The sequence below is a fragment of the Mustela lutreola genome, chromosome 3 (assembly GCF_030435805.1).
Source record: "Mustela lutreola isolate mMusLut2 chromosome 3, mMusLut2.pri, whole genome shotgun sequence".
Classification (NCBI taxonomy): Eukaryota; Metazoa; Chordata; class Mammalia; order Carnivora; family Mustelidae; genus Mustela; species Mustela lutreola.
Genome location: NC_081292.1, coordinates 208,166,602 through 208,454,959, shown reverse-complemented (window position 1 = coordinate 208,454,959; position 288,358 = coordinate 208,166,602). Strand labels below are relative to the sequence as shown.

At 40.1% G+C, this 288,358-nt stretch overlaps 4 protein-coding genes across 14 annotated transcripts; 1 reads left to right on the top strand and 3 right to left on the bottom strand.

The window, feature by feature from the left end:
- Nucleotides 1-34,235: 34,235 nt before the first annotated feature.
- On the bottom strand, nucleotides 34,236-40,615 carry MSTN (myostatin). Its single transcript, XM_059169010.1, has 3 exons — nucleotides 40,117-40,615; nucleotides 37,923-38,296; nucleotides 34,236-35,901 (listed from the first exon to the last, which is right to left on the bottom strand). The coding sequence occupies exons 1-3, from the start codon at nucleotides 40,487-40,489 to the stop codon at nucleotides 35,521-35,523; spliced, it is 1,128 nt and encodes a 375-aa protein (XP_059024993.1). The 5' UTR covers nucleotides 40,490-40,615; the 3' UTR covers nucleotides 34,236-35,520.
- Nucleotides 40,616-111,173: 70,558 nt separating this feature from the next.
- On the top strand, nucleotides 111,174-185,990 carry C3H2orf88 (chromosome 3 C2orf88 homolog). 4 transcript variants are annotated; one of them, XM_059168596.1, is made up of 5 exons: nucleotides 111,179-111,281; nucleotides 113,622-113,800; nucleotides 137,867-138,079; nucleotides 140,928-140,979; nucleotides 181,949-185,990. In XM_059168596.1, the coding sequence occupies exon 5, from the start codon at nucleotides 182,112-182,114 to the stop codon at nucleotides 182,397-182,399; it is 288 nt and encodes a 95-aa protein (XP_059024579.1). In that variant the 5' UTR covers nucleotides 111,179-111,281; nucleotides 113,622-113,800; nucleotides 137,867-138,079; nucleotides 140,928-140,979; nucleotides 181,949-182,111; the 3' UTR covers nucleotides 182,400-185,990. The 4 variants fall into 4 exon arrangements, with proteins under 4 accessions (XP_059024580.1, XP_059024579.1, XP_059024582.1 ...); XM_059168597.1 differs by lacking the exon at nucleotides 113,622-113,800 and having other exon boundaries at nucleotides 111,174-111,281; XM_059168599.1 differs by lacking the exon at nucleotides 140,928-140,979.
- On the bottom strand, nucleotides 135,364-279,396 carry HIBCH (3-hydroxyisobutyryl-CoA hydrolase). Of its 8 annotated transcripts, XM_059168590.1 has the most exons (16): nucleotides 279,213-279,393; nucleotides 278,063-278,449; nucleotides 272,237-272,279; nucleotides 254,376-254,530; nucleotides 253,868-254,005; nucleotides 252,245-252,329; nucleotides 249,522-249,602; nucleotides 242,991-243,043; nucleotides 224,700-224,778; nucleotides 210,407-210,552; nucleotides 208,392-208,478; nucleotides 203,861-203,919; nucleotides 203,072-203,153; nucleotides 192,061-192,180; nucleotides 190,176-190,209; nucleotides 135,364-137,132 (listed from the first exon to the last, which is right to left on the bottom strand). In XM_059168590.1, exons 5-16 carry the CDS (start codon nucleotides 254,000-254,002, stop codon nucleotides 136,837-136,839), a joined length of 1,257 nt encoding a protein of 418 aa, XP_059024573.1. In that variant the 5' UTR covers nucleotides 254,003-254,005; nucleotides 254,376-254,530; nucleotides 272,237-272,279; nucleotides 278,063-278,449; nucleotides 279,213-279,393; the 3' UTR covers nucleotides 135,364-136,836. The 8 variants fall into 8 exon arrangements, with proteins under 8 accessions (XP_059024573.1, XP_059024571.1, XP_059024570.1 ...); XM_059168588.1 differs by lacking the exon at nucleotides 278,063-278,449; XM_059168587.1 differs by lacking the exon at nucleotides 279,213-279,393 and having other exon boundaries at nucleotides 278,063-278,844.
- Nucleotides 139,684-144,239, bottom strand: LOC131827664 (uncharacterized). The gene is made up of 2 exons (XM_059168595.1): nucleotides 143,354-144,239; nucleotides 139,684-140,744 (listed from the first exon to the last, which is right to left on the bottom strand). The coding sequence occupies exons 1-2, from the start codon at nucleotides 143,399-143,401 to the stop codon at nucleotides 140,397-140,399; spliced, it is 396 nt and encodes a 131-aa protein (XP_059024578.1). The 5' UTR covers nucleotides 143,402-144,239; the 3' UTR covers nucleotides 139,684-140,396.
- Nucleotides 279,397-288,358: the final 8,962 nt, after the last annotated feature.

The window sequence follows — 288,358 nt, the reverse complement described above, 5'->3', positions numbered from 1 at the left end:
CTCTGTCTGCTTGTGCTCTCTGTCTCTCAATCAAATAAATAAATAAAATCTTTTAAAAAAAATACTGAAGGCTAATAACAGTCCTTTATGCATTGAAGCATTAATTATTTTTAGCTATACTCATCCCAAGGACATGCTATTTGCTGGAAAGAAAAGCTTCTTGGAAAAGCCAAAAAGGTAAAGTTTACTGGTGATTTTTAAAATGTAACTGAAATTTTTTTTTTGGTGCTACCAAATTTTTCAAGACATATTAGGTAAAACTTATCAATAAGACTCTCACTTTTCACTCAGATTTGATGATATTAAACAAAGTACTTAAAACCCATTTTATTGAGTATATATGATGAATCATTTATTCCAATTATAATCAATTCTCAATTTCATCTTAGATATTTAAAAATAATGTTTTATCTTAGAAAATTTTTAAATTTTTTTTGTAATTTTACTTTATTTTTCTAACCTTAGAATGTTTTTTGAAGAATTTTCTACTTCCTTTAAAAAATAAAGGACAACCGCTATACCAGTTACTTTACAGCAGTATATACATTTTATTTTCATTAAATGAAGTGAAAGGTCGTTCATGATTCATCTTATTAAGGTATTCACCAGTAAAATTTTACTTGTTTAATAAACATCAATGTTTAAAATATAGTTCTATTATTTGATCAGTTGTATACTATTAATAATTCCAGTGGTAACTTAATCCAAAAGAAAATATTTAATATTTAGGGCCTTATGATCATCAGAAATAAAAAACAAAATTTAAAATCCTAGTTAATATCCTGGGTTTTGTTGTAGTATTTACTGAGCTCCTCCTTTGGGCCAGAAACTGTATTAGTTTCTTGCGATATGTCAGTGAATCAAAGAGAGCACACACACATCCCTACAACTGATCACTTGGAATTTATATTATGGGGTGTAGGCAGGCAAATCATACACTATGTTGGAAGGTGATAAGTGCTTTGGACAATGAGTAAATCAAGCAGCAAAGTTAGAGGTTAGGAAGTAGGGGTTTATAGGAGGAGTGGTTTGAGGAAACTAACTTTAAAAAGGGAGATGGGGGATATACTGTGTTGAAAAGGTGATATTTGAAGAAAATTCAAAGAGGGTAGAAGTTTGCCACATAGATACCTGGGGTTCCAGGCAGACAATTGCTGACAAAGACCCTAAGATGGTTCGTATTTTGAGGAATAGCTCGGAGCCACTGCAGGTAGAGCAAATGGAGCAAGCATAGTAAGAATAGTCAGAGAAATGTGGGGGAGGAAGAGGCCAGGTCATGCAGAGCCTCGTAGAGCCTTTTAAAGCACTTTGTGTTTGTGCTGTCCATTGTGAGATGGAGAGCCCTGGCGGGTCGTGAGCAGAGGTATGGCTTTATCATTCTCGACTTCTGTGTTGAGAATAGGCTGCAGGAGGCAAGAACTGATATATGCTGAGTTGTTAGGCGCTCTTAGGATATGGTAGTGGCTCAGACTGGAGTGAAACAAGAGGAAATGTGCAGAAATGGTTGGATTTAGGATGTATTTTTTAAGGCTATGCGGGAAAGAGAGGAGTTAGTCCAAGGTTTGGGTTCTGAGCAACAAGAAAAATGGAGCTGCCGTCAACTGAGGCGGGAAGGACCGCAGTGGAGCAGCTTCGGAGGGTCAGGAATTTAATCTATGATGACATCGAGATGTTTATGAATATCCAAAGAGAGATATCAAGTAGACCGTCCGATAATCAGATCTGGAGTTTGGAAGAGAAGTGTAGGCTGGAGGTTTTAATTTGGAAGGTCTTGTCAAAGAGATATTTAAAGCTATAGACTGGAGGAGAGTCTGCACAAAATGAGTAGGCACGGAAACAAACAGGTCAGGGACTGAGTCCTGAGATAGACCACATTAAGAGGTTGGGAAGAAGAGACAGACTCAGCAAAGGGGCCTGAGAAGTAGTGACCAGTAAAGTCTTGGTACAACCAAGAGAAGAAATCAAGTGAGTAAAGTGTTTCAAGGACCAGAGAGTAACAAGTTTGGGTTGCAAAAAGGAATAAAGAATAGAGATGACAGTTGGGGGTTGGGGAGAGTCAGACCAAAGAAGCACTTATTTGAAAGATAGGAGAAATAACATCATGCATATATGTTGGTAGGAGTGATCAAGTAGGGAACAAAGACAAATTGAAAATTTAGGAAAAGCAAGGAAGTATTTTTGGATCTATATTTTTGAGTAAATGAGAGAGGATATGATGCAGTATACAGGTGGTGAATTTTGCTTTATATCAGACTATGAATCATCCATCTAGGGAAACAGGCAGGAAAGGAGAAGATGCACAGATCATACTTGGGGGATTTCTTTCCTAATTGCTTAGATTTTCTTGCAGCAGTAGGAGGCAAGTTCATCTACTTTGAATGACAGGGAAGGGAGGTACTATGGTTTAAGAAGAGATGATAGGTGAAAATCATCAAGGAAAGCAAAAAGAGAGTGAGTTAAGAATGTATCACATGATAGAAATATTAACAGATTAGTCATGAATTTAAACTTTTTCAATATTTAGAGTCATATGGTCATAGGAAAGAAAAATAAAATCTTAAATTTCAGTTAATATACATGTTTTTGTTGCAGATTCATTCAAATGTTTGATGATTAGTCATGAGTTTGAAGTTAGTGTGATTGTCCAGAAAATATGTACTTGTCACCCGATTCTAGCAGTAGAGCTGCGTAACAACAGCAGCAACAAAAAGGTCACAACATCACAGTGGCATACGAAAATACACATTTACTTTGGCTTCCAGTTCTATGATTTCTCTTTATTGATTTGAGTTTAGTGGGTCAAATTCAATGTCTACAGTCAGCACAGAGTCTGTTAGGGGCTTAACTGATCTTTGCTAGACTCACATATCTGGGGCCTCAGCTTGGACAACTTTGCTGACCTTGCTGTTCTGTGTTTCTTTTGCCAGGAGGCTAGCCGGGGCATGTTCTTATAGAGAAGACAGAGAAACCAAGAGCAGAAATGAACAAGCATCCCATTTTCTGACATATCATGGGCCAATGCAAGTCAGATGGCCATGTCCAGAGTTAGAGAGGAAGGAGACTGCAAAACTAGAGGAGGCAGGGCATGGACGCAGGGAGGACATCATTTAGAAACATTCATGTACTCAGTGTACCACGGGCGACCGATACGAAACTTGTACCAATAGATTTACATTCAGATAGACACTTAAATAAATAAATATTTGAGAAGGAAATAAAATGAAACATTGAGACCAACGATAAAAAGGAAATATTTCGAGAAGAGTTTGTTCATGTATTTTTAAAATGGGGGATGATGTATATCAGACCATTAGGCTATTAAGATTCCTTTGGATATGTTTGAAAGAGTAAAATTATAGTTTTATTTCTAAATATCAATATTTACAATATATGTACATTTTTATACTTCTTTCAAATCCCGATGAACAGTTTTAGACATCAACCAAAAATATGTGAAGGAATATGCAGATGTAGATTTTCAGAATTCTTTTGGGGAATAACAGAAGTTTGAAGACTATTACTTTAAATCACACCTTTGCTTGTGGACCTAAATAAATGTGGACAAAACAAAAGCAGTATGATCTTTGCTCAAGCAAATTCAGTTTCCAAGTCTGATAGTATTTTTAGATTGCTTTGAGGACAACCCATAAGTATATAAGATCACATCACAATCACTTCTTCAAATTTTATGGGCCATTGTTATCATCTTCCATACAGATCTCATCAAGTCATATTTTCCACATATTTTCATTGTGCAAACAATAAAAATTCTTGGCCCACTCTGCAGTGTATAAATGCATCTCACTGCTTCTTAAATTCCATTTCCTCACTACAGGTGCATTTGCCCTTAACAGGGCTGCATTTATTTAAGAGTGTGGCTGAGGCTGGAATATCCAGTCCAGATCTTGGCTGGGGCAGGAATGTCATCACCCTCATATTCTAGGGAACCCCTTTCCCATGGATCATTCATTAGCAGAACCTGGATTTTGTATAATACAGCAGGTGCATTTTAAGAGAAGGTGCTAGTCCTTTTAATACCTCAGGAACTCCTAGAACATCACTTCTGTCACATTTATTGTGACGGGGACACTTAACTTGACTTTACAAAACAAGTACAAAACTAGTGCAGATTCAAGGGGAGAAAAATAGATTCTACTTCTTGATGTGAGGGGACATGTATGTGCAGGGACAGAGGGAATTTGGGGACAGTTGGACATTTGGATTTGTTCTTCAATTAATTTTCTATTCAGATCTGGATCAGATCCATTTAAATTCTAGTTTGTCTTGTTGTAGCAAATTTTAGGAGCTCTTGCTATACCACAGAAGTCAATCCATGATCTACCAATTATAATGGAAATATTTTGTATTAAGTTTTCTATTTTAATTCTACTATTGTTAGCATAGTGTTATGTTAGTTCTCATGTATGATACAGTGATGCAGTAACTTCATACATTACACGGTGTTCATCATGTAAGTGTCCTCTTTAATCCCCATCATGTGTTTCAAAAATCCACCCTCCCACACCCTTCTGGTAACCATTAATTTGTTTTCTACAATTAAGAGCTGTCTGTCTCTCTCTCTCTCCCCCCCCCCCCCTTTGCTTGCTTGTTTTGTTTCTTAAATCCCACATATGAGTGAAACCATATGGTATTTGTCCTTTTCTGACGGACTCGTTTTATTTAGCATTATGTTCTTTAGCTCCATGCATGTTGTTGCAAATGGTAAGATCTCATTCTTTTTTGTGGCTGAATAATATTCCATTGTATATTCCGCCTCTTCTTTATTCATTCATCTATTGATGGACACCGGGACTCCTCCCATCATTTGGCCATTGGAAATAACGCTGCAGTAAACATAGGGGTTCATAGATCCTTTTGATTTAATGTTTTTGTATTTTGGAGGTAAATATCCAGTAGTGTGATTACTGGATCCTAGGGTAGTTCCGTTTTTAACTTTTTGAGGGAAGTCCACAATGAAAATACTTTTTGCCTAAATGTATAGACTCTGTTATTTCTAATCTCTTATGCCATTCATGTTGCTTGTTTTAACTTGGTCAAACATGTTTATGTGTAATTTTTAAGCTTTTAACTAACTCTTTAATGTCATACTTTTTGCTTTTAAGTATGTAATCAACCTGGAACTTGAGTTTATATGTGATGTGAGATCAAGGTCCAGATTTATTTTTTGAAGATGATTGGCCAACTGAGTCAATATCATTTATTAGATATAGCATTTTTCCTCCACTTATTTGAGATACCACATTTGTCATTTATATGCAGATCTATTCTGTTTAACTAAAGAAGATTTTTTTTGAAAGATTTTGTTTATTTATTTGACAGACATAGATCACAAATAGGCAGAGAGGCAGGCAGAGAGAGGGGAGGGAGAGAAGCAGGCTCCCTGCTGAGCAGAGAGCCTGATGCGGGGCTTGATCAAGGGCCCCAAAATCATGACTTGAGCTGAAGGCAGAGGCTTTAACCCACTGAGCCACCCAGGCTTCCCTAAACATTGTTATGCGACCATCACCACCATGATTTTGCAGAATGTTTTTATCATCCCCAACTTAAACTCTGTCCCCATTAAATGGTAACTCTCCACTCTCCCCTTCTATTTTCTGTGTCTATGAATTTGAAGACAGGGGCTTCATATTGGTGAAATCATACAGTATGTATACTTTTGTTACTGGCTGATTTCACTTTGCATAATGCCTTTGATGTTTATTAATGTTGTAGTGTGTGTCAGAATTTCCTTCCTTTTTAAGGCTGAGTAATTTTCCATTGTATGTGTGCCACATTTTATTTATCCATTCATCCGTCAGTGGACATTTGGGTCATGTCCATCTTTTGGCTCTTATGAATAATACTTCTCTGGGACAGAGTATAAATATCTGTTTGAGTCCCTGCTTTCAATTCTTTGAGATATATACCTAATAACTGAATTTCTATGCCAATACCTTACTGATTTGTTAACACTTTGTAGATTTTATTTCTGTGTAAACGATCGCTTTATCATCTATATTCTTCAATACATATGCTATTACAGAAAGAAAGCTATTGATTTTATATATTTATTACATTTAATCACCTTAGTAGTTTTTGTATTGTATCCAATAGAATTTTCTTATATTTTCTTGGAATTTCTAGATAGTGTATCACTTTCTGATATCTGATACTGAGTGAAATCATTCTTGTGTCTTATTTAAGATAATACTTACTATGGTTTTTAGAAAAGAATCTTCAAGTTTAAATCATCTTGGGTTTTTATTAGTGATTGCTGGGCTTTTATTAAATGCCTCTTAGCATCTACTGATATGATCATATAGTTTTTCTCCTTTAATTGTTGATGTAGGAAGTATGTTAACAGAGTTCTTGATATAATATCATCCTTATATTCTTGGAGTTAAAACCTACTTGATGATAGAACATTATTTTTTGATACAATTCCATATTGTATTTGCTAATATTTTACTTAAAATTTATTGTGATATTTTCCAATATATACATATATCAAATCATGTTTTGTGTCTCAAACTAATAAAATGTTATATGTCAATTATATTTAATAAAATTGAAGGAAAAAAGAGGTACTTTGATGGGAAGGCTTGAGAAATACTATAGAGATTTGTCATTCTGAAGAAAAATCCTTCTCTATTTTTATTCCAGTGTTTTCTTTTTATTTTAAAATGTCGAACTTTTAAAATGAGTTTTTTTCTTGTTATGAAGCAATCTGTGTAGTTTTAAGAGGAGTGTCTTACCGGAAACTTAAAGAAAACCTTCTTAGATTTCTTTTGGATTACAGATGGAGCCTCAGAAGATTGTATTTGCTGTAAGTAATATATAAAAATTTACCAGGCCATATATAAATAGTTGGAAATAAAGATATATTAGTTAGGTTACAACATTTTCTAATTTGCTATTATGATTTTTACATTTACACCACCAATACTCTATTAAAGAGGAAACATAGCAATTTTTCCTTATAGTAATTTCCCCACACCTGTTAATCTATACTGTCCTTGTCTTATAAAATTCAAGATGTCCTCCAGGGGGCACTAGATACAATAGTGAATGTATTTGATCTGCAAATACAAATGACCTGCGTGGGGAAGTAATGAGATAGGAGGCAGCATCCTGACTACCATGGAGCTCCTACAGGATCTTTGGTCCCTGAGCAGCATCCTAGGAAATGTAGGTTTTGTAGGATTAGCTGGCTGATATGCACCTGGAATCTTAAAAGGTTTTTGAGTGAGAAACCACGATAAGATTTACACAATGGCATATATTCATTTATCAAAATGGCTAGTTCTTTCCACTCCGTATACAAGGACACAGAAAAGTAAAGGTGTGTTTATATGCACTTTGTGCAACTACAGAGTGGGCACAATTCCTAGGCGATGCTGAATTGTAATAAGTCTATTTGAACGGCATGTCTGTAGGGAAAGCATGTTGAGATCTATCCAAACTCTTGTCATTGAAGACTAGTGCACACGTGTTACTGTTCAGTCTAGTCTAGGCTTGAGGAGCTCCCAGTGGATACTTGAATGAACTCAGGTTGCTTATAAGGTCAACTATGAACTTCCAAAACAACCTAAAGTGTTCTATGGATTCTAAAATATCTCATTCTGATCCCACATACACCTAATGATCCAATCATTCATTATTTCTAACCTAGACTGCTGATGTGTCATATGTATATGTTTTTTGCCTTTTTGTAAAGGAAAATCCCTAAATATATTTATAATCACTTGAAATGACTAATGTTTAGAAGAATAACATTTATGTCTCCAAACCAAGGAATCACAAATAGCAATTATTTAAAATTCCTTTTTGTATCCCTATTTTTTGAGCTGAACATCTTAGTTTGCATTGAATATAATCACCTTCCCCCAACTCTTTCCTGTATTATCATTATTGTTATCTTTTCTTCTGTCTATACTTAGTACTTTTCAGAGTTTACAAACTCACGATCTTGCACCCCAAGTTCAGCAGTGAGATTTGTTGCCAAATGCTAATTATTAGAATCGTCTTCCACTTTATCTGGATAATACTTTTCCATTTTATAGTAGGGGATTTTGTGTCAGTCTGAGTGCTACTGGTATATATTTTATTCTTATTTGGTTATTACTTATGTTATTTTAATTTTGGTGTATTTTGCTTTTGCTGTTCATTTTGTCATGTTTTTAAGGAAGGGGGGTTTGTGATTCGAGTTTTCACTACCATTTTCCATTTCTTTTCTCATGAAATCTCTATTCTCAGCTTACATTATCCTGTCAGTTCTCTCTCTCTCTTTCATACCTTCTTCCAATCTCCAAGTTCTCTCCTCCTTCTGCCTTGTCAAAGGAAGTGTTGAAGTTCCCTCAAATTCTGTACGAGACTCTCTGTCATCCACCCCTCGCTCGCCAACCGCGCTGCACACGCCGGTGCCCGCCACACCTGCAGCTCCTGTCAGTCCTGCTGGACGTACCTTTCTCCGCTCCTGTCGAGCGTGTAAGCCTGGCTGGTCTGTGCTCACTGCTTAGTCAACATTGCAAAGACAGAATTTATCTTGCGTGTGAAACCTCAGTTCCCCTCTCTCTCTAACCTTCGCACGGAGCATCAGCACGCAGCTGCCCACGGCGGGGACACAGTCCTTTCAGAGGCCTGTCTCCGGCTCAGCTCTCTGTCCAGTTCATCAGGAAGCTCTATTCGTTTTCTCTCCCGAACAGCCACTCAGGATGGCGACTCCACACTTCGTTTCCCTGCTTCTAGCCTAATCTCTTTTTCATTAATTCATTAATTACATTAATTCTACATTAAAACACGAGTGATTCTTTTTAAAAGTAGTTGGACTACTCGCAAATTTGAGTTCTGTCAGCCACACGTTATCTAGTACAGGATGACGTTCCAAATCTTCAGCGGAGCCCGCAGGGTACTTCAGCATCTAGCCCCTGGGTGCCTGCGGATCCTTATCTCCTCTTCCTACATTCCATATCATGAGCCCACAATACATTATTATTTTTATACAGTTTTAAAACACTTATATGTAGTAAGTTACATTCTATTTTTGGTATAGATTTCTATAAGTTGTTACAAATGTGCATAGTTACTTAACCACAACATTAATCGAGATACAGGAAAGGTTCATCACCACCATAAGTGACCTCATACTGTCCCTTTGGAGTCAGTCCCTATCCCTGTCTCTATCCCTTGCCCTTGGTGACCTCGGATCTGTGCTCAGTCGCTGCAGCTCTACCTTTTCCAGGATGTCATATAAATGGAGCCATACAGTATATAGCTTTTTCAGTTTGCTTTCTTTAACTTAGCGTAATATATTTAAAGCTCACTCATATTATTGCATGTACTATTAGTTCTGAACCTTTTATGTTTACTCTAGGCAAGACCGTCTCTGTCTCTACCCTCTCGCATCTTCGTGACGGAGCACTCTTTGTTTTTGAAATGCCTTGTGAGCCTGTTGAACATCTAGACATTTTTAAAACTTCAACTCATGCTGAACCCCTTTGTCAACATAAGATGACTGTTCTACACAGAGTTAGGTGTCATCTCTTCTCTACACTTACTATATTACATCGCAGTCAGCAGACCATGGCCTGTGATGTGTCCAACTGGCCAAATTCCACAACCCCTGCCGCCTTGTTTTTGTATACCCCAACCCTAAGAATGGCTTTACAGCTTTGTTTGTTTTAGAAAAGTTTATTGCCTTTCTATATTGGCTTTACATTTTTAAAAAGTTGTTAGAAAGAAAGAAAAAGAGAGAAAGAATATGTGGCGGAGATGACATGTAGGCTACAAAACCTAAAATACCTGTCTGCCAAGTCACTCTTCCACTTGTCTTCTGCTCTGTTTGGCTGCGAGATCTTTGCAGCCCAAGTGCATATCTGTATCGGTTAGAGTTCGGTTAGGAAAACAGAAACCAAGTTAGGTATTTCAGTACGAAGGTTTTAAAATACAGAATGGCTAGAAGAGTGAGTGGAACATAAAGGGAGATCATATCAACCAGAGACCAGAGCCCATACTTCCCCCCACCCAGGAAAAACGAAATGTTTTTCTCTTGCCATAGCACACACTTGCCCCCGTGTCCGTCACCCGGCCACTCCTTCCCTCCCAACCCCCTCCCGCAATCCTCAATTTGTTTCCTGAGATTAAGAGTCTTACGGTTTGTCTCCCTCTCTGGTTTTGTCTTGTTTCATTTTTCCCTCCTTTCCCCGATGATCCTGTGTCTTGTTTCTCAAATTCCTCTATCAGAGAGATCATATTATAATTGACTTTCTCTGACTGACTTATTTCACTTAGCATAATACCCTCTAATTCCATTCGCATCGTTGCAAATGGCAGGATTTCATTTCTTTTGATGGCTGCATAGTATTCCATTGTGTGTATATACCACATCTTCTTGATCCATTCATCTGGGCTCTTTCCATAGTTTGGCTATTGTGGACGTTGTGCTATAAATATTTGGGTACATGTGTCCCTTCTGATCACTGTATTTGTATCTTTAGGGTAAATATCCCGTAGTGCAACAGCTGGGTCATAGGGTAGCTCTATTTTCAACTTTTTGAGGAACCTCCATGCTCTTAATGGCCTTGTAAGATCTGGAAGGCTTTATGGCGGCCAAAAACAAGAATGGGTTTTGTCTAATTCCTGCCCTCTAACTTCATGAATGCCTCCAAAAGGCAGAATCTAACCAGAATCCTTTTGGCAATGAACTTTGGAAAATGTCATTTTCAAGCTACTAGTTTTCAAGCTCCTAGCTACTATTTCCAGTGATTCGAGGATGAACACAGGAGTGTGAATATGTAGGAACTACAAGTTGATTAAAAATTTGTGGCAAATATCTGGCATGCTGTCTTGCATAAAGCATTTGTACAAAAGTTTATTGAATCATCCAGTAGTGAAACTGCTGGGTCGTAGGAGAGCTCTATTTTCCACTCTCTGAGGAGCCTCCATGCTCACTTCGCGCTTCCCGACTGGTTGCACGACTCTGCGCTCTCACCAGCAGTGCCCTAGGGCGCCTTCTCCTCCTCACCACCACTTGTTGTTTCTTTTGTTTTTTATTTTAGCCACTCTGACAGGAAAAAAGTGGTTTTAATTCACTGTGGTTTTAATTTGCAAGTGAAATGAGTCAGTCAGAGAAGGAAAAATACTGTATGATTTCGTTCGTTTGTGGAAGTTAAGGAACAAAACAAGCAAACAAACAAAGGTAAAAAAGGCAAACCAAAAAACAGACTCAAATGCAGAGAATATATTGGTGGGGGTGGGGATGTGTGGAATAGATGAAGGGGATTAAAAGTACAGTTATCTTGATGAGCACTGAGAAATGTGTAGAACTGTTGAATTATACTCTGAAATATAACACTGTATGTTAATTGTACTTGGACTTTTAAAAATGTTTATTGAATTAAATTGAAAGAACATTGTGATCATTTAGTTTTCTAGACACTTCATAAAATGCCCAGATTAATAAAAACTACCTCTTGCCTTTAAGGAGTTTTACAGCCCGCTGCTTGTAAACCAGTCTGGTGAGAGAGACTGAAGTAGAGACAAAGAACCAGCCCTGCCGTGAGATACAGTGTAAGTAACTGGTGAGTAGAGATTACAGGGAAAGTGCTAAAAGAGGGAAAGGGGATGTCTTAGTGGTGGAAATAGTATATAACCTAGGAATTAAAAAAGGCTTTTGAAACTGAGAAGAGATTGGAGAAAATTCATTTGAAAGGAGAAAACAGGAGCCATGGTACCAAGATGCAGAAATAAATGGCTTGGAGGAGAGTTAGTGCAGTGCAGTGCAGCTATAACTTAATGAATGTTTTAATATTAAAGGATTTAAGACTTGAAAAATACATTTTATCATTCCATAAAACACACTAATTTTGTTAAGTCCTTTCTTTATACATGCCTCAAATATGGACTTCAGCGTAGCCCAGGTCCAAATATCCATGGTTAGAATTTGAGAACAACTTATTGCATGTACTAAAATACGAGTACTTAAATTGGCCTTTGGAAAGATTATGTACCTTAGCATTAACTTTATACTCAACACCATTTGTTAAAAGAGTAATATTTCTTGCCCTCTAACCCCTGCCCTCACCCCACATGCCACACTATGTTCCAGATCCAAGCCTGGGACATGCATGCAGAATGCTCTACTCTTAATAGAGCCAGTGGGAGTCATGTGGTGGCTGTATGTCCTCGAGATCAAACTTGACTTGAGGTTTCAACCAGCTAGTTTATCAGGTTTCACATACTTTATACCAGCCGTTTCTGTGCAGAGGGAGGACTACATATAAACGTGGTCACTTACTAACTCTTTAGGTTTCCATTTAAGCAGGAAGAGTACATTAAAATGAAGATTTAAAGCATCTTTATTTTTAAATTAAGTGGTGTACATAAGTCTGCCACAATTAGCACCCAAAATTCAGTGTGACCTTCTGGGCAGCTGGTGATGCTCTAATATTTCTGGGTAGTTCATGAAAGGTGAAAGGGCATATCTCCTTTCATGTGCATATGTGACCGCATATAAGCATTCATAGGAGTACATACTTGTGGATAATCCTGGAATGCATATCTATATTTGTAACTAGGAGTAGTTATGTGAATTAGATATAAATATCTGTCATCGGTGGTATTTGATTGTCAATTTCCTCTGTACATTTTGCAAGAACTATAATCATATAGCAGCCTACTCTTAGGTTTTATAACAGGTAATAAAAATGGTTAGAATTTCTTTAAATTTCTTCTTGCATAACAATATTTGTTCAGAATCCATAAATTTAAATGTGAGTCTACTTGTTCATTTATTTTGCAAAATTATAACAAATGATCAGACCAGTCATTATAGAACTTTAACATGTAATTTTGTGCATGAAGTTCAATTCTTCACTGCCAGAAGAAATCTGAAGAGTAGAGGGTGTTTCTTCTATTATAATCTGTTGCTGTCTGCGCAAATTTCCCTTCTTCTCTGGTTGTTTTAGCTTCCCTTTCTGTGCTTCGCTTTCTGGTTATCCTCACTCCCTGACATTCGCCTCAGGCGCGTATACTTAGTGGGGAGAAGTGAAAATAAACATAAAAACGTGTATGTGTGAAGGGTTTTCTGTGGTTTTTATTTTCTCTTTTTTATTTTTCTTTATTGTTTGAGGTTTATAAGCACTAGAAAAAATGAAAAAGTGATTATTCTAGTCATAAAAAACCAGTATTAACATGCTAGGAAATTTCAGGACCTCATCAGGAGGTTTCTTGCTATACAGGCTTTAGAGGCAAGCCAAGTTCCCTGTGATTAGATGAATTTCCAAGTAAACTGATGTTGCTCTTCCTAAGAGATGTTTATGAACAGATTCACTGAATATTAGGAAGTTCTTTGCATTTTAATGATAACCCCTTTCTTTACTGGACTGTCATTATGAAGGCAGGACCAAACCTGTTTCTCTTGCAAAAGAAAATAGCTTTTTTCCCCTCTTTCGTCATACCGGGCATCTGTTGAATTATTTAACATATGGCACTTACAAATCAGTTTAAGAAATGCTCCAATAGAAACCCTGGCAAAGTATGTGAAGTACATTATTATGTAAATAAAAAGTAACGCAGTCCATTATTTCATAAAGAAAAATACAAATGGCCAATAATCATGAAAGATGTTTTACCTCCTTATCAATCAAGCAATACAAATGGAAATGATGGATATATCTTTCTTTTCCATTGAAGATGCAGAGTATTTGCTTATCCTCAGGATTGGCAAGAGGTTAGAGAAGATGTGTACTTTCATGCCCTCTCGATAAAAGTGAAAGTTGTTTCAATTTATTCTGGAAGCCAGTTTGGAAATATGCATCAGATATAAAATGTATGGAGTTTTTGACCCATATGTTCTAGCTCTAAGAATTTATCTTTATATTTTTAAATTTTTAATTTTTAAAAGATTTTATTTATTTATTTGAGAGAGAGAGCACAAGCAGGGGGAGTAGCAGAGGGAAAGGGAGAAGCAGACTCCCCACTAAGGAGAAGCAGGGAGCCCAACGGGAGGCTCAATTCCAGGACCCTGGGATCATGACCTGAGCTGAAGGCAGAGGCTTAACTAACTGAGCCACCCAGGTGCCTCTCTCTCTCTCTTTTTTTTCTTTTTTTTTTTTAAAGGTTTTATTTATTTATTTGACAGAGAGATCACAAGTAGACAGAGAGGCAGGCAGAGAGAGAGAGAGGGAAGCAGGCTCCCTGCTGAGCAGAGAGCCCGATGCGGGACTTGATCCCAGGACCCTGAGATCATGACCTGAGCTGAAGGCAGTGGCTTAACCCACTGAGCCACCCAGGCGCCCTCTCTTTTTTTTCTTAAGATTTTATTTATTTGAGAGAGAGAGCATGACCAGGGTGAGGGGCACAGGGAGAGGGAGAAGCAGACCCCCTGCTGGCCAGGGAGCCCAATACTGGGGCTCAATCTCAGGACCCCAGGGTCATGACCTGAGCTCAAGGCAGCCGCTTAACCGACTGAGCCACCCAGGGGCCCCCTTAAGAATTTATCTTAAGGATATGATCAAGTGTAAGTCTGTGTAAGGATGTTTGTGACAACACTGATTATAATATAGAAAAATTAGAACTATAATATCCATCCTTGGAAATTTATTAAGTAAACCATGCCTCCTTTATATGATGGAATGCCATGTGTCCATTAAAATGATGGTCTATATTTACGGATCTATAGAAATTTTAATGACATGCTGTTGAGTGAAAAACCAGGTTATAATATAGCATGTGTAATATGATTCTGCCTATCAAGGTTGGAAAACTTTTGCTATAAAAGGCCAGGGAGTAAATATTTTAAGTTTTGTGGGTCATATAGTCTCTGTCATATGATACAATTCTTCTGTTGTACAGAAGTAGCCATGGACAGGCTGTAAAGAGGTGAGCGTGGTTATGGCTCCAATAAATCTTTATTTACGGAAACAGGCAGCCACCTCGTAGCTTGCTGACCATATTGCCTACATATGTAGCAGTGTGTGTGTGTGTGTGTGTGTGTGTGTGTGTGTATGTGTGTGTAGGAAGAATATACGTTTCTAGAGGAATGTTAACAGCATGGCTGTAGAGGGGGAATTTCTAGATGATTTTTATTTGCTAGTTTGTATTTTCTATATTGTTTGATTTTCATAGGGATTAAAAAAGTCATAAAAATTATTATTTCATGAAAGGAAAGACTGTTTACCTTGCAGAAAAATAAGTTCATAGAATAAGATGCCTGGGAGTTCTATTTTTAAGATCCACGTTACATATGTAAATATGAAATACTGTAATATTTACATTTTCGTTGGTACAAAATCACCTCATGCCTGCATTATTGTACTTGCTTCTTTAACAATATTCTTGCCCCTGGTTTTTAATAGTGCTTCCTCTTCCTGGTACAGACACATCGCCAGATGTATCTAAGCGTATTTTTTGAAATCTAGAATTCTATGATCTACGTCTTCTAGAATATATAAGTTATCCAATTTTGTAATAAAAATAAACACACACACACACACACACACTACTTTCTTGGCTCTCCTATTTCTGTTACTGCTGGCTTTCTGGTCTCTCTTCCTATTCTCCTAATACAGGCGTTCCCACATTTCAGACCTCGGTCTCGTCTTTTGCTGCATTGTCTCCTCTGGCATTCTTATAGGTTCAGATAACGTAAACCCTAACGTGAGGGCTCATCTGACATCATGAAAGTGACAGGTCGCCAATTCTGTTTTGAGGATTTAGTCAAACCCACACCTATTTCCCACAACCAGTTGCCCAGAACCACGTTCAGCTGCTCGCGCAGGCTTCAGCTCTCCATCAAACTCCTACCAGAGATGCCCCGAATTTAGATTTTCTACCTCAGCTTTCACATCTGGCTCACCACAATATGCCAAGATTATGAACTAGATTTCTAAAATCAGCCTTGGAAGAGGCACTTTGGTTCCTTCCGGATGTATATTCAGAGACAGAGGGGAAGACAAGCCGAGCAACCGAGAGGTCTCACCTGTAGTTGCCTCGGCGCACTGTGACGGTGGCCTTTGCTGGCTGGACGGCTGTGCGGATGAAAAGAAGTGGTGGCTTCTGGGATTTCACGAACACTAATATCTAGTGAAGGACTAGTTTGGAAAGGTGAAGGAGAGAGTCCACCAAAGATAAGTCACTTTTCTGGCATGTACAAATAGGGAATACTGGCGTTTTTTCTCCATGACAGAGAAAGCTGTCATCATCTGCTGTGACAGAGAAGTGAGGATCAGAAGTTTGAAGATCTTGCTGGGCAGAAGGGGCCTGGGCGTCTCAAGCAGAAGGAGCAATATTAGTGGAGGCTCGAAGGCGTGGAAATGGTGTTTTCTGGAATCTGTGCATACTTGAGTAGTTAATAGAATGAGGTATGGAGTAGGGAAGGTCAGCATAGAGAAGTAAGTCTGGGAAAGGAAGCTAGCGCCTGATTGTGTGAGTTCTTAAATTCCATGCTGTGGGGCACCTGGGTGGCTCAGTCCATTAAGCCTCTGCCTTCAGCTCAGGTCACGATCCTTGGATCCTGGGATCGAGCCCCACACTGGACTCCCCGCTCAGTGGAGAGCCTGCTTCTCCCTCTGCCTGCCTCTCTGCCTGCTTGTGCTCTCTCACTATCTCTCTGTCACAAAAATAAATAAAATATTTTTTAAAAATTCCATGCTAATTCCATGCTAAAGTCTTTTTACCTTATCCTTATAAATCAGCTATCCTTAGACATTTAGATCCACCGCCTGCTAAAATTTCATTTCTAATTTATGAGACCAGCATAGAATTGCCTGCTTTTATTTTGCACAATAAAACATTAAAGGCATAATAAAACCCATTTTTCCCTTATGTTCTATTGTTTATAGTTCTCTGGTAAGGAGATTTTGAAAACTGACCACTAGGTACTTTCTCACATTTCAGGAATAGTTCTAGAATTGACCTAACTCTAAATTACATTATAGAGGAAGCTAAAGAGCATATAAATCATGCCAAAAATACTTAGGATTGGGAGGACTGGATGCCTCGGGGAATTGGTAATTTGATCCAAAGCCTGTCACCTGTTAAAATTTATCCTGGGTCAGTAGTGACTGAAAAGCCATCACGACCTGACAGGTGTTCAGGATCGTGTGTAAGACACAGTGGCAGACCCGGTATGGCTCCCATCTGACACGCGCATGCATTGCTGAAACCACGGCAACATTAATTGATAACTATGCCGGCAATCTTGATTGCGGTGCCAAGGACTAACTGACCTGAACTCCCTTCACCCCTACTAATGTGCCTTTTTAAACAGGCTCAAGTCTGCTCGTGTGGTAGAGAAGTGTGTTTGGGCCTGCTCTTTGACCAGATTACGTTACTCCTAAAGTTGACCATCTGTGTTTTTCCAAGTGGATTCTTTTATTATTACACCTGAGTGGGTTGGGTTTTTTGTCCTGATGAAATGTTTTGTTTATCTTTTGAGTCATTAAATTATATAAAGCATTAAGTCGCTACTACGTATCATCCACAAGGATTCTTCTAATATATTCTCTCCTTGGAATTAAATTTAGAAACATCAATATACTCTTAAATGTATAACAGTTTACATCACTAAAAGTTAAATTTGTACCAAATATGAAAAAGATCATTTTTCAATGTAGTTAACAAGTCAATAGAATATCATTGCTTTGGGGGCACCTGGGTGACGCAGGCGGGTAAGTGTCTGACTCTTGGTTTTGGCTCAGGTCATGATCTCAGGGTCGTGAGACCGAGCCCCTCGTCTGGCTCAGTGCCCACCACCGAATCAGCTTGAGATTCTTTCCCCTCCCTCTACCTTCCCCTGCCCCTGACCCACTCACACGTGTGCACTTTCTCTCTCTCTCAAATAAATAAGTAAATGATCATTCCTTTATATACCAGAGAGTCATAAATAAAAGAAGCCCATTCAACCCTCCCTAACTGGTAATAGATGGAGGAGAAAGAGAAGTGTTGATCCTCGCCAGTATCATACAGTGAGAACAACTTCGCTTTCCTCGATAAAGGATCATGAGGGTATGAGGGTCTCTGCATGTGAGTTTAGCCTGAACCACGCCAGCAACCAGATTTTAGCCAGGTGGAACAAAGAAGCAGACTTGTAACAATAATCTAATGATTTTGTTAATTGTAAGCTTGGCTCGCTAGCAGGAAGGTGATTGTGCGGCTCTTCGGTGCTCTTTGGTGGATGGTTATGTGGAGTCCTCGGTTTAACTAGCAAATTATCCCTCCTACACGTTCTCCCAGATTGCTAAGAAAAGGCTAAACAGAGTGAATCTTAAATGTGTGTGTTGATTGGCAAAAATAATGAGACCTGAGATTTAAACTGCCTTTCTAGTAGAGGCGACAAACATCACCATAGTGCAGAGTCTGGCCTCAAGGGCAACTGCATTCCTTTGCCGACCAGCTGGCCCGAGTTATGACTTGTGACCATGGGACAACACCGGTTTGTCTATTTGTGGAATAAATTCATGAACTTATTAGCATTATGCGTTTATAAACTGCACAATTCATAGACTTGACAGTAACAGATTGAGCTGATCATAGATGAATTCTTCAGCTTTGTTTTGCCATCTCTGTCAGCTGCAGGCCGTCCTCCAATATGCTTTGCATTTCTGCCTTTGTACCTTAGCTTGTGCTGTCCCCTCCTTGGAGCTCCTTTCCTTCTCCTTCCTCCTTGCCTGTCCTCCCCTCACAGCCACGCGCCTCTCCTGGCCAAGGAAACCTCTAGCTCCTCTTTCTAGATTTGGAGTATCTGCAGATACTTTTCTAGCGCTCTCACCATGCCTCTCTCCAGCCGCGTCCGTCCCCCACGCAGCCGGAGCGTTCACTTTCCTTTCCACGCCGGTAGCGGCCGTGCTGTGGCCTGTTGTGTCTGCCTCTGTGGGCTCCTCAGCGGAGAGGTTGTGCTGTGTTTGACATGTAGTAGGCGTGTAGTGATGTTTAGTGAGTGAATAGTTGAGTTATTCTTTTCATGTTTGTTGTGATTAAAGAAATGTACTTCGATGAATTTTAGAAGACCAGAAAAATATCCGTAGAGGCACTTTTAAGTATTTTTGCTTCGAATGAACTTAGCTTTTAAGAACCTTGACTATGGGGGCACCTGGGTGGCTCAGTGGGTTAAGCCTCTGCCTTCGGCTCAGGTCATGATCTCAGGGTCCTGGGATCGAGCCCCGCATCGGGCTCCCTGCTCAGCGGGGAGCCTGCTTCCTCCTCTCTCTCTGCCTGCCTCTCTGCCTACTTGTGATCTCTCTCTGTCAAATAAATAAATAAAATCTTTAAAAAAAAAAAAAAAAAAGAACCTTGACTATGATTTTACTGACAATGGCTTTTGAGGTAGTTTTCCTGATTGTTAGTTTGTGTACACATGTTGAAAAACAGCTAATGGACTTTTTTCTTTGATCAGTTGCATGAAGTTCCATGAGCTTGATTCTTCAAGGAAAAGTGGGGCAAGATGGTCAGAGGGTTGTAAGAAGCACGAACCTAGCAACCTACGGTGCAAAAATAAATTGTTGACTGTTAATTATGGAAAACCTCACACATATTCACAAGTAGAGAGACTGGTTTAGTGCATCCCCTGTGACTCGTCGCCCAGCTTCCAACATTTCAGCCATGGCCAGTCTGGTTTCATCTCTTCCCCTACCTGCTGTCCCTGCCCCAGATTTTCGTAAAGGCGGACTTGCTGATATAACATATGATGTCCCAGTTTTAAGTGTAAAGTTTGGGTAGCTGGGGTAAACATACACGCGTGTGCGTGCCCAAGGTACAGATGGTTTCTATTGCAGAATCTTTACCCTCATGCCGCTTGGTCTTCTTCCCGTCCCCACCTTCAGGCAACTACTGATTCGTTTCTGTCACTAGAGTTTTGTCTTTGTCTGGAATGTCCATAGAAATAGATTCAAACAGGGGCACCTGGGTGGCTCAGTGCGTTGGGCCTCCGCCTTTGGCTCAGGTCATGATTCCAGGGTGCTAGGATGGAGCCCCACAACAGGTTCTCTGCTCAGCAGGGAGCCCCCTTCCTCTCTCTCTGCCTGTGTCTCTGCCTTGTGATCTCTCTCTGTGTCAAATAAATAAATAAAATCTTAAAAAAAAAAAAAAAGAAAGAAAGAAAAAAATAGATTCAAACAATATGGACGCTTTTGTGTCCGGCCTCTTCGGTTAGATCTAAAGCTTCTGAGATTCCCCATGCTGTTGCATGTATCAGTAATTGTTCTATTTTCCTCTAGTTTATGGATGTACCACAGTTTGTTTATTCAATAGATGATGGACTTTAGATTGGTTCCTGTTTTAAGCTATTATGAGGGAAACCACTTTAAATATTTGCATACAGTCTTTCCTGTAGATACATGTATTTCTTTCTCTTGGGTAAATACGTAGGTGTGGGATTGCTAGGTCAAAGAGTGGGCATGTTTATTTTTATAAGAAATGGCCAAACTGTTTCCCAAAGTGGCCTCACTGTTTCAGTGAAAAATTCAGTGAACATCAGTGTGAAATTTCAAACTAAGAAAGCTCTAAATTTTGGAGTTTTAAATTTCTGTTCCTAATAAATCTTTGATCTCAAGTACTTGGTTATTTTTATTACTCAAAGAAATAAGATGCACTGAGGCAACTATCAAGACATCTTGCTACTTACTGCTGGCAAGATCCTAGCGAGAGTTCTCTTGGACAGACCACGGGACAGCCCTGCCAACCATGTGCTCCCAAATCACAGTGTGGCAGTGGGCCATGGCGCAGTGCGGCTGACTTGATCCTTGCAGAGTGTTTGGATTTAGCAAAGTCAGGGCTTAAGTCAGGCTGTATCTTACAAGACTACAGATTCCAGAACATTCATTTTTTCTGATCAAATGAAGCCGCCACTGAAGAAGAAACACATCTTATACGTAGGGTTAAAATAGGTTCTTTTTAAAATGGAAAAGTATCCTTGTCATTAAGTATTTTGGAAAGGAAGTATGAGCAATGGCATCCTAGAACATTATCTTTTGACTTGGCGAAATACTTTGATTAAGTTAGGAGTTCCAAATTCTCAAGCGCCCTTTTTTTTGGTCATCAGAGTTTTGAAAAATCCTGATTTGAGACTATGACATATTTTCAGTTTCACTAGAAAATTAAAGGTAGTTTATTTATTCTTGCTTTGATAGGGTGTAGAATAGATTCAGATAAGTTATTAAAAACATCTCATTTTCGACTACGTTTAACTGAGTGCCACAGACTATGAGGCCCTGTGCTAGATCTCTATCTAGTGCATTCTTTAAGCCTAATAGATGAAAACTGCTGGAACAGTTTCCTAGAAGACCACGTACAGGGACAACTTTAGCAAGGTGCAAGCTTTATCCACTATGTGATGTAAGTGCACAGGAATTACTCTTGGCTATTAAACAAATTTTGGCAATTAAAAAAAATTATATAACTATCTTTGAAATTTATAGCACAACACAGCAGTTAAACTGTCAACCAAGAACGTATAAGGTCTCATTTTATTCTCAGAGAAAGCCAACTAGCTGCTCGAGGAGGACGTTATTGATGATTCCTTGAGCTGGGCAAGTTCCAGTGAGACCTGAAATGACTCAACCCCTCGGGGGCAGGCAGCCCTGAAGTCTGCCCCAGAGGAAGCGGACTTGGTTTCGTCGGATTGCTAAACCTTGATGGGGTTCTTTGCCGCAGCTGCCCATACTGGGAGCTGGACACCGTCTCACAGTCATAAAGAGAAACAAGAAATGCCGTGCCAGTTGGGAAGAGCGTGTTCCTTTGCTTGGACTCTGAATTTTCAAAGTATGGAGACTTCTCGGAGGGGGAGGCCCTGGATACGGGGTGTTAGAGGGCGGGTCGGAGCCGGACGGAGGGGACGCCCGCGGCTGTGCGGGCGACGGACGTTCCAGAGCCGGACCGGGAGCCGCGGGGCAGCCGCGGGCGCCGCCGACCGACGCTGAGCCCGCGGCAGCCCCGCGTCCGCGAGGCCGAAACCTCGTGTCACCGGCTCGGAAGGGTCTGACGTCATGTGCGTCCACCTTCTCTCGCCTCCTCGTGATGGCCAGTGACGGGGTTTCCTCGTCACACCGATCTGTCCTGCAGGTGAAACGGTTTCTGTCTAGACCAGCGCTGCGTGACCGCACTCACCCGGCGTCCCTAAGGGGTGATGGACTCAGGCGGGCCTGGGCGGCGCCGTCGCTCCGTCCGTCCGTCCGGCGTCCGACTCTGGGTCTCTGTCGGGTCTCGATCTCAGGGTCTTCCGTGTAGGCCCCATGCGGGTCTCCCCGCTGGGCATGGAGCCTACTTACGATTTTTTAAAAATAAAATAAAGTTGTCCAACTCGGAAACACGAAGCAGAACAGTGTCGGCCCGGAGCTGCCGCGGGTCCTGGCGGGGGCGGGAGGGCAGCCGCGTGTGTGCACGGTCTGGGTCTATGCAGTGACCACGGCTCCGGTCCGCGCAGTGTCCACGGCTCCGGTCGGTGCAGTGACCACGGCTCCAGTCCGCGCAGTGTCCACAGTCCCGGTCCGCGCAGTGACCACGACTCCGGTCCGCGCAGTGACCACGGCTCCGGTCCACGCAGTGTCCACGGCTCCGGTCCGCGCAGTGACCACGGCTCCGGTCCGCGCAGTGTCCACGGTCCCGGTCCGCACAGTGACCACGGCTCCGGTCCGCGCAGTGTCCACGGCTCCGGTCCGCGCAGTGTCCACGGTCCCGGTCCGCACAGTGACCACGGCTCCGGTCCGCGCAGTGTCCACGGCTCCGGTCGGTGCAGTGACCACGGCTCCGGTCCGCGCAGTGTCCACAGTCCCGGTCCGCGCAGTGACCACGGCTCCGGTCCGCGCAGTGTCCACGGCTCCGGTCCGCGCAGTGACCACGGCTCCGGTCCGCGCAGTGTCCACGGTCCCGGTCCGCGCAGTGACCACGGCTCCGGTCCGCGCAGTGTCCACGGCTCCGGTCGGTGCAGTGACCACGGCTCCGGTCCGCGCAGTGTCCACAGTCCCGGTCCGCGCAGTGACCACGGCTCCGGTCCGCGCAGTGACCACGGCTCCGGTCCGCGCAGTGTCCACGGTCCCGGTCCGCGCAGTGACCACGGCTCCGGTCCGCGCAGTGTCCACGGCTCCGGTCCGCGCAGTGACAGAGTCGTCGGGAGCCGCTGCGCGGGCGGGTGCGGCCGACCTTACTAAAATGCACAGTTAAGGATGGTGGATAGTGAAGTTTATGTCATGATTTTTTAACCACAATTTAAAAAACGAAAATGAGTTAGACACGGTCTGGAAGAATCCGGTCTGGGTCTGTCTCTCACACTTGGGTCGCGTTCCTCGCACCCGAATGTTTCTCTCCGACCCCCACTGCGCTTTCCGCAGGAGTCCGGAGCCGGACAGCTCACGGGCTTCCTGGCGCTGCGCGAGGCCTTTCTGCCGGAGTGTCCGTTCGTCGGTCTAAGGGCGTCATCAGTTCCTCTGCTGCCTCCGCCGGAATCCGGCCGGGCTCCTGGTGACCGAGCATCCGCTGTCCGGCAGCCCCAGACGTCGCTGATGTCACCTAATTTCGGAGCGTTGCGCGGACACGTGCTGCCGACGAGCGCACCGTCGCCTCCGGTGACCGGTCCCGGGCGTTGTCATCCCGTCCGCACCCCGCAGCCCTTCAACGTGCTGTCGCCCCTTGGAGACCTTTGGCTCTTAGACCCTTTCTCGGGAACTGGAGAGTCCGGGATCCCGGAGATGCCCGGAGCCGTAGTGGCCTTCCCGGTCACCGCGGCTCAGCCGCTCCAGCAGCGCGTTAGGTCAGGCCCATCTCCAAGCCCGGGGCGCCGCGTAAAGGTTCCTCACTGGTCTTGCTACCCAGGAACCAGGACACCAGCCCTACGATTCTTTGATTCTCCCACATTTGTCTGTATTTTTCTCCCCTACGTACTTCTCTCAGCCAAATTTTGACCCCAAAAGGAAGCAAGGATACCCGGGTGTATCACTCTCTTACTTTCTGTCTCCGCCATCTGCCCAGGAAAAAAAAAAAAAGTATTAAATCTCAGTTTCCTAGTTCGAGTTTTCTCTACCTTCCCAGGGGCAATGAGCCTCGCGGGTGACCCTCGGGGACCAAAAGTCTCCTGGGAGAGGATGGGGCAGAATCACCAAGAAGGAAACAGTGGTTGGCAACACTTGGACGGTGCCTGCGCTTGCACTGGCTTCTCGGGAGATCCCTCTCTCCGCGCTTCCGCGGGGCTGGCTCACTCTGCTTCTCACATGCTTCCAGGACACTCTTCACCACGACTGTGACTGCCCCGGTCGTGGGTAAGAGGAAAGCTCCGAGTCACACTACCTCGGCTCGAAACGCGGCTCTGCTCACTCACCCGCTCTGGGAACTGAATGACGCCCCTTCGCTCTCTGCGCCTCAGTTTCTTTACTTGGGAAATGTCGATTCAGAGCAGCCCCGCTCTGCAGATGAGGTCGTCATGAGCAGTATTTTGAACAGTGCCTTCAGCATAGTAATTGCTCAATTAATATCAGCTCTTAATATTCAGACCATCATTGCTTCTCCTCTAGGCCAGTAAAATCGACTTCTAATGGAATTTATTATCCCTATTTCTACCTCTGGACTTCTTCATTTGTACTGTTATATAGAATTTGGGGAATGTGAGAATTGGGTGGGAAAAATTACATCTTTATTTTAGCTGCTATTTAACTGAAATTTGGCATTTTCCCCATTCTGCATGTAGGCTTGAAAACACAAAAGTACCCATAATGTCTGTGACCATGTCACCAACAGAAATCACACATATTTCATGTGAAATCTCATGAATGCACATATCTCATTTATGCTCATCACTACTTTTAAACTAGTGGTTATTTAAATCACTACTAGATATTGTTATTTTATTAAGTTTTTATACTATCAGGTTTTATTATATCACATTTAAAATATGTTTTTAATTTAAACCATTATTTTGAGAAGGGATATACAGGCTTCATCAGATATCACAGGGACCTTGGCACAAAAAAAGGTTAAAATACCTTTTTTGAAGTGGGTTTTTAAAATTTACATCTAACCTTTTTGCTTCCTGATTAAAGTGTTTTGCTAGGTCTTATCACAGACCATTCAAAGCACAAACTACTTAAGAAGATATACAAGGAATGTACTGGCTCTCAGTCTACCCTTAGAGCCTCAGTGCTTGTCACTGCCTGAGGCCCTACCCCTCCAGCCATTCTGGAATTACCGCCCAACCCCATGACCTGGAAGGCATCGAGCTCTTTTATGACTGCATTTATGTGCCTTTGTGTATGGGGGGCGGGATTGTTTTGGAATGCCCTTCTTCCTTCTTCTTCCTCATGTACTCCTGCTCCTTACTTGTCCACCAACTTTTATTCATTATTAAAGACATTTCTAACATCTCCTCCTGCTTTGAGTCTTCAGCGAACTCCCAGTATGGCTGAGGTGACTCTCCTGTCCTCTCCCACAGCATCCGGTGTAAACCGTTTGTCACATTTTATTAAATTTGACTGTTTGCTTTTCTGCGTCACTAGACTGTGAGTTCCTTGAGTGAGAGGCAGGATTTATGCTTCTCTCCTCTCTCAGCTCCTGCAGTAGGATCTAGGACTCAACGAATAGGTAAAATCTGATAGGATATCATACAAATAGGAACAGAATTGATGTTATCTCGGAGACAAAGTACCAGGGACATTCTGAATTATTTTCATTCCTTCCTTTTCTCCTAATAGTTGGGGGGAAACATTGCTCCTTTGGGAAGCTGAATGATATATTGGGTTGTGTAACTAAGGAGAAGCTTTGTGACTTTGGGGGAGAAAAAACGTGTAATTTTTTTTTCCTCTGGAGGCCTGGGAGAAAGAGACCTTGGCTTGGCATTGGTGGAAGTAAGGGACACTGCCCTGGAAGGACTTGGTTGTTGTGGGCTAACTATCCCCCACCTAACATAAAGTAGGAAGTATTATACAATTATTGATAGAATAAATGGAATGTGAGAAGGGCTGTGGCTGGTCATTTTCCGGATTGGACAGAAACACTGTTACCAACTAGTGATGGTAACTTTCATCTGTGCTGGTTGTGGTTAGATTTCAAGAGGTTTCCTGATTTGACCCTTAGGCTTCCTGTGTTATTGCTCAGTTTTATGAAAAGCACTTTGGGGATCTAAGGATCCATGTGGTCAGGATAAGTGTCCATTACGCATCAGTCCACATTTCCAGTCACAATCACGGGAAAGACAGGATGATAAATGGGGATAAATGGATAATCATCGGAAGAAAAATAAATTGGACACTATGACCGAGTGGACTGGGGTGGATTAAAGATTTTCAAAGTCAGGACGCCTGGGAGTCTCAGTCAGCTGAGCATCTGTCTTCAGCTCAGGTCATGATCCCCGGGTCCTGGGACTGAGTCCCATATCGGGTTCCCTGCTTAGTGGGAAGTCTGCTTCTCCCTCTGCCTGCTGCCCCCCACTGCTTATGCTGGCATCTCTCTGACAAATAAATAAATCAATAAATCTTTTTTTTTTAAATAGAGATTTTTTAAAGTAAATAAGCCATAAAAATATTAGAAGAAAATATAAGATACATTCTAAAGTATAGAGGCATAGTAGAAAACGTCTTCCGATGACACAAAGATGGAAGCCATAAAAAAAGACTAAAATATGGGACATCATATAAATATTTTAAATTCTGTATTAAAACACACAAGAAATCATAAAGTTAAAAGACAAGTGAAAATCTGAAATAGTTGTACCTAATTTCTTAATACGTAGATTTTTTAAAAATACCAACCTAATAAAAAATGAGCAAAGGACAAAAGCAAACAGTTAACAGGGAAGGAAGTACAGATGATACTTAAACATGAAAAGATTAATATGCTCACTCAAAATAAGAAAAATGCAACTAACATCATGATCAGATACCATTTTTCACCCACCAGACTAGAAATAGGAATGAGGAAGGTGTGGGAAAATAGGGAATCTCATACATTGTTAACAGAAAGATAAATTGGTACAACCTCTAGAGAGCACAAATGGGCAATATCTATTAAAATTAATGATAATCTTATCCTTTGACTCTGCAAAAAGATATTTTCATACACACACACACACACCCACCGAGGAGATGTGGCTCCCTTCCTTCAGTGGACCTGGACATTGTCATGCAAACGCAGCCCTAAAGGGCAACAGCCTGAGGGACCCGCAGACTCTCTGAGGGCGACAGAGTGATCCAAGTCCTCACTGACATTTTTGAGCAGCTGATCTCACAGTACCTAGGGCTGCCTTACACCCGCCATTAGAGTTACATAAGAGACTACATTTTCTACTACTTCAGCCATTTTTGAATTGGGTTTTTTTGTTATTTGCAGCTGAAAGCATTTTAAATAAATAAATGTGTGTGTACATACATATATCATGTGTACATCTATACATATAGTCTTTAAATTTGAGTATGCTATTACAAAAGCTATCATAATCAATGTAACCATATCCTGTTGTTCCAATTTTTTTAAAATAATAAGATTGTGATTTTACATAAATGTTTTTACCTTGATTTTCTATGGCTAAAATTTTAGAAATAAAATCAATGCTCAGAAACTTCAAGGGTATTTTTTTAAATATTGGAAGGCAACTGGTCAGGTAATGTGTGTAGCGTTCATTTCTGATCACCCTTACTAATAACGCTAGATAGTATTATAAAAATGTACTGCATTTGTAAATGAAAGGGTAGTAAGTAATTCTAATTTAAATTTTAATTATTAGTGAGAATGAACACTGTGATTTATTAAAAGGTAACATTTTCCAGAGGATACTTTTCAGATTAGAATCAGAAAAAAGAAAAAAAAGATAGCAAGTATTTAGTATTAGTATTTTAAATTCAAGAGTCTAGAGGTCAGGTATGAAGTAGAAAGCATAAATAGAAAGATTGAGTCAGCCAGAACCTATTACTTTATCTTCTCACATAAAGATCTCATGAGCTGATGACAGGAGTGAATTTGATGAGAAGAGAGAGCTTTAGTCATTAGTCTTTTTAGTCTAATTCACTTCAGAACTTATGATTAAAAAATTATACACCATATTTACATTTGTATTTCTTCCATCACATATACACTTGTCTTAGTCACGAGCTTCTATGAACCCAAATTCTTTACTTTAAAAATGGACATAATAATGTCTATACAATATCCTTTCTTCTTGAAAATAAATGCTCCTGTTTCTTGTCCAAAACCCCATTTCTTGGTTGGTTTATTTATTTCCACACTGAATAGAATATATAACCAGGTAATATACCTGGCCAACAAATACATGCATTGTGTCAACAAAGTGTATGTTGTATCAACAGATATAAAGCCAAAATCAAGGCTCTAACATACATTCTGCCCTGAAATGGCATGCTGTCTTTGGCCAGTACCAGGAATCTTTGGTCAAACATCTGGTCAACATAAGTCTCACTATTGATAGTCTATCCACATTTATCAGCAAGCGAGAGAGGTCTGTTCACACTACAGTCACAGGGCTATTTCTCCCAGGAGAGTCCCACTTTCAATATTTCAGTCATATTTTCGGAATGCATCTTTTTTTTAAAGATTTTATTCATTTCTTTGACAGAGTGAGAGATCACAAGCTGGCTAAGAGGCAGGCAACGAGAGAGGGAGAAGCAGGGTCCCCACTGAGCAGAGAGCCTGATGCGGGGCTTGATCCTGGGACCCTGAGACCATGACCCCAGCCGAAGGCAGAGGCCCAACCCACTGAGCCACCCAGGTGCCCCCGGAATGAATCTTGACCTATGAGTAGATGGGACTCTAGATAGATTTTCACCAGTCCTATACAACATCCTCAGAATCCTGTCCGACTCTGGAGCTGTAAGTTTGCTTTATGACACAGGTCATGGTAGATTCTCGTCTTTGGGACTAAGACTTTGCTGGTGACCAAGGCACATCTACAAGTAGGGAGGACTACCCTCACCTACTCTTTTTTGCTATAATCTATCCCATGGTGACTGGGCTGGTTCAGAGCCCAAGATGACCTGAGTCTCCTTAATAGAATTCTTCACTTGGGGTACCAGCAGCCATATAACTCATGCCATTACTTGAGTTGCTGAGAAGTATGAAGCTTTTCAGGAAGATATTCTTGGAGCTTGGAGCCAAGTAGTTGCCTCAATGACTGCCTGATTGTTTCCATTTAACAATTTGGATTTTCTCCCACAGTCACTTCAGTGTGCTCAGTAAATTGGTGTTTTATGCCTGATTTTTACTTTCAGAATTCTGTCTCAGTATTATGAGGATCTGATGTCATGATGTAGGCAAACGTCCTTGTATTGACATGTTTTGTTTTTGGCTGGTGGAGGATGCCAAAATTCTGAGTTCCATGGGAATAGAGCCAAGAGACGTTTGGCTTCTTAGTTGGAGTTAGTGTCCGTGGGAGCGGATCTGGGAAAGTCTTGTGAAGGATCCATGGCCAAAACCGCATAATCAAATTTTGTTCTGAATAGGGTCCTTCATAAGACGTTAAGGGAAAAAAAAAAAAGGCATAACACTTATTGGGAAAAGCTTTTCTTAATAGAATAACCTTGAATGGTTAATAATATAAATTAAAGATGTTATTTAGTAGCTTAATCTATTTATAATTTTTGGTTTAAAGTTACTTTTATGATTAATTGAATCAAGTTTATCTGTTGTTCCTTCAGGAGAACTTTTCAACAGATCTTCTTAATATCAGAATCTAGGAGAATATGTTTTAGATTTCTATAATTTAAATCCAGTGAATAGATTTTTTTGCCTAGAGTGCATATGTAGAAATAATAAAATAAAATTTGGTTGAAGTCAATTTTTTAAGAAAGTACATATATATATGTGTGTATTTAAGTAAAAATTACCTTAATTATGGAGCTGACATAATAGCATTACATTGTTAAAAACTTTTCTATCTTATAATAATCTAAATCTGGAATCAATGAAAACTAAGCATGTACATCTTTGCTTCATTACCAAGCTATGTATTTCTGTATCAGGAATATTTAGTGTAATGTTAAACCATAGCTGAAGTGAACTATTTAAATTTTATAGCAGATTATTAAGGAGTTATTTGTCATTATTCATATACATTTTATGCCTGTCAGATAAAATAGGCAACTTCATATATAAAATCATATTCCAACTGTATTCTTGATAGAATATAATATTTATTGAGTTATTTTGATAGGTAATCTAGTAAAATATATGTAAATGTTCCCTCCATTTAGTATTTTAAGTGACAACAAGGATAATTTGCTGTAAACCATGCATGCTATCTAATTAAAATGTATTCATTTCCCAAAGACATTCTCTGTGAAATTCCATCTGGACATGAATGAACTAAATTTAGTACCATTTTGCATTGCTTGAGATCTTATATAGGAATGACCAAAATGAGTATAGTTTACTCTGATCTGTTTCACAGTGTATAAACTAGAACAAAATGATCATGGGAATGAAAATTTCAACACTATTCCTTACATGCCAGGCAAGTAATGATTGCATATCACATTTTAGACTATGGTTTAATTTCTTAAATATATTATAGGGCAGTATTCATGTGTCTTATTTTAAAAAGTGAGCATCTGATATTTAATGAATTTTTATCATGCTACCTTTTTATTAAGTAATATTGGAATAAATGATCAAAAAAGTGTAAGGGATCTGGATTTCTATTTCCTATATAACTAATATTAAATATAAATGCTGTTTCCTTGGGAAGTTTAATTTATTTAGCCTCAATTCCTTTTTTGAAATGAATATGACCATAATAATACTGAACTTTCAACATTATGAAGTTAAAATTACATCATTAATGTGAAAGTACTTTGAAAATTTAATTATTAATACATTATTACTTTTAACTTTTTTTTACTATATGCAATAAACTAATGGTTTTAGGTGCATCTGACCATAGATTTCCCCTTAGGGTCTATCTGTCCAAGAAAATCTCCAAGTTGATAAAAGATTTGTTTCAATAGATGTAAATCATGATAATCATATGAACATTTATTTAATGACTTATGTTGGATTTTCCCAGCTAACAGACCATGACTCGGAGCTTTTTTGTTTTTGTTTTTAACTTTCCTGCATTTTGTCCTTTGAAATCATTCTTCTCAATCTTAGCCACCATGCACTCTTGTCTAGCATTTTAGAGCTTTTATCTCAGTTCCTGAACCAATCCTCTTTATAATTTTGGGCAACCCTCTCCCTAGACCTCAATTCAATTTTCTGTAAATTAGATGATCTCTAAGACCTGTTCCAGGTCTCCTATCCTATGACGCTGACCCATTGCCATCTCCGTATGCACATTCTTCTTCTTCGGTCGTCATCCTCTCTTCGTGCTCCTTCTTGTTAAAACCAACATCACCTTCTCTTACTATAATGCGGCCACACAACCTTTGGCAGAAACCAATGCAGAATCCAGTAAGGATACATTCCAAAATATAAGCATTAACAAATATGGTTTCATTCTTCCATTAGGGCTTGGTGAAGAATTAGAACCAGAGTAATGAATCGTTGTGTCAAACTGCACTTAGTTCACACCCAGGCTGCTCACTGATATCCATCCCATTGTCACGGTTTCTCAAAGTTCTCATCTGCGAACTGGGAACAACAATGTCTTGCATGCGGAGCATGTCACAAAAGGGTCTGGCACACTTCTGGTGCTCAGTAAATATTATCGTCTCATACCCTCTTAATTCAGACACCCCCACATCAGTAACCTTGATGATAGCCTGGTTTCGTTTTTGACACATAAATATGATGTCATACTTTGGAGTCTTTTTATTTAGTTGTCTAGTTTAATCTATCACAGAGTTGTCAGTTGGTGTTTGGATGATCTTTAAGAACAAAATGTTTTGGTATATAGTAAGGGGTTTTAGCCATGTTAAGACATCCACATTGATTTGAAATTTATTTTCCTTTAGCAACACCCAAATTGTTTAATGAATAAAGCTCATTAATTGGGAAGCAGTCATTATAAATATATTGTATTATTTCAGGAAAAATAATTTTTGTCTTCAGAAGAAAAATACAAGAGTTTGTAAACCAGGTTCTATGAACACGTTCTATGAAGGCCCTAAATTCCCTGAAACTGTATGCAAAGCTGTGAGTTTTATTTCTTCTCCTGAGACTGTCTTTAGTTTTCAACAGATTCCAAAAGGGTCATTGACATCCTAAAATGTGTCTGTCATGGTTTAAAGTGAAATGAATTTGTTCTCATTTGGGGGATAGAATAATTTAGTTCTCATTTAATTACTGTCAATATCAAATTACTGCCTTTTTTTTTTTTTTAAAGAAAACAGATTCTTTACAAAAGTGCAAAAACCAAACTGAATACAAAAAGAGTAGAGTAGGGATGCCTGGGTGGCTCAGTGGGTTCAGTGCCTGCCTTTGGCTCAGGTCATGATTCCAGGGTCCTGGGATCGAGTTTGGCATTGGACTCCCTGCCCAGTGGGAAGCCTGCTTCTCCCTGTGCCTGCTGCTTCCCCTGCTCATGCTCTCTCTCTCCCACCCCACCCCAACAAGTAAGTAAATTAATCCAAATCTTTTAAAAAATGTGTAGAGTTTGGGAGGTTTTGCTGTTATATTTATATATGTATTTTTAACTAGTATAGGTTAGTGGGAAGTAAGAGAAATATTACAAAATAGTCAGAATGTTAAAACTGATGCACCACATCGAACTTCACATGGTGTTTTTTGACAATCCCAGAGATTAGTATGATATAAGTGAATATTCTTGGGGTACTTCAATGAAAGTGATGAGTACACTTGCCATTTCTGGGACATAGGCAAAATAGAAAAGGAAATGCCTTTTGTGACAGGTCCTGTCACAAAAGACATTGGTCCTGATGTTTTCTTTCATGGTCATATGGGTTTCAAGAGGGCTACCACATGGTGAAATTGGTGATGAGATCCTAGGGCTGCACGGGAAGGCTGAGTGTAAAGATCAGGGAGTTCTGTAACGGGGTCTAGAAAATGAAGGTGCTCCTTCCTCACACCGCAGAGTCAAAGTCCGCAGTTATTTGTCCTCCAGAGCCTAAGGCATGTTCATGGGCCTACTGACGCAGACTTCTGGATCAGGTGTATTCATGACCCTAGAAGTAGCTTCTAGTTTGTGTGATTCGAAGCGGCGCCCCTTGTCCCGATCGTTGGTCCCATTCACAGAGACAGCTCCAGACCCGTCGATGTTAAATGTCTCAGCATTAAAACTAGAAAAAGTACTACACTTAGTTTGTATGAGTGTAAATAGCTGTAATATCATTGATGGTTAGAAATCACATTTATATTAATTATAAATTACTTATTTAGGAGCCGTACACTACGTAGAATTTTAATAACCTCTTCCATTAGATTTAGTGACTGCTTTATAGCTAAGTTACTAAACTGATAAGTAGTGAAGAGAGTCCACTTCAAAGACATTATATACAATGTTACACTTAAGAATTTCTAGATACTTTATAATTGTTTATCAATTTAATTTGAAAACTATGCCCTCAAAGCTCAGATAAATGTGCCAGTATCATTAAGTGCTAAGAAAAAAATGCAGCTTCCCTGTGTCCCTGTGATTTGTAACTTGTAACTCTAGGACTATATATCCTTGCCAACTGCAATGCATTTGGAAATTGAACCTATGAAAACATATAAATAGTTTTCAGGTCAAGATAAAGAGAAATGAAGCAAGTATAACTAGTCCTTGCTTTCATACATTTAAAGCAGCTTAACTAGAACCAGTTTAACAAGAATTTCACTCATGAGAACTCTAGTAGCAGACCTGAAATTCCCAAACCAAACTTTTATGCTAAAAGTGAAGTCAGAAATCCAGAATTAGTCATTATAACATAAAACTGTTGTATCTTTCAAAAAAGGTGAAAACACTTTAATATAATTTATATTGTTTCTACACATTAAGTGTAAGAAATAATTTCACTTAGTCATAAGTACAGTGAATTTGATTAACAAAATCCTGATTTACAAAATAGAAGTAAATATATGCAGAAATATATTCATTATCAAATTATAAAATAAGGGACGCCTGGGTGGCTCAGTTGGTTGGACGACTGCCTTCGGCTCAGGTCATGATCCTGGAGTCCCGGGATCGAGTCCCGCATCGGACTCCCAGCTCCATGGGGAGTCTGCTTCTCTCTCTGACCTTCTCCTCATTCATGCTCTCTCTCACTGTCTCTCTCTCAAGTAAATAAATAAAATCTTTAAAAAAAAATTATAAAATAAGATTAACAATTCTTGTTAAGATATCATCAGTTTATTATTTTGCATTTGAGATAATAGAGTTAAACCATTTGGGGATGTTTAATAATATGAGTATTATAATAATGGAACGTTGAGATTTGAATACAATGACAGTAAACCATTGAAATTTCACATTCACGTGATACAGCCATCATGAATCTGTAAGTGAATGTTAATAATGTAAAAAAATATAAAATGATTGTAATATAACCATCTAACCATTAGCATATGGAGTTTTAAGACCACTATTTAATCTGCTAATTTGCTCTGAAATATAAGCAGTTGCTTTTCTGTGATACATGACATATCTTTGTGCCTTAATACTTAATTTGAAATGTGCTTACCATAAAAATATACCAAAGTAAATAAAAAAGGAGACACTTATTTACAAAACAATTTTGTATACATATTACATAAATGCAATTGTTTCAAAGTCTTTTTATACAATATTGATAGAATCAGCCATTTCCATTATTTTATCATAAGAACTGCAGTGTTGCAAAGGCAGGCTGTAATTCAGAAATCCTGATTAAAAATGAATACTTTTTGGCTGCCTTTTAAGATAACACAGTTTCTTCAAGTATGCTACAGAATTGAATGCTGACCTCTAGAAAAATGATTTTTCTTTCATTAAAGAAAATCCATTCCCCATTTGGAGGTGTGTGAAAAGTGCACCTTAAGAAAGGAGAAACTTATTATTTTACTGAATGTTTTTTATTTGATAAACCTGATAATATCAGCCATTCGGCATATCGTATTAGCACCACTGGCATGGACTGTTAATGTACTGTACCGATCACAATAGGGACGGGGACTTACAAATGGGGGACCATCCCTAGTTTTGTGGAATTCATCTTACCAACTATGCTATCATACAATATAAATTCAAGTGTTTAAGGATGATTCAAATGATGGTATATAACAATCCTGCATTTTACCAATACTATAGGTTTTTCTGTAGATATTAAATGATGCTGTAAAGAAATAGGCTTTGAAGCATTCTCCCTTAATTCACCAGAACACAAGGAGAATTGCTTCATTTACCTGGATGTGCTGTAATATATACGAACATAAACGTAATTTGATCTCCTCGTTCAAAAACCCTGGAAATCATTAAGGCTTGTTATCGTGTGATTTATTCTGATGGTTAAATGGCAACCATTGCATACATTCTCTCTCTTTTAGTCCATTTACTGAGCTTGTGCGTAAGTGACTGTAGCATACTCTCGGCTTATAGCCCGTGGACATCATTTCACAGTTTCGAAATTGTTGAGGGGAAGGCCTTCCGTGGTCTCGGAAGTTACGAACCAAGCATACATCTCATGAGCACCCACAGCGATCTACCACCATGGCTGGAATCTTCCCGTATATTATTTGTTCTTTGCCATTAAAATATAGCATATTAATGGGCGACATCTTTGTGGGGGTACAGCAGGGGCCTGCCGAGCCTCTGGGGTTTGCCTGGTGTACAAGGTGAGTATGGGGATATTTCTGTAAAAACACAAATTCACACTCTCCAGAGCAGTAATTAGCCTTGTATCTTTTGGGCGCAATAATCCAATCCCATCCAAAAGCTTCAAAGTCCACGGTCAGGGGGTAGCGACAGCACCGAGACTCTGTGGAGTGCTCGTCGCAGTCCAGCCCAAAATCTCTCCTGGACCTTTTCGGTGTGTCTGTCACCTTGACTTCTAAAAAGGGGTTCTGGGTGAGAAGGAAAAGAACAATCAGTAAGAGGAAGAGGCCCCGAAACACTGCCCTCCCTCCAGGAGTCATTACTGAAGAAACTAATCGTTTTGCTTATATGACATTTATTTTTCAAAGACAGAGCCTTAAGGAATTTTAATTTACACTAGGCTCGATTCCTCCCTGATGGCTCCCAAGAATATAACAGCGATTCGAACTCCCGGCGGTCAGATCTCTGTCTTTTTCATTTCTGTTTTCCCCAGCTTCCTGGCACATGCTCGATGTTCTGACAGTATTTATGGGAATAAAGGGACAAAGGGAGGAAAGGGGAAGAAGAGGTTAGACACAACAGAGGAAGCAAGAGGTTCGTTCTCTCTCTTCCTGATTAAATGTGTTGGCCAAAACCGTCTGAGGACTCCTGGAGGAATAGTTGTACTCATCCTTCCTCTGTTCCCTAGATCTTTCCTCGGGGAACCTTGGCTGTGAACACCTCCCGGTACTACCTGGGTTGTAGCAGGAAGAAGAAAGGTAGCGTAGTAAGAGGAGTGGTGTGCATATTGGGTCGGAAAGAAAAACTCTTAAGAGAGCAAGGCACAGATTCAGAAAATACACATTATTTCACTTTATTCTTTCACTGAAGAATGTTTCTGTTCATAAATTTAAACAATAATTTGCTGGCGCCTCCCTTACCCCCATCTTTTAATGCATTTGAGACTTTTCCTTTTATATAGAAAAATCTGAGGAATGTGTCAGTAATAATTATATTTAATTTGTTTAATAAACAATCTGTTTAATAATGCTTAAAGCTTCTGTCACATTACCAACGTTAATCATTAAAATGCTACCTGTAAAAAAGAATACTTTCTTAAATAATAAGTTTTTATCCTATATCAAAATCAAAATAGACCTGGTAATCATTGTTATTTAACATTATTTTAAAAACAGCATCATTATGTGAGTCAATCACATTTTAGGTAGCATATTCAAAGACAAATCTTTTGGAAAACTTCTAAAGAATATGTTTTTACTCAAAGTAGATTGACTATCTAATAATGTACTTTTTACAACCAAAACATTTAAAAACTTAGAAAGATAGCATTTATTGTTTGTAAGTATAATCTTCTGTTCCACATTATGCCAATAGATGGAAATAAAAAGATGGTCACATTAAATAAGTTCAGGAAAGCACAGGTAAGCCAGAAGAGTGAGTAACTCTAAACTTATACTAGGGTTTAAAATAGTTTTTATAAATGTTTATAATATGCGAGGTATTGTCATCTGCATGGCCTGATATTTTTAAATTAGTTAATTTACTAGGCATTACTTAAGTAAACTCAAGCACAAAAATGGTAAGGCCGCTTAGAAAGAAGCTAGGTAATAAAGGTTAACTAGCCTGGAAATTTAAATTTTATTAGTGGTAATTCACAAAGTTATCTTCATATACATCAGTGCATGGACAGTCTGCAATACCATAAACATATTTATCATAAAGGACCTTAAGTATACTATATTTAATAAGATGTAAGCCTAAACCTATCATACTTAGTTAACTGCTATATATAAAAGCATTTAATTTTCACCGTAATTTTTCAAGTTTGTTTTTTCTGCTTATTTAAACCAAAACATTTCAACACATTTGGCATTCTTCAGAGGAAAGAAAAGTTTTGATTTGTTGGATCTGTAGCAGAATCCATTATGAAGATTTCACATTTTTATTCATGTAACCATGTAACATATCAATGAAAAGCAATTTATATTTCAACTCCAATTCAAAAGAACTCCCTCAGAAGTTAAGGACCATGGCATAACTGTTTTTTTAATCTTCGTGCAAAATAAAAGTATCAAGAGGGTGTTTCATAGAATATGAAATTAGACACCCTACTTTTATGAGGTACAGGGCTACCGTTGGGGTAAGATAACCTTTGTCTCACTTATAAGCATAGGAAATGGGTGGTGATTTTTTCACTATTATTCGTTCACATGATTTGTAAAAATGTAACAATGTTTGTTGTTCGATGGTATTTTCAGTTATCACTTACCAGCCCATCTTCTCCTGGTCCTGGGAAGGTTACAGCAAGATCATGACCATTCTCATCTAAAGCTTTGATTTCAATGCCTAAGTTGGATTCAGGCTGTTTGAGCCAATTTTGCAACACTGTCTTCACATCAATGCTCTGCCAAATACCAGTGCCTGGGTTCATGTCAAGTTTCAGAGATCGGATTCCAGTATACCTTGTACCGTCTTTCATGGGTTTGATGAGTCTCAGGATTTGCACAAACACTGTTGTAGGAGTGCTGACGGGTCTTAGATAGATCCACAGTTGGGCTTTTACTACTTTATTATACTGTATTTTAGAGCTAAACTTAAAGAAGCAACATTTGGGTTTTCCTTCCGCTTGCATGAGAAGATCAGCTATAAATGAATAAGAAAAGAAAAATAGTTATGGAAATTATTTCTCATAAAAAATGAGCAAGTCCCTTTATATAAATTGGTAAACATTTTTTCCCACTGGAATAGTAAATGCATATTTTAAAGGGAAAAACCATGCAGAATTTCATTCATAAGTCAGAAAAATATCAAAGAAAATAATTACTTTTCAGTGGCTTTTCAGAAATCTTTACATACATATTTTTTTCGGCTGATTATGAGGAATCTACTCCCTCTCCAGAGAAGCGTGGGCTAAGAGAATTCTATAAAAGAATGAAGAGTGGATGAAATTTTAAAATGATGATGATTAGAGAGAACAAGAGACACCGTGCAGGAACATCCACTTAGAATTCTTTGGGAATCTGAGTAGTTACCCTGACTGAGCAGCTGCACCAATCAGTCTGGAAGGAGGAACCCTTCCCCCAGGCCTGAATCACCTGGGGACAAGACACACTGAGCAACTAGCTGAGCCTGGGGAATTAGCAGAAAATATAGCACATCTGCTACATTTTGGCTCTGGAAGAAGCCTAAAGGAACAGAACGAATCAGGTAATTAGCCCCAAACTGGGAATGTTACATTCAGGCTTTCTCAGAAGTTAGAAAACACCGTCTTCGGAGCCAGGCTGTCACTATAAGCAGAAGCACGAGTCTCTGTCCTTCTGTTTTTCTAAGATTGTTTACAAATCAGGGGAATGTCTCGCAGGACTGTCTGATAGCAGGGTCTTAAAGGACAATTATCTGCTGCAGTATAACGTGGCTACCTAATAAGGAAAACAATATTTTGAAACTGTTTCCAGTTCAGTTTAAAGTGTAAAAAGCACTGTTTCAAGCAAGACCACAGGCACATGGCATAAAAGCTTGCTTGTCTTGCCTTCTCCGTTGAGGTGCCCGTCTGCCTTGCCTTGAGCAGAGTTCAAAGCCCTGTGGCTGCAAAAGGAATGGGGTGAAATACACCGTCTTTCAGAAGCAAGGTACGTACCGCAGGTAAGAGCTTCCTCCCTCCCCTGAGGACTAAAACAATATTCTAGAGGCTTAGGAAGCAGTGTGCCTGCCCGGAGCTGTGCACACCAGGGTCTCCCAGGAACAGCGCCGCAGTCAAGGTGTAAGTGGGACTGTGTAAGCCGTAACCTACCTAATGAGAGTGTGTACTTCCCAGGCATTTTCTGACACTCGGCTCATGATGACCATTACGCTGCGTTCACTTCGTCACTGGTCTTCCTCAGACATTAAATTTTTTTAAACTTTTTTTTTTTTTTTACTCTCCAGTGTCATAGCTTTCAAGATTAAATATTTTAATTTGTGAAGAACATAACACTGTGAGAAATGGTTTTGAATAACAGAAGTTCTAGGCACTTAGCAAAGGCTCAAAGGAAGCCCTTTCTCTATTATTAGAGGGAAATCCTCATTATTTCTAATGCATATTTCAGGCAACGGAATGCGATCATGAAATTTCACGGAAGGTTTGAACATTGCTTGTAGTATCTCCCAAGCATTGCCTTGGTAGCCCTAAGCTGTGGAAGCGCAAGCACGTTATGCTTGTTATATTAAACTAAACACGAGTGCCATGCAAGCGTTTAATTTTTATTTCCTCTTGGCTTTCTAGCTCTCCAGCGAAACAAACAATGCCCCAGACTTCAGTCTCATTAGTGTATTTTGCATGAAATCTTGAAAAAGATTTCCTTTTCTTCCTTCCTACTTACATACAAGCCAACAGCTTGTGAAAAGAGCCTGAAAATAGATCTGTTTCTCATAAACACTCGAGCGGCAGTCAGCAGAACTGTCGGTGTACCAAGAGGGCTACTCACACTCGGTGGGCATGGTGAGGACGGTTTCCGTCGTGGCGTGGTCGTCGTCGTCTTCCAAAGAGCTGTCGCTGCTGTCATCCCTCTGCACATCGTACTGATCAATCAGTTCCCGGAGCGGAGGAGCTTTGGGCAGAAGTTGTCTTATAGCATCTTTGCTGATGTTAGGAGCTGTTTCCAGGCGGAGTTTACTGAGGATTTGAATTTTTATGGCTTCTATCCTTGAAGATTTCGTGTTTTGTCTCCAAGTACATGCGTTACACAGCCGCTCCTTATCCACATTTTCTTTCTGCTCACTGTTCTCACTTAGATCCACCGGACCAGCAACAATCAGCATGAACAGGTAAATAGAAACATAAATTTGCAGTTTCTGCATGATTTTAAATCAGTACAATCTTTTTCCTTGTTCTTATTTCTTCCTTCTACTTTTGTTTTGCTTTTGAGTAATGCCAAGCAAAATTTTAATGCCTGTACAGTCTGAGGGACAACTTGCCACACCAGTGAATCTTTTATACTGTATTCCAAGTGGCTTTTTATATTCCAACTTTGATGAGACAAGTGTCGTCAGGATCTATGATTGGCTCTTGCTCCACAATGAATCTCACTGTCAGAGGTTAAAACCCTGTCTGTCACAAGTCACCAAACAGTATTTTGTTACAGTCAAGGGTGAGCTGATTCATTCGACTACTTCATAAAAGAAATAAATCTACAAATAATGAAAGATATATGTGACATTTGAAGAATTAAAGTCTATGTTAACAATAATAGAAAGTACATTTAAATCTGATTAATCTTTATATGTGAAATTCAAGCTGTAATTTAAATAGGTAAATCTTAGTTTTACACTTCATACTTAAAAAGTTGAAATGTTTCCTCAAAAGTTAAAATGATTATCTATTATTTATAGAAGGATTTGAAGTAAAAAGAATTTTACTTATTGTATTAAATTATGTTTAGTGCTGTGTAATTAGGGAAATATGAATTTAAATACGGAAGACTTGAATTAAAAGAAAAAGGTAAGATTGTGGTACAAGTAAAAGATTTTCAGCTGTAATTGGAGAAATGTGATTAAGTGCTTAGGTGTTTTAAAAATCAACTTATCATAAAGTTATACATGGAATTATTTTGAAATAATTTAATGTTTTTTATTAATATAAAGATTGTGCTCACTTTTTGGCCAATTGCTTTCAGCTATTTCCTATTCTAAAGTTGCAGATTAATATTAATTAGAAGATCTGTTTTTTCATTGTTTATTACCAAGAGGATAATGTTAACTAGTAGAAAAATCTCTGAACTTAGAATAAGAAGATAATGGGGTTCATGACGGGCAATGCAGCACTTACCACAGTTTGCCTCAGATTTCCAGTGATAAAAGTAAAAACCATAGTATCTGTTCTTCATAAATTATGTCAGAATGCTGTGGCACATGCAAGCAAAAGAGCACCATAGGAAGGGGGCGCCCATTTTTTTGGTCCCCCCAACACTGTAATTGGTTTGCACCCCTTTGCCAGTATCTCATTTTGACCAGAGAGCAGACACCTGGCAGAGATTTGGGGTAAGGTCTGGGAGCAGAGAATGGAGCTTTTTTCCTCCAAATTTAAGTGGCCCGTGTAGGGATCAAACTCTCAAACTTAGCTTTGGGAGCCATGAGATCTAACCACATGAGCTGGTAAAGAGCTAAGCAAACAGAGCCAGGGAGAAATAAGCTGTTTCTGAGCCACAGGAGATTTTTCTTCTTCCTGCTCCTTTTTAGGAAGCTCAGGACTCCGGGGAGACTTAGTCCATTATTCTTCCTCCCCCGCCCCAAGAGAATGCAGTGGCTCATATCAAATATTTATTTTTTAGGTCACTACCACTTTTTCACATTGTACACTCATTTACTGCCTCAGTGCACTAAAATGCAACTCAGTAGCCTGAAAAGTTAATGCATTTTCATCAAATTCTTAAGAGGTATCTACATCTCTTGAGAAAAAATGGCCTTACATAATGCATTAGATTTGCCCATCATTAAAGATTAAGGAAACCCAGACACAAACCAGATGCCCTGAAGGATTTCAGCCACTTTTGCTTGTGGAACAATATCAGATCAGGCTTATAAAGTTTTATTTGGTAAATCTGTTTTTCTATATATAAATCCTGGTAAGGTTATAATCATTGTAACATAATGCTTCTGTACACTTCTGAGTTAAGTTGAACTTTAAAAAAAAAAAAAGAAAAGAAAAAAAAAACACTTGATTAGATTTGCCTAGCAGTTGGGAATTCGGGCTCTGGAATCAGGGGGAACTGAGTTCAAGTCTCAGTGTTGCCACTTCTAACTACGTGATAATGGGTAAGGCCCTTAACTTCTCTAACCTATGAGTTTCCTCCGAGAACTTCGGGGGATGTAATTTCATAGTGCATGTAAATTGCTGAATACAGGGCCTGTCATGTAGTCAGTGACAAGTGCCCCTGGAGTCCCAGTCTTCGTTTCCTGCAGAGAGCTTTGAGGTCATGCTTAAATACATCCTCCCCACGAGCCGCAACTGCTTTAGATTGTAGCTGCCAGTTACCAATTCTCAGAGACCAAAATTTCTTAAGGTAGCCCTATTACTGGCATATTTCAGCTTCTTATTTATTTTTTTTAAGATTGTATTTATTTATTTGACAGACAGAGATCACAAGTAGGCAGAGAGGCAGGCAGAGAGAGGAAGAAGCAGGTTCCCTGCTGAGCAGAGATCCCGATGCGGGGCTTGATCCCAGGACCCCGGGATCATGACCTAAGCTGAAGGCAGAGGCTTTAACCCACTGAGCCACCCAGGCGCCCCTGCTCTTTATTTTCACTACCTAGAATAAAGCAAACAAAGGTTGCCTTTTCCACATACAGCCAATGCTCATCGCTCATGGATTCCATATTTACAAATTTGTGTACTTGCTAGAATTTATTTTTAACCTCCAAAATCAGTACACAGGATGATTTTGTGGTCACTCATGCACATGCGCAGAATGGTAAAAATTTGAATCTTCCAACACACAGGTTCCCAACCAAGGTCAGACAAGATGATGCTCTGCCTTGTTTCAGCTTTTGTACTGTAAACAATGCTCTTTTCACAATCTACTTACTACCATGTTTTTCACATTTTTGGCGGGTGGGCTTTTCTTGAGCAATTCTGTTTAACATGGTCCTCAGTGCATAGTGCCGAAGGGCTGAAGGAGACTCTCTCCCTCTCCCTTGGCCCCTCCCCTGCGCTCTCTCTCTCTCTCTCTAAAGTGAATAAATTGGGGCACCTGGGTGGCTCAGTGGGCTAAAGCCTCTGCCTTTGGCTTAGGTCATGATCTCAGGGTCCTGGGATCGAGTCCCACGTCGGGCTCTCTGCTCAGCGGGGAGCCTGCTTCCTCCTCTCTCTCTCTCTGCCTCTCTGCCTACTTGTGATCTCTCTCTGTCAAATAAATAAAATATTTAAAAATAGTCATAATGTAGCTTCCTCATTTTTCCATAAAAAAAAAAAAGATGCTTGACTCAAAGACTTAGTGCTGGCATTGTATAGGTTGTACCTGCCTCTATTGTTACAATTCTCAATTGTTTGCTTTTTCCCCTCACTTGTCATTCTGCCTCTACTCCTCCATCCCCCAGACAGACTATGAGCTCTTAAAGGAAGGGAATTCTTTCGTTCATTTTTGTGTCTTTAGATCTTGGTCCAACACCTAGCACATAATTACATTGGAGAAAGGGTATTGCCTGAATAATTAAAGTAATAAGTGGTTGAATGTCTCCTTAAATACAAAAAACATTAACTTCCTAATTTTTCAAAAGATAGAATTAGTTCCATATAGCCTTTCTAAGTGACTCTGGTTGTGCTTTTAGTTTGCTCTGACTATGGTTTGTAACTTTTCTCCTGGGGTCCCTCTTACACAAACTGGTAGGGGAGACTGGTGTTACAGGTCTTGTGTCTTTGCCAGCTGTAGTAGTTCTTTGGTAGAGCAAGGAGCATTTTGAACAACTCAGTGGAGCTTTTGCATTTGGTGATCATGACCACCCACAGACTCCCAAGGAGGAGCTTGCCGGGAGGACTGTGCCGGCTCCAACACCACTCTTGAACACCCTAGGAACAGGGGCTCCTGGGTGGCTCAGTTGGTTAAGAGTCTGAGTCCTGATCTCAGCTCAGGTGTTGACCTCAGGGTTGTGAGTTCAAGTTCCATGTTGGGTGGGCATGGAGCCTACTGGGAGAAAAAGGAAGAAGAAGCAGACCTTAAGACCAGGACCCTTACCCAACACAGGTCACATTTAGATCAATTTGATTTTCAGGAGCAGCAAAGGAAGTCAGAGAAAAGAAAAAAATTTTCAAAAGAGCAGTGTGTGTGTGTGTGTGTGTGTGTTTAAGCAAGGCAAATGCAGAACAATCTTTTTTGCCTTGACCTAGTGGGGAGAGCTGTGAACTGATCATATGTGCCCTAGTCTTTCACCTTCTCTTTTGCATCCTTTTCCATGAAGGACTAAGTGTCCCGTGATCCTTCTCTACCTCCTTTCTCTTCATCGGAGCAGGAGGGAGCCTCCCCCGAAGCTCGGACAGCGTTCATCCCCTCAGCTTAACTGGTAAGGCAGAACTGAGTAGACAGCCAAGGTGGGCGAGAAATCAACCTCTTTCCCAAATGTTCTCTTAAATTAAGAACTTTAGCCCCCAGGGGCATCTGTGAATTCCATAAATAATTTCATAAAACTCAGCTGTCTATGGTATTCTCGCTCATCGAGGTAACTACCTTGTATCGGAGTCCTACTTCAACATCTCCGTTTTCTACAGTCTGCAAATACAGTATTTACAGTTGGGGAGGGTTTTTGGTTTGGTTTGGTTTTTGTCTGTTTGTTTACTATAATCAAGTTGGCTTCAAGTGCATCTAATATGATAAGGTTAACTTTCATTTGTGGGAGTTCTCAAAAATTGTTTTTTCTTGGAAAGTGATCTTTATGTTATTCAGGCTTGAGAACCTGGCTCAAATAACTTTCTTATTTTATCAACAGCAAATAAGCTTAGCTACTTAAGTTCTTTGCCTGAAGACAGGGGCTTAGTTTGGAAAAAGTCTGTGAGTCACGACTTGATCCCTTTTTACTGGAGGTAAATTTGGTTTTGTTGTTTATGTTGAGTGCATGAGCCGAGACACAGCCTGCAGGAACCAGGAACGTTCCAGACCAGGAATGTTCCAGACCGCCTGCCCGCAGTGACACGGGCCTTCCGCAGGACTCTGGTTTGCTGCAGCACACTCGCCTTCAGCCTGCCCTTCCACACGTCACCCACCTCCCTGGATTAAGAAGACACAAACTTCTGCCTGCAAAATTTAATGAAGTCACATTTTTAAAATTTACAAATGAGAACTATAATAAATTAATTTTCATTACTTTTGATAACTGCTTTCCTTCACGATGTTTTGATTCACTTTAGAACAAACTCATGGTTTCCAGAGTAGGTGACAATATAGATTAAACAGGCAAAGACATGTCTTAGTTTTAAAATCTTTACCCTTATTGTTGAGTTAAGCTTCCCAGGAAACAACCACTTCCTGAGAGAAAATTTGCAATATTTAGAGCTTTGCTTTGGGGGACCTTTGAAAACCACAATAAATTCGATAAAGACTATGTTTCTGGAAATAAACATAATTTCTTTAAATTTTTTGGTTGAGGTTTTAAGATGTAAAGTCTTAAAACACTTTAAATATCTTTTAGCTCCTTTTTACTCAGTTAGTGTCTTGGGAGTAGTGATAACCTTAGAAAAATTCCGTTCCTTCCAAGAGTATTCAGAAAATATTTTTGTATTTTTTTGGAATAGCCTAAAGCATTGTTTTTCACAATTCATAGATTATTGGCTTTCAAAAGCATTCTATTTCCAAATTCCTTTGTAAATTCCTAGAAAGAACTCTTCAAAAAGATGTATTCATTTGGTCATTTTGTCATTTCTTTGTTCATTAAGCACTTACTAGCACCTGATTTATGATAGATACTATGCCAGCATTGAAAACAAGAAAAAAAAAAAAAAAAAGGAGGCTTTTTACCCAAGGATAAAACTCTGAATTTTAGAAGCATATAGATTTTAAGATTATTACATCTAATATATTTATGCACAGATGGAGAAACGGAGACCCAGAGAAAGGTTACACGACTTATGACTTAAATTAGAATTAAATTTTAAAAAGCTGATTTGATTTACAAAGGCAAATTGCATTGAAATACTTTTGAAGCACCAAGTACTTCTTTTATATTGAGTTAAGATTTTTTTTTTAATGTTCTATAATTAACAAATAAGGTCAGTGCTCAATTTCCTGGGTCAATGCCACAGTGGTGCCCTTTGTTCTTGGAATCAGTCCATGGTCTGGCTTGGCAGCTGAAAGACCCAATGACCTGCATTTGGCAATTAGTATAGGAGTTTTAGTGTCTACTAACTTAAACATACTTTGAATGCTCATTTGCTCAGATCCTGGGGCTCAAACTTTTATTATAGGATGTCACTATTTCTGTTAAACTCACTTTCAATATTTTAAATTATATACTTCCATTCTTGAAATTTCAGACTAGTAAGTCAGTAGTTTTTGATAATTTTAACGCTAGAGAGTTCTAGGTGATTTTTTCTTACTGGCTTAAAAGTTAGATACCACCTTTAATTATAGGAAAAATTTTCATTTAATTAGATTTAACATGAACATTCTGGCCCCTGCTGGGAACTCTAAGAACTACATCACTTGTACTACCAATTTTCCCAAGGTCTAAGAACTTAAATCTTGAACTCAGTTTTATATATTTTTCTCTCCTTTTTGAACATACAGAAATGTATTAAATAGAATCTATAAGTAAGGCAAATGTTTTACTATTGTTGAGACTCAACCTGTGCTAAATATTGGGCATTTTCACATGACACATTGAATTTAAATTCACTGTAATTCAAATTTTCTACCTTAGTTTTAAACATGAAGAAATCTAATATCTTTCATCTACAATAAAACTCAGAGTAGAAATATGATGAGAGAACAGGTGAAATTTAAATACTTGAAAAAGTGTTGTAAAGACTCTACTTATAATTTCATTTCATCAAATGTTCATGGAATACCCAGTGTTCGGTGTGGGTAGGTGCTGAGTGTATTTATACAAAACATTGCCCGATCCTACTAGGTAACAGTTATAAAACAGCACCTCAGCAAGTGCAAATTCGTTGAATGGACTATAGACTGTGGGACAAACCAGGTTTCTTGGGTGTAGCTGAAATGATTTATGCACATGGGAAACAGGGTTGGAGGTGGTGGTCAAACAGGAGACTAGAAACAAGATTATAAAACACCCCCTCTGCAAACAAACCTCCAAACTCTTGCCCAAACAGTCTCTACAAGCTCTTTGACTTTGGCCAAATTAGGGGAATTTCCTTTCCTTACTGCAAAATGGGAATATTGGTAACATTGTACGGACAAAATGAGGTAATGTTAAGTGCCAAGAACAGTGCCTGATGACAAGTACTTAATAAACATTAATTATTAAACTTACCATCAACATGTAATGAACAGTAGTACCTAATAATGTGTGCATATATATATACACACATATGTATGTATGTGTATATATATGTCATTAAGTTAATTTGTATTAGAAACCTTTGCAAAATTGAAAGTTTACAAATTGAAATTTTGTAAAGTGAGAGATGGTTATACAGTTGACTCTTGAACAACACAGGGGTTAAAGGAACCTCCTCCTGTGTAGTCAAAAATCTGCATTTAACTTTTGACTCCTCCAAAACTTAACTCTCTATAGCTACTGTTGACCAGAAGCCTTGCCAATAACATACATATAATTAGTACATATTATGTATGTTATTACATACAAATAATATATTATGTATTGTATTCCTTCAATAAAAGAAGCTAGAGAAAAGAAAATGTTGAGAAAACCTTAAAAGAAAATTCATTTACAGGATCACTGTTTTTATTTAAAAAAAAAAAAAATCTGTATCAACGGACCTGCACAGTTCCATCCTGGTTGTTCAAAGGTCAGCTGTATATGATGTACACAAGAGGAAGACATGAAGCAAAACTACTAGAAAACTAGAAAGAAAAGAGTAGGGGAAAACATGCCAGGTGAATGCTAACAAAAAGAAAGCTGGGGTCATGATACTAATCACAGACAGACTAAATTCAAGGCAGAAATTTTATGATGGTAAAGGATTTAAAGAAAGAATGTTCCTTTCATAAATCTTAAAGCACTGAATAATAATAGAAGTACATAAAGAAGAGCTGCAAAGATGCAAGGAAAAATGATCAGACCCGAAATAGTAGTAGCCGACTTTAATTCATTTCATGGCTTAAGCTGAGGGTACACCTGAACAACGAGCCAGTGAGGTTGCCAAAATAAATGTGGTGGATGGAACCCATTTCCGTGAACTGAAAATTAATCTTATTTTTAAAAAACCCAAGAGAAATTTAACAACTGACTAAATATATCGGCACCCACCCAAAAAATCTCTCAGTAAATTACAGAAATTAAAAATAATTCAGACTACCTTCTCTGATAATAATGTAATTAACCAAAAATGAATAAAATGGATAACCACAATAAAAATCAACATCTCCATTACTTGGAAATACAAAAATTATTTAGAAGAAACTTTGGTACAAATTGAAGTAAAACCGATATGGCAGAATCTGTACAAAATAATAATTAAAACATTATATACCAAGACCTGTAGGATGCAACTACAGTGTGTTCAGCAGATATTTATAGCTTTACACAGTATTATGAAACTATAAAACATGGAAATACCAAACTATTCTACTCAAAATACCAGCAAATGAACTACAAAATAGATTACAAATTAAATCTTAAAAAGCAGAAGAAAAATAAAACGGTAAAATGAGAAACTGAGTCAGAAATAGCAAAGCAGTAGAATGAATCCTATGGCCTGTTTCCTTAAGGAGAAAAAATAATAATACACTAGCTAAGCTAATCAATATAAATAAGGCATGGATATTTCAAATTTAAAAAAGAATTTACAGACACAGTGAGAGAATTAAAGTATTAAAAGAGCATATTGCAAGAGTATTATGCAAATGTAAAGACCTGTGCGAAATTGAGATAATAAAGATTTTTCTAGAGAAAACATAACAAAGGAAGAAAATGGAATAATTACCAAAGAATTAGTCTCTGAAAAGTGCCATTTTATAGAGGATTCTTCCAAATCTTCAAAGAACAGATAGTATTTTTCAAAATAGTGCTTTGAGGTAAACATTTTTTTACTGAAATATAGTAATATAAGGTATATTCTCATAGTAGAGGGCAAACATTATTCGTGAAACTCTTGGTTCAATGGACATATTTATACCAGGTCTCTTCTGAAAGCTGCATTTCTTACTGTGAGTCACCATCAAAACACTCCAGAAGCCACTCTTCTAGAATTTAAACAAACCAAAGAATAGAAACAAGTGAATACAGGAAGCTTAGAAAATTTTTTAAGCTACCATCATACTGAAGCTAACACCTGGCAAGGAAAGCAAGAAAAGAACATTGACACAAAATTTCAAGTCAGATATTAGCAAGAAAATTCTGCAGCGCTTCGAAAGAACAATATGATGATGCCAAGCCTAGTCATTCCAGCAGCGCAAACGTCGCCCAATGTCTGAAATCTCTTAATATCTTTCAACATATTAATAGGCAAAAGGAGGGAGAAAACATGACTGTCTTAATAGATTCCTATAAAGCACTGACAGAATTTAAATAGAAGTCCTTTAATTAAGACCATTCTTTATTATAAAAACCTTCGCTAAAATGAGTAGTTGGATATTTTGTTGAAGTGATAAACCAGCATTATGTTTAATGATAAAACACTATACATAATCTCATTAAAATCGGAAATACTTTAAAGATACCCTCAATTGTAACTATTACTTGTTATTTTTAGGGAATTATTAGCCAAGACAAGAAGACAAGATTGTAGAATAAGAGGCATAAATATAGGGAAGAAAAAAAGGACCATAAATACAGAACAATAAAAGGCAAATTGTCATTTTTGCAGGTGGTATAATTTAATGCCAAAAAAATCTAAAGAAGCGGGCCACCTGGGTGACTCAGTTGGTGAAGCCTCCACCTCTTGATTTCAGCTCAGGTCAAGAGATTGAGCCCTACATTGGGTCCCACACTGGGTGTGGAACCCCATGAAGATTCTCTCTCCTCTCCCTCTGCCCCTTACTCCACTCGTGCTCTCTCTCTCTCGCTCTCTCTCTCTAAAAAACAAAACAAAACAAAAACTAAAGAATCAACTGAAAAAAATATACGAATCGAATTTAGTAAGCTGACATGTTACAAAACAAATATACTCAGAAATCACAGATTTTCTCTATGCCAAAAGTAATCAACTTGCAAATATAATGAACAAGAAAAAACGTGACTCAAAATCACAGCCAAAACTAAACTAAACCAAATACCACCACCAAAGGAGAACTTAGCTGGAAATATGTGGACTCTGTCATAGCAGTTCTTAGCCCTGACTGGGGCTAAGTTCTTAACAAATACACACGGCTTCTGCTCCACACCAGACCAATTAAACGTTCGGTGGTAAGGCATAGACAGTGGTATTTTTTTTTCCCATCTAAGTTATTATAAAATACAGGATAAAGAACTGCTGCTCCAAATGAAGAAAATATTAAAACTCTCAATAAATGGAAAACCACATCCTATTCATGAATGAGAAGACTCAATGTTGCATAAATGCCCTTCTCTTTAGTCCATAAATGCAATGTAATTTCCCCTGCAAATAGCAATCAATTTTTAAGTGTAAGAAATGTTTCAGAATAGCTAGGTAAGTTTTGATAAGCTAGAGAAATGAGAGGGACTGACACTCATGGATATGAAAACATTTTAAGGACTGCTAATTTAAAGTATTATGTTATTGACAGAAAACAAAAAAGTAGAGAAGTAACGCAGAAAAAAAAAAAAAAGAGTGAAAAATAGACCCCAGCATGTAAGAAAACCATGTAAGTGATACAAGTGTCTTTTTAAAGTTAGGCCATTAAAAAGATGCAATATGTATTAGTACTGAGACAGACCAGAAGTCATGTGGACTCCCGGCCACTAGTCCGTAAGCTCTGTGAAAGCAGGGACAATTATTTCATATACATCAAAAATTTAAATCTCAAAAACAAAATCAGAAAAGCATGAGAAGAAAATGCAAGTAGTTTTTTAATACCATCATGTAAATTTTAGAGTGGGTGTCATATGGTCTAGGCATGTATATCTATATGAATTTGTTTAAGGTTTTCTTTGCCATGATGAAAATTTAAAATTAACTGGTCACATTTATCAATCTTTTCAATGTAGGGCTTGGTAAATGTGCCTTAGTAGAAGTTCTCAATTTCGGCATGGCAAAGAAAACCTCCCCAAAATTCATGCACAATACAAAATATTTTCTAATTTTTCTTCTGATTACTTCTGTGACCAATCTGTTATTTACAAGTGTGTTGTTTAGTTTCCAAATATTTAGAGATTTCACTAGATATATTTTTGTTACTAACTTCTAGTTTCATTGTGTTCTGATAAGAAAACATACTCTGTATGATTTCAATCGTTTTGCATGCGTTAAAGTTGGTATTGTGACCCAGCAAATGGTCTATCTTGGTGAATGTTTCATGAGCACTTGAAAAGAATGTGTATCTTTTTGTTGTTGCCCGTAGAGTTCAATAAATGTCTATTGGGTCTGGTAGTTTTCTATAACCTTACTTATTTCTGTATACTTGTTCTATCAGTAACTAGAGAGGAGTATTGAAATCTCCAGCTATAATGATCGATTTGACTATCTCTCCTTTCATTTCTGCCAGTTTTTGCTTCATGTATTGTGAAACTGCGTAATTGGATACATACATATTTAAAATGTAATGCTTTCCTGATGAATTAAACAGACTCCATAATCGTGACGCAACGCTCGTCTTTATCTCTAGTAATATTCCTTCTCTCAGAATCTGCTCTGATATTAATGTGACCACTCCATCTTTCTTAGGATTAGTGTGTGCACTGTACATCTTTTTCTATCCATTTACTTTCAACCTGTATCTCTATTTTTATTTATTTATTTATTTTTTAAAGATTTTACTTATTTATTTGACAGAGTGAGATCACAAATAGAGAGACAGGCAGAGAGAGAGGGGGAAGCAGACCCCCCACTGAGCAGAGAGCCCGATGCGGGACTCGATCCCAGGACCCCGAAATCATGACCTGAGCTGAAGGCAGAGGCTCAACCCACTGAGCCACCCAGGCACCCTCTATTTTTATTTTTATTTGTCTTAAAAATGTTTAATTCTAGTGAACAGACAGTGTTATATTCATTTCAGGTGTACAATCTAGTGGTTCAGCGGTTCTATGCAGGACTCGGGGCGTGTGGTAAGTGTACCCTAACCCTTCCCTACTTCACCCACCTTCCACCTACCCCCTCTCTGGTAACCATCCACTCTCTACAGTGAAGAGTTTGGGTGTTTTGGGTTTGCTTCTTTTTTCTTTGTCCATTTGTTTTGTTTCTTAAATTCCACTTTTGAGTGGACTCATATGCTATTTGTCTTAATGGCTTTAAAATCCATGTCTGCAGATTTCATTACCTATGTCTTTTTTTTTTTTTTTAAGATTTTATTCATTTATTTGTCAGAGAGAGGGAGAGAGAGAGCACAAGCAGGGGGAGCAGGAAGCAGAGACAGAAGCAGGCTCCCCCTGAGCAAGGAGCCGGCTAGGGGACTCCATCCCAGGACCCTGGGATCATGACCTGAGCTGAAGGCAGTGGCTTAACTGAATGAGCCATTCGTGTGCCCTACCTATGTCATTTTGGGGTGTATGTCCGTTGACTGACTGTTTTTTCTCCTAGTTATGAGTCACATTTTTTTTTCTCATTTGTATATCTGGTAATTTTTTATTGTGGGTAGGGAATTGTAAATGTTCTGTTGCAAAATTTTTGAATTTTGTTTTCTTCTTTTATAGCGTTGACGTTGGCTCAGACGAGCTGTTAAGGTACTTGGGGGTCAGCCTGACGCTTTCGAGGCTGACTCCGAAGCTTTGCCGGCCGGTCTGCAGCAGCCTCCAGGCCTAGTCTGGTCCAAAGACTAAGGGACGACGTAGACCTTTCAAGGCCCTGAGTGTGCGACCAGTCTTCCCCGTCCGGCTGGTCAGACTCGCAGCCCTCTGCACCCCGAAGAGGGCTCATCCCGCAGCCCCACAGCGGTCTGGGCCCTGCACGTGTCCCTACGGACCTGGGACCTATTTCAGACTCAGGGCGCGGGCGGACGTCGCGAGTCCTTTGCATCGCGGGCTCCTCCGGGCCCCGCCGCGTCCAGCGCCCGCCTCCCCGCGTCGTCGGTCCCCAGGACGCCTGTGCGCCCCTCCGCTGTGGCACCCGCGGTGCGGCTCACTGCGGCAGGTGCGGTCCCAGAGAGACTCGGAGGCCGCCTGCGGTCGCCCCTCGGAGGACAAATACAACGAAGGGAAATCGAAACGCTGATGACATTGTTTGAAGAAAAGGCTAAATTTCTTGTTAGCCTCAGTCCAGAACTCTTAAGCATAAGAAAAAATTTAACAACCCAGTAGAAAAATGACCAAAATATAACAATTTCTAATAAACCTATAAAAAGATGTGCAACCTCACGTATAAGTAAAAATATAATTTAAATGTCAGAGAAATACCATTTCTCACACAAGTATTAGAATGAACACAGGAAAACAGCTCCCTCCGCCCCTCTCAGTGAGTGTAAATTTTAATTTTTTTACTCACTCTGCAGGACAGTTTGACACTGTCTTTCAATATTTTAAGTACACTATCCGCTTTTGACCCTGCAATTCTATTCTCTAGGATTTGCCCTCAGATGAACTTGCACAAAGTCAAAAATATTTATAAAGCTTATAGTGTTGACAAGTTGGAAATAATGTAGATGTCAGATTAAATATCAACAAATAATACTATCGCTAAGCAGAGCTGTGCATATATACTGACATAGAAAGATAACTGTAACGTACGAAGTAGAAAAAGCAAACTTAGAATGGAATAGATTTTGTAACTATGAAATAAAGTTATATTCATTATATTATGCTTTCTCCATGGATATTTCATCCAACCCCATGACCTTTAATAGCAAATATTTGCTGATGTTTGCTCCAGACTCATACTCAACAGTCTACTTCACATCCCCGTTGGAGAGTTACTGGGCATTTCCAATTCAACGTGGCCGAAGTAGGGTCCTGATTTACCAGTTCTCTCCTCCTGGCGGTCTTCCCCGTTTCAGTGAGTGGCACCAACATTCCACCACTTGTTGTCAGACACCTGCGAGTCAAACAATTATTCTCACTGAGCTCCCCACGCCACACCATTCAGTAGGAATAAGGGAGTCAGAAACCTGGAAGTTCAATAGTATGTCGTGGTTGTGCGACAATAAAATAGCTTCCACTTTTTAAAAGTAGCAGTAAATTAATCACTATGACAGCAACCTCACATACATATTATCTCATTTAACTCTCACAAAACTCTGTAAGGCCAGGCTTACTTCAACATTTATTACAGTTTAAAATTTCAGGTGATAATGCTTTAGTGAAAAATGAGCTTGCTTGGACCTGGTGTGTGTGTGTGTGTGTGTGTGTGTGTGTGTGTGTGTGTATGTGTGTGTGTAAGTCCTCTTGTGATTCTCTTTCTTGGTTGCAGTACGTAGGTCATGCCAGAAGAGTGTTGCCAGGTGAGATACCGATTTCCTAAGAACACCAGTGTGGCCCCAAAGCAGGTGCCGATAAAAACCCAGCAGGTGCGTCCTGTGAAATGCTGGTTGTCACAGCGGATGTGCACAGATGGAGTCTTCTGTCCCTGCTTCTTCATGAGTTCAAATTCTACAGAATCCATTTTTCCTCATATAAAAGTCTTGCTTCTTTCTCGGTTGTATGAAAATATTAGCTGTCTTTATGTTTAGAAGGATGTAGGTTTTTTTTTTTTTTAAATAAATGCATCTGTACAACTTCTTAACAGAATCACAAGAAGGTTTTGAAAATTCATTTTATCAGGTGCTATGCTAAGTACCAGCAAGGAAGAAATTGATAAAAACAGAATGCCCCTGGCGACCTTACACCCCGGCGGGGGAGGCCGGCCTGTAAGCAGATATGTTAGAGGAGAAGGTGGTAAGTACTCTTCTGAGGGCTGGGCAGAGAGCTGTCGGCGCAGAGGCACATCAGACCCTGCCTGAGGGAGTCAAGCAGGTTTACAGAATAGATGACATTTGAGCTGGATCTTGAAGGATGGGCAAGACTGTGCCAGGTGAATGAGATGGTCTCTATATAAAGTGCCTAGAATAGGGCCAGGCACTGAGTAAGACCCAATAAATGTTAACATCTATTTCCAGTCGGGGAAGTGCCCAGGCAGAGGACAAAGGTCAGTTCAATTCAAGGAACACTTATTGGGGACCTTGTACATGTCGGGCCGTGTTCCAGGTTCTTCAGCCCTATGTGCCAGGCACATCCTGTGAAGACAGATAATTACACAAGGGTCCGGTGTGAGCCATGTTCAGATCTACTATTTATAGATTCTGCTCTCAAGACGGAGCAGGGATGTTTGTTTTAACACTGCTGACCCATTTCCTTCCCGTCCGCGCGCCCCGACTGCCACAGCGCCGGCAGCGCTCAGCTGTGAGCGGTGATGGCTGGTCCAGGCTGAGTTCATGAGGGCTGTGGTGACAGGCTGACCTGGCTTCCCCCTGTGTTTTGGGGTCACTTTGATTTTCACTTGGATGAGGGCCAAGCAACAGCTCATCCCCATAGCAAGAACGGAAGGATCCAGATGCCAGCATTTCTCTTCCAGCACAATGACCAGGAGGTTCAACTTTCCCTCTCTTCAGTAAGTCCCTTTATCATAACTAACCACCAAACTTTGATGTTTACTACAGAACCTATACACTTTTGTGTCTATAAAAGAACATCTTTTTTTTTTTTTAGATTTTTATTTATTTATTTGACACAGAGAGAGAGATCACAAGCAGGCAGAGAGGCAGGCAGAGAGAGAGAGGAGGAATCAGGCTCCCTGCTGAGCAGAGAGCCCGATGTGGGGCTCGATCCCAGGACCCTGGGATCATGACCTGGGCGGAAGGCAGAGGCTTAACCCACTGAGCCACCCAGGCACCCTTAAAACACAACATTTCTAAATGTAAGGAACACTCTATGATTGCTTTCTTTTTAAAAATTTTTATTTATTTGACAGAGAGAGCGCACACAAATAGGCCAAGCAGTAGACAGAGCTGGAAAGAGAAGCAGGTTCCCTGCTGAGCAGAAAGCCCAATGCAGGCCTCCATCCCAGGACGCTGAGACCAAGACCTGACCCAATGGCAGATGCTTAACCAAATGAGCCACCCAAGCACCTCTGTGATTATTTTCTTCCTTCCTTCCTTCCTTCCAGTCTTTTACGATTTTATTTATTTATTTGACAGAGAGAGATACAACGAGAGAGGGAACACAGCAAAGGGAGTAGGACAGGGAGAAGCAGGACTCCCACCAAGCAGGGAGACCAATGTAGGGCTTGATGCCAGGACCCTGGGATCATGACCTGAGCTGAAGGCAGAGGCTTAATGACTGAGCCACCCAGGTGCCCCTATGATTGTTTTCAATAGCAGTTTTACTAGCATAGCCCAGTTACAAGTAATAGAAGCAATGTATTAATTTATCCACAATTTATTTATTACAGCAACTCTATACCATAGAAATTGTTTTAACTATTGTACAAATTAGGAAACTAAGGTATAGACCATTAAACGTACCTAAAAATGGCAGCACTAGAATTTACAACCAGGTCCATCAAACTCCCACCCCACTTTCTTTCCTCTATAGCAACGTCCAAGCTGAATCCTACCATTTACTGTGTTTCCACCGTATGCCGTACACAGTGTGAGATGCTCAAATACATTTTCTCTAATTCTCGTGAATTTTCTTTCATGCAACATTTAAAGCAATCGAGTACCTTGCCAACAGTCACAGCAAGCCAATTACAGATCTTGACTTCAGGTCTGGGTCTGAGACTGAGATGTCTGCTTTATTTCTATTATACTACACAGTGTTCTCCTCCCTAGAGTACCTTGCAATCAAATGGGGAAATTTGGGGGGAAAAAAGGTCCTACCCCTGGAGAGTCTGATTTGGTTGGTCTGAGTAGAGCCCAGGTGATTTAAATCTTCTAGGTGCTTAGAGCGTGTTGTCTGGTTTCAGACCACAGCTCTCAAGAGTTAAAGTGAGTCAGAAGCCTGGCTCAAGGCACGGTTTCACGTAGCATGGTAAATTGGTGGAAGATGCCACTTACAGGTTATTTTTAAAGTGATTGTATTTTTGTAGAAAGTTCTGAAGAACAGAGAAGAAGCAACATAGGCTTTAGATTAAGAATGACGTGACTTTGAACCTCAACTTTGACCCTCTCTTACTGAGTGACCTTTGGCGAGTTACTCAGCCTCCCACAAACCACTGACTGTGAAAGAAGGAGAAGCTGCCCTTGCGAAGAGGACTCTTGTCCGGAGTAAATGAAATGAGCGCGGCTCTGGGCGCCTCCTCCCGAGGCGTATTATACACAAAGTGCTGAAAAGGCCTTGGGAAAACTCGATAGTTTTTCTGGTCAACCTGACTCGTTTGTTTTTTTTTTTTTTTTTTTTTTGAAGGCCACTGACTTCATTGATTCTTAATATTTTACAAAAACAGAGACTGTTCTGCTGACCTAAGGAGCCACATTGCAATAGAACAGACCAGGTAAACGTGGAGGTGAGGCAAGGGCCAAGAGCCCCCTCAGACAAGCAGAGAGTCGTTACATAAACTGGCAGGGGAGAGAGAACGGGACGCTTGGAAGAGTCAGAATTTCCAACAAACTACAACGGTGAGGGGGAGGGACAGCACTCCCAGAAGCCGGGCAGCCTGCATCGGAGGTGAGTGACAGAAGCCATCTCTTCTTGCGCAGGAGGAGTCCTGGTTGGGCCTGGGACTCTGGAGTCTCAATGTCTGGGCTAGGAATGGCGGTGGGGGTGGGGGCACGGGGCGTCCCTAAAAGCATCACGAGAATTGGCATCGCTCTTGAGGGCATCCAAAGCAGTCCGGGACTGCTTAGCGTTGGAACCACAGGTGTCCTTCAGCCAGTCCCAGAAAGCCCATCTTCTGTCTCCCCACACCGAGCATGACCCCAAACCACCAGGACTCTCTTACAGACACTCGGGAGGGATTCCTCTACTGCCAGACCATGGCCTCACGGGGAGGTGACCAGGAAAGGATGACCCCACTTTAGCCAGTGCCAGGGTGGGTGAGGGGGAAAGTGGAAGGATATCTACTTTTTAAATTAATTAGTCTATTTTTAAGTTTCAGTATAATTAATATACAGTGTCATATTTAGTTTCGAATGTACAATACAGTGACCCAACAGTTCTACACATCACTCAGGGCTCATCACCCGCCACCTGTTTTCCCAAAGCCATTTGTTGAAGAGAATTTTTCCCATTGTATCTCCTTTGTCAGAGATTAATTGAACATGTAAATGTGGGTTTATTTTTAGGCTCTCTATTCTGTTCCTTTGATCTAAGTGTCTGTTTTTGGAGAAGTACCATACTGTTTTGATTACTACAGCTCTGTGCTATATCTTGAAATCTGGGATTATGATACCTCCAGTTTTCTAATTTTTCAAGATTGTTTTGGCAATTGGGGTCTTTGTGGTTTCATTCAAATATTAGGATTATTTCGGTTCTGTAAAGAATGCTATTAGATTTTTTGATGGGGATTGCATTGACTATAGATTGCTTTAGGATGATGGACATTTTAACAGTATTTGTTCTCTCAATCCATTAGCATGGAATATCTTTCCACTTGTTTGTGTCGTCTTTAATTTCTTTCATCAGTGTTTATGGTTTTCAGAGTACAGGTCTTTAACCTCCTTGGTTAAGTTTATTCCTCAGTATTTTCTTATTTTTGGTACAAACGTAAATAGGATTGTTTTAATAAATCTTTTTTTTTTTTTGCTACTTCATTATTAGTGTATAGAAATGCAACAGATTTATGTGCATTGATTTTTTTTTTATCCTGCAACTTTACTGAATTCCTTTATCAGTTCTAATAGTTTTTTGATGGAGTCTTTAGGGTTTTCTCTATATCATGGCATAGGCAAATAGTGAAGGTTTTACTTTTTCTGTGCCAATTTAGATGCCTTTTTTCCTTTTTCCTGTCTGATAGTTGTGGCTAGGTCTTCCAGTAATATGTTGAATAAAAGTGGTGAGACTGACCATCCTTACATCGTTCCTGGTCTTAGGGGAAAACCTCTCAACTTCTCACCATTGAATATAATGTTAGCTGTGGGTTTTTTATATGTGGCCTTTATTATGTTGAGGTATGTTCCCTTTAAACATAAGGAGAAAGATATTTTTAATGTCTCAGACTAGACTTGAAATATATTTCATAATAGAAATGATGACTGGATGATTATTGGGTTCCTTGGTTATTTAAGTAAAGCCTACTCATAATACAGAAATGTACTGTATTTTATGTTCAGATAGGACGGTATTGCAGTAAACTTTCATGTCAAAGAGGCTTTGAGGAATTAGTATGGAAGCATAACCATCCTTTATATCATTGTTTCTGTGAGAACTATGGGATCACTACTTGGGACTTTAAGAAATATCTTCTCAAAAAAAAGAATGAAAGAAATATCTTCTCCCCTCTCTGACTCAGCTTAACAAATAGAGAGCCCACTGCTCATATAATGAAAAGAGATGAGGCAGCTCACAGAATGTTGTGTGCTCTCTGGAGTTTAGCACAACTCTTTGAGTTACTGATCTTAAATCTTTGAGTTACTGATCTTAAATTCACAACATACTTGAGGTTGAGGACTAATTCTTTCTTTCATTTGTTTCTCTCTTCTCAAGCAACTATCATATAGTATGAACATACAGTAGACACTAACATGTTCATAGATAAGATTTGAAATCAGTAATGACCTCACTTTCAGTGGAAATACAGGACACTGGGGGTCCACACCCTGCAGTGACAAAATGTTCCTCAAATCATTACTTATTGTTGCCTGGAATCAGGCACTTTTCAATGACGAGACTTTAGGAAACGAAGTAACAATTAAAGTAAGATATCATGATGGAAATTATGAGTTTAAGGGCCTGGGGGTGGTTCTGATTGCACTGGAAAGCTTACATAAAGAAAATGACAAGCTCAGGGATTTATATTATTAGCCCAAGGTACTGTCAGAGAATCAGAAAGCTTCCCTGACTACCTTAAAAAAAAAAGATCTTATTTCTTGTATCAGTGGATCTGAGGTACCAAAAATCAAACCTACATTTGACTTTTTTGGTTTTATGCATTACAATGCAGACTTTGTAAGCACCGGTTGGAAGCATGAGATCGCCCACATAAAAATACTCTTGTATGTCCTGATGGTGCTTACTGGTAGTTCTAATCCGGCTACCTTGAGTCCTCAACTCCCATCGAGTCTTAACTGTTAGGAGCAGTCTCTCTTGCTCCGTCTGGCAATCTCTCTGTCTGCCTGATAACCTATTACATTACCTCAGGCAGTCAGTGTGCCAGGAGGTGATGAAACTCCTTCAGGTCAACCCCCGCTTCTTATGGCATCCAGATGTATCCAGATGTATCCAGATGTTCCCAGATTCAAATCTGGCCATACCTCAGGGAGGAAGAAGAAAAGAGAAAAACTAAGCAATACACACGACTGCAGCCCTCATTTCTATATAGTTGATTCACTTTATACTTAGGACTGGTTGCCCCCGTCAATACAGCATCTGCAGCTCTTTTTGCTTTCCTTACACTGTTCCCACTGTCAGCTGGCACTTGAGCTAGCTGTGTTATTTATCAGTCCCAAGGACCCAAACTTTCATTCCTGAAAGGTCTGAACCACTAATGGTTCTTGCTTGGCTTGAGTTGCTCTAATCTTCTAGCAACTTTTACCATGGACATGGGAGTATTAAGATTTCCCAGAGACTCCCTGGACTTCCAGATATAGTCTTCCCTCTCTGCTGTACAGAACAAACCCTCTTTCTACTTTATAGTTAGAACCAGTTGCCCCATCCAATACAGTAATCCCCTTCTTTGCTTGTTTCAGTGACATGAAGAGCCTGAAGAGGTTAATGTGGCCATCTCCTATCCCACTCAATGGAGGCCTTCTGGTATTTTTTAGGGAAAATAATCTTCCCTTAGAAAGTAAAAACACAACATTGTGGAGATATAAACAAATGTTGCATGAGTTAGGTCATTTGGAATTACAGTGAAGGAGCCACCACTACTTCTACATTTTGGTCCTTAGAGCTGAGTATGATGGCCAAGGAAGAAAGAACGTTATATTCTGGTTGCTGGCTCAGGAAATACAGTATAACTGGCGTGACTTCTCTCCAGTCCCACATGTAGCAATGTAGTGAGTTGTCAATAGAGCATTCCACCATTTTATCAAACCAGCTTCTTCATAAGGACATGACCTATGTCTTCAATTCTAATTCTTTTTTCTTATGATTTATTTATTTTATACAGAGAGAGTGCGTGAGCTAGGGGAGAGGCAGAGAGAGAGGGAGAAAAATCCTCAACCAGAAAGTCCATGCTGAGTATGGAGCCTGACACAGGGCTCAATCCCAGGACCCCAAGATCATGACCTTAGCCAATATCAAGTCAGACTCTTAACTAAGCCACCGAGGTACCCCCAACCCTAATTATTTAAATGGAGTTTCTTAGTCAAAAGCAATATTTTATGGGATGCCAGGACATTGAACAAGGCAGTCCATAAGTCCATGGACAGTGGTGCTAGCAGAACCATTATAGGCAAAGAAGTTAAATCCATATCCAAGTTGAGTGTTTTGTCCTCTCTGATGATAGAAGTTCATTGTAAGCCACCTGCCACGGGGCCAGCAGGTCGCGGGATTAGTGCCATTTTAGGTACTTAGACTCTGATAAAGGTGACAGTAGCCAGATCAGCCTTGGTGAAGGAAAGCCTACGTTCTTAAGCCCGTATTGTTGCCATTATGTTCCCAAGCCTATCATATATGCACCAGGGTGGCAGGGAAGACTGCTAACATCTATAAGACTTGTCATATTGTTTACCTGATTACTGAAAATCTTTTTCAGTGGATGTCTTTGATTGAATATTTATGTGGGACACAATTATCCTCACTCTACTTACACTGAGAGGCCCATCCATATAACTCCTTCTCAGATCTCCTTTTAATCAGTCTGCAAGCCTATTTTTTCAAGCCCCTGACTTGTTTTTTCAAGCCCCTGTATTTTGTCCAAATAGCCACTTGCCCGTGGATCAGCATAGATCTCTACTTCTGTCTCTCTGCCAAGCAAAGTGGACAGTGCGGTTTTAACACATCTATCATGATGTCTTCCACCCTGAGGCCTGCCATCTTCCTACAGAGTAGGGCTCTACAGTGTCCCCATTGGTCACGAAACTAATAAACCTCTATAATCTTTATAACCATATTGGGACAAACTTGTATCTTGTTTTATCTTCAAACTTCTTCTCTTCTATCTTGTTCTCTTTCCTTGAAGCCCTCCTCTTCTTTCCTTCTCTAGGACTCCTAACATAATCTTTCCTATAAAAGAAAAGAAGAATTTTTGAAACCTCAGATACCTTAAGATTTCCCTAAGCAACAAACTTCCAGAAGCGGGGGACCTGAGTGGCTCAGTAAGTGAAGCATCTGGCTCTTGGTTTCAGCTCAGGTCTTGATCTCAGGGTTGTGAGATTGAGCCCTGTGCTGTGCTCTGTGCTCAGCACCGAATCTGGCTGAGATTCTCTGCCTCTCCGTCTTGCCCTGCCCCTCCCCCGACTCACAAGCACTCCAGCTCATGCATGCATACCTGCATACAGACATACATACAATTCCAGAAGCACAGAAATAGAGAGTGATCTGGCTACCTGCTTACAGAGTTGGAAAGGAAAAAAAATTATAAAGAAATCATAAAAATAATATCTTAAAAACTATCCTGCACATAATTCTTTGTTTTTCAAAGCTCTTTTGAATATTTTATTTGCTTCTCACTGAAATACTGTGAAGTGAGTATGGATAATACTAGTGTCCACACTTTAAATATGACACAACTGAAATGTAGAATGAGTAAAGTGGCTTTGTCAAAAGTTCTGTAACTGTCTAAGAATATAACCAGGGGACCAGGATTTTGCCTTCTAGTACAGTGACAAAAGAAAGAAAGCACAAACCCCACGGTCGTGATATTCTGGGGGAACTCCGGGGAATTCTGGAGTAGAGAAGGAGAGATGTTGGTTGATGGAAGAAAGATAAAGCAGCGAAGGGCATTCAGGAATGGGTGACCCCAGGGCCCCGAGGGTAGAAACCAGTCAGACTCTCCAGAAAATCCTGGTAGAATAACCATTGTCATTGTTTTATTTTTGTTTTGTCTTTTTTCTAAGTACATTATCAAGAGTTTTTTAGAGGTAAAGAATAGGGAAGGACATAAAAAGCATACTCAAACGCAAAGAAATATTTCATAAAGATCAAAATTGCAGAGATGGGGAACACAGGTAACCTAGCAAAGGCAGACAACTTAACGTTCCAAAAATAAATTTGTGTCTGACATGAAGTTATATAAACTTAAAAAAAAAAAAGTCTAGAGAGGAAGGGGAAAAAATTATCTTGTTGGCATCAATTAGACATTTTTTCCTTTCAGCAACATTGAGTCTTCACTGAACAAATCAAATGAAGAGTTTATTTTAAAATCAGTGTAAGTTCCTGAGGTTTTGCTTGCCCTCCTCATTTTGTGGGTTATAGACTTTTTTATTTATTGTGATATAAAACGCCATCTGTGTAAACAGGCCCAAGAACTGGGCATGCTTTATTTCCTGGTAATCCCAGTTCTGTGACCTAAAGCGAGTCATTTAACCTCTCTGGACCAAAGGCTGTTTCATCAATTATGAGCTAAAGAGGTAATGCTGCATATTCCTAAGTCTCTCTTAGCTTTTAAATATAAGTATTCTATAAAAACTCTTTATCCTTACACAGCCCTGATTTGGCTTTTTGAGTTTAAAAAAAAAAAAAAAAAAGGCTCCAGCAGGGGTCACTATCGTCACATTGTGTCCTAAATCCAAGTCTTACTTTGTAGTTCAAGGTTAGTTATATCCACCCTTTGTCCTGATTTTGTGTTGGAGAATGCGTAGAGCCTCTCAGTACCCAGGTGTTATCTGGATTGATTTTCAAATGTACGTAGAAAACCCACTGCAAATGTTCTTTTGTTCTGTTTCTTTGTTTTCCCTGTGCTTGGAGATCATTTATCTCCATTGATTCTGGGGTCCTTTAGGATAATTTATTTTATCTAATTAACTACCTTAGATTATTTCACCTCCAAGAATTGTGATGAATATAAAATATTATATTTCTTCTTTAAATATATGATATGAAAACAAAAATACAAATTTCAAACCTATCCCAAAGGATTATCTTTTTGTTTTGGGGTTTTTTTTGGGGGGGGGGAAATCTATGAATACCTCAAAAAATGTGTTTAGCTTCTTTAGAACACCTCTGTCCCTGAGAAGTCTAAAGTTCTATGAATTACTTCTACTCCTCCATAGCTATGTTGCTGTGTATATGAAACCATGAAAAGACCAGTTTATATATCCAAGAGAAAGGTAGGATTTCAGTGACAGTCTTTTTTTTTTTTTTTTTTTTTAGATTTTATTTATTTATTTTGGCAGAGAGAAAGCGCACAAGTAGGCAGAGTGGCCGGCAGAGGGAGAGGGAGAAGGGAGAAGCAGGCTCCCTGCTGAGCGGGGAGCCCGACGTGGGGCTCGATTCTCAGGACACTGGGATCATGACCTGAGCCGAAGGCAGCCGCTTAACGGACTGAGCCACCCAGGCGCCCCTCGATGACAGCTCTAATTTTAAAGTTCTATTGTCAGATTACAACCTGGTAACTGTACATGTAACACGAAGAGTGGAAGATCCCTGTGTCCGTGATGCTGGAAGGCAGCTATCCAAAAAAGCCAGAATTACTCCCGGAAAGTCATAGGATTCCCCAGAATCCTAAATATTAGGTTTAAGTCCTTAGTCTTAAACTCTAAATCTTAACACTTTTTAGAACTCTTGTTCTATTTAGGACTACTCCAAAGGGATTCATTCTGCCTTAAAATTTACCCCAAACTCCGTATGTTTAAACAAGATGTAACAGTGTATCAGACACCAAAGAAAGTTAACTTTTTATACCATGGAGAGCAGTGTCTCTGGTCCTTTGGTCCGATGCATGTGGCATCCCTATGATGACACTACTTAGCCCGGAGTAGTTCTTAACAGGTATATGGTGGCCCATTAGTCTCATTCTCCCCTTTTCCTGCTTACACATACGCACCTGTCCCTTTGAGAAAGGTTGGCAGCTCTAGCTGCTGCTGCCATGTCCAATGTGCCTCTTAAAGTCCAAGTCCAGGCGGGTAATCGGGCCTTGCAGCGTCTCCTTCCACAGCTAATCAGGATGGTGACACGTACAGGGAAACCATTAGCCTGTGGCTCCAGAGACAAGGTCATGAAAAGCCTGACAGCGGCCTTGGCCTCTTAGATTGCTTGCTGGTGGGCGAGTCGGCTGTCTGTCATTCTTCCACAAATCCTGTGGACAGGAACAGAGGCCTCCTAACTGTAGCCAGCACCTGCCTGCCAGCCACGACGGCGGGCACCGGCAGGAGGATTCTGCCCAAGTGGATGGAGTCCCCCCACCAACTCCTGTGCGGGGGCCTTCTCTACCCCACTTGGATAGAGTCTCCACCAACCACCTCACTTCTGATTTTATACGACCAGCTTACGCAGGTGCCATACCTAAGTGGTCGAATTTCTCTTGAGATGCATTTCAGCCTGGGACAGGTACCTCTTGGCCCTGGGCTGCCTCCTCTGTGGCTGGAGATGGAGATACGTTGTACAAACAGGGCTGTGATACAAGGATAGAAAGCAGCCTTCACGGAAAGACCTAAGAGCTGAGGTAGGTCCTGCAAGTGGCTTCTCCCAGGGCCCCATGCTACCTCTCCCACGCGGGAGCACTTCTCTTGGAAGAGTACTTAGGGAGCTATAATCTAACGTCCTGTTTACTCTGTTCTGTCGGCTCCTTGAGGGCGGGAACTCTGGCCTGTTGGAGATGGGGCTTCAGCCTAGCACAATAGCTGCCACTTATTAGGTAGGCAAGAAAAAAAGCTGGAAGTATATCCTTTATGAAAAAACTTTGGTATTTTTCCTGCTTAGTTGCTCCCACATTAATAGATGAACCACCCACACAAATTGAGAAATGAATTTTGCCTAGTAGTCCCAAGAATGGAAAATACATATGAAAGTTCAACAACACATTGTATTTAAAAAGAAATTTTAGATGTTATGTTAATCAGACAGTCTATCTGTGGTACCTGTTTGCATTTGGGGATAGAAACAGAAATTCATCTTAAGTTTAACTCTGAAAGACCATAGAAAATATTACCAGTATTTCTAGTTTGACATCTTATATATGAATTTACTTCAGAAAGTCTTCCTACCATGATATTTTGGAAGTAATTTAAAGGAATTTTAACCTGTCCTGAAATACGTTACAAGTGACCTACGTTTAAAGGTTAAAAAAAACAAAAAACAAAAAAAAAGCCTGTTTCCTTTGTTTCTTAAAGTAAAAGATAATTTATTTTTATCAAACTAGTAGAATTTATCCTCTTTTAAAAAAAAACCACAAGTAGCCCAAGTGCAACCATTTTAAGGACTAAAGAGGTCATAACTCACATGAGTGATTTAAAAGGACTATTCAGTGATGTAAGCTGTGTTTCTTAACTTCTTAGAGGCCAAACTTTGGATCTAGAGTTTGTACCACAATATCTCTGTGATTCCTTTCAAATATGAAATTTTATCATTCAAATAATAAGTACAAATACAAATATAAATAAGTTTCATAAATTTGTTTTTAAAATTTTTCATAAGATTTGAAATAAATTTCATAAACACAAATATAAATATGCTTTAAATTCTGGGTTTCTAGGATAGTTTTTAATACCTGACAGAATCTGAATACAAACTAATGCATATTCATCATAGAAAATTTATAAAATATAGAAAGCACAGAGTTAAAAACAAAAACCCCCTCATCATCTCTTCATTTAGGAATAATTACTATTAACATTTTGCCTTATATACTCAGTAAGTAAACAAATTAACTGACTACAATGTCAGTTAATTTCAAGTCCAAATCACTAGATATTTTTATACATTATTGTTCAATGATTATATAGTATTATGTCATATTAATATTTAACAATTTAGTTCATATTGTAGGACATTTAGATTCTTTCAAATTTTCTGTCATAATAATATTTCAAAATATATCCTCAGTGGAAAATCCTTTTATAAATACATATATATGTCTTTTTAAAAGAGACATCTTTAATAAATACATCTTTAAGAATTTGAATCATTTTTCCAATTTGTCCTTCAGAAAGATGTATTGATTTGGATGTGTAGCAGGGGTATTCAAAAGTGTCTTTTTCCCCCAAATCCTTGCCAACCCAGAGAAACAGCCTCTCACGAACATTGTACATCTGATCTGGGCATAGTTTTGTACTTCCTTAGAGATGAGGACTGGCTATTAAAACCAGAGTTCTGTCTAATTCTACCTTCTGTGAGTAACATTTCACTTATATTGGGTTTATTGCTAGAAGCAAAAGAAAAGTACTGGAAATGCTATGCTGTCAGTTCTTCGTTTTCAGGGCTATAATCATTCATCATGTTCATAAAGACGGTGTTCGCACGGCGCATCTCCGGAAACTTCAGCCGCAGGTGGAAGTGTTCACGTGGTGCAGGTGTGCTCCTCTGAGCCGCAGAGGAGTGTTTACTGGTCTTTTAAAAAAAAAAAAAATCGTTACTGAGCTAAAATAATAATAATGCACATGGCAAGACCCGGAAAATAAATCTTGGGTGGTCTACAGTGTAAGTAGGCGACAAGAGCGTTCTGTTTGAGGTTCTAGAATAAAAATCTGTCCTCTTGGCCCCAGAATTTTTTAAACTACTGACTGTAATAATAGGATAATGTTTTATTGGCGTGTTTTCCTTTCTTCATCCATAACTTCGTTTCATTCTGGGACATTTTTATTTGCGTGCGCCCTTCGTGTTTGTTCGGTCTTTGGGGGATTGGTTTCCTCTCCTTCGAAGGTCAAGTTTGGCCCAGTGTGCGGTGGTTAAACTGCTGTCACGCAGACCCCGGGCAGCGGTCAGCGCGCTCTCTCCCTGGGGGTCCCGGGCCGGGCGCGGGGCCGGGGAGCCCGCAGGGAAGGTGGGGGAGCCTCCGCGGCCGCCGGGGAAAAGCCATGGTCGCCCGCCCACTCCACCCGGCCAGGGGGGCCTGGCCTCTCTCTGTCCTCGCCTGTCGGGACGGGCCCTTGCGGCGGCTCCTGCAGCAGCCGCGGTCGCGGAGGGCCCAGGGCGGGCCCCTCGGACGCCCCCCTCCAGGGACCTGCCCGGAGCGCCCGGCCGGCTGCGGAGGGGCTGAGCTCCAGCCTCGGCCCGGCTCAGCTCTGCGGGACGCGCTGCGGCGGGTGCGGCTCTCGCGGCTGCGGAGGGCGCGTGGGGGCTCAAGCGAGCGCCGCGCCTTCGCGCATCCCTGTGCGGGGCTCCTCCAGGGCCTCCGCTCCCAGATGCGCTTCCAAAGGCGCCCACGGAGGGACGCGCGCAGCGACAGGGGCGCCCGCCAGCGCCTTCCGCGGCCACAAGCTTCACGCGTGATCGCTCCTCTGGTCGCAGTCCCGTGGGGCTGCTACTGTACCTGCCCTCGGCAGATAAGAAAACTGACCTTCCGGAAAGTTCCATTGCTGGCTCAAAGCCAAGGAGCTGCGGAACGCCAGGACCATGACCGACCCTGGGGCCTGACGCAAACCCCCCACGCCGTCGTGCAGCTTGAGTTGGTCTGTTTTGTTGTGCTTTTGAAGGGGTCAGAAGCATGGAATTCTAAGTTTGCAAGTATCTGTTCTTATGTTTCTGGCTGTATTTGCAGGATTACTTCATTTTTCCCCCCTTTTCATAATTTTTTTTTAATTTTTTATAAACATATAATATATTTTTATCCCCAAGGGGTACAGGTCTGTGAATCGCCCGGTTTACACACTTCACAGCACTCACCAAAGCACATACCCTCCCCAATATCCATAACCCCACCCCCCTTTTCCCAACCCCCTCCCCCCAGCAACCCTCAGTTTGTTTTGTGAGATTAAGAGTCACTTAATGGTTTGTCTCCCTCCCAATCCCATCTTGTTTCATTGATTCTTCTCCTACCCCCTTAAGCCCCCATGTTGCATCACCACTTCCTCATATCAGGGAGATCATATGACAGTTGTCTTTCTCTGCTTGACTTATTTCGCTAAGCATGATACGCTCTAGTTCCATCCGTGTTGTTGCAAATGGCAAGATTTCATTTCTTTTGATGGCTGCATAGTATTCCATTGTGTATATATACCACATCTTCTTTATCCACTCATCTGTTGATGGACATTTAGGTTCTTTCCATAGTTTGGCTATTGTGGACATTGCTGCTATAAACATTCGGGTGCACGTGCCCCTTCGGATCACTATGTTTGTATCTTTAGGGTAAATACCCAGTAGTGCTATTGCTGGGTCATAGGGTAGTTCTATTTTCAACATTTTGAGGAACCTCCATGCTGTTTTCCAGAGTGGCTGCACCAGCTTGCATTCCCACCAACAGTGTAGGAGGGTTCCCCTTTCTCCACATTTTCGCCAGCATCTGTCATTTCCTGACTTGTTAATTTTAGCCATTCTGACTAGTGTGAGGTGATATCTCATTGTGGTTTTGATTTGTATTTCCCTGATGCTGAGTGATGAGGAGCACTTTTTCATGTGTCTGTTGGCCATCTGGATGTCTTCTTTGCAGAAATGTCTGTTCATGTCCTCTGCCCATTTCTTGATTGGATTATTTGTTCTTTGGGTGTTGAGTTTGCTAAGTTCTTTATAGATTTTGGACACTAGCCCTTTATTTGATATGTCATTTGCAAATATCTTCTCCCATTCTGTCAGTTGTCTTCTGGTTTTGTTAACTGTTTACTTTGCTGTCCAAAAGCTTTTGATCTTGATGAAATCCCAATAGTTCGTTTTTGCCTTTGCTTCCCTTGCCTTTGGCGATGTTCCTAGGAAGATGTTGCTGCGGCTGAGGTCAAAGAGGTTGCTGCCTATGTTATCCTCAAGGATTCCTTTCTCACATTGAGATCCTTCATCCATTTTGAGTCTATTTTCGTGTGTGGTTTAAGGAAATGGTCTAATTTCATTTTTCTGCATGTGGCTGTCCAATTTTCCCAACACCATTTTTTGAAGAGGCTGTCTTTTTTCCATAGGACATTCTTTCCTGCTTTGTTGAAGATTAGTTGACCATAGAGTTGAGGGTCTATTTCTGAGCCCTCTATTCTGTTCCATTGATCTATGTGTCTGTTTTTGTGCCAGTACCATGCTGTCTTGATGATGACAGCTTTATAATAGAGCTTGAAGTCCGGATATGTGATGCCACCAACTTTGGCTTTCTTTTTCAATATTCCTTTGGATATTCGAGGTCTTTTCTGGTTCCATATAAATTTTAGGATTATTTGTTCCATTTCTTTGAAGAAGATGGATGGTACTTTGATAGGAATTGCATTAAATGTGTAGATTGCTTTAGGTAGCATAGACATTTTCACAATATTTATTCTTCCAATCCAGGAGCATGGAACATTTTTCCATTTATTTGTGTCTTCCTCAATTTCTTTCATGAGTACTTTATAGTTTTCTGAGTATAGATTCTGTGCCTCTTTGGTTAGGTTTATTCCTAGGTATCTTATGGTTTGGCGTGCAATTGTAAATGGGATGGACTCCTTAATTTCTCTTTCTTCTGTCTTGTTGTTGGTGTAGAGAAATGCAACTGATTTCTGTGCATTGATTTTATATCCTGACACTTTAATGAATTCCTGTACAAGTTCTAGCAGTTTTGGAGTGGAGTCTTTTGGGTTTTCCACATATAGTATCATATCATCTGCGAAGAGTGATAGTTTCACTTCTTCTTTGCCGATTTGGATGCCTTTAATTTCCTCTTGTCTGATTGCTGAGGCTAGTACTTCTAGTACTATGTTGAATAGCAGTTGTGATAATGGACATCCCTGCCATGTTCCTGACCTTAGTGGAAAAGCTTTCAGTTTTTCTCCATTGAGAATGATATTTGCGGTGGGTTTTTCATAGATGGCTTTGATAATATTGAGGTATGTGCCCTCTATCCCTACACTTTGAAGAGTTCTGATCAGGAAGGGATGCTATACTTTGTCAAATGCTTTTTCAGCATCTATTGAGAATATCATATGGTTCTTGTTCTTTCTTTTATTGATGTGTTGTATCACATTGATTGGATGTTGAACCAACCTTGCAGCCCTGGAATAAATCCCACTTGGTCATGGTGAATAATCCTTTTAATGTACTGTTGAATCCTATTGGCTAGTATTTTGGTGAGAATTTTCGCATCTGTGTTCATCAAGGATATTGGTCTATAGTTCTCTTTTTTGATGGGATCCTTGTCTGGTTTTGGGATCAAGGTGATGCTGGCCTCATAAAATGAGTTTGGAAGTTTTCCTTCCATTTCTATTTTCTTGGAACAGTTTCAAGAGAATAGGAATTAGTTCTTCTTTAAATGTTTGGTAGAATTCCCCCGGGAAGCCGTCTGGCCCTGGGCTCTTGTTTGTTTGGAGATTTTTAATGACTGTTTCAACCTCCTTACTGGTTATGGGTCTGTTCAGGTTTTCTATTTCTTCCTGGTTCAGTTGTGGTAGTTTATATGTTTCTAGGAATGCATCCATTTCTTCCAGATTGTCAAATTTGTTGGCGTAGAGTTGCTCATAGTATGTTCTTAAAATAGTTTGTATTTCTTTGGTGTTAGTTTTGATCTCTACTCTTTCATTCATGATTTTATTTATTTGGGTCCTTTCTCTCTTCTTCTTGATAAGTCTGGCCAGGGGGTTATCAATTTTATTAATTCTTTCAAAGAACCAGCTCCTAGTTTTGTTGATTTGTTCTATTGTTTTTTTGGTTTCTATTTTATTGATTTCTGCTCTGATCTTTATGATTTCTCTTCTGCTGGGTTTAAGGTTTCTTTCTTATTCTTTCTCCAGCTCCTTTAGGTGTAGGGTTAGGTTGTGTACCTGAGACCTTTCTTGTTTCTTGAGAAAGGCTTGTACCGCGATATATTTTCCTCTCAGGACTGCCTTTGTTGTGTCCCACAGATTTTGAACCCTTGTATTTTCATTATCCTTTGTTTCCATGATTTTTTTCAATTCTTCTTTAATCTCCCTGTTGACCCATTCATTCTTTAGAAGGATGCTGTTTAGTCTCCATGTATTTGGGTTCTTTCCAAACTTCCTCTTGTGGCTGAGTTCTAGCTTCAGAGCATTGTGGTCTGAAAATATGCAGGGAATGATCCCAATCTTTTGATACTGGTTGAGTCCTGATTTAGGACCAAGGATGTGATCTATTCTGGAGAATGTTCCATGTGCACTAGAGAAGAATGTGTATTCTGTTGCTTTGGGATGAAATGTTCTGAATATATCTGTGATGTCCATCTGGTCCAGTGTGTCGTTTAAGGCCTTTATTTCCTTGTTGATCTTTTGCTTGGATGATCTGTCCATTTCAGTGAGGGGAGTGTTAAAGTCCCCTACTATTATTGTATTATTGTTGATGTGTTTCTTTGATTTTGTTATTAATTGGTTTATATAGTTGGCTGTTCCCACGTTGGGGGCATAGATATTTAAAATTGTTAGATCTTCTTGTTGGACAGACCCTTTGAGTATGATATAGTGTCCTTCCTCATCTCTTATTATAGTCTTTGGCTTAAAATCTAATTGATCTGTTATATGGATTGCCACTCCTGCTTTCTTCTGATGTCCATTAGCATGGTAAATTCTTTTCCACCCCCTCTCTTTAAATCTGGAGGTTTCTTCAGGCTTAAAATGAGTTTCTTGGAGGCAACATATAGATGGGTTTTGTTTTTTTATCTATTCTGATACCCTGTGTCTTTTGATTGGGGCATTTAGCCCATTAACATTCAGGGTAACTATTGAGAGATATGAATTTATTGCCATTGTATTGCCTGTAAGGTGACTGTTACTGTATATTGTCTCTGTTCCTTTCTGATATACCACTTGTAGGCTCTCTCTTTGCTTAGAGGACAACTTTCAATATTACCTGTAGAGCTGGTTTGGTGTTTGCAAATTCTTTCAGTTTTTGTTTGTCCTGGAAGCTTTTAATCTCTCCTTCTATTTTCAATGATAGCCTAGCTGGATATAGTATTCTTGGCTGCATGTTTTTCTCGTTTAGTGCTCTGAAAATATCATGCCAGCTCTTTCTGGCCTGACAGATCTCTGTGGATAAGTCAGCTGCCAATCTAATATTTTTACCATTGTATGTTACAAACTTCTTTTCCTGGGCTGCTTTCAGGATTTTCTCTTTGTCACTAAGACTTGTAAATTTTACTATTAGGTGATGGGGTGAGGGCCTATTCTTATTGATTTTGAGGGGCATTCTCTGAACCTCCTGAATTTTGATGCTCATTCCCTTTGCCATATTGGGGAAATTCTCCCCAATAATTCTTTCCAGTATACCTTCTGCTCCTCTATCTCTTTCTTCTTCTTCTGGAATCCCAATTATTCTAATGTTGTTTCGACTTAAGGTGTCACTTATCTCTCGAATTCTCCGCTCGTGGTCCAGTAGCTGTTTGTCCCTCTTTTGCTCAGCTTCTTTATTCTCTGTCATTTGGTCTTCTATATCGCTAATTCTTTCTTCTGCCTCATTTATCCTAGCAGTGAGAGCCTCCATTTTTTATTGCACCTCATTAATAGCTTTTTTGATTTCAACTTGGTTAGATTTTAGTTTTTTTTATTTCTCCAGAAAGGGCTTTTATATCTCTCAAGAGGGTTTCTCTAATATCTTCCATGCCTTTTTCGAGCCCGGCTAGAACCTTGAGAATTGTCATTCTGAACTCTAGATCTGACATATTACCAATGTCTGTATTGATTAGGTCCCTAGCCTTCGGTACTGCCTCTTGTTCTTTTTTTTTGTGGTGAATTTTTCCGCCTTGTCATTTTGTCCAGATAAGAGTATATGAAGGATCAAGTAAAATACTAAAAGGGTGGCAATAACCCCAGGAAAATATGCTTTAACCAAATCAGAAGAGATCCCAAATCATGAGGGGGGAGAAAGGGCATAAAAAGAGGTTCAAAAAGAAAGAAAGAAAAAAAAAAGAATTAAAAAAAACGAAAATGAATAAAGAAAAGTATAAAAAAGAAAAAATATATATATTAGATAAACTAGTTAAAAAACGTTAAAAAAGAAAAGGGTAAAAGTTAAAAAAAATTTTAGCAGAAGAGAAAAGAAAAGTGAAAAAGAAAAAAATTAAATTAACTGCAAGACCAAAAAAATCACAGGGAGAAAGCCTTGAGTTCCGTGCTTTGCTTTCTCCTCCTCTGGAATTCTGCTGCTCTCCTTGGTATTGAAACCGCACTCCTTGGTAGGTGAACTTGGTCTCGTCTGGATTTCTTGTTGATCTTCTGGGGGAGGGGCCTGTTGTAGTGATTCTCAAGTGTCTTTGCCCCAGGCGGAATTGCACTGCCCTTAGCAGGGCCCGGGGTGAGTAATCCGCTCGGGTTTGCTTTCAGGAGCTTTTGTTCCCTGAGCACTTTCCGTAGAGTTCCAGAGGACGGGAATACAAATGGCGGCCTCCTGGTCTCCGGCTGGGAGGAGCCGAGAGCCCGGGGCCGCACTCCTCAGTGCGCCCTCAGAGAACAGCGCTCAGTTACTCCCATCTGCCTGACCTCCGGCCGCGCTCCGAGCTCACCGAGCCTGCGACCGGCTCAAGGTTACACCGAGCTGTGAGCTTACTGTCGGCTCCATCTCTGTAGCCAGCTTCCCCGCTCCAATACCTGCAAGCTCTGCAACACTCAGACACCCCCGATCCTTCTGTGACCCTGTGGGACCTGAGGCCACGCTGACCCCACGTGGGCTTCCTCCCAGTTTAGCCTCTGGAGCGATGTCCCTCAGCGGAACAGACTTCTGAAAGTCTGTTTTTTGTGCTCCATTGCTCCGCCGCTTGCCGCGCCCCGCCCCCCATCTTCCCATCGCTTTGGATTCACTTCTCCGCCAGTCCTACCTTTCAGAAAGTGGTTGTTTTACTGTTTCTAGAATTGCTGTTCTTCTCTTTGATCTGATGATGGATTTGTAGGTGTTTGCAATCTTTAGATAAGCTATCTAGCTGATCTCCAGCTAGCTGAAGTAGTCTCAGCCTGCTATATCTGCGCCATCTTGACTCCTCCCTACTTCATTTTAAAATTTTGAACGGTGTTTTCCAGAAATCAAAGGATTGATTACAGGATGTTTTCTTGCCAGCCAAGTCTGTTGAGCTGAATCAAAAGCATTGCCTTGCCTTCTGTCACTATTCATAATTTATTCATGGATCCCTGACTGGTTCTTTATGAGCAATATATCTGAGTTATGCATTTTAAATGATCATTTCAAGGCTTTGGGGAGGGTGTTGAAGGAATGGTAGGGAGAGATGTTTATAGATAGCTTTAAGGAGGAAACAAATGATTACTTTATCTGAATATGAATCATTTACAGTCTGTTCATCCAAGAACAATAATAGTCAAGGAAAGTAAGGGACAAGTCAAAGGAGTAAATGACCTGAATAATAATCCATGAGAGGCACTAAATGTAATTTCTATAAATCACAGAAATTGGAATGAATTTTTGGCAACCTCCAAACAAATATGGAAACTCAAAGGTTCAGAGGAGCAGGGTGTATATAAACACATACATTATCTTATATCATATTCAAAGGGATTTATTACAGGGATTTGACCCTATGGAATTTGGGAACTAGTTAACTAGTTTCTTTTTTTTTTTTTTTAAGATTTTATTTATTTACTTGAGAGAGAGACAGTGAGAGAGAGCATTAACGAGGAGAAGGTCAGAGAGAGAAGCAGACTCCCCATGGAGCTGGGAGCCTGATGCGGGACTCGATCCCTGGACCCCAGGATCATGACCTGAGCTGAAGGCAGTCGTCCAACCAACTGAGCCACCCAGGCGTCCCAGTTAAGTAGTTTCTTTAAGGCCACTGTCTTCATGTCTGTTGTTGGAGTTTGAAGTCTACAAGGAAAGCGTTTGGGAAGAGAAGATGGATATGATGTAGGAAGAAGCAAGAACCAGCTAGTGGAGCCCACCGGGTGGTTTGAAACCTTTGTCTGCTCTTGTTGCTTCTGACCTTGGTGGCATGGGTGGCCTGAAGAAGCCACATCTTTCTTCACAGAGTTAAACACCCACCTCAGGCTTCAGAGAGGCTGAAGGAGGGTTTAGGGGAAGGTGGCCCAGTTTCAGTGTGACACTACCTTACCAATGAAGAGAGCCAGAATACGGTTGAGCTACAGCATCGCTGCCCCTTCATTCTGGCCCTCCCTGTCGCCCACCAGAATGGCTCTCGCAGCCCACCCTAGCCTATAGGAAAGGAAAACTCCAAGAAGTTTCATTCAGTCTAGACAGGTTGACAGAACTACCACACTAAACAAAAAGAATGTTAGGATATGGCAATGGAGAGAAGAGGGCAACTCTATTGGCCAAAATAAAATGAGCTCTTGATGAGAGTCCATTAAGATGCCTTCAGACTAACACAGCGCACAGCCCTCGGTCTTGCTGACCCCTGCCCTTTTACCAGGTAAGGCGCACAGACCATGTGACTCCCTTTCAGGAGTTTGCTACCTGCCTATGTTGGTCCCCAGAGCAGAGGCTGTTTTCTCTGCTGTTAACAGATGTCCGTGTTATCATTGCTTCAGCTCTGCTACTGTTCACCCTGTCCTTTTTCCAGATAATTTCCCTTCTTCTGTTTCCAGTTCTCAGGGTGCCTGGGTGGCTCAGTTGGTTAGATGCTGACTCTTGGTCTTGGCTTAGGTCTCGATCTCCCCATCAGGAGTTCAAGCCCTCTGTTGGGCTCTGTGTTGGGTGTAGAACTGACCTACTTAAAGAAAAACTCCAATTCTCAAAACTTTTTCTTTGGTTTTGTATTAGTTTCCTATTGCTGCTCTAACATATCACTATAAACTTAGTGGCTGAAAGTAATTCAAATTTATTTTACAGTTCTTGAGGTCAGAAGTCTGAAAAGGGTCTCACTAGGCTAAAATCAGGGTATTAGTGGGGCTGTACTCCCTCTGAGGACTCTACAGGAGAATGCATCTATTTGCCTTTTAAAGATTTCCAAAGATGACCCACCTTTCCTGGTGTCAGGCCCTCTTCTCTCTTCAAAGCCAGCAATGTCCAGTCAGGTCTTTTTGTGTTGCATAACTCTTGACACTGACTCTTCTGCCTCCTTCTTCCACATTTAAAGACCATGTGATTACATTTAAATCTCCTGATTTCCATCTGTAGCCTTAATTCCTCCTTGCTGGAAAACCTAACATATTCACGGTTGCAGAAGTTAGGACATGGACATCGCTGGGGGGCTGTTGTTCTACCCAGCCCAGCTTTCCCTTCTTTTTGTGGCCTAGGCTATTAGAAGACAAGAATTTAGGAGTAGTGTTTCAGGCCCTTGCCTTTCCACTTTGCCACAATCCTCACCCTGAGACAATGAGCAAAAACTAGCTATTTACGAGGGCGAACACAAAAGATAAGAAAAAAATACCAAGAAGAATATCAATTAATATTCAAAACTAATTTCCTATCACAAAAACAGCAGCATGTGTTTATGATAATGAGCTCTATGGCCATTCCATCTCCCTGTAAGACTTTATTGGGCAACAGTCTGGTTTCCTTGAGGTCTGGTGGAACGTCTGGATTCCTACTGCCCAAGTGATAGATTTCTTTATTCTTCCCAAATGAATTTTCCTGGATGCTTGCTTCTCCAGCCAGGGCAAAACGCTGCTCTTTTTTAAAAAAAAGTCTGGATTCACCATCCAACTGTCTTCCTTTTTTGTTGCTCTCATCTACCAACTTGCAATGGCCCGTCCCCTTTACTCAAGGCTGTAGCAACTCATTCAATTTTCCTTCCTACTCGGGCAGTCATCAAGGATGACTTTCCATAATCTCTCTATTTGTGATCACCATCTCCCCCATCCATTTCACCTGCTGTGAAGAGACGTTAGTTGCACACTGGTTATCCGTGTACTCCTTCAAATTTCCCAGCCTCTTCACAAATGATGAAACCATATGACTACTTCTGGACAAAGGATTGTGAACTGAAGCTACAAGTTTTGCTTCTAGATCAAGACATTTAAGAACTTGATGCAGTCTTATCCCCTGCCATAGAGACCTAGAAGCTATTTGTTGAAATGGCAGCATTTCACAAAAACAGTGTGAGTGATAAATAAAGCTCTGTTTTATTTTATATTTTTATCTGAGATTGGTGTTACTCCTTTATTTTTTAAATTATTTTTATTAATATAATGTATTATTTGCCCCAGGGGTACAGGTCTGTGAATCGTCAGGCTTACACATTTTATACCACTCACCATAGCACATATCCTCTCCCATGTCCATAATCCAACCACTCTCTCCCTACTCCCCCATTCCCCAGCAACCCTCAGTTTGTTTTGTGAGATTAAGAGTCTCATAGTTTGTCTCCCTCCCGATCCCATCTTCTTTGATTTTTTCCCCTGCCCTACGCCCCACAAGCCCATGTCCTACCTCGCAAATTCCTCATATCAGAGAGAACATATGATAATTGATAATCTGATTGACTTACTTCACTCAGCATAATATCCTCTAGTTCCATCCATGTTATTGCAAATGGCAAGAGTTCATGTATTTGGATGGCTGCATAGTATTCCTGTGTGTGTGTGTGTGTGTGTGTGTGTGTGTGTACACATACATACATACCAAATTTTCTTTATCAATTAATCTGTTGATGGACATCTAAGTTCTTTCCATAGTTTGGCTATTGTGGACGTTGCTGCTATAAACATTCAGGTACACGTGCCCCTTCGGATCACTACATTTGAATCTTTAGGGTAAATACACAGTAGTGTCATTGCTGGGTCATAGGGTAGCTCTATTTTCAACTTTTTGAGGAACCTCCATGCTGTTTTCCAGAGTGGCTGCACCAGCTTGCATTCCCACCAACAGTGTAGGAGGGTTCCCCTTTTCTGCATGCTCGCCAGCATCTGTCATTTACTGACTGGTCAATTTTAGCCATTCTGACTGGTGTGAGGTGGTATCTCATTGTGGTTTTGATTTGTATTTCCTCGATGCCGAGTGATGTGGAGCACTTTTTCATGTGTCTGTTGGCCATCTGGATGTCTTCTTTGCAGAAATGTCTGTTCATGTCCTCTGCCCATTTCTTGATTGGATTATTTGTTCTTTGGGTGTTGAGTTTCATAAGTTCTTTATAGATTTTGGATAGTAACCCTTTATCTCATATGTCATTTGCAGATATATTCTCCCATTCTGTCAGTTATGGTTTGGTTTTGTTGACTGTTTCCTTTGCTGTGCAAAAGCTTTGATCTTGATGAAGTCCCAATAGTTCGTTTTTGCCCTTGCTTCCCTTGACTTTGGTGATGTTTCTAGGAAAAAGTTGCTGGGGCTGAGGCTGAAGAGGTTTCTGCCTGTGTTCTGCTAAAGGATTCTGATGGATTCCTATCTCACATTGAGGTCTTTCATCTATTTTGACTCTATTTTTGTGTGTGGTATAAGGAAATGGTCCAATTTCATTTTTCTGCATGTGGCTGTCCAATTTTCCCAATACCATTTGTTGAAGAGACTGTCTTTTTTCATTGGACGTTCTTTTCTGCTTTGTCAAAGGTTAGTTGACCGTAGAGTTGAGAGTCTATTTCTGGGCTCTCTATTCTGTTCCATTGATCTATGTGTCTGTTTTTGTGCCAGTACCATACTGTCTTGATGATGACAGTCATTTTGGTTGACTCACTTGGATCTATCACTACTTCCTTTGCAACTTGCAGACCACTGATTATTTGTTTTAGTTCATTTGGGGTGCTATAACACAGTACCACACACTGGGTAGTTATGAACAATGGAAAGTTGTTTCTCACAGTTCTGGAAGCTACAAGTCTGAGTTCAGGGTGCCAACATAGTTGGATGAGAGCAGTATTCTGGATTCATAGCTGGTACCTTCTCTCTGTGTCCTCACATGGCAGAAGGGCCCTAAGGATCTTTCTGAAACCTGTTTTATAAGGGCAATAACTCCATTCAAAGGGATTCCATCCTCATGGCAAGAGCACCTCCTGTAGCCCCAGTTTCTAATACTGTCATTTTTGGGAGTTAGGATTTTAACTTGTGAATTTGGGAGTAATGAAAATATTCGGATCACAGCACTATTCTGCTATCTTCCTCTCATCTTCTCCTTCCTGCATTTAGCGTGCTCCCTTGTCCAGACTAGATAATCCATCATTTTAGCCACTTTACTATCAATATTTTTGCTTACCTTGATTCATTATCCTCTTGTAGTGCCTCTCTGACAAATCTCCAAGCCTGGCAAAGCTCAAACTGGTTGAATCCAGCTACCCACCTCATGTTTGTACTCAGGCTGAAGAGCACTAGTAGAGAAAAATCATATGAAATGGCAGACTTCTGAGCTGGCAACATTGCCTGGAAATCCTATTGTGCCTTGATGGTCCATTCTATCTTAAACTCTGTCTCCTCAAGCCTCTCTCCTTCTTCTTACTCTATTACATTGAGCAGATGAACTCATCTACTTTACAGAGGAAAAAAACACAGAGAAGAACAACCACAGACCTTCAAAAATCAACTTTACAAATCTATCTGCCTCCGTAACCCCTCTCCTCTCCCCTCCCACTACAATGTTATCCCTTCGCCTCTGCTCTTAATCCTCATCCTCTCCCAACGTTCCGGGAATTTCATGTTGGCAAATGTCCTTCCTCTTTATAATAACTTCAATCTTTCTCTTTGGTGTCCTTCCTATCAGCAAATAAATATTCTCTAGTCCGTCTCTTCTTAAGGGGAAAAAATTCATTCTTCATGTAACACGTCCCTCTAGCTGTTCTTTTCTTGGCTTCTCCTTACCTCTACCCAACCATCAAGTGAGGGAATCCCTCAAGGTAGATCACAAACCCTCTTTTTCTTCTACTCTACCTCCTTTATTCAGAAAATCTCATCTACTCCAAGCAGTTCTGCTTTCCTTTTACTTCCAGCTCAGACTTATGCTCTGAGTCCCAACCCAGATAGTCTGAGTCTTACTTGATATCTCCACTGGCCTGTCTGCTGCCTTAAACTCAACATACCCGAAATGGAACTTGGAATATTTCTCATCAAGTTTGTCCTTCTTGTATTATTTCATTACATGGCATTAACAACCACTCAGATACTCAAGCCAAGCACCTAAGAGTAATTTTTTTTTTTTTAAGAGAGAGAGAGAAAACAAATGTGAGTGGTGGTGGTGGAGAGGCAGAAGGAGCGGGAGAGAGAAAATCCTAAGCAGGTTCCACACCTAGTGCAGAGCCTGACACAAGGCTCAATCTTACAACCCTGAGATCAAGATGAGCCAAAATCAAGACCCAGACACTTAACTGATTGAGCCACCCAGGCACCCTGACCAAGGAGTAATCTGTGACTCATTCCTATCCCTTCCCCAGTTAAGTCTAGACACAAGTATTAACTAAATTCATTACCTGGGTATTTCTTAAGTCCATTCATTTTTACCTAACCAACCTGTCTAGTTCAAGTTACCATCATCACCTGCTCAATTACTGTACACTTCCCCCCCGCCACATCTACTCTTTTTGGGATTCAACCTATTCCCCATTCTGTTTTTTTTTTTTTAAGATTTTGTTTATTTATCTGACAGACAGAGATCACAAGTAGGCAGAGAGAAAGGCAGAGAGAGCAAGGAGGAAGCAGGCTCCCCATGGAGCAGAGGTGCTGATGCGGGGCTCAATCCCAGGACACTGAGACCATGACCTGAGTCGAAGGCAGAGGCTTTAAACCACTGAGCCACCCAGGTGCCCCTCCACTCTGTGTTTTTAAAATGCAAACTTATCTTTAAAATTTTTAGTAGCTGCCCATTTGATCTTAGGGAAAAAAATGTAAATTCTTAACATGATTTTCACACTCCATCTCATTCTTCAGCCTTATCTCGTGCTTCTCTATGTTTATCTTCTATCTTTCAGTGCTATAATACTTAGAACTCCATAAATATTTTTTTAAAAGATTTTTTATTTATTTGACAGACAGAGATCACAAGCAGGCAGAGAGGCAGCAGAGAGGAGGAAGCAGGCTCCCTGCTGAGCAGAGAGCCCGATGTGGGGCTGGATCCCAGGACCCTGAGATCATGACCTGAGCTGAAGGCAGCGGCTTAACCCACTGAGCCACCCAGGTGCCCCCATAAATATTTTTATTTAATGATAAAATATTAAGGTACTCCATAAATATTTTTTGAATGAATAAATATGTTTTTAAAATAGTTTCCTAAATTTATCATGTTATAACATGAGCTAATACAAAAGAATTCTTCATTCCTTTGCTCTAAATGGAAAAAAAAATACAGCTTAAAACTTTTTTATATGTCTGGGCTCAAAACCAAGAAAGATTGTCCCCAAGTATCATAATTAAAGAGGGAACTTCAAGTCAGGGTGCTAAACAGAATCTTATGCCCCACATAGCTCATAGAATTGTTACAAGCTGATATGAGCTTTAAAGCATGGAATTGGTTCTAACAACCACCCTGGAAACTTCCAGGTCCTGGGACCAAAGAGGAAAGTTTGAGCCTTTTAGATAAACCTGGGAGTAACAAAAGGTTGTACTGACTTTGAAATGAAGACTAAGGAAACTCTGGTCAACAGCCCAAATAAACAACAAGAAGGTTTATAGTATTCCAGGATCACAGAGAAGACATCACCTGCAAGAAATCAAACCCCCAGGTCTGTGCCACGCACAGATGGAAAATCTGAAATCACATGGCCTGAGTGGAGGAACTTGAAGCTGAGAAATGAAGCTTAAAAGGGATCTGATTCTTTTACTCAAGTTGAAACAAAACAAAAGTAACTTGTAAATGACTTCCTCACAGAGAACTCTCTTCTAATGACTAGTTCATGGTCAAAAAAAAAATTTTTTTAAAGATTTTATTTCCTCATTTGACAGAGAGAGCACACACACGCATGAGAGAGAGAGAGAGCATGTGCACAAGCACGGGGAGAAGCAGGCAGAGGGAGAAGGAGAAGCAGACCCCCGCTGAGCAGGGAGACCAATGTGAGACTCAATCCCAGGACCCAGGGATGATGACCTGAGCCAAAGGCAGACACTTAACAACTGAACCACCCAGACGCCCCTGGTCAAAACTTCTAATCTGCACTATGACAAATAACTGTGCATGAAGGTCAGCAGATGAAAGAAATAGGCAGAGTTTGAAAGAGTAGAACAACCTTAATGAAAGGTTTACAGAGTATGTTTAAAATGTTCAAAAGGATGAAGGAAGGGATATAAACCATAAGGGAAAAAAGCAAAGAGAGAAAAGACTGTAAGAATTTATATATATAATTAGAATTTTGAAATCAATGTGATATTCTTTCCCATCCTAAGGTCTTAGTAACATTCTTCCTCTACTTGGACACTCACAGTCACTTCTTCCCCTTCACACGTTAGCTCATCTTTGCAGTCTTACCTTGGATGTCCTCTCCAGAGGGCACCCTTTGCCAGCCTCTGAGAGGACATCATTGTCCCTCTTATAAACCCTGTGGCTCTTTCACCTCTTATTTTGGCAACACTCAACACAGTTATAGATTTTTGTTTAGTGTTTGTCATTCCCGTAGGATGTAAACTCCACGAAGACAGTCCCATTTCTGCCTTGTTTTCCACTGCATCCCTAGTGCCTAGCACCACATTGAGCATGTGGGTCATTGACAGGGCAGCTGTGCCTCCTAGGGTCATCCCAGCATGTACCTGCTGCCTGGAATGTTTATCAATAATCTCTTTGGCTCCCTTTCACCCAGTTTGAGGAACAAGTTTCATGCATACCCTAATTATTGGCTGATTGATTTATTGAACCAAAATGCCTAATTCACAGCCTTACAAAATATATTGAGTTTGGGGGAACATGGGTGGCTTATCATTTAAGCACCTGTCTTCAGCTCAGGTCATGATCTCAAGGTCCTGGGATTGAGCCGCTTGCCAGGATCCCTGATCAGAGGGGAGCCTGTTTCTCCCTTTTTCGAGCTCTCTTACTCTCTCAAATAAATAAAATCTCGTGTGTGTGTGTGTGTGTGTGTGTGTGTGCTCAGTTTTACTGAGTTCCTGTAGTTACTCTAGAAAAAGCTCTTTCCTACATTTCCAACCATCTGTGTCATTATCTTGAAACATTCATCCTAATCCTAATACTGATTATCTGACCTCTGTTTACCCTCTCTGACCTCTGCTCACTTCTCTGTTCTTAATTGTTGTCCAGCCCATGAACATTGGTATATTTAAAGGTTTCTGGCCTCTCTCCTTATCACCTATTTTCTATAGCATCCCCAAATGATTCTGAATTTGGCAGCCATAAAGTCTTTATCTCTTGGATCTAGATTAATTCTTGTTTGAGCAAATCATATTTATAGTACAACTGAGGTACCTTATAGCAATAGTATCATCATCCTAAATGTCCAAGAAATGCAACCTGTTCAACAAAATGGTTTTAAGTAACCATGTTCTTTGTCTCTGTCTCAAAAAAAAAAAAAAAAAAAATCAGGGACTAAAACAACTTTTTTTTTTTCCCATTAGAATTTAGGGTAAACAATTGTCTAGCAACTCAAGAGGTATGTTTTTTGTTGTGGTAATGTTAAGTGGTGACCATCACTGAGGAACAGCTTAAATTCACCCAACTGAGGATATTCTATTCCTAGATCCTACTATTCTGCCAGCAAGAAACATAAGCTGGAGAGGGAAGGCTTGAAATTAGAGACTGCTAAGTAATCTTTGGCAACTGTGTGGGCCACATCTAGGTGTACTGAAGAGAAGGGCCATATTTATATGGAATAATGTTCTTTTTACTCAAATGTACAAGCTATTATGCTTCTGTATTCTGATATCAGATGTTTATTAGTCAATATCTAAAATGTGAGAAGGAGGGTGATCTAGTGGAAAGAGCATCCAAACTGACCTGGGTCCTAATTGAGTCTCTCATTTACTAGTTGTGTGATCTTTGACAAGTCACCAAATTTCTCTGAGACCATGTCTTCATCTGTAAAATGGGAACAATAATACTTACTTCGCTGAGCTGTTAAGATAATAAAAAAGATATTTCAAGTATATGAGAGAACATCTGTGATAAAATAAGCAATTATTTAAAACAAGTTTTCATTAAAGTTGTTGTTTTCTGGTTTTGTCTTATTCATCCACATGTGCTTGGTCCCAGGACTTCAAGCTGGAGAAGGAGATGAAATGGGTTTTTATTTTAGTTTGAGAACTATGGAGTTGGGCTGGTTTGCCAATAGAAGTCGGCTCTTTAGATGAGTCTATTTGATTTCAGGATGATGTCCAGCCTCATCCTTCACCAGCTGAGGACTGCTTGTTCCAGAAGTGTGTTGCTGAAAGAGTGGAGTCATGCAAAGTCAGGCATGGGTGTCTCAAGAAAGCAATGCCAGGACACAGTTTTGGAAACATGGACTAAGAGTCATTCGGTAATGTTTATTCTTTGCAAATAATCTCAACTAGACAATGTGAGGTGACGCAAAAGAACAGATCAAATTGGATTTTATGGCATCAACAATATTTATGTCTGGAATACACTTTAAAGACTTCTAAATATTATTTAAGATCAGAGTCCAATTCCTTCATTTCATGGATGAAGAAGTAGGGGCCTGGAGAAGTTAAATAACTTGCCCAAGTTAACAAAGCCAGATGTCTTTATTGATGATCCAATACATTTGCCACCAAAATCTTCTGGTGATATAATCTGTGCTCCATATAGAAATTTAGGGACATGTGCAAATTATACATAAGGACAACTCAAAAAGACATATTAACCAATGTAATTGCTCCAGTTATATAAAGAAAACTAAATTTGTTATAATAATGAATGCTCTGAGAAGACATTTGGAAAGACCTCAACCCATTCCCCATGATTTAGCTGGCAATATTCTTGGTACCTCCATATCCAGAACTCCACTCTAGAATATGGATATTCCCTGAAAGAAAGCTGAAATGATTGAAATGACTGGTTTTGGGAGATTGAATCAGGTAAAGTCTCAAATAAGATGTTCCTCTTGGCAGCTGGATATGAAAGTCATAAGAAATATCTAGGAGTGGTCTACTGGAATCAAAATGGAATGGGAGATTAAGAAGTTTGAATAAAAAGCTAGTGATGGAACACATATTAGAAGCCATGCAGTAAGTACAGCTACAGTTCGTTTGTTTTGTTCTGTTTCTGAACTCTTTGGGATTCTTAATAAAATTCCATAAAGGCCTCATTTCAAGATTTACAAAAAGAAGTTATTCTTTTTGAAAACTTGAACATAAAATTATAACTCTCAAAGAAAATTCAAGGAGACCAAAAGGGTTAATGGGAACTCTAACTAACATGTGCCTCTCTTTCTCAAATTCTTACCAGAGAAGGATAAGTCCTGGCTTTCCCTTTCAAAATTCTTCTATGGGATTTCTGATTTTTTCAGTTTCTTATTGCTTCATAGGTGCTGGTTTATAGTATTATAGGAGAAATAGTGGAAGAATCCGTATTAATAAGATGTGTTTCTCAAATATCCCTGACTTAACTGTGAGCTTGTATTTCCTGACTTTCAAATCTCATTGATTTTTATATATTATAATGCAAGGGAAAAGGTAGGTATAGTGTGAAGTATAGGAAAACCAAGCAGTTGATTAGAATTATAGGTCACCAAAGCAAGGGTGAAGGAACTTGTGATAACTAGACAGGCCAGCATGTTTGAAAGTCATGTCTAGGTTTCCCCAGCCCGTGGGCATAACATTCATCTGTATTGCCAACATGACAATGCCTGCAGCACCTGCCTTAGAGCTCTATTTTCCCAGGTTTGTTCTGACAGTGTCCCAAGAACTGTCATACAGGCTCCTTCATCATTGGGCCTCTATGCCACCACCTCTGCTGACTTTGGTCTCAAGAGATCCCTCTGCATGGGGAGTTCATTTCCAGAACTCCAGGAGATCCTCCACTGGGATGTTCTTCCAACATAACCCAGCTTCTGAGAGAGACCCTCTTCTCCAATTGGCCACTCTGTTCTAAGAGGAATAGACTTTTCCTCTACTTTCTAGTATCTGTAATCACGAGGCCTGGAGAAGAGAAAATAATCCCCACTTACCCACAAGCTAAGGTATCTTCCTCTGTCCCCTTTGCCTCTCCCAGAATCGCCTCTTTCAATAGTTCTTGGTGTAGAACTGTCTATTTTCCTCTGAAGAAATTCTAACTTCAAGGTTAGAATGAGCCTTGAGCTCTATGAGCCCCAGGGAATATTACAACAAAATCCAATATCCCAGCATCAGAAAATTGGGTTCATTTAGACATCTAAGGTGCTACCATGAATGCTGTATGTTGAGGGTATAAATGATCTAGGACCAAGGCTTCAAACTAGCATGCATAAGGATCACCCAGAGTTTCCATCACAACAGAGATCGCTGTGTCCATGGCCCCAGAGTTTCTCATCTAGGAATTCTGCTGCAAGGCCTGAGAGTTTGCAGTTTTACAAGTTTTCTTATGATACCAATGCTGCTGGCCCAAGGAACCACACTTTGAAAACCACAGACCTACATATGACAAGATCTATAGAAAATCACAACCAAATAAAGTAGCCCAAAAACAGAATGTAGAAAATATGCGACTTCCATAAGTATCACATAGTGAGGGTATATTTAACCAAAGAACATTAAGCTATTTTTAGTAAGATGCAAATTACATTTATCTTGAAAATTGACAATGTTTGGACAAAATACCACATTGTGAAATGACAGATCACCTAGAAAACTGCCAACCATCTCCATGATACCACTGTCTAAATTCTCATGGACTATAAAGAGCACTGTTTTCCAGACCCACATAAAACCTTGCTCTTTACATTCTGCTATAACACTATTTCTTCTTGAACATCAGGGAATAAATTAAGTGATTTTAAGGCCCTTCAATTTCCTTAAATCCAAAGTTATCCCAGACCCTGCCAGATGTAGATTGAAATCAAAGTTACAACAGGAATTACTAATGACATCACACAAGGTGTAGTAGATAGATAATGTAGTAGAAGATAAAGAATAATTTAAAAATCACAACTTTTTTCTCTTACATAGGAATACTATATAACTTAAATAACATCACTATTTATTATCATAGATTCACCTGGTCTCAAAAATGACCTACAACTTCTAATCAGTGGTGTGTAGGAACACAAAGCTGAGGAATGAAATACTTCCGACCATGTCTTGTAGCACTGATGGATGCTGAGACATCTGCTGCTTTTACCATCTCTGAGAGCTGTCCTTACCCTTTTACATATGTAGAAGTCTAAGAAGTCTGGTACACAAACCCTAAGGACAGATGAAGAATATGGGCCACAAAGATTGGGGCAGAGGACTTCCACTCTGCCCCAGGGGCTCCCAGAGCACTTAGAAGCTCAAAGATAGGGCAAAATCAGAACAATTTCTTTATGATTCCTAATCTTTCTAAAGATCATTGTCAAATAATGGAAAGCAATGATTCTAATTCTGTGTCAGGGGTAAGTGATTTAGGCCTCTAGGAGAGCAGAGAACCCCTCAGAACATAGGGAACAGTCTCATTTGTGCTGTGCATGAGCACAGGAAGGAGACTGGTAGCAGCAAGGAGATTAGAAATTGAGTGATGAATGGGAGCTGCCAGGTGACCCAGATACCTCATCAAAATGTCTACTTTGAAAACAAAACAAAACACAGCCTGAGTTGGAATCTGTCTGTTGCTTGCTTCTTTCCCCCTCAGGAGTGAAATCAGATTCCTTCTCATGGCTGAGTCCCATTACTGGTAATCGAATTCCTGAGTAGCACACCATCTCAAATAGAAGACTGAGCCTCAGAGTGCCCAGTGTCCATTAGCCATCAGTGATATCGCATTAATAAACCCAAGTAGAGGGATGATATTACACTGTAAATGCATTTGGAAGATTTTTATTATCATTCTAACTTACTGAGTATGCCAGCACCATCTCCTCTAACCCTGGGTAAACTAAGCTAAGTATTTAGAGATTAAGTCCTTCAGGACCAGCCTAGGTTACACTTACGGCACTTGTGAAAGCAATAATAAGCCTCCCTAGGTCTTTAATGTTTGTCCTTAAAATAGACTATATGATATATGTGAAAACACATCATGATCAAGAAATAGAATTCATATCAGGAATTTGTCTATGTATGCACCCACTAATATACCTTAAAATATATAGAATAGTTGTTTGTTTATAAATTTTTCATCATTATATAAATTTACAACTCTATTTTTTACCCCTATTATGTTTTCAAATTCCATGTGCTTATAATTAGAGAGATTTATTTCCTTCCCACTTCCACATGTGTCATTCCAATCATAATCATGGTATATCCCTCCATTATTTATAACTTTAATAGAATTGTATAACCTTATTTGTTACCTTTAAAGAATTTTAAAGAATAAATTTCTCTTATGCATTCATTCATTATTGTATGTAGAGGAACTTATTAATCTTTTTGTTACTATTGTGATATCTTATTTTCTAATTGTTGGGAAGAGTAACACTGCAAATTTTTGTGTGTTAATCTCATATTCTGTTTATTTCTCTTTCATTTACTTAATTTATTTAGTTTGGGGCTTGTCTTCTATTACCCAGGACCTACTGTGTTCTGTGTCAATAGTGAGGATCTTTATCTTATTCCTAAATGTAAAAGGAATGCTTCTAAAGTTTTTCAATTAATAGGATTCTTGCTATGGATTTCCCTAAGGGAATTTCCTTCCATTCCTAGTTTTCTTTTTTTTTTTTAAAGATTTTATTTATTTATTTGACAGACAAAGATCACAAGCAGGCAGAGAGGCAGGTAGAGAGAGAGGAGGAAGCAGGCTCCCCGCTGAGCAGAGAGCCCGACGTGGGACTCGATCCCAGGACCCTGAGATCATGACCTGAGCCAAAGGCAGCGGCTTAACCCACTGAGCCACCCAGGCGCCCCCATTCCTAGTTTTCTTAAGAGCTTCTTAATCATATATAGTTGTTGGATTTTATAAAGTTCTTTTTTTATATTTATTTTTACATTTATATGTTTTCCCTCCTTTAGACTTTGCCTTTCTAGTATAAACCTTACCTGATCATGATATTCTGTTATTTCTGTTATTGTTATCTATAGCATATTGGACTTAATTACTTTTTTATTTAGTATGTTTGCAGCTGTTTTTATATATGAAATTGGCCCATAATTTCCTTTTCTTGTCTATCATTTTGTTTTATTATGAAGACTGTGCTAGCATTATAAAATTAGTTGGTAGCTTTCCCACTAATTTGAGAGTATAGGTTTCTTGTGGACTTTATCTGTAAAACAGTCTAGACTTAGCCAATTTTAAATGTTTTTAAAAAGCATTCAATCAGATTTCCTTAGTACCTATTGGTTTATCTGAGTTTTCTTTCATTTTGGGAAATCTCAAAATCTTCAAGTTTTCATCATTACTAATTTGTATTTATGGTGTGCTTTTGTTAAATTTTTAAAAAATCTGTATTCCTTTAGCTATTTTCACCTTTTTGTTCAGTATATTTAATTATATCTTCCTCCTTTTTTTGTTTCTTAATAAGCCTTTTCATTCAGTTCTAAATATTTTGAAATTTTCCTCATGATGTTTTCCTTGATTTGTTCAGAAACAACCCAATAGAATGGGTAAGAATCTCACAAGAAACACTCAACATATATACATGTATGTATGTATGTGTATATATATATATATATATACATACACATGTTATATATGTACATAGATATATGCATGTAAATATCTAAACATGCATGGATGTGTACATTACATACATATGTGTACTTTTGTATCTGTATACACATATTTATTCAAAGGTATTATGTTTTATGCAGCCAATTTTATTTATAATTTATTTAATTTATCCACATATTTCTTTTGTTTTTCACTTTTTATTCTCTTCTTTTACACTGTTTTCTCTATTTTCTAAACTGTCTTCTCTTTGTCCTTCAGTTTGGATATTTTCTTATGATCTGTTTTCTGGTTCATTAATTCTCTCTTGAGCTGTGTCTAATCTTCCTTGAAAACAATTGATTGCATTATTAATTTCGGTTATTGTACTTTTCAGTTCTGGATTTTTTTTTCAGCTTTTATGTACAGTTTTTAGTTCCCAGCCAAAATTCTGAATCTTGCTTATAGTTCCTTGAAAATATTAAGTGTTATATTAAGTATCCAATCTGATAATGTCTATCCTTGTATGTCTCTTTCTATTATCTACTATTTCTCTTAATATTTTGGGATGTTTACTAGTATAGGTTTTCTTTAACTTGATATAAGAATTGAATATGAAAAATTGTAGAGGGATGCCTGGGTGGTTTGGTCAGTTAAATATCTGCCTTTGGCTCAGGTCATGATCCAAGGGTTCTGGGATCCAGCCCCACATCAGGTTCCTTGCTCAGTGAAGAAATTGCTTCTCCCTCTGCCCACCACTCCTCCTGCTAGTGCTCTCTTTCCCTCTCTCTGACAAATAAGTAAATAAAAATAAAAATCATAGAGAGATTTGAGGACCAGGATGATGCTATTTTTCCGACAAAAATGTTTTACTCTTGTCTAGGTGTCTAGGTGCATTAGTGATCCCAATTATTTTAGTTTAATCCAATAACTGAGATGATTTAAAGCCAGCTGTTCTATTTTAGTTCACACTTACTCCTAGAGTGTAGCATTTGGGGATGCCCCCCTCAGGCTGGGAGTGTTACAAGTACCACATTACCACTTAATTGGTCCTGCCCTCCAGTTTTCATCCTGCCTACTGTATGAGTCTGTGAAATGCTCAGTTCAGATTTTAGCCTTATCAGCTGGTTCTTCAGGAATCAATAGATAGCCCAAGTAGCAGGCTTCCCATCTGTGTTTTATTCCTTTTTCTGAAACTTGGCTCTGTAATTCTTCTTAGGCTCTCCAATACTCGCTTTTCTAGTTGTTCTCAGCAGTTGCATTATTTGGAATTACCAGTTTTACCATTACAGAAAATGTTACTTTTTTAAACCTTACATGACATAACTGTTATTACTTTATATCACCCATTGCTTATATAGGTTACCTACATATTTCACTTAACATAATACACACTGGTTCCATCCATATTGTTGCAAATGGCAAGATTTCATATATATATATATATATATACATATATATATATATGTATATATAGAAGATGTAGTATATATGTATACATATACATATATACTACATCTTCTTTATCAGTTCATCAGTTGATGGACTTTTGGGCTCTTTCCATAATTTGGCCACTGGTGATAGTGCTGCTATAAACACTGAGGTTTATACACATGTGCCCCCTCAAATCAACATTTTTGATTCCTTTAGATAAATACTTACTGGTGCAATTTTAGTTATCATCTTGTAAAGTACTGGTCTCTCTCTTCTTTCTTTCTGAGACTCCAATTAGTTATGTTAACCCTTCTTATTCTATCCTTTAAACATATAACCCTCTTTCCTATATTCTATTTTATTACTTCTCAATGCTGCATTCTAGATATCTTCTCTTTAGTTATTTTCCAGTATACTAATTCTTTCTTTAGCTGTATGTAATCTACTGTTTAAACTATCCACAAAATTCTTAATTTGCAACTGTATTTTTCAGTTCTAGAGGTTTTTTTCCTTTTAAATATGATCTACCAGTCTTTATAAGTTCTTCTTGCCCACAAACTTTTTCCTCCAAATTTGTCTTTATTTATTTAAACATAGTTTGGTTTTATAGTCTTTGGCTAGTAATTCCAGTATCTAAAGGTCCATACATCTGTTTCTTTTGTCTATTGCTTTTCCCAGTTCTCATTTGTAGTGTTTTGTTTTGTTTATTAACTTGGCTATTTTTGTCTGCCTTGTTATTTTTCCCAGTTCTCATTTATAGTATAGTGTTTTATTTATTAACTTGGTTATTTTTGGCTGCCTTGTGGCCATTGTACTTTGAAAAATATTACAAGAATATTCTGAGATCCTGGATGAAGTTACCTTTTTCCAGAGAAGTTTTGAATTGGTTTCTGCCAGATACCTAAAGACATGGATTATATTACCCTATCAAGGCCTCCTTAATCCATGTTCAAGACTTAAGGTCCCTGGGTCTACCTCAGTAATGGAAATGTATACTATAATACCCCACAAGTGCTAGTTCATTTCTAGTTAATCCTTAGTCTCAGAATGTAACTTTTTGAGAGTCCAGCTTAATGTGGGAAGTGTCTGGTGTTAGATTCCTCACCTCATATGACCCTGGGTTTTTATTTCTCATCTCCTCACTCAAATAAAGTTAGCAAAATGGAAGTTCAAATATACTGGGATTGGCAAATATTTTCACGTGAAAAGAGGACTCTGTATTGGCTTACCCCTTTAAATTTCACTGTTCCCTTCAGGCTTTACCTGGTAATTCCTTACAATCTTGTTGGCTCTTTGTTAACTTTAAGACAGTTTTTTAAAGAAGATTTTTTTTTAAATTACTTATCCAGTGTATTCAGTTGATTTCAACAAGACTCATTCAGATAACCAAATTTACTAAAATAAGAAGGAGAAGCAGGGGAAGGAGGAGGAGGAAGAAGAAATAAAAGGCAGAAGTTCCCCCTAAGAACTTTATTTCTCGGTTCTAATTTTATTTTATTGAAGTCCGATAACATAGATTATGTGTCAAGTCTTTGAAGGAGCAGAATATTAATATTTGTGTATGCATTCTTTGAAGTTCAAATGACAGAGTATTACATTTCTTAAACCTAATGAGTTGAACCTCTCTATGGTGATCATCATTATAATCATTGCTGCCATCCTTTTGGCTTTTCTTTTTACTTCAGCCTTTGTTGAAACCACCACCTACGTAGAGGTATAACCTGACAACATATTGTCTCAGCTGTATTGTGAATCTCTTGCTTTCTACTCCAAGGCTTCTTTACCACCACTGCCTGGGACACCTGCAAGAACCTCTCACCATGGATGAACCAAGAAGTGCAGACAAATTAACAACCATGGGCAAACCTTGATCAATGATGCAGAGGAGCTAAAGGATAATTATCCTTCTCTTCTAGCCTTTGAATAGATGATTCTAAGGTGCAGTCTTTAAAAAATATATATTTTATTTATTTATTTGACACAGAGAGAGCAGTAGAGGGAAAGGAAGAAGCAGACTCCCCACTGAGTAGGGAGCCCAATGTGGGACCTGATCCCAGGACCCTGGGATCATGACCTTAATGGAAGGCAGACACTTAACCAACTGAGCCACCTAGGTGCCCCTCTAAGGTGCATTCCACATGGTTCCTCAGAAGACCCTAGTGGGTTGAGCTCCAGTTGCCCACCATTCTGATTGACTTGATAATGTAGTCTTAAGCTGATTCCATGAAGTTGGCTTTCCCTCCTACTCAGCGTCACTCCTGCCAGTCCTCTACTCCTATTCTTTGGGATTCTTTCCCAGGTAACTACCTAAATACAAAACCTTGAGGCAAGCTAGGAAAAGACACCATACTTTCTTCCCGAGTTTTTTTTTTTTTTCTTTTTTCCTTTCCTTTCATTTATTGGATAAGTTACTCATTCTACTTTTATTCTGGTAGTTACTTCTAAATTACTAAAATAGGGAAACTATCTAAAATTTATCAGTATCTCAGTCTTTTTTTCCAAATAATTCTAACTGGTTCTTAAAACACTTTGACTTTTATCTATATACCCCAAACTCCTATTTGTATGACTTAGAATTTTATTCCAGATTCATATAGGTCAAGTGGGTTTTGTGGTAATTGCTCATTTAAACAATTAAAGCACAAAAGTCTTTACTCTTTCACATGTATCTCACTGCTTGCTCTTGAACTTCTTTCTTTTTTTTTTCCCCTGAGTTTGACCTATGATAGTGATTTCAAAGAGGATGTATGGTAAACTTTCTGTAATATTTACTTCTCCTTACATTTAAACTGTAGTTTAGCTGGAAATAAGATTCTAGGTTTAAATGTATTTTCCTTCTGAACTTTGAAGATATTACTCCAATGTCTTCTAACTAACATTGCTGATGAAAAGTCTAATCCCTCTTTGATTCTTGATTTTGGAGGAGATTGTTTCTGTTTCCGTTTTTTTTTTTTTTTTTCATTTTAATTTTTTCTTTTTGTCTCTGAAAGCCTTTAGAATTTTCTGTCTTTAAAATTGTTAAATTTTGTTGTAATTTGAGTTTTTTATCTTTATTTCCAAATGCTCACATTCCTTAAAGATCAAATTAATTTTTCTCTTTAAGCTCATGTTTATTTTTTGGCACAATGGATTTCCTTGCTTAGTGACATTTACCTTAAACAAAATCCTAAATCTTGGTTTACATTTCTCATAGAGTATGTGTGTATGTGTGTGTGAACATGCATGTGTGCATGAGACAGAGAGAGAGAAGAGAAAAAAGTGAGTGAAGAGTGGATGAGAAGACAGGGAGGAGAGAAGAAATGCATGTATACTTAATCTGGGGTTCCGTTATTCCTATTTTCCTTTTCAGTGTTCCACTCCTGCCTTGGGTATTCTCAATCCCTCCACTGGAGGCACTATTCGTGTCTCAGAGCAAATGGCTTTATTTTTTGTTTCCTTTCCTGGTCAGGGAGTGAGGCATATAAGAAATGCACAATAAGACACTACCTCCTCTGCCTTTCCACTCCAGCCACCCAGGCTCTTTTTTCCATTTTCATGTGGCTGCTCCCAGCTAATACTCTTGCCTTCTATCTCCATGAGATCAGTGTAACAGGCAATGTTCCAGGTCTGGGAGGTTCATGCTCACGCAGCATGTGTGCATATGTGTGCATTAATGTGTGTTAATGTACAGCAAATGTCGCATTGCAGAGTTCTGATTCCTATACAAACCTGCAAGCGTTCAATGTTGGTCAAACTTTCAACTTTAAAAAGAAGTATATTCTAGCTCTGGCCCCAGTTTGGCTGACTGACCATGACTGCCACCCCCATTTTAGGTTCCCATAGGAGAGTGAGAGCAGAAATGAAATTTGCCATCAGCACTATCTGCCTCAGTCTGTATCTCAGTTGTGGCCCTCTGACCCTCCCCTCTACCCTTATCATCATTTCACTCTATGTTGGGCTACACTGCTTTCTGATTCCTAAGGAGCACTCACAATGTTGGTTTCCATTGCTGAGCATGGCTCTTGGTTTCATAAGTTAATTCCTCCTTCTTCTAGCCTCTTCTGGTCCTTTATGGCCCAGAGGTGGAGGTGAGGTGGGAGCCAGCAGCCCAGACTTAAGTTTCCCATCTGGCAGAATTAGGTTTGCTTTAGCCTTAAGTTCTCATGTGGCTATTTAACTCTGTATGGGTGTATGTAGGTGTACTAATTTTTTTTTCCTCCAAGACACCTGACATAATCTACTATAAACAAATTCCAAAAGTAGTTTATAATGGAAATAATGCCTCAAGCTGTAGAGAGGCAGTATAGACTAGTGATTAAGGGTCTGGGATGTGGGGTCAGATGACTGGGCTCAAATCCCAGCTCTTGAGGCACACTAATGGTATGACTGAATAACTTACTACAGCTCTGTATAATTCTGTGTCTCCATTTCCTAACCTGTAAGATGCAAATGGCTAATGCAGATATGTTCTCCCATTATTTTTCTTTACCAGGTAAGTAAGCTCTACTATGGACCTCTCATTTCTTGTAGGTGGCAGTTACATGACAAGGGATAGTGGAGCTGAAATATAGTGGCCCTTTTAAAGAAAAACACCAAATTATAAATAAAAACTTAGATATAGGGCCTTAGAAGAGGCCTATGCAAGTGAAGAGGGCCCCTGAGATCCACTACCTTTACTGCAGGTTTCCTCTGTCACAGTGGGAATGGTATAGAAACTACTTCCGTGTTGTTCTATACTGTCATTGGGGCATATTTTTACTTAATATAGCCCCTGGCAGATAGAAAGCATGAAATCAGGGTTAGCTCTTATTATTCTTGGAGGAAAAAACAGGATCCTCTGTTGAAATAAGTGTGAAAATACTACATAGTCTTTCCCTTTTGGAAACTGATTAATTACATGTTAACATAGTACAATCATACTATGAGAATCCAGGCGTGCCCGTAACTTGAGTCTTCTTCACTTTGCAGCTGACTGGGTCTTCTACCCATGCTCACCACCTTTTGCTTAGAAAAACAAAAATAAAAAAGAAAGTCCAGTCTGAAGTTCCATCCAATATTTTAAACACAGGTGGCTCTTGAACAACACAAATTTGAACTGCGTGGGTCCACTTATACATAGGTTGGTATTTTGTTTTGCTTTGTTTTTTATAATACAGTAATGTAAGTGTATTTTCTCTTCCTTGTGATTTTCTTAATAATATTTTATCTAGCTTACTTTATTGCAAGAATACAGTATATAATACATATAACCTACAAAATGCATGTTAATTGCCTATGTTCTTAGTAAGGCTTCTGGTCAACAGGCTATTCGTAGTTAAGTTGGGGGTGACAAAAGTTATACATGGAATTTCAACTGTGTAAGGGGTTGGTGCCCCTAAGCCCTGTGTTATTCAAGAGTCACCTGTAGTTCTTTTGGAAAGCGTATGGGTTTTCTTGAATAAAAGTGTTTGCGTTCTCTTGCATAAAATCCCCAGTCTTCTATCTATCCTCTTCCCTCTTCCCTCCTCCAAGAAGGTCAGGCGTCTGAAATGAGAAATACCATTATTGTATTGAGAGGTATGTGGCTGAAGGAATGGGGGCAAGATAGGCTCCTGGCATTCCTAGGGCTCTACCTTCACTGCCTCCTTTGCATGCTGGGCAACCTATCTGCCTAGTGGCTGTAGTAAGATGCTCTTCCTTTTAGGCTTAGGCAAAGACACTCGCAGGACTCACTGATGGACTCAGCTTCACTTTCAGCCCTTGATGGTGCTACGGACCAGAGCCTCTCCAGCTTTAACATGAATAAAAACCACCAGGACAGCTTGTTAAAACACAAATTCCTGGACATCACCCCACCACCACCACCACTCATCCCAGAGATTCGTGTTGAATAGGGTTAGGTAGGAGACTTTAAATTTCTGAAAACTCCTAGGTGGCAATGGTGCTAACACAGCCCATCCCGGGGACACGTACTGAGTTGGAAATGCTCCCTTCTGAACTCTGTGGCTGCATCAGAGCTCTGCCTGTGCAGTCTGCCCTGAGCCACCTTCTGGCTGTGGCCACCTTGCCTGCGTGGCTGCCATTTGAAAAGATTCTCAGGCAGGAGATTGAACCTCTCAGTATCCCTCTGTCTGATCACGCTATGTCAACCTGTTGCAATGGCTCCATGTGGGGGCGGGGTGGGGGGTAGCCTGAGAGAGCGCGGCTCCTTTACCTTTGGCATTTCCCTGATGTACTGAACACTCGTCCCCAACTCCCCAAGTCAGGAGAGCGGAGCAGTTTTCATGTTTTTCTCGCTGTCTGCCTCTCTTCCCTGAATCTCCTTCTCATTAATTACTGGGTCTGAGAAAAGAGAAGGTTGTTTATATATTTCTCTCACACCATAATCCTCTCCTCAAAACCCTTCAGCAGTCTCCCATCTCACTCAGAATAAAAGCCCAAATCCTGATGCAGACCTCTGAGATCCCACATGGCCTGGCCGCTTGGTTCCTCTCTGATCCCACGACTCTAGCTCTTCTCCTGCCCATTCTTCTGTTCACTCTGGCTTCCTCAACGCCCCGTGAGCCCCAGGAACACTGCTCTATGATCTTTGCCACACCTATTAACAATATCTTGAGAACACAGTTTGGGAGACTCAGACTAGGAAGTAGTTAAATATTCATAAAATATAATGAGATACTGTCACTTTGTTAAACTGAAAAGTAAAAGACATGCCATTAAGCAGAACTCAAGTACTTGTAAGAATAAAGGCACAGTCATTGAAGCAATTTGAAATTGTTAAGACCTCAACCCCAAGGAGATAGCACCTCACTGTCAAAACGGTTGAAATAAAAATCACAAGAACCAGCAAGTGTTGGTGAGGATGTAGAGGAAAATGAACCCTTGTGCACTTTTGGTGGGAATGAAAACTGGTGGAAACACTGAGAAACAGTGTGGAGGTTCCTCAAAAAGTTAAGAAAAAATAAAATAAATACCTTACAATCCAGTACTTCCACTTCTGGGATTTAAGGTACAAAAGGATCTGCAAACACTAATTCAAAAAGATACATGTGCACCCCTGTGTTTATGGCTGCATTATTGACAATAGCCAAGATATGGAAGCAACCTGGGTGTGTACTGAGAGATGAGTGAACGCGGATGTGGTACATACAAACAATGGAATATTATTCAGCAGCAAAAAAGAAAGAACTCTTGTCATTTGCAACAAAATGGATGGATCTGGAGGGTATTATGATGAGTGAAACAAGTCAGTCAGAGAAAGATAAACACATATGATTTCACCTATATGTAGGATCTCAAAAAACAAAACAAATCAACAAACAGATACTTAAAAACAGAGAACCAAGTGGTGATGGCCAGAACGGAGAAGGGTGGAGGGGATGGGTGAAACAAGCGAAGGGGACTAAGAGTTGAAAAATATTAAGACCTGAGTCTTAGAGCTAGAAAAAATTAGGGCTGAAACTTCGTTTGGCCCCTTACCTGCTGTGTGACACTGGGAAAATTACTTAACCTTTCTAGTCCTTCTTATACTTGAAAGGAGTGTAGGCAGTCCTCACTTTGCACAGTTCCAACATGTACACATTTCAGCCAGCCTCATTTAGTTAAATAACACCAGTTTCCCAACAATGCAGTTCAAATTTCAGCTACCACACATAGTAGCCGCGACAAATTTCATAAAATACAAACTTTGTTACTAGCATTTCTGTTTCAAATGTCTGTGTAAATAACAGAAGCACATCTTGGTCAATAACCAATCACATCACTGTTTTCAGAGTCTGTCCATAATAGGCACTGTGCACCTGCCATCAGTTCATGCACACACCACAAGGCCTGTGGTTGTGCTGTCTTGTTGGCTCCCAGTGATAAAACACATGTGACATTTTATAAAAATCACTGACCAAAAGAAGATTCTGGCCAAAAAGATGAAATGCAGCAAAGAAATGAAAAGCAGTAATGCTGGAAATGAAATTAAAACCAAACATAAATGGAGTGACCATGGGACTGTAGCCATTGCTGCCCCTGGAGAGACCCTAGACCTGCAAGCAGAGACACTTAGAGAGGCTGCCTTAGCAACAAATGAGCAAAGTAATCACGAAGAGAAAGAGCAAGATGTCCCAGAGGAAGAGATGCTGGCAAGAATCTCCCACCACAGGAAGTCTCTAAGATACTGCATGATGTTGGTAGAGGATAAAATAGGAGAAGCTGGATCCCGCTGAGAAAGGTGCATGCCCATTTGCCAAAGAACAGAGAGGATGCTGGCTCTGATGAGGGAACAGGAGGCTGGCTGAGGACAAAGCAAAAGCTGGCACCTTGCACCCCCTCTCCACCCACTCCCCTCGGTAATATGTGTGACATTCCTCAGGCACCCCTGACTGCCCTAAAAGAAAAACAAATAGTTAACTTGCAGAGATCACAATCCTGCAAGACAGGATTCTCCCTTGGTTTACCAATGTCCTAGAGATTTACAACAAAGAAGCTATCTTAACAATAGCACAATTTCCAGAGGCAAATAACTCAGTTCCTCAAGCCCTAAATAAAGTTAAATTTCTTCTAAACCCAAATCTCACTAACAAGGACACTTGATAGGAGAAATGTGAAACTTTATCTCTAGATCTCCAAGATAGTGTCGAGAATCATTCCCAAGCATATGACCCACTGATATACATCTAAAGGGTTCTCTACAAGAAGACTTTTACTACTAGTAATAAATAACCTTTCTCCCAACAATAGCTAGCCCCTCAAGTTCCTGGAGACCTTGCTTCCAAAATTCCTTGGAGACTAACATCATCCCCTTTGGTCTCACCTACCCAACTCCTGTGTATATAATCAGCCACTCCTCAGGATAACGGGCAGCATCTCCGTCTGCCCACGGGTCTTGTCCCCGTGCTCTAATAAACCACCTTTTTGCACCAAAGATGTCTTAAGAATTCTTTCTTAGCCATCGGCGCCGAACCTCACCCCACTGAACCTCATCTAGGTTCAAGAACTTCATCAGCTCCACTGTAAGATACACGACGGGAGGATGGAGGCTGGAGCTGATCACACTTTTCTCGATGAGCGTTTACTGCTTTCTGTTTATAACTTGGTCTCAATAAGAAACAAAACACATAAGTTCTTTGTGTTTCTACTGTTTTAAATTGCAGGATGCTAATTTACTGATTTTATGAATTGTTTGATTTCCCTGTATATTTAGAATCTAACAATAGGAGAATTTTTAAGTTCTGACAAAACTTTTTTTTTTTAAGATTTTATTTATTTATTTGACAGACAGAAATCACAAGTAGGCAGAGAGGCAGGTGGGGGGTAGGGAGGAGAAGCAGGCTCCCCGCTGAGCAGAGAGCCGGACGCGGGGCTCGATCCCAGGACCCTGGGATCATGACCTGAGCCAAAGGCAGAGGCTTAACCCACTGAGCCACCCAGGCGCCCCCTGACAAAACTTTTTTTAAAGACTTTATTTATTTATTTGACAGAGATCACAAGTTGGCAGAGAGTCAGGCAGAGAGAGAGGAAGAAGTAGGCCCCCTGCTAAGCAGAGAGCCTGATGTGGGGCTCGATCCCAGGACCCTGAGATCAACACCTGAGCCGAAGGCAGAGGCTTTAACCCACTGAGCCACCCAGGTGCCCCCTGAAAAAATATTTTTAGAGTTATGGATTATTGCCATTTTTCCCATTGATTATTAGAATCTCTGGACAGTTTCAGCCTACACGGTCATGTTTATAGTCTTGTATTACCTCCCATGCAAAAGGAAAACCACCTGGATAATAAAATAATTTACCTTTCAGGGCTTAGGTCCAGATTATGTGAAACCCTGCACGGCAAGCATTGACTATGTGGTCTGGTCTGCATTAGGCTGTAAAGGAATGTTGTTTATTTTATGGGATGATTCTTTATTCTAGGAATTTTGAGGACTTATAGTTACATATGACTTATTTTTAAATTATACTTGGATGCTTTATTATTGTTGGAGATGTTTTTAAAAATATATTCCAAACTAAATACCTAAGCATGTTCTGTGGAAGAATTTGTGATAGCTATTCTCCCCTCCAAAACAACCACAAAATTTAGGAGTTGTTCATGGAAGGGAAACACGGCATTTATGAGCACTTCCATTAGGAAACATTTCAAAAGGATTCAAATCCATTATAAATAAGACATTATTGTTTCATTTCCTTATTTTATTTTTGCCTCTCCCTGAGTTTTCCTTTAGAAAATAAGAAGTGTCAAGTTCCTATAAAAGATGCTGTTAGAGATTAAAGAAGAAACATTCTCTGAAGCTCATTTGGGGAATTACTCATGAAAGTGCCTAGAACGATTACAGAAAGGGGGACTTCTCAAAGGAATCAGCACAAGGCTGATGGGGGTCTTAGATGGGGGTCATGGGACCCAAGAAAAGCCCTGGAAACAGGAAGTAATTATGTGCCTGTTATTTAACTGTTGGTCACATATTAAAGATAGAGGCTGAAAATACCCAGGGGATGATTTTTGTTGGTTACATGATCACGCGTCCTGAAGTAGAGGAAAGCTCCTAAGAGGCAGCTGGCTGAGTGAGCTTTTTCAGAGGGGCAACTCCCGAGAGTTTTTTTGGGTGGGCGAGCAACATGGGAGTTTTGATGTTCTTGAAAGACAAGATACTTGCTAGAGCATCCAGGTGGGCTGCTGAACTGATTGATAAACTGATAAAGTGTGGCTTGCATCACCTCCTGTCCTCTTGCACAAGGGAGAAGTAATACCTGTTCAACCATTAAAATGGTTCACTGCTTGGGAACAGGTATTCTTTTTTTTTTTTTTTTTTTAATTTTTTAAATTTATTTTCAGGGTAACAGTGTTCATTGTTTTTGCACCACATCCAGTGCTCCATGCAATCTGTGCCCTCTCCAATACCCACCACCTGGTTCCCCCAACCTCCCACCACCCCACCCCCGCCCCCTTCAAACCCCTCAGATTGTTTTTCAGAGTCCATATTCTCTCATGGTTCACCTCCCCTTCCAATTTCCCTCAACTCCCTTCTCCTAACTCCCCATGTCCTCCATGCTATTTGTTATGCTCCACAAATAAGTGAAACCATATGATAATTGACTCTCTCTGCTTGACTTATTTCACTCAGTATAATTTCTTCCAGTCCCGTCCATGTTGCTACAAAAGTTGGGTATTCATCCTTTCTGATGGAGGCATAATACTCCATAGTGGATATGAACCACATTTTCCTTACCCATTTGACCATTGAAGGGCATCTTGGTTCTTTCCACAGTTTGGTGACCATGGCCATTGCTGCTATAAACATTAGGGTACAGATGGCCCTTCTTTTCACTACATCTGTATCTTTGGGGCAAATACCCAGTAGTGCAATTGCGGGGTCATAGGGAAGCTCTATTTTTAATTTCTTGAGGAATATCCACATTGTTCTCCAAAGTGGCTGCACCAACTTGCATTCCCACCAACAGTGTAAGAGGGTTCCCCTTTCTCCACATCCCCTCCAACACGTTTTTTCCTCTCTTGCTAATTTTGGCCATTCTAAGTTGTGTAAGGTGGTATCTCAATGTGGTTTTAATTTGAATCTCCCTGATGTCTAGTGATGATGAACATTTTTTCATATGTCTGATAGCCATTTATATATCTTCATTGGAGAAGTCTCTGTTCATATCTTCTGCCCATTTTTTATATGATTGTCTGTTTTGTATGTGTTGAGTTTGAGGAGTTCTTTATAGATCCTGGATATCAACTTTTTGTCTGTACTGTCATTTGCAAATATCTTCTCCCATTCTGTGGGTTGCCTCTTTGTTTTGTTGACTGTTTCCTTTGCTGTGCAGAAGCTTTTGATCAGTGGCTTTCTTATACACTAACAATGAAAATACAGAAAGGGAAATTAGACAATCGATTCCATTTACTAGAGCACCAAGAACCATAAGATACCTGGGAATAAACCTAACCAAAGAGGTGAAGGATATGTACTCGAGGAACTATAGAACACTCATGAAAGAAACTGAAGAAGACACGAAAAGATGGAAGACCATTCCATGCTCTTGGATTGGAAGAATAAACATTGTTAAAATGTCTATACTGCCTAGAGAAATCTATACTTTTAATGCCATTCCGATCAAAATTCCACCGGTATTTTTCAAAGAGCTGGAGCAAATAATCCAAAAATTTGTATGGAATCAGAAGAGACCCCGAATCGCTAAGGAAATGTTGAAAAACAAAAATAAAATGGGGGGAATCACATTACCTGATTTCAAGCTTTACTACAAAGCTGTGATCACCAAGACAGCATGGTACTGGCATAAAAACAGACACACAGACCAGTGGAACAGAGTAGAGAGCCCAGATATGGACCCTCAACTCTATGGTCAAATAATCTTCGACAAAACAGGAAAAAATACACAATGGAAAAAAGACAGTCTCTTCAATAAATGTTGCTGGGAAAACTGGACAGCTATATGTAGAATAATAAAACTCGGGCGCCTGGGTGGCTCAGTGGGTTAAGCCGCTGCCTTCGGCTCAGGTCATGATCTCAGGGTCCTGGGATCGAGTCCCGCGTCGGGCTCTCTGCTCAGCAGGGAGTCTGCTTCCTCCTCTCTCTCTGCCTGCCTCTCTGCCTACTTGTGATCTCTCTCTGTCAAATAAATAATAAATAAAATCTTTAAAAAAAAAAGAAATTTATAAAACTCAACCATTCTCTTACACCGTGCACAAAGATAAACTCAAAATGGATAAAAGACCTCAATGTGAGACAGGAATCCATCAGAATCCTAGAGGAGAATATAGGCAGTAATCTCTTCGATATCAGCCACAGCAACTTCTTTCAAGATATGTCTCCAAAGGCAAAGGAAACCAAAGAGAAAATGAACTTTTGGAAACAGGTGTTCTTAAAGCAGCAGCAGTCGAGCTAAGACTGCAACCTAGTGGTGAGATTGTGATGGGGGAAAGTGGCTGAGTTCATTTGGACTGTTGAGAACGCGGCATCAGAATTCAAAGTGACAGTGACCTCAAAGGAGAAGTGTGCTTGTGCCCCGTCCCGTCCGGGAAGACTGAGCTCCAAATCCTGTCATACCTGGGCTAGAATTGGAGGAAGGATGACTAGAACCGGCCCTCTGATGCTATTCACTGTATGTAGCATTTTCTATGTTCTCTGAAGCTTCTGCTCACTTCTCTGTTTCTTTAAAGATGATGTAGAACCTTGCCAAGGCCGCTTTCACTTATCTGCTCACACTCGTCATTTCTTCTATTTACTTGTGTAATCCATTTCGTCTTAACGTAGACTTTTAGTTGCTTTTGTTTTGGGGATTGAACCAATTCAAATCCTACTGTTTCTTACTCCAAGTAAGTTTTTCATGTAAAGTGATTCTAAGTATCATTCTCATTCTTTGACTCACCAATCGTGTTCAGTTTTTTCCAGTTTGATGTAGCTTTTATTTCTTGGAAATGCTTATTCCTAGTTGTACTGACCCGCGATTTCTTAGGCTATGGTATTGATGTGGAGAATGGACTGACAGAGCCACGCGCAGGCTGTGATCTTATTGAGATCATTACTTCTCTTCCACAAAACATAGACTATCCAAGAAATGTCTCTGGATGAGAATTTCAGTTTTTTAAATTACTGCGTATCTTCATTTCATTTTTAAAGTCTACTTGTATCTTAAGTTTCCTCATTCATCGTTTTTAAGCATACGCTTAAAATGTATTTTTTTATCTTCATCATTAAATCATCCCTGTTCCCTAGTATTCTAATTTTTATTTGGTTTGTATTTCCTTTCTTTCTACAGAGTTTTATTTTACCAGTAAAATTTCACCTATCATTTTTTTTCTTTGTTTGCTCCTCCCAAATCTCTTTTCTCTAGCAAAGCTTGGTATTTGGGTACGAAGTCTGGTTATTCTGTAGATAATAAAATCAGTCTAGTGCTTTCATGAAGGTTATGAAAATATAATTTTCATTTTCAAATATAAATTTCTCCACCTCAGATCTTCCACATTTGATTCCAAAGCGTTTTTCAGAAGCTGTCTTTATTTTTTTTAAGATTTTATTTATTTATTTGACAGAGAGAGATCACAAGTAGGCAGAGAGGCAGGCAGAGAGAGAGAGAGGAGGAAGCAGGCTCCCTGCTGAGCAGAGAGCCCGATGCGGGACTCAATCCCGGGACCCCGAGATCATGACCTGAGCTGAAGGCAGCGGCTTAACCCACTGAGCCACCCAGGTGCCCCTCAGAAGCTGTCTTAATTCTTCAAGTTTACATGCTCCTGAGTGTTGGGGGTACGTGAATCCATAGCATTGTTAATGCAGACAACCCATGACTGCAAGACTCGCTGCAATGAGTTGACTGTGGGAAGCCCATCCCTGTCTGTGAGATAATGGCTTCTACATAATTCAGAGGATTTTCTTGTCTCCAGTGTCACCATAATGAAACAGTTTTGGATTTTCCTGTGCTCTTTAAAACAACGTTCCTACAAAGTACAAATTTGGACTTGATTTAAATGCAATGAGCCAACAAATCAGCCACCGTGTCATCGATTCAGAAATCAATACTGTAACCGTGAATTATCGTAGAGCTTCCTCTTTCCCTCGCACTCGTGTGGGCTATAGCTTATGTCACCGATTAGTGACATAAGCTCATGGTGGTTGACATGGCACTCTGAAGGCAATTTCTACTAAAGTCAAGTTTGTGGGGCAAAATTCTTTTCTGGAAATCACTGAGCAGAGTACTGAGGGAAACAAAACAAACCCCTCCTCCCCCATAAAGTTGTTATGTTTTGAAAGAAGGAGGCAGATTAATGAAACAACATGGCACCTCTTGGAGCTATAGATTTTTTTTTTTAAGATTTTATTTATTCATTTATTTGACAGAGATCACAAGTAGGCAGAGAGGCAGGCAGGCGGGGGCGGGGGGGGGAAGCAGACTCCCTGCTGAGCAGAGATCCTGATGTGGGGCTCAATCCCAGGACCCTGAGACCATGACCTGAGCCAAAAGCAGAGGTTTAACGCACTGAGCCAACTAGGCACCTCTGGAGCTATAGATTTTCAAAAAATTTCTTCTACAAAGCTATGAAAATAAGGAGATATAAGGAGACATTTTTGAAAAACTTCAAAAATCTTTTTAAAAACAAGATTATTAATAATTCAGATTTATTTATTACTACCGAAGTAATGTATTGAAATGAGAGTAGATTGTATAATGGAAAGTATCATTATATAGTTAAATGTTATTAACAGGAAATCATGTTGTGTAAATACATATAAAAATACTATAGTAAACTGAAAGCATCTTTGCAGTTTCCTTTAAGAAAAAGCTTAATTCTTGAATAATTCCTTGATTCTCATATAGGAGGGAAACCCACAGGGTTTATTCTTCAGGTCTCAAAGAGCTATTTTATTTGGCAATCTAAATACATCTAAAAGAAATGTAAGGAATACTGTTTTATTTTCTCCTTCTTTAACAACAACAACAAAAATCTTTAGTTGGTGATTAATATTCTTTAGAGTCCATAATAAAAGCTCCTGGATACAGACTTGTTTAAGGGCACAGCACAATAGAGTAAGTTTCAGAACTAAGACTTTAGGTGAGGGAAGACAAAGCAAAGAAAATCTGGCCCACAAATTCACAGATTTGGAGAGGGCAGGAGTGGTAGGAAAAGGGGGGGAGAGGAGGTGGTTTTAACTTAAATGATAGACGGAAATAAATGACATCAAAAGAACTGCCATGCTCTTTTAAAAAACACACACACTTTATAGGCTTAAATAGAGGATGGATGGCTAGCAAGGGAATATACCCACTCCCGGTCCTGAGGTTTTCAATGTATTGGCATATTTGGCCAGGAGCACGCGGGCTTAGGGGAAGCCAGCAGCCACAGAGCTCAGCACATCTCAGTGCAGCTTCCCTTGGCCACCAGAGCCCCCAGAAGAGAAAGAAACAACCGTTAACACTAGCTGCAGACGGTACACCTTTTAGGTCTGGGAAGCTTTATTTTTTCCTGTATTCTTTATTTATTTTATTTTTAAATTTTTAAAAGATTTTATTTATTCATTTGACAGACAGAGATCACAAGTAGGCAGAGAGGCAGGCAGAGAGACAGAGGAAGCAGGCTCCCTGCCGAGCAGAGAGCCCGATTCGGGGCTCGATCCCAGGACCCTGAGACCATGACCTGAGCCAAAGGCAGAGGATTTAACCCACTGAGCCACCCAGGTGCCCCTGTCCTGTATTTTTTTAATACCAGGGACATACATTATTATTTAGGAAGAACTTGGGCAATATTTGCTTTTATTGGAAAAAGCAATTAAGACATCTAGGACTCTCTGGTTCTCTAGCCTCACTCAGCAACAAGCTCATTGAGAAGAAAAAGCAGAATGAATGCCCAGATATCCATGAGTGGTGTCCTGACTCCAGCTTTCTGGGATTTCGGAAAGTCTGTCCCCTCCACCCCAAATACTCTTTCCTCCTTCAACCTCATATCCCCAGATCACTACTCAGAGCAATAAACTGATGCGATGTAGAGATGTGAATCATGAATTTATGGATGAGAAATCTTGGACAAGCCGCATACTTGCACACATTTGAGGAGGGTGGTAAATCTTGGAGCCGTCTAAACATAGCTCTTATACTACTACAGAATAAAAATTCACGCAGAAAAAAAGCACCATGAAGTTTATTTGCCCCTCATGATCTGTAAGGAAGTGATTCAAAATGGGGAACATGTTTTCCTAGCAAATTCTGTCACATTTTCTCCTACCTCACCTGTTCAATGTTTGGGATAACCCTAGGTGGAGAGATCAGAAATGAGTTCCAGTCACAGTTGGCATTTCTGGTAGAACTTGCTATTCAAAGTGTGGTATGTGGACCAGTAACATGGTATCGTGTGGGGACTTGTTAAAAATGTAGACACTTAGTCTTCATCCAACACCTACAAAATTAGAATCTGCATTTTAAAAGCCTCTGGGGATGGGGAACCTGGGTGGCTCAGTGGGTTAAAGCCTCTGCCTTCAGCTTAGGTCATGATTCCAGGGTCCTGGGATGGAGCCCCAAATCAGGCTCTCTGCTCAGCAGGGAGCCTGCACCCCCCCCTCTCTGCCTGTCTCTGCCTGCTTGTGATCTCTGTCAAATAAATAAAATCTTTAAAAAAATAAATTAAAAAATAAAAGGCCTCTGGGTGATTCGCAGCATATGACATTTGGAGAACCACCGCTTTATGTAACTTTGAGCCAGTCGCTGAATCTTTCCCCTTCTTGGTTTCTCTTCAGTCAAATGTGTAGGAAATTTAAAACTGGAAGAAACCTAGTATAAGGATTAGTGGTTTAGAGCATGGATTCTGGAACTAGTGTGTCTGAGTTTGAGTCCCAACTCTGCTGCTTACTGTGTGACCTTGAGCACGTTATGTAGCTCCCCTGGGCCCCAGTTTCCTCATTTATAAAGAAAGGATTATAGTTATATCTATAAGACTATATGATATAGTCACATCTACTTCATGAAGTTGTTGTGAAAAATTGAATTTAACAAATGGAAATACTTAGGTTAGTGCTTAGTACAATGTAAGCATGATACAAGTATCAATTCTTATTATAACTTCAGATTCTTGATAACTTCCATTCTAGAACATATGGAGATGCCAACTGACAACTTTGAAAGATACGTGTGAGAGCTTTCTATTAGTGTAAGTTTGAAGAAGTGAGGAAAGCTCTATGGAGGAAGTGGGAATTTAGAATAGTTTTAGGTAATGACTAAATTCAGGCATGATTAGAGACAAAAAGCAGTAGGATATTCCGCATGAAACAAGCTTAGAGGTAGGAGTAAATATTTAGAGCAGAATAGAAGAAAGCAAGGAATCATAAAGCCTACTGGGTGCCAGGAATTTTGAAGAAGGCGTGAGGTGACTAGAGCAGAAGGCTTGTTTGGCAGTTGAGGGGCTAAGATTGCATCTTTTCAATTCCAGACTAAACACCGAGAGAAAGTGAGAGAGAGAAAGAGGGAACGGCAAAGAGACTAAAGTGATGCAGGAAAACATTAATAGACAGGAGGTCTCATGGGGAGAGAGAACAAAGGAGATAAAAAGCAAGACTGGTTACTAGACATGGAAAAAATATCGTAGAGGCGGCAGTTATAGCTCCAGGATTTTAAGTCTAAAGGACCAGGAATGGGAAGGCACCTTTAATAAAAATGAGAATAATTTAACAAAAATGAAAAAAAGCATGCTGCTTTGAGGAAAAGGTTATATTTGTTCTTGGAAGTGTTGAGTATTCGTGATGGGACTTCATCCAATTAATGATTGGACAGATGTACTAGAAAAAGTTGCATTTGGAAAAAGGGCCAATCACACTTCTCCCTTTTATTTTTGTATTACTGAGCACATTACTACCATGAATATAAAAGTAAAACCTCAGAATTCTAGAACAACATCTTTGTTTTCTTTATACATTTCAAATTTTCAGAATCTGCCTACTAAATATTTTTTAAGTAAGTTTAAGTGAAATGAATTGCAGTATTGGTGTTTTGTAGATCAATAAGAAAACTTGGAAGACAAGTCAGATCCATTATCCGGTGTGCTGATCCCTGACATTTACACTGGCCTCAGAGGAATTAAGAACAAATGAAACAGGCAGCCTTAAACTATTCTAAAGACTCCTAGACCTAGAAGGCAAAGATCTTCATCTTTTTGTTCAGGAAAGACACTGGCGCAGTTCCTGTCCGCGAGACAACCCACTAGCCTCAGCCTCAGTGATGTTGGCCACGGTCTCTTGCCTTTAATGAAACAGGAGCAGCACGACTGACAGAGCCGTGGGTTGTGTGTCATCACAGCACTGATCCCTGGGTGGAAAGTGCATTTGTGAGCAAATCGGGTACCGCCTAGCAACGGTCTCTAGGCGGAGGGGCCTGGGAGTCAGCCGTGGATGCCTTCGGAAGCCACCCGCTTGTTTCTACACGCTTCATAGGATACCTGTTTTGGATCATTTGGATTCCAGTTTTAAGGTACAGTTTTCCTTAGCAAACTCTTCATACCAGATATTTTGCTTTTTAGTGATTGACACACTAAACCTGATAGGACCAGTTTCCGTGGCTCGCCAAGTCTAGCGACGCAGAGGTTCAAGCCTAATGGAGTGTCTCAAGTCAGGAGCTTCTGCATTTTAGAAGCGGCTGGTGTCCGCTCCTCTGGGCCTGCCGCATCTGTGAGCGGCCTGAGACGACACCCAGATTGACACCCACTTCTGAGAGTGTAAGATGTGGTACTGAACATACCCCAGGATCTTTGAACTTCCAGCTCTCCTCCGGGGAAGCCTCCCCCCGGCCCCCACTCCGCCCCTCACGACTCGCGGGCTCTGCCCGGCCTTCGCAGCAGGAGCAACTCAGCCAACCGCGGTGAAGCCGGAGTTTCCAGAGGAACCGGGTTAGGCCAGAACTCGATGGGGGGCGAGGGGTAGACCCTCGAGAACGAGTCTCTCCAGGGACAAAAGCACTGGAAGCCCCAGGGAGTGCAGTAAGGGCCGCAGCCTCGTCCTGCCTGCGAGCCTCGCGACCCTCGGGCGGTGTCGCCGCCGCTTGTTCAGAGCCGCGGGTCGTTCCCAAGCTGCCGCGTGCTGTCGGTCAAACGCGCGCGCTCCCTCGTCCCCGTGGCTGCGGGGACGCCGCGCCCCCTTTCCTTGCTCGTTTTCCCGCTCTGGGCTCTTCCCTCCATCCCGCGGGACCCTCTGAGAGCAGTTCCCTTCGAAAACCCGTTTCCCTCAACCCACTTACAGGATATCCCACCGCATCCGTGTTCTGCGACGTGAGGGGGAGACCCAGGGCCGTTCCCAGGGCCCCCACGGAGGCTGCTCCCCGCCGGCCACGAGGCCGCCGTCAGCCAGGATGGGCTGTGCTGCTCTCCGGGGCCGCCTCCAGGCCCTTCTGGTCGTTCCCGCGAGGAGCCGCTCACACTCGGGAGGAAACGCCGCCTTCCAGGACGTGGGGCTGACGCGGACTGTGCTGGGGACGCTGGAAGGACGAGGGCCTTTCTGACCCTCCGCTTCCACGTCTGGGGAATCTCGCTCTGGAGGTTTACGGAGCTTCGTGTCCTCACAAACCTTCACTGACCGCCGTCCGCCGAGCAGCCTTCGGAGTCTGAGAAGAACGATTCCGGCCTCGTGGAGCTCGTCGCGTCGTGAGGCAGCGAGTCCTCAAGTAAATGCGCGTCAGTCACGGAGTCCCGTGTGGAAGGAAGCGGAGGCGGTGACGACGCGCCTCTTCGGAGGAACGACCCGGCGGGGACAGCGGGACGAGCGGGCGTCAGGCGGTGCGGCAGGGCCGGTGCGGACACGGCGAGAAGCAGCTCGACGCCCCCCGGACAGGGACGAAGACTGGGGGGGGAGCACCGTGAGGGGAGCGCGTCGCGGCGCGCGGCGGGAGGTGTGGCGGGACGGACTTGCGGGCCGGCGCGGGACGGCCGGGGAAGGGGTTTTAGTATCACCTTGAACGCAGTGAGGAGCAGTGGTTTCCCGAAGGCCGTCAGGGGACGCGCGCCCTTAGCAGACCTCCCTGAGGAGGGCAACGGTTGGGGGATGGGCGAAGCGGGTATGAGGTCGTGGGGGAGACACCCGCGGACGGACGAGTCACAGGAGCAGAAGGCGCAGCGCTGGGAACACGGTCGGTGGGAGACGGAGTGGCGGACCGGACGACGGCCACAGCCCGGACGGCGCCGGCAGGGAGCCGCGCTCGGGGTGAGCACAGCGGCGCACAGACCGGTCGGGTAGCGAGGTCGCAGCGCGACACGGTGCTTCCGCGAAAACTCGAGAGCTCCCTGACGACGGCGCCGGAAGTCCGGGAGTTCCGCGGTGAAAGGAATCATATTCACGGGGCCTCGCTTCCCAGTGTGTATGAGTTCACTGGGCCGCGGCCTGGCCTTTCCCTCGGCCCCAAACTCCGGCTGCGCCGTCTCCTTGATGCGCGCAGCCACCGCCACTCTTTGGAGCGCCCGCATGCACGACTCCCAGGCGCCTCTGCGGCGGCTCGAGGGCAGGGACCGCCCCGCGGGTGAGACCAGACGCGCCGGAAGCTCCTCCCACCGCGACTTCGTAACTTCCTCGTTCCGGCCCCACCGACGCGGTCCAGGTCCCCGCGGGCTAGGAGATGAGAAAGGAAAAGCCCTTCAGGCTAGGGCCAAGTTGTGCAGGGAGGCTTTGAGCCTCAGGAATTTGAAATTTATCCTATGAGAAAAGAAAAGCCACACTGAACATTTACAGTCTCCTAAACATGCGCAATATTCATTGAATGTGTCAAAATTAAAAGATTACATCGAAATCTCATTCTTACCCTCGCCTGTCCACCTTTCCCCTCCAGCTGCTGGATTATCTCTATCCGCTTGTGCGTGGTCCAGTGTTTCCCTGCGCATGTACGCGAGCGTGAGTGCACGGGGGCCGCAGCCGTTTACATAGAAGAACCGAAAATACACACTGTTTTGTTCTTTACCTTTTCGAACACGAAAATTCATCCTGGAGATGTTTCCAAGTCAGTAGTTGGTAAGGATGTTCCTTATTCTCTCTTGCAGATGCACAGTTTCCTATTGTCCGCATATCCCATGACTTACCCAACCAGCCCCTACTGCTGCGTGCTTCTGTTCCAATCTTCTGATCTTACAAAAATCCTGCAAGGGATATCCTTGCACAACTGTTGTTTCATATTAGTACAAATAATGTATGCATGTATAGATGTTATTTGTGATATCTATATCAATCTATATCTATACTGGAATTCCTGGAAATGAGATTTTTGGGTCAAGAGTAAGTGTATCTGAAATTCTGGTAGATGTTTCCAGAAAATCCTGCCTGGTGGTTATTCCATTTCCTACTTCTACAAGCGGTGTTTGAAAGTGTCTGCTTCCCCAGAGCCTCTCGTGCAGTGTGCTAGAGGACTTTTGGATTCTGCTAATCTGATAGTTGAGGAATTGTTATCTTGGTGGAATATTAATTTGTATTTTTGCCAGTGAAGTTTGGCAATTTCTCATATGTTTAGTGAAAATTTTTTTCCCGTGACCTATCCATTCATATCCTTTGCCCACATTCATATAAAGTTGATCTTTTCCTTTATTTCTAAAAATTTACATATATGTGAATATATATACATATATATAGAGAGAGAATGTAAGTATTTATTCTGTACTGTGAGTCACAAATGTCTTTCTTACTTTGTCATTTGTATTTTGATTTTGCTGTTGGTATATTTCTAACCTGCAAAAGTACTTGTTTTTGTGTTTACTTTTAACTGTCAGCCTTTCTGGATTCTGAATCATCATTAGAAAGGTCTTCCCAAGGATAAAATAAAACTCACCTACTGTTTTCTAATGTGTTTATTATTTCATGTTTTTACATTTAAATCTGTGATCCATGTGGATCTCTCTGCTTACCCTGATACATAGCAAGAGTATGGAATATGCTTTACTTTTTTCCAACTTGATTCCCAGTTTTTCCAACACTATGTATTGAAAAGACTATTTTTATGTTTGATTTGGCATGCAGTCTTCATTTCACACTAAATTCCCTTATGCATTCAAGTTTATTTCTGGACTTTCTATTCCATTCCATTAGTTTATCTTTTCATAAGCCAATCCTGCACTTTTATTTTTTTATATAATGTTTATTTTAGTTTAAGTCTGCTATACCTAACATCCAGTGTTAACGTTAGTTTCAGGAGTGCAATATAGTGATTCAACAATCCCATACATTACTCAGTGCTCATCATGATGAGTGTGTGTCCTCTTGAATTCCCGCCACCTTGTCCACCCACCTACCTCCCCTCTGATGGTTTGGTAACCCTCAGTTTATTCTCAGTAGTTAAGGGTCTGTTTTGGTTTGTCTCTCTTCCTTCATTGTTCAGTTGTTTTCTTTCTTAAATTCCACATAGGAGTGAAATCACATGGTATTAGTCTTTCTGTAGCTTACTTTGCTTAGCATTATTCTCTCTAGTTCCATCCATGTCATTGTAAATGGCAAAATTTCATTTTTTTAATGGATGGGTAATAGTTCCTTTTACACACACACACACACACGCACACACACACACACACACACACACACACACAATGTCTCCGTTATTCACCTACCAATGGACATATGAGTTGCTTCCATATTTCAGCTATTATAAATAATGGTGCTCTAAACATCAGTGTGTGTATATATTTTCAAATTAGTGTTTTCATTTTCTTTGGGTAAACACCTAGTAGTGTGATTACTGAATCATATGGAAGTTCTATTTTTAACATTTGAGGAACCTCCATACTCTTTTCCACAGTGGCTGCATCAGCTTGCATTCCTTCTGAAAAGGGTTCCTTTTTTTCTACAACCTCACCAACACTTGTTTGTTTTATTTTTGATCTGAGCCATTGTGACAGGTGTGAAGTGATAGGTCATTGAGGTTTTTATTTGCATTTCCCTGATGAATAGTGATGTTGAGCATCATGTATCGGCCATCTGTGTATCTTCTTTGGAGAAATGTCTGTTCATGTCTTCTGCCCATTTTTAATAGGATTATTCATGTGCATGCGTGCATGTGTGTGTGTGTGTGTGCGCGCATGCACACCTGTGTTGAGTTGTATAACTTCTTCATATATTTTGGATACTAACCCTTTATCAGATATGTGATTTGCAAATACTTTCTCCCATTCACTACATTGTCCTTCAGTTTTTTTTTTTCTTTACGAGTTTGTTTATTTGACAGAGTGAGGAGAGAGAGAGTGATGGAGAGAGAGCATGAGCCCGAGGGAGAGGGAGAAGAGACACCTTACTAAGCAGGGAGCCCTATGCAGGGGTCAAATCAGGAACCATGTGAACATAACCTGAACTGAAGGTGTCGCTTAATCGGCTAAGCAACCCAGGTGCCCCAAATGTCTTTTAGCTTTGGTGATGGTTTCCTTTGCTGTGCAGAAGCTGTTTATTTTGATGTAGTCCTAATAGTTTAGGTTTGCTTCTGTTTCCCTTGCCCAGGAGACATGCCTAGAAAAAATGTTGCTATTGCCAATGTCAGAGAAATTACTGCCTGTTCTCTTCTATTATTTTTAGGTTTTGATTCTCACATTGAGGTCCTTAATCTATTTTGAGTTAACTTTTGTGTGTGCTGTAATAAAGTGGTCCAATTTCACTCTTTTGCATGCAGCTGTCCAGTTTTTCCAGCACCATTTATTGAAGAGCTGTCTTTAACCCATTGTATGCTCTTGCCTCCTTTATTAAAGATTAATTGACCATCTAATTGCAGGTTTATTTCTGAGCTCTCTATTCTGTTCTATTGATCAATGTGTCTTTTTGTTTTGGTACCATGCTGTTTTGATTGCTACAGCTTTTGTAATATAACTAGAAATTTTGGATTGTGATACCTCCAGTTTTGGTTTGGTTTGGTTTGGTTTCATTTGGTTTGGTTTCAAGATCTCTGTGGCTATTTGGGGTCTTTTGTGGTTCCATATAAATTTTAATTGTTCTAGTTCTGTGAAAAATGCTATTGGCATTTTGATAGGAATTACATTAAATCCGTAGTTTGTTTTGGGTAGTATGGACATCTTAACAATATTTGTTCTGCCATAGGGTGCCTGGCTGACTCAGTCAGTAGAACATGCAACTTCCTTGATCTCAGGGTTCAAGCCACACATTAGGTGTAGAGATCACTTAAAAAACTTAAAAAAAAAAAAAAATACTTGTTCTTCTAACCCATGAGCGTGAATGTCCTTCCATCTCCAAATCCTTTATAGATGTTTTATAGTTTTCAGAGTACAAGTCTTTCACCTGTTTGGTTAAGTTTATTCCTGGATACTTTATTACTTTTGGTGCAATTGCAATAGGATTGTTTTCTTAATTTCTGTTGCTACTGCTTCATTATTAGTTTATAGAAATGCCATGGATTTCTGAACATTACTTTTATATCCTGCAAACTGATTGAATTCATTTATCAGTTCTAATAGTTTTTCAGTGGAGTTTTTAGGGTTTTCCACATACAGTAACATGTCATCTACAAATAATGAAAGTTTTACTTCTTCCTTACCAATTTGGATGATTTTCATTCCTTTCTCTTGTCTGATTGCTGTGGCTGATATTTCTAATATTATGTTGAATAAAAGTGGTGAGAGTGGACGTCCTTGTCTTATTCCTGATCTCTGGGGGAAAGTTCTCAGTTTTTCACCATTAAGTATAATATTAACTGTGGGTTTTTCATATATGGCTTTTATTATGTAGAGTTATGTTCCCTCTAAACATACTTTGTTGAGGGTTTTTATCATGAATGGGTGTTGTCCTTTGTCAAATGGTTTTTGTGCATCTATTGAAATGATCATATGGTTTTTATCCTTTCTCTTGTTAATGTGATGTATCATGTTGATTGGTTTGTGAATATTGAACCACCTTTGCATCCTGGGAATAAATCCCACTTGATCATGGCGAATGACTTTTTTAAGGTATTTTGAGATTCAGTTTGCTAATATTGAAGATTTTTACAACTATGTTCATCAGAGATATTGGCCCATACTTCCCTTTTTTGTAGTGTCTTTATCTGACTTTGGTGTCAGGGTAATGCTGACCTCATAGAATGAATTTGGAAACTTTCTTTCCTCTTCCATTTTTTGGAATAGTTTAAGAAGAAAATTAAAAAAAAAAATACATGTACTCCATGCCCACCATGGGGCTTGAACTCACAACCTTGAAATTATACTCTACTAAATGAGCCATCCAGGCACCCCTAACTCTTCTTTAAACATTTGATAGTATTCTCCCGTGATGCTGTCTGGTCCTGGACTTTTGTCAAGAGTTTTTTGATGGATGATTCAATTTTATTGCTGGCAATTGGTCTGTTCAAACTTTCTACTTCTTCCTGATTCAGTTTGAAATGATACATGTTTCTAGTAATTTATCCATTTCTTCTAGGTTGTCCAATTTGTTGGTGTATAATTTTTATACTATTCTCTTATAATCCTTTGTATTTCTGTGGTATCACTTGTTATTTCTCTTTCTTCTCTAATTTTGTTTATTTCAGCTCTCTTTCTCACAATCTCTCTTTTTTATGAACCTGGCTAAGGGTTTATCAATTTTGTTATCTTTACAAACCAACTCCTGATTTCATTGACATCTTGTTGTTTTTTAGTTTCTATCTCATTTATTTCTACTTTAACCTACATTATTTCCTTCCTTCTACTGGTTTGGGGTTTTGTTCATTCTTCTTTTTCCTGTTCCTTTAGGTGTAAGGTTAAATTGTCCATTCAATGTTTTTCTTGCTTCTTCACATAGGCCTGTATTGCTATAAACTTCCCTTTTAGAACAGATTTTGCTGCGTCCCAAAGCATTTGGACTGCTGTGTTTTCATTTTCATTTGTGTGCTGGTATGTTATTTCCTCTCTGATTCCTCAGTTGACCATTCATTGCTTGGTAGCATATTGTTTCACCTCTTTGTATTTGGGCTCTTTACAGATTTTTTACTATGGCTGATTTCTGATTTCATAGCATTATGGGCAGAAAAGATGCACAGTATGACTTTGAACTTCTTTAATTTGTTGAGACTTATTTTGTGGCCCTATATGTGATCTATACTAGAGGCTATTGCATGTGTTCTTGAAAAGAATGTGCATTCTGCTCTTTGGGAGGGAGTGTCCTGAATATATCTGCTAGATCCATTTGGTCCAGTGTGTCATTCAAAGCCACTATGTCCTTGTTGGTTTTCTTTTAGGACAATCGCTCCATTGATATAAGTTGGGTATTAAAGTCCCCTACTATAGTTGTGTTCCCATTGATTACTTTATCTTTGTTATTAACTGTATTATGCATTTGAGTGCTCCCAGGTTAGGTGCATAAACACAATTGTTATATCTTCTTGTTGGATTGCTCCCTTTATGATTATATAGTGTCCTTCTTTTCTCCTGTTAGTCTTTGTTTTAAAGTCTATGTAGTGTCCTTTTTCTCTCGGTACAGTCTTTTTTTAAAGTCTATTTTGTCCAACAAAAGTACTGCTACCCCAGCTTTCTTTTCACATCCATTTGTATGAAAAATACTTCTCTATCCCTTTACTTTCAAACTTCAGGTGAGGTGTCTTTAGGTCTGAAATGAGTCTTTCGTAGGCAGCACATAGATGGGTTGGTTTCTTATCCATCAGTCACCCTATGTCTTTTGATTGGACCGTTTGGTCCATTTACATTCAAGGTAATTATTGATAACTATGTACATACTGCCATTTTATTACTTGTTTTGTGACTGTGTTTATAGTTCTTCTGTGTTCCTTTCTCCTCTTGCTCTCTTGTGTCACAGTCGGCTTTCCATAGTGATATACTTGGATTCCTTTATCTTTTGCATTTCTATGACTGTTTTTTGACTCGTGGTTACCATTTGGTTTGTATATAACATTTTCTGCACATAGCAGTCTATATTAAGTTGGTGGTCACTTAAATTTGACTCCATTCCTTAATTTTCTGTTCTCCATGTTTTAGGTATATGGTGTCATACTCTACAATCTTTTATTTTGTGATTCCCTTGACTGATTTTTATAGATATAAAAATATGAAAGCTCCTTTAGTGCTTCCTAGGTTTTTTTCCCTACTTAAGGTCTTTCTATACTCAACCATGTAACTTGCTTTGGCCAGCGGAACCTAAGAAAAATGTCTCCTATCCTGGTACTTTAGGGGTATCTTGTACTGGGACTTTAGGGTATCTCCTCTGTGAGCTGCATGTGTGCTAGCAGTGGGGGTGATATGCATTTGCCCTTGGCACAGTCATCTGCAGTGGCTCTCTTTGCCTGTTGTGGGCAGGGTTTGGTCCTGTTAGTGAGCCAATCTGGGGCCATGCTGGGCTTCAGTTGAGTCAGAACAGGCATTTCCCAGAGATGCAGTAGCATCAAACTACAGGAATTCCCTGTTCCCTGTGTTGTCTCCTAAGGTGCTTTCACTGGTGGGTGGGGATTGTGGTCAGATTGGCCATCGGCCCCCAACCCACTGCTGGGCCCCAATCGGATGGCTGTGTGTGGTCATCTTTTCCTCTCTCCAGGACAGGAGTGACTTCGGAGTTGTGCTAGCCCCTTTCAGGGCTGCTTGCACATTACTAGGCTTGTGACACTGTTTTGGAAGGGCTGTGACCAAGAGCATGTTGGAAGGGTGGATTCACAGAAGTTCAAGGGTGAGGGACACGGGATATTAGCAAGGTTCACAAGGGTCTGCTGGGGGGTGGGTGGAACCTAGGGTTGAAGCCTGGCTGGAGCTGGCATCTCTGCAGGGAACTCCAGGGCAGGGTACACTGATAGCGGGGTAGGTAGCAAGCATCTACTGTGCTGGTGTTTATGCTGGTGTGCACGGGAGGGAAATAGTATCTGCCAGCTCCTCTGCTCCCGAAGAAATCTCCCAAAGATTCTTGTCCCTCCAGCACATTTTCTGAGATTGGTAAACACATCTCCCTCCTGTATACCCTAGGTTTTGTCAAAATGCTGCTTCTAGGTTGTATCTCTTGTGGGGCTGTTTTTTGTACTGTCTCTTTAAGGGAGGGGACTGAGTTTTCTCCTTCCTTCCTGGCTCTTCCACAGTCAAGCCATTAAGTTTTAAAGTTCCAGGTTTTGTCCTGCTGATTGTAAGAAATCACAAGAAATTTGGCCCCTCAGACGTTCAAAGCCAAATGTTGTGGGGATTCCTGTAAGAATCTGTTTCTCTGCTGCCCATGGCTCGCTCCCTCCTGCAGATGCTCCCTAAAGTCTGTTCAGCTCTGGACCACATCTGTGCCCTTTCTGCCCTCTTCAGTGCTGTCTCTTCCCTCTATTTCGCTGTGGAGTTTGTCCTGCCAGCCTTCAGGGTGTCTTCTGGGATATTTACTCTTATGTGAACATTACCTAGTTGTGTCCATAGGACAAGAACGGGTTAGAACGAAGACAAGGTTCCAGATAGTCTTCCTTGGAGGCAGGGCCTGGGTCGCTCCGGTGTCTGGAATGTGCGTGTGACAGCTTCCCCCAGCCATTCTCACCTGGACCTTCTTTAGTGGTTATTTATTCTACAGAGTCATGAACTTCTTGTCCCTTACAAGGAGGATATATGCTCTTTACAAAGCGTGTGTAAAGTGGGGTGGGGATGCAGGTCCCGGCAAGAATAGAAGCAGGAAAAAGGAGCAAAAAGTAGATTTTTATGGAGTCCTATATGTTTCCTTCTCACTGAGACCTTGCTGAGTTGTTTCTGTCATCATTTTCACTTGCTATCTCTTGGATTTTCCAGATGTACAATCATACCATCTACAAATATAGAGGTGGTTTTTATTTTTTTTCAATAGTTATACCTTTAATTATCTGTGGTATTGAAGGTTATTAGGGAATCAATTAGATAATAAAAAGTATTAGTGATAATTTGGGGGATCTTTGTCTATTTTCTGACTTTAGGAGGAACATCTCCTGTGTTTCTCTGTTAGGAACAATTCCAGGCTTAGGGTCAATATAAAATATGTATGCATATTTTATGTATAAGCATATAAAGGAAGTTTTCATCAACTCTTGGAGTACTTTTAAAAAAAATCTAGAGTTGATTTGATTTTTATCAAATTACTTTCCAACAACCATGTACATGAACACAAGCTTTTTTCCATGGATTTATTAATATGCTAAAATACTTTAATATATTTTGTGCTATTGAACCATTCTTGGGCAAGTGGTAGGGGAGGAACCCATTTGATTATGATTCATTATTCTCTTAAGGTAGTTTGTTAATATTTTATTGCCTTTCTTAGTTGATATTCAATAGTAAAATTGACCATTTTTTATAATTTATTAGGTTTTAGTATAAATGTTATAATTTATAAAAATAATCTGGAAGTTTTCATTTTTCTAAGATATGAGAAAGTTTAAATAACATTAGAATTATTTGTTCTCTAAAGATTCCTTTGGGCAAGGCTGTACACTTGAGTGGATAAATACCATGAATTACATCTATAAAATGGGATATTATTTAGCAATTAAGAGAAATGAAGAGCTCATAAATGTTAAATCATCACTAAACCTTGAAAATATTATGTTAAATGCAAGTACCAGTCAAAAAGTACCATGAATTATATGACTCCGTTTATATGCAATATCTAGAATAGACAAATTTATAGAGACAGAAAGTAGATTAGTGGCTGCTTAGGGCTAGAGAAGGAGTACTGGGTGGAAGAGAGGAGTGTGACCGTTAACAGACCAGACAATGGTACTTTTGAGGGGTCGAATACGTATTTGCAACATATATAAGCAAAAACTAGTTTATAACCATTTCTTTAGGATTTTCCTCAATTCTAACACACCATTTTAATATTATCTCAAAGTATTAAACCTTAGTATTCTCAGCAATACTTATGCTACTACAACCTAATCTATTTATTTCCATGGAAATTGAGTTCTGTAGAATTTTCAGATCTGCTGGGTTGAGTTTTGGTTGATTAGGCTTTCCTGGAAAATTATCCATTTCATCCAGGTTTATTTATTTTCAGAGAGTTGTGCAAAGTAACTTCTTGATTTCCTTTGTTTCTGTGATTATTTCTGTCTTCCTATATCTTATGTTTTTGAACTTTTGATCTGTTTTGGATTAGAAAGTACATTAAAGTGTCCTATTTTTAGTGTGTTTCTGTTTCTCATTGTATATTCTAGCATTTTTACCTCATAGAGTTATTACTACGTTATTTGGTACATAAGTATTCATATCTTATCTTCCTTGTGAATTTTTACCTTTAGCACTGAAGCTTTTTAAATTGCTTTTTGGTTTGAATCCTATATTCACTAATATAAAACCAGGGCCCGTGCTTTCTTTTTATTCATGTTTGCTCATACTTTCATGTTTATCTTTACTGAATGGCATTGCCCGAGGAGTATCTCTTATTTACAACATAGGGCTGAGTTTTGCTTTGCAATAACAGTATGACTTCTCTAATGCACACAAGGGGGTAGGGAGTCTACCCCTTTTATACCTTTTTTTTTTTTTAAATCCTTCTCCACTCTCAGGGAGAAGGTATAAAATACTATGGCCATTTGGACAGGGACTAGGTCCACTCCAGACAATGATGTGGACTGTCTGTGAGGGAGCTGAGAGGGAGTGGAGAAGAGCTATACACCTGCAGGCAGATCCCTCACCCGAGACCCTTTTCCAAGGCTTACTTAAGAATCTGTGCATACAAGTACTAGAAGACAAAGCCAGCATTTTAACATGCACTCCCCATAGTACATCAGTGGCTGCTCAGTCGTAGCCCCAGAAGCAGGGACAGCCAACACAGAGGACTGCAATTTTCCACAATCAAAGGAAGAAACATTTTTCTCTCTCCTTTCCCCTGCTATTTTTGCCCCAAACACAGAAGGGCTAGAAAGAGGATGAGGAGGTCTGTGGGAGCCAGACCCTTGTCTGTCCTCACTCTGAGCTGACAGAGCCGTGTTTTAGCCCAAGCTAAGGGAGGATAGGAGAAGAACTGTCCGTCAGAATTTTTGTATTTCTGATCATTGGAAATGGCTGAATGGCTGTAGAATTAGGTCAAGAGCATTAAAGGAACCCCTTCACAACAGAAAAGAGGAATTTAACAGCACAGAGAGGATACAGAGGAACACAAGAAGTAGACATGGAAGATGCAGGAGAGAAGGCGGCAAATCAACGGAGCCAGGTCCTCAAGGAAGCTAAATGAGTTGGAGGCAATGGAGTCTGGGCTTGAACAGGAGAAGACAAATTTCATCCTCCAACAATGGAGGAAAAGCTTTTAATAAATGGTATGAACACAGGTGATCATGAACACAAGAGTCTGGAAAGCTGATAACCTCAATTTTCTTAATGAAGTAGGAAGTGAGGATGTCTGGTGAGAATGAGGACAGCTTGAATAATGAAGATTTAGAATGTTCTTTGGAATACTAATGTCAAAATTGATCTAAGTTAGATAAAGAAAAATAAATTACTTTTTTTCTCTACTAGCAACAAGTTTTAAAAGGGGGAAAAAAAACCCCAGAGGATCATCTTTAAAAAAAAAAACAAAAAACAATAAAATGTTATGTAAAGACCTCAATGTTTTTAGATAGATATACTACTAAAATACATGAATTCTCCCAAAATTAAGCAAATGTAATACAATCCTAATTTAAATTTGAGTAATATTTGGGAGGAATTGGATAAAGTGATCTTAAAGTTTATATGAGATAATAAATGTAAATAAGACTAGTGAGGAATGACTTGCCTTACAAAATTAAAGCATATCACAACCTGCTTATAATGGCTTTGGTTTTGGCTTAGAAAGAGGCAAGTCAGAGGATAGAATAGAGAGAGCTCAGAAATAGATCCCAGTACATGTGGCTATTTGATATATAACAAAAATGGTATCTTAGTTAAAAGTGGAAAGATGGGTTATTTTTTAAATGGTGCTGACCTAACAGCCTGTTCATCTGGAAAAGAGTACTTCAAAGTAAATTCCATATTGATTAAAGAAAAGGAGGAAGAAATAATAGGCTTCATATGCACAGAAATATACCTCAAGTTGTTGATTACCTGAGATAGGGCTGAGAAACTATAAAAAAAAAGATACACATAATTTATAATTTTAATCCATCTGCAGAGGATCAAATGTCAACCTAAAAGAAATGAATATTGCACTTCAATAAAAATTTAACTTTGAAAGAGGAAATAATAACTTAGGGGAAATTATCTGAAATACATGATATAGATATATCTAAACTATATAAAAAGTGCTTACAAATGGATAAAAACCTAAATAGCCAAAAAGAAAAAAATGGACAAATGAGATTTGGACAAAGCAAATTCAGAAGGCCAATAAGCATGAACTTGTGCTCAGCCTTACTGGGTGTTTGGGAAACACACATAAAATCAGCATGATACATCACCACATAGCCATTAGATCAGCCATTAGATTAGCTTTAAATCAGCCAAAATAAAAAGTGGGAATAGTTCTCACTGAAGAGATTTGGGGAGAAGGATATTCTCGTGCATGTGGAAATGCCAACTGTTTCAGCCTTTTTGAAAAGAAATATGGATTAAAATCCACCACATGGAAGAACAAGTCACTGCTGAATGAGATACCCATATAATTCTATGTGTTGTAACATTGCTTGTACTAGTCAAAGACTGAAAATAACAGAAGTACCCTCAGGAAGCTAATGACTATGCACATTATGGCCCCCACATCCTGTAGTATTACGCAGCCAATTGAATGAAGTAAATTAAACTCTTAAGAAGCACACCCGAAGGGGTGCCTGGGTGGCTCAGTGGGTGAAGCCTCTACCTTCAGCTCAGGTCATGATCTTAGGGTCCTGGGATCAGGCCCCACATTGGGCTCTCTGCTCAGTGGGGAACCCCTCTCTCTCTGCCTGCCTCTCTGCCTACTTGTGATCTCTGCCAAATAAATAAAGAAAAATCTTTTTTTTAATTTTTAAAAATTTTTTATAAACATACATTTTTATCCCCAGGGGTACAGGTCTGTGAATGGCCAGGTCTACACAATTCACAGCACTTAACAAAGCACATACCCTCCCCAATGCCCACAATGCCACCCCCCTCTCCCAATCCCCCTCCTGCCAGCAACCATCAGTTTGTTTTGTGAGATTACGAGTCACCTATGGTTTGTCTCCCTCCCAATCTCATCCTGTTTCATTTATTCTTCTCCCACCCCCTAACCCCCCATGTTGCATCTCCACTTCCTCATATCAGGGAGATCCTATAATAGTTGTCTTTCTCTGATTGACTTACTTCGCTAAGCATGATACCCTCTAGTTCCATCCATGTTGTCGCAAATGGCAAGATTTCATTTCTTTTGATGGCTGCATAGTATTCCATTGTGTATATATACCACATCTTCTTTATCCATTCATCTGTTGATGGACATCTAGGTTATTTCCATAGTTTGGCTATTGTAGACATTGCTGCTATAAACATTTGGGTGCACGTGCCCCTTCGGATCACTACGTTTGTATCTTTAGGGTAAATACCCAGTAGTGCAATTTCTGGGTCATAGGAAAGTTCTACTCTCAACATTTTGAGGACCCTCCATGCTGTTTTCCAGAGTGGCTGCACCAGCTTGCATTACCACCAACAGTGTAGGAAGGTTCCCCTTTCTCCGCATCCTTGCTAGCATCTGTCATTTCCTGACTTGTTAATTTTAGCCATTTTGACTGGTGTGAGGTGATATCTCATTGTGGTTTTGATTTATATTTCCCTGATGCCAAGTGATATAGAGCACTTTTTCATGTGTCTGTTGGCCATCTGGATGTCTTCTTTGCAGAAATGTCTGTTCATGTCTTCTGCCCATTTCTTGATTGGATTATTTGTTCTTTGGGTGTTGAGTTTGCTAAGTTCTTTATAGATTTTGGACACTAGTCCTTTATCTGATAGGTCGTTTGCAAATATCTTCTCCCATTCTGTCAGTTGTCTTTTGGTTTTGTTAACTGTTTCCTTTGCTGTGCAAAAGCTTTTGATCTTGATGAAATCCCAATAGTTCATTTTTGCCCTTGCTTCCTTTGCCTTTGGCGATGTTCCTAGGAAGATGTTGCCGCAGCTGAGGTCGAAGAGGTTGCTGCCTGTGTTCTCCTTAAGGATTTTGATGGATTCCTATCTCACATTGAGGTCCTTCATCCATTTTGAGTCTATTTTCGTGTGTGATGTAAGGAAATGGTCCGGTTTAATTTTTCTGCATGTGGCTGTCCAATTTTCCCAACACCATTTGTTGAAGAGACTGTCTTTTTTCCATTGGACATTCTTTCCTGCTTTGTCGAAGATTAGTTGACCATAGAGTTGAGGGTCTATTTCTGGGCTCTCTATTCTGTTCCATTGATCTATGTGTCTGCTTTTGTGCAAGTACCATGCTGTCTTTATGATGACAGCTTTGTAATAGAGTTCGAAGTCCGGAATTGTGATGCCACCAACTTTGGCTTTCTTTTTCAATATTCCTTTGGCTATTTGAGGTCTTTTCTGGTTCCATATAAATGTTAGGATTACTTGTTCCATTTCTTTGAAAAAAATGGATGGTATTTTGATAGGAATTGCATTTAATGTGTAGATTGCTTTAGGTAGCATAGGCATTTTCACAATATTTATTCTCCCAATCCAGGAGCATGGAACATTTTCCCATTTCTTTGTGTCTTCCTCAATTTCTTTCATGAGTACTTTATAGTTTTCTGAGTATAGATTCTTAGCCTCTTTGGTTAGGTTTATTCCTAGGTATCTTATAGTTTTGGGTGCAATTGTAAATGGGATTGACTCCTTAATTTCTCTTTCTTCTGTGTTGTTGTTGTTATAGAGAAATGCAACTGATTTCTGTGCATTGATTTTATATCCTGACACTTTACTGAATTCCTGTACAAGTTCTAGCATTTTGGAGTGGAGTCTTTTGGGTTTTCCACATATAGTATCATATCATCTGTGAAGAGTGATAGTTTGACTTCTTTGCCGATTTGGATGCCTTTAATTTCCTCTTGTTGTCTGATTGCTGAGGCTAGGACTTCTAGTACTATGTTGAATAGCAGTGGTGATAATGGACATCCCTGCCATGTTCCTGACCTTAGTGGAAAAGCTTTCAGTTTTTCTCCATTGAGAATGATATTTGTGGTGAGTTTTTCATAGATGGCTTTGATAATATTGAGGTATGTGCCCTCTATCCCTGCACTTTGAAGAGTTTTGATCAGGAAGGGATGCTGTACTTTGTCAAATGCTTTTTCAGCATCTATTGAGAGTATCATATGGTTCTTGTTCTTTCTTTTATTAATGTGTTGTATCACATTGATTGATTTGCAGATGTTGAACCAACCTTGTAGCCCTGGAATAAATCCCACTTGGTTGTGGTGAATAATCCTTTTAATGCACTGTTGAATCCTATTGGTTAGTATTTTGGTGAGAATTTTTGCATCTGTGTTCATCAAGGATATTGGTCTATAGTTCTCTTTTTTGATGGGATCCTTGTCTGGTTTTGGGATCAAGATCATGCTGACCTCATAAAATGAGTTTGGAAGTTTTCCTTCCATTTCTATTTTCTTGGAACAGTTTCAGGAGAATAGGAATTAGTTCTTCTTTAAATGTTTGGCAGAATTCCCCCGGGAAGCCATCTGGTCCAAGGCTTTTGTTTGTTTGGAGATTTTTGATGACTGTTTCAAACTTCTTACTGGTTATGGGTCTGTTCAGGTTTTCCATTTCTTCCTGGTTCAGTTGTGGTAGTTTATATGTTTCTAGGAATGCATCCATTTCTTCCAGATTGTCAAATTTGTTAGCATAGAGTGGCTCATAGTATGTTCTTATAATTGTCTGTATTTCTTTGGTGTTAGTTGTGATCTCTCCTCTTTCATTCATGATTTATTTATTTGGGTCCTTTCTCTTTTCTTTTTGCTAAGTCTGGCCAGAGATTTATCAATCTTATTAATTCTTTCAAAGAACCAGCTCCTGGTTTCTATTTCATTGATTTCTGCTCTGATCTTTATGATTTCTCTTCTCCTGCTGGGTTTAGGGTTTCTTTCTTTTCTTTCTCCAGCTCCTTTAGGTGTAGCGTTAGGTTGTGTACTTGAGACCTTTCTTGTTTCTTGAGAAAGGCTTGTACTGCTATATATTTTCCTCTCAGGACTGCCTTTGTTGTATCCCACAGATTTTGAACCGTTGTGTTTTCATTATCATTTGTTTCCATGAATTTTTTCAATTCTTCTTTAATTTCCTGGTTGACCCATTCATTCCTTAGAAGGATATTGTTTAGTCTCCATGTATTTGGGTTGTTTTCAAATTTCCTCTTGTGGTTGAGTTCTAGCTTCAGAGCATTGTGGTCTGAAAATATGCAGGGAATGATCCCAATCTTTTGATACCGGTTGAGACCTGATTTAGGACCAAGGATGTGATCTATTCTGGAGAATGTTCCATGTGCACTAGAGAAGAATGTGTTTTCTGTTGCTTTGGGATAAAATGGTCTGAATATATCTGTGATATCCATCTGGTCCAGTGTGTCGTTTAAGGCCTTTATTTCCTTGTTGATCTTTTGCTTGGATGATCTGTCCATTTCAGTGAGGGGAGTGTTAAAGTCCCCTACTATTATTGTATTATTGTTGATGTGTTTCTTTGATTTTGTTATTAATTGGTTTATATAGTTGGCTGCTCCCACGTTAGGGGCATAGATATTTAAAATTGTTAGATCTTCTTGTTGGACAGACCCTTTGAGTATGATATAGTGTCCTTCTTCATCTTTTATTATAGTCTTGGCTTAAAATCTATTTGATCTGATATAAGGATTACCACCCCTCCTTTCTTCTGATGTCCATTAGCATGGTAAATTGTTTTCCACCCCCTCACTTTAAATCTGGAGGTGTCTTTGGGTCTAAAATGTGTTTCTTGGAGGCAACATATAGATGGGTTTTGTTTTTTTATCCATTCTGATACCCTGTGTCTTTTGATTGGGGCATTTAGCCCATTAACATTCAGGGTAACTATTGAGAGATATGAATTTAGTGCCATTGTATTGCCTGTAAGGTGACTGTTACTGTATATTGTCTTTGTTCCTTTCTGATCTACTACTTTTAGGCTTTCTCTTTGCTTAAAGGACCCCTTTCAATATTTCCTGTAGAGCTGGTTTAGTGTTTGCAAATTTTTTTAGTTTTTGTTTGTCCTGGAAGCTTTTTATCTCTCCTATTTTCAATGATAGCCTAGCTGGATATAGTATTCTTGGCTGCATGTTTTTCTCATTTAGTGCTCTGAATATATCATGCCAGCTCTTTCTGGCCTGCCAGGTCTCTGTGGATAAGTCTTCTGCCAATCTGATATTTTTACCATTGTATGTTACAGAATTCTTTTCCCGGGCTGCTTTCAAGATTTTCTCTTTGTCACTAAGACTTGTAAATTTTAGTATTAGGTGATGGGGTATCGACCTATTCTTGTTTATTTTGATGGGGGGTTCTCTGCACCTCCTAGATTTTGATGCTTGTTCCCTTAGCCATATTAGGGAAATTCTCTACAATAATTCTCTCCAATATACCTTCTGCTACCCTCTCTCTTTCTTCTTCTTCTGGAATCCCAATTATTCTAATGTTGTTTTGTCTTATGGTGTCACTTATCTCTCGATTTCTCCCCTTGTGGTCCAGTAGCTGTTTGTCCCTCTTTTGCTCAGCTTCTTTATTCTCTGTCATTTGGTCTTCTATATCGCTAATTCTTACTTCTGCCTCATTTATCCTAGCAGTCAGAGCCTCCATTTTTTATTGCACCTCATTAATAGCTTTTTTTATTTTAACTTGGTTAGATTTTAGTTCTTTTATTTCTCCAGAAAGGGCTTTTATGTCTCTCGAGAGTGTTTCTCTAATATCTTCCATGCCTTTTTCGAGCCCAGCTAGAACCTTGAGAATCATTATTCTGAACTCCAGATCTGACATATTACCAATGTCTGTATTGATTAGGTCCCTAGCCTTTGGGTACTGCCTCTTGTTCCTTTTTTTGTGGTGAATTTTTCCGCCTGTCATTTTGTCCAGACAAGAGTATATGAAGGAGCAAGTAAAATACGAAAAGGGTGGCAAAGACCCCAGGAAAATATGCTTTATCCAAATCAGAAGAGATCCTAAATCATGGAGGGGGGGGGGGGAGAAAGGGGATAAAAAGAGGTTCAAAAAAAAAAAGAAAGAATAAAAGAGAAACAATTAAATAAAGAAAATGAATAAAGAAAAAATATAAAAAAGAAAATATATATATATTAGATAAACTAGTTTAAAAAAGTTGAAAAAGAAAAGGGTAAAAGTTAAAAATTTAGCAGAAGAAGAAAAAAATTGAAAAAGAAGAAAAAGAAAAATTAACTGCAAGACTAAAGAATCACAGGGAGAAAGCCATGAATTCCATGCTTTGCTTTCTCCTCCTCTAGAATTCCGCCACTCTCCTTGGTATTGAAACCGCACTCCTTGGTAGGTGAACTTGGTCCTGGCTGGATTTCTTGTTGATCTTCTGGGGGAGGGGCCTGGTGTAGTGATTCTCAAGTGTCTTTGCCCCAGGCGGAATTGCACCGCCCTTACCAGGGGCCGGGCTGACTAATCCGCTTGGGTTTGCTTTCAGGAGCTTTTGTTCCCTGAGCGCTTTCTGCAGAGTTCTGGAGGACGGGAATGAAAATGGCGGCCTCCCAGTCTCTGGCTGGGAGGAGCAAGAGCTTGGAGCCCCACTCCTCAGTGCACCCTTAGAGAATAGCGCCCAATTACTCCCTTCTCCCTGGCCTCTGGCCGGGCTCCGAGCTCACCCAGGCTGCGACCGGTTCAAGGTAACACCGAGCTGAGAGCTCACTCCTCGGCTCTGTCTCTGTAGCTGGCTTCCCCATTCTAATACCTGCGATCTCTGCGACACTCAGACACCACCGATCCTTCTGTGACCCTGCGGGACCTGAGGCCACACTTACCCCATCACTCTGGTTTAGCTTCTGGAGTGATGTCCCTCAGCAGAACAGACTTTTAAAAGTCCTGATTTTGTGCTCCGTTGCTCGGCCTGCTGGGAGGCGGCATCTACCCCCACAGTCTATCTTCCTGTGGCTTTGGATTCACTTCCCTGCCACTCCTACTTTTCAGAAAATGGTTGATTTTCTGTTTCTAGAATTGCTGTTCTTCTTCTCTTCAATCTCCTGTTGGATTTGTAGGTGTTTGCAATCTTTAGATAAGCTATCTAGCTGATCTCCTGCTACCTGAAGTAATCTCAGCCTGCTACTTCTCCATCATCTTGACTCCTCCCCAAGAAAAATCTTTAAAAAAAAAAAAAAAGCGCACCCCATGAGCAAGGCACTCGTTTGATCCTATGAGGTAGGTGATGGCAATTTTACAGTGAAGAAAACGAAAACGCAATTTTTTAAGTTACCTGAGGCCTTACACAACTATATTCAAAATTACTGTATTTTTTCCTTTTGCTCATTGAGTTAGAGATATTTTCAGAGTACTCTTTAGTGTGAAAATATTAATATAGAGAAGTATCTATAATAAGATCTCATTATTATAAAAAGAAATAACCACCTAAATTTTGTACACACACACGCACAGCATGGCATGCTCTATATGTAGAATGTTTGTATACCAGAAAAGTGTGGAGGGATACACATGAAGCTGTTAACATCATTCCTTATAGAGGAGGCAAATTTACTATTCATAGTTAAAAAAATATGTAAGATAGAATCCTATACAACTATTTATGATAGAATGACTTTCTGAGAGAAAGAGTGGATGCTACAGGATTTTTGTTTACCTTGTTTTTTATGTTTAATTGTATTTTTTAAAATGAGCATGCATGATTGAGGGAAGAGAAAGCTGTATCCATTGGGGGGATCTAGTTAATGGAGATATAAAACAATAAATCTATAAATCCACCTCGAGATTATTTCTCCACATCTCTAGAATTTAAAAAGTTAATGCTAACAGGAGAAAGCATAGTGATAATATACAAGACTAGGTATCTAAGTATCAAGTCGTGAAAGCAGAACTTTGTAGCAGAAGTTAAATTTAATCTACATTTTAGAATGTGTGCAAACCCTTCAAACATTTACGTATGTCATCACATTTAAAAATTTTTTACTCTAAAATTTTTACACATTTTTTACACAAATTAATTTGAAGCAAATTAAACTGTGTTTCACGTTTTGAGCAGGAAACCAGTAAGAATTTTTTAAATAATCTATATAAATATTTATATATTTTAGATGGGTTTTATTACACACAAACTGTAATCACATTGTTTTTTTTAATATTTTATTTTTTTGACACAGAGAGATCACAAGTAGGCAGAGAGGCAGGCAGAGAGAGAGGGGGATGTAGATTCCCCACCGAGCACAGACCGGAGGCGGGACTCGATCCCAGAACCCTGAGATCAACCTGAGCCAAGGGCAGAGGCTTAACCCACTGAGTTACTCAGGCGTCCCTAATCACATTATTTTTTAACATTGTTGACAAAATTAGAAATTCCTGAGGTGATCTGCACTCCTATCACTGAAGACGTTTTCCGTTCTGATTCTGTCCTGCTTGGACAAGGGCACCTCCAGGCGGGAACGGGAGGCTGGACCCAGGCGGGAACGGGAGGCTGGACGCAGGCCGGGAAGTCCCGCAGAACCGGGAACAGTGTGGACGAGGCCGACGTAGAAGCATGGCGGAGAGGATGCGCACACGGCAGCAGCCTCACAAGGGGGGATGCTGGCAGTGGGGGACCCGGGTGGGCGCGGAATCTTCCATGCCTGTGGGAGCGAGGCCTGCAGGGGAAGGGCTGTCCTGGGGGAGGGCCAGGTTCCCATGGGGCCCGGAGGTGCAGAGACCTGTAGGACAAGAAGAGGGTGCAGGAGCTTGCGGAGGATGGGGCGAGGGTTGTCCAGGCCGCGGTGAAGGGGCCACGACGGAGCATCAGGTGGGACTCGCCGGAGCGGAGCAGCAGCGGGCGGGAGGAGCCCCGGCACGGGCGCGGGGCCTTGGGGGTGAAGCATCTGGCTTCCAAGCTGCAGTGAAGGTTACAAGAGAGGCCGCTTGGTGCGATATTGGTGCTGCGACTGCCCGAGGGTCCAGGCGGTCCGGCCCGTCTGGGGCTCGTGCACACCGGCCTGTGACCGTCGCGGAGCTGGAGGACAGACCTCCTCCTGGGGGTCCGGGGACGCTCTCGCGGAGCCTGCTGTGCGAGCTGCCGCATCCCCACGCCTGTCTACCTCACCTCTAACAATGGTCTTCGGGGAGGACAGAACGGCCACTCTTCGGTCATGAGCTGAACTGTCTGGACTCCATTTCTGGAAACTTTGATTCTTTCCGTCCCATTCAGGCTGTGCCTATTCTGATCCGAGAAGCAAGGGGTGCTGGAGCGACACGGCTCTCTCGTACTCGTGGCCGGGGGGCTCACTTCTTGGAGGTCCCTTCGTTTGGTGAAAGTCGGTGTTCCAAGCTCTCTCTCCCCAAGGCCGTCGGCTGATTGCGGGCGTGGGAGCCACAGCGCTCTGGCCGACAGGGCGGAAAGCAGTAGAGCTTGCCAACGACATCCAATACCTAGGACTGAGAGGTCACTTTCAGAAAAAGAGCTGAATTCAGAGACTCCCAAACCGAGACTCCTGGCAAACGTGAAATGTCAGGGAAACCAGTGCAGAATAATGTGAAAAGGTCCCAGTCGCAGGCAGCCATCCTTGGAGCCGATTTGGGCCCCTTCTGAACTCCTGTTCAACTTGGGAAGCTGTTACCTTTATCTGAACACGAAGCTGCTGGGAACGAGAATTTGCCAAAGCCCAACTGGAAGTCATTTGTGAGTTTGAATTTCACTGCAAATAAAACTTTATCAAACACTTTCTTTTGGTGTCTAATTCTGTCTAGAATCTCGACCTCTCTTGAGACCCAGGCAGCCACACTGGTGGTTCCTCTGGGGGGTTCATTTTGTTGGTTTTTAAAGATACAGTTACTAACGTTTTAGGGACAATCACGAGATGTTTGATCTTTCCATGGATGTGGTTTTGATGTGACTTTCAGTCTCAGGCTACTTTGATCTTTTTGGTTTCTATTTCTTCAATTCGGTTGCTTTGCAAACACCTACACATTCAAAAGTGTCAGAGGAGTGTAACGGGGTGGCCCTTCGCCAGCCGCCTTCACACAGCGCCCCGTTGTCCCCCGGTCCATTCCTATCCTCCTCCTCCCGGTTGCCTTGATGGCCTGGTTCTAGAAGATGGTTTTTTGCGAGCTATGGTCATAGCCCTATCTGCCCATGTTACTAACGGAGGATCCTTCACCTCAAAGTGCCAAGCTCAAAATACTAGTTTCTTGGTCTTCTACTTAAAATTCCTTTGAAAATCGCATAGCTTACCCTATCCTGTGCTGAAAGAGTGTACTCGGAAATTTGTTTTCTCCGGTGGTGTTTAAAAAATACGATTACGGAAATCTTGTGTGTTGACTTACGGATTGGGAAGCAGACTAGAATTTTAGGACCTAACCTCTTTCTCATCTGATACAAGTATGACTAGACTTTCATGTTTGACCTACACTGACTTGGGCCAAGTGACGTTAAGGTCAATGTTTTATGTAATGAACTCCTTCTTCGTTTGGGATTTTTAAAAAGAGGAATAGGCTTTGACAAAGCAAAGGTATTAAATAATAACCAGGAAAGGATTTAGCATGAGGAATGAGATCGTCTGATTCCAAGACAGATAAAGTGAATAAATTTCATGGATAAATAACTTTTAATTCTTTAATATAACAGTGAAATTTTCTAATGATGCCACATGTCCATTTGCAGTCACAAAGATGTGTAGTCAGACTTGCCTCCAATCAGAAATGTATTATAGCCCAGACTGTCTCCCTAAATGAAACTTCATTCAGTTAAATTCTGTAAATTTGTAGTTAAGAATTATAGAAAAAGTCAATACTATTTAATGTTACCTGAAATCAAAATTCTATGCTAGAATAGTATATGGATAAGAACTGTTATATAAAGTACAAGTGGATAGATATTTACTGTAGAATATATAAAAGACTGAGAGGAAATATATAAAAAACATTAAGTTTAACTTTGAAAGACATACTGATTTTTTTTTATTCTGTTTAATCTTCTTTTCTATCTTTTTTTTTTTTTTTTTTCAAGTAAGCTCTACATCCAACGTCAGGCTTGAACTCACCACCCTGAGGTCAGGTCGCCTGTTCTGCAGACTGGGCCAGCCAGGCACCTCTATTCTGCTTAATCTTAAAAGAACTAACAATTAATTTAGCTTCTGCTCAATCACTTCTAGTCTTCATACTGACATATGAAGAAGGCTAAAATGTAACTTTATAGTTGGTTTTGATTTATAGATTAGCAAATAGTTCCTCAGAGGCTTGAAAATTGTTAAAACTTCCCAATTATTTAGGGAAAAAACCAGGGCTTTAGTTCAGTTCCTTGATTTTTAGATTTATAATTCAATTGCTTTTTTTTTTTTTTTTCAAACTATACCTGGTGTAAAGTGAAGGCAAATTTAATCCATCGTCAGTGGTTTTCTGAGTTCCCAGACCCTCTTCTCTTTTTATGAGGGTGATTTTCTCATGCTCTTTTTTACATTTGGGCATAATTCCAAGATAGCCTGCACAGCCTGCTTTCCGCATTCTTGCTTAAGTCGTGGAGGGAACAACTCCGCAGCCAGAGTTCTTAATCAATATGGTCAGCTGTGCCGGAGCCAGCCAGCCCTAGAGAAGAAACTGAATTTTAGCTGTTCTTTGAGAAGGAGCTCCCACTAATTTCAGCACCACTGCCAGGGCGTGAAGGAAGACTCCGCAGGTAGAAACCTTCGCCTCCAGACAGGATCAGGAATGCCTCCCACTGCCCTGTCCGGGCACTTGCCTTTAGCAGCCTCGCAGGGATGGCCCAGTACAGGTGAACCCAGAATGCAGCGTGTGCCAGGCTCTAGAGGGCATTTCTTGATGTTCGCCAAGAGGCACTCCTAGTAACGTAACGGACATTCCCTCTAACATTATGCTCAGTTTACTTTGCAGAAACAGTGCATCTGGGCTTCCTGGGCCTCAAGGCTAATCTGATCTGATCTAAACAATTTAATCTAAACAAATAGCAAGTGGATAAGAGCAGCCGTAGTCAGTCCATGGTTTTTACTCTCGTCCTGTCCTTTCATAGATCTGTTAGACTCACTATAAAATAGAATGTTAGTTTCTATTTTTTTGACCTTTCATCAGCCTTTGACTCCTGGAGCAAGAATCCATTAAGAGATAAAATGTGACAGTTCAGCAGTGAGAATCCGTGCGCCCCTTCGCAGATGCTGGCAGAGAAGCAGGACTGAGAGGGGAAGTCTTCTCTCTTCTCTTTTCTCCTCTCGTTGCAGAAGGAGATATTCGCCAATGCACTGAAATAGGGATGGGTTCTGGATTTACTCTTGGATAAATAGGTTGTGTTGTTGCTGTTGCTGTTGCTGTTGTTGTTTTTGTACTCAGCCACCAAGAAGAAAAGATCTAAAATCAGATGATAGGAGTTTATTATTCAGAACCAGGAGTGACTTTAGAAAACTATTAATTCTAGGGGCACCTGAATAGCTCAGTCAGTTAAGCATCCAACTCTTGATTTCATCTCAGGTCATGATCTCAAGATTCTCGAGATCAAGCCCCAAATGGGGCTCAACACGGTGTCTGCTTGTCTCTCTCCCTCCCCTCTGCCCCTCCTTCTCTACCCCTCCCATACTTTCACTCTCTTTCTCAAATAAATATTTTTTTTAAAAAGACTATTAGTTCTACTCTAATCACAGCCAGAAAAAAAGAAGATGGTTTCAGTTCAACTATTCCAAAACCAAGGGCTTTATTTTTGGTAGACGTTTTACCTGGTTTATAATTGATAGCCCTGTTAGTCAAGTTTCTACAAACTCACTGCTGCCTAGGATGCTCTCTTCTGGTGCAGAAGACACAAGATTTAAATCCAGAGAATATCCCTGGATCAAGATGGCCTAACTGAGCACACATGTTTAGTTCCCCCAAACCCCACTCTCACATCCCGCCCACTGGTCACCTAGTGGGGTAGAGATGAACAAGGATAGGTCATAGGAAATAAAGATGTTATTTTCCTTGAGAATCTGAGTAGTAATATGAGTAAAGTCTTTATTCTAAGATAATAACTTTTTAAAAATTGGTTATACATGTGTTGGTTTTATGATAACTTTGTTTAAGCAAAAAATTATTCTCCTCAACCACTCTAGGCAATGAAGTAGTTGGGAAAAAATGGAATGAAAAGTCTTTGGAAGGATATAAGCCCTAAATGTGGAACATACATGAAAGAGAAACTTGTTATTAAAACTCTATGAAAAGAAGCTTTGGAGAAAAACACAGAATTGCTAATAGAGCCAGAAAGGCAACATCGGAGAGAAAGAAACTCTACTACAACCTCTACTACTACATTTATGACTACTGAGGTAAGGCAGCAAGGCTTCATACCTTTTGTTTTCTCCATCACTAAAACTGGAAGGCTAATATCCCCATGTTCACTTAACAAAATGTCAGGAAAATAACCAAGCTGACTATTGAAGAACCTTGATTAAGATTTATCAATAATAAATAAACTTAAGTTCTGATAGACATATCAGAGGATCCCTTTGGAGTTTTAAAATGTTGTGCATGTGGGAGCATTTTTAGGAGACATTTTAATGAAGATGTTTCTGGCCATGGATACTGCCCATCAGAGTTGATGGATTAGGAGTTGGATAAGAGGAATGCTGCCTGGAACGCAGCCAGACTTCATAGGCTATTGTGGGTGTGGACAATCAAGACTTTAGACTCAGGCCTGGGTTCAAATTCAAGTTCCAGCACATATTAGATGTTGCCTTATTTTTTCCATTTCTTCATATTTCAAACAAATTACACATACCTCAAGGTGCTAGTGTAAGAATTAAATGAGATAGCATGGAGAAGGCTATTATGGTTCCCAGCACATAGTAGGTGCTCAGTAAATAGTAATTGCCATTATTAGCTCTAAGTTTCAGTAGCTCCCCACTCCATCAGACAAGGTTATCCGTTAAGTGAAACTTCACAAGCCCTAAAATATCCCCATGTGGATAGACTGTTGCTTATGTCCAATTAGCTAGAATTCTTCCATGAGTACCAATTTATACAACATTTGGTAGTACATTTGCTCTTTAAGGAAAATCTTTACAAGATGATAACCTGCGTCCTTAGCCAACAACCATACCAGAGCTGTCTCTGTCCTTGTAGAGGGCACACACAGTAGGATGTCAAGTTAATGCCTTAGTGCTGGGTGCATTCCAAAGGCCAGCTCACATGTCTTCAAATTGCAAAACAACTCCTAAATTATAGAATCCTGGCTTTGGAGGACTTATCTTACAGGATATGGAATTTTGCTATTCTTTTTAAAAATCTTCATTACAGCATCCCAGATAGGTTGTCTAATTTCTGGTTTAAGAGGAAGCCCACAAATCATTCCATCTTGTTGTAAACTCTAACCGATAGAAATCCTTTTTTAATTAAAGCCAGGTCTGCCTCCTGTGATTTCTTCTTGGTGGTTCCCAAACTTCCCATCAGAACAATCTAAATTAAGTCCCTTGTCCATGCGAATATCCCTCAAGTATCTATTCTAATACCCTTAACTTCTTAAATAAGCATTTGAAGGTTTAATAGCTTTTATATTAAAACTAAGAATTTGCTAAATATACCTTAAAATGGGAATAATAAAAATTAGAAACTAATAGATATGTGAAAATACAGAATTCCAAGATGGAAGATGAGCTATTTTGATGAAACTGGGACAGATTATTTTTAACAAACAGGCTATTCAGAAAATGGATCAATCATGTTGGAAGACACATATGCCCTAAGCAAAAAACATACAATACAATATGATGTTTGAAATAGTAAATTTTTGCTCAATGATTGCAGTATTTATCTGGTTTTAAATGTCTTATACCCACATTGTATGCAAAAGAAGTTTGCCATATCTCAATGCCAGAAATGATTGTCCAAATAAACATAGGTTGACCACTTAAAGAAGCTCAGACTCATGGATCTAAGTTAATATAGTTTTTCTTTGTTTCAAATGGGACAAAAACATAGTAAGCACCACAGCAGAGTGAGGATGTTCAATTCAGCAAACATTGACTGCCTTCCATATGCCAGGCACTAGAAATAAGCAAATAGAATACATAAAGAACGTGGTTCCTGTCCTCACGATGCGGAGAATATAGGGGAGAGAAGAAATATACGTAACCATTAAAGACGGCAACAGTAATTTTTAAAAAAAAAAGATGCTCATTTATTCCCAGACATTTCTACCGTTGGGGAGTAGGGGGAGTGCTAAATCTACTTATACAAGAGAAACAGGGTGCTGATAGGAATTTAGAGACTCCAAAATATATTTTATTTAGTGTAAAGAGCTTCAGACCGATCCTCCACAGGTACAAGGAGCCTCATTTACTGACAAATATACATCAGCAAATTTATTTACTTATTTATTTTACATTAGCAAATTTAAAGACTGTTAACCTTAAAAATAAAACTGCCGGTTTTTAACTAGCAAAAATGTGTTTATTCAAGAAGAGCTAGACAATTACAACGGGCACAAGCCAGCTACAGCAAAGCCACAGACAAGCCCAGAGAACAAAGGAGAACCTTACAGAAGAAAGAGGCTAGTTGGGAAGGCTGGTGTAGGAAAAAAGCCCATTAGAGTAAACTGCAAGTCCCAAGTACAGTGGCTGTTCATTGGCTGAGTAGCAAAGTCTCTCATTGGCTGGGCCGTTGCCAGGGGAGAAGAAAGGCCTGTCTTCCTCCTGCTGGGGTAGGCGGTGTTCCCAAGCGAGGCCCCTCTCTTCCTATTGGCTCCGCGAGGGACAACGGCGGTGGGGTCCGAGAGCTCCCCCTGCTGGCCTCCCAACTCCACTGTAAAGGAAGTTTCGATTCTTCTTCTTCCTCTTCTTCCTCCTCTTCCTCTTCCTCTTCTTCCTCCTCTTCCTCTTCTTCTTCTTCCTCTTCTTCCTCCTCTTCCTCCTCCTTCTTCTTCCTCTTCCTCCTTCTTCTCCACCTTCTTCTTTCTTCTTTTTTCCCCACAGTACCAAAACTGAGAATGTAGAACTTAAAGGAAAAATGAGACCATTGAGAATAGGTCGATGGCACAGGTGACAGTCTATCTAGCTGTTAATGAACAAAACTGGACTATAGAATACACGGTTGGGAAATACTGTTCCATAATACTCTATCTAATGCTCTGCACTAGTTAAACTCTTATTTGGAACTTTCCCTTGTTTGCATTGACAGACATTTAATTACAGCTGGAGAACAAGAGTGGGTCTAGAGAAGCCTGAGAAATGTGAGTAAAAGAAATCCTGTGAGAAAAAGTGAAACATTTTTCTTCAGGAAAAGAGGAGGTCTGAGAGGTGATTGGATTCTTGTCTTTCATATGAGGAAGATAATATAAATCATTTCTCATTCCGGTGACATAATGAATAAGACTTGAATAGCCTAAAATGCAGCTTTGAAAATTTATTTTGGGTATAAGAACTTTTAAACATATTCTGATACATATTAAAATGTAAAAAAAAAAAAAAAAAAAAGAGAGAGAGAGAGACTCTCCTAGGAGGTTTAATTTACATTTTCACCTATTTGGCTGGTCAGGTAATCTTATAATTTGTTCTTTCGTTCTGAGAAAATCCTAAACAAGCATAGGTCGTTCACAACAGTGTGATTAAGGTTTGTAATGAGATTCTGAAGCCTGCTGTGGCACGGGAACCACCAGGAGGATTACAAGGGCGCAGAAAAACTTTTAGGAGCACAAGATGACACCACTTTCATATCTACAGCTAGCTAGTGCTTCATCAAGAAATGTACTGATGTGTCTTGGGCTACAAAAAGTTAAAGAATCAATATGTCATTTCTGCTGCTGATTTTTTTCCTTTTTTTTTTTTTTAATAGATCTGCATCCTAAAACCCTAGTCTAGGGTCTGACATGAATATGTGTCTGTCGCCTACTCAGAGTAGTTATCTCGTCTCTCAGCCAAATCTAAAATATCTTAGTATGTACAAGATAAGTTTTAGAGACACCATTTTACCCTAAACATAAAAAAGAGTTCACAAAACCTGAATCACTGAAAAAATATATGTGGGAAATAGCCACGTTGCCAGCAACCACTAAGAAGGTTTTAGACTAGTGGACTATTGATGAGAAATGAGGAAGAATTATTATTTTTATAAACATTTAAAAAAGCATTATTATTTTTATCTTAGCATTATTATTATGAAAATCAAAACATCAAAATGAGTTTTCTCATAGGTCCTATCTGGGTGCTATTCTCTCAGTATATATCCCATAATTCTATATAATAAGGTAATTTTTTTTCTGTCTCCTTAGTCATTTTTTACCCTTTCTATATGGCTTCTGTGACTTTCACAACTCTTCAATGGACAAGCACACTCTAGCCTCTATATGCACATTCACCTACTGTTCCATTTCTGTATCCTGTCCTCATCACTTCATTGCAAGTAAACAAGTGAAGACATTTGAGTCTCTGGTAGGCTAGTAAGAGCCCCAGTGGCAGGTGAATCCTGGCGACCAGATCCCTCCTGACAGGGGCCATCTCCCCAGTCAGAGCTCTTTTAGGTTTCTTCTGCCTCAGTAGTTCACCCTCTCTTGCTTCTCCCAGAGACCTACGCTCTGACTGTCCACCTGAAGCAGAAATGGAAGTCAGAGGCGTTCCAGAGTGTAAGTGGAGAAACCAGTGGAGGGAGGCAGCTGCCTCCCTCTCTCCGACCTGTCTGTCAGGAGTGGAAGTGGAGGTTTTACAGGGACTGGGGTTGGAAATGGGATTTCTTTGCCAGGGTAAAAGGGGGGAGGGGTGCCTTGATTCAATTCTGTTAATTTCAAGTTTACTCTCTGGCCTCACTCCAGCTCAGTAGCTCTTTGCTGTCAACCGCATGGGTTCTGGGCTCAGATAGCATGTGTTCAGATTCTAGTATTCTGTCATTACTGTTTTTATCTTACTTTCCATGCCCTTCTGGCAAAAAGAAAACCCACTAAACACTTGCACCCAGGTGCCCTCAGCCTACCCCTACCTCACCCTACCACATTCAAGTCAGGCTGTGTTTGGGTCCTTCCTCTTCTCTCTCACTTTGTTCTCCGACACTTTCAAAATCCTACAGTCTGGTCTGTCAGCAGCCTGAAGAGCCTGGGCTCCCGCCTGCCCATCTTGTTGGAGCCAGGAGGAGATGATGACAGGAGAGCAGAAACGCTGGGGTGGGGGTGGGGGGGCCGACAGGGTCCCCCGAGCCATCTTGCCTCTGGCTCTTACAATGGCAGGGTCTTGACCAAAGCATGGCCTGCGGTCCTGAGGAGAGGCAAGGCCTCACTGATCTTTTGACATTCTAAGGCTGGAGGCAGGTTCTTTCCCAAAAGCATTTGGAGAAGCAGTTGCTCCTGCAACCTTGGACATCTTGGCCAGGAGTAGGCCCGGTCCTGCTGGCAGAGCGGGGCAGCTGCCCAGGAGCCCCAGGGAAGCCCCACTGCCCGCCGCCCCGCCTGCCAGCTGTCTCAGACTTGGGGTTCTGTGGGGGGCGTCTGGGGAGGCCGCGCGGAGAAGCAGCAGAGCCCTGCTTCGGGGTTTTTCTGCGTCTGGGCTAGCCCCACGACGAGGGAGGGGAGCCTGCCTGGCTCTGAGGGAGCCACAGCCAGCGTGACAGCTGCCACCCACCTGGGGCCCGGAGGCCCAGCACAGCCGCTCCCGCGTGGGCTCATTCATTCTTGAAGCCAAAGGGGCAGGGGACAGCTGACCCTTGGCAAGGACGATCCCGTGAGTCTCCGAACCAAGTGAAAGAAAGGACTCCTGGGTGCGTCATTCTCTTCCAGTGGGATCCAGGGCCCTTTCCATGCCCGCCTCTTCCCTGTAACTGGGAAGGAAAACACTGGGAAGGAAGAAATTTCTGAATTTCTCTTTTCTCGCCTGGAGCACATCAAGGGCTGACACTGCTCTCTGGGCAGGGACCCCAGAGGCCTCATGGATCATTCCAGCACGAGGCTGGGAACGGCTTAGTGCTGGGAAAGCAGGAGAGCAAGCGACGAGATGCCGTCGTGAGAAGCCCGCCTAAAGGTGGCTCCTTGCTTTTGACCCTAATTAGTCAGCATGATACGCCCGGAATATGTAGAACTAAGGATTTGCTGGTATTCGTGCCATCAGTTTCCTTATATTAAAATGGGACGCTTGCCCGCCGGATCCGTGTGGGTGTGTTCCCACCCGCTTCAGTTCCACAAGTCACGTTCTCACGACGGAAAGTCACATTCGGGGGCTCCCGTATTGTACAGCGCAGTCACCGTAGTTAATTAAGCAATAAATAAGGCGCGGCTCGTCTGAAATCCGGCAGGTGCTGCGTACACCTTGTCCGATCTTTGCCGTCAAGGGCTCCGGGGTCTGGGGGCGCAGGGATGCTCGTCTGCGTCCCGAGAGCTGGCGGTGTCCGGATCGTGGGGCGGTTTGGCTCGTTCTCACCGTCGTGCAGCCGCGGGGTCCGAGAGGCCCCCAGGGTGTCCCCGGGCGCAGACCCCGCCGAGCAGCGCGCGGTGCAACGCACGGGAGCCGCGGTCCCTGCCGCGGGTCACCTGCCCGCGGGCCCGCGGGCCAGTGCGGGAGGACACCGCCGGCCCTGGCCCGTGGCGGGGGACGTCCGCGGTCGGAGGAGCGGGAGACGGGTTTGCGCCGAGGTGCTGTGTTCTGAGGAGCGAACCCGAACCCGGTTCTGAGTGTCTCCGGAGCGGAGCGCGAGCAGCCGCGGGCTCTTGAACCAGGCTCCGCACCGTCCCGGGCGAGCAGGGGCAGCGCCGAGCCCCGGCGCCCCTGCGAGCAGTGAGGGCTCCGGGCCCCGCGGGTTGGGGCCGTCACCGGGAAGGCCGCGGGGAGCGCACAGCCCCCGGCGCCCGCACCGTCCCCGCAGCCAGCTCGGCCCGGCCCGCGCCCAGGCCTCAGGGCAGCCCCTCGGGTCACCCGGGCCGAGCCCCGCGCAGCCCGCAGCTCCGCGGGCTCAGACGCGGGCCGGGGTGGGGGGCTGCTCGCTCCCGCGTTCCGGGAACTTTGGGGTCTGGTTTCCCGCGGGGCAGGAAGCCGCAGGCGGGGGTGGGAGCGCGGGCGCGGGTGGGCCCACCCCCGCCCCCGCCCGGAGCCCCCGCCCGGAGCCCGCCCACCTGACCGCCGCCCGCGGAGGACGCGCCCGGGAGCCGAGCGCCCGTCGTCCGCCACCCGCGGGCCCGGCGGCTGGTGCGGGGCGCGAACCCGCGAGGAGCGCGCGGCGGGCGCGGCGGCGGCGGCGGCGGCGGGAGGAGGGGCCCGGGGCGCGGAGCCGGGCCGAAGGACACCCCGTCCTCCGAGCGCCGCTGCTCCAGGGAGCCGCGCGCGGGCGGGGAGGCGGCGCCGGCGCTTCGGGGACCGCGCGGGCCGCAGCCCGCCCCGCGCTGATGGCTCCCCGGGCCCGCGGCTGCCCCGGCCGTGCGCCGCGCGGGTGACGGGAGGGGTCGGCCGGCGCGGGGGCCGTCGGTGTGGGCGCGGCCGTGCGCTTCGCCGTTCCGGGCGGCCTCGGGGACCGGCGCCGCGGACAGAGCGTCCGGCCGCCCTCCCGGAGGAGCGCAGCCCCGGCCGGCAGCCCCGAGCCCGGGGAACGGCAGCCCCCGGGGCCGCGGGTTCGTCCTCGCCGCGCGCTGAGGCCGGACGGAGGCTTCGGTACCGGACCCGCCGCTGGCCCGGGCGCCCGCTGTCCCTTCGCCCCGCGACCACGGTGAGCGCGGGCTCGCGCCGGGCCCTGAGGAGGGGGGGGAGACGGGGGGCGCCTGCGGCGACTCGCGGGGCACGTGGGGACCCGAGCGGACCTGGAGGCGCCCCGGCCGCCCGCTGAGGGTCGGAGCAGCGGGACGGTGGGGCTTGGTGCCGCGGTCCTGTCGCTCCCCGGCCCGTGCGCGACCACACTGCGCACGGGGACGAGCCGGGGAGGCGCCCGTCCCGGACTCCAGCTCGCGGGTCCGGCGCGTGGCGTCTGCTGCTGGGACCGAGGACGCGCCGGGACGGAGAACGAATGTAAGTCGCGCCCCGATCCACGGTTGAATATGACCCTTTTCCTCCGGGGTAGGTCGCGGTCACGTCCCCGATTCGGCTGCCAGGCGTAGACGGAGAACGACACTATTTAAGTGTCCCGTCTACATGTCAGCAAAATGGGCTGGAAAACCAGTATCTGCAGGTTTTAACTTCTTGTGTTGCCACTGAGCAGAAATCGCCGAATTACCTCTCGGGCCCACCGTCTTGTAGCGAAAGATGGAGGTGAAAACCAGACCAGCCTCCCGCCCATTTCAATGATGCCCGACAGGCCGCGTTTTCATCGCGCGGGCAGTGACGGGGAGCTCACCACCTCTGCGGTACCCCTTCTTTCTGTGACCGTCAGGAAGGCTTTGTTTGCGCTGAAACGACAGCGGCTTCCTTGGCCCTGTTTCTCATTAGCCAGTAGTCCTCCAGCTTGTGGAATTATATGGAACATTTTTCAGCAGAAAGATCTCTAAAACTTCCGTCCATCTGAAGAGTCTATGACCAAGAAATAGCTAAGAAATGAAAAGTCTAAAGTAGTACAGAGTAAAGACTTTTGTCCCCCTTACCTGATAGCCTTTCAGAGCCCTGAGCTTCAGCTTCCTTGTCTATAAAATGGGAATGATCGGAGGCTCTAGCTACCCGTGGAATTATTGTGAGAATTGAAAGAGATAATATACACACACTACTTAGTAGAGTACCTAGAAGCCAGTAAGTATTAGTTATCACTAATCATTGCTTTTATATTTCCTTCCTTCCTTAAGACCCTTCTCTGTGCTGAAAATCCTTAGCCCCAAATTGAATTCCATAATCTAATCTAACCTGAACAGTGCAGAGTGCAATGACTTTCCATCTTCAAACTAAACCATCTAATGCTTAATTGTCTTCTTTTTTAAAAAAAGATTTTATTTATTTATTTGTCAGAGAGGAGCGAGAGCGAGCACAGGCAGAGAGGCAGGCAGAGGCAGAGGGAGAAGCAGGCTCCCTGCCAAGCAAGGAGCCCAATGTGGGACTCAATCCCAGGACGCTGGGATCATGACCTGAGCTGAAGGCAGCTGCTTAACCAACTGAGCCACCCAGGGGTCCCATAACGCTTGATGTCTTATGGAGTAAATACCCCATGGTTGACTAAAATTCTCACCAACCACCAGCCTCTCCCCCCACCCCCGGCCCACACACATTGCTATCAAGGTAGGCTTTACTAACTTTTTAACTATATCCTTAAAAATTTCGTGAACATTTTTTTCTCTTCTGTTACTTTAAGCCTCTCTCCAATTTCCAGCTTGCTAGATATGTTTCAGTCCTGACAGTGGCATTCATCATATTAATTGTTCCTTCCAGTTGTATGTCACCTGCACATTTGGTGGGTTTGTTCTCCAGACATTTAAGTCATTAATAATACATGAAACAGTTCCTTTTGCCATGGAGACTCCGGTGGAAGCCTGTGTGGCACAGTGGAAAATGGTCCTGAACTTCTGGAGGCAGGTTTTAGAGCTTGGCCTGTGATACTTAACTAGTTTTGTGACCTTGAGAAACTTATTTTCCATATCAATGGAATCAGGCTAGTAACATTTGCTTTTCAGGGTGCTTGTTAGAATTGAAAGTAATGTACTAAAATTACCAGGTACAGTCCTAGTTGGGGACATAGTTGGCCTTTGGGAGATATTGCTGAGACCAGACAGTGGTCAGCTGAACTCCATTAGCACGTCCTCCCTAGTAACCAAACTCTTCTAACCTGTAGGTCGGTTTCTTCATAAGATGACATGAGGAAAATTTTAATCAAATGTTTTGCTAAAAATAAACATCTTGAGTATCCTGAATCTATCACAGAAGTAAATGGTGTTAGTTTAAAAATGACTAATTCTTACTGAACTTCTAGTTTCTAGAAATCCCTGGACTTTTCCATCTAAATAGTCCTTGTTTACTGATTAAACCTTGAATTTTGCCAGAAATCAGTATTAAACTAACTGGTCTGTAATACCTAGGGATTCTAATTTCCTTCTGTTTTAGATTTTGGAAAAAAAAACTGGGGGAAAAAAGTGTTTGAGTCTCTAGTTTTGTGAGATGTCCCTTCTTCATGTTTTCCAAAGGTTATCAAAATATTTCTGTGTTTCCATCTGCAGGCTCTCCATGGAATGTAAGTCACTAGAATTTGAAGACATAAATTCTTATAAAGTGACCTTTTCTGCTTGTACCTTGGTTCTCTCTTAATGAGGTTTCTCTGTCCTTTGCTGCATAAAATCATTTGCTTTTAAGAAAGCGAAACAGTTGCTGAGAAGTTCTGTTGTTGTTGTTGTTTTCTAATTAATATACCATCTGCCCTTTGATTCGGGAATTTTCTTTTAACTGGATCCTGTTTTGCATAGTACATGTATTTAGGAGCAGCAGGTAGCAGTTCATGGTGGGAAACATAACCAGTCATTCCGAAATTATGATGTTGATAGTTGGGGGAGTCGTAAATGACTCGAGTCAGTGTCTGAGATAGGAGGAGCCTGTTCTTTGCGACTTAATTTATTGCTTATAAATGAAAAGTTGTGAAATTAAGGATGTGCTAGGAAATTTTTTTTTCTCTGACCTTATAGGTTCTTTGGCTGATAAATTGATATAGAACAGATTAACAGGGAAAAAACAAGCTTCATTTGACCCATACAGGAGCCCTATACGAGTATGAGACCCAGTCATCAGTTGGGCAGTTGAGGCTTCTGTGCCATCCCGAGCCAGGGAACGAGATAGTGACCTGAGGTCAAAGGAGAGGAGGGTAACTGACAGGAGAATCAGAAGAGCAGATATTTGCGGATTAGGTGTTTATCTGCCATATAGATAGGTCATTCACATAACATTTATTTCTGGTGACAGCCTCTTTCTAAACCAGCCTCCCTATCTCAATTCTTTTGAGTAGTTAAAGGAGAGTTCAGAGTTTTTCTTGAATCTGCTAGGTCTTAATTGCCTTCAGCTCAAAATAATCTACCTGCAAAGTGGCTAATTTGGGTCATGGGTTCTCTCCCCTTCAGATGTTTCACAAGGGCTTACGGTGACATGCATTAGGAAAGCTGGCTAGGTGCTAGACACAAGGGAGTGACAGAGCCTTGTGAACCGGGGAGCGAATACCGGCTTAGAACTACTCTCATTCAGAACAGTTTAAACACTGTGCTGGCCAAGCAAGACTCCAGCCCAACACTACCTTGAGTTTGTGAACTTTGCTTTTAAGTGTCCTGAAAGAAATAGAACTCTTATAGTTCACAGTTTTATTCCCAACATCTAATACACATTGACGCACATGACTATTTAACAAATAGCCAAGATTTAATTAGCATTTATTAAGGGCCTTGATATAAGAACTATTCTGTGCAAATTAACAAAAGGAGAAATGACTACTACTTTGAGGAATATTTAATTTCATTTGAGGAGACAGCACTTAAAAATTAAACCAATAAAGTGGACATCAGTTAGAAAAGAGAATTCTGAGTAAGGGTTGGAGGAGTTCCAGAAGTCTGCACAAAGGAGATGGGACTTCTCTAGACGTGGAGATAGTAGAGATTTAATTTAAGCAGGGAAGAGGGAAGGAATGCTGGGTGCAGATAAGGGAGAAGTGGTGTGTTTCAACGCAAGGGAAGCCAGGGGAAGAAAATGAGCATGGGTGTGTGCATGAAAGAAGAATAACTTAATGGAGAGGAAATTTCCTGGGGTTAGTGAGAAATGAAATCCATTAGGTAAAAAGAGGGCTCTAAAAATGTTTAAATTAGATGCAGCTCTATCTCCACCTCATCCGCAACCCCCCAACCACACCCTGAAATAGTGCACCATCCGCTACAGAAAACAGGAACTCTATAAATGACTCCTTAGGAATGTGGTATATGAATCCAGAAAGAATGATAAAACTTTAAGGAGCAAAACTTTCTGAACTCATGATCTTTTGACCTAGAGTCTGAATGGATTGAACACTGTGTTTTCCCATGTCTCCACATAAGAATAAGTGTTCTTTTCAGTATTCAGAAGTACGTATACTACTGTCTGGAATTTAATTCAGTGCATAGCACTTAATAGACAATTTATTATTTATGCCTCCTAGTTGCTCTAAGTATTTGGTTTCACTATGTAATAGAAAGACTAATCTTGAATCTGTAGGGGATGCGAAAAGCTCTTCCTCTACCCTTTTGGCTGGGTCTGCAAATCAAAATGATGATAGATTAACAGGCAGAAAAAAATGACAACAATGGCCCATGTATCCATGGGCATCACAGAGAAGTGTGCTTCAGGGGAACAGAATGGGAGACTTATCTATCATCTTAAGAAAGGGTGATAAATTGTGGGAAAGAGGCTAGACAAAGGAAAAAGGGGTTTGGGACTCCTGGGTTGGAGGTAAGTTATGGAAAGTGACTGTATATATGGAAATATATCATAAATAAGGACTGTTTCATAAGGTTTGCTAAGCAAATGAAAGATCTCAGGTGATAAGAATTGTATCTGGAGTGGTTCTTCTCCCAGTAAAGGAGGTAGAGACAGCTTTACAAAGGGAACTGCTTTTTCACAAAAGGGGTACAAAGATCTAATTGCCTTTGGCTTAAAACAGCCCTTATTATCGTTGTGGCATATTTTGACATCTCTAACTCAAACTCTGACTTTCAAATTCCATAATGGCATTTGAGGTTAAAAAAAAATTAATGATTCAGAAAAATGTCAGTTAAGATAATTTGATTCATTAAAATGACCAAGATTTAGGTGTGTGAGATCAACTTCGATTAGAAACCACTTATTAAAGTTCAGGCTTGAGTAAGGCAGAGTCTCTACATCCATGAACTCATGGGCATGTGAGAGAGAGAGAGACAAGTGTACCATCCGTCCCAGTGGGAAGAGATGCATTCATATTGTAATAGAATTACACGAGGATTTACATTTTCAGGATTGTTTTGCAGAATATGGCTTCAACTTTTGTGCAAGATTTTGAGGTTGGGGGAATCTCATGTGTTTCTTGTGGGTTAGACTTTTATGACTGGGATTGGGGAAGCCGTTCAGAACATGGGAGCATGGGTTATCTAAGACACTCAGCTGAAATGCCAGCTTCTCCTTCCTTTTCAGTTTTGTCTTCCTTCTTCTTACCTAATTATCAATTCAGTAATGATCTTACAGTAACAACAGCAGAACAGCTGCTGCATTTCTGTAATGTTTTGTTTTTCCTTACCAGTGGTTATGTGTTACTCGGAGCTCATCATGATCTATGTGCTCTTAACACCGTTACCTATTTCACCCATCCCTCCTACCTCACCTCTCATAACCATTAATTCTCTGTAATTTAAAAGTCTGACTTTTCGTCTCTTTTTTTCTTTGTTTTGTTTCTTAAATACTATATATATATGTGAAATCATCTGTTATTTGCCACTCTCTAAATGCTTTATCTCAGCATTAGACTTTCTACATCCATCTATGTTGGATGGTAACACCCAAATGGTGAGATTCCATTCCTTTTATGGAGGGATAACACTCCCTTGTCCATATATACACACATCTCCTTTGTCCATCATCCACTGAAGGACACTTAGGTTGATTCCACAATTTAGCTAATTATAAATAATGTTTCAATGGACATGGGAATGCATATATCTTTATAAATTAGTGTTTTCATATTCTTTGGGTTAATGCCAGTAGTGAGATTACTGGATCATATGATAGTTCTGTTTTTAATTTTTTGAGGAAACTGCACACTGAGGAGCCTCCACAGTGGCTAAACTGTTTGCATTCCCACCAGCAGTGCCCAGGGCGTCCTTTTACCCCATATCCTAGCCAACACTTGTTGTTTCTTGTGTTTTTAATTTTAACCATTCTAACAGGAGTAAAGTAGTGGCTCATTGTAGTTTTGATTTGTACTTACCTGATGATTAGTGATGTTGTTATGGCCAATGTCAGACAAGTTACAAATTACTGCCTGTGCTCTTTTCTAAGATTTTTATGGTTTCAGGTCTCATATTTAGGTCCTTAATCTGTTTTGAGTTTATTTTTGTGTGTGGTATAAGAAAGTGGTCCAATTTCATTTTTTCGCATGTACTTGTCCAGTGTTCCCAGTACCCATCTTTGAGGAGACTGTCTTTTTCTCTTTGGATATTCTTGCCTCCTTTGTCAAAGGTTAATTGACCTTACTTCTGGGTTTATTTCTGGGTTTTCTATTCTGTTCTCTGATCTATGTGTCTGTTTTTGTGCCCAAACAGTCCTGTTTTGGTTACTACAGCTTTGGTAGTATACCTTGAAATCTGGGATTGTGATACCTCCAGTTTTGTTCTTCATTTTCAATATTGCTGTTCTTATTTGGAGCCTTTTGTGATTCCATAGAAATTTTAGGATTATTCTGGTTCTGTGAAAAATGCTGTTGGTATTTTGATGAGAATTACATCAAATCTGTAGATTGTTGTGTGGGTAGTATAGACATTTTTACATTATTTGTTCTTCTAGTCCATGAGCATGAAATGTCTTTCCCTTTGTATCATCTTCAATTTCTTTCACTAGTGTTTTATAGTTTTCAGAGTACAGATCTTTACCTCTTTGGTTAAGTTTATTCCTCGGTATTTTATTATTTTTGATGGAATGTTAAATGGGATTGTTTTCTTAATTTCTCTTACTGCTACTACTTCATTATTAGTGTATAGAAATGCAGTGGATTTCTCTGTATGTTGATTCTGTTTCCTGCAACCCCACTGAATTCATTTTTCAGTTCTAACAGTTTTTTGGTGGAGACTTTAGAGTTTTTTTTTCTTAATTTTATTTATTTAGTTATTTATTTGAGAGAGAGTGAGAGAGAGAGAGAGTACACAAGCTGTGGGAGGACCAGAGGAAGAGGGAGAAGCAGACTCCCTGCTGATCAGGGATCCTGATATGGGGTTCGACCCTAGGACCCTGAGATCATGACCTGATCTGGAGGCAGATGCTTAACCAACTGAGACACACAGGTGCCCATTTTAGGGTTTTTTTTGTTTGTTTGTTTGTTTGTTTGTTTTGTACACTATCATGTCAACTGCAAATAAAGTTTACTTCATCCTTACCAATTTAGATACCTTTTAATTCTTTCTCTTCTCTGATTGCTGTGGCTAGGAAGTGGTGAGTGGACATCCTTGTCTTGTTCCTGACCTTAGAGTAAAAGTTCTCAGTTTTTCACCATTGAGTATAATGGTAGCTGTGGGTTTTCATATATGTTCTTTAATATGTTGAGCTTTGTTGTCTCTAAACGTACTAAGTTTTTATCATGAATGGATGTTGTCCTTTGTCAAATGCTTTTTCTGTATCTATTGAAATAATCATATGGTTTTACTCTTTCTCTTATTGATGTTGATTGACTTGTGACTATTCAACCACCCCTGCAATTCCTCTTTCATTTCTGACTTTGTTTGAGTCCTCTCTCATTCTCTATTTTGTGAGTTTGCTGAAGGTTTATCAATTCTATTGTTCCTTTTGAAGAAACAGCTCTGGGTTTCATTGATCTGTTCTATTGGGTTTTTTTTTGTTTTGTTTTGGTTTGGTTTGGTTTTTAGTTTCTATTTCATTTATTTCTGTTCTAATCTTTATGATTTCCTTCCTTCTACTGGTTTTGGGTTTTGTTTGTTTTTTTTCCTAGCTCCTTAAGGTGTAAAGGCCCATTGCTCATTTCTCTTACTTCTTGGGGTAAGCCAGTTTTGCTATAAACTTACCTCTTAGAACAGCTTGTTCTGTATCTCGAAGATTTTGGACTGTTGTATTTTCATTCTCACTTGTCTCCATGTATTTTTTTAATTTTCTCTTTGATTTCTTGGCTGACCTTTTTTTTTTTTTTTAAGATTTTATTTATTTATTTGACAGGCAGAGATCACAAGTAGGCAGAGAAACAAGCAGAGAGAGAGGAGGAAGTAGGCTCCCTGCTGAGCAGAGAGCCCAATGTGGGGCTCGATCCCAGGACCCTGGGATCATGACCTGAGCTGAAGGCAGAGGCTTTAACCCACTGAGCCACCCAGGCGCCCCTTGGTTGACTTATTAATTGTTCAGTAGCATGTTATCTAACTTCCATTTACTTGTGCTCTTTCCAGATTTTTTCTTGTGGTTGATTTCTAATTTCATAGCATTGTGGTCAGAAAAGATGCATGGGTATGACTTTGATCCTTTTGAATTTGTTAAGACATGTTTTTTGGCCTAATGTATCACTTATTTTGGAGAATGTTCCACGTACATTTGATAAGAATATGTATTCTATTTTAGGATGGAATGTTCTGAATCTGTCAGATTCATCTGGTCCAATGTGTCATTCAAAGTCACTGTTTCTCTGTTGATTTTCTGCTTGGATGACTGATCCATTGATTTAAGTGGGATGTTAAAATCCCCTATGATTATTCTGTTACTATTCTGTTGTTGATTACTTTATGTTTGGTAATAGCTGCTTTATATATTTGGGTGCTCCAGTGTTGGATGCATAGATACTTACAGTTGTTACATCTTCATGTTGGATTATTCTCTTTATGATTAGATCGTGTCCTCCTTGGTCTCTAATTACAGTCTTGGTTTTAAAATCTGTTTGGACTTATATAAGTATTGCTATCCAAGCTTTCTTTCATATCCATTTTCATGATAAATTCTTTCCCAGAGAAGGGAGTTGAGGGAAATTGGAAGGGGAGGTGAACCATGAGAGACTATGGGCTCTGAAAAACAACCTGAGGGTTTTGAAGTGGCGGGGGGTGGGAGGTTGGAGGAGCCAGGTGGTGGGTATTAAGGAGGGCACGGATTGCATGGAGCACTGGGTGTGGGGCAAAAACAATGAATTACTGTTATGCTGAAAAGATATTTAAAAAATAAATTAATAAAAAAATATTCCTTCCCAGACCTTCACTTTCAATCTGCATGTATCTTTAGATCTGAAATGAGTCTCCAGTAAGCAGCATATGGATGGGTCTCGGTTTTTTACCATCTGTCACCCTATGTCTTTTGATTAGAACAGTTAGTCTATTTATATTCAAAGTAATTATTGATAAGTATGTACTTATTGCCATTTTGTTACTTGTTTTATGGTTGTATTTGTAGTTCTTTTGTTCTCTTCTATCATGATTAATTGGCGTTCTTTAGTGATACACAGATTCCTTTCTCTTTATGTTTTGTATATTTATGATTGGTTTTTGATTTGTGCTTATGTATAACATCTTATGCTTACAGCAATCTATACTAAGTTGGTGGTTGCTTAAGTTTGAACCCATTCTTTAGTTCTTCCCCCACCTACAACATTTTAGCTAAATGGTGTCATACTTTACAACCTTTTGTGATTACCTTAACTAATTTTTTATAGATATACTTAATTTTATTGCTTTTGTTCTTCCTACCTTAGTCCTACTTATGGCCTTTCCTTTTCCACTCAGAATCACCATTAACATTTCTTGTAGGGCTGGTTTGTGGTCATGAATTCCTTTAACTTGTTTGTCTGGGAAACTGCTTCTATTCTGAATGATAGCTTTGTTGAATAGAGTACTCTTGGCTGCTGGGTTTTTTTGTTTTGTTTTCTTTCTCTTAGCACTTTGAATATATCATGTTCTCTCCCTTCCGGCAGATAGAGTTTCTGCTGAAAGATCAACAGATAGCCTTATGGGGTTGCCTTTATATGTAACTGTTTTCTTTTCTCTTGTTGCTTTTAAAATTCTCTATTACTACTTTTTGCCATTTTAATTACTATGTGTCTTGGTGTAGAGCCCCTTGGGTTGATTTTGTTGGAGGCTCTCTGTGCCTCCTGGATCTGGATTTCTGTATCCTTCCCCTGATTCAGGAAGTCTTCAACTATTATTTCTTCAAATAAATTTTCTGCCCCCTTTTCTCTCTTCTCCTTCTGGAATCCCTGTGATGCAAACGTTGTTGCACTTGATGATGTTGCTAAATTCCTTTAATCTATTCTTACTTTTTGTCTTCTTTCTCTCTCCTGTTCAGCTTGATTGCTTTCCATTACTCCATCCTCCAGGTCACTGATCCATTCTTCTGATTCCTCTAGTCTACTACTTATTCCTACTAGCATATTTTTGATTTCTGTTAATGAGTTCTTCATCTCTGATTCATTCTTTTTAAAGCTTTCTGTTGTCGATCTCACTGAAATCTTCCTCTCTTTTCTCAAGTCCAGTGAGTATCTTTATGACCATTACTTTAATAGATAGAGAATGTCAGGCATATTGCTTATTTCCATTTCACTTAGCTGTCTTGGTGTGATTTTGTCTTCTTTCATCTGAGACATATTCCTCTGTTTCCTCATTTTTTCTAACTCTCTGTGTCTGTTTCTGTGTGTTAGGAAAGTGAGCTATGTCTCCTGATCATCAAAGTAGTGGCATTATGGGGAAGAGGTCCTATAGTATCCTGCAGGGCAGTGTTCCCTGTTCGCCTGAACCTGGGGTGTCTCCTGTGTGTGTTGCATGCACCCGACTATTGTGGCTGAGCCACATTCGCCTCCACTTCAGTGCAGTCACCTACAAGCTCTCCTTGCCTGTTGTGGGCAGGGCTTGGTCCCTCTGTTATCAGTGGCTCAGTATGGGGCCACCTTGAACTTGAGTTGGGTCAAATCAGACATTTGTCAGGACTGCTACTGCAGCCAAACTGCAGGCTTTTGTTGGTAGGTGGGGCCTGTAGTCAGACCAGCTAACTTCCCCAGCCCTGCTGGTGTCTCACTTGGACTGATGTGTGTGGTTATCTTCTCTTCTTGCCAGGACAGAAGTCTCTTTGCAGTGGCACTGGCTCCTGTTGGGGCTGCTTGCACAGTGCCATGCTTGGACTTTGCTTTAGATGGACTCCTGCTCAGAGCAGGTTGAGTGGGGCAGGTCCATATGTGTATGCAGGAGTGGGGCAGGTGGTGTTAGCAAGGTTTACACTGGTCTATTGTGGGACGAGACCTAAGCCCTTTGCAGAACTCCTGTGGAGGATGGGCTGAAGAGAATGGGACTGCAGAAGAAAGCAAGATTGGAGCATGCTATTAGCAATCCAGGTTAGAGAATGCTTATGTTGGTTCCCACAGGTGGCTGTGTATCAGGGATAAGGGAGGAAAATTGTGCCTGCCAGCTCTCTGTTCCTAGAGAAGTCTCTTAAAGATCCCTGCCCCTCCAGTATGTGTTCTGAGATTAGTAAATAAATCTCCTTCCTATATACCTGAGGCATTTTTCAAACTGCTGCTTCTGTGCTGTATGTCAAGGCTGTTACCTGTGCTGTCTCTTTAAGGTTAAGGACTCAGTGTCCTATATCCTTCTGGGTTTCCCAGACCCAAGCCAGCTGATTTTGAAAGTTCTAGGTATTAAGCCTCACTGATTGTAAGCCCCTCTGGTTTTCAAAGCCAAATATTGTGAGGATTTTTCTCTCCAGGGTGGGTCCCCATGCCTCAGGTGCCTGGGGTGGGGGTCTTTCCTCTTCCCTCTCCATGCCTGGAGTGGTGTCCCTTTCTCCTATGGACAATTTTGTGGGTCAGTTTGGTTCCTGACCCCATCTCCATCATTTCGACCATTTTTGATGTAGCCTCTTCTCTATGTGTAGCTGTGAGGAGTCTGTTCTGCCAGTCTTTGGGTCATTTTTTGAGTTACTCTTACTGAGGTATGGGTTATTTAGGTGTATCCATAGGATGAGATGAGCTTAGGATCCTCCTACTCTGTCATCTTCCCTGAGAGCATCAAGGTGTCTTTTTTTTTTTTAAAGAAACTTGGTCTGGATCTTGGATGAACTAACAGTCTGCACTAACGAAATGAGAAATAGTTTCACACACACAAAAAATAATTTTACCAAACCCTCAAATCTCATACAACTTTTCCCTTCCTCCTGTACGTAAAGTGTTAGGATTAATAAAAGGCAAAGTATACACTCCACATAGAACAGTGCAGACCCCAAAGTTTATATAGGTAGGGTAGAATGTAAGATTCGGGAATATTTAGGTAAACCACAGATGATAAATACTGAATTTATGGGAAATACAGGAGTTGTTCAGCTTTTTAGTATTCCATTTTGTAAATCTTGATATTTTGGAACCACTGCCATGGGAGGCATCTACCATATCTCCTCACAAACTTGTGCTTGGTTCTGACCAATTCTGCATTAGTTTAACGCTCTCATTTGACTTAGTTTGATGGCTTTTTTTTTTTTTTAACTTAGATGTATTATAGTCCTTTTGAGTATTTTTACTAGCTAATCCAAGTACTAGCACTTGGATTTGTGGGTTAGTGCTGTTCTTTCTTCACAAAGTAGTGAATCTCATATTAGCATTAAATCTGGGTTTGAAGCAACTAAAACATATTTCATCAAATTAGAAGTTTGGTTTTTTTAAAAAAGACTTATTTCTGATAAAAATAATGGGTATTTGAAAAAAATTTGGGAGAGAAAAGCATAAAGAGGAAATGTAAATTATGTATAATCCCACCATCCAAAGATCAACTCTGTTTATGTTTTCCTGTATTTAGCTCTATTCTTTTAAAATCATATAAATTTTAAAAACTAGAATCACACACGTATGTTTTTCTGCTTTTAAAAATTATCAGTTCTGAAGATTTGGACAAATCTTCTAATCTTTGTAAACTTTTCTATCATATTTTAGGAGGCAGATTGTAATATTTTCCATGTTGGTATCTTTTCTTAGCTAATAATTATACTTAAAAATTATATGATATTACAAGATAGGCTTTATAACAGTTTTGAAAATATTTTCAGTGAATAGTAATGTTATAGGAAATTACTAGTTCAAATAACAAATATGTGAGTATAAAGCACATGTTTTTAAACAGTATTTTTGTTATTGAAAGTCTGTTTTTTGTTTTGCCATAAATAACCCATTTGACTAGTAGTTTAAAAGCTTAAAATATGAGTATATTTTCATGTTACTAAGTATTCTTTTATTTTTTTTTCTTTTAAACTTCTGTTTACTATTTGGCTTTTTTTCCCGAATTTTATTTTATTTTTTTTTCAGTGTTCCAAAATTCATTGTTTATGCACCACACCCAGTGCTCCATGCAATACATCCCCTCTACAATACCCACCACCAGGCTCACCCCACCCCCAACACCCCCCTCCAAACCCTCAGTTTGTTTCTCAGAGTCCACAGTTTCTCATGGTTTGTCTCCCCCTCCAATTTTCCCCAACTCACTTTTCCTCTCCATCTCCCCATTGCCTCCATGTTATTCCTTATCCTCCACAAGTAAGCAAAACCATATGATAATTGAGTCTCTCTGCTTGACTTATTTCACTCAGCATAATCTCCTCCAGTCCAGACCATGTTGCTACAAAAGTTGGGTATTCATCCTTCCTGATGGAGGCATAATACTCCATAGTGTATATGGACCACATCTTCCTTATCCATTCATCCGTTCAAAGGCATCCTAAGTATTCTTTTAAAAAGTATTTATTTATCTGAGGCAGGGTGGGTTAGGGGGGAACGAGAGAGAGAATCTTAAGCAGGTTCCACACCCAGTGCAGAGCCCAACGTGGTGCTTAGTCTCACAACCCTGAGATCATGACTTGAGCGGAAATCGAGAGTCAGACACTTCACTGACTAAACTATCCAGGGGCCCCAGAAGTTATCATCTATTTGTTATGAACTACCCTAAAACTAGGTGGCTGAATATTACGAACATTAATTTCATAGTCTCTGTGGATCTGCAATTTGGGTGCAGCTTAACCAAGTGCCCCTCCTTCAGGGCCTCTCACAGGTGTCAGCTGGGGCTGTGATCTTACCTGACGGCTTATCTGGGGAACAATCCAGTTTTACATGCACTGCCGTACAGAGGATTCCCTCATTTCCTTGCCTCATGGGCCTCTTCGTAGGGCTTCTCACAACACAGAAGCTGACTTCTATCAGAGTAAGAGAAGGAGTGAAAGACAGAAGCCAGGTCTCTTTGAAATTTAATCTTGGAAATGACATGTCATCACTTTTGCTATGCTCTATGGTTAGAAGTGACTCATTAGCCCTAAGAGATAGAGAATTACACAAGGCATGGGAGGGAATTTCAGGAGGCAGAGATTACTGGGGGCCATTTAGAGGCTATCTACCACTATTACTTAATAGCTCCCTAATATTCCAGGACATAGACCTATAACAAATTTCATATCATTGTACATGTAGGTTATTTTCAATTCTTCTAATTATAAAAAGACTACCATAAAAATTTTATATGTAAATTTTGGTTGGCAATTTTAATCATTTCTTTTAGATTTCTAAAAGTGGCATATTTGGGTTAGAGCTCCCAACATGAATTGTTAGGCCGCTCTTGAACCAGATTACGTAATCTCTGTGTTTGGGAGTGTTCTTTGCACCCTCTCCCCTTTAAGACAAGTCTTTTGAAGAATGGGTTTATACAGTAAAGTGTTGCATAAATACACGGTTCATCTGATGTAGCACAGACCATGAAATCTGAAAGGTAGTGTGATACAGCAGTGAGACCCCTGAAGCCACCACAGTCAAAATGTGAGTTCCAGAACGGCAGTGCAGTCCCTCCTGCATTGTCATCAAGGCCACGTGCTTCCCCAGGCAGGATATTTAACTTGCTTACATTCAGTTCTTCAGCAGTGCACTTTGTAAAATGTGGAAAAGCAACTCCTTTCTGTTGCATAAAATCACAGTGAGACCCCAGGAAAGAGTAAAGGGGACCGGAAGTGTGGCAGGCTCCAGACACAGAGATGAAAGGCGAGCTTGGCAGCTCAGTCAGTTGAGCATCCGGATCTTGATTTTGGCTCAGGGGTGATCCCAAGGTCTTGGGATAGGGCCCTGCATGAGGGTCTCTGCTCAGCAGGGAGTCTGCTTCTTTGTACCTCCCTCCCCCACCCTTTGCACCTCTCCTATGCTCGAAACCAAAATAATCTCAAAAAAAAAAAAAAAAAAAAAAAAGAAGGAAGAAAGAAACCCCAAACGAAACAGAGATAGGTGGGTAATTTACTCCGGAAAGCTCAGATGCTTGACTGTTGTTTGTAACTCACAGTCACATGTACTCTGTTGCTCTTTCTATAAGCACACAGGCATGCCTTGTTTGATGGTGCTTCCCTTTACTGCACTTTGTAGATGCTGCATTGTTTACGAATTGCAGGCTTGAGCAACCCTGTGTTGAGCTAGTCTATCTGCGCCATTTTCCCAACAGCATTTGTTCACATCATGTTTCTTTCACATTTGGTAATTTTCACAATATTTCGAACTTGTCATTATTTTTGGTTATGGTGATCTGTGCTCAGTGATTACGATTCGCTGAAAGCTCAGATGGTAGTTAGCAATTTTTAACAAAGTATTTTTTAATTTAAGTTATGTACATTGGGGTTTTTTTAGGCAGAAAGCAGTTGCATACTTAGTAAACTACAGTATACTATCAACATAACTCACATGTACAGGGAAACCAAAACATTCTTTGCACTTGCTTTATTATGATATTTGTTTTAATAGTGGTCTGGAGTTGAACCTGCAGTATCTCTGAGGTATGCCTCTAAAGAAATTTCTTTCAAACATGTAGAGTTAAATTATTTAAATCAATTAACATTCACGGAAGCCCTTCATTATGCTATGCACGTAGAAGTGGGATGCAAAGATGAATAATAATGGCTTATTACCCGTCTCCTTTTAGAAAGCACAGAAGTGCTGGGGCCATGTCCCGCCTTCAAGAGTCCATCTGGCCTGGGCACAGACTTGGAAATAAGGCAGAATGGGAAAGTGCAGCGATGGAGGTAACTATAGCCTGGAAGCCCAAGAGCCTGGTAGAATAACATCAGGTGGTGAAATGGCCTTTATACAACAAGTGTACTTGAGGCGGACACTCAGGAAAGGGTTAGTTTTTAAAAGGAAAAAATCTGTATGTAATAATACCAGGGAGAAGGGAGGAAACGAGCAAACCCTTTTTAAAAAGAAAACATTCTATAAGTCAGTGTGAGGTCGAGTCTGTGGGATAACTGACTTAGCATACAAGGAGGATGGGATCATGATTTTCTGATCGCAGTGAGTTTAGGACTGAACATTTAGTTTGGGTTTCATGTTGTGATTCAAGCTCAGATTCCTAGTTTCAGCTACAGGATCTACAGACTAGTCCAGCTGTAACAAACTAAAGAACATACTTTGCCATTGCTACCTGGTTCTTCATACCCCCACCCCACCTTTATTTAACAACAGTGGCTTAAGGAACTGGCTTCAGAATTTTGCAGACTTTAGCTTAATTCATGCATCATGAGTGCAGCTGTGTCATTTAGGGAAGGCATGACATAACTAAGAAATGAGTTTAGTATATCAAGTTTAAAAGTTTTACATTCTTAGTGGTGATCTAGATCACTTCTTCACCTAGTTTTCTTTCAGCCAATTGGTCAGAAGCTACTCTCCATTTTCCTGCAAGGGCTTATACTTCCAGTACTGGAAGAATTACTGCAAAGCGAAGTTCAGTGCTCCCAGTCATAAATAGGGTTGGTTAGGTGAAGCCACACATGCACCCAGAGTCAGGCTCAGAAGGGCCGGGAGAAACGCCCGTTCTCTTCTCCACCTGCAGGACGAGGTAACTGCGATGAAGCACTGATATGTGCCTTCGGTCTGCCACATGACTGTAGTGATTCAAAACTACAGTCATTATCAGCATTCTTAGATTATATTCTCTTTCCTTTAATCTTAAAGTAGTGACTAAAGCTCTGAAAGTAATGTGATACTATTAGTTCTAGGGGACAATCTAAGAAGGAAAGGAAGTGACACTTACTGAACATCTTGCATGCTCCCTGGCAACTCTAGAGGTTGTCTATAGAGAAGCTTACCTTGTGTGATGATGTCTGACCCAGGTCGCTGCTCACAGACGAAGTCCTACCACACGGCTCTCCTGCTCTCCTCAGGTTCATGAGAATCTCAGACATCAGCCTTTTACTTAACAGCATCGTTCTCCCTGCTCTCCACTGAGAACATTGGACCTAAGTGTGACCTCGTGAAGAGCCATCCTGACACTGCCCTGCAGGCGAGGGGCCGCACACTGCGTGCGGTCTGTGTGCCCGAGGATGGACCAAAGACCATACCGTAGTGCTCTTCACGTAACCTTCACACCAGCCAAAATCATATTTACTGTATTTCCAGCTTTTACTTCTTTGTGTGAGTAGTAGAGTTTATTCTGTTTGCCACTTGAACTGGTATCATATGATCCTGTTATCAGTTTAAAGTCTAAGTCACTGATTCTCAATATTACCAGGACAAAGACCTCTGTTCAAAGTCCGATTTTCATGGACTCCTTGTAAGAAAGAGGTCTTTCTTATAAGGACAAATAATGACAAATATTGTTAGGAACTCCATTATTTTTTAATGAGTTCTTATGTTTTTAACGAATTATTTATTAATTGCATCTGCATTAAAATTTGAAAAATAGTGTATATATATGCATAAGGCTTCTTAAAGAGTATCATTTTTTAATGATACAGAGATTTGCATTAATTCAGGGCTAGGGTTCATTTTAAATCAACTTGAGATATAAAACACCTTAGAAATCTGCTTAGAGGCTTAGAATATGATACAAAGCAGGACAACAGTAACAACCACTTCTGTGCATCTAGTATTTAAGATAGGCTTTCAGGGACTTATACGCTTACTCCTTTCCAGAGCATATTTTAGAAGTTAGTTTTTGGCTAGAGCTTTGTGTTTGGACCTAACTCATATTCAAGTTATGGCTTTTTTGACACCTTCCCTGGCACATTCCCAAGAAGTTCACTCACCAGGCTCAATTTGATGACATTGCATTCAGGATGGACACCATAGTGCTGAAGCAAGCAACACAGAGTGATGGGCTGCAGTAACTTAAATCTTTTGTTTGAAGGATCAACAGAAGACCCAGTAGTGGCCAGACCTAGTCCTAAGGAAAGTGCCAGAATTGTGGCCTAACACACACCCTATACTTAGTGCTTTGGGGCTCCTAAGTAACATTGAGGGAACCAAGTAAAAAGAGCTTTCTTTTATTTATGTATGCCTGTGGTGGGTGTGTGTTTGTGTGTTTTGGGATTTGGGGGGTAAAGTGGAGGGTATGATGGGGGGGGAAGTCATCCTCACATTTTATTTAGCTGCCAGAGGCATGAACAAAAAAAGGTCGTATCACCTATTAAGGCAAGGATAAACAAATTAAGGACCTTCTCTGGAAATCTATACCACTTATAGCCTGAGAAAGTTATCATCTTGTTCTTACTCTATTTTGTTCAGTAAGTTTGGAAGCACTTACAGACATTGGTCCTGAACACATAAAAGACACTCATTAAATACTGGCTAGGTGATTAAGGAATGTTCTCACAGTTTTGTTTTTTTTTTTAAGATTTTTTTTTAAGTTGCTCAGCATCTTTTTATTTTATATTAACACATAATGTATTATTTACTTCAGGTGTACAGGTCTGTGAATCATCAGTCTTACACAATTCACAGCACTCACCATAGCATATACCCTTCCTAATGTCCATAACCCAGCCGCCCTATTCTTCCCCCAAACCCCCCAGGACCCTCACTTTGTTTCCTGAGATTAAGAGTCTCTATGGTTTGTCTCCCTCCCTGTTTCCATCTTCTTTCATTTTTCCCTCCCTACCCACCACGAACCCTTGCCCTGCTGCTCAGACTCCTCATATCAGAGATATAGGATATCATCTTTCTCTGACTGACTTGTTTCACTTAGTATAATACCCTCTAGTTCCATCTACATCATTGCAAACAGCAGGATTTCAGGGTGTTTGATGGCTGCATAGTATTCCATTGTGTATATATACCACATCTTTATCCATTCATCTGTTGATGGGCATTTAGGTTCTTTCCATAGTTTGGCTATTATGGACATTGCTGCTATAAACATTCGGGTGCACGTGCCCCTTCGGATCACTACATCTGTATCTTTAGGGTAAATATCCAGTAATGTGATTGCTGGATCATAAGGTAGCTCTATTTTCAACTTTTTGAGGAATCTCCATACTGTTTTCCAGAGTTGCCACACCAGCTTGCATTCCCACCAAGAGCGTAGGAGGCATCCCCTTTCTCTGCATCCTCACCAGCATCTGTCATTTCCTGACTTGTTAATTTTAGCCATTCTGACTGGTGTGAGGTGATATCTCATTGTGGTTTTTATTTGTATTTCCCTGATGCCAAGTAATGTGGAGCACTTTTTCATGTGTCTGCTGGTCATCTGGATGTCTTCTTTGCAGAAATGTCTGTTCATGTCCTCTGCCCATTTCTTGATTGGATTATTTGTTCTTTGGGTGTTGAGTTTCATAAGTTCTTTATAGATTTTGGATACTAGCCCTTTATCTGATACATTGTTTGCAAATATCCTCTTCCATTCTGTCAGTTGTCTTTTGGTTTTGTTGAATGTATCCTTTGCTGTGCAAAAGTTTTTGATCTTGATAAAGTCCCAATAGTTCTTGATATTGATCTTGATAAAGTCCCAGTAGTTTTTGCCCTTGCTTCCTTTGCCTTTGGTGATGTTTCTAGGAAGAAGTTGCTGGGGCTGAGGCCAAAGAGGTTGCTGACTGTGTTCTCCTCAAGGATTCTGAGGGATTCCTCTCTCACATTGAGGTCTTTCATCCATTTTGACTCTATTTTTGTGTGTGGTATAAGGAAATGGTCCAGTTTAATTTTTCTGCATGTGGCTGTCCAATTTTCCCAACACCATTTGTTGAAGAGACTGTCTTTTTCCCATTGGACATTGTTTCCTGCTTTGACAAAGATTAGTTGATCATAGAGTTGAGGGTCTATTTCTGGGCTCTCTATTCTGTTCCATTAATTGTTGTGTCTGTTTTTCTGCCAGTACCATCCTGTCTTGATGATGACAGCTTTGTAATAGAGCTTGAAGTCTAAAATTGTGATGCAACCCACTTTGGTTTTCTTTTTCAACATTCCTCTGGCTATTTGAAGTCTTTTCTGGTTCCATATAAATTTTAGGATTACTTGTTCCATTTCTTTGAAAAAAAGCTGAAGGTGTTTTGATAGGGATTGCGTTATATGTATAGATTGCTTTAAGTAGCATAGACATTTTCACAATATTTGTTCTTCCAATCCATGAGCATGGAATGTTTTTCCAATTCTTTATGTCTTCCTCAGTTTCTTTGGTGAGTATGTTAACATTTTCTGAGTACAGATTGTTTGCCTCTTTGAGGTTTATTCCTAGGTATCTTACGGTTTTGGGTGCATTTGTAAATGGGATTGACTCCTTAATTTCTCTTTCTTCTGTCTTGCTGTTGGTGTATAAAGATGCAACTGATTTCTGTGCATAGATTTTATATCCCGACACTTTACTGAATTCCTGTGTAAGTTCTAGCAGTTTTGGAGTGGAGTCTTTTAGGTTTTCCACATAAAGTATCATACCATCTGCAGAGAGTGAGATTTTGACTTATTTGCCAATTCAGATGCCTTTTATTTCCATTTGGTGTCTGATTGCTGAGGCTAGGGCTTCTAGTAGGATGTTGAATAGCAGTGGTGATAGTGGACAGCCCTGCTGTGCTCCTGACCTTAGGGCAAAAGCTATCAGTTTTTCCCCATTGAGAATTATATTTGCTGTGGGTTTCTCATAGATGGCTTTAATGATATTGAGGTATGTATCTTTAATGATATGGAGGTATGTACCTCTATCCCTACACTGTGAAGAGTTTTGATCAGGAAAGGATGCTGTACTTTGTCAAATGCTTTTTCAGCATCTATTGAGAGTATCATGTGGTTCTTTATCTTTTATATTAATGTATTGTATCACATTGATTGGTTTGCAGATGTTGAGCCAAACTTGCAGCCCAGGAATAGATCCCGCTTTGTCATGGAGAATAATCCTTTTAATGTACTGTTGGATACTATTGGCTAGTATTTTGGTGACAATTTTTGCACCCATGTTCATCAAGGATATTGACCTATAATTGTTTTTTGGTTTTTTTTTTTAAGATTTTATTTATTTATTTGACAGATAGATCACAAGTAGGCAGAGAGGCAGGCAGAGAGAGGAAGGGAAGCAGGCTCCCTGCTGAGCAGAAAGCCTGATGCGGGGCTTGATCCCAGGACCCCAGGACCACGACCTGAGCCAAAAGCAGAGGCTTTAACCCACTGAGCCACCCAGGTGCCCCAACCTATAATTCTTTTTGATTGGGTCTTGTCTGGTTTTGGGATCAAGGTAATGCTGGCCTCATAAAATGAGTTTGGAAGTGTTCCTTCCATTATTATTTTTTTTTGGAACATTTTCAGAACAGGTATTAATTCTTCTTTAAATGTTTGGTAAAATTCCCCTGGGAAGCTGTCTGGCCCTGGGTATTTTTTGTTGCCAGATATTTGACGACCACTTCAATCTCCTTAATGGTTATGGGTCTGTTCAGGTTTTCTATTTCTTCTGGGTTCAGTTGTGGTAGTTTACATATCTCTAGGAATGCATCCATTTCTTCCAGATTGTCAAATTTGCTGGTGTATAGTTGTTCATAATATGTTCTTATAATTGTTTGTATTTCTTTGGTGTTGGTTTTGATCTCTCTTCTTTCACTCATGGTTTTATTAATTTTGGTCATTTCTCTTTTCTTTTCGATAAGTCTGGCTAGGGGTTTATCAATCTTATTAATTCTTTCAGAGAACCAGCTCCTAGTTTTATTGATTTGTTCTATTGTTCTTTTGGTTTCTATTTCATTGATTTCTGCTCTGATCTTTATTATTTCTCTTTTCCTGTTGGGTCTAGGCTTTCTTTGCTGTTCTTTCTCCAGCTCCTATAGGTTGTGTACTTCAGACTTACTTGTTTCTTGAGAAAGGCTTGTATTGTTATATGCTTTCCTCTCAGGACTGCCTTTGCTATATCCCAAAGATTTTGAACAGTTGTGTTTTCATCTTCATTTGTTTCCATGAATTTTTTAAATTCTTCTTTAATTTCCTCATTGACACATTCATTCACTAGTAGGATGCTCTTTAGCCTATATGTATTTGAGTTCTTTCCAAATTTCCTCTTGTGGTTGAGTTCTAATTTCGAAGCATTGTGGTCTGAAAATGTGCAGGGAATGATCCCAATATTTTGGTACCAGTTGAGACCTGATTTGAGACCCAGGATGTGATCCATTCTGGAGAATGTTCCATGTGCACTAGAGAAGAATGTGTATTCTGTTGCTTTGGGATGGAATATTCTAAATATGTCTGTGATGTCCATCTGGTCCAGTGTGTCATTTAAAGCCTTTATTTCTTTGTTGATCTTTTGCTTGGATGACCTATCCATTTCAATGAGGGGAGTGTTAAGGTCCCCTACTATTATTGTATTATTGTTGATGTGTTTCTTTGATTTTGTTATTACCTGGTTTATATAGTTGGCTGCTCCCATGTTAGGGGCATAGATATTTAAAATTGTTAGATCTTGTTGGACAGACCCTTTAAGTATGATATAGTGTCCTTCCTCATCTCTTATTATAGTTTTTGGCTTAAAATCTAATTGATCTGCTATAAGGATTGCCACCCCAGCTTTCTTTTGATGTCCATTAGCATGGTAAATTGTTTTTCCACCCCTCACTTTAAATCTGGAGGTATCTTTGGGTCTAAAATGAGTTTCTTGCAGATAGCATATTGGTGGGTCTTTTTTTTTTTTTTTAATCTATTCTAATACCCTGTGTCTTTTAATTGGGGTATTTAGCCCATTTATATTCAAAGTAACTATTCAAAGATATGAATTTAGTGCCATTGTATTGCCTGTATGGTGACTGTTACTGTATATTGTCTCTGTTCCTTTCTGGTCTGTTACTCTGAGGCTCTCTCTTTGCTTAGAGGACCCTTTCAATATTTCCTGTAGGGCTGGTTTGGTGTTTTACAAATTCTTTTCATTTTTGTTTGTCCTGGAAGATTTTTATCTCTCCTTCTATTTTCGAGGACAGTCTAGCTGGATATAGTATCCTTGGCTGCATATTTTTCTCATTTAGTGCTCGATTTTGAGGGGGGTTTTCTGTGCCTCCCGGATTTTGATGCTTTTTCCTTTCACCAAATTAGGGAAATTCTCCGCTATAATTTACTCCATTATACCTTCTGCCTCCACCCCGTTTTTCTTCTGAGATCTCAATTATTCTAATATTGTTTCATCTTATGGTATCACTTTTCTCTCGAATTCTCCCCCATGGTCCAGTAGTTGTCTCTTTTTCTCAGCTTCTTTATTCTCCATCATTTGTTTCTTTATATCACTAATTCTCTCTTCTGCCTCATTTATCCTAGCAGTAAGAGCCTCCATTTGTTATTGCTCCTCATTAATATCTTTTTTAATTTCAACTTAGATTTTAGTTCTTTTATTTCTCCAAAAAGGGATTCTCTAGTATCTTCCATGCTTTCTTTGAGCGCAGGTAGCACCTTGATAATCATCTCTCTGAACTCTAGTTCTGACATATTACTAATGTCTGTATTGATTAGGTCCCTAGCCTCTTGTTTTTTTTTTTTTTTTTTAGGTGAGTTTTTCTGCCTAGTCATTTTATCCAGATAATAGATGAATGAGAGGACTAAATAGTAAAGGGTAGCAACGACCCCAAAAAATATACTGTAACTAAATCAGAAGAGACCCAAAACTGGGGAAAAGAAAGGAGGGAGAAAAAGAAAACACACACACACACACATGCATGTGTGTGTATTACACTGTATTTCACTGGTGAATAGAACAGAGCTACGCACTTTATTTTGGGTGTATTTTGGTCTAGTAGAAGAAACTGCCTCTCAAAATTTTAAAGAAAGAAAAACTTACATACATACAAAAATAAGGGTAAACATGATGAAGGGATGAAATATGACTGTAAGGATGAAAATTTTAAAAGATTCTAAGAAAAAGAATCTTGTGTAGTTGTTTGAAAAAATAAAAACAAAGAAAAGAATGATCATGCTGGAGACTACAATAAAGCCATGCATAGATTTAGGGTATATTTTGATTTATTAGAAGAAAGTATATCCCAAAATTTTAAAGAAAGAAAAACCTATATGTCTACAAAAAATATGGTCAAATACAATGAAGGGATAGAATATGACTATAACAATGAAAATTTTTAAATGTTTTTAAAGGTATTGATAAAATAGTTAAAAAAAACATTAAAATAGGAAAGAGGAAAAATATAAAAATAGAATAAAAATAATAAAACTAAAAAAAAATTAACTTTGAAAGACTGAAGAATCATGGAAAATAAAAGCCATGAATTCTATGTGGTATGTACCCATAGCTTTGAAGTTTTCCAGTGCTCATTGATCTGTGAACCTGGTCTTGGCTGGATGTTCTTCTTGATTATCTTTGGGAGGGGCCTGTTGCAGTGATTCTCAAATGTCTTTGCCCAAGGCAGAATTGCACTGCCCTTGCCAGGGGCCAGGCTAAGTGATCTGCTCGGTTTTGGTCTCGGGAGCTTTTGTTCCCTGACCACTTTCCATATAGCTTTGGAGGACAGGAATGAAGATGGTGGCCTGCCAATCGCTGGCCTAGAGGAACTGAGAGCTTGGGACCCCACTCCTCAGTGCACCCTCAGAGAAAAGCAGTTAATCACTCCTTTTTCCCTGGTCTCCTGCCGCACCTCATGTTCATCCAGCCTGACCAAGCATTTCTATTTCTGGTACATGGCCCCATTTGGAGTCTCTAAACCCAGCAGATTCCCGCAGCATGCTCCCATGCTTCTCCTCCTGGGGGAGGAAGGTGAGTCTCCCAGATCTGCCACTTGGATCCCTGCTCAAAGAGTAGTGGCCCAACTGTGCCAGGGATCACAGTTTATGGCAACTCTGAGCTGAGAGCCCACTCCTCTGCTCAGTCTCTGCAACCGGCTTCCCCACTCTGATACGTGGGAGCTCTGCCACACTCAAGCAACTTGGTCATTCTGTCACCACGAAGGACCTGAGACCACTGTCCCTGAGAGGGCTCCAACCCCCGCTTCACCTCTGGAGCGATATCCCTTAGTGGAGCAGACTTCTAAAAGTTCCAATTTTGTGCTCTGCTGCTCCACCACTTGCAGGGAGCCGGCCCCTCCTCCTGCTGTCTCTTTTCCCATAGGTCAGCTCAGATTCACTTCTCCACATGTCCTACCTTCTGGAAGATAGTCGCTTTTCTGTTCCTAAAATTGTTCCATTTCTTCTCTTTGATCTCGGGTTTGTAGGTGTTCAGGATGGTTTGGTAAGTATCTAGCTGAACTCCTGGGACCTGATGATATTTAAGTCTCCTACTCCTCCACCATCTTCCTCCCAGTCATTTTAAAAAAAATTTACTTATTTATTTGCTTTTGTGTTTGCTTATTTATATTTAAAGAGCTGGTGCACAAGTGTGGGGAGGGGCAGAGGGAAAGATATCTCAAGCAGGCTCTGCACTGAGTGGAGACAGGGGACTGCATCTTAACGATCCTGAGATCATAACCTGACCCAAAATCAAGAGTCAGATGCTTAACAGACTGAGCAGCCCAGGTGTCCATCATTAGCAGCTATTTTTTTTTTTTTTAAGATTTTATTTGACAGAGAAAATGTGTGTGTGTATGCTCAAGTCGGGGAGGGACAGAGGCAGAGAAGCAGACTGCCCACTGAGCAGGAAGCCTCACGCAAGACTAATCCCAGGACCCAAGCCAAAGCAGGCACTTAACTGACTGAGCCACCCAGGCACCCCACTCTTTGTGTATGTTAAGATTATAAAGTATAAAAGAAATGGATTTTCAGTATTTTTATTGAAGTGTGATTAACATACAATGTTATATCAGTTTCAGGTGTACAACATATTCAGTAATTCTACACATTACTCGGTGCTTATCATAACCTTAGATTAATGTGTATATTAAGTGTATATTAATGACTATGCTGTACTTTTCATCTCCATGACTTATCACTGGATGTCTGTACCTCTTTTTTTAAATATTAATTTTTTTTTTTTTTATTTGTTTGACAGGCAGAGATCACAAGTAGGTGGAGAGGCAGGCAGAGAGAGAGGAGGAAGCAGGCTGCCTGCCAAGCAGAGAGCCTGATGTGGGGCTCAATCCCAGGACCCTGGGATCATGACCTGAGCCAAAGGCAGAGGCTTTAACCCACTGAGCCACCCAGGCGCCCCAGAAGTCTATACCTCTTAATGTCCTTTATTGTTTCACCCATCCTCCCTTCATCTTTCCTCAGGCAGTCACCAATTTGTTCTTTGATTTTCAGTGTCTGTTTTTTGTTTCTTTGTTCATTTGTTTTTCGGTTTCACACATAAGTGACATCATACAGTACTTCCCCTTCTCTGACTTATTTCACTTAACATATATCCTCTAGGTCTACCCATGTTGATGCAAATGCCAAGATCTCATTTCTCCTTATGGCTGAATAGTATTCCATTGTGTCTGTGTGTGTACACATATGTCACATCATCTTTTTTTCATTCATCTACTGATGGACTTGGGTTGCTTCCATATCTTGGTTGTTGTAAATAATGCTGCAGTAACATAGGGGTGCATATATCTTTCAAAATTAGTGTTTCTGTATCCTTTGGCTAAATTACTGGATCATGTGATATTTCTATTTTTAACTTTTTTATAAACCATCAGGTTGTTTTCCACAGTGGTTGCACCAGTTTGCACTCCCAACAGCACACAGGGGTTCCTCTTTCTCCACATCCTCACCAACATTTAGTATTTATTTTTTTATATTAGCCATTCTGAGAGGTATATGGTGATATCTCATGGTTTCAATATGCATTTCTCTGATGATTAACGATGTTGAGCATCATTTCATGTGTTTGTTGGCCATGTGTAGGTCTTCTTTGAAAAAAAAAGTCTCTTCAGGTCATTTGCCCATTTTTTTAATCAGATTGTTTGTGTTGGTTCATAGAAGTTCTTTATTTTGGATGTTAGCCCCTTTTCAGATATATTATTTGCAAATCTTCACCCGTTCAGTAGGTTGCCTTTGTATTTTGCTGTGCAAAAGCGTTTTATTCTGATATAGTCCCAATAGTTTAGTTTTGCTTTTGTTTCCCTTGTCTGAGGAGACCTATCTAAAAAATGTTTCTACAGCTGATGTCAAAGAGATTACTGCGAGGACACCTGGGTGGTGCAGGGGTTAAGTGTCCAGTCAACCCCTGTGTTGGGTTTTGTGCTCAGCAGAGTCGGCTTAAGACTCTCCCTCCCTTTGCCCCTCCCCTTCACTCTCTCTCTCTCCCTCTCTAAAAACAAATCTTAAAAAAAAAAAAAAAAAAAAAAAAAAAAAGATTACTGCCTATGTTTTCTTCTAGGAGTTTTAGGTTTTTAGGTCTCACATTTAAATCTTTAATCTATTTTGGGTTTATTTCTGTATAGGGTGTGAGAAAATGGTACACTTTCATTCTTTTGCATGTAGCTGTCCAGTTTCCCCATTGCATGTTCTTGCCTCCTTTGTCATAGATTAACTGACCAAATAGTATGGGTTTACTTCTTGGCTCCATTTTGAAAATTGTATTTTTAAGACATTTTACATTTCTTAAAATGGTAAGAGCTAAAATTCTTTGTTCTTTGTTTAGTATCCAGCATTTATTGTATTATGCCTTCAGCTGATAGTCATAGTAACTTCCCAACCAGACAGATGAATGGCATAGTCTTAAAATTAACTTAGGACATCTGATCCCACATGCTATCCTAAGAAAGCTAATTGTATGATCTGCTAAACTACTGACTTGTATTAATAAACTGTTGAAATTTTCTGTTGTGACCCAACTAACTTATTAAAAGAGGGAGATGAAAATGATACAAAACTTATTCTTTAATTATAATTGTGTTTTAAGATGTCCATCAAGTATTTGAATAGCTACTATAAACGTTAGTAGCAAAAATTTTTTGGTTTTGGTTCTGACTTTCCTTTAAGGATCATACTTCCTTACATACGATGAACCTCAAGAGACTTCTGTGGGATAGAAACGGCAGAACTAAAATCCGATTAAGCAAAATGTGGGGCAGTTTACCAAAGCCATTCTATATGGGCAGCTGCATCTTCTCTGAGGATGTGATGAGCAATTTTATTAGTTACTGATCAGCTGATTACCCAATGACATGAATATATCAATGCCATTTTACCCAGGACCTGAAAGCCATAGTTGACAGCTAGTCCTAGGGTGGTGGTCTGTTTGGGAAACTGGAAGCTCTGGACCATAATGTCCCTGCTCATGGAGACCAGGCCAAGGACTGGGGCAATGAGCAAAGCAATAAGATCCTGGAAAGGAAGCAGGTTGGTCTTTTATTGGCAAGAATCCACTTCAAAACTAGTTCTGTAATTCAAGTTTTGAATATAATTCAATGAGGTTCTATAAATTCAAGAGGACATTTAATACTTAAAAACATAAGCTATGACTGGATAAGGTATTGTTGGAGCAACTGTTCCTCCAAGAGGAGTCTGAATTAGGGATGGAAGTTCCATGATTAGTTGCCATGTGACCTCTCTGAGTCAGTTTCCTCTGCAAGGGGATATAATGCCTGTTTGCCATTTCATCTATGAGTTGGGAAGAAGGAGATGGTAAACACAATCAGTGAATTGCAGTGAAGAGCAACTAAAGAACATCAGTCTTCTATTATTCATAGAAGCCCTACGGCTAAACTAGCTGAAGGTTATGACATAAATATCTTACCAAGTACTTTGAGGTCCTACAGACCATTGAGAGATGTGCTCAAACTAGTAATATTCTATCCCTTATTACACTCTTTAATCTAGTTCTTTTGTTAAAGCTATATATCCCTCTCCCCACTCCACCCCTTTAGCTACTACTTCAGGAACAATACTGTTAAGGAAAAAGGCCTCCACATTTCCAAACTGATTTCTCTTTTATTGACATTATTCCAACCCAAAGCACTCCCCAAGTTCCCAAAGGAAGTCAGAAATGGATAAAGCCCTTGAACTGGCAATGGTGGGTAGAAGGTGGCTTCTTGCTCTTCTGTAAGTGATAAATATGACCACTCAATTTGGGCTGATTCAGGCTAGGGTGAGAACAAAGGAAACCACATGCCTATCACAGGAATCATACATGGGCTAGTCTGTGCTTTGGATGCTGCCCCACCACTTTAAAAGCTAGAATTTTAGGCTGCTTCAAGCTGGCAGCCCTTTTCAGGGCTCCCAGGATATTTAGGTCTCCCAGGATATTCTCAAAAACTGTTACATATATTTTATTGAAGTAAAGATTGGAGTAAAATAACAGAGTACAATTTAACAAATTCTGACAAGTGTAAATATCCATGTAATAAACACTCTAATCAAGATGTACATTTCCATTATGCAGAAAATTCTTTCATGCCCCCTTCCAAGCAGCCCTTACCCAAAGAAAATCACTTATGGTGTCCATTCATGGAATTAATATTCCATTCTTAAACTTCATAGAAATATGATCAGCCTTTTGTATCTGGCTCAACATATTTCTGAGACTCACCCATGTTGTTGTGTTCTTTTTTATTCTCAACTAGTATTCCATTTCATGGAGATCCCAAATTTGCTTAACCATTAAACCCACAGACGGACATTTCAGTTGTTTTCAGCTTTGACTGCTGTGAATAAAGCTTCAGTGGACATTATTATGCAAGTGCTCTTTTTGTGTGTGACATGTTTCAATTTGTCTTAAATGAATACCTAGAAATATATATACATCATTTTGGGGAGAAGTACACCTTAACAATATTGTCTTTGATATCATAAACATTTCTATTTAGATTTTCTCAGTAACAATTTGAATTATTCATACAAATAATACAAATTTGTATTATTCATACAAATATACAATATACAATGTAGTTCTTTCATATATTTTGTTACATTTATCCCTGTTTATACTTTTCACCCAATTGTAAGTGGCATTAATTTCATCTTCCAATTATTCACTAAGTATAAATGGTTGATTTTTGTATATCAGTTTTAGATCTTAAGACTTTGCTAAAATATCCTAATTTTTTGTACATATACATAATCCTTACGATTTTCTACATACATAATCATGACATCACAAATAAAGGCAATTTCCTTTCTCTTTCTGACAGTCTTTGGATTTCTTCCCTCCCCCTAATGCAACATTAACAGCAATCATGAGAATGAACATTGCTGATTTATTCCGATCATAGAAAAATTATTGGTCTTTTACCATTAAGGTTAACATTAGTTTGAAGAAATTCCTATTGCTAGTTTGCTGAGAATTTTTATCATGAATGGTGCTAATGGTATTACCAGATGTTTTTTCTGCATTTATTGTTAGGATTATCTAGCTATGGTAATCTTTTTTATGTTAATATGTATTTCTTGACTTTTGAATGGTACATTCTTTCTTGCATTCCTGGTATAAATCCCCCTTGGTCATGATGTAGTAACCATTTTATATAGGAATTCAGTTTGCCATTTAAATAAAAAATGATCTATGTCTGTGTTCCTGAGGGTTACTGGCTTGTAGAGTTGTTTTGTTTTACTTTTTTTCCCCCCACTTCAAGTGTCTTAGCTTCTGGTAACAGTGTAATCCTGATAAGACACAGAATAAATTTAGGTGTTTTCTCTGTTTTCTGAAGAGCTTAAGACTGGTATTCTTTCCTGGAGTGTTTGAAAGAATTTAGAGCTCTAGCTAGGAACTTGGGCCTGGAGGTTTCTTTTTCAGAAAGATTTAAATTACAAATCCAATTTCTTTAATTGATAAAGGGCTAATTGATAAAGACTATTTTCTCTTGTGCTAGTTTTGGTCATTTGGTATTGATATAAAGTTCATAATATTCCCATGTTGGTCTTGTACATAGCCTCTGTACTAATGTCTCTTTTCTTACATACATCTTGGCAATGTGTGTCCTATCATTTTTCTTGATCAGACTAGAGACTTACCTATTTTATTAAATCTTTTTAAAAACCAGCACTGGTTCCATTGCTTTTCTCCACGTTTGCCCTTTTTGCTTTCATTGACTTCTGTTCTTATCCATTTTATTTCCTTCTACTTACTTTGGGTTTATCTTTCTTTTTCTAGCTTCTTATGGTAAAAGCTTAGATCATGGATTTAAACTAAACCTTTTTTGCTACGAGCATTTGAAATCCCATTTATTTCCCTCTAAGTTTTTGTGGTGCATTTCAAAAATTCTGGTATGTTATGGTTTCTATTTAGTTGAAAACATTTTAATGTCCTTATAATTTCTTCTGGGTCCCATGGTTTATTCAGAAATGTGATAGTTTCCAAGTACTGGGGGGCTTTTTTTTTTTTTTTTGCCACTTATTTCTAATTTAACTCTAATGGTTTGAAAATAAAACTTTCAAGGTTCTGAATTTTTTTGAAACGACCATGTAGTTTTTCTTAAGAGTATATATCCTACTGCTGTTGGGTATAGCCTTTTATAAATGTCAGCTCAAGTTGAATTCTAGTGTTCAAAACTTGAATTCCTTGTTTTTTCCTTTGGATATTCTATCAGTTACTGAGAGCAATGTTCATTTCTCACTTGAGTTCTCTACTTTCAAACTCTGTTAATAGTTACATATACATTTATGACTGTCATGTCTTCCTCATTGACACATACAATATGCCTCTGTATATCTGGTAATCCCCCTGGTCTTGAAGTCTACTTTGTCTGAATGTCAGTAGTATTTTTTATGCTTCCCTATTTGCCAGGTGTATCCTTCCTAACCCTCTTGCTTGCAACCTTTATAAAGGACCTTAGAGGTAACATATATAGTTGGATTTTTAAAAGACCTTATTTTTTAGAGCAGTTTTAGGGTCACAGCAAAATTGAGCAGGTAGTAGAGAGCCCCTGCATCCCCACCCTCAACACATATGGCCTTACCTACTATCAATATCATACTCCAGAATGGTACATTTGTTATATTAACATACCATCACTCCAAGTCCATAGTTACATTAAGGTTCACTCTTTGTTGTAGTTTCAATGGATTTTGACAAATGTATAATGGTATGTATCCACCACTGTAGTATCCTACAGAGTAGTCCACTGCCCTACAAATGCTCTGCGTTTCACCATTCAACCTTCCCTCCTCTCTAACCCCTGGCAACAACCAGTGGACTTTTTACTATTGCTTTGTTTTACCCTTTCCAAAATATCAGAGAGTTGGAAAGATTGGCTTAACTTAGTAATAAGCATTTAAGCTTCCTCCTTTCCTTTCCATGGCTTGTTAACTCACTTCTTTTTAGCACCTAATAATATTCCATTGTCTGGATATACCCCTGTTTATCCATTCACCTGAAGGACATTTTGGATGCTTCCAACTTTTGGCAATTAAGAACAAAACTACTATAAACATCCATATGTTGACTTTGGTGTGGACACAATTTTTCAATTCATTTGAGTAAATACCAAGGAGTATGACTACTGGTTCATATGGTAAGATTAGGTTTTAGTAAGAAACTCCACCCTTACTTCCAAAGTGGCTGTACTATTTTGCATTCTCACCAATGAATGAGTTCCTGTTGTTCCCCATCCTTGTCAGTATTTGATGTCATCAGTGTTGGAATTTTCACCATTTTCATAAGTTATAATGGTATCTCAGGGTTGTTTTAATTTGTTTCCTAAGGTAGAATGTTGAATATCTTTTCATATGTTTATTTGACATCTGCATGTCTTCTTTGGTGAGGCATCTGTTTAAATCTGTTGCCCATTTTTAAATCAGGTTGTTTACTTGAGTTTTAAGAATTCTTTGTACATTGTAGGTAATTTGCAAATATCTTCTCTCAGTCTGTGGCTTTTCATTGTCTTGACAATGTCTTTCATGAAGCCGAAGTTTTTAACATGATGAAGACGAAGTTTTTAACAGTGTCTTCTGTGAAGCCAAAGTTTTTAAACAAATTCTCAATTATTTCTTTCATGGATCATGCCTTTTGGTATTTTATCTCAAAGGTGATTGCCAAATCTAAGGTCCTCTAGATTATCTAGATTTAACTCCTAAATGCTATCTTCTAGGAGTCTTATAGTTTCATGTTTTACACTTAGGTCTGATCCATTTCGAGTTAATTTTTGTGAAGGGTATAGGTCTGTGTCTAGGATTTTTAACATGTGACTACACAGCTGTTTCAGCACATGTTGAAAGACTCTTTGCTCCACTGTATCACCTTTGCTCCTTTGTCAAAGATCTGTTGACTATGTTTGTATGGCTTGAATTTTACTTTTTAAGTAGCCTGCCTTTAAGCTGGAATTTTTAGTCCATTTCCTTCTAAATTTTTGATATGTAAAGATTTAAGTCAGTCACTTTACTGTTTTCTAATTGTCCTATTTTCTTCTTCTTATATTCTTCATTTCCTGTTCTCTGGGTCCAATGTGTCTAAATCCTTACTGTTCTTAAGACATACTTTATCTTTTCCCATTTTTCAGATTAGACAGATCTATAGATGTCTGTTCATTAATCCTTTCTTAAGTATTCAATAGCTCATACAAATGAGTTTTTCATTTTAGTTCTTGAGTTTACTTTTTTCTTTACACTTCCCATTGATGAGATTCTCTATTTGTTCAGTCTTTATGATCATTTTTCCTTTATGTCCTTGAACATAAGCAGCTCTACAGTTCTATTTAGCTGTGTTAACTACCAAATTATGGGTCATTTGGGGGGTCTATTTCTAATAACTTTTTTCTTGGACATGGGACATTTTCCTGCTTTTTTGCATACCAAGTAATTTTTTTATTCTAGGATGGACATTATGGATAGGAGTCTGGATTATGTCATCTTCCTTTAAATGGTATTGTTTTATTCTTTGTTTGAACTTAGTCCAATATGGCCTATGGCTAGCTAGACTGTTTTTGTGAGGTTTTATTAGAACACAGGCACTGCCTACTTTACATATTGTCTAGGTTTTTTGCTTTTATTGAAAGTGAGTGTGTATGTGCAAATCAGGAGAAAGGCAGAAGAAGAAAGAATCTCTTAAGCAGGCTCTATGCCATGCAGAGCCCAACCAAGGGCTTGACCTCACAACCGAGATCGTGATCTTAGCTGAAATCAAGAGACGCTTAACTGACTGAACCACCCAGGCACCCCTCTATAGCTACTTCTGCACTACAACAGAAGAACTGTATAGTTGTGACATAGACCATATGGCTTACAAACCTAAATACTATGCTACTTAGCCCTTTAAGAAAGTTTGTCAACCCCTGCTCTAGGATTCACACCTGCCTCCTAAGGCTTCTGTGAGGTTTCTCCACTAAGGTTGGTCTTGGAACTCCAAGGATTCTACAGCACTGACTTATGATAAGTCTTGCAAATCCTCTTCCTGTATGTGCACGTCTTAAGTCCTCAGACAGGTGATCTTGAAGAGACCCCATCAAATAAAAGACCCCATTTCTGCCTCTCCCCACAGCTCCCTTGTCTCTCGAAATTTCATCTACCTTCGGGATTCCAACCTCTTCAACTCAGCAGGACTGCCACTCTGCTCGGGCCCAACCTCCCTGAGATAATAATGCTGCTCAAAGATGTTTCCAGGCAGGATGCTGAACTGTGGAGTTTAACATTCTGTGTTTCCCTTCTCTTGAGGATCACAGTTGTCTGCTGTTGTTCAGATATATTTTGTTTATAGTCATTTTGGTGAGGTTTAAAGTCATTTTGGTGAGGGTAAATCTGGTACTACTTTGAAAGCTGCTTTTGCAAAACCAAAGATCCTAGAAAACAGAATATCGTGATGACTCTACTCATTGTTTAAAAAAAAAAAAAAAAAAGATTTTGAGGGAGAAAAAAAAAGTGGGGGTGGGGGCAGAGGGAGAAGCAGCCTCCCCACAAAGCAGGTAGCCCTATGTGGGATTTGATCCTAGGCCTCTGGGATCATGACCTGAGCCAAAAGGAGACTTTAAATGACTGAGCCAATCAACTGGCTTACTCATTGCCTTTTATTAGACATTTATTGTATAATCATTTTCAGGTTAACTATGTACAATTCTCTTAACCATTCCTCATAGTACAAAGCAGATACTGTGTTAGGCCATTATACCTTGGTGATGTAAAACCAGGACAGTTCCTGTCTTTAAGGAGTTGTCTAGTAAGCCAAGCACTAGACACATCTCTCGCTCCATTTTTGAAATACATCTTTGGCAAGGTATATGGAACTAAGGGTAATTAAAAGCAGAGGACTAGATTTCTGCCACTTCCCAACCATATGTCCTTATAAGGGGTAGTAGTGTGGGAGAACTTGGGTAGATTTTATAGGAATCTAAATATTGTCAAATAGCAAAAGTCACCTTTTCTGGACTTATTATAAACTACTTAAAAACTACCATGCATTTAAATTTTTTTCCAAATTTAGGATTTATATTAAAGTAAAAATTTTCCCATCATTAGTAATACAGTCAAGAGATTCAAGAAATACTCAAAAGGAAAAAAAATATCTCTCTGCCCCAAGATCTGTTGACCTTTGTGCTACCTTTTATATATTTATTTCTATACCTTATTACGTATATATTTACTAAAAGCAGACATTGTTTAATAAAAATATGTCCTTTAGATCAATAGTTTTGTTTCAGAAGTCAACTGAGTTTGACTTTATCAGCTTTTCCAGAGCTCCATCGTTTCAGTCCATAGTGCAGCAGAGACTTCGCCTGTGCTTTCTCATGGCTAGACTCCCTCCAGCGAAGTTGCTTTGTACTTAGCTACCCTGAGGTCCTATCTTAAGAGATGTTCATTCAGTGACAGCACCCAGTTGCGAAGCACATCATGAGCCCTGCAGCCTACTTTCTGGCCAGACATCAAACAAGAGTGAGACATTTTAGGGAGGAAACTTTTAACCTATTTTAATCTGAACTTTTCCTATAGTTTCATAGGGAACATCTAGAGAGAGGTGGCTTTGCTACATCTAACTTGTGTTGCCTCAAGGCTGTTATTCTGTCTCTTTAGTTGTAAACATTGAACCAGGGGACAGAGCCTAACTCTGATAACAGCCCAAGAACATGTAGACTCATGGGGTTTGAGGCAGGAACAAATGTTTTATATGCTTGTTTCCTTCAACAGGACAGATCAGGGGCTGGCAAACATTTTCTATAAATGGCCACACAGTGATTATTTCAGGCATTTCAGGACACATGGTCTCCATCAAAACCACTCATCTCTGCACCGCAGCATGAAATTAGCCAGAGCCAACATACTAACAGCACAGCTATGTTCTAATAAACTCAGTTTACAAAAACAGGCAGCTAGTATTTGAGCCAAAGGCTAGTTTGCTGAACCCTGGTATACATAAATAAATCTAGGCTAGTAAAAGTTAAACTGTTTTTAGATTTATAAAATTTTCCAGACCTTGAAAAAAAATTTCCTATTTTGTAAATTGCCAATTTTACTGAGTTGTTTTCTTTCTATTGATAAGATAAAGTTATTCTTCCCTCACAAGTGACCAAAGTGGTAAAGGGTCGGTCTCTACACGCTACCTAATTACACAGTATTTTGCATTTGGTAGCTTCAAAATGAAACTTTTCTTTTCACAGATAAACACTACAGGTGAAGACTGGCAAGAAGAAACACTGATTTCTGAAGTGCCTGGAAAGGAAAAGCTCTGGTCAGTTTCACGTGGACAAGCCCAGTGTTTTCCAGAGATGCTGCTGAAGTAGTCTTTGCTACTGCTTCTCTTCACTCAGCGCTCTACATAACATGGGCTGCATGAAATCAAAGCAAACGTTCCCATTTCCGACCACATTTGAGAGTGAGAAGCGACATGCAAGTGAAGAAAGCTTTATGCCTGAAGAGAGATTTCTACTGAGGATGCCTGCTCCAGTTAATGCCGACGAGGAACTGAAGGAACCACGAGGGCCTGAAACTGTGGTCTTTGAGTTTGCACACCGCCTGTCACAGGAAATTCTCAGCGACGCCCTGCAGCAGTGGGCGGGCAACAACATGAAGTACGACGACATCCCGTACATTGAGAGTGAGGGGCCCTGACGCCGTAGGACGCTGAGAATAACTTTCTAGAATTGTGGAGGAAGTTGGTGCTAGTTTAAACACATGAAATAATAGCAAAAACTGGTGTGAATAAATACAAATCACTCCACTGGGATGGAGGAAAAAAAGTCCATGATAGTATCAAGAGTATACAGGAGTACCTAACATGACATACGATAAGCACTTTTATGTTAACAGCAAATTCTTGCTGCTTGGTCTTGGGTTGGAGTCATTTTAAAGGGCTAAGCACAGGGCCCGACCACAGTAGTCAGCTGTGTGCCATACCACTTCCTTCCTGAGCACTAGTAGTAGCACCAAAGAAATCAAATGGTTATTTTCAAGATGCTCCTTTTAAAATAACTATTTGTTAATTTACACACACAAACAAGTTATGAAAAGGATTTTTCAGATGTCTTGGCAAAGAACTTGCACTTAAGCCATGGTAAATACTAGCGGGTCATTTGTCAAAGCCATTTGTGTCAAGGATCCCTACTTAATACATACGATCAAGCAGTAGAAAGCACCCCTTGCAGAAGAAGTGCACCTTGAAACCTGTCCTTAACCACCTTCAACCTCAGGTCCCTAACTAACCATAGCGGTTATTATAGAACTCAATACTTCACACAACCTGAACAGGATACAATTTACAGAAGCCATGACAATGTTTATGGCATTGACTTAAGCAGTCCAGTGATCTAACGAAACAAGAACTTTTGCAAACACCAAAATATTAAAATAACAGAAGTCCTGCTCAAGGTAGAAAGCAGAGCCTCTTCTCAGTGCTGTAGGTATGTGAAGTTTTAATGTCTCAAAGATGTAGAGAGTTGGTGTAATGGGCATTCCTTCCCATCTTTATTATGGACTAATGGGGCAATTCCCATTCCGGTTACTGTGGGGCCAGTCTATGCATGAGACTATACAGTTGCATTACAAAACAGAAGATCAAACACTCCTTGGAAGAGAGTACTCATGTATTTTTTTTTTATGGTAATGATGCCCATAAGGCATTTCCAGCCATATACTATTTTCTAAATCTCGCTAACTTTTGGGGGAATTATTTTCTTCCCAAGAATTCAGTACTCTTTAAAATCAATGGAACAGAAAATCTGGGAGTGGAAGAAGATACTAAGAAAACATAGCCTGCAGAAAAACTGGGACTCAGTCTCTAGAATGGTCTTTTCATCCAGATTTGTTACACACTGAGTTTAGTTGGAAAGGGAATTACTTAAGTCTGTGTGCATTAAATTCTTTTACTAAGATTCAACAGACCCTTGTCACTGACTGCTAAAGGAAGGCAGAAAAAGACTGTAACCTTTTTAATGAGATAAATATGTATTTGGCCTTGTAAGAAGGCAGAAATGCTACCTCTAATTTTAGCTATCCTTTGAAACCCACAAAGAGTGAATTCTCCCTGTTGTGTGGACAAAGAGAGTACTTTGAAGTGAGTTGTGTACCATCTTTCAGTTACCAAAGGACACCGGGTCCTTCAACTTTCATTTCACCTAGTCCCAGGATTTGAACTGTCCTGTTGTACTTGCAATCTAGAAACTTATACAGAAAAACCATGACCCCTGTTAATATAAAGATCTGAAGTCCAAAAGCTAAGGAACCAAATTTTTCTGAAAATGCAAAATATCTTTCAAGCTCATGAAGAAAAATTTAGGTTTTTGAGTATACTAATGACTCAGACAAAAGCCTAGATGTTGCCATTTTTCATTCATTTTATATCTCACAACAGACCACTTTTGCTGCAAAGCATTTACTATTTAAAAGATACAGTATTAGGGTGAGAACACAAAGCCATAGCCACACAAAATTTTTCAGCACACGTACGATGTAGACTGTTGAGTTTTCTTATAAATATTTTAACCTCAGGTTCCTCCTGTGCCTGGGCCCCTATGTCCCAGGCGTGTAGCAGGGATGCCTGCCAGGTCCACATCTAGCAAGAATTCTCTGTTGCCACTCTGACACAATAGCAGTACTGTTTTGTTACCAAGCACCAACACCTCACTACTGACTTTAAGATTTTATTTATGTATTTGACAGAGAGAGATCACAAGTAGGCAGAGAGAGAGGGGGAAGCAGGCTCCCCACCGAGCAGAGAGCTTGATGTGGGGCTCGATCCCAGGACCCTGGGATCATGACCTGAGCTGAAGGCAGAGGCTTTAACCCACTGAGCCACCCAGGCGCTCCGTCTACTGACTCATTTTAACAGAGTTAGGTCTTGCAACAGAGAATTATCTTGGAAATATATGCTCTGTTATGTCAAACTATGGATGGACAAGGAACTACGAGGCCTGCATCATCAGTGGGTTAGTCAACACACCAAACTAGGGGCAGGCAGGGAAAAGAACCGGTTAAACAGATGAGTGCTGCATCCGATAATCAAGACACAGTTTGGTCTTGATGACAAGAACAGATGAGAACCTCTTTGATAGAATAACTTCTTTCATACCTTCGGATCTAAATATTGGATCTACTTCATTTTAACTTTCATGAACGGTCAAAGAATGGAGGATCTGTGTGATAAGGAAGGAACATGTAGAACAGAAGACGGAGAGAATTATTAGCTGCTGGGAAGGGAGACATTTGTTCCGACTTAGAAATCACACACACACATGAAAGACAGGGGCCAAACTGTAAGGGAAAGGAACCCGGGAAAACGGGGGCTCACGAAACAGCATCACATCAGGCTCCGTCAGAAGACACACGGCAAAAACAAGTCTCCAGGGTTCTCGCCGAGGGAAGGGAAACAGTAGCAAGTTCCTTTCTTTACCACACTGGCACGTGCCCAACCACTGAGTCTTTTCCCTTCAGAACATCCAGGATAGGGGCAGACGAGCCTGGTGTAACCAGCTACCTTGGATGGCAACTGCCAGGGCAGCAGGTGACCAGGGGAAGTGTGCTGGTCCCTCACCAAGCCCCGCAACAGTGCTTCACTGTCCCCCTGCCCAGGTGACGGGCTCTTGTGTTGTTCCCTTTCAGCTGCCAGCATCTGATCCCAGAGGTCTCAATTTTCAGTTCGCTTATCTGTTCTTTGCAAACTATCTGAGGTCACTAGCACTCAAAGCACAATTTAAGGGGATAAAACTGATTTTAGTTCCATAGGAATAATTTGTGTCAAAATGCCTTATTCGTATTAAAAACAGACGCATTGAATGAAGGAGCTAGCCTGACACTCCTATCCCACTTAATATCACCGACATTTTATGAGAAGAGGGAACTGTACTTTTGTATTCTATGGCTTTAGAAATCAAAGTTAGAGACACATGATCAATACTGTCAAGGAATAGTGAGTTAAAAACAAAGTTCCAACAAATATATATTGTTTGCTTCATCGTAATGCCCTCATCCTGTATTTGTGCGGCCCCACTGGACATGCCTTCCTGGGAGCAGTGGGCACAAGCTCAGATGTACTCCCTATATATTACTTTGCAAAACTCAAGTTTTGTTCATTCTCCTCCTTGTAAGACTTAGCTATGAAATGGTATTTTTCCAAATATTTTTGTGAAAGCATTTTTTTCTAACCATACAATAAAAGTCTAGTTGCCACGAACTAGCTAAGTTCTGATTAAAGCAAATGCCTTTCAATATTGTGTACTGTCAAATTTTTCGATATAAAGAGCTTAACATTTTCTGCATTTCTAATGAAGGCAAAGTGAGTAAAACTCCACTGACAGAAATTATTTCTTGGATCATTCAGGTCCAATTTAAGAGCTGTAAGAATATTAATGTAAACATGTCCACTACCATGCCATCTGTACTCGGAATCTGTTCATGACTTCTCGCGCGGGGCGGGGGGGATGCTTCATGTTAAATATTTAGAAAATTCAAAGCAACTCCCAGATTGCAGTTCCCTCACCTATAAGAAGGGTGCAGGATGTGACCTCTGATGTCTTTTTCAGTTTTGCCACTTTCTGTTCTTAAAAACCAGAAGTTCTCTTAGTTTGAGTGGTTTGGGATGAAGGGAAAACTCGGTCACAAAAAAAAATGATAAACTGAGCTTTAAAGATTATTCTTGCCCTGACTTTAATGTCCCAAGTCTGGAGCACCCTGCAGGTTCTTGTGTACCTTAAGAAAAACTTATTTTGTCAACAGTTTTGGAATGTATTTCTATTCTGAACAAAAAGTCCTCCCCCCCCTCCTGATTTATACTATGTAACAGCAAATAACTCATCACACCCAAGTTTAATGTAAATTGTAAAAAGCAATGTTCTCTATTTTAGAGATTGGAGTTTCCTAATTCCTCATTTTTTCAGACTCACAAATCCTACAAAACAACCATCATTTTCACCACAGGGAAGGATTCTGGTTAATTTGAGGGAAGATAAAAGCTGAGTTAATAATACCAGAGACAACCTCATAAAAACCTTTTCACTTTGCCAGAGATTTCTAATATTATAAAAGGAACACTTCTATAGTAACATAATTACTTTAAAACAGGTTTATATATCCAGAAAATTCTCTGAAGCATTAACAAAATAGCCAAAAAATTCCAGGTTTTTTAAATAATCTATACATATGTTTATTTAATCAACATAAAAACTACTACCCAAAACCAAAACATAAGGTTCTCATTTCAATTAGATATTTAAGACCTCCTAATTTTCCCATTTTTATAAAACGGGCTGGCAAACATTTTCTGAAAAGGATGATAGTATTTTAGGCTTTGCAGGCCTTAAGGTATCTGTTGCACTACTCAAAGCAGCCGCAGACAATAGGTAAATAGCCAAGTGTAGTGACACACCAGTCAATATTCACTTATGAGCGCAGATATGAAATTGCATGTAACCTTCATGTGTCATGACATATTAGTAGTTGATTCTTTTTTCCCTCAGCCATTTAAAAATGCAGAAAACATTCTTAGCTTGTGGAAAACTCAGCAACAGGCAGCAGGCCGGATCTGGCCCATGTACTATAGTTTGCCAACATGTGCTCCAAAATAACACCTTAAAAATCTAGCCACCTTAGAATTTCAAATCATTACTTCCCAGAGACTTAAAGTAATTATTCAAATCTTCATCAGTAACTTCTTTTAGATCAGCTGGTTTCCACTTTGGACTCTGGTCTTTATCTATTAAAACTGTCAAGTGAAGACATAAGAAATGTTAGTATGTTTCCTTCCAGTATTACCAGATTTTAATTATTGAATTGACAGAAACTACCTTACACAAGACATATTTTGTCTAGCACATTTTTTCCTGCAAAGTTAAAATTTTTGCATGTATTCCATTTTTCTTTTAAATTAAAGCTCCATAGGATTTGGATGGACAGGAACGTACTGGTGATGACTCATGTGGTCACTTCCCGCTGCACCAAGTCTGATGCCACAGCCTATGAACTAATGTGGCTCAAGCCTTAGTCTTCTTCAGACAAAACCGTAAATGAAATCTTGCTGTTATAAAGCAGCTAAAACCCGAGTTGGTGTGGTTTAAAGGGAAGGCAAGGGAGGGTGGAGGGCCCAGATCTGCCTTCTAAACTCCTCCACATTGAATTGAAAGGAAAATTACTTGAAGTAGAGGGACGGGGGTGACTTTATGCACAATTCAATGTGGATACTGCTGTTCTGCTGAATCCTCTAGTTCACACAGCTCTGAATTAAAACAGCAGACTGTCTTCAGGTTATCCTAAGAAACTACTTCTCTTATTATGGTGCAGTCATCATTTACTGTGGCCACACAGCATCCCCGTCGGATCATAAGGATGAGGCAACTGGCAAACCTGTCGTTTAAACAGGGAAGGGGCTGTCCGTTTCCTGGTTGGAGAGTATATGACTATATTCTAGCCATTACTGCTTGGGAAAACTTGGTGACAGGTATACAGGATCCTTCTGTATTATTTCGTACAAAAAAAAATAGTGGGGGGACTACACTTAGTATGGTTAACCATGCTTAAAATGTGCATAATTTGGGGGGATACTGGAGGGTTTTTTGTTGTTTGTTTTTAAGATTTATTTATTTTAGAGAGTGAGCGAACAAGGGGGAGGAGGGACCACAGAAGAAGAAGACGGACTCTCGAGCAGAGCCCGCTGAGGGCGGTGGCTGATGCAGGGCTCCATCTCACGACCCTGAGATCTGACCTGACGCAAACCAACACTTGGAAGCTTCTACTGCCAGCACCACTCCGGTGCCCCACACTGGAGGTCTTTAAGTCTGGGCTGCCTAGTTCCAGGTTTCTAGCTGGTATCAGGATCAGTGGTAACACTGATGTTATGATCCCTGCCAATCTGACAGTTTTAGATTCCCCAAACAGCATAAGTAAAAGCAATTCTGGAACATTCCTTTCTTCAAGAATCTCTTCCCTTAAAGCCCTCTGGCTAAAGCTATCATGGTATTTACCTCTCCGAAAGTCTGCTTAAGGGCAAAAGGAAAGAATATTAATAAAAGCTGTATGTTCTCACAGACAGAATTTTTTTTTACTTAGCACAGATATAACAAGTTCCTGTCATGTAGACAGCTCAGGTTCTTTCAAGTCTCATGAGGCACCCACTCAAATTCCTTTTGGTAACTCTCTAGTTCTGCTGAAATCTGTATTTATTTTCTTCTATAACCAGGAAGCAGCTTATTTTAGCTGTTAAGGGAATTTTTGACAACCATTCCCCTAAATTTGCTAGTTTATTTTATCTAATTTGCTAACATATTTTATAATTAGCAAACTGTAGCAAACATTTGGTTATTATGCAAGCACAGCAAACAGTCTGACCCAGATAGATGCTGCTTGCAAAACAGGGAGGTTGTGCTGAGAGATGAGGCAGTATACTCTCTCTTCATTAAAAGTGGCTTGATAAGCTCCTGCGTTATGAATCATAACGCATTAAAACCCAAGGGGCACACAGGTCCTCCTAATATCAAAGGTCCAGCCTCTGATCCACATGCAGCAAGAATTTGCAGGGAATTAGCGGGAAAATGCACATTTTACTTGTTTTTATAGAAACATACAGCCATTTCCTCTGACTCAATTCCGAGTCCTCTAAAAGGATTTGAATGCCTGCTTATTTCTGATGTTGTGCTGTAAGTTAAGAGAATTCTACTACAGCGACCAGTCTTTATCAAAGTTTACATACGGCTCAGAGAATCTAATCTTTTATTCAGATAAAGTATATACAGAGTCTCTACTATATTAAAGCAATCCATAAAAACATTAAAAACTTAGAGAGCAAAACACATGCAAAAGGAAGAACTCACTCATGCAACATAAATGATAGCTCTTACTTATGGGGATACAGATTTGCTACGAGCAAAAAATGAACCATTTCACTTTCTCTAAGTATGCTAACTTTGGAGATGATAAAAACAAATTACTAAGAAGATTAGCAGATGTTACTAATTATGTCATTTTTTTTCCCAATGTCAGTGTTTAACTGCTCAGGTACAGGTGAAGAGGTAACAGTAGGGAGCCGCCAGGCCAGTACTAGAGAGGGGGGGAGGGGCCTGAGGCTTCTTACAACGGAATAAAAGCAGTTTTCCAAGGCTCCAGCAGTAGCGTGAGTTTTCAGACCCAGCTGTCCTTAGCAGAGGCAGTCCATGCGACTGGAGAAGCAGGATTACCTCTTACATACAAATTAGGGAGTAGTAACACAGGTTATGTGAATTTTCCAAAGAATACTGATTTTAAGGACTGATATTCCCTTATGCACCAGCTGGTAATAAGAAAGGAACAACTCTGCAATCTTTATGAAAGTGGAATTTTCACTAATAAAACAACTATTATCTTTGATTCACAGTATATGCTCACAAATCCTATTTCCATAATAGGAAGAAAACAATCATCACTTACCTGCTCTAACACCTTCATAAAAGTCATGGCCTCCCTGAAAGAAAATTGAGATTAAATGGTGAATCTCCAGGCATCCTTATTCCCAGTGCTTCTCTGTCTTCTCCACTCCCATGGCCACAGCCTGAAATCAACAGAGACTGGACCGCCTGTATGACCCACTCTCTGGATCACCACCTCCGATCCCAGTCTGCTCAAGCCCGACGACTTTTCACCACTTTACTGTGGTCACTTTCCCCTGAAAATGCCCTCATCTCCTTCAAGGCTTTCTCTCCCCTTGAGTCTGTCCTGGCAAAATCCCAGCACCACCTGCCCCTACCATCTGCCTCTGCCTGCTTTCAAGGGGCTAAATCTTGGTGCAGGAAAATCTGTGATTGGCTTCATTTAAAATTCATGCCCACAAATCTCAAACAGGCATGGAAAACTGCCCAATGGTCCATGTTCTCCTCACTTCCCAAGATGATTTCAACTGTCTTCTGCCTTTTCAACCTGGCAAATTTTTCTCTCACTGTATTCTCATGACTCAACTTCCTACTTCATTACAAAAAGAGAAGTGCTAAGCCACGAACATTTGTAGCTTCTCACCCCTCAACTACCTGCAGCCCAACTACAACCCTCCGTACCATGCCTTCCCTTTCCTATCTACACAGAAAGCTCTTTCAAAGGCCTGTTCTCCTCCCCTCCCCCACCATTCCTACTCGTCTCTCTCTTCTCAAGGACTGTGCTTGAGAAGGTCATCTGTCTCTATTTTTAGCCCTGGCATCATCAGTGTAGGCAGCAAAACTCAGTGACTGATTGCAGTTCAAATATCTGGGCTCAGACGAATGGATAAAGACGATGTGGTAGGTATAAACAATGGAATACTACTCAGCCATCAAAAAAGAAATTTTCCCATTTGCAATGACGTGGATGGAACTAGAGGGAGTTATGCTAAGCAAAATCAGTCAGTCAGAGAAAGACAATCATCATACGATCTCACTAATATGTGGAATTTAAGAAACAGAAGAGGGATCATAGGGGAAGAGAGGGAAGAAAAAAACAAGATGAAACCAGAGAGGGAGACAAATCCTAAGAGACTCCTAATTGCAGGAAACGAACTGAGGGTTGGTGGAGGGGTGAGGGGTGAGGAGTGGGGGCATGGGGGGATGGGGTAACTGGGTGATGGACATTAAGAGGCACATGACGGAACAAGCGCTGGGTATTGTTATTTAATAACTATTTCAAAATATGAAAATCCATTAGGGAGACCTACTTTCTAGTTACTAAGCAAAATATTTCCTTTAGGCCTTAAATTAATCTAAGGGCCCTCTACATATAGCCCAAAATCAATGATTCTGCTTTCAAAGAGTTTATCATCTAGAAGAAGTCTCCATGATTCTGAAGTGTCTCATTAAATTAATAATCTATGTCATTGGTCTATTTCAAATATATTTACAATGTTATTCTCAATGTTAATCTATTAATTAAGACACGGAACAAACTAGTAACACCCATTCCTACATTTTACATAGACATACACTCCTCATTTTACCAGTGAGGGGATTCAAATTTACAGAGTTCATGCTTCTTGCCCAAAGGTCAGAGAGCAGGCCTGAAAAATGATTTATTTCTATTTTGAACCCCACCTGAGATCAGAGGCTTTCTTAAACTTAACACACAAATGTAATCATTGTTTCCTAAGAGCTCAACTCAAGAATAGTGCCAACGTGACAGTCCCACGCCCCTTAAGCTAGCTGGTCTGTTGTGCTTCCACAGAGCAGATTAACACGCAGTTTTAAGGGTTTTGTTTATAGTTTTCTGTATTTTACATGCTCCACAATGAATATCTATTACTTTCATAAATAGAAAATATATATATATATATATATATTTTTTTTTAAAGTCTTACCATACAAGCTTGACTCAGCCGATATTCCATAGTAAATACTTCTTGCAAGGTCTTTGAAGAGCCCTCTATGAGCTGCCTTAGTGTTATCTTTAGGGATGTTGGGGACATTTTATTAATTATCTGTGGGAGAAAAAAAATTTTTTTTACTAGTTTTAGCCCAAGTGTTCCTTTATTGTCTATAACAAATTAGCTGAGTTTTGATGTAAATCTTATTAAAATTTGGTAAAATTTGTACCTTCACCTGGCAGTTTCATAAAAGTGAGATTATGCCATAACCTCATCCTGTCAAAGCACCAATGGTTTTCTAATCTCCTGTAATAACGAAACAAATCATTCCACCAGTGGAATAAATGCTATACCCATAAATTAACAAAAGAAATCCATATTTTTGTAGCTGCCTGCCATAAATTATGATCCCAACTAGGTAAGCAAACAGTGATTATGCTGAAGTAAAATTAATATACATCTTACAAACAACTAAGATATCAGAGAACATTATTCTTTATAATATAAAAAAGGTACAGTAGAAATATAGCTCTTTCCTTCCCATTTTGCGACTATAGAGAAGTGTTTGAACTGAACTACACTCTTTATCTAAAAATAAATCTGCTTACCTTAAAAGTAAGAAGAGAAAACAAGACACCATGAGGTGGTCTTCTATAGTATTTAAATACTTAATAAAGGAACAGTAACAGGCCGGACTCCTTGGCCACAGTGCCATGCGCCCTTTCCTTCTGAATTTAAAGATGGTGTTACTAGTGTTCTGACGCACTTGTGTGACTGTGACCAGCGGCTGCTGCACATGCTACGTAATATGCTACGTAAATCTGCTGTGTATATCTATCATGGGCTAGGTAAATCTGATGCTTGCCCTGGTCTTCATAACTGCAATACAGCTTTCAAGCCTGTTGTTGAGTGATTGTCTCAAAGGCAGAAATTTCAGTTCCTGAGTTCAAAGAACTCCCCCATCAAGATTCCAGGTTCTCTGCATTGTCCTCAAGTGTGGCATGCATATTCAGAGAACACGCCAAACGGACAGGGCAGGATCTGACCTAACAGCTGCTGGAACTTACATAGATGACTACTGTACAGGAAAAGTTCAGGGAAGTCAGTGTCCTACCTACAGTCACAATGCTGAAGAAAAGGTGAGAAAGAGAGAAAAGAAACTAAGCCTTTTCATGCATCTGATTCATCTTCATCGGAACTCACCCTTCTGCCCTCAGTGCTGCATGCACATGATCTCTCTTAATGCCCCCGAAGCACTCCCACTCCACGGTCTCCCCTTTCTGGTTACAGACCATGAGGATGATGGCACCTGCACAGAAGTCTGTGTACTATGCTAGGAGGCCCCTCCTTTTCACAGGAAAGTAGACAAGGGGTCCATTTTGCTGACAAAACCACTGGTTTTCTCTAGCAAGAGCAATGACACAGGTGAACCACATGACCCATGTGACCATCTGGAAGAGCTTCACTCACGGTGTTGAAAGCTGTACTTGAGGAGTGACATAACAACGTTCTATCTTTTCTAGTCTACAAAGTCAATGAAGCTATAGTTCCCTTTCCAAAAGGCTATAGTATAAAAGCCCACAATCACGTACCTCAGCACTACCATTATGACTAACTGCCTGTGTTAGGCTAACTGCACTTTATATACAATCTAGAATTCTCAAAACACAAACTCTCTTTGCCATACTTCCTCAGTTGGCTACCAATTACTCTTATTAAAAAGGCCACTTAACAGGAAAACCATCCCATCTACAACTGCACCAAAGATAATAAAATACTTAGGAATAAACTTAACCAAGGCGGTGAAAGACCTGTATGCTGAAAGCTATAAAACGCTGATGAAAGAAACTGAAGATGATACAAACAACAGAAAGATATTCCACGCTCATGGATTAGAAAAACCAGTATTTTAAAATGTTCATACTACACAAAGCAAGCTACAGATTTAATGCAATCCCTATCAAAATACCAGCAGCATCTTCCAAAGAACTAGAATAATGTTAAAATCCATATGGACCCAAAAAAGACCCCAAACAGCCAAAGCAATTTTGAGAAAAAAGAAGAAACCTGCAGGTATTAAAATCCCAGATTTCAAGATAATACTACAAAGCTGTAGTAATACTATAAAACATGGAATGGAACGGAAAGAGACCTCAGAAATAAACCCACACTTACATGGACGACTAACCTGTAAGAAATGAGGCAGGATATATATACAATGGGGAAAAGATAGGCTCATTAACAGATGGTGGGGGGAAACTGGACAGCTTCACACAAAAGAAAGAAACTGGACCACTTTCATACAGCATATTAAAAATAAGCTCAAAATGGATCAAAGACCTCAATGTGATACCTGAAACCACAAAACCCCTAAAAGAAAACACAGGTAGTAATTCTGACACTGCCAGTAGAAACATTTTCCTATATATGTCTCCTAAAGCAAGGGAAACATAGCAAAAATAAATTAGAGGAACCACACCAAAATAAAAAGCTTTTACACATTGATGGAGACCATCAACAAAATGACAAGGCAACCTACTGAATGGGGGAAGATATCTGCAAATGATACATTCAATAAGGGATTAATATCTAAAATATATAAAGAACTTGTACAACTCAACACAAACAATCCAATTAAAAAACAGGCAAAAAACATGAACAGACATTTTTCCAAAGAGGACATAAACATGGCCAACAAACACATGAAAAGATATTCAACATCACTGATCAGCAGTGAAATACAAATCAAAACCACCATGAGATACAGTATACCCTTGTCAAATGGCCAGTATCAAAAAGATAAGGAACAAGCGTTGGTGAGGATATGGAGAAAAAGGAACCCTCATGCACTGTTGGTAGAAATATAAACTGGTGCAGCCACTGTGGAAAACATTACAGAGGTACCTCGAAAAAATTAAAAATAAAATTACCATATGATCCAGTAATCCCACTACTAGGTACTTACCCAAAGAAAACAAAAACACTAAATATGAAAAGATCCACACACCCCTATGTTTATTGCAACATTATTTACAGTAGCCAGGATACAGAAGGAACCCAAGTGTGAATGTATAAAGAAGACGTGGCACGTATATACAATGGTGTATTACCCAGTCATAATAAAGAACGAAATCTTGATTTTTGCAATAACATGGATGGACCTCATGCAGATAATGCTAGTGAAATAAGCCTGAGAAAAAGAAATACCATATGATTTCATTCATGTGGTATTTAAGAAACAAAACAAATAAACAAAGAAAAAAAACCCAGACTTAAATACAGAGAACTGGTGGTTATCGGGGGGCAGGGGTGGGTGGAAGAATGGATGAGACAGACAGGAAAAAATGGCCACATAGTAAGGGCTCCAGGTGTTTGTGCTTGTGTGATGCACACATAAGTACACTAGAAAAAAAAGGGAAGAAAATTTCAATTGAAAAGCTCCACTGGTTAAGACATTTAATGAATTAGTAATTAGATTTCCTGTTAACAGACACCACGTTAGAAAATAGGTTGTGCACTGACAACCCAAGGAAAACTAGTTTCCAACGATTCTTAGTATACTGGCAATCAGGCACAGAGACTCAGGGTTTGAACTCTACAGTCCACAACTCAGTGGTAGAATTCCAGCCCCACCACCTTCTACATGATTGATCTTAGTTTCTTCATTTCTCAGATGGAGACTGTAATACTATCTACCCCAAAAATGGATAGTGCAAGGAGCCAGAAACCAAGCCAAACAGGGAAGGGAAGGGAAGGAGTATGTACTGAGCACACTTCCCTTCGCTCACACGGGTGTACGCTGTACAAACGCGGAAACCAGCCTGGGAAGAATTTATCCAAGGTTACTCAGAGAGGAGTCCAACCGCCAGCCTGACAATCCCAAAGTCTACTTCACTCTACACACAAGGTTATAGAGGTAATCAATGCCAAAGGCTGATGAAAAGTCAAGAAGAAAAGACGGAGAAGACATCATGTCAGGTGATAGGAGTTAATAAAAACTTACTTGTATAGTTTTGGTGGAAAAGGGGGGAAGACAAAGTCAGGATGGTAGCTTGAGGAAAAACTGTTAAGAGAAGGCTTTTTCTTTTTCTTTTTTTTTTTTTTTTTAAGATTTTATTTAGTTGACACAGAGAGAGAGACATTACAAGTAGGCAGAGAGGCAGTCAGAGAGAGAGGGGGAAGCAGGCTCCCTGCTGAGCAGATGTGGGGCTCGATCCCAGAACCCTGGAATCATGACCTGAGCCGAAGGCAGAGACTTAATCCATTGAGCCACCCAGGCGCCCCAAGAGAAGGCTTTTTCTAAGAGCAGGAAAGTTTTTGAAAATAAGGGCAGAAGGAAATGTGCAGTCACCCAAGAAGGTAAAATTTTACAGATAAGTGAAAGATGGAGAAGACTGATGGCCAAGTAGCTCCTCAATGCGACAGGAGAGGATGGAATGAAAGTACATTTGGGGATGTTTCCCTCAGCAAAAAGGGGACACGGGTCAGAAATCAAAAGGATGATGCAAGAGGGTTAAAGGAGCTCATGTAACAGAGCCTCATTCATTACAAAGGGAACACGGAGACTATTCCAGAACACTGGACAAATGATGAGGACTCGGATCTTCAGCTATGTCAGAAATGTGTATGGATACGGTCATGCAACCACACAACCTGGTGAACGTATTTCTCCTTGGTAAAACACTGGTTAGTGCCGTAACTAAATTATCCGGCCCTTTAAAAATAAGCTGTCTCATGTGTGCCAAAGAGCCAACTTCTTTTTTCCTATATTTTTATCAAATAATTCACATTCTCAACTCCATTCAGAATTAGTGAGCCTCTACTATGCATCAGACACTTCCGAGGAGACAACAGTGACCGGGACATGGTTGCACTCAGAGCGTTATCAGCATTACAGTCACTGCTTTTTTGGTAAGAGTCCTAGGAACTCTTCTTAAGTTTTACCAAATCTTAGGGATTTCCAACAAAAGAAAAACTCAGGATACGCCCTCTACCTCTACCTCTACCAGAACACTCAATAACATACTATTTGATATGCATTATCCAACAAGCCTATACTGATACAATTAAAACAACAATATTTTCAACAACCCTTTAATGATACAATTAGAAAAATTCTACCAAGTTGGCCTCAGGCTTCTTTGAAGGGACAATACAGACATACATATAAGCTCCAAATCCTTCTCTGATTTAGAGATGATCTTAGAAAAGAAGCTACAGAGGTTTTTCTTTATAAAAAAAAGGATGTCACTTATGACATTCTCTACAAGTCTAGGCTGTCAGATTTAACTCCAAAAGGAACCCCAACAATTAGGAATTTGTGTATATTTGGATCATTTATATTTTCTATACTATGAACGGTGAATACTTTTCTAAATAATCTTACATATTTTGTACTTATACCTATAAATCTTTTCCAAGTTTCAGATTGACAATAAACCAACAGAAATACAAAATACCTGCACTAAAGCAAGTCAGTCTAATTCATAGCATACTGCAGTTTCACAGAAACATTTATTTTTAAATATATTCTTTTTCATTCTGAAGGGCCCTATTATATAAAGACCAAATACTACTTTATAGAAATGGGAACTGGTACTTCTTTTATCTACAGCAAAGGCTTAGAGCCAGTCCAACAAGAGTGCTTTCTGCAATCGTATCTTAAGACTTTTCCAGTAATTTCTTTAAAGCCTTAGCAATTTAAATAAAAGGGCAAAGATAATGTCGAAAGAATCAAGTACCACTCTTTCATGATCTCCCAAATGCTCATGATAGTGTTTCAGGGTCACTGATAATCCACCAGTGGATCCATCACCGGAAAGCTGTTTCCTGTTTACACATATTGATGTATTTTCCCCTTTACGGTTTGCTGTCCTCCTTCTCCAAAGACACAACGTACCCAGCAACACTACCATTAAATTACTCTTACTCATAGCAATAAACAGCACAGTGTAATGGGTACCTTCAGCAAATCAAATACCTACGTCTATATGTCAAACTGTTTTTTAAATATAATTAGGTATGTTTTGATTTTTTTTAATAATTAGCTTTACTCACATGTAACTTAGATATAAAATTCACTCATTTTAAGTGAAGAGTTCTGTAACGCTCGATAAATGTATACAGTTGTTCAACCACTCCTACAATCAAGATTTGGAACATTTTTTTTCTTTAAGATTTTATTTATTTGACAGAGAGAAAGATCACAAGTAGGCAGAGAGTCAGGCAGAGAGAGGAGGAAGCAGGCTCCTTGCCAAGCAGAGAGACTGAAGCGGGGCTCGATCCCAGGACCCTGAGATCATGACCTGAGCCAAAGGCAGAGGCTTTAACCCACTGAGCCACCCAGGCGCCCCAGGATTTGGAACATTTTCATCACCACGAAGTTCTCCTTCCCTCAACTCTACCCGCAGATAAGTGATGTATTTTCTATCCCTGTAATTTTGTATTCTCTAGAATTTCATAAAAATAAAATCAAAAGTAAGCAGTTCTGTGTGTCGTGTCTGCTTGCTTTCACCTGGCACACTGCTTCCGCGACGCATCCACGCTGTTTCACACAGCACTAACTCGTCCTTCCCACAGTCAAGCGGTATTCCAGTTTGGGGCCTTTATAATGAAGTTACTATGAACGTGTGAGGAAAAGCATCTGCATAGCCATATGTTTACATTTTTCTTGGGTAAATCCATCGGGGCGGGACTGTTGGGTCTTGCAGTAAATGTACATCTAACTTACGAGGCTGCCAAACGGCTTTTCTGCCAGCAGTGTGAGTTGTCGATGTTCCCTTTCCTTACCAACACTTGGGTGTTGGTACAGTCAACCTTTAACATGCTAGCCACTCCAGCAGATGCACAGTGACATCTCACTGTGGTTTTAATTTGCATTTTCCTAATGAATAAAGATCTTAAGCATTTTTATGCGTGCTTCCTGGCCATTCATACATGTTCTTTGGTGAAATGTCTAGGTTCCTGTTTTCTAGGTGTACTGTTTGTATTCTCATTAACTTACAAGTGTTCTTTATATACAATAAAGCCCTGTTATCAAATATGAGTTTTGCAAATATATATCTTCCCAGATGTGGTCTATTTTCTTCATAGTGCCTTTCAAAGAAGAAAAGTATTTAATTATAATAAAGATCAACTTATTAATTTTCTTCTTGTGTAGCTCTTGCTTTTTGCATTAAAAAGTCTTGGCTAACACAAAGTCACAAAGATTTTCTGTTTTCTTTTAGAAGTGGTACAGTTTTAGCTCCTGTATTTAGGTGCATAATCCACTTTGACTTGCATACGGTGGAGTTCAGAGCACGTTACTTCGAGACAGGACACTTAGGCATATTGGTTATTTTGAGTTAAAGGCACTTGAGAAACAGTATGACCCTCCCTTTGTTCCAGGAAATAAAACTCCTATGTGAAAGATGCCCTGTGTGTAGCAGAAGGAAGACACTCTTTCACCAGATAGGGAACATGCAGCCCAGACGTTTATACAAATAACCCTTGTTAAACCAACCCTTACCTTCCCAGTTCCTTCTTCACCATTTACTACCACTAGACCAACCTCCTTTCTCTTGTTAATTCTTCACAAATTGTCTAAAAGGCATAAAATCTTCCTGCTCTGGTTATCTGTTCATATCTTCATTCTCTTGTGCAGGCTCCCATGTACATGTAAAAATTTAATATCTTTTGTATCTTTTCTCCTATCAATCTATCCGGCTTATGTCAGTTTAATGCTTAGGCTGGGATTGGAGACCCTCAGAAGACAGAGGAGAATTTTCTCCTTCCCTACATGTATAAGGGAAGAATCAAGCACTTCTTCCTCTCACATATGGATATCCAGGTGTTCCAGGACCATTTATCGATCTCTTTCCCTACTGAATTATCTTGGGAGCTCTGGACAGCCTTTACTTTAGTATTAATCTACCCCCACCACCAACTAAAGTGTAAACCTTCTGGCTGATGGTAATATGAAGTCTCCAGACCTTTGTGAATCCTGTTAACTGTCCAAACTACTGTTTTCTTCTGGTTCTTTCCTGGTCTTATAGAGTTTTACCTAAAACACGTATAGATCAATATTCTGAAAATTCCTGCAAGAAGGAAACCAAATCAATCTTAGGACTGTTCTGTTTGTTTCCTTGCTCTCGGGAATCAGTCCTGTGCTATCTGCATTGTCCAATATTAACAAACACTTGTTTCATATATTTTGTCCAGTTTTCTAGTTGTTTACAACAGAAGGACAATTTCTGTAGCATTTAATTCTTCATGAACACCAGTCACTTAATTTTTAAAAATAATACAGTACATGGCTAATTCTCAAAGCTTACAGAAAGATTAGTAAACTTTAAAATTTAATTTCTCTAATATTTTGCTGTTCTTCTTTCTTAAAATCTATACCTATTTATCCTTAGTTTTCCTTTTTCCCAAATTTTTCATGTGTATGATTTCTTTACAGTAGCTTTTCATATTCTAAAATACTAACTTCAAGTATAAACCTGAGATTTATTCTTCACAAAATGAACATTCAAAAGTAAACAAATACATAAATCCCACACTGGTAATTAGAAGAAATTCCAAAGAATTTTAAAAGTTATCTAATATTTTAAAGAGGAATTTATATGCCCTTTAAGCCTTTAACACAATAGGCTACTCTCTCCTCTCCTCTCTCATATCGATCACTAAGAATAAACACCTAAAACACAAGACAAAAACAGCACGGGTTTCCCTGGCCATTTGCTCAGGAACGCCTTCCTGGACACTAACTGGACATCTTGCTCCTTGTTCTTATTTTTCTCTCTGGCCATGGAATTCCTACTCTAGCACTAAGGATTAGTGATCCTGCTGAAATACCTTTCCTTGGCGTAGTATCCTTGCTGACACAGTTGGGCTTTGGGAGGGTAGGGTCTCAATCTCTTCTACTCATCTTTCTTTGATTACTGATATCACTTGCAATTGTGGAAAGGAACCCTTACACATAGAGAAGGTGGCTGCAGTCTGGACCATAAGCAGACTACTAGATCCTTAGAATCTACAGAAGGAGACAGGAGTCCCTGAAGGGCTCACAGGGGTTAGGAGCAATCCTAGAAGCTTAATGACACAAGTATTAGAATCTTTTAAAAAAAAATTGTTCAAACATTTGATCTGCAAACCTTTCACTGAGGCAACAAAAGCTATTTTCTCCTTCAGGGCTACTTTTTGGTGTATGTTTCTGGCCGAGATAATTAAAACAAACCTTGTATGTAAGCTCTATCAGAGAAGCCTCAGTGGGGATTTTGGATCTTCACATCACGATGTTTCCAGCAGATACTAACATTCTGGAGCCACATCTGAACTACAGATCTGAATAAAAACCAAAACCTGTCCTTCTGATAAGAGTGCTTACCGTGACCCTAGCCTAGGGTGATCATCGCTGTGATGGATGGCTTGCCAGGTACCCTCCTCTGGATGCGGACTAATCATATTGCCAAAGGAAGAGAAAGAATATTGAAAGAATATTGAGTTCTATCCCTCGGTTCTGGAGTAGGCCAGTGGTTTTAAAATAATATGTCATCTTGCACATCTGTACTGCTTTAAAATGACATCATACAGGCATGAGGTAACGTGCTGCATGACTATGTTCAAACGAAAGTACTAAGTGCCTAATTAACAGCTTAGGGAGAAAAATAGGAATGCTAGTTTCTATATTGCTCTGGAAACAAGAGAACCAGCTTCACTTCAGAATCCCTGAAATATAAAATGATTGTCTAGATTTATGTGAGCATTCCTAAAAGCTGTTAAAATTCACATTAATTTACTATGGTGAGTTAAGATAGCATATGACTGGGCAATCTACTCTAATTTATGCCTGGCCTTGAATGTTAATAGAATTCTAATTACTAAATAAGACCCTACGAGACTAATTTGGGATTTCCACGTTAGGAATATAGTTCACAATGGGAGGGGTGCCGGGTAGTTCAGTCGGTTAAGTGTCTGCCTTCCGCTCAGGTCAAGGGGTTCTAGGATGGAGCCCCCTGATCTGCTTGGGCTGTCAGGCTCCATGCTTTGTGGGGAGTCTGCTTATCCCTCTCCTTCTGCCCCTTACCAACCCTGATGTGTGAGAGCAGCTCTCAAATAAAATCTTTTAAAAAGAGAGAGAGAGACAATATAGTAACAATGGGGAAGTGTTTTTATCTTCACAGGTGAAACTTCAAGTATTTTGTCAGTAAGTTTTCTGACAATTGAAACATGACAATTATACCTACAAACTGAAAAATACTATCAAATAAGGGCAAGCTATTAACAGCTTTTCTATAAAGCGGAAGGAAACACACTTCTTTCTCTTTGTGTAGATGTCTGAAATGTTCTGAGTCGCACACTCACAGCTCTAGGCATGGAGTACACATGCACTCCTTTACACAAAAATGGCTTTTGTTTTGCTGTTACCAGTCGAGTCACATTGTAGAAAAATCGAAGTGTGCCTAACACTGAGAAACACTGCTTAAAACTCAGCTCTGAGTAGAGAAGGGCCTCTTACTAGTTTAAAAAGAATCGTTTGGGTTTGTTTTGTTTTTTAATTAAACCTACTGCTTAGACTATATACTGATCTGTTGCATACTCAACTGAATTTATAGATTCATGGCAGAATTACAATACATTATAAAAAAGACTATACTCCAGTAACCCAACACTTTTAATAAAAATGTCCTTAAATGCTTCTCCCCAGGACAAGGAGGGCTCCCTGAAGAAGAGGCATGCCTGCTGACGTCTCTCTCTGCTACAGTCACGGGACCTAAAAACAGCTCAACTTTGCTATCAACTTCCGGCAGGGAGACAAGGCAATTGGTTTAGATACAGGTTTTGTGAAAATGCTTTCTGAGACTCAACTGAGTTCAGAGGAAAAAAAAAGACAACGCCCTCCCCCCGCCAAAACCTGTGCAGTGGTTCATGTCCCCGCCATGGAGCTCGGACACAAGAGGCTCTGGAGAGGCTTCCTTACCACAAGGATTCACCACACTCAGGACAGAAAAGATCCATATATTACCTTCAACTGTTCTAGGGCAAAAGATGAACCATCTTGCTGTAAATTCTCAATTATCTGTTCCACAGTATTGGCCGAGAACCAACTACAAAAAAGGAAACACATGATTTCACCAAATCTGCAAGCAATTTCTTCTTTCCAAAATAGAAATGAATCTAAACACAGGCTTTCCCCAAACTCCATTTCAATAATGAAAAAATTTTCCAAGCTATTTTACAGGATGATGAAATAAAACCTTGCTTCTCTGGGTAAGCGTTTGCAGTCTACTTTTATTAGTGCAAAATAAAGCCGAAATTTTCTCTTATGCTTCCTTGCATCTATTACATATAAATAAATACCTTAACTGTGAAAAATGGATGCTTCTAAAATGTAGAGACAGTTATGTTATTTTCCAATAGTTTCTATCCTCCCCTTTGTTCCTTAGGCCAGTCTATCAATGTCTCAAATCACTGCACAAAAAATCTTTTGCTGATCAGCTTTGTAAGACCATAAAAAATGACTTTACGAAGATAAAAGATAATTCAATTGTTATTTTCCAGCCTCCATTCCCATAAAAAAAAAAACGTTTTGCACTAAAATGAATCAGCGAGATAGATTATTTCAGTATAATGGATTTATATTCCTCCCAAAAGAGTAGGAAAGAAGCTACTTTAAACAAAATAAATACAAGTATCATGCCATCTGATCTCAGAATGCAGTGCATTATTGAACACAATGTAATTACAGTGTTACCAAATTCAATTTAATGCAGTCCTTCCAAAAGAACAGACATACTGAGACCTCCCTGAGTACCTGTTTATGTTGTCCATGTGTTCCTCAAGTATAAAAGACTTGTCTTGATCAATCTTGGACTGTTTAAAAAAGAAAAATCTTGTAATTTACTTGAAGCAACCCAAATCTTCTAAAAACCCTTTAAAATGTTATCCTATTTAATGATACACTTTGTGACAGATTATCACTTTCAGTCAAATTATATCCAACAGTCTCAGAAATAGTAACCACATGTTCAAAACTCAGATGGGTTATTCCAGACTGGTTCTCAAAAGTGCTGACAGCAAAACATGTTCTTTTATTTTTACTGCTGTATTATTCTATTTGCTACATTATCACTAAAGTATGGCAACGAATTAAGGATGTGGGGGACCGGAGAAGTGACCGTGCCCAAATTTCCATTTGATACAGAAAACACCCACCAACATCCCTGACATCTCTGCAGCACGACCTCGGGGAGAGAAAACACGAGTGTGAGAAGGAGCTCGCAATGCCTAAATAACCGTAGTCAGGATTTTTTTTTTTAAATTTGGGGCCAAGTCCATCCTCTCACGTTTGCAGTTCTGGTGACTCCCTCTTCCACCTCTTTTCTCAGACCACAGCTTGCTGGCCCCTCACAGTCAGGTCCGGCTTCCACGGGCTCCAGTTTACCAAGTGTGGAGCCGACACAGTCGCTACAAGTAGGACTGGATCCCAGCAGAGTGCATCCGGCTCCATGTCTCTTTGTGTGTTTGGAAACAATGTTTTTACTGACAGGACTAAGTCTTGAGTTACTTTGGGGAAAGTTCTATCTTCGTCGTTGTCTTTTTTTGTTTTGTTTTTTTTTTCTTTTTAAAACCGGTGCTGTTATAGGCTACATTTCTCCCATGTTGTACTTTTATGAATTTGGTACTTTGGACTGAAATCCAAAATTTTCATTTATCTCTCTTGTGATCCGTGATTTAAAATAAGAAATACAAGGAAATCTGGCTGGCTCAGTGGGTACAGCATGTGGCTCCTGACCATGGGGCTGTAGGTTTGAGCCCCACATTGGGTATAGAGAGATTCTTAGAAATAAAATCTTAAAAAATGAAATAATAAATATATATTCAGTCTTTGCCTATATATTTGTTCTTTATTCCTGGCTCACAGCTCCCCAAAACCTTGAAATTTCTTTAAGAAGAACATCTTTTGTTGTATTTGGTTATTTGTCCCTAAATTAAGGTGAAATGGGCCCTTTGTTATTCATAACAAGCCTCATTCCATCACAGGTACATTAATGAGGTGACTTTCAGAAAGCTCCTAAGAATGGGGCTGGTCTCCAGGGGAAACAACCTGTGATGAGAAGAGAACTTTCAGTCTCACCTTCTAATCAAGCTCCAACTCTGCCACTAGCTCCTGCCTCCCTCCACTTCCAGTGAGGGAAAAGGGGTTCGAGACGGAGTTCCATCACCCATGGCTCATAACTTAATCCACAGTGACTATGTAATAAACCTGCCACAGAAGCCCCAAAGGATGGTGTTTGGAGAGCTCCGGGTTACTGAACACATCCACAAGAGCGGAGAGGGGCGCCTGGGTGACTCAGTGGGTTCAGCCTCTGCCTTTGGCTCAGGTCATGATCTCAGGGTCCTGGGATCGAGCCCCGCATCGGGCTCTCTGCTCAGCAGGGAACATGCTTCCCTCTCTCTCTGCCTGCCTCTCTACCTACTTGTGATCTCTGTCAAATAAATAAGTAAAATCTTTAAAAAAAAAACAAGTGGGGAGAGTAGCACAAACCACCCTCGCTGGGACAGAAGCTCCTGGACTTGAGACCCTTCCGCACCTTGCCCTGTGTACCCTTCAGCAGACTATCCATTCATATCCTTTATTGTATCCTTTGTATTAAACCAACAAACACTAAATGTTTCCAAGTTCTGTGAGAAATTCTAGCAAATTATCAAACCTAAGAAAGGGGTCATGAGAATACTGATTTATGGCCAATAAGAAGTACAGCTGACAAGACAGGCCTTGTGACTGGCATCTGAAGTGGGGTCAGTATTGTGGGAATAAGCTCCTAGGGTGCGGGATTGCTAACCTCGGCAAGAAAGTGTCACTCCCGAAATGAAGGAACTACAGGACATGCAGGTGGTGCTGCGCTGAACTGCTCCGTGTATAGAAAAGCCACACACCGAGGGTCAGAAGAGCTGTGAATGCGGTAGTGGTGTGAGAATAACAAAAAACGCAGGGAGTGTTTCCCCATACATTTATTACCTTTCACACTGATACTATTAAACAGGTCACTCTAAACTTGAAGGGTTTTTTTAAAATCCATAATCCTTTACCTAATTTTTTTCTTAATTTCAAATCAATTTGATCAAAATGTTATCAACGTTGTCATCCAAATTACTGAGAAAGAAACAAAAAGGCCAAGATGACTTCATCCATAGACGAATGCCCACACATTTAGCAGAACTCTCTTCGACTCCCGCCCGCTCCAACCCATGCTACACAGACAACATGAGAGACTGTCAACTGCTCTGACAAAAGCTGAGGAAACCCCCCGGACTCCGCGTTCGCACTCGCCGCACGGAGGCCTCAGGGGCTCCGCCAACCCACACAACTGTTCTTCGGTTCTGAACAAATCTGTAGACTATCTTTCTAAGTATGTCCTCCCCTTTTTCTTCTCTATTATGAATTCCTAATAATGAGATATAAACGTGTTGGAATGACACCTCTCATGTTCCTTCCTCTCCATTTTCCACCTTATTATCCTTTTTGTCCTCCTAGAGTTTTCCTCAACCTTCAACTACAATCCAGTCTGTTTGTGGGGTTTTTTCCTTTCATTATCACATTTATTTTTAAATTCTTTGACTGCTGTATTCCATCTGTTCTTATTTCACAGATGAAATATTTTCCTCTTATCTGAACAATTATAGTTTTCACAACTATAGTTTTTCTTTCTTTTTTTAAGTGTCCTTTTCCCGGCACTGCTTGCTTAAAGCGCCTTTTTTTTGCTTTGACCAATCTGTTTTTACACTTGGCATAAAAAAATTTCAGCATGAAGTACTAAAATTAAGGAGCTTCCTGTGTGAAGTCAATCGCAGTTACAGGACTGTCAATTGTCTGATACATCACAAAAGACTGGGCAAAGAGCTGGATGTTTCATTGTGGAGGGGGTCCTCAAATGTCAACCTCTACAGGTTTTTTCCTTTTTCTTCGAATGTATTGCTTAGGAGTGGGATGGAGCTACTAACCTAATGTTTGTGTCACCCCAAAATTCATGTTGAACCTCTAATCCCCAAAGTGATGGTACTTGGAAGGGGGGCCCTGAGGTGATCAGGTCAAGAGGGTGGAGCCCTCACGAAGGGATTAGTGCTCTTGTAAGAAGGACCTGAAAGAGCTCACTCTGTGGTGTGAGGACACAAAGAAGGTGTCTGTCCATCTGCAAACCAGGAGCAGGTCCTCACCAAGAATCTAATTATCTGACACCTGATCGTGGAGTTCCCAGCCTCCACTACTGTGAGAAATAAGTTTCCGTTGTTTAAGCCACCCAGCCTGTGGTGTTTTTGTTATAGTCGCCTAGACCAAGACAGAGGGTATTTAATAGTCTGGAAGCCAACTAGGAAAAGAGGCTGGAGGTCTTCCTGTTGATTATGTTCTGCCTCTTTTTAGTAGAGCACTTTCATTTCATCCTCCCCCAGTCAGCTGGGTCTGTCTGATCGGACCTAAGTAGTAAATTTCTACTCTTCAGCCAAGCGATGAAAGGGTAGTTGGTGCTACAGCAGGGAGAATTCTGGAGAATTCTGGAGGCCCAACTGCTCCTCTCGTTTCTCTACCCGTCTCCATGTCCCAGTCTTCTGGGGACTCTGGCACCTTAGAGAGGGCAGAGGGCAAGAACTGCTTGCTTCTTACTGGTTTCCCCTACTGAAGTAGAAGATACTGCAGTATTCTCAAATCTAGGGTAGCTTTCCTCACCCTTCTGTTTTCAAGCTTCCAAAATATTGACCTCTCATACCTACCTCCTCCTTTTCTGTTTTGTTTGTCTTTGGGGATTTGTGCCTCTTCTATTCTTTTTTACAATTTTAGTGAGGTTTTAGAAGAGAGCATGTATTCTACCCATCATGTTTTACTAGATGTCATGTAACAGTTTTAAAGATTTTTGGCTCTTAAAAGAAAACTTAAGTTACAGAACATAAGTCAGGAACTGAAAGTGAACACTGCATTAGGCCTTGTCATTATATTTAGATATGCACCACAGTTTCACGTTAGCAGCTCAACAGCACCAGCACTGAGCCATCCATTACAAAAATGTCACAGTGCACTGCAGGAAGTCCTTGCGCGGACCAGTCACAAGGCTACATGCTGAAATTCACCAGCAGTCAGAATAAAGGTTGTGTTGTTGTGCTGCAAAGAAGTCATCCTCTTGAATGGCTATCCAGCAACTCTGAAGCTCTGATCCTTCCCTCAAGCTTTCACGTTAATAAATCCCAGCACCTCTGTATCCACAAACTATCATATTCACCAACTGCTAATTTTTCAATCATTTCCCCTGCCCATGAATTAAAATCTGAAGCTAGAATACTGACAAGATTACCTTGGCATGGTAAGCATCCAAGACATCTGCAATATTTTCTTTTGAAGGAGATTTTAGGGCTAACAAATCTTCTTCTAACATGCCCAACTAAAAGGGGGGAAAAAAAGAAGACAGATTTGAATCCCAGTACAAAACAGAGACTTTTTTTTTAAAAACCTTGTACTCTTTTTAAAAATACTTGTCTTAAAATTATGATGTGTTCTCTTCAGCTGAATCAGGAAGGCAATTTTCTCTGAAGTTAAATGCACACACATTCCCACAGTAAATGCTGCCTTGCAAAAAACTAGACAAAGATGGAAGAAACTAAAGAGGAGAGAGACATTCGTCTTGGTTTCTCTCTATTAACCACTTGAAACGCAGTACTGCAACCAGAGATGTGAATGATAGACTTTAATTAATCTGAACTAAAATTGCCACGGGGGTAACGGTACTACAGTCAATGCCCAGCTCTGTAAAACGGCCACACTTAGCTCTCCATCCACATCCCTGCTCAGCCAAGTGAGCAGCAGAAACAGTAGAAAGTTTCCAAAACACAGCTCAGTTTTCCTGCCCGCACACTTGCTCAGTATGTTTACTCTTCCTAGAACGCCTTTCCTGACATCCTCATCTTAAAGCCCAGCTGAACTGCAACCTCTAGGAGGAAACTTCCAGTTTTCCTCCTTCCAATCCGCTGAGTATTTTCTCTATGTTCTTTGTCTCATATTCTTTGTCAGAGAAGACAGATGGTTATCTACCTTTTATCTTTTGGACCTACCTCCAGTTTCATCCCTAACATTCATGACCCATTTCTGTTCCCCCGGGCAGGCCCTGCGAGTGGCAGTGTACGCACTGCAGAAATTACCAGCGGGCAGACCGACAAAGAAGGGAGTAAGTGTGGATCAGTGCTCTCTCCCATCCTTACTAAACTCCACTGTAATAAGGGTATCCCTCCAGAGTAGACAATGGACTCCCACGTTTGCTGCCTGTTACAGCTAAAGGGAAGGATGGGGCAGCCACCTACTCAAGGTGACTATGGACATGGAGAGAGATCTGAAACTTGAAACAATGTGATAGAAGGTTCTCATATTTTGTCATGACATTCTTTCTCCTACCCCAGAACATCCCTCTCTCAGAATCGGACATCCATTTGGAGATCGATGTGCTTCCTCCTGGAAAACTAAGTTCACCCCACAGTTCCAGAAACAGCACACACTAGCAAGGTGGGCTAGCTGATGTAGGTTAACTGGCTCGTGGGTTGAAGGGTAATAGAAGCCTGTTCGAGGACAGGGAGCTCCCAGCTGAAGCAAAATAAACCCCAAATTTCTTGATGGAAATTCTGAGGCAAAACCACCTAAGACTGGATTTTCTGCTACACTAACCACAAAGAGATTCAACTACTATGGGAGGAACTACCATCCCCACTTAGAGACAGGCAAACTAGGGGACAAAGAGGCTCAATTCAAGCTAGGATTTAACTCTAAGGTGTTTGTACATTCTTTGCCACTGTGCTATTCTGTGCTAAGAAAATTGGGCACACTGTTAAAAAAAAAAAAAGGGACAAAGCTAAGTAGTATGTGTCCCTTGCAACAGCCTTTAGAAAAGTTTTTAAAACCATATTTTACAAATTTAACTCTTAAATGCACTAGCAGGGAAACTCACAACCAAAAGGACCTTTCAAAAATATTTTTATAAAATAAAAGTTTATCTTTTCATATATAATTTTAGATTCTTCTATATTAGAATTCCTTAAAGTAGGTTTTTTTTTTTTTTTTTACCCTAAGTGTAATTATTCATGAAAAAATATTCACTGAAGGTACCAAGCAAAACAGTCCTGAATCCAGACATATTTATCTCCATTTTATACATGAGAAAACATGATTGGAGAGCTTATTTACCTTCCCAAAGGTCACAGAGCTTTAAACATTAGATCCTGGATTCAGACCCACATCTAACCAAAGCCTGGGATTCTCAACCACTTAGACTTCCCGCGCAATGCAAGTTATTCCAACAACACAACATACAATCCAAGTAATTACCTTTTCAGAATCTACAAAATGTGTAGCAATTCCTGCTGCATACACATCTCTTCCTTTCAGCCTGAATCCTGTTAATGCAAGGAAGTAGCCAAGTTTTCCTCGAAGTCGTGGCAAGAAATAACCTCCACCCACATCAGGGAACAGTCCTGTTATTAAATAATGAAAAGAGATCGTACTGATTCAAATTAAAAAGACGAATAGAACTCTTTGAGATCAAATGGCCATTTCTCTCTGGTATTTGAATCTATACTAAAAATATTACTAAGTACTTTCCAATGCAATAAATATCACAGAAGACAACTATTATATTGTTCTAACTTGGGTATTTTTCAAATTTTTCGTGTTTCATTTCTACAGAAGTCAATAAAGTATTTGATGGCATAATGTTCTGTATATAAGTAGTACTCATGAAACGTTACCTAAAATTTCCTTATTACTATTTTTAATAATCTCTGAAACAGTAAAAAATGAAAATGAGTCACTGAACACTATATCAAAAACTAATGATGCAATATATGTTGGCTATTTGAATTTAAATAAAAAAATGTTTTCTTTCCAAATGATAAGCAAAGAAAAATATGCATAATCTAAAGCTATGTGAATATTCATTAAAACCATTCAAATCATAGTTTATTGTTAATTATCTAGCATTCAAGATACTTTATTTATTACTTATTTATTTATTTTTATTGACATATAATGCATTATTAGCCCCAGGGGTAAAGGTCTGTGAATCACCAGGTTTACACACTTCACAGCAATCACTATAGCACATACCTTCCCCAGTGTCCATAACCCCACTTCCTTCTTCCTAACCCCCTCCTCCCTGCAACCCTCAGTTTGTTGTGAGATTAAGAGTCTCTTACGGTTTGTCTAGCTCCTGATCCCATCTTGTTTCATTTATTCGTTTACTACCCCCCAAGCCCTCCATGTTGCATCTCTACTTCCTCATATCAGGGAGATTATATGATAATCGTCTTTCTCTGACTTATTTCACTCAGCATAATACTCTCTAGTTCGATCCATGTCATCGCAAATGGCAAGACTTCATTTCTTTTGATGGCTGCATAGTATTCCATTGTATATGCATATATATATATACACACACCACATCTTCTTTATCCATTCATCTGTTGATGGACATCTAGGTTCTTTCCATAGTTTGGCTACTGTGGACATTGCTGCTATGAATATTCGGGTACCTGTGCCCCTTTGGATCACTACATTTTCATCTTTAGGATAAATATACAGTAGTGCCATTGCTGGGTCATAAGATAGCTCTATTTTCAACTTTTTGAGGAACCTCCATGCTGTATACCAGAGTGGCTGCACCAGGTGCATTCCCACCAACAGTGTAAGAGGGCTCCCCTTTCTCCGCATCCTCACCAGCATCTGTCATTTACTGACTGGTTAATTTTAGCCATTCTGACTGGTATGAGGTGGTATCTCATTGATTTGTATTTCCCTGATGCCGAGTGATGTGGAACACTTTTTCATGTGTCTGTTGGCCATCTAGATCTCTTCTTTGCAGAAATGTCTGTTCATGTCCTTGGCTGGATTATTTGTTCTTTGGGTGTTGCATTTGAGAAGCTCTTTATAGATTTTGGATACTAGCCCTTTATCTGATATGCAATTTGCAAATATTTCCTCCCATTTTGTCAGTTGTCTTTTGGTTTTGTTAACTGTTTCCTTTGCTGTGCAAAAGCTTTTGATCTTCATAAAGTCCCAACAGTTCATTTTTGCCCTTGCTTCCCTTGACTTTGGTGATATTTCTAGGAAGAAGTTGCTGGGGCTGAGGTCAAAGAGGTTGCTGCCTGTGTTCTCCTCAAGGATTTTGAGGGATTCCACTCTCACATTGAGGTCTTTCATCCATTTTGACTCTATTTTTGTGTGTGGTATAAGGATATGGTCCAGTTTAACTTTTCCGTATGTGGCTGTCCTATTTTCCCAACACCATTTGTTGAAGAGACTATCTTTTTTCCATTGGACATTGTTTCTTGCTTTGTCAAAAATTAGTTGACTATAGAGTTGAGGGTCCATTTCTGGGCTCTCTATTCCATTCCATTGATCTATGAGTCTGTTTTTGTGCTAATACCATACTGTGTTGATGATGACAACTTTGTAATAGAGCTTGAGGTCTGGAATTGTGAAGCCACCAACTCTGGCTTTCCTTTTCAACATTCTTCTGGCTACTTGAAGTCTTTTCTGGTTCCATATAAATTTTAGAATTACTTGTTCCATTGCTTTGAAAGAAAAAATTGATGGTATTTTGATAGGGATTCCATTAAACATGTAGATTGTTTTAGGTAGCACAGACATTTCACAATTAAAATGACTTTTAATCATTTCACAAAATGATTAAAAGACATTTTCTTTTAATCCATGAGCATGGAACTTTTTTCCATTTCTTTGTGTCTTCCTCAATTTCTTTCAAGAGTACATTATAGTTTTCTGAGTACAGATTTTTTGCCTCTTCAGTCAGGTTTATTCCTAGGTATCTTATGCTTTTGGGTGCAATTGTAAATGGGATTGACTACTTAATTTCTCCTTCTTCTGTCTTGCTGTTGGTGTATAGAAATGCAACTGATTTCTGTGCATTGATTTTATATCCTGACACTTTACTGAATTCCTGTATAAGTTCTAGCAATTTTGGAGTGGAGTCTTTTGGGTTATCCACATAAAGTATCATATCATCTGCAAAGAAAGAGTTTGACTCTTCTTTGCCAATTGGGATGCCTTTTATTTCTTTTTGTTGTCTGATTGCTGAGGCTAGGACTCTAGTACTATGTTGAATAGCAGCGGTGAGAGTGGACATCCCTGCCATGTTCCTGACCTTAGTGGAAAAGCTCTCAGTTTTTCCCCACTGAGAATAGTATTTGCTGTGGGTTTTTCATAGATGGCTTTGATGGTATTGAGATATGTGCCCTCTATCCCTGCACTTTGAAGAATTTTGATAAGGAAGAAATGCTGTACTTTGTCAAATGCTTTTTCAGCATCTATTGAGATTATCATATGGTTCTTGTTCCTTCTTTTATTAATGTATTCTATCACATTGATTGATTTGCAGATGTTGAACCAACCTTGCAGCCCGGGAATAATCCCACTTGGTCATGGTGAATAATCCTTTTAATGTACTGTTGGATCCTATTGGCTAGTATTTTGGTGAGAATTTTTGCATCTATGTTCATCAAGGATATTGGTCTGTAATTCTCTTTTTTGATGGGATCTTGTCTGGTTTGGAGATCATGGTAATGCTGGCCTCATAAAATGAGTTTGGAAGTTTTACTTCCACTTCTATTTTTTGGAAGAGTTTCAGGAGAGTAAGAATTAATTCTTCTTTAAATGTTTAAATTATCCTGGGAAGCCGTCTGGCCCTGGGCTCTTGTTTGTTTGGAGATTTTTGATGACTGCTTCAATCTCCTTACTGGTTATGGGTCTGTTCAGGTTTTCTATTTCTTCCTGGTTCAGTTGTGGTAGTTTATATGTCTCTAGGAATGCATCCATTTCTTCGAGATTGTCCAATTTGCTGGTGTATACTTGCACATAATATGTTCTTATAATTGTTTGTATTTCTTTGGTGTTGGTTGTGATCTCTCCTCCTTCGTTCATGAATTTATTTGGGGCCGTTCTCTTTTCTTTTTGATAAGGCTGGCCAGGGGTTTATCAATCTTATTAATTCTTTCAAAGAACCAGTTTCTAGTTTTGTTGATTTGTTCTTCTGTTATTTTGGTTTCTATTTCATTGATTTCTGCCCTGATCTTTATTATTTTACTTCTCCTGTTGGGTTTAGGCTTTCTTTGTTGTTCTTTCTCCAGCTCCTATATACTTAGGGTTAGGTTGTGTATTTGAGACCTTTCTTGTTACTTGAGAAAGCTTTGTATTGCAATATATTTTCCTCTCAGGACTACCTTTGCAATGATTTTGAACTGCTATGTTTTCATTATCATTTGTTTCCATGAATTTTTTCAATTCTTCTTTAATTTCTTGGTTGAACCATTCATTCTTTAGAAGGATGCTCTTTTGCCTCCATTTATTTGGGTTCTTTCCAAATTTCCTCTTGTGATTAGATTCTAGCTTCAGAGCACTATGGTCTGAAAATATGCAGGGAATGATCCCAATCTTCTGGTACCATTTGATTTGTGACCCAGGATGTGATCTATTCTGGAGAATGTTCCATGTGCACTAGAGAAGAATGCATATTCTGTTGCTTTGGGATGGAATGTTCTGAATGTATCTGTGATCTCCATCTGGTCCAGTGTGTCATTTAAGGCCTTTATTTCCTTGCTGATCTTTTGCTTGGATAATCTGTCCATTTTAGTGAGGGGGGTGTTAAAGTCCCCTACTATAATTGTATTATTGTTGATGTGTTTCTTTGATTTTGTTATTAATTGGTTTATGTAAATGGCTGCTCCCATGTTAGAGGCATAGACATTTAAAATTGTTAGATCTTCTTGTTGGACAGACCCTTTGTGTATGATATAGTGTCCTTCCTCATCTCTTATTATAGTCTTTGGCTTGAAATCTAATTGATCTGATAAAAGGATTGCCACCCCAGCTTTCTTCTGATGTCTATTAGCATGGTACTTGTTTTACACCCCCTCGCTTTAAATCTGGAGATGTCTCCGGATCTAAAATAAGTTTCTTGTAGACAGCATATTGATGGTTTTTTGTTTTGTTTTGTTTTTTAATCCATTCTCATACCCTGTGTCTTTTGATTGGGGCATTCAGCCCATTTACATTCAGCGTAACTACTGAGAGATATGAATTTAACTGCCATTGTAGTGCCTGTAAGGTGACTGTTACTGTATATTGTCTCCATTCTTTACTGGTCTACGACTTTGAGGCCGTCTCTTTGCTTAGCAGACCCTTTCAATATTTCCTGTAGAGCTGGTTTGGTGTTTACAAATTCTTTCAGTTTTTGTCCTGGAAGCTTTTTATATCTCTGATTTTCAGTAATATCCTAGCTGGATATAGTATTCTTGGCTGCATGTTTTTCTCATTTAGTGCTCTGAATATATCATGCCAGTTCTTTCTGGCCTGCCAGGTCTCTGTGAGTAAGTCTGCTGCCAATCTAATATTGTTACCATGTATGTTACAGACTCCCTGTCCAGGGTTGCTTTCAGGATTTTCTCTTTGTCACTAAGACTTGTAAGTTTTACTATTAGATGACGGGGTGTGGACCTGTTCTTATTGATTTTGAGGGGGGTTCTCTGTGCCTCCTGGATTTTGATGCTTATTCCCTTTGCCATATTGGGGAAATTCTCTACAATAATTTGCTCCAATATACCTTTTGCTCTCCCCTCTCTCTATTCTTCTGGAATCCCAATTATTCTAATGTTTCATCTTATGGTATCACTTATCTCTCAAATTTTCCTCCCGTGGTCCAGTAGTTGTCTGTCTCTCTTGTGGTCAGCTTCTTTATTCCCCATGTTTTAGTCTTCTGTATCACTAATTCTCTCTTCTGCCTCATTTATCCTAGCAGTAAGAGCCTGCTTTTGATTTTTTTTTTTAAATTTTTGATTGCACCTCACTAATAGCTTTTTTGATTTCAGCTTGGTTAGATTTTAGTTCTTTTATTTCTCCAGAAAGGACTTTTATTTCTCCAAACAGGCTTTCTCTAATATCTTCCATGCCTTTTTCAAGCCGAACTTGCACCTTGAGAATCATCATTCTGAACTCTAGATGTGACACATGTTACTAATGTCTATATTGATTAGGTCCCTAGCCTTTGGTACTGCCTCTTGTTCTTTTTTTTTTGTGGTGAGTTTTTCCACCTGGTCATTTTATCCAGATTAAGAATATATGAAGGAGAGAATAAAATACTAAAAGGGTGGCAAAGACCCCACAGAAATGTGTGTTAACCAAATCAGAAGAGACCCCAAATTGTGGGGGGAAGAAAGGGGGTAAAAAGTTAAAAAAAAATTTTTTTTAAAGAAGAAGAAAATATAGATATTAGACTGGTGAATAGTATAGAGCCACCCACCTAATTTTGGGAGTACTTTGGTCTCTTAGAAGAAACTACTTCCCCAAATTTTAAAGCAAGAAAAATATTACACACACACACACACACACACACACACACACACACATAAAGGTAAATACGATGAAGGGATGGAATATGATTGTAAAGATGAAAAATTTTTTAAAAATTCTAAAAAAGGAGTTGATAAGTTAAGTTGATTGGGAAAAGAAAGAAAAAGAAAGTGGAGAGAATTTGCTCAGGCTAAAGACTAGAACAAAGTCCTGTGCTAGATTTAGGGTATATTTTGATCTATTAGAAGAAGTTGTATCCCAAAAATTTTTATAAGGAAAAAACTCTATGTGTATACAAAAAGTAAAGTTAGATACATGAAGGATAAACTATGACTATAATAATGAAGGTTCAAAAAGATTTTTATTTTTTATGAAAGCTACTGTTAAGATAAACTAGTTTAAAAACATTAAAAGCGGAAAGAGTAAAAGTTTAAAAAAATTAGAATAAGAAAAAAATAAAATTTTAAAAAATTAATTAACTTTGCAAGACTAAAGAATAATGGGGAGAAAGCCATGAATTCCATGCTTTGCTTTCTCCTCCTCTGGAATTCCACTGTTTTCCTTGATAAGCGAGCTTGGTCTTGGCTGGATTTCTTGCTGATCTTCTGGGGGAGAGGACTGTTGTAGTGATTCTCAAGTATCTTTGCCCGAGAGGCAGAATTGCACCACCTTGTCAGGGGCCAGGCTAAGTAATCTGCTCAGGTTCGCTCTCGGGAGCTTTTGTTCCCTGAACGCTTTCCGCTTTCTGTAGAATTCTAGGTGATGGGAATGAAAAGGTGGTCTCCCACTCTCCGGCCCAGAGGAGCCAAAAGCTCAGGGCCCCACTCTGCAGAGAAAAGCTCTCAATCACTCCTGTCTCCCTGGTCTCCAGCCATGCGCTGAGCTCACCCAGCCTGTGAGCAATCGTCTCTTGTCTCTGGCACACAGCCCCGCCTGAAGTCTCCAAACCCAGCAGATCACTGCTGCTCGTCCTGGAAGGTCTCCCCGTATCTGCACTTGTGGGAGCCCTGCTCAAGGAGCAGAGGCCTCACTGTGCCATGGATTACAGTTTAAGGTAACCCCGAGCTGAGAGCTCACTCCTGGGCTCCATATCTGTAGCCGGCTTCCCTGCTCTAATACCTGTGAGCTCTGCGGCACTCAGACACCCCCAATCCTCTGGTGACCCTGTGGGACCTGAGACCACACTGTTCCCACTAGGGCTCCACTCCCGCTTAGCCTCTGGAATGATGTCCCTCTATGGAGCAGACTTTTAAAAAGTCCTGATTTTGTGCTCCGTTGGTCCGCCACTTGCTGGGAGCCAGCCCCCCACCCCCACCCCGCCGTGGTCTATCTTCCCATTGCTTTGGATTCACATTCTCCACAAGTCCTACCTTTCAGAAAGTGGTCGATTTTCTATTTCTAGAATTGCTGCTCTTCTTCTCTTCGACCCCCTGTTGGATTTGTAGGTGTTCGAAATGGTCTGATAAACTATCTAGCTGATCTCCTGCTACCTGATGTCGTCTCAGTCTGCTACTCCTCCGCCATATCGACTCCTCCCTAGCATTCAAGATATTTAAAGTGATGCAATAATCTTTAGTCCTACACCAAGAATGTTGATACTTAATAAAATCAATTGCATTTACTCTTTTCTTAGCCACCTTTTCTTTTTTTTAAATTCCCTTATTCCTTCTACTGGTAACAACCAAAATAGCATATATGCAAATACATGCCAGTATACGACTTCTTTGTACTTAAGAGGTCCTTAAACAACTGTGATCCTCTAGTTTTATAATCCAGATATCTATTCTAAGATTGCTTCATTTAATGAAATTGAGATAAAAATACAAGCACCCAAATTCTTTCCAGTTCTACTTGCCAAAACATTCCTAGACTTGAAAAAATTAGCAGCATTCTACTGTACATATCTCATAGCACCTCAAACAAGATAGTTCTAAATTTGAATTCATTACTTCCTATCATCTCTTTTCTAGTATCACTTACCTCAAAAAGTGCACAACCATCCAGTTTTGACACCTTCTCATACCACCCTTTTAACACACCCCAGTGATTATGACCTACTGATTCCTTCTCCTGAAATTTCTCCATACACTAGCCAGAGTGATCTTTTTAATAAAACAGATCTTCGTAAGAGTTTTTCCTTCTACTGCTTAAAACTCTTCCATAACTATTTTTCTTAGATTAAAACCAATACTTTATCAGAGTCTTCAAGGCCCCCAACCACTTTCTCAAGTAGATCTCTTACTACTCCTTTACCACATTCCAGCCACTCTGTTCTTCTTTCAGTTCCCCCAACGTTGTACACTCTACATGCATTCTACACTATATACTACCTGCCCTACAGCCTCAGTAGCCCTCTGCCCAAGTGAAAACACATTCTGTCCTGAAATACGTTCCTCTGTTCTGGGAACTACATTCTCTCTTTTTGCCCCTGTCTCAATGGCTGCTTCTTTCCATTCCCCCTTGCTGGGTCTACTTCCTTTGCCTGACCTCTACATGCTACTATGCCTAGCCTTGATCTTAGGCCATTCCTACACACACAGTTCCTTAGCACTGTGGCTTGCTGATCTATATGCTGAAAAATCCCTTTTATGGACTGAGGTATGTCCCCCACAAAAGTTTTCACTTTATGAAAAACATTATGCTAATAAATTGGACAAATTTCTTAAAAGATGAACCTTACCTAAGTTTGTACAAGAAATAGATAATTTGAATAGCCCTACATATATTAAAAACTTTGAATTTATGGTTGAAAACCTTCTGCCAAAGAAAATTTCAGATCTAGATGGCTTCACTGATGAATTCTACCAAACACAAAAAAAATTATACCAATTCTAGATATTCCTCCAGAAAATGATGCTAGCATTACCCCCATACCAGAAGGAAGCAAGGACATTATAAGAAAAACACAAACCAATGTCTTTCATGAACACAGATGCAAAAATTCCAAATAAAATTTGAGTATCTCAAACCTAACAACATATAAAAAATATAACACCTCATACCTGAGTGAGATTTATCCCTGGAATGCAAGGCTAGTTTAATGTTGAAAAATCAGTCAAAGCAATTCACCATTAACTAAAAAAGAAAACCAACTGATGCAGAAAAAGTTTTGGCTTTTTAGATTCAAAATCCATTCCTAATAAAAACCCTCAGCAATTTCGGAATAGAAGAAAACATCTTCATCCTGATAAAGTGTACCTACGAAAAACTTACACTTAACTTCCCACTTATTTGAAGGACTGAATGTTTTCCCTAAGATCAAGAAGAAGACAAGAATGCCCACAGTCACCTCTGTTCACCATTGTAATGGGAGTTCTACCCAGGGTATTAAGGCAAGGAAAATAAAGAGTATCCAGATTGGAAAGGAAAATGTAAAAGTGACTTTATTTGCAAATGATGTAATCATTTATATAAAAAATATAATACAATCTACAAAAAAATCTACCAGAGCTAATAAATGAGTTAGGAAGTTTGTAGGCCACAAAGTCAATACACAATCAATTGTACTTCAGGTGGCAGTCCAAGATGGTAGCTTAGGAAGATCCTGAATTCACCTTCTTCCACAGACACAGTAAATCTACATCTACATGTAGAGCAATTCCTGTTGAAAATGAACTAACTGAACAGCTTCTGCACAAAAAAATTTATGGGGGAACCACATATACAACAGCAGGAGAGACGGAGATACAGACAGTAACCACAGGAAACCATACCCAATGTAATGCCTTATGGTAAGGAGGGACATCAGTGAGGGCCCCTGCACAAGCTCACCCACAGTGGAAGAAAAAAAAAAATGAAACAAACACAGCTGTTTAAAGAGCAATTAGAATGTAAGTGATGAAAATCTACTTACTAACCCTACAAATGGGCAGGGACTCTCAGGCTGGAACTCTCTGGGGTCAGAGGTGTCAACAAGCACCATATTTTACATTCCACCCTCCCTATCCCCCCCCCCACCAATCCACCTTCACAGTGCAGACAGGAGTAGGGTCTGGGTACTCTCGCCAACCTACTAGGACTGCCCTAGCAAGTCTCAGATCCCTAGCCCACACACATTCTAGCTGTCTGCTAAAGATACCCACCCCAGCCGCAGGTGTCCTGTCAAGGTAACCCCAGAGCAGTATACTCTTAGCCCAGCCCTACTCCAGCTCCAACTAGCCAATGCTGCCAGGTTTACCAGTCTACACAGAGGATGCTCCTGCTCAAGGTCATGCCTTCAAGACTGAGAGAGGTAGGTAGCTGTTCTGATGCACAGAAACAAACACAGAAAGTCAAACAAAATGAGGAGACCGAGGAAGATGTTCCAAACAAAGAAGAAAAAACCCTGGAGTGGGGGAAACCTTAAGGAAACAGAGGTAAGTAATTTATCAGGTAAAGCACCTGATAAAGATTTCCAAGTATTAGTGGTAAAGATGCTCACTGCACTTAAGAAGGAAGGAAATTCAACAAAGAGAAAATATAAGAACCAGAGGTGAAAAATAACAGAAATGATACAGAAGGACAAATCTGCATTTGGCAGACAGAATAGTAGAAATTACCTAATCAGAACAAAAAGAAAAAATAATTTTAAAAAATTGAGGGGAGCTTTAGAGATGAAAACATCAAGTGTACGTATTATTTACATTATAGGGGCCCTAGGAGAAGAGAAAGGGGCAGAAAACTTATTTGAGGAAATAATGGCCAAAAACTTGCCTAACCCAGGAAAGGAAACAGACATCCAGGTTCTAGAATCAAAGAAAGTCCCAAACAAGATGAACCCAAAGAGACCCACACCAAGACATAATAATTAAAAGTAACAAACCTTAAAAATAAAGAACTTTAAAAGCAACAAGAGAAAGACAAAGTCACATAAGAGGGAAACTCCGTAAGATAATTGTATCATATAATTCAACATCCATATAATTCAACAAGTTGTATCATGCTCCTTGATTTCAAACTGTACTAAAAAACTATACAAATTAAAACAGTATGGTACTCACACAACAACAGACACATAGATCAATGCAATAGAATAGAGAGCTCAGAAATAAAACCACACATAAATGGTCAATTTATCTACAAGAATGAAGGAAAAAATACAATGGGGAAAAGACAGTCTCTTTAATAAGTGGCATTAGGAAAACTGGACGACAACACACAAAAGAGCAAAACAGGACCACTTTCTTACACCACACACAAAATGGATTAAGGACCTAAATGTGAGACCTGAAACCATAAAAATCCTACAAGAGAGCATAGGCAGTAATTTCTCTGACATCAGCCATAACAACATTGTTCTAGATATATCTCCTGAGGCAGGGGAAATAAAAGCAAAAATTAAACTATTGGAACTACATCAAAATAAAAAACTTCTGCACAGTGAAGCACAAAACTGAAAGAAACCTCCTAAGTGGGAGAAGACATTTAAATAATCAACAAAACTAATAGGCAACCTACTGAATGAGAAAGGATATTTGCAAATGACATATATGATGAGGGATTAGTACCCAAAATATATGAAGAACTTATACAACTCAACACCCCAAAAAAACAAATAATCCAATTAAAAATGGGAAGACATGAACAGACATTTCTCCAAAGACATCCAGGTGGCCAACAGACACATGAAAAGATGCTCGACATCACTCATCATCAGGGAAATACAAATCAAAACTACAATGAGATGCCACCCCACAGAATGGTTAAAATAAAAAATACAAGAAACCAGCGTTGGCAAGGATGTGGAGAAAGGGGAACCGTCTTGCACTGTTGGTGGGAATGCAAACTGGTACAGCCACTGTGGAAAACAGTATGGGGGTTCCTCAAAAAGTTAAAAATAGAATTATCCTATAATCCAGTATTTGTACTATTGGGTATTTACCCCCCAAAATACAAAAACACTAATTTGATGGGATATATGTACCCCTATGTTTATAGCAGCATTATTTACAACAGTCAAATAGTGGAAGCAGCCCAAATGTCCATTGATAGATGAACGATTGGATAGAGAGATCACACACACACACACACACACACACACACACACACACACACAGGAATATTCAGCCATAAAAAAGAATGAAACCTTGCCATTTGTAATGACATGGATGGAGCTAGAGAGTATAATGCTAAGCAAAATAAGTGAGTCACAGAAAGACAAGCACCATATGTTCTCTCTCATATGTAGAGTTTAAAAAACAAATGGGCAAAGGAAAAAGAGAGAGAGTGAGAGAGAGAAACCAAGAAACAGACTCAACTACAGAGAATAAACTGGTGGTTACCAGAGAGGAGGTGGATAGGGAATGGATAAAATAATTGGTGGGTTTTGGGGATGGACTTAGGAGACTACTTTTGCTGAGTACTGAAATACTGGGTGATGTATGGAAGTATTAAATCAATATATGATACACCTGAAACTAATATAACATTGTACGTTAACTTTATTAGAATTAAAATAAAAACTTAATTTAAAAAGTGAAATAAAATTTTATAGGAAAACCACAACGAGATACCACCTCACACCTGTCAGATTGGCTATCCTCAAAAAAGCCAAAAACTACTGTTGGTAAGGATGTGGACAAAAGGAAACCCTCATGTACTGCTGGTGGGAATAGAAATTGGTGCGGCCACTGTGGAAAGTATTGGGGTTCCTCAAAAAATTAAAAACAGAACTACCACATAATCCAGCTATTCTGCTTCTGGGTATATATCAGAAAAAATATAAAAATACCAATTCAGGGAAATACATTTGCTGCTATGTTCACTGCAGCATTAGCCCAGACATGGAAGCAACCGAAGTGTCCATCAACAGAAGAAGGGATAAAAAAGATGTGGTACACATGCACATACAATGGAATATTACTTTGCCACAAAAAAGGAATGAACTCTTGCCATTTGTAACAGTATGGATAGAGCTAGAGGTATTATGCTAAGTGAAATAAATCAGAGAAGGACAAATACCATGTGATTTCATTTATGTGTAGAATCTAAAAAACAAAACAAAACAGAAATACAGGAAACAAACTTTCGGTTAACACAATGGGGATTGATTGAGGGCAGCAAAACAGATGAAGGAGATTAAGCAGTACAAACTTTCACTTACAAAATAAGTAAGTCATGGAGATAAAATCTACAGTGTAGGAAATATAGTCAACAATATAATAACTTTGTATGGTGACAGTTGGCTCTAGACTTCTTGTGGGAATCATTCTGTGATGTATAAAAGTATAGAATCACTATGATGTACACCTTAAACTAAGATACTGTATGTCAATTATGCTTCATTAAAAAAAATAAGTGGTATTTCTCTATACTTGTAACTAAAAGTCAGAAATGAATTTTTAAAATAGTAACAAACAATATGAAATAGATAAGGAAAAATCTGACAAAGGGCATGTAAGACCTATAAACTACAAAACTTGGCTTAGAGATATTAAAGAAGACCTAAATAAATGGGAGATATACCTTGCTCTCAGGTCGAAGATTCTATATTGTTGTCAATTCTCCTTAAATTTTAGACAATCCTAATCGAATCCTAGCAGACTTTTTAAGTTGAAATTGACAAACTGACTCAGAAATTCATATTGAAATACAAAGGATCTTTATAGCTAATATAACTTGTGGGAAACAACAAAATGGGAGAATTATCACTACCTGATTTCTACTATTAAGCAACAGTAATCAACACTGTTGTGTTGGCACCAATATAACGTATACCAAGGTACAAAAGCCAACAGCTTTTTCAAAATGTAGTGTGTGAATGCCTGTATCTCTATGTGCAGAATCATAAAAATTGATCTATATCTTTGATCCATATTTCACAGCATGAACAAAAATTTCAAAATGGGGGCACCTGGGTGGCTCAGTTGGTTAAGTGTCCAACTACTAATTTTGCTCAGGTCATGGTCTCAGGGATGAGAGATCGAGCTGAGCGTGGAGCCTGCTTGGGATTCTCTCTCCCTCTGCCCCACCACCTCCTCACCTCTGACACACTCTTTCTCTCAAAAAAAAAAAAATCAAAATGGATTGTAGATCTGAAAACAAGACCATTTTTTCCTAACAACCAGTGCGTTAGTGTTGCCAGTTAAATATTCTTTTCTTTTGTGTTTTTGGATATGACTACTAAGTTAATATAACTTTCAGGTATCTTCCTAATTTCTTTTTAAGGATTCTTTCATTGCTATATCTCAGTAAGATTCCATCAATTCCTTTAACAACAGTGTAATCTGAAATGCATCCAAAGATAATTCTAAAAGTAATTATGAAAAATTGGGGGTTTTACCTATTGCTGTTTCTGGCATCGCAAAAAGAGACTTTTCAGTAGCCACTCGGAATTGCCCATGAACTGAGAGACCAACTCCCTAGGAAAATAAGGCAAAAAGTTGTTTAAAGATACTGTAAAAAGTATATGCAAACTCATACACACACAAACATTTTAAACCACGTAAACTATCTGTATATTCTACAAGAATTTCTTTTAGGAGATACACTGGAGAAAAACCCTAAAGTACATAACTTAGGAGCGCTGGACAAAAAATATATGGGTGTTGCCGGTATCTGGAATACTGTTTTAGCTAAGATGTCTTCAGTCAGCATTTCATGTCTTGCTTAGTATCCTCTTCTCCCTTCCCTCTACTTCAGATCCAGTACGGCATGACAGAACAGTGACTGTTCCCAGAACCGCTGACTCTTGTCACCGGTGGAACCTGTCATCAGAAGAGCACAACCAAGCTATTCTACCTAATTTCAGTGGTCTCGACTAGCATATTAACACACATATTCACATGTTTCATCATTTATTACATAGTTCCCAACATTAGTAACATCATTTTTCTCAGATACAATATTTACCAGGGTCAAATGTCCAACCTCTTAAAAACTGATTATGAAACTCAAGTTTTAAAAGATAAGATTTGGCTAGAAGTCTATCTCTACTTTGTTAAATGTCACTGAAAAGGGAAAACTTAACAGCAAGCTTTGAATAAACATATTTGAAAAAAACACAGTTGAGTAAAATGAGTAAGAGTATACCCGTGAGGACCAAGTACCCAGTTAACACCAGTGCTCACACTACGAAAGCTGTCCCTGTATCACATTCTTTTCTCCTTACTCAGAACTTCTGTTAGACTACTGTAGCTGTTCTCATTCTTGTTCCTGTTTAACCAGTACAGTCTTCATCAGCATAGCATTAAATGAGTTAAAACATATAAAGTGTTCAGAGCGATATCAGGCACTTCAGAGGTCTCTAAGCATTAAATAGACGGGCCTCATTTCTATCTGGTTCTTTTAATCTTTCATCACAATTTCATCAACTCTTTCAAGTGTTTTCATACTCAGTTCAGCCATTTAAAAGTTCTTGAAACTTTTCCCACGTTGGGTGTAGAGATTACTTAAGGGTTCTTGAAACTTTAAAACCTTCTTATGTCACAAAAACACATACAAAGTTCTTATAAATTTTATAAACTTATAAAAATTACTTATAAAAATCTAGAGATCACTTAAAAATAAAATCTTTAAGAATAATAAAAATATAAACCTTCTTGAAACTTTAAAACCTCTTAAGAAACACTAACACACACACACATTTCTTATAAATTTTACATGTTATATGCACTAAGCTTAAATTTTAGAAGACCATGTTAATAAGAAAGTGAATAAAATTCTTCAGCCACTACCTACATCTCTTAGTGTTAACACTTATAAGTTAACTCCACAATGTTTGATAGTCTTCGTACAGGCAAATCTCATGTCATAGGAGTTCTATGATGACACAGACAACTGACAATGCTGAGCCCAATTCAACTGTATATACTTCAAGATTAGGAAATCTTACGAATTTTAATGAAGAAAGCACTACTAGTTTTAGGATTGCTTTATGATTTTGGAAGTCCTTGGTTCATATTCTCTCCACTTTTAGTTTATCACATTGTAGCTCCAAGTTATTAATGCTCAGGAATATCCTGCTAAGAACTTAAGAGCTAGAATGGATCCCCAGTTCTCCAACTTTCTTCTTTGGAATCCTAGAGCTCAGAACTGCCTCCCTGGGGCTGCACAGCTTCAGGCCTCATGAACTGACCCTGCTTCAAACCTCCTCTGGTCATTGCCACCCACCTATTTAATTAACTCTGAATTCCACAAACAACGATGGCTATATCCCCCATTACCAAATATTTACATACAAAGGTAAAATCTGACCACAACCCTAATCCTAGCCTCCTCTCTCTTTCCAGAGAAACAGTTATTACTAATTTGTTACGTAACCCTTCAGATTTTTCCCTATGAATCTCTAATACATATCCGAACAAATGTGGACACACACAAACACACCCGAAACTGCGCATGGCCTGCAAGGCTCTACGCAGTATGGCCAGCCTACCTCGGACTTCACCTCCCATACGTGTGCTTATTCCACTAACCACAGGGCCTTCCTGCCCTTCCTCCAAAAGGTCAAGCCTTTATAGTTTCAATTAATCATATAATTTTAAAGTGAGGAAGACGTACGAGAGAAGGCCACTGTCTGCCTTATCATTGCCCTATATATACCCAAAGACTTCGCCCTTCCCTGAGCAGTGGCTGAGCTAGGGATGGGCACCCAAGGGCAGCCGATCGAGGCTAACCGAGGCAAACCGGAACTGTAAGGCACAGGGAACAAAGGGAGAGGACGAAAAGTGCACTAGGCAAGGTTCTCACTCTAAGGTATTTAAACTAAAACACGGTGGGCTGCTGTGAGTTGACGACAGCCAATGCTTAGAACTCATTTGAAATCTGAACTGAAAAAGACGTGACCGCCAAGCTAGAGCAGCAGTTACCCGTGGTGACGGCGAATAAACCGAGAAGGCGGCATCCAGTGCACACGGCACTGAGGACAAAGCAAACCTATAGAAAGCAGCAGACACAGCTCTTAGTTCAGTTTTCTGACGTCTAGCAATGCCACTGATTTTGGTCTGGGGATTCCCATGTCACCTCTGCACCTGACAACTGCTCCGTTCTCTTTCCTGGGTCTGTTTAAGTTCATGCTCTTTTCAGTTATTAAAGTCTCTTGCTACGTTTTCAGTTAGAACCCAATCTACATCCTGTCATGCTCCAGCATCACACAAGATAAGCTGCCCGTATGCCTTCTCCTGCTAACACTGCTCATCCAGACCAGTCCCTCCATCACATCTTCTCAAAGATTCCTTGTCTGGCAAGAGAACCATTTAACAGCCCAGCTTTATCTACCTCCTGAAATCAAAAGACAAAGAAACTTACGAGCCCCGTATTTTTTGATGTAGAAACTACAGATTCAGTTATCTTGTATTACATAATACACTTTGTTTCACCCATAACTGATAAAATGAGCGAAATCAAAGACTCCAAGATTTTAGGAAGGACTTATTAATGAGCTTTCAGAATAAGAGATACTTGACACAAGTACCATTAAGAGCCAATTTTAAAGAACTTTTAATTACGAAGAAGGCTGGAAAAAATGCTAGCCACTGAACTTGGAGGTACTAAGAATATAAATGCTGATCAGCACTGAAAAGGATGTAGGAACTCTGTGGCAGATTCAGAGCTAATTTTTGCATCTTATATAAAAGAACCCACTATAGATTGTTTACAATAAGTCCCCCTTGGAACTTTCAAAATTTACTGTTACACACTTTTTAACCATTAATCTGAGCTGGTACCCTTTGCTAGATGAAAAAGCCTTCAAAGTCTTCAATTTTATTCTACTAATGGTCACGCTGTGCAGACTCATTCCCCAAATGTAAGATGTCATTCTAATTCCTAACTCTCCTCAAACACTCTCCCCCTGCATCCCGCCGAACCCACTACTCGAACCTCCGCTCATCGAACTGGGCATCTCACAGCATGCATGCGGCGGAGCTGCCTCGTCCCCACTTCAGGAAACACGTGACTGAGACACCTACTCGCCTGGTCTTCCTTCCGTTGCAGGAGTTGCTCTTTCTCTTCTCCCTGACACACAGATGCGACCTGCCCCCACCAGTGATCAGGGTCATCCCTCTACTGCATTCACCTGCACTCGGGTCACTCCGGATTCTCTTCCCGCGTGATGCCTTCCAAGAGCCCAGGAACTCAAGCACCATAACATTAAAGATTTAAATCATTTCGCCATCCTGATTTCTCTAGAATTTTACATCTAGCTGCCTACTTAATGTCTCCACTTAAACATCTAGTATTTTTCTCAATGTTCAGACATCAGAAGTAAATCTCTTGATACCTCCTTAAATGTGCTACTCCCTCAGTAAATACCACCACCATTCACCCAGCTTCTCAGGCAAAAAACCTCAGCATCATCCTCTTTCTAATTTCTTAATCTAACCTATGAACTGGTCTTTATAGCTTTGACCCCAAAATATACTTTGGATCGGTCCACGGTTCCCATCTCCACTGTCACGACCCTAGCTGAAGTCACTAGGATCTTCTGCCTGGGCCTGGCGCTCTTGCCACAGTCTATTCTATACACAGCAGCCAAGTAAGATTATTAAGTGTATATTGGTTAAGGTTTTCTCCTGCCCAAAATTCTCCAGTAACTTCCCATTACAATATTACCAAAATTCCTCTTCTTGGCTGATAAGGCCATGGCCTGGGCCCTTTCTAGCTCCCCGATCTTGGAATTTACAATTCTCTACTTTCCTCACTTGCACTCAGGTCAGCCACACTCATTTTTCTTTTTTAATTAAATTAATTTCTTTATTTTCAGAAAAACAGTATTCATTATTTTTTCACCACACCCAGTGCTCCATGCAATCCGTGCCCTCTATAATACCCACCACCTGGTACCCCGACCTCCCACCCCCCGCCCCTTCAAAACCCTCAGATTGTTTTTCAGAGTCCACAGTCTCTCATGATTCACCTCCCCTTCCAATTTACCCCAACTCCCATCTCCTAACTCCCCATGTCCTCCATGCTATTTGTTATGCTCCACAAATAAGTGAAACCATATGATAGTTGACTCTCTCTGCTTTTAAAAAAAAATTTCTTGACATATAATACACATTCAAAAATACACAAATAGTAACAAATGGTAAGTATACAGGTCCAATGAATTACCCCAAAGTTAACACATCCATGTAGCCAGAATGTAAAGAAAAATGATCAGAAATCATTTCATGTACCCTGTCAGTCATTACTCCCTCCATCCTTCAGGCAACCACTACCCTGGCTTCCAACAAAATAAGATTTATGCTTTCTGATTTTATCTCGATATAATTAGAATCACGGAGCATATAGTATTTGTCTTTCAGTCAGCTCTGTGTGAGATTCATTCATGTGTGCAGCCATTACTTTTCACTGCACAGCATTCCTTTGGACGAATAAACAGCTTATTGATCTATTCTACTCTAAGTAGCAAATTAGGTTTTCTGGCTTTGAGCTGCTGCAAATAATGATTCAGTGACCATTCTCATGCATGTCTTTTGGTGTGTAAGTGCACATATTTTGTTTGGGTACATACCAGGGAGTAAAACTACTGGGTCAAAGGAACAAATTCAATTAACTTTTAAAAATAACAATTTTCCACAAGATGGGATTGGGAGGGAGACAAACCATAAGAGATTCTTAATCTCACAAAACAAACTGAGGTTTGCCAGGGGAAGGAGGCTAGGGAGAGGGGGGTGGGGTTATGGACACTGAGGAGGGTGTGTGCTACGATGAGTGCTGTGAAGTCTGTAAGCCTGATGATTCACAGACCTGTACCCCTGAAGCAAATAATACATTATATGTTAAGAAAAATAATAAAAAATATTTTTAAAAATACATAAATAGATTTTTTTAAATGGCACTCTTCCAAAGCAGTAGTACCAATTTTCTACTCCACCAGCATTATATGAGTCTGTTATTCCCCATCCTCAAAAATACATGAACTTGTCTTTCATAATCTTAGCCATTTAAATGAGTATATGTTAGTATTTCATTGTGATTTTAATTTCCACTTCCTTGACTAATGCAGTTGAATGTTTGTTCTATTTGTTATCTGGGTATCCCTATGCTATATCTACTCTGATCCACTGTTCATTTTTGCACTGGATTTTTGTATGGACTACAGAAGTTCTTTTTACATTCTAAACAGGATTCCTTTGTCAGATACTTGCATTCCAAGACTTATTTTTCAGTCTGTGGTTTGCCTTTTCACTCTTAGTGATGTCTTGGAATGCAAAGTTCTTAATTTTGAAGTCTAATTTGTTATTTTTGTTTATGGTGCATTTATATACTATTTGAAGTAATCCTGGGGCACAGTGGGTTAAAGCCTCTGCCTTCAGCTCAGGTCATGATCCCAGGGTCCTGAGATCGAGCCCCGCATAGGGCTCTCTTCTCAGCGGGGAGCCTGCTTCCCCCTCTCTCTCTGCCTGTTTCTCTGACCACTCATAATCTCTCTCTGTCAAATAAATAAAAATCTTAAAAAAAAAAAAAAAGGCAAAATTTAGGCAATCTAAAACTTTTTTTTTTTTTTTTAAAGATTTTGTTTATTTATTTGACAGAGCAAGAAAGCATAAGCAGGGGGAGCAGTAGACAGAGAGAGAGAGAAGAGAAGCAGGGCTCAATCCCAGGACCCTGGGATCATGACCTGAGCCGAAGGCAGATGCTTTACCATCTGAGCCACGCAGGCACCCCTAAGACTGCTTTTTAATTAACAGACATAGATGAATTTTTAGACTGTTCAGTAAAGGGAAAAGGCTGGCACAGCTCTATTTAAGGCTTTAAAAAAGACCTTATAATTAAAAGCACAGTTAAATCCTTCAAAATTATGTTAGCCGTTAGAAATAAGCATCATTTCTGTATTTCCAGATAATATACTATTTGAAACAAAAAGCAACATTTTTAAAAAATGGATAAAGATTTTTTAAAAGCTTTACTTGTTTATTTTAGAGACAGAGAGAGAGAGTGTTCACGCACGTGCTGCTATGCACAAGAGCTCGGGCAGGTAGGGGTGGCAGGCAGAGGGAGAGGGAGAGAATCTTAAGCAGACTCCCCACTAAGCACGTGGACAAGCTTGATGCCATGACCCTGAGATCATGACCTCACCCAAAATCAAGAGTCAGATGCTTAAGCAACTGAGCCACACAGGTGCTCTGATAATTACAAGGATATGTAAAGTTAACTTAAGATAAAGTCAACAACTCCATAATTTATATTAATGGCAAGATTAACCCCCCAGTAAACAAACAAGGACATATGTAGAACAATTAAATTAGGTGCTTGAAAAAGAAATGTTCCAGAGAACAGTACTGGGTCACTGTTAAATTTCTTGATTTTGGTGTCCTTATTCTTAGACAATACCTACTGAACAATTTAACAACAGTTATCACGTCTTCAACTTTCTCTCAAATGGTTAAAATGAAATTTTAACCTCTATGAAGACATAGAGGTAGGAGAGAAGAAAGAATGATAAAACAAATGTAGAAATCACAGGAAATATGGAGACTATGTAGAAATTCTCTGTATTATTAGTGCATATTTCCTGTAAAATTTGAAGCTGCTTCACAAAAAGTTTTTAATTAAAAAAAAATTAAAAATAAATGTTACAAAGTAAACAAAGCCAACACCCACCGTTATGAAAGCAACTCACTCAGAAAGTCACACAATGGGGTGATGTGACTAAGGCTCACACAAAGGGTCATGGGTTTAAATTCTTGTCAGGAACAATGAGGAAGCTCCTACCCAGAACGAACACTGCATCACAGTATCAGAGTATGGGAGAGTCGTCTTTCATCATCACTCAGGATTATAAACAGAGCTTTGAAATAGGTACACATTTTTGTTAGAAATTTAAATAGGTTTCCATCATAATTTCATTACAATATGAAAGTTAGTATCATGACTATAAGATGACTTTCATAATGTATCTCTGGGTCCACATGCCTTAGATCTGCAGTCTGATCAGCAGGCTCCACAGTAAAAACAAAGACTTTATTGTGCTTCTTCCATTAACATTAATAGGCTAGTACTGCATATTCATGATACTAATATACTGATTATATAATGTTAATGTATTTTAATAGACTGCAGAGATCAGCACAAAATGAAAATTTCCCTCCTTCTTTTGATGCATATTTCACATTATATTTGGATGAAAAGGATATTCAGTAGAAACAAATAACTGAAGTATAAATATTTACATGTTAATGGTCTACCATTCTTCAGGTATAGTTTTTAATAAAAAAACCAGGAGGACACTTGGAAGTTGTTAAAAGAGTAAATCTTAAAAGCTCTCATCACAAGGAAAAAAAGATGATTGTTAACCATGTGTGGTGATGGATGTTAACTTACTGTGGTAATCATCTTGCAGTTTATACACATACCAAATAATTATGTTACATACCTAAAACTAATACAATATTATAGGTCAATTATGTTTCAATTTTTTTAAATCCAGGAAATAGAAAAATTCTAGTATGTCAATACTTAAAGCATACATTTGAAATAACCTGAAAATACACACCTCCTAGATTGACACTCAAGGTTTTTTACCTCAATGAGCACATCCCCCAATATATGCATATTTATAATTATACCCATACATCTGTCCAATATAACATACATATCACATAAAAATATATATATATGATATATGATCAGAAATTGTGCAGCTAAAAGCCAGCCTAACTCTCCCCTAATAAGGCAGAAGGAAATCATAGAGTACCAAAGGAGAGAAGGAGACTCTACTCCTCTCTAGCAAGAAAAAGAATATAATCATCTACACTTGGAGAAAGTCAACAGTGAATACAGATAAAAATGAATAAATATAAGCACATATTCTACACACTTAGTAATATCCAAGGGAAATTTCCTAATTCTTCCTTGCACAGCCCCTGCAGTCTTACTACTATTTCATATTCTCTTTTCTAATTATTCTTCCACTTTTAGTATAATTTTATTGCTTTCTCTGTAGAGAAGTTCACCTGTCAATATAGTTCTTTTTATTTTTACTTCCCAGGGCAAATGCACTGCAGCACCTTTCTTTAGTCCTGATGGTAACCCTTTACCTTTGCGTATAACTTCAAGTCTACTTTCATCACACTTGCAACTGGCAGCTTCTACCCTAAAACTGCAAAGGACAAATGAGAATCACAGAGACAACTAGGTATTTACCCAAGAATATAAACATAGTGGTTCTAAGGGGCACATGCACCCCAGTATTTATAGAAACAATGTCCACAATAGCCAAATTGTGGAAAGAGTCCAACTATCCATTGACAGATGATGGATAAAGAAGATATGGGATACATACACACACACACACACACACACACACACACACACACACACACACACAGAGTGCACTATTACTCAGCCATCAAAAAGAATGATACCTCACCATTTGCAGTTATGTGGATGAAACTAGAGGGTCTTATGCTAAGTAAAATAAGACCCGGAGAAAGATAAATGCCATATGATTTCACTCATACATGGAATTTAAGAAACAAAACAGATGAACAGAGTGGAAAGGAAGAAAAAAAAAAGATAAAAACAGAGAAGGAGGCAAAACATAAGAGACTCTTAACCACAGGAAACAAGCGAGGGTTGCTGAGGGCAGGTGGGTAGTGAGGTGGGGTAACTGGGGGATGGGCATTAAGGAGGCACTTGATGTAATGAGCACTGGGTGTTCTATGCAACTGATGAGTCACCAAATTCTACCCCTGAAACTAGTACTATACATGTTAACTAAACTGAATTTAAAAAAAAAAAAAAAATCACAGAGCCCAATCTGTATGTGAGTTATATTGATGTATCTGAAATGAGGTCACCCTGACATACACAAGCTGACCTAGCAATATGAGTATCTATCACTAGGCAAGAATGCTACAAGAAACAAAAATTACAGGCCAATACTCTTGGTGAACAGTGCAAAAATCCTCAACAAAATACTAGCAAACTCAAATCAACATTACATTAGAAGAATCACATACCATGATCCAGTGGCGTTTATTCCTGAGATGCGAGGCTGGTTCAAAACATGCAAATCAATCAATATGACATACCACATTAACAAAATGAAGGATAAAAGTCACATGATCATCTCCATAGATAAAAATCATATGATCATTTCAATAGATACAGAAAAGTCACATATGACAAATCCAACATTGTTTCATGATAAAAACCGTCAACAATTTAGGTATAGATGGAATGTACCTCAACATAATAAAGACCATACGTGACAAACCCAAAGCTAACGTTATACTCCACAGTGAAAAGCTAAAAGCTTTTCTTCTAAGATGGAGAACAAGACAAGGATATCTGCCCTTGCCACTTTTTACTTAATATAGTCCTAAAAGTCCTAACCCAAGCAATTAGGCAAGAAAAATAAATAAAAGGCATCCAAATTGGAAAGGAAGCAATAAAACTGTGTTTAGGGATGACATGACACTACTTTTAGAAAACTTTAAAGACTTCCCCCTCAAACAAACTTTTAGAATAAAATAATTTTATAAAGTTGCAGGAAACAAAATTCATACATGAAAACCAGCTGTATTTTTTCTACATGCTAACACCAAACTTTCAGAAAGAGAAGAAAACAATCCCATTAACAATTACGTCAAAAAGAAGAAAATACCCCGAAACAAATTTAACTGAGGAGCTGAAAGATACACTGAAAACTGTTAAGACATGGGTGAAAGGAATTGAAAAAGGAACAAACAAATGGAAAAATATTCTGTGCTCATGGATTGGAAGAATACTGTTAAAATGTCTGTACTATCCCTAGTTTGGGGTCTGTTCTTTGGTACATTTTTTTTTTTTTTTTTGTATTTCTTATGTATATTCAATGTGTAAAACAAACTTTTAGTCATTTAGAAAAAAAGAAAAGAAAATGTCCATACCATCCAAAGAAACCTACAGATACATTGCAATCAATCCCTAATAAAATTCCAATGGCATTTTTCACAGAAATAGAACAAAGTTTGTACAGAACCACAAAAGACCCCAAAGAGCCAAAAACAAACTTGAGAAAGGACAATGATGGAGACATCACCTTTCCTGATTTCAAACTATATTACAAGCTGTAGTGATCAAAACATAACAGCACTGGCATAAAAAAAAAAAAAAAAAGCAAGCCACACAGATCAAATGGAAAATAGAGAACCCAGAAATAAAGCCACATATATATGGTCCATTAATTTTCAACACAGGAGCCAAGAATATACAATAGAGAAAGGACAGTTACTTCAATAAAGGGTGCTGGGAAAACTGGATAGCCACATAGGAAAAAATGAAACTGGACCCCATCTTACAGCATACACAAAAAATCAACTCAAAATGGATTAAAGAATGTAAGACCTGAAACCATAAACACCTAGAAGAAAACATGGGCAAACTCCTTGATATTGGTCTTGGCAAAGATTTTTTAGACGTGACACCAAAAGCAAAGCGAACAAGTGGATTACTCAAAGCCTCTTCTAATCAAAGGAAACCACGAGCAAAATGAAAAAACCTATGGACTAGGAGAAAATATTTGCAAAGCATATATCCAAAAAGGGCTTCATAGCCAAAATACACAAGGAACGCCTACAACTCAATAGCAAAAAAACCCCAACAATTTGATTAAAAAATAAACAGAAGAGACATTTTCCCTAAGAAGACACAAAAAATGGCCAAAAAGTACAAAAATGGTGTTCAACATCAGTAAAATGAGGGAAATGCAAATCAATACCACACTGGAATATCACCTCACACCTGCTAGAATGTCTATTATCAAAAAGACAAGGGGGTACATGAGTGGCTCCTTTGGTTAAGCATTTGCTTTCGCTCAGGTCATGACCCCAGGCTCCTGGGATCAAGTCCTGCATCAGACTCCCCGCTCAGTGGTGAACTTCCCTCTCCCCCCGCTCCTGCGCATGTGTTCTCTCTCACTGTCTCTCAAAAAAATAAATAAAATCTTAAAAAAAAAAAAAAAAGACAAGGGATAATAAATACTAGCAAGGGTGTGAAGAGAAGGGAAACCTAGTACACTGTGGGTGGGAATGCAAACTGGTACAGCCACTGTGAAAAAGAGGATGGAGGGATTCACTGAGAAATTAAAATAGAACCACCATGTGATCCAGCAATTCCACTTCCGGACAATACCGGAAAAAACCAAAATCACTATCTCCAAGAGTTATCTATACTCCCATGCTCACTGCAGCATCACCCACAACAGTCAGTTATGAAAACATCTACCCACAGATGACTGGATAAAGAAAATGTATGTGTGTGTGTGTGTGTGTGTGTGTATGTGAATATGTATATATATATGTATGCATATACACATATACATACACACACACACACTCTATATGTAGTCCTGGGACCCCATGATCCTGGGGTACCTGGGTGGCTCAGTCAGTTACGCATCTGCCTTCAGCTCAGATCGTGATCCCAGGGTCCTGAGCTCAAACCCCACATTGGGCTCCCTGCTCAGCAGAGTCTGCTTCTCTCTCTCTCCCTGTGTGTGCGTACTCACACGTGTGTGCACTCTCTTTCTCTAGCTCTCACTCTCTCTCTCAAATAAAAATCTTAAAAAATTAATTAAATTAATAAAAATGGCAAGGCCTAAAGGGCACCCAGATGGCTCAGCTGGTTAAGCAGGCGACTCTGGATTCTGGTTCAGGTTACGATCTCAGGGTCATGAGACTGAGCCCCATGTCGGGCTCTGAGCTGGGCATGGAGCCCACTTACGGTTCTCTCTCTCTTTCTCTGCCCCTCCCCTCCCTATGCTTGCTCTCTCATAAAAAAAATAAATAAATAAATTTAAGAAATGGCATGGCCCACGCATGTCTCCATGTTTTCATTATACAATGTAAACACATTAAAGAGTACTATATTAAATGATGGTGGCGGTGGTGAGGCAAAGTATACCAAAGTAAGCTGAACTCAAAGTTTCTTCAAAAATCTTCTTTAGTTAATAAAATCATTGCATCTCTTTTTTTGTAAGGGCTCAGGTTCTTAAGTAACTAAAGAGTATTACAAAAAAAACAGCATTTTATAATTAAAATCATTTCTTAAAATGTCTATTCAAATATCACTAAATATCAAAAATATCAAATATCACTAAACAGAATACTTTTTAAAACTGAAGATGCAACTATTTCCTCAGAGACCTTTGTAGGACCTTAATATAATTTAATCTCTGAGGACTATCAATTCTTCTCATTAAAAAAGGACATCTCAATGACATTTAGGAGTGATTAAACTTAATCTGACTCAGTAACTGAGCGCTAGTCAATTTTCCACGTGGTTAGCTTGTGTCCCACAAAGTCACGGGGGTATTGTCTACACTCACTATTCCCACTCCAATGCCCACTTTTCTACTACTTTGAATATACCCCTTTCTAAAGTATGCCTTAAAGCTTTAAATTTTCCAGGGTGCCTGGGTGGCTCAGTTGACTCAGTAATGATCTCAGAGTCCTGGGATCAAGCCCCGCATCAAGCCCCACATCGGGCTCCCTGCTCAGCGGGACGCTTGCTTCTTCTCCCTCTCCTCCAGCTTGTATGCCCTCTCACTGTGTCTCTATCAAATAAATAAAATCTTTACCCCCAAAAAACACAACTTTAAATTTTCCATTATTTTGATCACAAAGCCCTTTGCCAGCAGCATCTTACCACTTTGAGAGAGACAATACCATACGGCACCCATGTTTTGAGTTGGCTTGGGGGAGTTAACCTGATTTCATTGTGGGGAGAGGAGAAACGAAGGAATGGAGAAAAGGAGAAGAAATCTGAAAGTTCTTTAAATCGAGTTCAGTTGAGAGGGAAATATGGGTGGTACTAAGCATATGGAGTAAAAGTTTAAACACTGTTCTGTTCTATATCTACCTAAAAGTAATACTGGTTTTTAATCATTTGTCTACATATACTAACTTGAGAAAATATGAATTCAGATATTTAAAAATAAAGGAGAAAGAAATTAAAAATCTTTCTACAAAACAGAATAAACTCTTCTTTTGCATTTTTATTCAAAAATATCGTTCATCTCTTGCAGAAACACTGGAATGACATAACCTTAAAGAATCGTGATCAACCAAGTGAAGCAGCACACAAGCTGGGATGGGGAGGGAGACAAACCGTAAGACTCTTAATCTCCCAAAACAAACTGAGGGTTGCTGGGGGGTTAGGGGGGTAGGGAGAGGGTAGCTGGGCTATGGAAAAAAATAAAAATTAATAAAAATAAGAAAATTTTAAAAAGAAACATTCATTTTTTTACTTTACCAAAGACCAAAATATTGAGTAAATGTTCAAATCTGAAACATAATGGAATCTAGCCATCTCATCTACTATGCACTGTGCTATTTACTCTTCATGACAGATAACAAAAGATGGTAAAAAATATTATTGTCCTTGATAGAAAAAATTTTTTCTATAGTAAAAAGAGAAAAAAAAAAAAAAAAAAAAGCTCTATGGTGCCATCTTTTGGACTGTTCAAGTTTCCTTAACAAAATTCTTTCTTACGTTATGAGAAACAATTTATTGATCAGTATCAAGATAAGAATAAAAAATTACCATTTGTACACCTTAAGCCATATTTGCTCTTATTCTATACTTCTGTATTAAGATTTAAAGATATATTTATATGAAACATTTTATATAACACTAAAATTCTAACAATTCTGAAAATAAAGTATTTTTAATAACACACTACATGTTCTCAGCACCTCTGGTAGTGATTCCCAAAATGACTCACCCACACTATCAAGAGCATCATCATCTGGGACCGTTTTAGAAATGCAAATTCTTGGACCACACTTCAAAGGGACTAAACTGGAATGAAGGTGGGAGGAGTCTGCATTTCAATAAGCCCTCCCAAGTGATTCTGATACAGCTAACCTGTGAAAAACAATGTCCCAGGGGATTTTGAAGGTCCACAGATAATCCTGACCCACACACTGGTTAAGAATCACTAGTAGATCAGCAGTTCATAACCTCAGCTACACACTGGGATCACCAAAGAGTTCTCAAAACACCAGGGTCCCATTCCAGTACCTGATTTAATAATTCTGTGGAGTAAAGCCTGGGCACTAGAACTTTTAAGTCTTCCAAGGGATTCTAAAATACAGCCAAGATTGAAAGCCAATATTTAAAGCACCGTATTTTCTTTTCTTTCTTTCTTTTTTTTTTTTTTTTTACTTTATTTATTTGACAGAGAGAGAGATCACAAGTAGGCAGAGAGGCAGGCAAAGGGTGACGCAGGCTCTCTGCCAAGCAGAGAGCCCAATGCGGGGCTCAATCCCAGGACCCTGAAATCATGACCTGAGCTGAACGCAGAGAGGCTTAACCACTGACCCATCCAGACGGCCCTAAAGTATTATATTTTCAAAAGGAAGAGTTCAATGAGAATCTTAGATTAAGCACAGTTTGAATTGAGACATGAAAAGTTAGCCTTTAAAACCATGATACACTCAAAATACCACTACAAAGAAAGAAGAAAAGAAAGAACTGGTTCACTTCAAGTCTGTAAACTTCATATTTTCAAAGGATACATAATATGTCCATTACTTAAAGTGGAAAGATAATAAATAAATAAATAAATACTGTGCATTCCTGGTTGTTGAGATGGTTTAAAAAAAAAAAAAAGAGGACAATGACAACCTTTGCCCTTATAGACCTTCTAACATATTTGGGCATATTTCATAATAACAAAGTATAAATGCCAAATTTGAAGTACAGATTGAATCCAGAAGTCAATGGAGGAAGAAATCTCATCTAATCATAGTAGTATTTAGGATGGTCACAAACGGGTTAGAATTTCACCTTAAGAATGAATTACATATGGAGTATTTGCAAAGCTGCTGCTGGGCAGAGCTGATGGGATCTAGACACATACGGGATGTTGGGTTTTTTGGGGGGTGGAAGGGGCTGATAATATGTAATATAAAAGAACCGTGTTCATTAAGGGATTTCTCATGACTTGACTATTTTGTCAATTTTCCCAAGGATGGTAACTGGTACCATTCTAGAGACACAGGACAAATATGAGAGAAGTTAATTCATGACATACAATGGATGCCTTGTGCCATGGTTTTCACACTTAGCATGACCCAGAATCACTTGGAGGGCTTGTTAAGACAGAACACTGGGCCCCAGCCTTAGAGTCTGACTTTGGGGTAGGGCCCCAGAATGTGTATTTCTAACAAACTCTTTAAATGTTGCTGATACTGCTAGTGCAAAAATAACACCTTGAAAACCACTGCCTTAGGGCACTAAAACTTAATTCTCTGGTGGTATTCTCATTAAGGCTAACATGAAGTATATATTTTTTTCATTTTTATTTTGAAGGCCATTCATACTCAGTAACTAGAGAAAACAGACCACTAGAAAGAAGCAGCATCACCTTTACTCCCTCTATTCAAGACATTATCTTGATCTGTTTTACTACAGTCTTCTCTTTAGAAATAACTGGAGTATCCTTGACTGTAACATAAATAGGAATGTGTGCAACCACTGTACCAACTGAAAGATACCATGGAGGCTAAAAAGCACAGCCAATTCACTCAGATGCACTACAATAGAGCCATAACTCTTCTCAGGCTCCTATGAAAAATGGAATTTCTGCTCATTGATAGTACAAAGGACAGTTCATCCATCCTTTCATATCAACATTAGTCTTGTGCTATTAAACTTGAGTTATCTTTTGGTCAACTAGACCAAGTAGTGATTGAAATATTTTCAACAGTGGTATGTAGGCAACATATTTTCTAAGCCCTTTCCTTTCTGAAAATATTCTTTTACAATTATACCAAATGACAACTTGGTTGGGTAGGAAACTCTTGAGTCTTAACGACTTTATTTCACAACTTTCTCAATCTATTAACTTCTGGCACTTAGTGTAACAAACTCTGAAGCCAGAATTGACTTACATTCCTTGGTATATAACTTGTATTCACTAACTACTCCTTCACCTCTACTCCCTGGCCTGAACACTTACAGGTTTTTTTCCATTAAAGCTTGTAATTTAGAAAAACTTACCTCAGCTTTTATCTAAATGTGGATCTCTTTTCAGCCCACTGAAAGAGTGTGTTTCCCTTAATTATATACATTATATATATTAAATATAGTGCAGGTTTGAGAGTTTTTTGTTGTTTTTAAATTAAAGAAAGTCATCTTTATATGAGGTCATTATTTTTATTCCAAGTGCTTAATTTACTTTCCATGAAATATTCTTTTGTTGGGTTCCTAGTATCCTTCTTCTGTATTCATTACCTCAAAATGTTTCTTCTTACCATTTTCATCCTTGTCCTTTTACAGTTAGTGCTTTTCAAGTCTGTCCTCCACAGATACAGCTTCGTGATCTAGAATATTAAATTCACCTTCTAATCTACTGGCCTGAGGGAAAGTCAGTCTTGCTACTCCCCTCACCCATCCTTGCGTTCCCTTGTGCCTCTCCTCTGAGCTCACGGTCTCCTCATGGGCAGTCTTTCCCATTTCATGCAAGCTGTATCTTTTCACCGTTATTCAGTATGCCCAATGCTGTTTTTATTTTCATTTTCTCCAGGTTCCTTGCACATTCACAAGGCAGCTGTTCCTTCAAATTTCAATTCTTTTCCTTCCTCTTATTCTGCAATATTTTTTCAGGGATTTTTTTTTTTTTTTCAGTCTTTTCCTCACGGTAACATTTCCTTGACAAAGAAAGCACAATCCACTCGTGTTCTGTATATGTTAACAAGCCAAGAGGTACACGTTGCCCCCTGATCCTGCTTTCTCACCAGACCTGCTAGTGGAGTCCTTTCCCATAATGACATGCAAGATCTATGCAACTCCCAGTGCCCAAGAGGCTTTATCTAGTTTGGTTCTATCAGAAAAAGAGGGGGACTTCTTATATTCCCAATGACTAATCTCTGAAACTTTGAACATGGAATCTTTGAAATTCTTCCCTTCAGCCTCCTATTACCTATCTAAATCCTACCTTTTCCTGCCACGAAGACCCATTCTGACTTCTCACTTCCTTAAAGGCTTGTCTTTGGTATAGCTAGTATCGTACAATTTTCCCCTTTCCAGTCATTATTTCATGTTTTTCCAACTCTACATCAAGTTATTCAAGGCCAGAAACATTTAAGACTTCTTTGTAATTATACAGACATAAAAGAAATACTTTGTCAATTGATAAGAAAGATAGTTTTTTCAGAGAACTTCATAAAGTATCCAGACACTTTCACTAAGGCGAGATTTTGTGCAATAAACATAAGTTAGGCAAACACATCCCCAAGATTCAGACTAAAAATCCCTTAACATTCCAGTTTCTTCTCTGAAGCTGTTGCAAGCTTATACGTAAACCATCAGTTTACTCATAAGTAGAAAAAGGATTCTTTGTAACAACGTAACAGAAAATTCAACCCATTCTGTTGGTTAAAAAAGCTTGCTAATTCAAGACGCTAAAGTAGTATATAACTTAATTAAGAACATATTCTTTTGGTGACGATCATCTAAAAGTGTTAAAAGCAAATATTATATCCTAAACCTGAAAAGATCCAAAGTCCACACAGGATTTTTTTTTCAGTGGGTTCTATGGTATTATATTCATGGCCTCACTTCTGATCAGTAATGATTAATTTATTTTTAGTAAACTCCCATATCAATGAGGAGAGTCAGACCGTGTACTCACCCCACCCATTGTAATTCCATGAATAAGAGCGACATATGGTTTCCGGCAAGAACCTTAAAAAAAAAAACAAAAAAACCCAGAGCTATAATTAATTATGATGTTTAAAATATATTCATTTTTCCAAAAATCTCGTGTTACATGAACTCTGAATATTGTCTTTAGGAAATTTTTGAAAGAAATATCAAAGAGGCTAAATACACGGCTTCAGAAATATGTTCTTTTTAAAATGTCAATCCTGACACAATCTTGACTATTATCATTTAACAACTCAACACTTCAATCTAAAACAAATGAAAGCCTTTTAGAGCTCAGCTATTGAAAAATATAATTAAGATTTACCTTCTAAGCCATGGATATTTATATACACAGTTGTATTTTAAGGAACATAATTTATTTTCAATACAAAGGGAAGTGCCACACACAGTAAAAAGCAAGGACTGGGAGTTAGAGGACACAGATTCCAGTCTCATCATTGTCATTAACTGGCAAATCCACTATATTCAGTATGTATACTGGCATGAGATACACACACACACACACACATACACGTACTGGCCATTCAATATATATAGTAGCTTTAGGTGTATACACGTTCATATACACAGAAGTTAATGTTTATGTGCATATCATATATATGTATATGACTTATAAGTAAGTTTCCTCATCTATTAAATAATGAGATTTGATACATGGCCTCAGAAGTTCCTTTCAGCTCAAATATTCTGTAAAGTTTTACTGTGTTCTTTCCCTTTTTATTTTTTTTTCTCCCTCTGAGAGGGGAAGTTGCTTATAACATAACAAAAATGTAAATCACTGAACTTCTGTTACTGCTTGTTGCCAATATTACTTACTTACTGAAGACCAATATAAAAATTCAATTTTTCTGGCTTCAGTTTTAGACTTTTTTTTTTAATTGAAGTATAGTAGACACACAATGTTAGTTATAGGTGTACAACAGACTAATTCCACAAGTTTATATATATTATGTTAAGCTCCCCGCAAGTGCAGCTACCATCTGTCACCATGCAATGCCATTATAATCGTACTAACTATATCCCCTGTGCAGTGCCTTTTGTTCCTGTAACTTATTCATGCCGTAACACAAAGACTGCATGCTCACTCCCCTCTTCACCCACTTCACTTCCCCTCCACTCCCCTCCCCTCCAGCAATCATCAGTTTGTTCTCTGTATTTACAGGTCTGGTTCTGCTGTTTATTCATTTTTAGATTCCACATGTAAGTGAAATCATATGGTATTTGTCTTTCTCTGACTCATTTCACTTAGCATAACATCCTCTAGATCCATCCGTGTTGTCACAAATGGCAAGATCTCATTCTTTTTTATGTCTGAGCAATATTCCCAAGCAATGTGGAAGGATAAAACTGCAATTTCAATCCATCTAGCAGTTTGGTAAATATTTCTAGTTTGCCAAACCATCAAGTCCTAATTCTGGAATGAGTTTCATCCTAATTTCGTATTTGCAAGTTCACAACTTCTATAGCCTTCAATCATGAATTATTATTATTATTTTTTTTAAGATTTTTATTTATTTATTTGTAAGAGAGAGAGAGAGTGAGCACAGGCAGACAGAGTGGAAGGCAGAGTCAGAGGGAGAAGCAGGCTCCCTGCAGAGCAAGGAGCCCGATGTGGGACTCGATCCCAGGACGCTGGGATCATGACCTGAGCCGAAGGCAGCTGCTTAACCAACTGAGCCACCCAGGCGTCCCTCAATCATGAACTATAATTCCTTAGGAAACTGTAATTCCCTAAAAACTACAGAAAGAAATTTCTCTATTGATTGGGATAGAGATATATACACACACCCCATTTCAGCTATTTATATATTTCAGATATAAAATATGAGAAGCTAACTGATGCAGGGAATAAAGCCAGAATTTGTCACATTCCTTATTAAACAAAATATATCATTATAAGGTATAGAAATTAATCCTTGAAGGCTTTCCCTCTGTATTTTAATATTTAATCAAACTCCTTAAACTTCTTCAAAGTTTTCTGCCATCTCCTTTTATTTAGTATGTAACTGTACTAATATTGTAGCTACTAGCCAAATAAAATTATTGAAATTAAAATGACAATTAAGTAAAATTTAAAATTCAGTTTCTTGCTCACACTAGTCCCATTCAAGTTCTCATTAGCCACATGAAGAAGCCACTCTAAGTAAACCTGATATGTAGAATTTCAGACTTAAAAAAGTGAGAGAAGTTCATTCAAACTGGCTCACTGAGCTAAACCAAGAAATAACCTATTTTCCCTACTCCTACTTCAAATACACAGAATTCCATGAAAAAAAAAAATTGTGATGTACATCCAAGTTCAAAGCCAAACAAAGGAAATCCACCAGTGCCAGACATCGACATCAGCCACAGCAACTTCTTCCAATACACATCTCCAAAGGAAAGGAAGCAAAAGCGAAAAAGAACTTTTTATATTTCACCAAGATAAAAAGCTTCTGCACAGCAAAGGAAACAGTCAAGAAAAAAAAGAGGCAACCCATGGAAATTGAGAGAAGGATATTTGCAAATGACACTACAGACAAAGGGCTGATATCCAAGATCTATAAAGAACTCCTCAAACTCAACACCAAAAAAACAGATAATCATATCCAAAAATGGGCAGAAGACATGAACAGACACTTCTCCAGTGAAGACATACAGATGGCTAACAGACACATGAAAAAATGTTCATCACCATTGGCCATCAGGGAAATTTAAATCAAAACCACAATGAGATACCACTTTAGACCAGTTAGAATGGCAAAGGTTAACAAGGCAGGAACATCAAATATTGAAGATGTGGAGAAAAGGGGAACCCTCTTATGCTGTTGGTGGGAATGCAAACTGATGCAGCCACTTTGGAAAACAGTGTGGAGATTCCTCAGAAAATTAAAAATAGGGCTACCCTATGGCCCAGCAAGTGTACTACTGGGTATTTACCCCAAAAGATACAGATGTAGTGAAAAGAAGGGTCCTATGCACCCCAATATTCATAGAAGTAATGTCCACAATCACTAAACTGTGGAAAGAGCCAAGATGCCCTTCAACAGACGAATGGATAAAGAAGATGTGGTCCGTACATACAATGGAATATTACTCAGCCATCAGAAAGGATGAATACCCAACTTTTATACCAACATTGATGGGACTGGAGGAGATTATGCTGAGTGAATTAAGTCAAGCAGAGAAAGTCAATTATCATACAGTTTCACTTACTTGTGGAACATAAGGAATAACATGGAGGACATTAGGAGAGGAGAGGAAAATTGAATTGGAGCAAATCGGAGGGGGAGATGAACCATGAGAGACTGGACTCTGAGGAAACAATCTGGGGGTTTGGGAGGGGAGGGGTAGGGGGATGGGCGAGCCTGGTGGTAGGTATTAAGGAGGGCACGAATTACTGGGAGTACTGGGTGCTGTACATAAACGGTGACTCTTGGAACACTGCATCAAAAACTAATGATGTATTTTATGGTGACTAACATAACACAATAATTAAAAAAAACAAAAAACAAAAACACCAGTGCCAGAATAAACTCAAAATCAATAGCTGAGTGAAGCTACAGCCAGTGATTGTGAGCAAATGTGATGTTCTGAGTCAGAAATAAATTCTGGCCCACATAACTTATGAAATGGACTACCTGCATAAAAGCTCATCCTAAAGAGCTTTTAGATTAAACAAAACATAACTAGAAAAACTATCTGCTAAGCGAGGAAGTCAATAAATTCCTTCCAAGAAAGGGAGAGAATGAAAGTGGATGTTCAAACAGATAATAAGCACCACCACTACCACTGAATATAAAAAACGAAACACCCTTAACAAATTAGTAATAGAGGTAATATCTGTAACTTGGTAAAAAAAAAAAAAAAAAGTATCTACAAAATCTCTACAAAAAGATTATACTAAAAATTGAAAGTTTAAAACTTTTCTATGGACGTCAGAAATAAGACAACACACAATCATTCAACATTACAATAGAGGTCCCAGCCAAAATATAAGAAAAGTCATAATATAAAGACTGGAAAGACAGAAGTGAAAAAAATACGTACAGATGGAATAACTGCCTGTGTAGCAAAGCCAAAAGCATCTACAGAAATATCATCAGAATAAATTTCAGCAGGGTTGCAGGATGTAAGAACGAACTTTAAAATCCAAAGCACTTCAATATGCCAAAAACAGTAAATTACAAAATGTGACAGTAAAATTACCATTACATATACTAATAAAAAAAAGTAAGCTACCTAAGAATAAAACTTAAAAAAAAAAAAAAAAGGCAGCAACTTATTTATGGATAAAGTTACAAAACATTATTAAAGGACATAAAAACTCAAATCTGGTTAAAAGTTCCAAAGTTGTTTAGGGTGATAGTCACACAAGTTTACTAAAAGTTACTGAATTATTTGAGATGGGGGAGTTTTCCGGTATGTAAATTATGATTCTGTAAGTTTTTAAGTCTGCATAAATAAAGAGATATGCTGCATGTATAGATGAGAAGACTCAATGTGAAAGATGTCAAATCACCCTAAATTAACCCAATCAAAACTGCAACGGAATCTTCTCTGGAGCCAGAAAAAATAATTCCAAAACTCATTCAGAGGATCAAAACCCCAAGAGCAGCCAAGACAATTCTAAAAGGAAACAAGGGCAACTTAAACTACCAGACAGAAACATATCAAAGTTGTAATAATTTTGACATTGTAGTTTCATCGTAAGTACAGACCAGTGAACAAAGCAGCCCAGAAACAGACTAGGTCACATCTTAAGAACTTGACGTATGACAGAGGTATCACTAAAATCAGTAAAAAAGGCATGAACTTTATAATAAAAGGCATTACAACCTCTGGCTTTCTGGTTGAAAAATAAAAGTTAAATGATGTCACATGCAAAAAATAATTTCAAGTACGTTAAAGACTTAAAAGTAACAAAATACCGAAGCTATTAAAAGAAATATGGAAACATCTTAAAAACCTGTGTTAATAGATTTTTTAAATGCAAAAAAGCAGAAATCATTCAGGAAAACAATGGATACATTTCAACTCATCAAATAAAAACCTGTATATACCAAAAGATAACTTAAAGTAGCAGAGAGAAGTGTTCTACATACAATCTACATAAGTGAGGAATCCAGAATATATAAAGACATACATACACCATCATAAGAAAAAGACAATCCAACTTTAAGAAGAACAAAGGATGAGAAGAAAATCTAAATATTACTTAACACAAACATCTTCTGTCTTACCAATATTCAATGAAATGCAAATTAAAGTCATAACATCAGACATACAAAGTTTAACAGAAAAAATGATGGAAAGACATGCAGAAAATAAAATCTTTTACTTTAGAGAATAATCTGGAAAAAACTGAAGACATATCAACTATGATCCATTCATTCTCCTTCTATTTTTTCTAGAGAAACTTTTGTACATAGACACTAACAGGACATACATAACAATCTATACTAGTAAAAACTTGAAAAAACGTAAATATCAATTAATATAGATATAGATAAGCCCAGAGGGGTATAGTCATAATACAGAAAACTATGGAACAGTTACATTCCATGTTATTAAAAACAACTTTGAGGGGCACCTGGTGGCTCGATTGGTTAAGCATCTGCCCTCAGCTCAGGTCATGATCCCAGGGTCCCGGGATCAAGCCCCAGAGCCCCACATCGGGCTCCCTGCTCAGTGGGGAGCCTGCTTCCCCCTCTCCCTCTGCCTGCTGCTCCCCCTGCCAAATAAATAAGTCTTAAAAAAAAAAAAAAAAGAAAGAAAGAAAGAAAGAAAACAACTTTGAGTAGTATATACAGTAAAACATTACTTACATAAATTTCAAAAACAGAGTAATGGCATTTTTCATAAATATGTCACAAAAATATTAACTATGGTCTAGTAGGATACACTAAAAATTAATGACAATGATTACTTCTTGGGGAGAAATAATGGTTGCTTCTGGGGAAAGAGAAAAAAAAAAGTGGTACTGAGGAAAGCACCAAAGTGGACTGAAGCTTAAAACCTGTAGAATTATATTTCTTTCAAATAAATCTTAAAACATCAAGCAAAAATAAAATATTAATGTCTATTAATTCTGGCTGATGGGCACATAACTATTACGTTATTCTCTGCAATTTAACATTTGAAATACACATTTGATAAAAGTACTTCTTCAATTCCAGTGAACTCTGGAACATCAACTATGAAAACCCTTTCATTAAGAAATGATATTTCATTTTACATAGAAAACAGAGACCCAAGTTTTTGTTTTCCAAGAAAGTCAGTCATACGATCAGAATCCATGTGTTCATATTGGTTGTAGGACAAATAGTAATTCAATATAGCTTACTAATATTGAAGTGTGAATTGTCCTGGAATGAGCCAAATTATCAGCTTTATTTATGCCTGACAAAGTATATAAAAAAGCAAACAAGAGTGTCTATTGACACATTTTAACAATTCATACTGCGCGGCTTATTTCTTGATTCCATTTTCAAAGCTCTCAGTGGAGCACACATACCAATGGCATTGTTCAGTGTATATTCTTCTCTGAAGAAATCTTGAGCTATCTTCTGGTTTGCCTTCCCAGCTTCGGAGATTACTATAAGAAAAAAAAAAAAAAATGAAGGCAAGGAAAAAAAGGATTACAAATTTGTTTAAAAGTGCTTTCTAGTGGGGTGCCTGGCTGGCTCAGTTGGTAGAGCATCCCGACTCTTGATCTCAGGGTTGTGAGTTCAAGCTCCATGGCAGGTATAGAGATTACTTAAAAATAAAATATTTAAAAAAAAAAAAGTGCTTTCTAGTTAATACAGTCAAAGAGAATAAATTTAAAATATTATAATATTAAGTACTGGGGAAACTCTAGAATGGTTTGTTAAAAGTTTTGGTGTCCATTCCACAGACACAGTTAGCCCTAGAGCCATCGCCTAATGTCAAAACTTCAAGGCAAAAGTTCCTAAGGACTTCTTACAAATTGTTATACCTAATTTAGAACTTATATATTGCTACAAAATTCATTTTGACTCTTTTCTGTAGCACCTGAATAAACATTTACTGGATATACATTTCCAATGGTAATATGGCTTAAGATAAAATACATTATACATACAGAAAAATGTAAGTATTTGTGTGCATGTGTGTACATACACTCATAATTCTATAACACATTCATCTAGTTAAGTATTTCTGCCACATTCATTTCACCATGAAACATTTATTAAGCATCTACCGTATTCCTATTCCAGTCAATGGTAAGACTATTATCAAACCATTCTCTTCCATACACTGTAAGCTCATATGTCTTCCTGTCTTTAAATCTTATAAGAATTATTGATTACAATACAAATTAAAATAAAAACACATTTCTTCTTCTATGGGCTAGAGTTAAATAAAAATTGTTGCCTATAGGTTTTTAGACTAATTTTAGAAGTCTGATATATCTTTCTTCAAAATGTTCCAAATGTTCACTTCTTTTCCTGGTTTTTAAAAGAAAGATCTAGTGTCTATTTTTGTCCTTCTGGGGCTTTCACTGATACATGCACACCCCCAAACCCTCATCTCTTGTTTCATATTCAGCAATTCTAAAAGGACAAGAGTGCAAATTATATTGCTAATGGAATGAAGCTCTTTTACCTCAAAAATCTTTGATTTCCTTTTTTATTCTAATCAATTAATTCCACAGAAGTTAAAATTAAATGACATTCATAATCACATTAAAAAATTTTTTTCTGAATGCCCATTTATCATCTTGGACTGTGATCTTAAAAGCAACTGAATTTCCTGGAACTGAAGATCACTGCTTTATACACTTCAACTAAAATAAATCTGTACTTTGTAACTGTACTTCCAAACATCAATAAAAAGTTAGGCCTATATGGAAAATAGCTCAGTTAGAAGAAGCTAAAAACAATACATAAGACTCTGCCCATCTGTAAACTAACAAGATCACAGACCCAACTCCAGAAGAAAAGTTAGCTCCATGCTGGAAAACAGTATTTTAAAAATATTCATGTAGTGGGCAAAACAAACTCAAACACAATTCAGTTAACAAATCTAAGCAATTGAAAAATTAAAAATAGAATAAAAATTGATGGAATTAAAAATTAAAATTCAATCACCATAAATTTAATAGGTATCTGAAATTATGTCCGAAATCAAGCTTGTTTCTTCCTCTTCCCATCCCCAATTTAACAGTTGGGACAGCTGGGTGGCTCAGTCAGTTAAGCCTCTGCCTTCAGCTCAGGTTATGATCCCAGGGTCCTAGGATCCAGCCCGGCATCAGGATCCCTGCTTGGAGGGAAGCCTGCTTCTCCCTCTCCCTATTCCCTGCTTGTGTTCTCTCTCTCTCTCTCTGTCAAATAAATAAATAAATCTTAAAAAAATAACCCACAAATATCATGATTTATGTAAACTTATAAATTTGGTATCTAGATCAATCTAAACCATACTGCCATTAACACAATATTAAAAAAAAACCTATATTTACATATACATGTGTATATACATGTAGATATAGATATACAGATATACACACACATACACAAAAACAGACATAAAACCCAAAGAAAAAACCACTGCTGGACTCTACCAGTTCCCTAACAAACAAAATACTAAATGTTTTCAGTACATACAAAATACTGATAACCAATGGTGAGAAGTACGTGACTTTGACCCTGAGACCAAACGTCTCCTCTCTTTTGTCTTTAATAGTTAAATGTATACAGACTGACCTAAAGAACTAGAAAGGAAAATTCATCTTCTTATCTCATCTCAGCATGTTTACTTAAACAGCTGTAAAAATGTACTAGCAACAGGATGAATTCTATAATTAAGTACATCCTTGCTTTGGGATCAGGCACTAGGGGTAAGCACCGGCATGGTGAAGGAACGTCAGATCTGGAGAATGACAAGTCACAACATGGCCAGACTGTCAAGTTATATGACAAACCGAATTGCTGAATACCAGCTAACCTAAAATAAAAAGTGGACTCCCACTGCATAACTGGGCATTTTGTTTAGGATGATTCAGGGAGAAACTGGATATATGAAGGATATATGTAATTTTTTTTAAATGTTATTTTCATTTTTCTAATATTAACTACAATGGCTAAGTAATTAAATTATAATAAAAAAAAATTCTAAGATGTAAAGCAAATTACGAAGTATTACAAAAATGTCCTGTTAGTTTTGTCAATCTATTGTGGGGAAAAAAAAACATTGAGATTGGGAGGGAGGAGTTTTTACCTCTGATATCACCCCCAGCACAGAAAGCCTTTCCACCCGTTCCTTTTATAATGATCAGGAAAGTTTCAGGATCTTGTTCCCAGTTCTAGCCAAATATAAAAGAAGATGATAAAAGCATATTATAAATACAAACGATAAAAAAAATCTATTTGCATATATATGCATACATATATACATCTATATAGATAGATATATATCAGTACATACAAAGTACAACCTTTATAAAGTACATCCAAAAGAATGGATCCCAACTTCATTTTCTTTTCTGACATAAATTAGAGACTATTTCAATAAGTTACTAGATGAATACATTTTGTGATCCAAATTACATGATGGCATCTGAAATCTTTACCATGACAACTTTGAGATGAAAATAAAAAAAAATATGAGCTTAAAAATATGTTACAGAAGCTTATAAATCTGGTGAAAAAATAGAATAAGAACCTTTCTATTGCGGTGACATAAGGCTCTGTACCACTGACAAATTTATAGGCATTCGAGTGAGTGAAAGCACGGCTATGATCAAGTCTTGAAGTGATCTGAGGTCGGTGAGGACAGCTAACAAGTAAGTAGGATGGAAGAGTCAAGAGCCAATGGAAATTGAAAACACAAACAAAAGACTAAAAAACCGGTTAGCCAGAGAGAGAAAAATTAACAGGAACTCTATAAATACTACTCTTGAGAACAGAAATAGAAACACATTTGGAAGAGATGTAGCTGAACAGATGTGGCTGTGTGAAAGGCTAATAAAATACTCGACTACGTTAACAGGAATATGGCATTCTAACATGAAGTTTCTACTTTCCTCCACACTGGTCTAATTCCAATCTGAAAGTCCTGGCCCATTTCTCTTTATTACCTTTAAAGACATATTATACAGTGTCCCAAACAGACACATAGTTAGGAAGAGAGACTCATCAAATGAAAAATCAAGGACCCGGTAAGCAGGGGAGAACTACTCTTTGTGGCTGACCATGTGAGGCACGCTATTTCACTACATCGCCACAACAATCGTGTGAGATGAAGCATCCCCCTTTCACAGCTGAGGAAAATGAAGGACAGAGAGATTAACATGCCAAGATACACAATTAATAAAAAGAAATCCAAGTATTAAACAAAGTAGTTGGGCTGTGAGTCATGCTTTTCCACTACACCACGCAGTTCACTTAGAAGAGTAAGGCTTATGGCCTTCTCTAAGACAGGCTGCCCAAGTAGTTCAAAAACAGCTGTCAAAAAGCTGTCACATGGAGACATGACAGGGTGGCTCAGTCAGTTAAGTGCCTGCCTTTGGCTCAGGTCATGATCTCAGGGTCCCAGGATGGTGCCCCACATCGGGCTCCCTGCTCAGCAGAGAGTCGGCTTCTCCTTCTCCCTCTCTCTCTCACTCTCCCTGTTTCATTAATTTAAAAAAAAAGCTATGTGAAAGTGGAAGGGGCTATCTCAGGAGGCCTCCCTGTCACTAGGGAGGCTCCGAGATAATCACACAGGGAAAGCCCGGAAGACAAGAAATCAACAGGGCTTGGGTGCTGATCCCAGACATTCTATGGAAGAGAATTCCAGAAATATTCTATTGAAATACACTTTTAAAAGGATCCATATAATTTCTTTAGGGCAATTACAAACCTTGAGCTGTGGATAAATGTGCCGGATCATACTAAGATTCAGTGCATTTAGGAACTTTGGTCTGTTTAGTGTTATCACTCCTGCACAACCTTTTCTTTCCAACAGTACTTCTGCGGCATCCGTGTGCTTAGACATTCTCTGTGGAAGAAAAAGTATAACCTTAGGATAAAATTCATTCAGGTTTTGTCACAAGCCAACATCAAACCATGTACAGGTACACCTCAGAGATACTCTGGGTTCGGTTCCAGACCATCACAATAAAGGAAATATTGCAATAATGTCAGATGAGCTTTGTTTTCCAAATGCATGTACTGTTATTTCTATGCACTCCTGCAGCCTGTTAAGTATGGAGTAACACTAGGTCTGAAAAAGCAATGTACAGACCTGAATTCAGAAGGGACTTATTGAGAGGAAGACGGTGAAGGAGGAGGAGGACCCCCAGGCTCATGTTGTCCCACAAACACAACCGGGTAACTACCAAGTCATTCCAAACACACCAGAAACCCACCTTAAGACTGACAGAACAAAGTCCACAACTAAAGGCGGAGAAGAGACCACACCGAAGCAGCCCAGTTAAATACGTGGTAAAACAGCATCAACTCCAAAGTCTGAACCTGCCTGCTGACTGTGCTGACCTTGCTTTATGACTGAATAACGCGGACCCTGGGAAAAGAAAAAAAAAAGTACTTCATTGCTACTAAATGCTAACCGGCACCTGCACCCCCAGTGAGTGAGTCAGACTCCTTTTGCTGGCAGAGTCTTGCCTCAGTGTGGATGGCTGCTGATGCTGAGGGCGGAAGGCGCTGAAGGTTGGGCGGGGGCTGTGGTAATTTCTTAAGATGAGACAACAGTCAAGTTTGCTGCATTGACTGATATTTGCTTTCATAATTTCTCCGTAGCACGCAATGCATCTGTTAACATCGTACGCACAGCAGAGCTTCCAAATTAGAGTCAATCCTCTCAAACCCTGCTGTTGTTTTATCTACCAGGTTTAAGTAACGAGTCTAAAACCTTTGTTGTCATTCCAACAATCTTCACAGCATCCTCACAAGTAGATTCCTCTCAAGAAACACCTTTCCTTGTTCATCCATAAGAAACAATTTCTCATTCATTAAAGTTTTATCATGAAATTGCCAGCAACTCAGTCCCATCTTTAGGTTCTACTGCTGACTCTAGTCAGCGCATCTGCAGTTGCTTCCCCCACTAAAGTCTTGAACCCCTCAGGGTTGGATCAACTTCTTCCAAACTCCTGTGAATGTTGATACTTTTACCTCTTCCCATGAATCATGAATGTTTTTAATGGCATCTGGAATGATGAACCCTTTCCAGAAGGTTTTCAACTTACTTTGCCTAGATCCATCAAAGAAATCACTCTCTATAGCAGCAAAAGCCTTATGAAATATATTTCTTAAATACTGAGGCTTGAAAACCAGAATTGCTCCTTGACCCAGGGCTGCAGAACAGGTGCTGTGTAGGCAACTCCATTAGAGCTCGTGGCTGACCAGGTGCATTGACAATGAGCAGTATTTTGAAAGGCATCTTCTTTTCTGAGCAGGAGGTTACATCAATAAACTTAAAATTGTCAGTAAACCACGCTGTAAACAGATATGCTGTCATTCGGGCTTTGCTGTTCCATTTATAAAGCACAGCAGATTTAGCATAATCCTTAAGGACCCTAGAAGTTCCAAACTGTCAATGAGCACCGGCTTTAACTTAAAGTCAAGAGCTGCGTTATCCCCGTCAAGAAGGTCCGCCTGCCCTCTGAAGCTCTGAAGTCAGCCACTGACGTCTCCTCTCTAGCTGCGCAAGTCCTAGACAGCCTTGTCCTCCAACAGAAGCCTGTTTCATCTATACTGAAGATCTTGTTTAGTGCAGTCACCTTCATTATCTTAGCTAGACCTTCTGGATAACTAGCTGCATCTTCCCAATCAGCATTTGCTGCTACACCTTGCATTTTAATACTACGGAGATAGCTCCTTTCCTTAAACCTCATGTTAACTAACCTCTGCTAACTTCAAACTTTTCTTCTCCAGGTTCCTCACTTCTCTCAGCCTTCACAGAATGGAAGAAAGTTAGGGCCTTATTCTGGATTAGGCTTAGATTAAGAAAATGTTGTAGCTGGTCTGATCTATCCCAATTAAAACTTTCTCCATATCAGCAAAAGAAGATTTCACTTTCTTACTAATGTGTTCACTGGAGCAGCACTTCTAACTTCCTTCAAGAACTTCTTTGTATTCACAACTTGACTGGTGCGAGAGACCTAGCTTTTGACCTACTCAGGCTTTTGCCATGCCTTCCTCACTAAGCTTCATCATTTCTAGCTTTTGATTTAACGTGTGAGGCATATGACTCTTCCTGTCACTTGGAAGACCACGGTGGGATTATTAATTGACCTAATTTCAATGCTGTTGTATTTCAGGGAACAGGGAGGCGTACAGAGAGGGAGATGGGAGAACAGGAGATCGATGCAACAGTCAGAACAGACACCACATTGATCAATTAAGGTCATCATCTTATTTGGGCACAGTTCATGGTGCCTTCAAAACAATTACAACAGTAACATCAAAGATCATTGATCACTGTTCACCAAACAATAGTGAAAAAATTGGAAATATTGTGTGAGAATTACCAAAATGTGACATCGAGACACACCGCGAGCAATGCTGTTGGAAAAACAGCACCAAGAGATTTCCTCTACAGGTTGTCACAAACTTTCAATTTGTGTAAAACAAAAAAACAAACAAAAAACCCAAAACAAAAAAACAGTATTTGCAAACACAGTAATATGAGGTATGCCTGTACATCAATGCAAATCTTTCACACAATGGTACTTGCCAGATGGATTACTAGGTACATTCAACAAAGATTTCTGAAATTATTTAGACTCTGTAGATAAGCAAAATATGCATACCAAAAGTATATACACAGTATATACAAAGTATACACATAATAATTAACTTTTAACTTTTGAATGAATAGAGCCAACTGATTTAGAATAGAACCTAGTCCTAAAATTACTTGGACTACAAAAAATGAAGACAGTGTGTGTGCAATGCTACCTACCCACTCTGTTCATGGGCACCTACATATTTACATGTAGAATGTATCTCTAGATAGATACACAAGATACTGCTAAAATGGTTGCCTCCAGGAACGAAAATTAGACAATGCATGTGGGGTGGGAAGACTTTTTGTTCTTTGAACCCTTTGAACTTGTTTAATTTTTTACCATATATATTTACTACCTATTCAAACCAATATTTTAAATATTTTTAAAAACATAAGAGCAATAAATTAGACTTCAAAGGTTCTAAGCCATCTTCAGAAGGGAACTTCATTAATACGCTTTATTTCAGAAAACTTCCTTGTTTGACTATGGGGTCCCCTGACCCCAGTAATGATCCCGATGTGTGGGAAGTTGAAAAGACAGGATAACACGCATACATGTGTGCACGGATAGTAGCCCCAATTTCCTGCTAAACCATACACTGGCTTCAGGTTTTAAGGAAGGGTTTTCATGAAGGAAGGCCCAGAGAGCCATGAGCATCCTTGTTCTCCCATTGGAAATTCAACTGTATATAAGGAAGAGCAAATGTTCAATCATTTAAAGAGAGCTATTTTTCATAGTTTCCAGGACTTAAATTTGTTTTGGTACATGTTATTGTAAAATAGTGTTTTTACTTACGTTCTTACAAATCTGTTCTTGTGTTGATTCATCCTCTAAGTTCTGACCTTCAGAAATAACAATAAGTCTATTTTTTAATCTGTTAAAAAAATACTATGCCACATGACTTGTTTCCTTACCTTATTGGTACTAAAAAAAAAAAAAAAAAAAAAAAAAAAAAAAAAAAAAAAAAAAAAAAAGGTGGTAAAAGAAATCTATACACAAAAATCAGAAAAGAAACCAGACCAAAAGGGATACGAAGTCCATGAGCAGACACAGCCTTCCCCAGACTTCACCCTCTCCTTCGCAGTCTAACTCTAGCAGCTGTTAAGTGTCTGACTTCCCACGTTTTCTTTGAAGTTCCTACTGACCCAATAGGTGTGTAGGAAGATGGTGAGCAACTTTTTGGACCCTTAATTCCTCCTCTAGGCTCTTTCATAGCCTCTGTCAGTATTGTGGAAGATCTTATTCCCATAGTCTTTTATTCCATAAAACTGTAGGGGAGGAAAAATAAGTTTCCCTCTATCTTTCCAGGTTCTTAACTAAGATCCCCCCAGAAATAAAGACAGATTAACAGCAGAAAATGTTCATTTCTTAAGGAAGCCCCACAAAGATGTGAGATCCAAAGGCAGCCAGGCAACTGAGGCTCATAAACCATCCTGAGCTAAAGGAAAGAAACAGGGTCTGATGCTTCAAAGGGGAGGAAAGCAATTCACTAGGAAGCAAAAAGAGCAAATGTTTGTAAACAAATATTTGCCCTTCCATGCAGATAAGTCTCAAATATAAAAAAGTTATACTATATGTATCCCTGATCTCTTCCTGGTACAATCCTTCTTTCTCATTTCTTTCAAGCAGTTGAGAGGGAAGGAAAAAACATTTCCTGAGTCTGCTGGATCTTGATTGCCTTCAACTCAAAATAATTCACATGCCAAAGTGAAAGATTTTAAGGGTGGTATATTCTGCTCCCCTTTGAGACTTTTCTTGCTTCTTGAGGTAGGCCTGTTTTGCTATATACTTTTCTCTTATGATCGCTTCTGCTGCATCCCTAAGATTTTTGGACCACCGTGTTTTCATTCTCATTTGTTTCCATGTATTTTCTTATTTCTTCTTTAATTTCCTGGTTAACCATTCATTATTTAGTAGGATGATCTTTAAACTTCATGTACTTGTGGTCCTTCCAAATTTCTTCTTGTGGCTGACTTCAAGTTTCATAGTGTTGTGATTGGAAAATATGCATGTTATGATCTCAAGAAGAGTGAGGCCTGATTTGTGGCCAGTATGTGATCTACTCTAGAGAATGTTCCATGTGCATTCAAAAAGAATATGTATTCTGCTGTTTCAGGATGAAATGTTCTGAATGTATCTGTAAGATCCAACTGGTCCAGTGTATCATTCAAGGCCCATGTTTTATTGTTGATTTTCTTAGATAATCTATCCATTGTTGTAAGTAGGGTGTTGGAGTCCCCTATTATTGCATTATTATCAGTAAGCTTCCTTATGTTTCATTGGAAAATCAATTCATTGATTTATATATTTGGCTGCTCCCAGGTTGGGCGCATAAATATTTACAACTGTTAGATCTTCTTGTTGGATAGAACCCTTTATTATGATACAGTGCCCTTCTTCATCTCTTGTTAGAGTCTTTGGTTTAAAATCTAGTTTGTCTGATATAAGCATGGCTATTCTGGCTTTCTTTTGATGCCCATTAGCAGGATAGATGGTTTTCTATCCCCTATCCCGTCACTTGCAATCTGCAGGTGTCTTTAGGTCTAAAATGAGTCTCTTATAGGCAGCATATAGACGGGTCTTATTTTTAATCCATTCTGATACCCTATGTCTGATTGGAGCACTTAGTTCAGTTACATTCAGAGCGATCACTGCTAGTGGATTCAGTGCCATCGTGTCACCTGTGAAGTTGGTGCTTCTGGAGCTTTTCTCTGCGTTGCTGTCGGTCCTCCTTTCCCACTCAAAGAGCCCCTGTAATATTCCCTGCAGGGCTGGTTCAGTGGTCACAAACACCTTTAGTTTTGGGTTTTTTGTTTTTGTTTTGGTTTTGGTGGGGGGAACTCATTATCTCTATTTTGAATGACAGCCTTGCTGGATTAAGTATCCTTGGCTCCATATTTTTCATTTAGCACACTGAATATCCCATGCCACTGCCCTCTGACCTGACAAATTTCTGTGGAGAGAGGTGCTGCTTACTTTATGTATCTTCCCCTGTAGGTTAAGGATTTCTTTCCCTTGCTGCTTTCCGGATTCTTTCCTTATCTCTGTATTTTGCAAAATTCACTATGATCTATCTTGGTGCTGGTGTTTTTGTTGATTGTGATAGGAGTTCTCCGTACCTCCTTTGGATGCTTACTTTCCCAGATTAGAATCGTTTTCAGCTATAATTTGCCCAAATAATCCTTCTGCCTCTTTTCCTCTCTCTTCTTCTTCTGAGACTCCTATGATACAAATGTAATTAAGCTTTATGGAGTCACTGAGTCCCCTAAGTCTACATTTGTGATCCAATAATTTTCTTTCCCTCTTCTTTTCAGCCTCTTTTTTTTTTTTTTTTTTTTTTTTTTTTTTTAAGATTTGAGAGAGAGAACACATGCACACACATGTGTGCACATGAGCGGGAGGAGGAGCAGAGGGAGAGGGAGAAGCAGACTCTCCACGGAGCAGGGAGCCTGACACAGGGCCCTATCCCAGGATCCTGAGATCATGACCTGAGGCGAAGTTAGTCACTTAACAAAATGAGCCACCCAGGTGCCCCTCAGCTTCATTATTTTCCATAATTTATCTTCTATATCACTTAATCATTCCTCTGCTTCTTCCATCCTTGTGGTGATTACATCCAGTCAGTTTTGCATCTTGGTAATAGCATTTTTTTATATTGGCCTGACTAGTTTTCAGGTCTTCTATCTGTTCAGTAAGGGACTCCCTGGAGTCTTCTATGCTTTTCTCAAACCCAGCTAGTGTCCTTATGATTGTTGTTTTAAATTCTGGTTCAGGTATATTACTTGTATCTGTTTTCATTAGCTCCCTGGCCCTGACCTCTCTTGTTCTTTCTTTTGGGATTAATTCCTGCCTCTCGGCACTTTGTCTAGGTATCTGTGTGTCAGGAAAGCCTGCTATGTTTCCTGCTCCTGAGAGTAACGGCTACATTATGAAGAAGTCACACACTGCCCTGGGCCTGACACTTCAGAAAGGGTTTCTGGTGTCTGCTGTGTGCATTCTGCACTTGTTTTCCCTGCTCCTTCCTTCAGGTCAGTCCCCTGCAGAGTTCCTCCTTGCTTGCAGTGGGAATATTCGGGCCTTGTCCACCGTGTGGCAAGTGTTAACTTGATGTGTTCTGGTCTGCTCCTTAAAAGCAGCTAGATCCTATTCCCCCTAGAGCTGAAGCTCTGCACTTTATGGTCAACACTGGTGGGTGAGAGGCGGGGGGCGGGGCGGGGGGCGGGGGGGACTCACTGCTGCTCTCTCAGGCACACTTGCCCTAGTGAAAAAAGCACTGCACAGGGAGCAAGGCCTAGTGTATGTGCCCAAAGCCTCCACTGTGGGCACTGTGCTGCTCACCGAAGCCTGTCTGCTGACGGGTGGGGATAAAAATGACATCGGCCAGCTCTCCTGTCCCCAGAGAGGGGAGTTTGTGCCTGCCACTGTTGAGCAAACACTCACAAAAGAGAAAACAATCTCCGCTCATCTGTCCCAGGCTTCCCTCAGATCCCTGCCTTCACCCTGTCTTTTCCGAGCTGTGTGCCCGCCCGCTGGCCCAGTCAGTACTCCTCTGTTCTACCTCAAGCATGCTGGCTGGGTTTCAAAACTCCACACTTTAGGGATACAGCACGGTGCTAACATCCGCTGATCCTCTGGGGAGGGTCTCACGGGGCTGTGGCTAGTGCTGTTTTGTCCCAGAAGGGCAGATACATGGAACGCACAGGGGCTTGGAGCTTATGGTTAAACACAGCAAAAAGCCAGCATCCAGGTTAGAGGCCCTCAGAAGCTGTTTCTTATGCTAATGAACAGAGCAGCTCAATGGTGTCCACTGGCTCAGACTGTCTCCCAGCGCAACCCAGGGGATCTTCAAACCACGCTGTCCACAACCGGGCCTCTGCCCTCCTCCTCCACAGAGCACCTCTATACCTGCCAGGCTCCACCCCAGTAATGGCATGGACTCCTCCAACTTCAGACTTTGAGCTCGGATGCTTGTAAAAACTTGCCATTATCAGCCTCCCTTGTTTGGGAGACATGTTCTTCTTGTGCAACGCCCTGCACCCTGTGTGTGCACTTGCACTCACACTCAGTCTCTTTCTCTCCTCTCTCCCTGATCAGGGTTCCCTCCCCTACAAAGCATCCATGATTCTTTTGTCCCCAAATCAGGTCTCCACACCTCCTATCTTCTGCCACGTGGTCTCGGGTCTCCCTCTAGCTGTGCAGTTCGTTCTCTCAGTCTTCAGACCAACTTCCTGGGTGTTTGGAATGATTTGATATCTCGCTGTGTTCAAAGGACAAGGCACCTTCTCCCCTTCAATACCCACAGTGGTTCTATTTCTTAGATCAACCCTTAATCACAGAAAAAGACAGACGAAACACTATAAAAGCTGCAGTTTTAGATATCCACATCATTTTCAATCTTAAAATACAGAAAAAAGTTTTCATATCATATAAACATGTTAAATACAAGTATTAATAAACTTTCCATACTAATTAAATTTCTGTTTGAACCAAGTGCAATTTACCAGGCCCCTGTCAAAAAAAAGTTTCATGATCGTTTTCACTGAACAGTTTATATAAATTATCACCCAATACCAGAGGCAATCCTTTAAAGCTTTATTCTTTGGTTTCAGAGATGCTAAGAGCTGAAACTATAGCTCAGAGATATTGAAAGATGCTCATCGCGACCTTGAAACAAGAAGAAAGGCGGAGCAGACTGCAAAGTAATGGTTTCTGGGAAGCTCAGCCAGAGAATGAGGTGACAGGGCAAGCGGCTGGAGTAAAAGCTGGAGAGTGGCAGGTGCCTTCAGGGAGACACAGGACCAGAATATTTGCTAGCTGCAGGCAAAAGCTTTCAGGAAGATTAATTAGAATTTTTGATGACTTGCTAGAGACCAAGTGTGGGCAAATGTGATAGTATGAAGCTCCTGCGGGTTACAGTCATGCAGGAATTTCGATCCGGGCTGGCTTTTCCTCCTGGACCCCAGCCAGGCTCTCCCCGGGAAAACTGAAGGAAGCTCCTCGGTGTGGTACTGGCTGGGGTAGAGAAACAGCAGGTGCAGCTAAATCCTTTCCCCTCATCTTCCGTAAAAAGCAAAAAGGCTAAATTTGCAGGGGAGTGAGGAAGGACTTCAAAGCCTGTAGCCCAGGGTTCTAGTGGAGCCTCGATGCAGTGGGGGGATAGAAATGGAGGCCTGTGAAACAAAAGCCTTAATCTCCAGGGACAGTGTTTACGAACCACAACTGCGGGGTGGGGGTGGGGGCAAAGAAAAAAAGCACCCTATCCCTGGGGGAGGGACAGAAACACTTGTAAGGGCCGCATCCCGGAAACTCTGGTTCAGAATGTCTTTCAAACATTAAGGCTTAACGGAATACAACACCAAAAGCATGATCCATAAAAGAAAAACACTGATAAACTGAATTACATCAACATTAAAAACTTCCATTCTGCAAAAGATACTATTAAGAAAATGAAAGACAAGCCAGAAATTGGAAGAAAACACTTGGCTTTCACATATCTGGTAAAGAACTTGCATCCAAAATATATAAACAACTCTTAAAACTCAGTAAGAAAGGGGCACATGGGTGACTCAGTCAGTTAGGCATTCAACTCTTGATTTAGGCTCAGGTCATGATCTCAGGGTCAGGAGACTGAGCCCTGTGTTGGGACCCATGCTGGGCATGGAGCCTGCTTAAGATTCTCTCATTCTCCCTCAGTCCCTCCCCACCAACCATTCACTCTTTCTCTAAAAAACAAAAAGGGGGGTAATAAAAAAAACACCTCAATAAGAAAAACAACCCAATATTAAATGGGCCAAAAAAAAAAAAAAAAATCCGAAGATCTTCACCAAACATAGAAGGATGACAAACATAGGAAATGCTCAAAAATCATCAGGAGATCATTAGCAAAATGCAAATTAAAACCACAATGAGATAACACTTCACACATTAGAATCCAAAAACAGACAACAACATGCTGCCAAAGATACAGAACAAAAGACATGCTCGATCTTGAAAATGTAAAATCGTATGACCACTTTGGGAGACAATCTGGCAAATTTTTATAAAGTTACACATAGATTTACCATACAACCCAGCTGTTCCACCACATGCATTTACCCAAGTAATTAAAAAGTTATGTTCACACAAAAACCTGTACAAAAAAATGTTTGGTAACATAATTGATAAAAACTGGAAGTAATTAAAATGCTCTTCAACACAGAAATGGACAATTTATCCCAAAATGGTATACCATTCAGTAATAAAAATGATCAATTTTATCAATTCACATAACATTTTGACAAATTTTGACAAAATGCATTTTGTCAATTGAAAGGATCCCAAACCCCAAAGCCCATATATTGTATGATTCTATTCCTAAGACATTCTACAAAGGACAAAACTTTAGAGGGACAACACAGATCAGTGGTTGGGGGCAGGTGAAGCCAGGGGCAGTTTTAGGGTCAAAGAACCGCTTATATCGTCTTGAGGTGGTAGATGCAGGATTTAGGCATCTGTCAAAACCCACAGACACAGATGTCACGAAATGTCTGGTCTGCATACATTTAAGATGGCTAAGACGCCATGGAATTCCAACACGGAATGCAGACTAGGACAAATCTAACTGAATTACACACGTATGACATAACCTCACTGAGTAATCGTGGTGGTAGCTGCAGGGGAGCAACCCTACAGAACTCTGGAAAACAGTCATTTGAATACAAAAGGAACTAACTGTACATCAATACTGTGCTCTGGTTGGTAAATTCGTTTTTCCTGGGGGTGGTTCACAATTCTGAAACTGCTTTGCAGGTACACTAAGGTGAAACGCGCAACAGAGAAAAGTTACGATAAGCAAGAAGGGAAGCCATATGAGCCCCGCCCTGTGGCACTGGGGATGTCAACAGTATGAACTTGAGCGAAGCTGAGATAGACACACGGAACAGGGAGACGACCACAGACAGGTACAGACGCTCGAGTTAGTATGCCGTGTTCATATACTCTGCTCTACACACACACATCACCCTTGCTCTGTGCCCCGGAGAAAGCCATCATCCCCCAGTATCAAAGAGCACTCCCAAGGCGCAGATCTTGATTCCAATAAAGACAACCAGGGCTCCCTGAAGAAATGTCTGACTCCTGATAAGGAAAACATGAGAGCCCAGAGCACACCTTCTAGTACCAAAAAGTAAGGAGGTGTTAAAAATATATAGCTATTAGAAGGACAGGATCATATCAAAAGGACACAAGAACCGAAATGAAGGAATTCCTAATGGCCAAAGCGAGAAGAATCTCAGTAACAACACAACAAATGTGAAACTGGAGTATAACCCAAAGAATAAAATAAAAATCACTGAGTCCACTCTGATACAAATTACTGAATAAATCAATGGAGAACGATCTTCCCTACAGAAGATTTCCAGATAATATATGTAAAAATCCCCCTCCCAGTAGGCAGAGCTTACTCCCCTCACCCTCTGAGTGTGGGCTGAGCTTGCTTCCAAAGAACAGAAGGTGAAAAGGGGAAAATAACTTGAGAGAGGAGAAACCCAACAAACACAACTTCAACCGAGTAATAAAGGTCAGCATCACCCGCTGTGTTACGTGACTGTCACTAACCGCAGACGCATCCATCAAAGCCCAGATACCCTGTCACAATGTGATGAGAAGGGCTTTTCCTTTGTGATATTCTCTTCAAAAAAAAAAAAAAAAAAAAAAAGCCTTCAACTGCAGTCTGATGATTCACAACAAACAAGAACACACACAGCCCAGATTAGAGGATATTCTATAGGCTAACACTCCCCCCACAAACATTCAAGGTCACAAAAAAAATTAAGACTCAGAAACTGTCATAGACTACAGAAAACGAAGGAGACATGACAAAGAAATGCAATATGGTATTCTGGCTTGGATCCTGAAACAGAATGTTAAGGGAAAAAATGGTGAAATCCAAATAAAGTTTCAGGTTAACAGTAATATACCAACGTTCTTAATTCTGACAAACATGGCATGGGGGCTGTATTCATTTGCTAGGGCTGTTGTAACGAAGAACCACAAACTAAATGGCTTCAACAACAGAGAGCTACTGTCTCACGGCCTGGAGGCGACGAGCCCGAGATGAGGGTATCAGAGACCACACTCCTCTCGAGACGGCTGGGCCAGATCTGTTCCAGGCTGCGGTCCCGGCTTCTGACAGACCCTCGCCTTGCAGCAGCCTAATTCCACTCTTCACATGGCCTCCTCCTGGTACACCGATCTCCGCATCTTCCCTTGATGTAAAAGGACAACAGTCATACTGGACTAGCCCACTAATCCCTACTCCAGTCTGGACACCTTCTACCACGTACGTCTGCAATGACTCACTTCTGACTTGGCTGTCAGAATACACTGCCTGCCATGGGCCCTGGGGTCTCCTTGTACTCTAGTGCCATGTACGTCATGAACCCAAGGGCCTGACCGTGCTCTTTGCCTCGGTCATTTTCAGGGCTGTATTTGCTGCAAGTAAGTTTAAATTAAAAAAAAAAAAAAAAAAAGGTGATGTCCCCCTCTGGGACAGGAGAGCAGGTTCTGCTACAAACCAGCAGATTGCCCGTATTCAGCAGTGCTGACCTATAATGCGACCCACTGCATATGTATGCATTCATCTGAGCCTTCCGTGTCACCCCAGTAGAACTTGGGGAGCAAGAGAAACCCAACACAAACATGACATTCAATGCTGCTGCACATGCCACGGAGAATCCTTGGGCTCTAACTCAAGAGCTTCACATCTTCTGCCAACATCCATAAGACAGTAGAAGGCTAACTCTTAGTTTGTAAGCGGTGTAAAAAATTAAATCCCAAACCGAGTGCTGCCCAGCCAGCCCCAAAAGCCCTTGGCCCTCTACCCTACCCACCCCAATCCCAGGCCTCTCCCTTTCTCTAAAAATATAACTGTCCTAGTTTTTACAGTAACACTAAGTGTACATGCAAAAACACATTGGTTTTTTTTTTTTAAATAGATATATTTTTAAGCCTTTTTTTTTCTTGAGTGAGAGAGACGGGAGGAGGGGTGAGGGAGGGAAAGGATCTCAAGCAGCGTCACACCCGGCGCTGAGCCAAATGCGGGGCTTGAGCTCAACAACCCGGAGATCATGCCCTGAGACCAAAGTCAAGAGTCAGACACTTAACCGACGGAGCCACCCAGGCACTCCTGTTTTTCGAGTCTTTTAATCTACAAGCTCTCCCTTCATTCCTCTCTTTTTCTTGCAATCTGTTGAAAACAGGCCATTTAACCTACAGAATTTCTCAGGACTTTGCTGAATGCACAAGCACGCTACCTATTTTGAACAGCTGTGCATCCTCACACACCAACTGAGTCAGGACCCTACTGATAAACACCGAGTGATCTTCAACTTCTGCTATTATAGGGATGCACGAGTATTTTTCAGCATGGATCTCCAAGAACTATAGCCAAGTGTTTTTTAGGACTTTTACAGAGAGTCAGACTTTGGGGAAAGAATATTCCAGAATATCCTATTAATGCTACTAGAATGACGGAAATGAATAGATGAATAAAAGGATTTTTTTTCCTATCTGGAAAGATTGATGGCCTTCTCAAAACCTAAAAATAAATATTAGCGCACTAAACAAAATTACTCAAGCAAAAGGGTAGAAGAAAAAAAGATGAACTTTCCAGTATTAGCATAATTTATGTTAATTCTGTAGGAAAAAATAAATCCCTTTTCCAAAAGTATCGCAATTTTTTAACTAAAACCTAGAAAAGGTTTCTCTGAAGAAAAATTTATCATATTAGGAAATATTACAGACTAGAGTCAGAAATGAAATTCTCGTACAACTCCAAGTTGGGGGGCGGGGAGAAGGCTACAGTAGAACACAGAAGGGAAAGAAGAAATGCTTCTAGCCAGAGCTATTTTAAAGAAGGCAAAGTAATTTAAGGTGGGAATTAGAACTTTCTTAAATCTTTATTGTTCATCCAGGAAAGACAACAGGTTCACATTTATATATATATTTTTTAAGATTTTATTTATTTATTTGACAGGCAGAGAGAGAGGGGGAAGCAGGCTTCCCGCTGAGCAGGGAGCCCAATGCGGGGCTCGATCCCAGGACCCTGAGATCATGACCTGAGCCGAAGGCAGATGCTTAACGCTCTGAGCCACCCAGGCGCCCCCATATTTACTTTTATTTACAAATATTTTCTTAGCCAACGAGCAAATCTGTTGATTTTTAATTTGCTTTTTATTTTTTATTTATTTATTTTTAAAGATTTTATCTATTTATTTGACAGAAAGAGATCACAAGTAGGCAGAGAGAGAGCAGAGAGAGAGGGAGGAAGCAGGCTCCCTGCTGAGCAGAGAGTCCGATGCAGGACTCGATCCCAAGACCCTGAGATCATGACCTGAGCTGAAGGCAGCGGCTCAACCCACTGAGCCACCCAGGCACCCCCTACTTTGCTTTTTAAAAGTTTTCTATGAACACAATGCTAACCCCTTGACTAAACACTTCACATAATCCTCAAAATCCCCCCTAATGAATTATATACCAGGAACCCCTTTCCACAGATAAGGAGACTAAGGCCCAGAGAAGTTAGATCACTTACCTGGAATCACACAGGTCTGGGGCAGGACCAGGTTTCTCTCATTCTAGAACAGAAGCTCTAACCATTACAGCTCCTAATCTGACTGTCCCAATTACCTTCTTCAAATGATATCATCTCACCCACTTCATCCCCCTCACCCAGAACTTTCTCCACTCCTGTAAAGACTGAGTGACCCATTATTTACATCTATTCAAGAGAGAAATGAAGGAAACTCGCTAAAATATATGAACACCATCAACACACAGCTGTGCTGAACTGAAAGCATGAAGTCTGCCAAAATAAAATCCCCAAAACACACCCAACTTTGGAATATCTACACTGGCAAAATCCATAGTAGCAACATTCCCCCAAGTGTACAAAAGGATGAGGAGGATAAATGGCCCATGGTCAAATCAGTGTGGGGGAAACTTAAACCAATGTAAAGTAAGTTTTATTGCTACATTTTTTGTATTTAATATGCAAATATTAAATGTAAACATTTAAAATACAATGAGCAGTTTTCTTACATGATTAAACTTTTTTTTTCATGGAATATTTACCTCTTGGAACTTGTATTTTGCAGACTACATTTTTTTTTTTAATTTTGTGGGGGGGGGGGTTAGAGATTTTATTTATTTGACAGAGAGAGAATCACAAGCAGGCAGAGAGGCAGGCAGAGAGAGAGGGGGAAGCAGGCTCCCCACCAAGCAGGGAGCCCGATGTGGGACTCAATCCCAGGACCCCGAAATCATGACCTGAGCCAAAGGCAGAGGCTTAACCCATTGAGCCACCCAGGTGCTCCTTGCAGGCTACATTTTGGAAAACACTTCAGAGCCTTCATAAACATTGTGAGAAATGAAAACTTTCCTCTGAGGAAAAACCAGTACCTGGTACATAGGAGGTATCCCAAAAATGTTTAATAAGCTGAATGAGCAATTCATCATTCTAGTGATGCAGTCCTGCTGTGACATAAGCCTAGAGCAAGTTGCACTGTCGATACCCAAATCCCAATCTTAGATCTTTCATTATATGTAACATCCGCTGCCATCAAACCAGGTTGCAACCAAAGAGACACCCAAGAAAATATCCTACCTGAAGCAGAACATGATTTTTTTTGACATCTGACTTTCCTCTTTATCCCCATCACATAGCCTTCCCACTCCTAAGATTTTCATCAATTTCCAGCTAATGTTGAATGCCACTGAATTTAAATTACTGTAACCCAAATAAGACACCAAGCACAATATAAGCAAGATTCTTAGCACCAAACAGCATTTCATAAATGCGGACTACTCAAGCTTCACTCAATCCTTCCGGACTTCAAACTGGGTTGGTCAATTCTTCCACATGGCAATACTCTATTCTCTCGCCTTCTGTGATACCTTCTCCTTTACATCTTCAATTATGATCTCTAAGCGCCTGGCTCAAACCTTCATCTGTATCTTTACTTCTCCAGAAGCCCACGCCCCTATTTCCAATTGCCTACTAGGATAACAGGAGCAACGACATGTGCCCCATGATCAATTTGGTAAAAACCAAATTTACCAACATATTTCTCCCCAACAAATCTCTCTCCTCCTCTGTTCCCTACAACAGGTTAAGGCATCACCATGTTCTCAGTCAACAAAGCTCAAGATGTTAGTGTTCTCCCTGATTCCTACTTGTTCCCCTCTCTGCCAACAATCTGAGGCAGTTCCCAAGTACCAGAGAATCCATTTCCAAAATGACTCTCTTATCTATTCACCCTGTTCGATTCTCATATTGTAACCACGCAGGATCACCACAATCTTCCTTCCTGGCAGATCTCCAGAACCTCTGCCTGACAGTCTATCCTTCACACTGCCATCAGAGCAATTTTGCTAAAACACAATTTCAATCTTGTCCCTGTCATTCAGAAATGGTCTATGACTCCTTATCAACTTCAAAAACATCCACAGAGTCTCTCCACATCCGATCCTGGGTAAACTCTCCACGCCCATCACTGCTTCGCACTCCGTATAACAGACACTCAGAAAGCCCTGAATGTAACCTCCATTCTCCTATGTCACCATTCTTGCCACCTAGAACAAGCATACCGTGCACCAGAAAACAGACTCTTGGAGCCTACAGACTCAAACATTAGGGCCACAGAAGGACTGCGTGGGAAACAGCCTACTTCTGAAGGGCATCTAAAAGCCAACCCTGGGACCAAGACAATTCAGCCCTCAGGCCCTGAAGAAGTTCGGTTTACCTCCCTTCCTTGGGTGCAGTTTGTGCCTTAGGTAACCACAGTCCAGGTGAACTGGATTCCGTCTTACGGTTCTCCTCTACCCGGGGGCTGACGTGTAAATGTGAGTCAGCAGCATGTTTTATGTTCTCTTTCCAGGAAGCTCCTCAGTTGCTATGCCTACGTGCTGAAATATCAAGGGTAGGAAGGGGGACTCCAGTCTTTAGTTGCTCGTCTCCACTCAGGCCTGAGACGCATTCTGCGATCGGTACCCAACACCCACTCTACGCCAGCTGCAAGGGAGCGCAGCAGGGAAGTCGACGGAGCCAGACTTGACTCAAATCCCACTCTATTTACCAGCTGATGACACGGAGGTATATTACACAGCCTCTCGTCCCTCCACTTCTAACCCATTAAATAGGGGTAAGGCCATAATCCCTTAACCAAAAACCCTTGGGTCCGGATGTGTTTTGAAATCCAGAAAATTTTCTAGATTTTGGAAAGGTAACACAATATGTATTAAAGAAAATAAAAAATCCCAAGTGGAACCTGGTCAGCACACTGCGATAAAACGCTTTAACGCTTCTGCATCAACTGTGAACATCTGCACTTGTTAGAAGAAAGACAAAAGGGCTTCAAGGACGTTCAAGTCCGATTTTTGTCACAAAATGCACTTATCACAAACTAACCACAAACCTTTGAGTCTGAGGTTTCAGAATTGCAGATAAAAGATCTGTAGTGCCGACTCTACAGGACCACAAAGAGAACCAACTGAGCAGTACTCACCAAGTGCTTGGAAGAGGACGTGACCTACAGTAAGTGCTTATTTTTATGTGCAAGGCGCCTGTCAGACTATACGAGAGTACTTGGTCCGTCTGCATTGCTTTAAGAAAAATATCACAGACTGGAGGGCTCAGCACAACACGTCTCACAATTCTAAAGGCTGGTAAGTCCAAAATCAAGGGACCTGCTAATTCAGTGCCTCATGAAGTCCCTCTTTCTGGTTCACAGAAGGCTGTCTTCTCACTGTGTCCTCCTCATCAGGCAAAACAGGTGAGGAAGCTCTCCGGGGTGTCTCTTATAGAGTCACTGACCCCATTCATGAGAATAGCACCCTCATGACCTAATCATCTCCTAAAGGCCCCACCGCCAAATACCATCGCATTGGGTATTAGATTTCAACATATGAATTCTGGGATGGTACAAAGACTCAGTCCATAGCACAGAGAAACAAAAATGAATAAAAATTATTTCTTCCTCCTAAAATGGTAAACTAAAAGTATCTCTGAAAGGGTACCCAAGGCATCTAAGCTCCGGAAGACTATTTTAAGTACAACTGTAGCTAGCAGGTATGAAATGATTACACGCCAAGCACTAGATTTTTAAATGAAGTATTTATTATTCATAAGCACTCTAAGATAGGTATTATTATATCCACCTTATAATGTCTAAAAAGAAGTTGAGAGAGATGAGGTAACCTACCAAAGATTAAGTAGTAGACCCATTACGTAAACCCAAGCATTCTGACTTGAAGGTCCATGCTCTTATGCATAACCTTATACCATCTCCTAGTTATGTGTCAAGCCTTGACACTATAAAATTGGGAACCATGGCGCAAGAAGGACAACAAAATCTGCCAATATTCCTCTACTTCCCTAACGATGACATTTTACATTACACATCATAATCTAACAATGCCAACAAAACAAAATGCAAACTTACCAAATGCTGCAGTATGACATTAATCCTGTTCAATGAATTAAACCTGAAACAAATGTAGAATACAATATCTCAGTCATAAACACCACATTTCCTTTTGTTTTAGCGTCTTCTAAAAGGTATTAGGAAAAAAGTGAATTTGAAACAAAAATGGGTAGAGATTCTTTTCCCCTTCATTCTGTTCAAGGTATGTCCCCCCAAGACAAATTGGAAACCATGATATAAAGGAGAAAGGACTTCAAAAAAAAAAAAAAAAAGAAAGGCAGCTGAACACGAGGTGGGGGAGGTGGAAAGACTGCAATTGCTCCCAGGGCCTGGAGAAAACTTTAGAAGGTTAGACTCCACTAGAGTTCCATCAGTCATTTCTACATCTTCCTCCTCTCCCTCCTCCAACTCATCATCACCTTCACCCCCTTCATCATTTGTCAAGAACCAAGCAGCACTGTAACAGATTCGGCCAAATACCATCTCTGATGACCTTCCCTGAACTCACCTGCACCCCCATCAGATTCTCAAGGGACGCCTAGGTGGCTCAGTTGGTTACAGGACTGCCTTCACCTAAGGGCATGACCCTGGAGTCCTGGGATCGAGTCCCACAACGGACTCCCTGCTCACCGGGGAGCCTGCTTCTCCCTCTGACCTTTCCCCTCTCATGCTCTCTCTCAAATAAATAAAAACAAAATCTAAAAAAAAAAAAAAAAAAAAAAAAAAAATCAGTAAACCAGAGTAAACTCATGCTCTCTCTTCCTGCTGACTTTACTCTGCATCTAACTTTACCATTCTGTCAAATCCTTTCTAGAATTCCATTTGATTCCAGTGGACTTTGAAGACGGATCACCACTCTGATTTGGATGAAATTCTTGGGAAAGAGCTTTACTTTCAAAGTAAGGTTTTCTATCAAAATAAAGATCTATTCTGTAACCTGATTTAATATCTTAGAATTCTGTCACTTCAACTCCTGTCAAATAGTGCACTGCAGACACTGGTGGATAAGTGACACATGTTAACCCAAAAATGTAGGATCTAGGAAATCAATTCCAACGTCTTCTTGAAAAAAAAAAAAAAAAAAAGGTAGTCAGCAGAGTTATACGTCTGTTCTGCTTTCAAAATCTCATTGGCTTGTTCAAGTCCACTGCATTCTGTACATCATTAATATATTCCACTGCTCCTTGCTGTTCTTTTTCTGCGGTGATGGGCTCCACTGAGGTTAAAGGTGAGTTCCTTTTTACTGACCTTGGGGTTGGCGGTGGGGAGGCAAAGGCTGCAGGCAGCAACTTGGTCCAGTCACCTCTAGTGACCTTTTATTAACGGTCATCTATACAAAACCATTACAAACCCAACAAAAATGTTTATTTAAACATATTTAAATAATACTTACGGAAAATAGTCATGATAGAAATTACAAAAAGAAAGCAAACTATAAAATAAATGTAACACCTCTAAGTTTGTTTCAAAAGTGTTTGGCTAGGCATACAAAGTTTAGGACACAGCTTGGCAAAAGTGATTTGTAAGAACAGAAGTCAAAATGGTAGAAGGTGGGGGAAGCTGGGAAGGGGCAGGAGGAAATCTGGAGTGGTAAAAATTACCTCTATCCAGATGATGGTTACAGGACTGAATACATATGTACAAAAACTGAGCTACAGACTTCAGAAGAGCACTTTTCAGTACTTCGTGAACACTACAATTAAATAAGTAAAAGCAGTGACTAGAAGGAACATGAGGAAGGCCTCTGAGATGCTCGTACTTTTTTTTTTCGAAGATTTTTATTTATTTATTTGACAGACAGAGATCACAAGCAGGCAGAGAGGCAGGCAGAGAGAGGAGGAAGCAGGCTCCCCGCTGAGCAGAGAGCCCAATTGGAGGCTCGAACCCAAGACCCTGAGGTCATGACCTGAGCCAAAAGCAGAGGTTTAAACCCACTGAGCCACCCAGGGGCCCCATTGTACTATCTTCTTTTCTTGATCCAGGTGCCAGCAAAATGGATAGGTTTGGTTTGTGAAAATTCATCAAATTGTGTTTTTATGCTTTAAGCTTTTTTAAGATTTTATTTCTTCGACAGAAAGAGTGCATGAGAGCACAAGCAGGGGCAGCAGGAGAGGGAGAAACAAGCTCGCCACTGAGCAGGAAGCTTGATGCTTTGGGCTCCATCCCAGGTGGGATCAAGAAGTGAAATTTAAGATTTTTGAAATAAGGTCAAAGGTGGAAATCTGTAGCAGCAGCCTGATTAAGGACTGTGCATGGGGTTTGATACATATACTACCTGAGGGAAATTATAAATCACCAAGGCATTAATTTTTCAAGGATACTTTGAGATCTGAGGGGCAACTGTTTAGCTGAGGCACTAAAAAAAACCAATATAGGGTGCCTGGGTGGCTCAGTGGGTTAAAGCCTCTGCCTTCGGCTCAGGTCATGATCTCAGGGTCCTGGGATCGATCCCTGCATTGGGCTCTCTGCTCATAGGGGAGCCTGCTTCCTCCTCTCTCTCTGCCTGCGTCTCTGCCTGCTTGTGATCTCTCTCTCGGTCAAATAAATAAATAAAATCTTTAAAAACAAAACAAAAAACGTAATATTCCCATTGTCACCATTGTAACCACATTTTAGGTGACTGAATTTATGAAAATATTTGTAATACATCTCTCCAGAATTCTTTTTACCTTCTTATGTTACCTTTAAATTGAATACTACTATCCCCCCAAAAAGGAAAAACACTAACTTGTTTAAATCTGTCACTTCACATTTCTAGACTAGCATATTTTGAACTTGTCTTACCACAAGTAACATACTTATTCTAGCCCAGTAATTCCACAACTTGTCTGCACATTAGAATCAACTGGAAACTCCGGTAAAACATTCCAAAGCCCAGTTCATACCCAAGACCAATTAAATCAAACTCTGGGGGTGGGGCACAGGCACAAATAAGCATTTGTTGGAAGCTTCCCCAAATGATTCAAAAAAGTTGCCATTAAAATCAGTATTTTAGGGGCCCCTGGGTGGCTCAGTGGGTGAAGCCGCTGCCTTCGGCTCGGGTCATGATCTCAGGGTCCTGGGATCCAGTCCCACATTGGGCTCTCTGCTCAGCGGGGAGCCTGCTTCCTCCTCTCTCTCTCTGCCTACTTGTGATCTCTCTCTCTCTGTCCAATAAATAAATAAAATATTAAAAAAAAAATCAGTATTTTAGGGGCGCCTGGGTGGCTCAGTCGGTTGGGCCTCTGCCTTTGGCTCGGGTCATGATCCCAGGGTCCTGGGATCGAGCCCCACATCAGGCTCCCTGCTCAGCCCGGAGCCTGCTTCCCCCCTCTCTCTGCCTGCCTCTACTGGTGATCTCTGTCTGTCAAATAAATAAAATAATTTTTAAAAAAATTTTTTTAAATCAGTATTTTATGAAAAAATTAAACTGAAGTGACAAATACTAGCTTATTTAGGGGTATTCTCTAAATAGGGATTTCATATAGGCTTTTAAAATGTGAACAATATTTACCCTCAAGCACCATCTTTTTTTAAAAAGATTTTATTTTTTTATTTATTTGACAGAGAGAGATCACAAGTAGGCAGAGAGGCAGGTGGGGAGTGGAATGGGGAGGGGAAACAGGCTCCCCGCTGAGCAGAGAACCCAATGTGGGGCTCGATCCCAGGACCCTGAGATCATGACCTGAGCTGAAGGCAGAGGCTTAACTCACTGAGCCACCCAAGCTCCCCCTGAAGTACCATTTTTAAAATTTTTTTGAACTTAAAAACTTCCAAAAAGATAAAACTGAATTAAGAAAGAAAAATGTAAGCACTAATTTCTTTAGATCCAGAATAACTCTGAACTCCTTAATGAGACCAGTACCCAAATGCCAGTTCAATGTCTTATCAGCAGTTTAAGCACCACCTGTGGCACAGAGAACCCAAACCTAGCTTCAAGTTCTAGTTTCACTCATGAGACAGAATTGCAGCTCATTCAAAGAAAGTTAATGTACACCTACAAAGTGCAAGTGCACAGCACTGTGAACAGAATTTTAAAGATCCCCAAAAGCTCTGGACCAATTGCTACAAAACAGAAAAACCTAAGTATAAGCATGTTCCTTACCAGACTCCATATAATCACATTAATTTTACTTGTTCCAATTTCTACTCAACCGTTATCTAAAATCTGGTATTAACATCTCAAAAAGGTATTTGACTATTCAGTCCCAAATAATTCTGAATTGAAGGGCTTCTTTTTCCCTCCTGGTGGCTCCAGCACTGCCATCTGGTGGACATGAAGAGGACATGCTACTACTACTAATTTACTAAATCACTTTATCAGACTTCCTTCCTCCAGGTGGTGCTCAACTTGCCTGCTGGGAGCAGCTGTTCTCAAAGTGTGGCACCTGGACCAGCACCATCAGCATCCCAGGGGCACAAGTCAGAAATGCAAATTGTCAGCCCCACCCCAGACCTACTGAATTCAAAACTTCGGGGTGAGCCCAAAAATCTGTGCTTAACAAACCCTCCAGGTGATTCTGATACATGCTGAAGTTAGAAACAACTGTCTTAGAAGGATGAGAACACTAGGATTTAGGAGATTTCCGCAAATTACTCAATAAATCACACATGAGTTTACAAAATTAAACTCTTCATGGAACTGTTTAAGATGAAATAATGAAAATAGTGCTTGGGGTGCCTGGGTGGGTCAGTGGCTTAAGCCTCTGCCTTCGGCTCAGGTCATGGTCTCAGGGTCCTGGGATTGAGCCCTGCATCGGGCTCTCTGTTCAGCACGAAGCCCGCTTCCTTCTCTCTCTGCCTGCCTCTCTGCGTACTTGTGATCTCTGTCAAATAAATAAATAAAATCTTTTTTTAAAAAATAGTGCTTAATGAAGATTATAGCTGAAGTAGGCAAGGTAGAAGGTGAATAGAACAGAAAATCAAGCCCAAGACCAAGAAATTCAGGCATGAATTGATGAACAGCAGCTGTAGAAACACAGGAATGATTTCTTAGGAGATATTATGAAGTTCAAACTCAACGGAAAGGAAAAAAAACCTCGCTAAAAACAATTATAAGAGGTCAAGCTTGGATAGCTAAGAGACTACAGGTACTGAAAAGGCGGGCCAGGAAACGAGCTGGTCTGTAGAATGAAATATGAAGTCCATGTTCAGTTTCTTGAGACTGTATTGACATAAACGGAAACATTCAACAGCAAGTGGAGAGACCGGAGTTTGAAAGAGACGTCAGAACCGAAGCTAGGTCACAAAGTCAGGCTCAAAGATAACCGCTGAGGTGTAAGCACGTCTCACCCGTCCTTGAGGAATGAGACAGCTGTAGCTGAAAACCAGTGGCCTGAACGCTGCCCGGGTCTACTAATGTGCTTTGTCTGGTCAGCAGTGTTTTAAAACTAGACATTTAAGATCAAGAGATTCACCAAAAAATTCAGTTTCCCAGAAAAAATAGTTACAGAAAGCTTGGGTCTCCATTCTACAATGGCAACATGGCCTGCCGGGATGAGAAGCCAGCCTCCTGCGACAGAGACTTTCTCTAACTCACAGGTTCCGTACTAGGCCCCACCCTGCTGAGGTCTAGCCAGCATTACTCAATGCTTCCTTCCTAGCTTCTGCCTTCGGGTCCGTGACTCCTAACCCAGAACAAAATGTAAGAGAATCTAATACTGAGCCTGGGGAAACAACAATGTAGAAGACGAGGAGGCAGCTCCAGGAGCAAGCGCCGGAACAATGCCGATGCCCAAAGCCGGGAGGACTCTGGGCCACCGGAAAGATGGACCTCTTGGAAGAGCCCCCCCTTCACTTCCAAATCTCTCTCATACTTGTATCTTCCCTTCAGGACACTTATCGGAGTTTGCTACTAAGTATTACCTTTGTTTAAATATTGGTTTCTCGTCTGCTTTCTTTTGGGACTTCAAAAGTCTTCATGAGAAACAGTAGCAAGCAGCCAGGTGGGCTACAGGGCCCGGGAAGGGTCTAGAACTCCCGGAAGCTAGACTATAACCCTAAGCGGTGCAGAATCCATGAAGCCACGTCGGGCCGAGTGTTGGAAGCAGGACTAGGGAGTTCTTATTGATTCCACCGGGAGGCGGACACCTCTGAGAACTTCTCAGCAAAGGGGCGGCGGGCCGTGAAGTGACCTTCAGCAGGACGGCCGCAGGCACGGGCAGAAGCGACCCGACTCAGGGGTGCAGAGTCGGGCTTCTGCCAGAGGATCGGCTGGGAATCGGGATCCGCAGGAAGGGTCCCAGGCGGAGGCTGCGCGCGGGAGAAGTCCGAGAACGTCAAACACCGCGAACCGCTCCCGGACGCCGCGAGCCCCGGCGCGTGCGGGTCACACTCGGGTGCGAACCCGCAGCGGACGACCCGTGCAGGCGGCGGGACTCGCGCCCCGGACAGACGCGACCAGAGAACCCGAGAGCTGTCTTGACCTGGGGCGCTCCCCAGGACGCCGGAGCTGCAGGGCCGCGGCACGTACGAACGAGTGGAGCCCACGGGGCAGGGCCAGAGCGCGCGGGGACACAGGGTTCCGCAGGCGTCCGAGGCGGCTCAGCGGTGTCCCCGCGGCGCAGGCGCCCGACCTCCGCGCACACCGCCCCGGGGCCGCCGCCGGAGAAGCCCCGCGCCCGGACCAGCGCCGGCGGCCGGCAGACGCGCGCCTCGGGGCCGCCCAGAACCGGCCGCGCACGCCCCGCACGCCGCAGCCCCGCGACCCCCACGCCGGCGGCCCCCACGCCGGCGGCCCCCACGCCGGCGGCCCCCACGCCGGCGGCCCCCACGCCGGCGGCCCCCACGCCGGCGGCCCCCACGCCGCAGCCCCGCACGCCGCAGCCCCGCACGCCGCACCGCACCGCACCGCGCCGTGAAGGAAGGGGCGGGGCGCGGCGGGGCGTGCGCTCGGGTCCGAGTCGTGCCCCCGACGGCCGCCGGGGACTCCGAGGCCGGGCCGTCCCCCGCGGCGCGCGACCCTCTGTCCCTCGGCGACAGCCCGGGAGCCCGCGCTAGGCCGCTGCTCGCTCACCCGGACACGAGCCTCCACGTCGGCGACCCCATGGCTCAGGAACCCGCGCGCGGAAGGTGCCAGGGGGCGTTGCCCCGCGGTATCTCGCGATCTCGCGTGGTCTCCTATCAGACCCGCCCACCGCCGCCCGGCTCCGCCCTGCGCCGCGGGACACAGAGGACAGGTCCTCCAGGCGGCCAGAGAGGCCCACGACGGGCTTTCCGCCCCGCCCCCTCGACGGCGGCGCGACGCAGAGGGGCGGGGCGAAAACAGCTGCGGGCGGAAATGGGGGGAGGGCGGGGGAAGAGGATGGAGGTGGGGCTTGGTTAGGGGCGGGGCTTTGGCGAAGGCGGAGGCCGGGTGGGGCCGGGCGGAAGGAGTGGCCTGGCTCCGAGCCTGGAGGACTGGGAGGAAAGAGGTCGCTCCAGGCTGGGGCCCCTGGTTGCCTGGTGCGTTACACATGGGACTCTGCTCGGCTTTGGCTGCGATCGGGATCTCAGGATCAGGGTTCCAGCCCCATGTTGGGCTCACCTCTCAGTGGGGGGGGGTGCTCTGGAGAGTCTCTCTCTGCCCCTCACCCCTCTATCAAATAAATAAATCTTTAAAAAAGAAAAAATATATATTTTTTGTTCCCTAGAGGCTCTGTTGGGCTAGACCCGACGAGCAGGCATTGGCATGAAACACTGCTTGAATTTTAAGATTTTTTTTAACGAAAAATAAAAATTTAGTATTCTCTTCTTTGAGAATCAGATGAAATACACACTTGATAATAGGATCCTGGTGTAGTTTATGAAATCCCAGCCTCACCAAGCAGAAGTTTTAACATTAGGACTGGCACATGTCAAGTTTTTTGGCGAAGCTATAGATCCCGAGTCTTCCTCAACGGCAGACAAAAATTTGTCTTATTAAGAGGTGATAGACACATCTTTACCAACAAAACTGAAACTTAACTGTTATCAGCGAAAGCATAATTATATTCAGAAAGTAGCTTACTCTTAAATGAAATCAAAGTTTACCTTATCCATTAAGATTCAGTTAAGTCGATTCAGAAGAATGTTTCTCTGTATCCAGATACACCCAGATGTCCAGCCCCAAACATTTCATCACCACATAAGTATTGACACATTAGTCAGAAAAAAGGAATTCAGTGAAGAATTTCAGAGGGAGGAAAGTTAAAGGAATTAGTCTTAGCTAGTTAACATTTAAGAAGATACTATCAAGACTTTATGAAAAATTATTTTTCTCACTTAGGTCAAATATAATTACCAAATGCCCACTGAGCAGAAGACACACGGGCTTCACAGAAGGAACTCCTGACCTGTAATTCCGTTTTTAACCTGCTCTGGAACATCAATATCTGATATCAGCATCTGACATGGCCATCATGTCTCATTCAATGTGCCCCAAAAATGAACAGATCATTCAACCCAGTATGGTTTATTGGAAAGCATGAGCTTTCCTGTTAACCCAACATTCAAACCTTCCGTGTTCCTGAAGCCTCATGTTCATGCGACCTGCACCTCACAAAGCCCCATGCTTAGAAAGGCCCTGTCTTAGTTTAATGTCCTACTTTTAACAGTTTTTTAACAAGATGTCTCACATTTTCTTTTCGCTATAGGCGGGTCTACAGATTATGTAGTCAGTCACGTTCTGTCCCTAGCATGCTAATAGTTTTGTGACCTTAGGCAAATTACGTAATCCAAGATGTTTTTCAAAAGTGTTCATATCATTTTGGACTAAGAATTCTAGTTGCAGACAGCCCACAGAATAGGAAAAAAAAATCCAAATGATACATTTAATACAGATTTTGTAGCTAGAATATATAAAGAACTGTTACAACTTAATAATAATTTAAAAAATCATTCCAAAGTGAGCAATGAATCTGAATAGGCAGTTCTCCAAAGAAGATCTACCAGTGATCAATAATCATATGAAAAGATTCTCAACATGATTAGCCAACAAGGAAGTATAAATCAAAACCATAATGAGATAATGACTTCATACCCACTAAAATGGTTATAATCAAAAAGACAGAAAATAACAAGTGTTGGGGAAGATGTAGAAAAATGAGAGTCTTCATACATGATCAGTGGGAATATAAAATTTTATGGCCATTTTGTAAAAAAAATCTGGCAATCCCTCAATTGGTTAAATATAGAGTGACCTTTGGCCTAGTAATCTCACTCCTATGAATATACCCAAAGGAAACGAAAGTGTGCCACACAAGTGTTTACAGCTACTCATAATAACCAAAGAGTGGAAATAATTCAAATGTGTATCAACTGCTGGATTTTTAAAAAGTAATATATCTGGGGCACCTGGGTGGCTCCGTCGGTTAACATTTGCCTTCAGCTCAGGTCATGATGTGCTACAACATAGATGAACCCTGAAAACGCTGTGCTAAGTGAAAGGAACCAAGGACAAATGATCACAAATTCCTTAATATGAGTGTCCGGAATAAGCAGATGCAGAGAGACAGAAAGTAGACTAGGGTTTAGAAGGGGCGGTACAACAGCAGGAGGATGCCAGCTAGGAGGTACTGGGTTTCCTTCTGGAGTAATACAAATATTTTTAAATGTATTCTAGTGATGGTTGCTCTATACTAAAAACCATTGAATTGTGTACTTTAAATGGGTGAACTGTATGGTATGTGAACCATATCACAGTTTTAAAATCAAAGAATTCTGGTTGCTCCACATCCTCATCAACTTTTTGTGCTGTCCGTCTTTAATCTTAGTCTGCTGGTGTATGTGTTAGCTCACTGTGGTTTTAATTTGCATTTCCCTGGTGTCTAATAATATTGAGCATCTTTTTTTGTGTTCATTATCTGCTTTGGTAAAGTGGCTATTCAATTCTTTTGCCTATTTTAAATGAGGTTATCTTTTTATTGTTGTTTGACGTAGTCATCATCTAATGCTGTTACAAATTGCCCCAAGATTCAGCAACTTAAAATAACAAACATTCATTATCTCTTTCAGACTCGGAAACGTGGGAATCAGAGAGAAGCTGAGAAGTGGTTGTGGCTGAGTCTCTCCTGAGGTTGCAGTCCTGGTGGGACTGCAGTCATCTGAACGCTCAACCGGGCAGGAGGACCCCTTTCCAGACTCACTCATGAGCTCGTTGGCAAGCTTCAGCTCCTCGCCACGTGGTCCTCTCCACGGAGCTGTCACATAGTGGCTCTGTGTCTACAGAGTGTGTGATCCAAGAGAGAGAACCACTCAAGAGAAGCCATAGTATCTTTCATAACCCAATCTTGGAAGTGACCTACCATCACTACCTCCTCGTTCTGCTGGTCACACATACCACACCTGGAGCAGTGGGGGAGGGGACTGCAGCAGGGCGAGAATACTAGGGAGCTGGGCTCATTGAGACCTGTTTGTGAGCTGGTTACTGCTCTTGAATTTGTATTTTCTCTTCTCATTCCCAGCCAGTCATCAGCTATTTCTTAGAAGCATCTCTCAGATTTGCCCTATCCTCTTAATGCCCCAGTGCCACCGTTCTGGTACCCATGTGAAACATTCAGATCTAACTTCTCTCTTCTCCCACAAGCATCACACCCTTCAATTCACTGTGCATTTCACTGACAACAAATCCTTCCTGTACCATGTTTCAGCTGCTAAGTCATCTCACAATTGTCTCTAGCTGTGTAGTCTAATTGTCTCTAGCTGTAGTCTCTAGCTGTGTAGTCTCTAGACACATGTGGCTACTGAACACTTGAACTGTGGTCCATGCTACTGAGGAACTCGATTTTTCCTTGATTTAAATTTAGTAACTGGAGGGGTATAAAACATTTTTAATATTGGTTACATGACAAAATGGTAATATTCCAGACATATTGGATTAGGGAAAATATATTATTAAAATGAACTTCACCTGTTTCTTTCTACTTTTTTAGTGTGGCATAAAAAGTTTTCAATTACATGTGTGGCATTATTAGTGAACCGTGATGGTCTATAACATTGAGTTCAAACTGACTGACTTTTGAGGCAACAGAAACAAGAATCCGCCTTAACTATCCAAATTCATTTCCTGTGTAACCTGCCCTCTTCATTCCTGTCATAATCTCTTCTGGATGTCCCCAAGGCCATAGTGTTGATTTGCTGCCTCTGTGCCTGGGCTCATGTGATTCCACAGGCCAGGAAAGCTGTTCTTTTATCCTCTTCTAAAAGTTTTCCATCCTGAAGACCTGTCTTAAGTCTTATTTCCTGCGATAGTCTCTTATTCTAACCTGAACTGGGCTTTTTTTTTTTTTTTTCTGAATTTGAGTTATACTTCTAATCAGCATCATAGATGATCACTCATTTCTTGCTTACTTATTTGTTGAATGCTAATTATTTCTCTCAAATTATACATTCCTTCAGGATAGAAACTGTATCTTCTAGGTTGTCTGAATTCTTCAAAAAACCTACTGTTGGGAACATGATAAACGGCCATACAAATCTGATACACTAATTAACTAATTAGGAAAGCAATTTTGGAAACAAATAACTCTGTGTGTATTTTGATCAGTGTAAACCTGGCACTGTTATGGGAAAATAAGGTTGTAAAATTTATTTATCAAAACACAGATGCTCCTCGCAGATGAATTAAGTACTCACAACATGTGAAAGATTATCCAGAAGCCAACACCAGGACCGAACGGCAGGGACATGACTCCTCCTACTTTTTCCTGTTAGAAATCAATGATTGGTCATCTAGGAAAGGTTCTCAAAAGTTTGCCAAAAGGTCACCACTGCAGGGTTGAGGTCCCTCAGACGGCCAAACCCCACCCCTCACCCCTGAACTCCCCCACTAGAAAAGATCTCTTCCAATGCCAGAAATGAGCTGCTTATTCGGACTGTCCCAATAGCCCACTTCTACAATGGCCTCTGCAGCTGTGCCTTTTCCGAACTCTAACCAGGCTGAGGCAGTGCTGTTGGGTCAGATCTACCCTACTTCATTGCCAATGAGCTAGGTAGGAAGGTTTTAAGGCTCAACCTCTATCCCTACCAGACCTCGTGGAAAAATACTAACACCCACTCATTTCACCTTTTCATTGCTGAACCTCCCAAAGCTTTGAAAAGTGGCCTTTTGTGGGAAGAGTGTTTTGAGCCAATGCTATTTTTGTTTCGTTTTTGTTTTTTGCCAAGCCCCTGACCTAGAACCATATCACTGATCCCAACCCATCCAGCACCGACCGCAGGATGCCTAAAGCATAGATCACCTGCACAGAGTCTCAGGTGTCTTCCCAAACAAAAGGAATTGAGTCACACAATTGGAGGCCAAGAAGCAAAGCATTGCTCAGCTATTACTAACAAGCAGTGCAGAAAACAGATCTTGATCCAATAATAATGTTGATCTCAATTTATTGCCCAAAGGGTATCAGCAGCTCTCTGACATGTAACAAGGTGAACAGTATGAGATACAGTAGAGCCTGTGACCCAAGAACAGTTCTCGTAAGGTAGTTACCATTTTCTCCCTTGAACTATAGGCAGGATGAGTGGCCTCATAGACCCCAGAGTTTTGGAGACACCCAAGGTGTAAGTAAGTAAGGAGTAAGGCAATCTAGATGCCTTCCCTTTCCTCTTGCTCACGGCCCAGTGCAAGTTAAATAAGCCCTCTTCAAGGCTAATATTCAGTAAATAAATATCAGTATAGCCATGTGATTGTTATGACATTGAAATACTTCTAAACCAATCATAAATACCCACGGCCCATGTCAGCGAATCTGGGCAATCTGGCCCCAAGAACCCCGGATGGGCACCATTGAGAAAAGCAACCTGACACCTGCCAGCCAGCAGGCCACAGCTGTCCACACTAGACCACACTGCCACGTGTTCATAGTGAACCAAGTCCTTTCAGGGAAGATAATAGTGCTTGTGTCCCAGAAGGCAAATGCCTGATGCCCATCAGGCTGCACGAACCTTGTTGAGACCACCTGCACAGGCTAACCCCAGGGCTGTCCTCACAGCACTGCAGTACGCCGGAGCTGCTCAGGATTTTGAATTTTACCCTTGGCCTTTTGTATGTTTGTGATACTCATTGCGTCCCCCCAATGAAGAGGACTGGCCTATACGCACTGCAATGCGGTTACTGCAAGGACCACATAGGCTGAAGCTGGATCAGAAAAATCTCAGAAATGGGACTGCATCTAGGGGCCCTTTTCCCTCTATCTCCCTTTTCTTGGCTACATGCAATCTCATGCAGACTTCTCCAGTCATTGAGGGCCTGTTACGATCCAGGTACAATGGTAGGTGCTGGGCCCTGCAGCCTTGGAGGCTACAAGGTGCTGTGGAAGCCCATAGTAAGGCCACCTGTGATCATCTAGAAGCCAGAGAAGGCTTCTCAGGAGAAGCAGCTGCTTGAGACAGGGGAACACGCTGCATGGATGGAACAGAGCCTGTGACTCCGGCATCCTGATAGGGGCACCAGAGAGGTAGGGTGGGATCAGATCACGAAGGGCTCATGAATCCACCTTTAAAGTGTATTTAAGCAGAAATACGACATAATCCATCAAATTTTAGTTCCGTCAGAATCACCTTGAAGTACAGCCGGTGGAGAAAACATGTCTGGTTCTCCACGCCTGCCCTCTGTCTTTTCTGCACCTTCATACTTGCCAGACTTGCACAAAGGTTCGATGTGCCCAGGCTTGTCTGGTCCCAACTGCATTTCATGACATCATCTTACAATACGGCTTTTAATAGCGATTTATTTATGTATTCCTTTTGCTTTCGTCGTATTTGCCGAGTAGCCAATCTGTTTCTCGTTTTCTGAACTAAGCAGAGCAATCTGATTAGCCAAACCTTAACTTTTCTGACCCATGAATGTGCCACCTTAGATCAAGGGGCTATGGGGTTTAACCATCTGTTTGAGTACTAGGGATGTTCGCGGCTTTCAAGATCATGTGGGTTTGGCCGGGAAGGACGGCTTATTTCTCAGACCGTCAACTGATCTCCCTGCCCAGAGTAATGATTCAAAGAGCAGCCGATAAAGATAGGACCATTAATAAAATAGAAACATTTAAAAATAAAAATGGTTCTTGTAAGAAAAAAAAATGTCACAGAAACATTCTACAAGAATATCTGCCCCAACTGTTAACAGCGGTTTTCCTTAAGTGGTGAAAATATGTGTGACTCAGTACTTTTCTGTAATTATTTATATTTTCTGTTGTTTCTCATGAGAACAGTTGTCTTATTTTTAAAAAATGGTTTTAAGGAAATAACAAATACTGCATAAAACTTACCATATTTTTCTTCATAAGTCATTCTCAAAATATTTTTCAGACAAGTTTTCTCTTTACCACACGCACTGAATTTCTAGGGAGTTACCCCCAGGTGGTGAATGTACCACATCAAAAAAGACCGAAAGGCTAAAAAATAAAACAAAACAAAACAAAAAACCCGAAAGCTTTATGTTTTTCCATAAAATGGTCTCTCCAAATAAAATTCTTAGAAAAGCATAAATATGGCTGGTCCAAAGCTAGTGAGTTATCTCAGTTGACGGTTTATAGCCAAATTACAAAGTGAACTCCGTATTCTACTCTTTCCTCCCTTTTCACTACTGCATTTGACAAAAAAAAGAGAGAATTAAAAAAAAAAAAGCTTTAATACTTTTCTTGATTATGATATACTGCATGTCAAATTGTATCTCTCATTAAAAATACATACATAATGGGGCACCTGGGCAGCTCAGTTCACTAAGCGGCTGCCTGTGACTCGGGTCATGGTCCCAGAGTCCTGGGATCGAGCTCCACAACGGGCTCCCCACTCGGCAGGAGGCCTCCCTCTCCCAATCCCTCTGCCTGTGTTCCCTCTCTCGTTGTGTCTCTCTCTGTCAAATAAATAAATGAAATCTTTAAAAAAAATACATACATAACACATACACATTGATGTAACACTAACATTGTAAAGACTGTAAAAAACAAGAGACTTGATACACAGTAATAGTATAATGTCTATTTGTATATTTGTAATACCTGGCATATTCCTCATATGCAATGTCAAATTATCTTCATTATTCAAAAATATGTACATTACATAGGTGTGGTCTTGAGAACTTCAGTTTAGCAGTATATATTTAAAATTACCTCCTCAAATGAGTAAATGAGTAAAGTGATCTGTCCTACCAAGTTTGGTAAGCTGGGTTACAAATTCTGTGATGTTAGCAAGTCCCACAGAGAACTGTGTAATCAGGAAGATCTTTTGTAACAATAAAGGCCTTTAAACTCCTCTTGGTTTCCCTAAAACAGTTTGTATGTATGTATATGTAGCAATAATAGTTACAAAAATGTAAGTTAGTTAAAATTTGTTTGAAAGTATGCATAGACTTTCTTCTGATGAACATTAGGTTCCCTAATATCTGGTATCTCTTTTGGGGAGAAGAAATGAAATCAAATGAATGTCAAAATAATATGTTTTTCCATCCATTCATACAGGAAAGCCTTGAGTCCTTCTCAGAGTCACTTTTATACTGTTCTTGTGCTCAATTGGTGAGACTGTCTATATTCTTAATACTGTATTCACTTTCCCTAAAAGCTAAGGAACGAAAGCTGTAATTACCAGTACTTCTTCCGCACAGCTACAATGTTCAGAAACCCTCCTTGAGGCCTCTTTCCTCCAAATCCTAAATCAAAAAAATCCTAAATCAAAAAAACAAGAATAACTCATCCCATGATATGGTGGTGAAATCAATGGAAATTTGTGAAATTTTTGCCTATATTTAGGAGCAAAAGAGTTGCTTAGAGTAAATGGATGGTAGAAGGCAAGGCAGCAATGTTTGGTATGTGTTTTTAAGATTCAGAGTGGATGAAGTAGGAAATAATTAGCGGCTGATCCAAGACTGATGGTAAATGGTAACATCAAAGATTTCTCTCTCTCTCTCTCTCTCTTTTTTTTTTAAGTTTTAACTTGTGACTTCAGGACAACTTAGAGACAGCTGCTGCTGTACGCTGACCTGCTCCCAGACTCCAGATTATGTTGAGGACAGTATGTCCACACTCGCGGGAAGGGCTGGGGAACAGGCAGCCAGAGATGGCATGGAGAAGTGCCTGGTGGCTGGGAGTTCACTTCCTTTTCATCTTGGTGTCAAGAAATTGTCTCTACGTTTCACTTAACTCGTTGGTCCTTACGGAGGCTCCTGATGAACTGCATTAACTATTATTTCCAAGATAAATTTGACTGTTTTTGCCA

Coding starts and splice junctions, on each gene's coding strand:
- MSTN (XM_059169010.1), bottom strand. CDS start 40,489: ATGCAGAAACTGCAAATTTATGTTTCTATTTACCTGTTCATGCTGATT. Junction 38,297..40,116: donor CCTCACCATGCCCACCGAGT/GTGAGTAGCCCT, acceptor ATTCATTTATAG/CTGATCTTCTCATGCAAGCG. Junction 35,902..37,922: donor GACCAGGAGAAGATGGGCTG/GTAAGTGATAAC, acceptor CTTCTCACCCAG/AACCCCTTTTTAGAAGTCAA.
- LOC131827664 (XM_059168595.1), bottom strand. CDS start 143,401: ATGAATGAGCCCACGCGGGAGCGGCTGTGCTGGGCCTCCGGGCCCCAG. Junction 140,745..143,353: donor GCTGGGCCTCCGGGCCCCAG/GTGGGTGGCAGC, acceptor TTTTCCTTTAAG/TTCTACATTCTCAGTTTTGG.
- C3H2orf88 (XM_059168597.1), top strand. CDS start 182,112: ATGGGCTGCATGAAATCAAAGCAAACGTTCCCATTTCCGACCACATTT.
- HIBCH (XM_059168586.1), bottom strand. CDS start 279,244: ATGGGGTCGCCGACGTGGAGGCTCGTGTCCGG. Junction 272,280..279,212: donor ACGTGGAGGCTCGTGTCCGG/GTGAGCGAGCAG, acceptor CATTTGTTTCAG/GTTTAATTCATTGAACAGGA. Junction 252,330..253,867: donor ACATTTATCCACAGCTCAAG/GTTTGTAATTGC, acceptor ATATTTGGCTAG/AACTGGGAACAAGATCCTGA.